Here is a 288,358-nt window from a genome sequence, read left to right as displayed (position 1 = left end):
TGATGATGATGATGATGATGATTTATTGTCATTGTACGTATATACGCAGTATACCCATACAACAAAATTCACAGACACCCAGAGACCAGACACATGCACACACATAAAATTCCCCAAACACTCCCCACCCACTAAAAAATCCCCCACTAAAAATACAAACATCTACACCACAGGCCAAGTAACACAGTCCAACTAATTATTCACTACTGGTGGTCTTTAAGCTCATTATTAATTGCAATTATAGCTCTGGGATAAAAACTATTGAGAAAACGTGTGGTCTGAGTCTTAATTGTTCTATATCTTCTGCCAGATGGTAACAGTTCAAAAAAGTTATAAGCAGGATGGGAAGAGTCTCTCAGGATGCTGTGTGACTTCCTTAGACAGAGGGATGTGAAGATGTCATCCAGGGTTGGTAGCTGGAGCCCGATGATATTCTGGGCAATTTTAATGGTTCTCTGTAGAGCTTTTTTGTCCGCTACAGAGCTACTCCCAAACCATGCCAGAATACCATAGGTTAGGACACTCTCAATGGTGCTACGATAGTATGACAGAAGTAAATGCTGAGATAAATTTAACTTGCCGAACATTCTCAGGAAATACAGCCTCTTCTGTGCCTTCTTCATTAGCATGTTGGCATTTATAGTCCATGAGAGGTCCTCTGAGATGTAAGTACCCAGAAATTTAAAACTACCAACTCTCTCCACTTCCTCACCGTTTATGTACAGTGGTGAATGTACATTTCTCTTCCTCCTAAAATCAATTATGAGTTCTTTAGTTTTTTTGATGTTAAGTGTGAGATGATTTTCTTTACACCAAAGTATCAACCTTTGTACTTCCTTTCTATAAACAGACTCATTGTTCTTATTTATGAGCCCCACCACTGTCGTATCATCCGCAAATTTAATAATTGCATTGGTGTTATACAGTGGGGTGCAATCATGTGTGTACAGGGAATAGAGGAAGGGACTTAGCACACAGCCCTGGGGAGCTCCTGTACTTAGTACCAGGGTAGAAGAATGGTGAGATCCCATCCTTACTGACTGTGGCCTATCTGTCAGAAAATCCTTTATCCACATGCAGATCTCCTGAGGTAATCCCAGGTTGATCATTTAAAAAAACAACCTATTTGGTAGAATGGTATTAAAAGTAGAGCTATAATCCACAAACAACAGCCTCGCATAAGTTCCCTATTGTTCTAAGTGGCTCAATACAGTATGGAGTACAATGGACACAGCATCATCAGTAGATCTACTTCTCCTGTATTTAAATTGCCATGGGTCCAAAGAAGGTGGAAGGCTAGCCTTAATGTAATCCAGCACCAATCTCTCAAAACATTTCATAATAACAGATGTTAAAGCTTCTGGTCTATAATCATTGAGAGATACCACAGCTGACTGCTTGGGGACTGGCACTATAATAGATGTCTTCAGGCAAGTGGGGACTGAACACTGCAACAAGGATAGATTGAAAATATCCGTAAAAACTCCAGCTAATTCTGCAGCACAGCCCCTAACAACTCGTCCCATGATTCCATCTGGTCCAGCTGCCTTTCGAACGTTAATATTCTGGAAAGCGCATCTCACATCTGAAATCTGCAGTACTAGTGGTTGTCTGTCGATGGTAGATTCTAGTGATGTATTATAGACAGTAGGTGCTGAAATAATGGTTGTTCCTGTTTCCACCTCAAAACGGCTGAAAAATTGATTTAACTGCTCAGCCAAAAAATCACTGCTGCTACATAGACTGTTTTTGTTACTCTGCCCCGTGATTTGTTGTAGGCCGTGCCATACTCGACGAGTGTCAGAACTCTCAAGATGTTGCTCAATTCTCTGGCTGTACATAGCTTTGGCATCCCTAATGCCCCTTTTCAAAGACCTTTCTCTTGGGGCAAGCTTTCCCTCAGTGACTGACTGAGGGAAATGGGTGGTTGCACTTGCTGCTTTGAATGTGTTTCGGTGCTGCTTGGTCTTCTTCAATCCTTTTTAGTATTTGTATACTCACTTGTCTGATCTGTCAATTGTAATGTAAATTGCATACTCACTCTTGTTAGCTTTATATATTGTCTTTTATTGATGTAAAACACCTTTGGTCCTTTTAAGAAGAAAGGTAGAGTAAAAAAATATTTTAAATAAATACAGTAAATAGACCCAATCTTTTCACATGAGGATGCAATATATTTTGTTTGACTTGTCAGGCATTTGGTTTATTGTATATTTCCAGTTACATTATTTTATCTTCCTTTTGATTTTTGCTTTCTCAGTCCTTGAGGGCTGTTGTTGGGTGTGTACAGAAGACACCACTGATGACAGACAGAGTGTAGTGTGGGAGTTAATATTCTAGTTGCTTGCCTTCTGCTCACATTGTTAAGGACTACAACTGCAATTAAATTTGTAAATTGAATTTAAAATAACATTTTTCTCCTAATTTCGCACTGTATCTGTTGTACTAAATTGTCACAACACTAATTCATATGGTTATCATGTCATGTCAGTTCATTGCTATTTCACTCACTAAGTTGTTTTTTTAAGAAGGAAGAGATTTATTTGCTAGCCCAAGAGGTGGGTAAGAGGGTAGTGTGAACAGTGGCAGAAATTTAAATGTCAAGGTGTGGTACAGAGAAATTCATATCAGCCCAAGAAAAACTTCTGTGTGATCTTGCCCCTACTTTCTTCAGTCAAGTATAGCAAGAATTTGCTGCATCAGACAATACATAATTTTCCTTTTATTCTTCCTTCATATTTTATGTGCCATGGAATTCCCTAAAGAAATTCAATTTTACATTTTGAAAATTAGATGCTGTTATTATTCCTATTTTCCACACTATGGTGTGTTGCTTTAAAAGAGGTTGCATTCAGAAGAAATGTGATATTCCCTTTTGGCATATTTTATGCGGTTTTGATGGATCAGGTACTTGCATACAGCAGAACTTTATTTTTAGTCACTTTTTCTAGGTTTGCACCTCACACAAATCACACTGCATGCCAGCACAAGGAGTCATGCATATAATGATAGCAAATTGCCACTAATTGACATGATGTTGGTTGTACTGTATTCCTCTTTGCATGCCCAGGCACACTAGGCAATTTGCTGCTGCAGCTTACATAATTTCATTTACACATGCATAAATCATCAGTAGGATTCCAGCCACTGTGACTAATCAGACATGAGAGATGTAAGTCACATACAACCTGAAGCAGTTGTAAAAGTGAGAAGTAAGATCTAGCCTACTGAAGAATATTTGGTGGGCCAAATTCAAGTATTAGTCCCAACTAGAGCAGATCCAGTGTGTGGGGAAATCCCCAGGGAACCCTGCTTGGAAGCCAGCCAAGCAGCAGCTGCTGCTTGGCTGGCTTCCAAGCAGGGTTCCCTGGGGATTTCCCCACACCAGTGAATGAACAGATCTTGCTCAGTAAGTCATCTCATTAATTCAAAGGTCTACCTTAGCTGGGACTAACAGCTGGATTTAGCCCAGTATTAGTTTGCACAACATACAGATGCATTGTTTTTGTGTTCATAACTGATGTCTAAAGTGAAGTCAAAATATAGAGGTCAAATGATCACTTTGCAAAATGTAAATGTTTAAATTTGTAGTGTTCCAAATCTTTCCAAGCACAGAACAATCAATAAAGAGAAACAATGCAGAAACAGTGGTTGATAAATTGATCTTACTCTCTTTAAATATATACTGTATATATCTATATCTTTTATAAAAAACAAACAAAGGATATCAGTCTGCTTTTACAACAACAAAATGATTTCAAACAACACATTCTAGGATGTTTCTTTCCATTCTGCATTTCCATCCAGTTTCATTAACAATTGCTGTCTTTTGATTTTAGGTTCCTGATCTGTATTTTACTTAATTTTTGTTTCACATTCACAGGTGGCTCGACATTGCTCAAGAAATGGTGTTTCACAGCTGAACAATTTTATTATGGTTTTGCAGTCTGTTTTCTTATCCATATGCTTGCAGGGGTTGGCTGCATGGGATCAAATGAAAACAAAGTCAGATGTGGCAAAAAGACACCAGTTTTCAAACACTAGTACTCCTGTTTTGCAGCACTGATTATTTTACTTGCAGTAGTCACATTGCTTTACCCAAAACATTTGTTGCTCTCATTCTTTTCTTTTCTAGAAGGCAGGAGCTTTACCACATTGTTTATGCCTTGATAACGTAGACTTATTATTTTTAACATACTTCATTTGTGGTTCTCCTTGAACATACCCAGAGTGATAACCATTTAACAACAACAGGAAATCATAAGAGCTGTATTTAGCTGTGATTGAACTCAGCTTCCTGCCTGATTCTGGACTCAGTTCAAGGGGCAGCTGTTATTATTTGTAGGTGCCTGCCTTAGGGAACATAAATGACCTCCCTGAGGCCTTGCTTAGCAGGAAATTCACAGGACCAAATCATAATAGTTTTTCAGTCACTGTTCTGTCTATAGCGGTAGTGGACAATATGTGGCCCCAGGGGCCCACTTGCAGCCCTCCAGCACTACTTCATCCTCCATGTGCAAAATTTTGAAAAGTGGAAAGCTGGAGTTCAGAAAGTTCACCTGTGCCCTTGAAGGAGCATGAGTGGGAAATTCAGCCATGTTTTGAAGGGCCTTTGACACCCCTGGAGCCTTCTCAGTTTGTTCTTTTTCTTTCTTTTCCTTCCTGATTTCTCAAAAAGATGGCTTTTCTCTAACTTCCCCCACATTTGTAAAGAAAAAAAAATGCTGCAGGATGTACCAGTGGCTCCTAGACCTCTAGAGGTTGCCCACTGATCTATAGGAAGGATAGCGATTGTGGACTTTCCTTTTTTGGGCTAGAACTTCCAGGATCTCCCACTCAACTCAACCTTGCCAGCCTCGGACTACAAATGATAATAAGCATTACAAGTTATTCTATAAAGATTGATAGTTTTAAAGGGTATAAATATATTGCTGCAAAGATCTTGCTGCAGAACTTACTGCAAAGTTTATCCTCACAGTTGTGAGGACAGTCTCCACATGGTGGACCTTCTGCGTAGGGTGTTTGCAATTGGTGTACAAAGTTCCCCCTGAAATTACAGAGCACATGCGATTACATCTATCTCCAAAGCAGAACTGAAAAGGGAGTAAGATAATTTGCAGACTGACATTGATTATTAATATAGCTTGATCGTGTACTTTCAGATTATTGTTTAAGAATGGGACACTTCATCTGTGCAAAATAATTTTCACTAATATAATTTATTATATAATATTATATTAATAAAGGTTTACACATGACATCAGCTAAAGCGGTAGGACTGTGTACTATATATCAATTGAATGACAGCCACCAATGTCAAGAAGTCCTAACGAGCACATTCTCATCAAAGAGTGGTCTCTCCCTGATAAGAAGACGACCTTAAGTTCCTTGACCCCAGATTTCTATCATTCTAATCATTTGAGAACAAAAAGTCAGGAAAGGGACATGCTGCTGGATAGATCAAGCTTAATGTTAGGTAGACAGACCCATGGAGACGATGACCCATGAAGATGATGAAATCCTGAAATCCCCCTCCCAAGTAAAAATCAGCCTGGGGTAGTTCAATTCTACCCTTAACATCACTTCAGACAAGATTAATAAGCACCCATTTCCCTTTTTAATTTTTTAAAAATAGATTGTAATATTTCAGCACTTCAGTGGAATCTAACAATATGTAAAGTCTATGTGGCCTATGGACTGCACTTTAAACTTTAAACTTTCTTTATAGGGTAAAGGTGTAATATAAATCAATTGAATATGTTAATACTTATTAAGCTTCCAGTAAATCAGTAATCAGCACCTATTTAGCTTATTCACTTGGATGAAACTGTACACAACACAGATAGTTTTTCAAGACCATCCCAATATCATGCAATGAACCAAATGTTTGTGGGGTATTTTCACAGAAAATCCAGTTGAAGCATTACTGCTCATCCATTGTTATTAGGTGTTGTACTTCCATGTTGCAACTCCCTATTTCTGCAACACTAGCTCAAGAAATTTTTCCACTCCAACTCTCCCTATGTGATCTTGCAAATACATAATGGCAGATCATTTATTCCACCAGGAATTCAGGCCTTATGAGGCAGAAACTGAAAGCAGCATAATAATAATAACTGGGTTTCTTTGTGTCAGTTCTGACTTTTCGAAATCCATCCAGGGTTTTCTAGGTAAAGAGTACTCTGAAGTGGTTTATTATTGCCTTCTTTTAAGGACACATCTGGGACCGTGTAGCTTGCCCAAGGTTACAAAACCTGGTTCTGCTCGAGGGAGGTAGAGTGGGGAATCGAACTTCCAACTTCTGGCTTTGCAGCCAGACATCTAACTCACTAAAATATCTAGCTAGCTTTTTATTATTTGCTGTCAAGTTGCTTTTTGAGTTATGGTGATTCTTTTCAGAGATTTCTAGGCATTTCTGGACGGTGCCTTGGGACTGTACTACTTGCCCACGGCTACACAAGTGGGCTCTTCTCCTGGGACACACAGCGGAGAACTGAACCACCAACCTCTTGCTCTACAGCCAGATAACGAATAGACTGAGTTACAGGCACACACACAAAAGAGGTGCTGCTCCCACTTAGCTTCTTTTCTTGCCCATCAGGTGATATTTTCTGTAAGATTTTGTTCACTCCATGGATACAGGACGTCTATGCCTGTTATTGTATAGATGCTACGGTGTGCTGAGTTACATGAGCTTTAGAAAATATTTCACAATGAAAATTCACAATTCAGCCATTTTGTATGCATACTGGAAAGCTAACATGACAGTTGAACTAGCTAAATTAAAAAACAAAACAAAACTTCCATGATATGCCAGAACAACAGATGCATTATTTTCCACAGAGACCTTCTTCCTCCATTGAAATGAGCCCTGTATGTCAATGAGAGGACACTAGAGAACATGTGAAATTAAGAACATTTCGCTCACAAGGTTACTTACGCAGGGCAATACTGACAGATATGGATAAAAGGATATGGAGTTCCTGTGCAGTAAGCAGAAGCACATCCAACCAGGTGTGAGCTATACCAAATGAGCTATGAATATAAGAATAGAAAGAGTTTCTTAAAAATTAACACAGCGTTCAAGTAACTGTAGTTCTTATAATTACCAGTGTTGTCTTTCAGATTTGGAAAAATATTAAATTTAAAACTAAATCCAGCTTTTTTGTGAGCAGACTCTGGAGTTCCAACAGCTTTCCAAACTTAACAAAATCTGTATCTGAACACTGCTGGAATTTGGTTACAAATATGGGTTTTGAGGGGCACAATGGCAAGAATCCAGCTGAACGTTTCAAGCAGCATTTAAATCCAATTGTATAAAATTTAGTTAACAATCTAGATACATGTATTTCTTCCTCTGTGTTAATTCCCATGATCGTTGTGTAACAAGAATTATCTTTCCATTAATTTGACTGTTTTTGCCATTTTTAAGTTTTCTGAAGCATTCGAGAATACATATCTGAAGCATTGTTTCCACACTGAAAGGACAATGTATTTCTTTAAAAAAAACAATGAAAAAAATATGTTAAGAAATAAGCTTTATGGTTATAGCTCTGCACATGAACAAACAAACCTATCCTCTGAGTCTGAATCCTTATAGAGCCAACCATTTATCAATCCCCCCATTTTCATTTAAAACATAGAGTGTTGATGCCCCCTTCTTCCCCTTAACGTGCACCCTAAGTAACTGCACTCCAAGGCTTTTTGTTCCAGTTCTTCCATGGGTAACCCTATACTATTTCCACTATGGATGAAAGAATGGAGGAGACTAGTGAGATTATGATGTGATGTTTATGTGGAGTGGAAGTTGAAGAAGGGTGCATCAATGTATCCATGTTTAGAATGAAGATGTGTGTGATCTGTGGTCTGAATTTCCTTGCTTTTAGCCCCAACCATATACTTGAAGGTGGGATTTTTCCCTCATTTGAGACTTTCTCCAATTTTTGAAACGTGTCAAAGCATTGATGTTAATCAAGATGGGAAAAATATAAACAAAAAACCAAGTGAGAAATAAAAGTCAAGCATTGATGTTGAGAAAAAAAACTCTGTCTGTACTGAACAATTTTAATTAAACATTTTTAAGAATATATATAAATAAATAAACAGCAACACACCACCATGGAGTCACTGTACAAAGCCATAATTTTCATTCTAAACTGTCACTCTATCTTGTCCTCTTAAGTAAAATGCAAAAGTGGAGACTTCAAGTTTCAGAAGGTATAAGAAGTGATGGGTAGAATTGCAGCATCACTGAACGATAGCCATAATTAAAAAAAAAGTTGTCAAAAAGAAAGCAAAGCCATTGCTTTCATTTGTTTCTGTGGACATAACATGGAATTCTCTCATCAGCCTGAACTATATACATCAGCTACAGATACTGTATAGTTACAACTCTTTATACATGAACTATAATTGAATTTTTTTAAAAATAGCACCAAAAACTATATGTCTTTTCCTTATGTTATTTCTAATGTTTTATTTATTTTCTTTCCAAAATATTGTTCCTCCTGCTATCCATGTTCATACCTGAGTATAGCTAAACACATCTTTCTCTGGGTCAAGTGCCCCAATACCATACTGGAAGTTAGATTCTTTCCGCTGCCACACTTTGATCACATTTGGCCAGGAGGTAGCACTCTTTGTGTGCAATACATTCTCACTACAGAGAACACCTGCAATAAGAAGAAATTAATTGTGTCCAAAGCTGCAAGCCCTAAAGCACTTACCAACTGGCCATTAAACTGACTCAAGACCTTCCAGCAAAATAGACATTGGGAACATATCCAAATTCTTTTAAGAAGTACCATGATACATTTAAATAACAAGTCATATATTTGATGGAAGAATGTCAAAACTGTGTAATTTAAATTAAATTTTTAAGGAGGAGTGTAAAAAACCAATGTCTTCTCAGTTTATATAATATTTTGATGGAACAAAAAAGGGAAGATGAAATTCTCACCAGGCAGGTCGCAGGAAGTTGCTTACCTACTGATTTACTATGTAAGGTATAAACTAGATGTTGCATTTAAAAACATGTGCAACCCTGTTCCAAAGCATGTTTTATTTTAATGAAAAACCACCCCAAAACTTCCAGTTTGAATAGCAGGCTCAGACTGTGTCAAGCTGCTTTTCTATTTAGTCACTGAAACACTTTTTGTTGTCTTTATGAACCAGCTCAAGTGTGAAGATCCTCAGGAGAGGCCCTTCTCTTGGTACCACCATCTTCACCAGTGCGTTTGGAGGGGACATGGGGAGAGTTTTCTCTGTCGCTGCTCTCAGACACTGGAACTCCCTCCCACAGGGGGCCAGGTTGGCCCCATCTTTGCTGTCCTCCTGCAAGTAGGCGAAGACCTTGAGGCAAGCTTTCCCTGAGTGACTGGCGGCCTGAGGGGGTGTTTTTTTAATGGACTGCTGTACTTTACTTGTATTTTGGTTTCGCTTATTTTTTTAGTATTGCATTCGTTTGATCCTTTTTAGTGTTTGTACACCCACTGTTGTCAGCTTCATACACAGTCATTAAATTATTTAAGCCACCTTGGGTCCTTTTTTAAGGAGAAAGGCAGGATAAAAACATTATAACAAACAAACAAACAAATAAACAAAATAAATAAATCCCATATCTTTTCCCTTCACTTACCATCCACAGTTCGCTCCTTTCTGGGACTGACTATAGGTAGGCATTTTGTAGCCCTTCGTCGAGCACTCTCAGCAGCTTTCTCGCTCCATGTCTTAGTGAAGGGCAGAAAAAAGCAGCAACATTACATTGGGACTATCTGGCTGTCAGGTTAATGTATGTTTTATCATGATAGCAATGAACCACACTGAGCCCCAGATTCTTCTCCTCCAGTGCAGCCAACAGGAGGAAAGCAGGACGTCTGCTTTTGGTTAAGATATTTTGTCTGAACCCAACAAATTGTGGTTAATCTTTGCAATAAGATTAACTTCATATCATAGATTATAAACAACCCAAGATATAACTTGCTGGCTCTGTATTACTTCAGACATGGGCAAAATTAATCTATGGGGTTCAAATCCCAAGTAGCCGGCTCAAGGTTGACTCAGCCTTCCATCCTTCCGAGGTCGGTAAAATGAGTACCCAGCTTGCTGGAGGGGCAATGTGTAGCCTGTATAATTAAATTGTAAACCGCCCGGAGAGTGCTTGTAGTGCTATGGGGCGGTATATAAGTCAAAATATATATATATCTAAAGAAATGGCCTTTGTTCATTTGTGAAGAATTGCTAGATTTCTCTTCCTTGTTCATTTTGGCTGTCTCAGCACCATGAGACACTTCAAAAAGGGGTTTGGCAGTCTTGCAAGGGATTCTTGCCCCCCGTTAAAAATGGGACAAAGAGCTTCATCAAGGTCTGTACAACACATACGGCAAGCATAGAAGGCTTGATGATTGTTCTTAAAAGGGACACAGACAACCCATCCAAGGCTTCAAATAAGCACATGTGAAACAAGGCAATAGTCATTCCAGTTCAGTTTGATTTATTACTTTATTGCTCTGTTGTTTTAGTGGTTTATCTTGCCAAATCATCATCATCATTATCGTCATCCTTGCAAATGTAAGGATTTAAGAGTACAATAAAATCCCAAGCAATCTGTGCAGGCAAGAAAAAGAATTTTATGATTCATTATCCTTGCCTGTGATGACAAGAAAAGCAAATATTTACATCCTAAAGATAAGTGGTGGAGCAAGTGCTTTTAATGCAAAAAATTCCCATCTCTGCCTTTTCTGGGTAGAGCTAGAAAAACCTCTGCCAGAAGTGCTAAATAAATACTGTATCAGCACGACAGTTAGATTAGTATGGCTATCTGGCCACAGTAAGACAGTTTTCTGTGTTCCTATAATGCCGTTTCAGGCATATTCTCATAGAAAGGCTGGTCAACAAGAGTTGTTGCTGTGTTAGTGGCAGAGGAAGAGGAAGCAGTGATTAGCTTGGCATCCTGATTGCCACAGAGATCATGTAGAAGAACCTCCAATTGTTCATCATGTAACTGCTCTATTCATAAGGATTCTGCTTGGCCAGTTTCATAAGATCCTAAGGGGGACCAAAAAAAATCCCTGGAAAACTGGGAGTCCAAAACATCTAAAAGCAGGTAAATCCTGCAAGAAATGGCAAGACAGGTCAGCTCTGGCACCAGTGATCAAGTGTATAGGCTTTTGCCAGGCCTCTAGCATAGTACTGTAGGTTGTATCATCACGGTCTGTGAATTGCATCTCCTTTTGCCAGAGAGGCAAAATCTAGAGTTATTTCTGATTTCCAGTTAATGTCAGGAATAATAAGCAGGAATATTTAGAGTTCAGAAACTTGCTTCAGGACCCAAACCAAATCACATGATATCTAAAGTAATTTGGGCAGAATTAGGCCATTCTCTGAACTGTTCCGTGGGGATCTGAAACAAATATTGATTTGCATCTCTTCAAAGAAAATATTTTAGAAACACTGGTCATCAGAACTAGGGATGTGCATAGTATTTTTATTTATTTATTTGATTTTGGGTTATTCCAAGGAATGCTTCTTTCATCTTCATGTTTTTCATGCACCAGTTCATTTCTTTTACAAGAAAGGGAAATCCTCTTCTGGGTCATTTTGTTTTGGGTTTCTCAGTTCATGTTTTCTGGTACTAATCCCAAAGCCCTAAAGAACCTACAAAAACCGTTCCAAGAAGCAGAGGCAAGGCAACAGAAAATCAATCTACTGCAAAAGCAGAGAACAGTACAAAAGAAAGAAAAATCCTAATCAGACCTATGGAGATGCTTGTTTACATATTCACTCAAACCACTGACAGAAAAGAACAGGTGCAAAATACACCCACCTAACCCGGCTCATGGTAGCAAATAAAACAGCCCCAAATAAACCCACAAAAATATATACTTTAAACAAAATAAATACCCATGTAAATTAACTAAATAACATTTTTTTAAAAAATGATCAAACAGGAAAACATTCTCCACTCAAGGGGGAAAAACATGCACACAACCCCCCCCCAAAAAAGCAAGCAAGTAAATAAATAAAAGCAGTGAGTGAGTGAGTGAGTGAGAGAGAGAGAGAGAGAGAGAGAGAGAGAGAGGCACCCCCACCACAACTACTAGCATCTGGAAATATTCCTTTCCTCCCTACCACTCTACCACTTGACACTTTCTCTTCTCTTCTTGATGTCAGCAGGCAGCAGCAGGCTGGCAGCAAAAATAATCCAAGAAAGAAATTTGGCAAAGCCATCAAGGCAGAGGGGATTCTAAAAAAATAGTCCCAAGGAGGTGTGTTATTACAGGCAGGCTGCCACATGGCAGCACGAAAAGTAGTTGAAAGAAATGAAAGGAAATTCCTCCCCTACCCTCCCACCCCACCCCACCCCAAAAAAACAAGGAAAAAAGGGAAAAAATTGAAGGGATCCAAGATGGTGATATGGAGGCAGCAAGGCAGCACAATCTAAGTTAAAGGATTAAGAAGGCAGCACCAGGAGCTTGCACGCTCATAAGGAACGAGTGAAAGAAAGAAAGAAAGAAAGAAAGAAAGAAAGAAAGAAAGAAAGAAAGAAAGAAAGAAAGAAAGAAAGAAAGAAAGAAAGAAAGAAAGAAAGAAAGAAAGATTGTGATTGGACAGTGAAATCTCCCAATATCCAGCCATATCAATCACCTGCATCTTACCATTTTCAACATATTGCTGGCAGTTGGCTGAACCCCTCTCCTGATGGTGTTGTGTTCATCAAGAATTTCCTTCTGCTTTTCTGGATTCATCTTACCAAAGCCTTTGAAATGATCCTGGCAAAGATTTTAAAATATTATGCTAAATACATCTGTTTGGAGGGAAAATAACCTCTCTACCCCCCCCCAAAATGTCCATATGAAGTGTTCATATTAATATCCCACTAGGTCATTACCTTAAATTCCCAATTTGTTCATCTCAGTGTTGCTTACCATCACCATCTATATAATCCAACCTGATATCAGATTCATATTATAGATCCCATCCCATTTGCCTGACATCAGAGACCATTCATACATTATCCTCCTAATTAGAGTCAGAGTGGCAACAGAGCCATCTGTTGCCTGGATGGTGAAGGCCTCAGAGCCCGTACATTTCACACAAATGCTTCTAAGTTGGTCTTCCTCAAAACTATGGAGAGCTGAGTTTCACATCCAAGCAACCCAAGATTTTTGTTCCATTTTCTCCTTCCTTGTAAGGGAGACAAATGTTTTCTTCTAGATCTGAATAATAAGGGTTTGCTTCTTCTGTCATGAAAACCTACAAACATAGTAGCCTCAAAGCCCATGCAACAGTTGAGGTCAGTGGGTTCAATGTGAGCAGCACGGGCACTGGTAGCTTTCCCCCTATATGTTTTTGGCTCTCTGGAAACTGGTCAAGAGGTCGGGATGCGCACCCTTCTTGGATTAAGAGACCTAGCAGGAAGTTATTTCCACAAAGTGTTGGACTTCAAGTCATTGTCATTCCTGCCCACACCATGTTTGACAGACATTCCAAAAGTCATACCTCTCCTATAGATTGCTGCAATACTGTAACCAAAGCCAGAATGATAATTGAAAAACGCATTTCTGGAGGAGAGGAAAAAAACAGCAATTAGTTAAAATCTTTTATCACTTAAGGGTTTTTTTTGCAAACATTCAGTTCATCCCATTGCACAATCATGCATGCACAACTCAAGGTTGTGTCCACAGTAGATGCACAAACATCTATGCATAAGTGCTATTCCCTAAGCATTTCCACCAATGCATTGCACAATCAGTCATGCCAGGGATGTGTGACCTGTTGCACAATTTCAGAGGGCAATTCCATGGTGACTTAGAATAACCTATTCATTAAGTAGCAAAATAATTAGCTAGTTAATCATTGTATTGTTTTATGGGAAAGTCTTACAGAAGCTTACTTAATACTTAGATGCTTGGCATTTAACCAGTATAGCTTGTATCTTTTTTGTATTTCTTTTGTTTTATAACTTTTTACTCTTTTTAAATAAATATTTTATATTTTACCCAAGTGTGATTCTTGGGGGCAAGGGTGAGAGTGCCTTTAAAAAGTGCCTTTAGCCACGAGGGCTACGTTTGCTATTTTCTTCTTTGGGTGCCCTACTTGGTCAGGCTGGTGGTGTGCAAGTTTCAAAGCACACAGTTGAAGAGTTTAAAGCTCAAATAAGGGCCTAATTAGAAATGTAGGGACAGAAGATTGCCCTTAGTTGCCCACTCGTGCACCTCCTAGGTCTCACCCAATCTAGGACGAAAAGGTGGTGGAAATTGGGGATTATAGTTTGGCTCCTTCCCTTCGTGGAATGGCTTCTCTACGGAGATGCATTCCTGACACAGGATACCAGCCAACGTCACCCTAATCATGTATATTCAGAGGTATGTATATAATTCCAGTTTGGGTTGTAATTCCAAAGTGGGGTCCTAGAATGGTTTTTCTTTCCCAGTATAACATTTTTTTTCTTGCCTTCATGCTGTGGTGATGTTGATCTTGTCTACAGCTCACTGCGTTTAGCATATGTTCCAAAATGACTTCTCAGAACCGATGCTGGTACAACGGATGTTTGTCCGAATGTGACTCTCAGGTAAATTTTACTTCCATTCTAGCTACCAGTGAAGTTAGGAATGCCATCGCAGATAATAAATACACCTTGAAAACTCCTCCTGAACATCTACTGAAATTAATTGGTTTTAATTGGTTTTAATTAATTTAACCTCTATATATAATAGAGGTGGACTAACCATTGGACGGTGACTCACTGCCACTCCTTCTTGAATGCTTACTGAGTTCAAACCTAGATTTGCCTCTGTGAAATGGGCTTTAATGACCAAATCCTATGAAAGGCTGCATTTCATTCTCATAAATGGTTACCTATTATGAGTTCATTGGAGCAGTTAGTTTCTCCAGCCTCATAAATTGCTTCAGTCTTGAGGAAGATGACATTTGCATTCTTCAATGTCTTTCTCTTACTCAGTTTTTACCTCAGTGATTCACTTCACTGTTACATGTAGAAATAGTAACAGTAGGCTTAATGAGCAAATGGTCAAATTTTCAAATGGTTAAAGAATGGTAATGTATTTAAATAATGTTGTTTTGGGGTGCTTTAGAAGTGTTTCTTGTCAGATTTTATATGTACATATAATTTTTTTATAAATAATTCTATTTCAACATATCCACTACTGTGTTTCCCTGAAAATAAGACAGGTCCTTATATTAATTTTTGCTCCCCCCCCCAAAAAAATGCATTAGGACGTATTTTCATGGGATGTTTTATTTTGTTCATGTACAACAATCTACATTTATTCAAATACAGTCATGTGGTTGCTGCACAATGTGGGGGTTTCATTTAACTGGGGCTTATTTTTAGGGTGGGGCTTATATTACGAGCATCCTGAAAAATTATACTAAGGCTTATTATTTTCAGGTTAGGTCTTATTTTTGGGGAAATAGGGTAAGTACTATCATCATCTTGCTTTCTACTTTATTTAGTGAGAATGCAAATCTACCTCTTTTGTTCTAGCCTGGCACTCTACTTCCTGAAGAGCAACCATTGCCAACCTTGGGCAATTCAGGCATTATTGGACTGCAACTCCCAAAAACTCTTGTGAACACAGTTGTTGGTGAAGGCTTCTGGGAACTGCAGTACAAGATCACCTAGGTTACCCAAGGTTGGGAACCACTACTTGAGAGATTAGTACCCATAGACTGCTAAAATCCAAGAAGATGCATGCTGGAGAATAGGAAAATACCTTCAAAATCCCCTTGGCAAAAAATGGAATTGAAGCAGCCACTGCATCTCCAACCTGCTATGCTTTGAAGCACCTGAAGTTTAGAATATTACAGCTAGAGAGAGAGATGTGACAACTAAAGGGCCAGAAGTGGAAAGAACAAGATCAGCGGTAACTTTAAAGTAGAGGGCAGAGCTTTTACTGCAAACGAACTACCTCATTTAATCCAGTCAAACATAATTCCAGTAAGATGGCAGCATAGTTGTGCAGCCTAATTATATGAATGGACTTTGGAAGATTTTATGGGCCTGTAATTTTTTTTTAGAAAAATCTCACATAAAGTCAGAAATAAATTTCAGTAGCAAAACTAACAACAACAAAACAAGAGGGGGAAAGTCATACACTATAATGACCTGAGTTGGCAAATAGCTTCCACTATACTGTACCTAGTAATTTTGGAGTGGATAGTGTGAAGACGATAGGCTAATTCCAATGACTTAACCCATTTAAAATAGACTCATTGTATCAACGGAACTTAAGTAAATGTTGACTTCCCAAAGATCAACCAATTAATTCATTGTGGTGTAGCAGAGATTATTGGCCCCTTCATGGATTGCTGCCTTGTCGTGGCACAGGGGCTTGAGTAACTCAGAGAAGCTATGGGCCAAGCCGTGCAGGGACACTCAAGACGAACAGGACATACTGAACAGTTCCGACTAAACGCAATCCACCTGGAGTAGGAACTGGCAATGCCACTCCAGTATTTTTGCCAAGAAAACCCCATGATCAGAAACAAAAGGCTAAAAGATATGACACTGGAAGATGAGCCCCTCAGGTCGGAAGGCGTCCAATGTGCTACTGAGGAAGAGCGGAGGACAAGTACAAGTAGCTCCAGAGCTAATGAAGTGGTTGGGCCAAAGCCAAAAGGACGCTCAGCTGTGGACGTGCCTGGAAGTGAAAGGAAAGTCCGATGCTGCAAAGAAGAATACTGCATAGGAACCAGGAATGTAAGATCTATGAACCTTGGTAGGCTGGAGGTGGTCAAACAGGAGATGGCAAGAATAAACATTGACATCCTGGGCATCAGTGAACTAAAATGGACAGGAATGGGCGAATTCAGCTCAGATGATTATCATATCTACTATTGTGGGCAAGAATCCCGTAGAAGGAATGGAGTAGCCTTCATAGTCAACAAAAGAGTGGGAAAAGCTGTAATGGGATACAATCTCAAAAATGATAGAATGATGTCAATACGAATCCAAGGCAGACCTTACAACATCACAATAATCCAGGTTTATGCACCAACCACCATTGCTGAGGAGACTGAAATTGAACAGTTTTATGAAGATTTACAACACCTTCTAGAACTGACACCAAAGAAAGATGTTCTTCTCATTCTAGGGGACTGGAATGCTAAAGTAGGGAACCAAGAGATAAAAGGAACAACAGGGAAGTTTGGCCTTGGAGTTCAGAATGAAGCAGGACAAAGGCTAATAGAGTTTTGTCAAGAGAAGAAGCTGGTCATCACAAACACTCTTTTCCAACAACACAAGAGGCGACTCTATACATGGAAATCACCAGATGGGCAATATCGAATTCAGATTGATTATTTTCTCTGCAGCCAAAGATGGAGAAGCTCTGTACAGTCAGCAAAAATAAGACCTGGAGCTGATTGTGGCTCTGATCATCAGCTTCTCATAGCAAAATTCAAGCTTAGACTGAAGAGAGTAGGAAAAACCACTGGGCCACTCAGGTATAATCTAAACCAAATCCCTTATGAATACACAGTGGAAGTAAAGAACAGATTTAAGGAACTAGATTTGGTGGACAGAGTGCCTGAAGAACTTTGGATAGAGGCTCGTAACTTTGTCCAGCAGGCAGCAACAAAAACCGTATCTAAGAAGAGGAAAGACAAGAAAGCAAAGTGGCTGTCCAATGAGGCCTTAGAAATAGCAGAGAGGAGAAGGGAAGCAAAATGCAAGGGAGATAGGGAAAGTTACAGAAAATTGAATGCAGACTTCCAAAGAATAGCAAGGAGAGACAAGAAGGCCTTCTTAAATGAACAATGCAAAGAAATAGAGGAAAATAACAGAAAAGGAAAAACCAGAGATCTGTTCAGGAAAATTGGAGATATTAGAGGAACATTTTGTGCAAAGATGGACATGATAAAGGACAAAAATGGGAGGGACCTAACAGAAGCAGAAGACGTCAAGAAGAGGTGGCAAGAATACACAGAGGAATTATATCAGAAAGATTTGGATATCCCTGACAACCCAGACAATGTAGTTGCAGACCTAGAGCCAGACATCCTGGAGAGTGAAGTCAAGTGGGCCTTAGAAAGCCTGGCTAACAACAAGGCCAGTGGAGGTGATGGCATTCCAGTTGAACTATTTAAAATCTTGAAAGATGATGCTGTTAAGGTGCTACATTCAATATGCCAGCAAGTTTGGAAAACTCAACAGTGGCCAGAGGATTGGAAAAGATCAGTCTACATCCCAATCCCAAAGAAAGGCAGTGCCAAAGAATGCTCCAACTACCGTACAATTGCACTCATTTCACACGCTAGCAAGGTTATGCTCAAAATCCTACAAGGTAGGCTTCAGCAGTATGTGAACCGAGAACTCCCAGAAGTACAAGCTGGATTTCGAAGAGGCAGAGGAACTAGAGACCAAATTGCTAACTTGCGCTGGATTATGGAGAAAGCCAGAGAGTTTCAGAAAAATATCTGATTCTGCTTCATTGACTATGCAAAAGCCTTTGACTATGTGGACCACAGCAAACTATGGCAAGTTCTTAAAGAAATGGGAGTGCCTGACCACCTAATCTGTCTCCTGAGAAACTTATATGTGGGACAGGAAGCAACAGTTAGAACTGGATATGGAACAACTGATTGGTTCAAAATTGGGAAAGGTGTACGACAAGGCTGTATATTGTCCCCCAGCTTATTTAACCTATATGCAGAATACATCATGCGGAAGGCAGGATTGGAGGAATCCCAAACCGGAATTAAGATTGCCGGAAGAAATATCAACAACCTCCGATATGCAGATGACACCACTCTGATGGCAGAAAGTGAGCAGGAATTAAAGAACCTTGTAATGAGGGTGAAAGAGGAGAGTGCAAAAAACGGTCTGAAACTCAACATCAAAAAAACTAAGATCATGGCCACTGGTCCCATCACCTCCTGGGAAATAGAAGGGGAAGACATGGAGGCAGTGACAGATTTTATTTTCCTGGGCTCCATGATCACTGCAGATGGAGACAGCAGCCACGAAATTAAAAGACACCTGCTTCTTGGGAGGAAAGCGATGACAAATCTTGAAAGCATCTTAAAAAGCAGAGATATAACTTTGCCAACAAAAGTCCGAATCGTCAAAGCTTTGGTTTTTCCTGTTGTGATGTATGGAAGTGAGAGCTGGACCATAAAGAAAGCAGACCGCCGAAGAATTGATGCCTTTGAATTGTGGTGCTGGAGGAGGCTCTTGAGAATCCCTTGGACTGCAAGGAGAACAAATCTATCAGTTCTAAAGGAAATCAACCCTGAGTGCTCACTGGAAGGACAGATCCTGAAGCTGAGGCTCCAGTACTTTGGCCATCTCATGAGAAGAAAAGAGTCCTTGGAAAAAACCTTGATGTTAGGAAGGTGTGACGGCAAGAGGAGAAGGGGACGACTGAGGATGAGATGGCTGGACAGTGTCTGCGAAGCTACCAACATGAATTTGACACAACTCCGGGAGGCAGTGGAAGATAGGAGGGCCTGGCGTGCTCTGGTCCATGGGGTCACGAAGAGTCGGACACGACTAAACGACTAAACGAAACGAGAGATTATTGGACTAGGATGCAGGAGGCCTTGCTCAACCATGGAAACTCTCTAGGGGGTTGGCACTGGGAAAACGGCTCCTTAAATATCTCACTTCATTTTGAAAATCCTATTAGGGCTACTATACGTAAGTTGGCAGCACACATAACACATAAGCCCTAGTTAGGATTAGTGCATGTATTTAGCCTTTAAAGATCTTCATTTTTCCATGTACACAATGCTTAAACCAGCTTGCTATAATTTCAAATATCGCTTCCCTCTGAATACTCCAGTGGGCTTGATTTTAATAAGTTGATGATCACTATGAACAATATTGAAACATATTGCTAACCAAAGTGCTGACAAATAAGTCATTAGTGACTTGATGACACATAACAAGAGCGACGACCAGCTTGAAGAGCAACACAGCAGGGCAGAATTTAGGAGATTTGAAACTCTTTTGTGCATTAATTTGTGTGGCAAACCAAAGCACATAATCATGAAAAGAAAACAATGTCAAATAAAGCAGTAAATAAGCCCAGCAATCATAACCTAGAGTTTTAATACCCCTCAGATAAACTGGTCTATGAAAGAGAGAGTGCAGTTTTGTTAAAGCAAAGAAATGCCATGAAAAAGCCACTGGTTGAAAGGTGGACTTGAGGGAGCCAGACTGTTTAGAGCAAACATTCTACAACTTATGGTAGGTCCACCACTGAAATACTGTCTCTCCAGTAGCCATCTACCTAATCTTTGACATCTAGTAATTCAAAAGAGGTCACTGACAATGGTCCAGCTGACAATTCAGAAGAGTTCATTTATATGAAATGAGTGTTTAAATTGGTGGTGAGGGTTGTGTATTTTACAAGCTATTGGGAAACATTTCCTCTACTTGGAAGGAAAGACATTGCTTTGGCTATCAGAAATGCCATCAGAATAAAAGGTTTCTCTACCTTACCTTTCCAGTAGTGTTTTTTTCTGTTTCTCCTGAAAGGCTACAGTATTACCAAATTGTGCTGTGATAGGTAAATATATAGAGGAACACTTCCTGCTTTGTAAATGACTGGGAATATTTCCTACTCCACAAATGAGAACCACTCAAAATGTCAAAATCCATGCAACATCACTGTGATGCCTCAGACACACCACATGCACATAGGGGCTTACTTGCTGCCAAATTGTAGAAAATAATGGGAAGAAGGGAGGGTTCTGTTCAGGTCAGGAAAAGCATAGGGTGCTTATGGAAGGTGGGTTGGGGGCTCTGAACCCTATCGCAGTACTGGAAGCAAAACTGAGTGGGATCACGTGCTAAGATCATTGCCTTTAAGTTCACTCCTCGCATGACATTTTTTGGGTTCGCATCAAAATCATTCTTCCTTTCCCCTCTCGCAACTGGGAGGTGCATGGATAAGTTACCACTATGGTGTGAATGCATCTATCTTTTCCTGTGCCCACCCTTCAAATTACCCACCTAGCAAAATAAGTAATTGTGTCTACAGAAATTGGGGAGGTGGGCAGGGAAGGAGTTGCACAGTGGTATGTGAATATAATTCATGCACTTAGCACACAGCGCTACAACATGCTGGTGTACGTTCCTTATGTAAAGGCAAACACGCTTTGCTCCTTAGTGCCACATTCAATGACTTTCAGATGTCTAAAACATTTTCAGAGTGTTGCTTCTGCCAGTATTTATGCACAACACGAAAGGATCATCTTGCAGCATAATGGATTATTGGGGGAGGGGGGCTTGAAGAGAGGCAAAACCAGATAAACACGATACATAAGGAAGTATTTTCTGGTATCACTGCCCTTAACACACCATTGGCGGCTTCGCATGACTTATCAGGAACAGGTCCCTCATGTTCTAGAATGGGGTGGATGGCTTTGGGGAGGCCAAGTGCTGTTTTGCAGATGTGGCTAAAGCAGAAAGGGCTAATTAGATGGCTAACTAGCTAATTTTATTTTGCTCTTGTTGTTTTAATTTGTAAAGACATTACAATACTTCAGTACTTGATAACAGATTTGTAGAATTTAATCCTCCCCCCACCAATTTTTCCTTCTTTTTGTTATTCACGTTTCATATTTAATGTACAAAATCAAGCAATTTCATAGCAGTAGCACAAAACTTATTTATTTTGTGAAAATCAAATTTATTTTCTCATATTAATTTATTTAATAGAATTCATTCACTGATTTTTTTAACCTTCAGATATTTATTCACACTTATTTTAATAAGGTGGCAGCAGCACAAGTAACTCACAGGTCTACAGTTTCCTGATAGCAAAAGGGCCCCCAGACATAAGCCTCTTAATTGACCATTAATGCCAATAAAAAGCTCAATTGTGTATAATAAACAATCAGGGTTGAAGGGAGACAAATACTGGCGAAGTGTCTGGGAAGAGAGTTGTAACTGAAGGTTTCCTGCTCAAATTCACACTGCGATAAAAGCTTTCCAGAATTTAAAATGATTTTCTTCTTGAAAACTTTATTGAATGCTTTGCAGAGAGTAGTGATAGGATCCTTATGGATCGCCTTTGGAAAAGGGACAAAATGCACCTCCCGTTGATCGGAGCCTAGCCTTGAACATATTGTTTGCAGCAACTTTTTACTTCAGCCACTATAAAAGAACTTCTGTGTTATTTAATTTTGAATTGCACACATTTCCTTTTAGACTGTATATTAAGCTCAGCCACAGTCACCCATGGGTACCTAGGGGGATAGCATGGAGCCTGGCAAGGCTGGACATGGGTGATGGCTGCCATATTGGGTTCCTTCCCTCAGGTGCCCTTGCAATGGAGAGGTTCCTGGCCAAGTGCTGCTAGCTATCCAATCAGGGATGTCAAATAGCACATCAGGGAGGAGCCCCCTGTAATCCTCAAACAATCACACTTCTGAAAATACATACATATGTACAGGGATGAATACACAAATAGGTGAATCAATTAAAAAACCAAAGGGAAACTTGGCTAAAACAAGTTGCCAGTGAATGAGATGGCTCCACATTATGGCAAACAAGCAGTGAAAGGGCCTTCCTGAATGCACAAATAAAGGCTAGAGGCCATGGGAAATGCTGCCCCAACAGTGTTGGGTAGCTCTAGGCTGAGGGACCCTCAGTCCCCGCTCTGCTGCCTCCCCCTCTGGCTGAAGGGCAGCTCTCTGATACACTGGCCCTCCTAGTTCAGAGGGGCCCAGCAGATGTGGTGGTGGATGGGTAACAGTGGTTGTGCGGTGGCTACAGCATGGGCTGTGGATGATGCAGTTCAGGCCCAGCATTGCCGGAAGTCATGTTATAGACCCTGGGCAGTGGAGCCAGGCTCCTAATTACAGTTACTTCCTAGTGTGATAGAGATGGATGGAGAAATGCAGGAGGAAACAATTGGGCAATATATATGGTGAATATATATATATATTGCCCAATTGTTTCCTCCTGCATTATATATCATGTGAGGGGGATGATGATTCCAGCAGCAGTGAGTCCTCAGGTGAGTCATCATATGTTGAGACTGAAGCATGTGGAGGGGATTTATAGGCATTAGGGTACCGAGTCGGATGGTTAGAAGGTGCAAGGGGTCTGGTGGCATCTACATGGCCCTTAGGAGGTTTGGGGCAGCAATGGTCCAATCCCTCCTGATGGTTTTTAGAACAATGAGGATCCACCAGGGTTGCATTTGCAGAGGAAAGTGAGAGAGCGCATTTTAGGATAGTGTGCTATGTGGATGTACTCTCATTGCTGCACTCAGAAATGGAAGAAGGGATGAGGCAGCTCCTGTACCCATTTCCCTGATGGTTCTGCAACAGCTGCTGCAGGGCTATCTGGATAAAAAGATGATGCAGTATCTTTGGGAAGGATTCTCTAGTGGTTTTCGTCTCCCTTGTGAAGGTCCTTGGCTGCAATCTGATGCAAGGTATCTGAAGGGGCAAAAGGCCTCTCTGGGGTACTGATGGTCAAGATAAACAAAGAGTGCCCCCAAAAAAGCACCTAGAGAATATTGGCAGATTCACTAGCTATCCTACCTGAAAGAAGTTCAGTAAATGATCTCATTCTGCCTGAGTTGTGCTAAGTCAGTTACAGCAGGGGTCCCCAACTCCCGGTCCGTGGCCCGTGCTGGTCCATAGCCTGGGCCGGACCGGGCAGTGGAGACAGATCTCCCACTCCACCCCACATGCACTCCCCTTTGCAAGTGTGTGTGAGTGCCCCGAGCGCCCCGCACGCTTCACGCATGCACAAGAGAGTGCGTGCATGGGTGCCCTGCCTTTCTCAACCGGTCCGTAGAGTTTAAAACGCTGGGGACCACTTAGTTATAGTACCTTCGATCAAACGATAAGTACGGTACTATCAAGCTAAGTCAGGGCCTTTATGGCACAGTGTGATATTCACATTCTGTCTCCTCGCAATTGATTGATTGATTGATTGATTGATTGATTGATTGATTGATTGATTGATTGATTGATTGATTGATTTTGTATCCCACTCCCATTAGTGACACAGCGCTACTGTGGGTGGATTACAACTCATAGAACAGAACAGAATAGAATAGAATACAATAGAATAAAATAGAATGGAAATATTAGAACTGATAACAATAATCCTTAAAAAAAACCAGATGGCACCGACTAATCTCAGAGAGGGCTGACGAAAAGAGGGGAGGGAATAGGAGACGGGTAGAGGGGGAAAAGGGGGGGGGAAGGTGGTCAGCTGGGGTCAGAGTGGAAAGCCTCCCTGGGGGGGACTTTTCACCCAGAAGATTTATTCTGGTGTTGAAGTTCAAAGGGGCATTATGAGCTGTTCCATCTTGCGTGTGGCCTCTGAGATCTTCAGCACATTTTGCAAAGAAAAAGGCAGGGACTGCACTCTATAGCACCTTCCATGTTGTGATTGTACAAGAGGGTGATGCTGAGTTTCTGGGACTGTATTATGGCTCAGGAGGACATCTGGTGTCATTGATATGGGCTTGGCACTGAAGGCTATGGCCATCCATTGGGTGGCCATTTCCTTTTTGAAAAAGGCCTATGGCAACACAGATCATTGTGTATCCTTCAGGGTCTGAAAAGCTCTTGAGAGATAGAGAAGGATGGCACTGCCAAGTGCGGATGGCCACAGATTCATCACCTATAGATTGCTGGCACACACAGGAATGGGGACTCACAAGTTGCGACTCTCTGTCAAACTGGACTTAAGTTGTACTGGCAACTCAACTCAGACTTGCCTTTTTGTAAAGACATGGACTCATGACTTAGACCTATTTTTCCAAGTTGTGTTTTCAAGTCCCTATTACTTTAACAGATTGTTGTTGTTTAGTCATTAAGTCATGTTCGATTCTTCATGACCCCATGGACCAGAGCTTGCCATGCCCTCCTGTCTTCCACTGCCTCCCGGAGTTGGGTCAAATTCATGTTGGTAGCTTTGATGACACTGTCCATCCATCTTGTCCTCTATCATCCCCTTCTCCTCTTGCCTTCACACTTTCCCAACATCAGGGTCTTTTCCAGGGAGACTTCTCATCAGATGGCCAAAGTATTGGAGACTCAGCTTCAGGATCTGTCCTTCCAGTGAGCACTCAAGGTTGATTTCCTTCAGAATGGATAGGTTTGTTCTCCTTGCAGTCCAGGGAACTCTCAAGAGTCTTCTCCAGCACCACAATTCCAAACCACCAATGGAAAAACCATAGCTTTGACCATGCACACCTTTGTCAGCAAAGTGATGTCTCTGCTTTTTACGATGCTGTGTAGGTTTGTCATCGCTTTTCTCCAAAGAAGCAGGAATCTTTTAACTTCGTGGCTGCTGTCGCCATCTGCAGTGATCATGGAGCACAAGAAGGTAAAATCTTATATCTTCCCCTTCTATTTCCCAGGAGGTGATGGGACCAGTGGCCATGATCTTCTTCTTCTTTTTTTTTTTTAATGTTGAGTTTCAGACGATTTTTTGCACTTTCCTCTTTCACCCTCATTAAGAGGTTCTTTAATTCCTCCTCACTTTCTGCCATCAGACTGGTATCATCTGCATATCTGAGGTTGTTGATATTTCTTCCAGCAATCTTAATTCTGGCTTGGAATTCCTCCAGTCCGGCCTTTAGCATGATGTATTCTGCATATAAGTTAAATAAGCCAGGGGAAAATATACAGCCTTGTTGTACTTTTTTCTCAATTTTGAACCAATCAGTTGTTCAAAATCCAGTTCTAACTGTTGCTTCCTGTCCCACGTATAGATTTCTCCGGAGGTATATAAGGTGGTCAGGGAGTTCTGGGAATTCTCAGTCCACATACTGCTGAAGCCTGCCTTGGAGGATTTTGAGCATAACCTTGCTAGCATGTAAAATGAGTGCAATTGTATGGTAGTTGGAGAATTCTTTGGCACTGCCCTTCTTTGGGATTGGGATGTAGATTGATCTTTTCCAGTCCTCTGGCCACTGCTGAGTTTTCCAAACTCGCTGGCATATTGAGTGTAGCACCTTAACAGCGTCATCTTTTAAGATTTTTAATAGTTCAACTGGAATACCCTCACCTCCACTAGCCTGATTGTTAGCCAGGCTTTCTAAGGCCCACTTGACTTCACTCTCCAGGATGTCTGGCTCCAGGACAGCAACCACACTAGCTGGGTTGTCTGGGACATCCAAATCTTTCTGGTATAAGTCCTCTGTGTATTCTTGTCACCTCATCTTGATGTCTTCTGCTTCTGTTATGTCCCTCCCATTTTTGTCCTTTATCATGTCCATCTTTGCACAAAATGTTCCTTTAAGAGCTCCAATGTTCTTGAACAGATCTCTGGTTTTTCTCTTTCTATTATTTTCCTCTAGTTCTTTGCTCTGTTCATTTAAGAAGGCCCTTTTGTCTCTCCTTGCTATTCTTTGGAAGTCAACATTCAATTTTCTGTAACTTTCCCTATCTCCCTTACATTTTGTTTCCCTTCTCTTCTCTGCTATTTGTAAGGCCTCGTTGGACAGCCATTTTGCTTTCTTGCATTTCCTTTTCTTTGGGAGGGTTTTTGTTGCTGCCTCCTGTTCGATGTTACGAGCCTCCATCCATAGTTCTTCAGGCACTCTGTCCACCAAATCTAGTTCCTTAAGTCTGTTCTTCACTTCCACTGTGTATTCATAAGGGATTTGGTTTAGATTATACCTGACTTGCCCAGTGGTTTTTCCTACTTTCTTCAGTTTAAGCTTGAATTTTGCTATAAGAAGCAAACAGATACCTATCATTTCAATGGAGACTGGCCCATTTATGTTTTTCTCAGGGGCTCAGCCTTCAAACACAAAACCAAACCCACTTCCTTATTTATATTTCAGGTGGGGCTCATACCTCATTCTTTTCACACACTCCTCTCTGTGTATGTTTATTTACCTCACTCCTTTGCCATCAGGCATCCTTGGCATATATATCCCAGCATGCCCTGCACATGCTTCCCACTGTGCACCACTTCACTCCTCTTAGCATTCCTTTGACAGGCAAAAAATGAAAAGGCTAAGTGTTACAAACTATGGTAACCACAATAGTGGTTTCCAAGTGTTACAAACTATGATAACTGCAAAGCTGCACCACAGCTTTGTGGGTGAAGGACCTACCTGACTCCTCATTGCTCCCCTTAGGGTAAGGTAGGTCCTTTGGGCTTCCCTGGAGGTCTAAAAGGTGGGGCAGAACTGGTTGGTTGGGAGGAAGAGATGGCACAATCTCCTCCTCCCATCTTAAAATAATTAAAGCTTTTAAATAGAGACTTGGGAGTCAGACTTGAGGTCTGGCACTTGAGACCAAAGATGTACTCAGACTTGAGATTCAGACCAAGTCAGATTAGAGGTGGTCAGCAGCATAAAAGCAGTACATTAGGTCACGGTTGACATGTTATCATGAACAAAAAAACTTCCATTTCTTCTTCAGTTACAGGAGGTGTGCAGTCCATATGGCTTTTGGGGCATAGTATTGTGTACTGGGCAGTATGTGTCCTGAACAGAAAGGAGTTCTCAACTTAGGTGGGGAGATCATTCACATATTACAGGGGACCCTCTACTTACGGAATTAATCCATATTGGAATGGTGGCTGCAGGTCGAAAAGTCTGTAGGTCGAGGCTCCATTGACCTACAATGCATTGAAAAACGATTAATCCGTAACCGGCTGTTTTTGTTCCATTTTGGGGTTTTTTCCGATCTGTAGGTCGATTCTCCAGCTGCAAGTTCAACCTAAATTTTGCAGCCAGAGAAGTCTGTAACTCGAAAAGTCTGTAAGTAGAGCTGTCTGTAAGTCGAGGGTCCACTGTATATGGTTTGGCCACACAGGGGCATGCACTGGGAATTGCTCATGCCCACCATGAAGGTGTTTGTGCAGTACTACCCGCCACTGGATGTGCTTCTGCTCCATTTGGGAGAAAACAACTTTCCAGAACATAAGAACTTGGCCTTGATGTTATTTATGGAAGGACATTTGTTACTGCTGCAGTTATGGCTCCCTAAGATCACTTTTATGTGGTCACACCTGCTAGAGCGGCATGCGTGGTGGGGAGTGCCAAATCCAAGGAGAGTTGATTTGACAAGTTAGAAGGTTACATGGGCAGCACATTAAGTTTATGGATCCATCAATGGGGGGGGGGTAGTTCATTCAAACCTGAGTCTATGCTTGGATGACGGCATTCATTTGTTGGACACTGATCAAGAAATCTGGGTGCAGAATGTCGAGGCAGGCCTACTGGAGTGGCTGTGGTGATAATAGTTGACAGAAGGCTGGCCCAGCAGCAGGCCCCTGGTTCTCTGTAGTGGCAATTTCACACACACATAGGAGCAGATCTGCGATGAGGATGATGGGCAGTTGACCCTCCCCATGGAAGTGACTCCCTCTTTTAACAGTGAGGAGGAGAATCAGATTGGGAAATGAAAGGGGGCATGCCCAGCTTGGGAGGACTGCCATTGTTTCCCACCCCCAGTTGGAACAAGGGTTCTCCCTCCACCCTAGTGGATGCCTATCTCTAACACACAGGGGGGTGGAGATAGGATGACATGTGGGTCATGTTGCACAGATGTAATTATTATGTATTTATTTAAAATATTTTTACCCCATCTTTCTCCTTAAACAGGGCCCCAGGGCAGCTTACATAATTTAAAAGAAAATATTTAAAAGTTAAAACAGTAAGTATACAATTATTTAAAAAGAATTAAATAAGTATTATATTGAAAAGTGTAAATAAAATCAATACTAAAACACATTTAAAGCCACAGAGCATAACAATCCATTTAAAAATCCCTTTCAGGCTTCCAGTCATTAAGGCAAAGCCTGCCTGAAGAGGAAAGGCAGCCAAGATGGGGCCAGCCTGGCTTCCTGTGGGAGGGAGTTCCAGAGTCTGGGAGCAGTGACAGAGAAAGCCTTCTCCTGTGTTCCCACCAAACATGCCTGTGAGGGTGGTGGGACTGAGAGAAAGGCCTCCCCTGGTTATCTTAATGGCCATACAGGCTCATAGAGGGAGAAGCAGTCTTTTAGATAGTTTGGCCCCAAGCGAATATTATGACGGAGATCTGCTCCTTCTGCTATGTGAATACTATTCTGCCTCAGCCTATCCAAGCAGTGACCTTTTTATATCCCAATGAAGCTGTCGATGTTAGTAATATAGTGGTGTTAATTTGGACTGGGGGCTGAGGAGGTGTCCCAAGCCATCTCGCCTGCATCCACATCCCTGTGAACAGTGGTTCTCCTTTCTCCATACAGTTCAGGAGCAATCCTCTTGAGTTTCTGCAGCTAACCCTTACCACGTCATTCAGGACATTGTTAGGACTCTTTTAAGCAGGGGTGTAGTTGTAGGTGTGGCACGCTTTAGGGGGCCGAAACGGCAGTGTTATTTTTTAGAGCCCGGTACGTCCTGGATTGCTCTTTATTGGCTCGGTCAAATCATTGTCTCCATGTCTTCCCCTCAGGTAGCCGTCAGCTCATGTTTCTTCAGACTGACCCGTCCTTCAAAACCAGTCTCCCTTCATGCTTCAAAGGGACATGTTTTTCCCCCTCACTTCAGGCTGCTTCCCCCTGTGGGTGGGGGCAGGAATCATGTCCTGCCTCGTGCTCCATCCAAGGCAGAGAAAGAGAGCTTGCCCTGTCCGTGCTTGCTTGATTTAGAATTGGTTTGGGTGCCGCTTGGCTCTGGGCCCCTGTCTTTGTCTGCCTGCATGCACAAGATATCAACAAAAATCCAGAAAAGGGCCCGTCCTGCAACTCTCCTTCGGGCTGCTTGGAAAACTTTGCTTCTCTCCTCCTCCACCACCCAACTCCGTGTGTGTGTTTGTGTTTATAAGTTTCATAGACAGACCCTGAGTTTCCGAATTTGAGACTACACTGCTGATTATAAGGCAAGAAAGACTAATCGTAACTTCATTAAAGCCTTTATTAAAATTTTAAAAATCTATTTAAAGAGCAATTTATTTAGATAAAGAACACATTTATTGCTGATTGTCTTTCCTAAACCACCGTAACAAATTCATTGGTTTTGGGATTGCACAGCATACTTGTTTGCCATCATAACAGGTTCCAGCGTATGCAAATAATTGGGGGCACGTCCAAAGAGAACAGGAGTTTCTATTCTTCCTGCAGACAGCTGTATCCGATTCTACTTGACCTACAAAAAAAGGGGGGGAAGGTGAGAGAGAAAGAAAATGTTCATAAGTGTCTACATTTCTTTATCATATACTCCAGAAAGCACCTACCTACAGTATATCAAAACAGCCAGTCAGCACTAAGACAGTACGTACAGGTTACTATAGTTAAACAAATCCATCACCACTATAGTGCTGACTTGTTCTTCTGATGTAAGACTTAAATATAGGCAAACAATGCACTGGTATAGCTCAATGAGTAGGAACAACAAGTAGGGGCTGGGAGTGCAATTCCTTGTTGTGCATCCCAGGAGAGGGCTGGCTGGGATCACCTGGAATGTAATAGATGGGGGTTATGTGCCCTGTCACCTGTATTGCCTTCCTCAAACTTCACAGTCCCAGAATGTCACCAGAAGAAAGATACACTAAACCAATTTTGCTTTATTTTGCACCTAGAAAACATCAGCTAGAATTAACCTCACAGCTAGAGGTGAGCATCAACCACCATTCCACAGTTCAGCAGTTTGGCAGGACAGCTTCTCAGGGGGTGCCCCGATTTCCCAGCCCTGCCTCCTCAGACAGGTGCCCACTCAGAGACAGTGCTGTGGCTTTCTAGTCCTGCCTCCTCCTGGTGCTGCCTCTCCTCAGAGGCGGGGCTGGGAAACCAGGGCAGCCATGGCTGCCGAACTGCCAAACAGTGCCCAACCACAATTCGTGCCCACCTCTATTCACAGTACATAATTAGTTAAGGCAAAAACTATTAAGCAACAGTGTCTGGTGTAGTTTCTGAATTCTAAGGACCTCCATTATAGTAAGCTGCATAGCATTGCCCTCCCACCCTGGAATACAGAGGCAAGATACAGGTGATGGGGTAAACTAGGACCACACTTTATTTAAAGCATCTTATGTAACTTCTTGCCCCCACAAAATCAGGTCCCTGCAGTAATACAGGAACAGGTCTGGAGCCGAAGGTCTCACGGGACCCCCTCCCAAAATATATATGGGTGAGTCCCACGCCCCGTTGTCATGCGGTCCTAAAGCTCACATGACCCTGGCCGGTGAAATATCAAGCCCCCACCAAGCCTATAAGCCCTGCTCTTTGGTAGCTCTTTGCCCGGTGGGGACCTCAACCCATCCTTCCTTCTGGCACTGTAACCTCACAATCCGCAGTGCTACAAGGTCGGACATGCTATGACTTCCATTGTATTCCCTGGGTACTCACCGATCCTAGCGCTTTCCGCATTACCTGCCACGGAATGGGCTAGTCTAGCTATGCCCCATTCCCCCAACTAAGCTTACAATCCTGGCATGCAGGCCCCTATACAAATAGCTCAATAACATTTCTAGACCCACTTTTGATAAAGGAACCCCATCACCTCTATACAGCTCCATCCTGTCCAATCAGATTTCTTTTCCCTTCACTTACCATCCACAGTTCGCTCTTCTCTGCGACTGACTGTGGGTAGGAATTTTGCAGCCCTTCGTCGAGCATTCTCAGCAGCTTTCTCACTCCATGTCTTAGTGAAGGGCAGAAAAAAGCAACAACATTACATTGGGACTATCTGGCTGTCAGAATAATGTATGACAAGAAAAGCAAATATTTACATCCTAAAGATAAGAGGTGGAGCAAGTGCTTTTAATGCAAAACATTCCCATCTCTGCCTTTTCTGGGTAGAGCTAGAAAAACTTCTGCCAGAAGTGCTAAATAAATACTGTATCAGCACGACAGTTAGATTAGTATGGCTATCTGGCCACAGTAAAACAGTTTTCTGTGTTCCTATAATCCCATTTCAGGCATATTCTCATAGCAAGGCTGGTCAACAAGAGTTGTTGTTGTGTTAGTGGCAGAGGAAGAGGAAGCGGTGATTAGCTTGGTGTCCTGATTGCCACAGAGATCATGTAGAAGAACCTCCAGTTGTTCATCATAGAACTGCTCTATTCCTAAGGATTCTGCTTGGCCAGTTTGATCAGATCCTAAGGGGGACCAAAAAAAATCCCTGAAAAACTGGGAGTCCAAAACATCTAAAAGCAGGTAAATCCTGCAAGAAATGGCAAGACAGGTCAGCTCTGGCACCAGTGATCAAGTGTATAGGCTTTTGCCAGGCCTCTAGCATAGCACTGTAGGTTGTATCATCACAGTCTGTGAATTGCATCTCCTTTTGCCAGACAGGCAAAATCTAGAGTTATTTCCGATTTCCAGTTAATGTCAGGAATAATGAGCAGGAATGTTTAGAGTTCAGAAACTTGCTTCAGGACCCAAACCAAATCACATGGTATCTAAAGTAGTTTGGGCAGAATTAGGCCATTCTCTGAAATGTTCAGTGGGGATCTGAAAGAAATATTGATTTGGATCTCTTCAAAGAAAATATTTTAGAAACACTCGTCATCAGAACTAGGGATGTGCATAGTATTTTTTTCGTATTTCTTTCATTTTGGGTTATTCCAAGGAATGCTTCTTTCATCTTCATGTTTTCCATGCACCAATTCATTTCTTTTACAAGAAAGGGAAAGCCTCTTCTCGGTGACTTTGTTTTGGGTTTCTCGGTCCATGTTTTCTGGTACTAGTCCCAAAGCCCTAAAGAAACTACAAGAACTGTTCCAAGAAGCAGAGACAAGGCAACAGAAAATCAATCTACTGCAAAAGCAGGCAACAGTACAGAAGAAAGAAAAATCCTAATCAGACCTATGGAGATGCTAGTTTACATATTCACCCAAACCACTGACAGAAAAGAACAGGTGCAAAATACACCCACCTAAACCAGCTCATGGTAGCAAATAAAACAGCCCCAAATAAGCCCACAAAAATATATACCGGTACTTTAAACAGAATAAATACCCATGTAAATTAACTAAATAACATTTTTTTTAAAAAAAAATTGGGTCAAACAGGAAAACATTCTCCATTCAAGGGGGGGAAACATATGCACACAACCCCCCCTCAAAAAAAAACAAGAAAAGCAAGCAAGTAAATAAATAAAAGCAGTGAGTGAGTGAGTGAGTGAGTGAGTGAGTGAGTGAGTGAGTGAGTGAGTGAGTGAGTGAGTGAGTGAGTGAGTGAGTGAGTGAGTGAGAGAGAGAGAGAGAGAGAGAGAGAGAGAGAGAAGCACCCCAACCACAACTACTAGCATCTGGAAATATTTCTGTCGTCCCTACCGCTTGACACTTTCTCTTCTCTTCTTGATTTCAGCAGGCAGCAGCAGGCTGCCAGCAAAAATAATCCAAGAAAGAAATTTGGCAAAGCCATCAAGGCAGAGGGGAATCTAAAAAATAGTCCCAAGGAGTTGTGTTATTACAGGCAGGCTGCCACATGGCAGCACGAAAAATAGTTGAAAGAAATGAAAGGAAATTCTTCCACCACCCCACCCCCCCAAAAAACAAGGAAAAAAAGCCAGAAATTGAAGGGATCCAAGATGGTGATTCGGAGGCAGGAAGTCACCACAATCTAAGATAAAGGATTAAGAAGGCAGCACTAGGAGCTTACACGCACATAAGGAACGAAAGAACGAAAGAACGGAAGAACGAACGAACGAAAGTAAGAAAGAAAGAAAGAAAGAAAGAAAGAAAGAAAGAAAGAAAGAAAGAAAGAAAGAAAGAAAGAAAGAAAGAAAGAAAGAAAGAAAGAAAGAAAGAAAGAGCATTGCATACTGAGTTTCAACCAATCCAAACTATGGAGAGCTGAGTTTCACATCCAAGCAACCCAAGATTTTTGTTCTATTTTCTCCTTCCTTATAAGGGAGACAAATGTTTTCTTCTAGATCTGAATAATAAGGGTTTGCTTCTTCTGTCATGAAAACCTACAAACATAGTAGCCTCAAAGCCCATGCAACAGTTGAGGTCAGTGGGTTCAATGTGAGCAGCGCGGGCACTGGTAGCTTTCCCCCTATATGTTTTCGGCTCTCTGGAAACTGGTCAAGAGGTCGGGATGCGCGCCCTTCTTGGATTAAGAGACCTAGCAGGAAGCTATTTCCACAAAGTGTTGGACTTCTCATTGTCATTCCTGCCCACACCATGTTTGACAGACATTCCATAAGTCATACCTCTCCTATAGATTGCTGCAATACTGTAACCAAAGGGAGAATGATAATTGAAAAATGCATTTCTGGAGGAGAGAAGAAAAAAACAGCAATTACAGTTAAAATCTTTTATTGCTTAAGGTTTTTTTGCAAACATTCAGTTCATCCTATTGCACAATTATGCATGCACAACTCAAGGTTGTGTCCACACTAGTTGCACAAGCATCTAGGCATAAGTGTTATTCCCTAAGCATTTCCACCAATGCATTGCACAATCAGTCATGCCAGGGATGTGTGACCTGGTGCACAATTTCAGAGGGCAATTCCTTGTTGCCAGGCAGAACTTATATATTAGTGTAATTTTATGTTCATGGTATGGCATGAAAAGAATGTGAGGATATGGGTTTTGTAGTGCTTGTTTCCCAGGACTTGCAGCTGTTTCATCTCAGCCAGAAGCCTAGCTCTTATTGTGGAAGAGCAACAGGGCCGCACCTCAAGACTGATAAACATAACACTCTTTGCTAATGGCCTACCAGCCTGGGAATGAGAGAAGGAGCTGTGGGAAGTTAGAGGACGGACAAAGACTTAGATTTAAGTTACAGAAAGGGGAGTTAAGAATGTCTCTGTGTGTGGGTGTGGGTGTGTGTGTGTGTGACAGGTTTACAGCCTTTGTTGATTGACTGGAAGACTTAGCCATGGTGACTTAGAATAGCCTATTCATTAAGTAGTAAAATAATTAGCTAGTTAACCATTTTATTGTTTTATGGGAAAGTCTTACAGAAGCTTACTTAATACTTAGATGCTTGGCATTTAACCAGTACAACTTGTATCTTTTTTGTATTTCTTTTGTTTTATAACTTTTTACTCTTTTTAAATAAATCCTTTATATTTTACCCAAGTGTGATTCTTGGGGGCAAGGGTGAGAGTGCCTTTAAAAAGTGCCTTTAACCACAAGGGCTACGTTTGCTATTTTGTTCTTCGGGTGCCCTACTTGGTCAGGCTGGTGGTGTGCAAGGTTCAAAGCACACAGCTGAAGAGTTTAAAGCTCAAACAAGGGACTAATTGGAAATGTTGGGACAGAAGATTGCCCTTAGTTGCCCACTCATGCACCTCCTAGGTCTCATCCAATCTAGGATGAAAAGGTGGTGGAAATTGGGAACTATAGTTTGGCTCCTTCCCCTTGTGGAATGGCTTCTCTAAGGAGATGCCTCCCTGACACAGGATACCAGCCAATGTGACCCTAATCATGTATATTCAGAGGCATGTATAAAATTCCAGTTTGGGTTGTAATTCCAAAGTGGGGTCCTAGAACGGTTTTTCTTTCCCAGTATAACATATTTTTCTTGCCTTCATGTTGTGGTGATGTTGATCTTGTCTACAGCTCACTGCGTTTAGCATATGTTCCAAACTGACTTCTCAGAACCAATGCTGGTACAAAGGATGTTTGTTCGAATGTGACTCTCAGGTAAATGTTACTTCCATTCTAGCTACCAGTGAAGTTAGGAAGGCCATCTCAGATAATAAAAACACAGTAACTGTGTCTTAGTTAACTTTACCTAATATTAAACTCTACCTGCAACATATGGGATGATTTATCAATGTATTTTTAGGTATTCCTCAACGAGGAGCCAAGTCCGTTCAAATTTAATCATTCTGCAGTACAATCCTATGCATATTTATTCAGAAGACATTCAGCAAACTGGATAGGATCTGCTTCTTCCGAAATAAATTATATGATTGTACCTTGAAAACTCCTCCTGAACATCTACTGAAATTAATTGGGTTTAAATCCAAGCACAAAACTATGGCTGGACAATATCTAGCATGTTTCACATATTAGTGTGGCATATATATCATAAAGGTGGACTAACCATTGGACGGTGACTCACTGCCACTCCCTCTTGAATGCTTACTGAGTTGAAACCTAGGTTTGCCTCTGTGAAATGGGCTTTAATGACCTATGAAAGGCTGCATTTCATTCTCATAAATGGTTACCTATTATGAGTTTCTCCAGCCTCATGAATTGCTTCACTCTTGAGGAAGATGGCATTTGCATTCTTCAATGTCTTTCTCTTATTCAGTTTTTACCTCAGTGATTCATTTCACTGTTACATGTAGCAGTAGCAACAGTAGGCTTGATGAGCAAATGGTCAAATTTTCAAATGGTTAAAGAATGGTAATGTATTTAAATAATGACTTCCCAAAGATCCACCAAATTAATTGATTGCGGTATAGCAGAGAGATTATTGGACTAGGATGCAGGAGGCCTTGCTCAACCATGGAAACTCTCTAGGGGGGTTGGCACTGGGAAAACCGCTCCTTAAATATCTCACTTCATATTGAAAACCCTATTAGGGCTACTATACGTAAGTTGGCAGCACACATAACACATAAGCCCTAGTTAGGATTAGTACATGTATTTAGCCTTTAAAGATCTTCATTTTTCCATGTACACAATGCTTAAACCAGTTTGCTATACAGTAGACCCTCGACTTACAGACGGATCGACTTACAGACTTTTCAAGTTACAGACTTCTCTGGCCGCAAAATTTAGATTTGACTTGCAGCCGGAGAATCGACTTACAGACCAGAAAAAACTCAAAATGGGACAAAAATAGAATAAAAACCGCCGGTTATGGGATTAATCGGTTTTCAATGCATTGTAGGTCAATGGAGATTCGACCTACAGACTTTTCGACTTGCAGCCACCGTTCCAATACGGTTTAATTCCGTAAGTAGAGGGTCCACTGTAGTTTAAAATATTGCTTCCCCGTGAATACTCCAGTGGGTGTGTTTTTAATAGGTTGATGATCACTATGAACAATATTGAAACATATTGCTAACCAAAGTGCTGACAAATAAGTCATTAGTGACTTGACGACACATAACAAGAGCGACGACCAGCTTGAAGAGCAACAAAGCAGGGCAGAATTTAGGAGATTTGAAACACTTTGGTACATTAATCTGTGTGGCTAACCAAAGCACATAATCATGAAAAGAAAACAATGTCAAATAAAGCAGTAAATAAGCCCAGCAATCATAACCTAGAGTTTTAAAACCCCTCAGATAAACTGGTCTATGAAAGAGAGAGTGCAGTTTTGTTAAAGCAAAGAAATGCCATGAAAAAGCCACTGGTTGAAAGGTGGACTTGAGGGAGCCAGACTGTTTAGAGCAAACATTCTACAACTTATGGTAGGTCCACCACTGAAATCCCGTCTCTCCAGTAGCCGTCTACCTAATCTTTGACATCTAGTAATTCAAAGGAGGTCACTGACAATGGTCCAGCTGACAATTCAGAAGAGTTCATTTATATGAAATGAGTGTTTAAATTGGTGGTGAGGGTTGTGTATTTTATAAGCTATTGGGAAACATTTACTCTACTTGGAAGGAAAGACATTGCTTTGGCTATCAGAAATGCCATTAGAATAAAAGGTTTCTCTACCTTACCTTTCCAGTAGTGTTTTTTTTCTGTTTCTTCTGAAAGGCTACAGTATTACCAAATTGTGCTGTGATAGGTAAATATATAGAGGAACACTTCCTGCTTTGTAAATGACTGGGAATACTTCCTACTCCACAAATGAGAACCACTCAAAATGTCAGAATCCATGCAACATCACTGTGATGCCTCGGACACACCACATGCACATAGGGGCTTATTTGCATTTTTAAAAAACTCACTTTGCTGCCAAATTGTAGAAAATAATGGGAAGAAGGGAGGGTTCTATTCAGGACAGGAAAAGCATAGGGTGCTTGTGGAAGGTGGGTTGGGGGCTCTGGACCCTATCGCAGTACTGGAAGCAAAACTGAGTGGGATCACGTGCTAAGATCATTGCCTCTAAGTTCACTCCTCGCATGACGTTTTTTGGGTTCGCATCAAAATCATTCTTCCTTTCCCCTCTCGCAACTGGGAGGTGCATGGATAAGTTACCACTATGGTGTGAATGCATCTATCTTTTCCTGTGCCCACCCTTCAAATGACACACCTAGCAAAACAAGTAATTGTGTCTACAGAAATTGGGGAGGTGGGCAGGGAAGGAGTTGCACAGTGGTATGTGAATATAATTCGTGCACTTAGCACACAGCGCTACAAAATGCTGGTGTAAGTTCCTTATGTAAAGGCAAACACGCTTTGCTCCTTAGTGCCACCTTCAGTGACTTTCAGATGTCTAAAACATTCTCAGAATGTTGCTTCTGCCAGTATTAATGCACAACACGAAAGGATCATCTTGCAGCATAATGGATAATCGGGGGAGGGGGGCTTGAACAGAGGCAAAACCAGATAAACACGATACATAAGGAAGTATTTTCTGGTATCACTGCCCTTAACACACCATTGGCGGCTTCGCATGACTTATCAGGAACAGGTCCCTCATGTTCTAGAATGGGGTGGATAGCTTTGGGGAGGCCAAGTGCTGTTTTGCAGATGTGGCTAAAGCAGAAAGGGCTAATTAGATGGCTAAGTAGCTAATTTTATTTTGCTCTTGTTGTTTTAATTTTTAAAGACATTACAATACTTCAGTACTTGATAACAGATTTGTAGAATTTAATCCTCCCCCCACCAATTTTTCCTTCTTTTTATTATTCACGTTTCAAATTTAATGTACAAAATCAAGCAATTTCATAGCAGTAGCACAAAACTTATTTATTTTGTGAAAATCAAATTTATTTTCTCATATTAATTTATTTAATAGAATTCATTCACTGATTTTTTTAACCTTCAGATATTTATTCACACTTATTTTAATAAGATGGCAGCAGCACAAGTAACTCACAGGTCTACAGTTTCCTGATAGCAAAAGGGCCCCCAGACATAAGCCTCTTAATTGACCATTAATGCCAATAAAAAGCTCAATTGTGTATAATAAACAATCAGGGTTGAAGGGAAACAAATACTGGGGAAGTGTCTGGGAAGAGAGTTGTAATTGAAGGTTTCCTGCTCAAATTCACACTGCGATAAAAGCTTTCCAGAAATTAAAATGATTTTCTTCTTGAAAACTTTAGTGAATGCTTTGTAGAGAATAGTGATAGGATCCTTATGGATTGCCTTTGGCAAGGGGACAAAATGCGCATCCCATTGATCAGCGTTAAGGACTCTAAGAGCCTAGCCTTGACCATATTGTTTGCAGCTATTTTTTACTTCAGCCACTATAAAAGAACTTCTGTGTTATTTAATTTTGAACTGCACACATTTCCTTTTAGACTGTATATTAAGCTCAGCCACAGTCACCCATGGGTACCTAGGGGGATAGCATGGACCCTGGCAAGGCTGGACATGGGTGATGGCTGCCATATTGGGTTCCTTCCTCCCAGGTGCCCTTGCAATGGAGAGGTTCCAGGGCAAGTGCTGCTAGCTATCCAATCAGGGATGTCAAACAGCACATCAGGGAGGAGCCCCCTGTAATCCTCAAACAATAACACTTCTGAAAATACATACATATGTACAGGGATGAATACACAAATAGGTGAATCAATTAAAAAACCAAAGGGAAGCTTGGCTAAAACAAGTTACCAGTGAATGAGATGGCCCCACATTATGGCAAAAAAGCAGTGAAAGGGCCTTCCTGAATGCACCAATAAAGGCAAGAGGCCATGGGAAATGCTGCCCCAGCAATGTTGGGTAGCTCTAGGCTGAGGGACCCTCAGTCCCCGCTCTGCTGCCTCCCCCTCTGGCTAAAGGGCAGCTCTCTGATACACTGGCCCTCCTAGTCCAGAGGGGCCCAGCAGATGTGGTGGTGGATGGGTAACAGTGGTTGTGCGGTGGCTACAGCATGGGCTGTGGATGATGCAGTTCAGGCCCAGCATTGCCGGAAGTCATGTTATAGGCCCTGGGCAGTGGAGCCAGGCTCCTAATTACAGTTACTTCCTAGTGTGATAGAGATGGGTGGAGAAATGCAGGAGGAAACAATTGGGCAATATATATGGTGAATATATGTATTGCCCAATTGTTTCCTCCTGCATTATATATCATGTTAGGGGGATGATGATTCCAGCAGCAGTGGGTCCTCAGGTGAGTCATCATATGTTGAGACTGAAGCATGTGGAGGGGGGTTATAGGCATTAGGGTACCGAGTCGGATGGTTAGAAGGTGCAAGGGGTCTGGTGGCATCTACATGGCCCTTAGGAGGTTTGGGGCAGCAATGGTCCAATCCCTCCTGGTATTTTGGAACAATGAGGATCCACCAGGGATGCATTTGCAGAGGAAAGTGAGAGAGCCCCCCTATTTCTTTTTCCATGGTGAATTACATGGAAATACAATTCAGCATGGAAAAAGAAATAGATGGCCAACTCCCATTCTTAGATGTCATGGTCCTACACAAATCTGACTTCCGACTGGGACACAAGGTCTACAGAAAAGCCATCCACACAGACGAGTACCTACACAAAAACTCCAACCACCACCCACAGCAAGAAAGAGGCATAATCAAAACACTGGTAGACCGTGCAAATCGGAACTGTGAAGCTCAGTTTCTCAGCACTGAACTGAACCATCTGAATTGGGCCCTACAGGCAAATGGCTACTCCAAAAATGAAATCACAAGAGCCATCAAACCAAGAAAACAACACCAAGCTGAAGAAGAAAAATAGCCACCCACAAATAAAGTATTTCTGCCATACATTAAAGCAGTCACAGAGCGCACGGGGAAACTTTTGAAAAAACACAACCTACAAACAGCATTCAAGCTCACCACAAAAATACAACAAATGTTACAGTCAGCAAAGGACAGAAGGGACCCCCTCACCACTGCAGGAGTATACCGGATACCTTGCAGTTGTGGCCATATATATCTCTCAAAAATACAGCGTGCAAAAGGTCAACGAACTCTACCCAGCCACAAGGACCAGGGATCACTACACACAAAAGACCAGCTAATGACACCCATCAATCACAGTGACAGATAATCTCTCCTCCTTATCACAACAATACACCCACAACAAGACAAACTAATCACCCATCTCCTGAATAGGACAAAAGCCTATCTCACAGCCATAAATACTCCACTTCCAAGCAAACTACACCAGAGCACAGAGTGCTGTCCTCTGAAGATTCCAGCCACAGAGACTGGCGAAACGTTAGGAAGAACAATCTTCAGAACATGGCCAAAGAGCCCGAAAAACCCACAACAGCCATTAGATCCCGGCCATGAAAGCCTTCACGAATACATTAAACAAAGAGTGCCCCCAAAAAGCACCTAGAGAATATTGGCAGATTCACTAGCTATCCTACCTGAAAGAAGTTCAGTAAATGATGTCATTCTGCCTGAGTTGTGCTAAGTCAGTTACAGCAGGGGCCCCCAACTCCTGGTCCGTGGCCCGTGCTGGTCCATAGCCTGGGCCGGACCGGGCAGTGGAGACAGATCTCCCACTCCACCCCACATGCACTCCCCTTCGCGAGTGTGCGTGAGTGCACAGAGCACTCCACACCTTCATGCATGCATGTGAGAGTGCGCGCATGAGTGCCCTGCCTTCCCCAACCAGTCCGTGGAGTTAAAATAGTTGGGGACCACTGAGTTACAATACCTTCGATCAAATGATAAATATGGTACTAATAAGCTAAGGCAGGGCCTTTATGGCAAAGTGTGATATTCAATCCACATTCTGTCTCCTCGCAATTTGTTTGTTTGTTTTTTTTGTTTGTTTGTTTATTCAATTTGTATCCCACTCCTATTAGTGACACTGCACTACTGTGGGTGGGTTACAACTCACAGAACAGAACAGAATAGAACAGAAATATTAAAACTGATAACAATAATCCTTAAAAAAAACCCAGATGGCACTGACTAATCCCAGAGAGGACTGAGGAAAAGAGGGGAGGGAATAGGAGAAGGCTAGAGGGGGGGAAAGGAGGGAGGAAGGTGGTCAGCTGGGGTCAGAGTGGAAAGCCTCCCTGAAAAGTCCACAGGGAGGGACTTTTCACCCAGAAGATTTATTCCTTCTGGTGTTGAAGTTCAAAGTGGCATGGTACTTTGATAACTTAAGTTGTACCGGCTTGATCTGTCCTTCCAGTGAGCACTCAAGGTTGGTTTCGTTTAGAATGGATAGGTTTGTTCTCCTTGCAGACCAGGGGACTCTCAAGAGTCTTCTCCAGCACCACAATTCAAAACCATCAATGGAAAAACCATAGGTTTGACCATGCAGACCTTTGTCAGCAAGGTGATGTCTCTGCTTTTTAAGATGCTGTCTAGGTTTGTCATTGCTTTCCTCCAAAGAAGCAGGCGTCTTTGAACTTCATGGGTGCTGTCTCCATCTGCAGTGATCATGGAGCCCAAGAAAGTAAAATCTGTCACTGCCTCCATATCTTCCCCTTCTTTGCCAAGAGGTGATGGGACCAGTGGCCATGATCTTAGTATTTTTTATGTTGAGCTTCAGACCATTTTTTGCGCTCTGCTCTTTCACCTTCATTAAGAGGTTCTTTAATTCCTCCTCACTTTTTGCCATCAGAGTGGTATCATCTGCATATCTGAGGTTGTTAATATTTCTTCCGGCAATCTTAATTCTGGCTTGGGATTCCTCCAGTCTGGCCTTTTGCATGATATATTCTGCATATAAGTTAAATAAGCCGGGGGACAATATACATCATTGTCGTACTCCTTTCCCAATTTTGAACCAATCAGTTGTTCCATATCCAGTTCTTAACTGTTGCTTCCTATCCCACATATAGATTTCTCCTGAGGTATATAAGGTGGTCAGGCACTCCCATGTTAGCAATTTGGTTTCTAGTTCCTCTGACCCTTCAAAATCCAGCTTGTACTTCTGGGAGTTCTCGGTCCATATACTGCTGAAGCCTACATTGTAGGATTTTGAGCATAACCTTGCTAGCGTGTAAAATGAGTGCAATTGTACGGTAGTTGGAGCATTCTTTGGCACTGCCCTTCTTTGCGATTGGGATGTAGACTGATCTTTTCCAATCCTCTGGCCACTGCTAAGTTTTCCAAACTTGCTGGCATATTGAGTGTAGCTTCTTAACAGCGTCTTCTTTTAAGATGTTAAATAGTTCAACTGGAATGCCATCACCTCCACTGGCCTTGTTGTTAGACAAGCTTTTCTTTTTTCCCCCCAAAATTTAAATTTTATTAATTAAAAATCTCTAACATACAAAAAACCATAAGACACTAAAAGAAGAAGGAAAAGGATAAAAACGGAGAAGCAAGAAATAAAAGAAAAAAAAACAGACTACGTAAAAACAACCCTAAACTAACCCCTCTATTGAAGTACCCCCACCCCCCTTTGGAGTCAAAGATTCCAGCCTCGTTAGCCCGTCTATTCTCCCCATATCAGTTTGCAGTGTATACTAAATTAGTTCATACGTATATCACAAGTTTCACCCTAAAACTCCTGTCTTCTTCTGGGCCCAGGAATATATTAGTCCCCAGCTTTGGTTTACATAGTCTCTTGGTTGTTCCCGTAGTGCTTCTGATAGAGTGTCCAACTCTGCCATGTCCCATAGCTTCTTCTGCAGCTCTTCCATCGTCGGAACCTCTTCTGTTTTCCATTTCTGGGCCCAGAGTAATCTAGCTGCTGTGAGTATATACATAAGACAATGCTTCAGTTTGTTATCATTTGCTCCTGAAATGACATTCAATAATGCCATTTCAGGTTTTAGCTCTAACTTCTGCTGTATAATTTCTTTTGCTAGGTCCCATACCTGTGTCCAATAGATTTTGACCTTTTCACATGTCCACCACATATGATAGTAGGTTCCTGCATTTTTTCTACATTTCCAACATATATTGCTGTTACCCTCTGACATTTTTGCTAGTCTTACAGGTGTATAGTGCCATCTGTAAAACATTTTGGGTATATTTTCTCTTAGATTTGCTGGTTTCAAGATCTTATAGCTTTCTTTCCACATCTTAGTCCAATTATCAAGGTCTATGTTATACCCCCCCAAAATTGCCCATTTTATCATTGTCTCTTTCACCCTCTCATCCTCTAGCTCATATTCTAGTAGATAAGTATATATTTTCTTAATTATTGTTTCATCCGTATATAACCACAGTCTGTCTACCTGGACTTTGCCATTGAAAAAAACCCACAGTCCTGTCTTTTTTGTATCTTGATTCTAATTTTGCCATTGACCACCAGTCAACTGCTATACCCATTTTTTCAAGCTCTTGTTTATCCCTTATCTCCAGTTCTTTTGTTAACAGATTTTCATATGTGGTTAACCTTCCTTTCTGAATCAGAGTTTTTAATGAGAATGCTTCTATCGGTGCTACCCACATTGGGATTTTTTCATAAATTTGTGTTTGAAATTTCTGCCATCCCATCCCTAAAGCCTTCCTAATAATATGCTCTCCAAACTGAGAATGTTCCTTGTATTTCCCACACCATATATATGCATGCCATCCCTTCTAATTTCAGAAGTCTTTGATTTTCTAGAGTTATCCATTCCTTAATCCAAGTCATTGCACAGGCCTTATAATATAGTAACCAGTTCGGCATGCCCACTCCCCCCCTTTCTTTCAAATCTTGTAAGAGTTTCAGTTTTATTCTTGGCCTCTTATGTTTCCAAAGGAAGTTTGCTGTTATTCTATCCAAGTCCTTAAAATATTTAAAGTTCAGTAATATTGGGAGATTTGAAAATAAAAATAAAAGTTTAGGTAGGATCATCATTTTTATTGTTGATACTCTTCCCATGAATGAGATTTGTAGTTTATTCCATTCCTCCAGATATTTCTGAATTTCTTTCTGTATTGCCAAATAGTTTTCTTTTATTAAATTGCTTGGTTTCTTAGTGATGATCACCCCTAAATATCTGATTTTTTTCACCGCCTCAAAATTAGAGTTCTGTGCTAATTTCTCCATGTCTTCTTGCTTTATGTTTTTTATCATAAATTTTGTTTTTTGATAGTTTACTTTAAAGCCTGCCACCTGTCCAAATTCTTCTATAACTTCCATCAGTGCCTCAAGATTTTCCATGGGATTTTCTAATATTATCACTAAGTCATCTGCATATGCTTGTAACTTTAATTCTTCTCCCTCAATTTTAAGTCCTTTAATAGCTTCATTATTCCTGATCTGTCTGTTAAGTATTTCCAATATTAAGATAAATAGTAACGGGGATAGTGGGCAGCCTTCTCTTGTTCCTTGTTCAATCTGTATATTTCCAATTAGGTTTCCGTTCACTTTTATCTTGGCTACTTGTCTAGTGTATATTGCCTTAATCATTTTCAGGTATGATCCTTGTATGCCCATTCTCTCTAGTAGAGAAAGCATAAAGTCCCAGTTGACATTATCAAAGGATTTTTCCGCATCCAAAAAGATTAGCATCATCTGTTTTCCTGGGTGTAGTTCATAATATTCCAAAATGTCTATTATTGTCCTTATACAGTGGTGCCTCGCTTAACGAGCGCACCGTATAACGATTAAATCGCATAGCAATCCGTTTTTTCGGATCGCTAATGCGATCGCACAACGTTTTTCCTATAGGGAAAAATTCGCTTTGCGAAGACGGGTAAGCATTTCGCTTACCGATCTTCGCAAAACGACCCCCGCCGATCAGCTGTTCGGCGGCCAAAATGGCCGCCGGAAGCCGGGAAATGGCCTAAAATGGCCGCGCGCAGCATTTTCGCGCCCTCGTTAAGCGAGGCGAGGGCGCAAAAATGGCTGCCGGCCATTAGAAAGCTTCGTTGAACGGTGAGTATTTGGCTCATTTGGAACGCATTAAACCATGTTTAATGCGTTCCAATTGAAATCCCTGCCCCGTTCAACGATGCTTCAGCATAGCGAAGGTTAATCCGGAACGGATTAACCTCGCTATGTGAGGCACCACTGTATTTGAGGATAATTTCCTTTTAGATAAAAAGCCTGTTCCTGTTTGGTCTTTGTGTATTATTATTTCGAGTATCTCCTTTAGTCTTGTGGCTAGGATAGCTGTGAAAATCTTGTAGTCAACATTTAATAGGGAGATTGGTCTGTAGTTCTTGACTGATCTTTTATCCATGCCTTCTTTATGTACTAAGGAGATGTGTGCTTCTTTCCATGAATCGGGAATTTCCCCTTTAATCTGTATAACTTCAATTAAATTCTTGAAGTGTGGACTTAAGATTTCTTCAAATGTCTTATAATATTCTGCTGGGAGTCCATCTGGGCCAGGCGATTTACCATTTTTTGTTTCTTCCATGCTTCTCTAATCTCTTCCATTGTTATTGATTTATTCATTTTTTCCAGTTGTTGGGGATTCAGTTTCCATTCTGGAATATTATTCCAATAATTTCCAATCCTCTGTTCTTCTCCTTCTCTTTTCTTATATAATTCATTGAAGAATCCACAGATCTCCTCCTCTATTTCCTTTTCTTTGTATAATTCCTTCCCTTGCTTATCAAGCAGTGTTGTTATCATCGTTTTCTCTCTTTCACTTTTTATTCTATATGCTAGCCATCTTCCCGGTTTATTTGCGTTTTCAAAAAAAAATTGCCTTGTAAATTTGATTTTCTTCTCCATCTCTTCCTGTTCACCTTCTATCGGAGTTCGATTGAGAGCATATTATCCTACTGTCTCTGTGTATTGTTTACGAGCTGCACAGTGGCAGAGAAAAAGGCAATTCAAGGGGTGATCAAGACGGCCCAAAACATCATTGGCTGTTCACTCCCCTCTTTGGAAGAATTGTATAAGAACAGATGTAAGAGGAAGGTATCTAATATACTGAAAGACTCCTCTCATCCGGGACATCAGCTCTTTGAACTATTGCCATCGAGAAGGAGATTCAGGGTATTGAAAGCAAGGACAAGCAGATTCAATAACAGCTTTTACCCAAGTGCAGTATTGAGTTTAAATGCGGGGTCATAAGTTTTTGGTGGAATTTTAATTGCTGGGAGAAACGGGGTATCTATATTTGTATGGTGAGTGTTGTGTATATTTTAAACTTTTTTTGTAGTGGTGTTGTCCAGTTTTACCTTGGGGAAGAGCACCTCATTTCGTTGCACCCACTTGTGAGTGCAATGACAAATAAATTTCTTATCTTATCTTATCTTAATTTTGTGCTGTAGGATATTTATTTTATTGAGTAGTTCCTTCTTTGTTGGTTCCTTCTTAAGTTTTGATTCCTCATTTTTTTAGAGATGTTATTAAAGTTTGGTATTGTTTATTCCTTTCCATTTTTCTTCAAATATTGAATTCTATTGCATATCCTCGGAAGTATGCTTTGGCTGCATCCCATAGTATTGTCATTCCTGTATCTTGAGGTTTATTTATTTGGAAAAAATATTCATTTCATTTTTAATTTTATTTACACAGGTTTCTTCTCTCAGCAGTTGCGTATTAAGTCTCCAAGAACTATTCCTTATTCTCTGTCCCAAGGTCATCAGCATTGGGTTATGATCTGCATATGTATTTGGTAGAATTTCAATGTCTTCTGCTTGGTGTGCAACTTCCGCTGATATCCAACAATTGTCTATTCTTGACCATGATTTATGTCTGTTAGAGTAGAATGTGTAGTTTCTTCTGTTCGGATTTCTTAATCTCCATAGATCAATTAGGTTTAATTCGTCTGCCATTTCAAGACAAGAAACACCTTGGGTATCATATTCCTTGACTTTTTCCTCCCGTGTTGGGTTCCTGTGGATGAATCTTTCTCTTTATCAATTATTGCATTGAAATCTCCCATGATACATATTTTCTGTTCTGGTCTTTGTACTAATTGGTTCTTCAATTGGGAGTAAAATTTGCCTTGAGCTTCATTTCGTGCATATATATTTACCAAAAGGATTTTTTCTCCTTCCTTGGAGATTTCTACCATTAATAATCTCCCATCTTCAGCGGCGAGGACTAATTCTGGGTCCAATTCCTTTTTGATGTATAACGCAACTCTATTTTTCTTTTGTTTATTTGAAGCTATAAAGACTTTGCCTAATTTTAGATTTTTCTAACAATTTTTTATCTTTTTCTATAATGTGGGTTTCCTGAATAAATATGATGTCTGCCTTGAATTTGAGAAGTTTAGTAAATATTTGCTTTCTTTTTTGGGGTGAATTGAGTCCTTTGACATTCACTGAGAGAAGCTTAGTTTGTTTAGACATCTTGCTGATCCTTACTACCTTTTATATCTCTTATTTTCTTTCCCTTGATTTTCCTTCCTGACAATGATTTCCTTTGGCTTCCGGCCCCTCTTGTTTCTTGTTCCTCTTCCTCCTCCTCTTCCTCTTCAGATTCTTCGCTTGAGAATTGTAAATCATTTTCTGATAGATTCAGTTCCTGCCTCATTTCTCTCATAAAGTTTCTGGCTTTCATTTTACTATTGATGTTGAAATCCTGGATTGGAAGTTCAAAAGCAACCCTTCTGGGATTCTCCATTGAAATGGTATGTTCCTATCCAGTAGTATCTTAGTTAGGAAGGCGTATTCTTGTCTCTTCTTTCTCACCGTCCAGGGTACCTGTTTAAGTATATTGATTTTTATTCCTTTTATTGTCAGCTCTTTTCTCTATTTACTTTAAGGAGCTTTTCTTTTACTGTTCTCCTTAGGAATTTTATGTGGACCTCTTTCGGTAAATTATTGCATCTGGAATATGCATTGCTGACTCTAAAGATTCTCTCCACAGCTTGAGTAAATTCCTGTCACTCTATCCCTGTTTGCTCTGACAATTCTTCAGATATTAATGTCAATAGGTCCTCTTCTGTCTCTCCCTCGAGATGGGCCACATTCTGAATTCATAGAAAATAAGAGGCTTTTTCCATCTCTAGAGTTGCAAGGCGTGTTTGCATCTCATCTTTTTCAGCTTTCAACTCTTGTATGTCTTGTTCGATTCTTGTGAATCTGTGCTGTGTCTTTTGGAGCGTTTCACAGAGCGTGTCGATTTTCTTATTAGTGCTTTCTGCACTAGCTTTGGTTTCCTTTCCGAATTCCTGTCATGAGTGCTTCCGAAGATCTGGACCCAGAAGGGTTAACTGTGGCTGAGGAGAATGTGGAGAGATCGGAGACAGCTGAGCAGCCTCCAGGTTCTCCCTCCACAGCAGACAGGCTTTGGGGCAGGCTTCGGAAAAGACTCAGGGCAAGAAGAGCAGAGGATCGCTCTAAGGCTTTCCACAGGGACCTGCATTCACCTAGCCCTGAGTACTAGCAGAATAGAGAGCTTTCCAACAGCTCAAGGAGCTGCTTTAGGATAAAACAAGCTTCAGCAAAGCCAGAAACTTCATGGAAGCAAGGAGTCAACATCTTGGCTGGCATCCACGTCTCTTGTTCCTGAACTCTGGACCTTGACCCTGGACCTGCGCTGGTATTGAACTTTGGACCTTGGCCCTGGACTACGTACTCTGAACTCTGGACTCTGACTGTGTATCTGACCCTGGACTTTGACTTTGGACTGCACTCTGTAAGTTTGTTTCGGAACTCTGGTTTGCATTCTTGGTATCTCTGACCTTGGACTGGTTTGTAGGACTTCGGCTATTGTAACCCCCGGGAACGTGACAGATTGATTCCACCCCCATACTTTTCCCAACATGGAGGGAAAAGCAAATGAAGACTCAGGTCCGTTGAATGCTGTGCTTGCTCAGGTGCAATTCCTAACTCAGGCAGTCGGCCAGCTCCAACAACAACAAACTGTTGCCGCTGCTCAAGCGAACTGCCCTGTCCTCCCTCCTGAAAAATTTGAAGGCTATGTGGAGGAGTTTCCAGCATTCTTGGCACAAAGCAAGCTGTACATTGAGCTGCGCGCCAGAGACTTTCCCACAGACAAAACCAAGGTATGCTTTATAATCAGCTTACTCAAGGGTCAGGCTGCTAAATGGGCAACTCCCCTGCTTCTTGCCCCTTCACCCCTGTTAACTAATTACCAGGGTTTTCTGGAATATATCTCAGCCGTGTTTGCTAACCCCTTGCAAGCTGCCACAGCTAATAGAAAGATTCGGGCTCTGAAACAGGGAAAGGCTTCAGTTTCTCAGTATTCTACTGAGTTCAGACACCTGGCTCAAGACTTACTCTGGAATGAGGCAGCCCTTATAGACCAATATATGGAGGGGTTAGCTGATAGAATCCTGGATGAACTGGCACGTGTAGATCGACCCAACACGTTGCAAGAGCTCATCACCCTCTGCTTACGCATTGATGGCCGCTTGGAGAGCCGACGCTTAGCACAAAGTGGTCCCTGTTTCCTGCAGCCACCCTTGCCAGCTCCCAATAATAAACCAGAGGACTCTGAACCTATGCAATTGTGAGCAGCTCGCCCCCGCCTCAGCCCTGAGGAAAAGACATGACACCGCTCCCAGAATCTTTGTCTGTATTGTGGGGAAGCAGGACACTATGCTTCGGGCTGCATGGCTAAGCGGTGTAACCTCGACTCTGTGAAGCCGTTAAAAGAATTGCCACACGTCTGGATGGACCCTCAGACGTGGGGCACTTAGCTGGGTCCCCTGAACCCTATCCTAACATCCCAGGACCATTCCTTGTACCCGTTAAACTTTGCCTGCCAGATGGATGTTGGTTGTTCGTTCACGCCATGGTCGACTCTGGGGCGGATTGCTGTTTTATTGACACCGCTTTTGTAAAACAGCACCGGATCCCTGTACAGGATAAAGAAACTCCGACCCTAGTCGAATCCATAGATTGATGTCTCCTCCGTTCTGGTCCTGTGACCCAAGAAACCCAACCCCTCCGGGTTCAACAACATCAGGAACAGCTACAATTTAACATTGCCTGTATGCCCCATTTTCCACTTATTTTGGGACTTTCCTGGCTCAGAACCCATAATCCCCTAATGGACTGGACACAAGGGTAGTTAAGTTTCAGGGATCCGTGTCCGCATCTGGATCTACCAGCTACCTTGGCCGCAGCAGGATCAGCAGATAAGTCCGCAATACCCCCGGAGTATGAGGACTTTGCTGATGTCTTTGAAGAGAAGGGGGCTGACCAGCTACCTCCGCACCAACCCTTTGACTGTGCTATTAATTTGGTGTTGGGGGCACCCCTTCCTGTGGCACGGATCTATCCCATGTCAGAACCTGAACTCATAGCTTTGAGGGCCTTTCTGGATAAAAACCTGAAAAGGGGGTTCATCCGGCCATCCACGTCACCTCTGTCTGCTCCTGTCATCTTTGTCAAAAAGAAGGGTGGGGAGCTTCGCCCCTGCAATGACTACAGGGCTTTGAATAAGATAACTGTCAGAGATCGCTACCCTCTACCCTTGATCGGTGAGCTTCTGGATCGTCTTAAAGGGGCCCAAGTCTATACCAAGTTGGATCTTCGTGGCACCTATAATTTGGTACGAATTTGTGATGGTGACGAGTGGAAGACGGCTTTTGGAACACGTTATGGTCAATATGAATATCTAGTCATGCCTTTCGGATTAACTAATGCGCCAGCGGTGTTCCAACGATTTATGAATGTCATTTTTCGGGACTTGCTTGATTGCTTTGTAATTGTTTACCTGGACGACATTTTGATTTATTCCAGAGACCCCGCTCGGCATAAGGGACATGTTCGCAGGTTTTACAGCGATTACATGAACATCGGCTCTACCCTAAGTTGGAGAAATGTGAGTTTAACCTGCATGAAGTTGAGTTCCTGGGTCACATTGTGTCTCCCCAAGGAGTCCAGATGGACCCAAAGAAGATCGAGACAGTATTAAACTGGCAGCAACCTCGGAACCGTAAAGATGTGCAACGGTTTTTTGGCTTTGCAAATTACTATTGTCAGTTTATACCAGGTTATGCGGATGTAACCACGCCATTGTCCCGTCTCCTCCGGCCCAAGGAGCCGTTCCTGTGGACTCCGGAGGCAGATCATGCCTTTGCCACCCTAAAGACCCGCTTTACTACTGAGCCCATCCTACGTTATCCGGATCCCCGGCTTCCGTTTACAGTGGAAACTGATGCCTCTAGTGTTGCCCTGGGGGCAATACTGTCCCAGCGGGAGGACCCTTCACAGCCACTGCGACCCTGTGCCTTCTACTCTCGGCAGTTCACGCCCCCGGAGCGTAACTACACCATTTGGGAGCGAGAACTTTTGGCCATCAAAATGGCATTCGAGGTTTGGAGGCATTACCTCGAAGGGGCCCGTCACCCAGTCCAGGTTTTGACGGATCATCGAAACCTGGAACACTTACAGACAGCCCGACGCCTCAACCAATGCCAAATCTGATGGAGTCTCTTTTTCTCCCGGTTCGACTTCCGTATCACTTATGTCCTGCATACCCAGAATCGGAAAGCTGACGCCTTGTCCCGCAAACCAGAATACGCTGTTCCGGCTTCTGAAGAAACCCGGATTTCACCGATCCTGCCTCCCTCGGTCTTTGCCGCCATCACCACTCGCTCCCTGGCCGACGAGATTCGAGCTAGCCAAGCTCAAGATTCCTGGGCCAAGCAACGCCTGCAGGAACTTCAAGAGGGCTCGGATAGTGACTTTACCAACCGCCAGGGCCTCCTACTACATCGTGGACGCGTATATATCCCTCCGGGACCCCTCCGAGCTCAGGTCCTCCATCTGACCCATGACTCCCCTCCTGCAGGACATTTTGGTCAACATAAAACCCTGCACTTGCTCACACGAGGGTTCTGGTGGCCCCAGGTTCGAGCTGACGTCACCCGGTATGTTGGATCCTGTGAGGTTTGCCGTCGAGCCAAGGACGTACCAGCTAAACCTGCAGGTCTGTTGCAACCTTTACCCGTACCAGCCGGCCCTTGGGACACAGTCTCCATGGACTTCATCACAGATCTCCCGCGGTCACAAGGGTATACCTGTATCCTAGTGATTGTAGATCCGTTTACCAAGATGGCTCATTTTGTCCCATGTTCCAAACCTCCCACAGCTCCTGAAACCGCTCAATTATATCTCCAGCATGTTTTCCGTTTACATGGTCTCCCGATGCACCTCACCTCTGATCGTGGTTCCCAGTTCACTTCCCGGTTCTGGAAAGCCTTGCACTCCAGTTTGGGCACCCAGGTGCACTTGTCATCCGCCTATCATCCGCAAACAGATGGACAGACCGAGAGTACAAATGCCACCCTGGAATAGTATCTTCATTGTTACACGTGTTACCAGCAAGACAATTGGGCTACCCTGTTACCGCTGGCGGAATTCGCTTACAACAATGCAAAACATACATCCACTGAACAGACACCCTTCAAAGCCAACTATGGGTACCATCCTCGTTTTTTCCCGGCTACTCTACCCTCGACCATGGTTCCTGCTGCAGATGCCCACATACGAGAGTTGCAGGCTATTCAAGATTTGCTCTGAGAACAGCTTCAGCAGGCTAAAGAAGCCTATAAAACAGCGGCTGACCGGAAGCGACAAGACAGGCCACCTCTCAAACCAGGAGACCAGGTCTGGCTTTCTACCCGTCATCTTTGCCGACCTGGCCGAACCCGTAAGTTAGACCCTCGATTTATAGGACCCTATGAGATAACAGAAAAAATCAACCCTGTTGCTTTCCGGCTACGACTTCCAGATACTCTCCGTGTCCACCTGGTCTTCCATCGATCCCTCCTTATTCCTGTCTCAGCTCCAGACCCTGCTCGACCTTCGCCCCCGGCTCTACCTCCACCTGTCTTGGTCGATGGCGAGGAAGAATATGAGGTACATCAGGTGCTAGACTCCCGAATCCACCGAGGGGGCCTACAGTATTTTGTGGATTGGAAGGGATATGGTCCTGAGGATCAATCGTGGGAACCAGCCAGTAATTTGCACGCTCCTGATTTAGTGCAGCAGTTCCATGCTACCTACCCCGATCGTCCTGGCCCATCTGAAGGGGGGAGTCCTGGAGAGGGGGATAGTGTCATGAGTGCTTCCGAAGATCTGGACCCAGAAGGGTTAACTGTGACTGAGGAGAATGTGGAGAGATCGGAGACAGCTGAGCAGCCTCCAGGTTCTCCCTCCACAGCAGACAGGCTTTGGGGCAGGCTTCGGAAAAGACTCAGGGCAAGAAGAGCAGAGGATCGCTCTAAGGCTTTCCACAGGGACCTGCATTCACCTAGCCCTGAGTACTAGCAGAATAGAGAGCTTTCCAACAGCTCAAGGAGCTGCTTTAGGATAAAACAAGCTTCAGCAAAGCCAGAAACTTCGTGGAAGCAAGGAGTCAACATCTTGGCTGGCATCCACGTCTCTTGTTCCTGAACTCTGGACCTTGACCCTGGACCTGCGCTGGTATTGAACTTTGGACCTTGGCCCTGGACTACGTACTCTGAACTCTGGACTCTGACTGTGTATCTGACCCTGGACTTTGACTTTGGACTGCACTCTGTAAGTTTGTTTCGGAACTCTGGTTTGCATTCTTGGTATCTCTGACCTTGGACTGGTTTATTGGACTTCGGCTACTGTAACCCCCGGGAATGTGACAATTCCTGCATCTGTTCCAATAACTGTTTCACAGTGCTTGTCTGAATGGGGGCGGAGCCTGGACCAGCGTGAAGCAGCAGGGAGCCAGGGCTCTCTGGTAACCGGCTGCTGCCATCGGATCGACACCCCCAGACTCTCTGGGGGGTCAGGGAAGGGACAGTAGAAACCCCCCAAGTTGGCGAGGGGCTGAGAAACCGGGAAGGGACAGCTGGCAACCTTCTTTCCTTGGGAATTCTCTCTCTCAGACGAAGATCCGACCAGCGCCATTTTCTATGTGGCGTTTCAGCTGAGGGCTCCGCGGGAGGACTTGGAGATTCCAGTCTCGAATACCCAAAATCTCCTTTGAGAAAGTGAGTACTGACAAGAACTTAACTTAACACCCAGATGAGAACTCAGTGAAAGACTCTATAGACCTGGGAATAAAAAACGTAGAATATCCGCCTTTTTTTTTCTTAACTTCGGCACGCTCTCCCAACGCTGCATTTACTGTGAGGGGAGGAATTAAAGCAGCTACCAGCGAGAGGAGGGGGGTTTATTCCCTCTGTATGCCTGAGGGAATCAACAAATTACTCGCCCATTAACTGCTGTGTTGTAAGAGATTGGAATAACAAAGAAAGGGAAGATCTGTTTTGAGCGATTAGCTGAACTGAGAACTAAGGCGGGACGTAATGGCGGCAGTCGAAGAGAGCTTTGCAAGTTAATGTTAATGCAGCTAAGGGAACCATTTATGTTCCAATTAACTTGCTTCGATTCAGTAAGGAAAAGAAGTCTGTCAGAGACTGGGCTTTAACCGCGACAAGCCAAGGGGGGAAAAACAATAAACAGTACTTTTGCTACGGTTTTCAATCAACAGTTCAGAGCTTGACGGAGATATTTATTAGTACTCAGTCTGGTGGAAGAGGAGGGTGTTGCTGTGCTTTCTTATGCTAAACAAGCCGACTGCTTGACGGGCGTGTGAGGGGATAGAATCGGACAGACTTTGAGGCATGTGACAGATCATCTTCTCTAGTCTCTTTCTTATGGGAATATAATTTTTTTAAAAAAAAATCAGTTGATACCTACAAGAACACACGATTCTCCTTTTGTGGATTACAATTTCAAGGTCCCAAATTTAGTTTTGGGCGTTTGCCGGCTAATTTGGTATGAAGATGGGCTTTTTTTCCTTCCTCCTGGTTCTTTCTCTTTTCTTTTGTTGAGGAAGTTAACTCTTGGCAATCAGCAAGGGGTGTGACGGGATCAGCAAAGGAACAACAGAGAAGAAGTCTTAGAGCAGCCTAGGACACTGAGGACATCTAGTGATAAGTTTGAGAATATGTGTTTAGAATCCTCACTTTCTGTTTTGTTTGTCAAAATGGTTTCTGTCAAATTGTAAACAATTAAGCATTCTGTATGTTGATGAAAGGGGAACTATAAATTGTAAATATTTTGGGAGGAGGAAAGTATTAAACTAGCTGATCAGAGAAGGAGCTAAAATTATCAAAATGAATACGAGGAGTTCGGCCAAAGAATCGCCTACGCAGAGCTCAAATTTGCAGAAATTATTAGCGCAAGATTCTGTTAGACAAGCTTTATAAGGCCCACTTGACTACACTCTCCAGGATGTCTGGCTCCAGGACAGCAACCACACTATCTGGTTTGTTTGGGACATCCAAATCTCTCTTCTTGAACAGATTTCTGGTTTTTCCCTTTCTATTATTTTCCTCTAGTTCTTTGTGCTGTTCAGTTAAGAAGGCCCTTTTGTCTCTCCTTGCTATTCTTTGGAAGTCAACATTCAATTTTCTGTAACTTTCCCTATCTCCCCTGCATTTTGTTTCCCTTCTCTTCTCTGCTATTTGTAAGGCCTCGTTGGACAGCCACTTTGCTTTCTTGCATTTCCTTTTCTTTGGGATGGTTTTTGTTGCTGCCTCCTGTACGATGTTACGAGCCTCCATCCATAGTTCTTCAGGCACTCTGTCCACCAAATCTAGTTCCTTAAATCTGTTTTTCACTTCCACTATGTATTCATAAGGGATTTGGTTTAGATTATACCTGACTAGCCCAGTGGTTTTTCCTACTTTCTTCAGTTTAAGCTTGAATTTTGGTATAAGAAGCAAACAGATACCTATTATTTTAATGGAGACTGGCCCTTTTATGTTTTTCTCAGGGGCTCAGCCTTCAAACACAAAACCAAACCCACTTCCATATTTATTTTTCAGGTGGGGCCCCCACCTCATTCTTTTCACGCACTCCTCTCTGTGTGTGTTTATTTACCTCAATCCTTTGCCATCAGGCATCCTTGGCTTATATATCCCAGCATGCCTTGCACATGCTTCCCATTGTGCACCACTTCACTCCTCTTAGCATTCCGTTGACAGGCAAAAAATGAAGAGGCTAAGTGTTACAAACTATGGTAACCACAATAGTGGTTTCCAAGTGTTACAAACTATGATAACCGCAAAGCTGCACCAGAGCGTTGTGGGCGAAGGACCTACCTGACTCCTCATTGCCCCCCTTAGGGTAAGGTAGATCCTTTGGGCTTCCCTGGATGACAGGTGGGTCTTGCTGCACTAATGTAATTATTATTTATTTATTTAAAATATTTTTATCCCATCTTTCTCCTTATTTATTTGTTTGTTTATTTATTTATGTATTTATTTGGATTTGATTTGATTTGATTTGATTTGATTTATACCCTGCCTATCTGGACCAACCGGCCCCCTTAAACAGGACCCAGTGCAGCTTACATAATTTAAAAGAAAATATTTAAATTTAAAACAGTAAGTGTACAATTATTTAAAAAGAATTAAATGAGTGTAATATTGGAAAGGGTAAATAAAATCAATACTAAAACACATTTAAAGCCACAGAGCATAACAATCCATTTAAAAATCCCTTTCAGACTACCAGTCATTAAGGCAAAGCCTGCCTGAAGAGGAAAGGCAGCCAAGATGGGGCCAGCCTGGCTTCCTGTGGGAGGGAGTTCCAGAGTCTGGGAGCAGTGACAGAGAAAGCCTTCTCCTGTGTTCCCACCAAACATGCCTGTGAGGGTGGTGGGACTGAGAGAAAGGCCTCCCCTGGTTATCTTAATGGCCATACAGGCTCATAGAGGGAGAAGCAGTCTTTTAGATAGTTTGGCCCCAAGCGAATATTATGACGGAGATCTGCTCCTTCTGCTATGTGAATACTATTCTGCCTCAGCCTATCCAAGCAGTGACCTTTTTATATCCCAATGAAGCTGTCGATGTTAGTAATATAGTGGTGTTAATTTGGACTGGGGGCTGAGGAGGTGTCCCAAGCCATCTCGCCTGCATCCACATCCCTGTGAACAGTGGTTCTCCTTTCTCCATACAGTTCAGGAGCAATCCTCTTGAGTTTCTGCAGCTAACCCTTACCACGTCATTCAGGACATTGTTAGGACTCTTTTAAGCAGGGGTGTAGTTGTAGGTGTGGCACGCTTTAGGGGGCCAAAACGGCAGTGGTATTTTTTAGAGCCCGGTACGTCCTGGATTGCTCTTTATTGGCTCGGTCAAATCATTGTCTCCATGTCTTCCCCTCAGGTAGCTGTCAGCTCATGTTTCTTCAGACTGACCCGTCCTTCAAAACCAGTCTCCCTTCATGCTTCAAAGGGACATGTTTTTCCCCCTCACTTCAGGCTGCTTCCCCCTGTGGGTGGGGGCAGGAATCATGTCCTGCCTCGTGCTCCATCCAAGGCAGAGAAAGAGAGCTTGCCCTGTCCGTGCTTGCTTGATTTAGAATTGGTTTGGGTGCCGCTTGGCTCTGGGCCCCTGTCTTTGTCTGCCTGCATGCACAAGATATCAACAAAAATCCAGAAAAGGGCCCGTCCTGCAACTCTCCATCGGGCTGCTTGGAAAAGTTCGCTTCTCTCCTGCATTTCCAATTTTGAGACCACACTGCTGATTATAAGGCAAGGAAGACAATTGGAATTTCATTAAAGCCTTTATTAAAAAAAAAATTAAAAACTATTTAAAGGGGAAATGTCTGTATTTATTTAGATAAAGAACACATTTATTGCTGATTGTCTTTCCTAAACCACGGTAGCATGTTCTTTAGGCTCCAGCGTACACAGCATTTTTGTTTGCCATCATAACAGGTTCCATTGACTGTATAAAACATGGGGCATAGCAAAGTAGAACAGATGTTTTTATTCTTCCTGCAAACAACTGTATCCGATTCTACGTGACCTACAAAAAAGGGGGGGTAGAGGAGAGAGAAGGAAGATGTTGATATGTGTCTACATTCCTTTATCATATACTCCAGAAACACTTCCCTACAGTACAGTGTTGCACCGCATAGGAACGATAATCCGTTCCGGAAAAATCGTCGCTATACAGATTCGTCGCTATGCGGAACCAAAAAGTCCATAGGAATGCATTAAACACATTTAATGTGTTCCTATGGGAAAAACCTCACCGTTATGCGAAAATCCTCCATGCGGCCACCATTTTTGCTGCCCGGTAAGCGAGGAATGGGCATGAAAACACTGCAGGTGGCCATTTTTTAAACCCGGTGGCCATTTTGGAACACCGATCAGCTCTTAGGAAAACATCGCTATGCGAAAATCAGTAAGCGAAACAGTTTACCGATCATCGCAAAGCGATGTTTTACCATTTAAAACATAGCAATGCGATCGCAAAAACGATCACAAAAAAAACATCGCTATGTGGATTCATCGTTAAACAGGATGCCCGTTATGCGGGGCACCACTGTATATCAAAACAGCCTGTCAGCACTGCGACAGTAAGTATAGGTTACTATAGTTAAACAAATCCATCACCACTATAGTGCTGACTTGTTCTTCTGATGTAAGATTTAAATATAGGCAAACAATGCACTAGTATAGCTCAATGAGTAGGAACAATGAGTAGGGGCTAGGAGTGCAATTCCTTGTTGTGCATCCCAAGAGAGGGCTGGCTGGGATCACCTGGAATGTGATAGATGGGGGTTATATGCCCTGCCACCTGTGTTGCCTTCTGCAAACTTCACAGTCCCAGAATGTCACCAGAAGAAAGATATACTAAACCAATTTTGCATTATTTTATACCTAGAAAACATCAGCTAGAATTAACCTCACAGCTAGAGGTGAGCATCAACCACCATTCCACAGTTCAGCAGTTTGGCAGGACAGTTTCTCGGGGGGGGGGCGATTTCCCAGCCCTGCCTCCACAGACAGGTGCCCACTCAGAGACAGCGCTGTGGCTTTCTAGTCCTGCCTCCTCCTAGTGCTGCCTCTGAGGAGGCAGGGCTGGGAAACCAGGGCAGCCATGGCTGCCGATCTGCCAAACGGTGCCCAACCACAATTCGTGCCCACCTCTATTCACAGTACATAATTAGTTAAGGCAAAAACTATTAAGCAACAGTTTCTGGTGTAGTTTCTGAATTCTAAGGACCTCCACTATAGGAAGTTGCATTTGGGTACCAAAATGCCATCCTTCTAACCCAACTTGTCCCAAGGCCGTGTTTGTGACCTTCCAAAATTGGAATTTTGTTAGTGGGGTACCATCCTTGGGGCAGAACAAATAAGCCTGTGTATCTCCTTGCCATGCTAGGTACAGTTCCAATGCACTAACTGGACATATTTCTCTAATAGAGCATGAGCCTAATGTAATGTCTGTCTGTCTCCCAAACTGGTCTGTCTTAGATCTATGTATATTCATCTGTATTTTGCCTGCTACTATGGCCACATCCGCTAGCTGTAACGCCATGTGTGATGTGTCATTCTTGCCTGCTGCAACCACCTCGCTAACCCGCAACACTACAAAGAACGTAAACAATGTGACCGCCTGAAAAAGGCAGTGTAACTTTTTTCAGGCCTGCAATGTACCATAGTCTTGCACGCAGGTCACCCAACTTGTTAGCTGGAAGCCGACAAAATTGCTGCTGGGTGTCTATTTCTATCCCTAGGAATGTCAGCGTTGAGGCTGGCCCTTCAGTTTTTTCTTCTACCAACAGGAATCTAAGTTCCCATGCTAGGCTCTGAAAAGCCTCTAATAAAAATCTACAATGCTCAGAGCCCTTTTCTCCACAAAAAATAAAATCATCTAAATAATGGACCATGCTTTTTAACCCTGCCCTGCGCCATAGCTCCCACTCCAAAAAGGAGCTGAAATGCTCAAAGGCTGCACAGGACACTGAACATCCCATGGGCAAGGCTCTATCCAAGTAGAAATCTCCTTCAAAGGAAAAAACCCAATAATTTAAAATCTTCTGGGTAAACTGGGAGATGATGAAATGCCAATGTCACATCACATTTCTCCAACTCTGCCCCATGCCACACGACCGAATCATGTGCACTGGTTCATCAAAAGATGTGTTAACACACTAAGCAGTGCTCCTGAGGAATACCATCATTAACTGAATCACCCTCTGGATACAAAAGGTGATTTCAAGCTCCTTAACATCCACTCGCTGATTCAGTAGTTCAAACACATCTACATAATATCTCTTCAAATCCGCTCTTTCGTGACTGGTGTAAGATGGTCACCCAGTGGGAGGGAGTAGTCACCAAATGGTAAGGACTGGAGGGGTACAGAATTATACCCAGTATCTGGCACAGAGAGATACGGCCAAACACCTACCCCAGTGGCTGCCCCCAGCTGTGCTGAAAAGGATGTTGGAGGGTAAGGGGCCCTCCAAACACTGGTGCAGGGCCCAAGCAGGGGCGCCTGTACCGGCAGCCCACCCTGCCTGTCACTAACGAAACCCCTGGCTGGTCCTGAGTGTGTGTCCCATACCCCCAAGGCCATACCACCATGCCACTACCTGTGTGTGGTGCAACAGCGAGCTCACCTGGCACTTGAGATAGAACCATGGCTCGACTCGATGATGCCTCCTTCTCTTCTGGCCTGGCTTCTGGTGCTGCTTCCTGCCTCTGGTCTTCTTCCCTCACTGGTGATTCAGGAGAGTGTTCTGCTCTTGACTCCACAAGTGGACCCTCTAAGGCTACTGATAGCTGCTCCCGAGAGGGTCCAGACCTTTCTGCTGCACCCCTTACATTGCCTTCTAATGCTGCAAAGCAAGATAAAAGATTGTCAGCCAGGGCTTCAAGCCTAGCCCACCTTTGTGCTTTTATTTCTCTACCCAAATGCCTAGGCTGCTTGAGCTCCAGGGGCCGTCCTGCTTGCCCTGTCCTTTGCTCCTCTAAAACTGCAATCTTTGCCTGCAACTCTTTCCAAACTGGCCAGCCTTCCTCATCCGACAATGATGATACCACTGGTGGAGAAGGCCTGGCCACTTTGCGATTAGAAGGCTGCTTCTCTTCACTCTTATCTTGGCCTTTTTTAGGCCCCATGATTCAATAGCTCAAGAAACCCACTTTAAATGACTACAGCCTCAAACTGGTGCCCCCTTCAGTGACCCCTGTATGTCAGCACACCTGTGTCCACGTGCAGCTCAAATTATGTATATACCGTGTTTCCCCAAAAATAAGACAAGTTCTTATATTAATTTTTGCTCCAAAAAACAAATTAAGGCTTATTTTCAGGGGATTTTTTTCCACGTACAACAATCTACATTTATTCATACTGTCATGTTATCTCCAGGTTGCTGCACAATGGTGGAGGGTGGGGTTTCACTTAACTAGGGCTTATTTTATTTATTTATTTATTTATTTATTTTATTTATTCAATTTATATGCCGCCCAAACTACCCAGAGGTAGGGCTTATATTTCAAGCATCCTGACAAATAATACTAGGGGTTATTTTCAGGTTAGGTCTTATTTTCAGGGAAACAGGGTGTACACACACACACACACACACATGCACAGATGCACACATTTATTAATCAATCAATTAATCACCCAGAGATTAAATAATTGATCAATCAACTTATATATCTATTAATTGCTATTTATTTATTAGTTTTAGTGAATGAAATCCACTCCTGTGCAATTTAAACCCTTATTAATTAACTTTATCTATCTATCTATCTGATTTTGATGTTGCCCATCTGGTGATTTCCATATATAGTCGCCTATTGTGTTGTTGGAAAAGAGTGTTTGTGATGACCAGCTTATTCTCTTGACAAAACTCTATTAGTCTTTGTCCTGCTTCGTTCTGAACTCCATGGCCAAACTTTCCTGTTGTTCCTTTTATCTCTTGGTTCCCTACTTTAGCATTCCAGTCCCCTAGAATGAGAAGAACATCTTTCTTTGGCGTCAGTTCTAGAAGGTGTTGTAAATCTTCATAAAATTGTTCAGTTTCAGTCTCCTCAGCAATGGTGGTTGGTGCATAAACTTGGATTATTGTGATGTTGAAAGGTCTGCCTTGGATTCATATTGACATCATTCTATCATTTTTGAGATTGTATCCCATTACAGCTTTTCCCACTCTTTTGTTGACTATGAGGGCCACTCCATTCCTTCCATGGGATTCTTGCCCACAGTAGTAGATATGATAACCATCTGAGCTGAATTCGCCCATTCCTGTCCATTTTACTTCACTGATGCCCAGGATGTCGATGTTTATTCTTGCCATCTCCTGTTTGACCACCTCCACCTTCCCAAGCTTCATAGATCTTACATTCCAGGTTCCTATGCAGTATTATTCTTTGCAGCATTGGACTTTCCTTTCACTTCCAGGCACGTCCACAGCTGAGCGTCCTTTCGGCTTTGGCACAACCACTTCATTAGCTCTGGAGCTACTTGACCTCTGCTCTTCCTCAGTAGCATGTTGGACACCTTTCGACCTGAGGGACCCATCTTCCAGCGTCATATCTTTTAGCCTTTTGTTTCTGATCATGGGGCATTCTTGGCAAAGATGCTGGAGTGGCATTGTCATTTCCTACTCCAGGTGGAGTAGGAAATGGCAATGATAATATTCTCTGCAGCCAAAGATGGAGAAGCTCTATACAGTCAGCAAAAACAAGACCTGGAGCTGACTGCAGCTCTGATCATCAGCTTCAAATAGCAAAAATCAAGCTTAGACTGAAGAGAGTAGGAAAAACCACTGGGCCACTCAGGTATAATCTAAACCAAATCCCTTATGAATACACAGTGGAAGTAAAGAACAGATTTAACGAACTAGATTTGGTGGACAGAGTGCCTGAAGAAGTTTGGATAGAGGCTCGTAACATTGTCCAGGAGGCAGCAGCAAAAACCATCCCAAAGAAAAGGAAATGCAAGAAAGCAAAGTGGCTGCCCAACGAGGCCTTAGAAATAGCAGAGAAGAGAAGGGAAGCAAAATGCAAGGGAGATAGGGAAAGTTACAGAAAATTGAATGCAGACATCCAAAGAATAGCAAGGAGAGACAAGAGGGCCTTCTTAAATGAACAATGCAAAGAAATAGAGGAAAATAACAGAAAAGGAAAAACCAGAGATCTGTTCAGGAAAATTGGAGATATTAGAGGAACATTTTGTGCAAAGATGGACATGATAAAGGACAAAAATGGGAGGAACCTAACAGAAGCAGAAGACATCAAGAAGAGGTGGCAAGAATACACAGAGGAATTATATCAGAAAGATTTGGATATCCCTGACAACCCAGACAATGTAGTTGCTCACCTAGAGCCAGACATCCTGGAGAGTGAAGTCAAGTGGGCCTTATAAAGCCTGGCTAACAACAAGGCCAGTGGAGGTGATGGCATTCCAGTTAAACTATTTAAAATCTTGAAAGATGATGCTGTTAAGGTGCTACATTCAATATGCCAGCAAGTTTGGAAAACCCAACAGTGGCCAGAGGATTGGAAAAGATCAGTCTACATCCCAATCCCAAAGAAGGGCAGTGCCAAAGAATGCTCCAACTACCTTACAATTGCACTCATTTCACACGCTAGCAAGGTTATGCTCAAAATCCTACAAGGTAGGCTTCAGCAGTATGTGGACCGAGAACTCCCAGAAGTACAAGCAGGATTCCGAAGAGGCAGAGGAACTAGAGATCAAATTGCTAACTTGTGCTGGATTATGGAGAAAGCCAAAGAGTTCCAGAAAAATATCTACTTCTGCTTCACTGACTATGCAAAAGCCTTTGGCTGTGTGAACCACAGCAAACTATGGCAAGTTCTTAAAGAAATGGGAGTGCCTGACCACCTTATCTATCTCCTGAGAAACCTATATGTGGGACAGGAAGCAACAGTTAGAACTGGATATGGAACAACTGATTGGTTCAAAATTGGGAAAGGAGTATGACAAGGCTGCATATTGTCCCCCAGCTTATTTAACTTATATGCAGAATACATCATGCGGAAGACTGGACTGGAGGAATCCCAGGTCGGAATTAAGATTGCTGGAAGAAATATCAAGAAACTCCGATATGCAGATGATACTACTTTGATGGCAGAAAGTGAGGAGGAATTAAAAAACCTTGTACTGAGGGTGAAAGAGGAGAGTGCAAAAACGGTCTGAAACTCAACATCAAAAAAACTAAGATCATGGCCACTGGTCCCATCACCTCCTGGGAAACAGAAGGGGAAGACATGGAGGCAGTGACAGATTTTATTTTCCTGGGCTCCATGATCACTGCAGATGGAGACAGCAGCCACGAAATTAAAAGACACCTGCTTCTTGGGAGGAAAGCGATGACAAATCTTGAAAGCATCTTAAAAAGCAGAGACATAACCTTGCCAACAAAAGTCCGAATCGTCAAAGCTATGGTTTTTCCTGTTGTGATGTATGGAAGTGAGAGCTGGACCATAAAGAAAGCAGACCGCCGAAGAATTGATGCCTTTGAATTGTGGTGCTGGAGGAGGCTCTTGAGAATCCCCTGGACTGCAAGGAGAATAAATCTATCAGTTCTAAAGGAAATCAACCCTGAGTGCTCACTGGAAGGACAGATCCTGAAGCTGAGGCTCCAGTACTTTGGCCATCTCATGAGAAGAAAAGAGTCCTTGGAAAAAACCTTGATGTTAGGAAGGTGTGACGGCAAGAGGAGAAGGGGACGACCGAGGATGAGATGGCTGGACAGTGTCTGCGAAGCTACCAACATGAATTTGACACAGCTGTGGGAGGCGGTGGAGGATAGGAGGGCCTGGCGTGCTCTGGTCCATGGGGTCAGGAAGAGTCGGACACGACTAAACGACTAAACGAACGAAACTATCTATCTATCTATCTATCTATCTATCTATCTATCTATCTATCTATCTATCTATCTATCTATCTATCTATCTATCTATCTATCTATCTATCTATCTATCTATCTATCTATCTATCTATCTATCTATCTATCTATCTATGGTAACTGAATTTCAGTCCTGTGTCTCCTAAACCTTCAATCTTTCAATATCCCCTTTCTAATTACTGTAGTCCCTTTGTTGAGTGTGTGCGTGTTTTTTAATGTATAAAAAATTGACTTTATTTATTTATTCATTTTATTTGTCTCCTTCCCTTTTGCCTAATTCTCTCATTGACAGAAAAATAAAATGAGGAGACACCAACTGAGTGCCCCAAGTTCACCTGCACCCGGGGGCTATGCCCCTTAAGGGGTGCTGCTGTTCAGCTTCTAGGTCAATATACTATTGTTTATTATTATTATTATTATTATTATTATTATTATTATTATTATTATTATTATTATTATTATTATTATTATTATTATTATTATTATTATTATTATTATTATTAGTAGTAGTAGTAGTAGTATTAGTATTAGTATTAGTATTAGTAGTAGTAGTAGTAGTAGTAGTAGTAGTAGTAGTAGTAGTAGTAGTAGTAGTAGTAGTAGTAGTAGTAGTAGTAGTAGTAGTAGTACAGTGGGGTCTTGACTTGAGAACTTAATCCATATTGGAAGGCGGTTCTCAAGTAAAAAAGTCTGTAAGTCAAGTCTCCATTGACCTACAGTGCATTGAAAACCAATTAATCCCATAACAGGCCGTTTTTGTTCCATTTTGGTTTTTTTCTGGTCTGTAAGTCAATTCTCAGTCTGCAAGTCAAACCTAAATTTTGCAGCCAGAGAAGTCTGTAACTCAAAAAGTCTGTAAGTCAAGCCGTCTGTAAGTCAAGGGTCCACTGTAGTATTAGTATTAGTATTAGTATTAGTATTAGTATTAGTATTAGTATTAGTATTAGTAGTATTAGTAGTATTAGTATTAGTAGTATTAGTATTAGTATTAGTATTAGTATTAGTATTAGTATTAGTATTAGTATTAGTATTAGTAGTATTAGTAGTATTAGTAGTATTAGTAGTATTAGTATTAGTATTAGTATTAGTATTAGTATTAGTAGTAGTAGTAGTAGTAGTAGTAGTAGTAGTAGTAGTAGTAGTAGTAGTAGTAGTAGTAGTAGTAGTAGTAGTAGTAGTAGTAGTAGTAGTGTTATTCCTCATACTCCGTTGTGCCTGCTAACACGGGCCTGTCGGGGATCCACTTGAAGATGCCGGCCACAGAGACTGGCAAAACGTTAGGAAGAACAACCTTCAGAACACGGCCAAAGAGCCCGAAAAACCCACAACAACCATTAGATCCCGGCTGTGAAAGCCGTCGTGAATACATTGTTCCTTCTAAGTCATTTCCATTGCTTGGGTGCAGTGCAGTTTGTTGCACCCCTCAACTAGACTGCTCCCCTTGGGTATGGTCAAAGCCCACCATGCCCCTTTTTAAGTAAGATGGGCAATCTGGTCCAATTCTGCATATGGAATGGGAAGAGGCACTATTGTATTATTTACATGAGGTAGCAAAAATGTTGTGGCCCTAGCTTGAATAAATCCCACTCTCCCTTCCCCATGTTCTGGACTGATAGTGTGGACAAGAGCAAATGTTGCTTAGAATAGTAATAAACATTTTACTCATTTTGCTCTGTATATTCAGTGATGTAATAGAGCCAGGGCTCATGGCACTGAAGAGCTGGTGTGTTTTTGTTTAGTAGGGATGATGCCATTATTTGCCACCACACCCTTTGCAGACTTCCTCATTCCCTTGAAATTCAGCTGCCATCCTCACAAGGGATATGGAGGAAGAGATTTTTCTGAGCAACACTATACTGCTACATGTTGTCCCAATAGAAAGGTATATGAAGATGGCAATCACATTAGATTGACAAAAGACCTGATTCTGGTAGAGATGAAAACTAGACATGGGAGCATCCGTATTCATATACGAATATCCTCATGCAGCTGGACTTAATGAGGGTCCGGCCCTGGACCATCTACTCACATGTCCACTGGTGACAGCGGCCCCACTCATCCTTCTAATTGCATCCAGAGTGCCGCTCTCTTCCTGCTCAGCTGGTCGATCCACAGCCGTGCAGGGAGACTCATCCTTCTTCCTCCTGCCTGCAGTAGCCAGCCAAATGGGAAGAGAGCGGTGCTCTGGGCGTGATTGGAAGGATGAGCAGAGCCACTGCCTCTGGATGCTTGAGTGGACAATCTGGCCCCAGGAGCCAGACCCTTGTTAAATCCAGCTGCATGGGGACATTCGTATATGGATACAAATACCCCCATCTCTAATGATAACTTCTACAATGGGTTTCATATAATGTATCAAGACAGCTGCATGTAGTTTTTGACTTCTCACTGATGTGGCTGTAAGGACCTATTACAATGAGTGGCGGCACTTCATAACTAACCATTGTGTGCATTTTAGGTTAGACACAGCTGGGAATCATCACTCTACCAGTTACTTGTAGGCATCTTTCTTTATTCATATCAGAGTGTTGCACAATTTGAAATTATGAATACCTATTCATAATACCTATGTATATGAAATATAGGTAAAATTTAAAATAAATTAATTGTTGCAAACCACCACACTATTTTTGAGCTGAAAAAGACTACTTCAATAGCATTATCTCACCTTATTTGCTCAATCTTTTGTACATGTGGTAGGGCATAAATTGCATGCATATAAGTGCTGCATTGATTGAATTTCTCCACAGACACAGACAATGTATCGTGTTTCCAGGTAGCCCCATTTTACTCGATTTTTATTTGACCTTCCTCTGTCACTTTGAAGTCTATTAAATGACTTTCAGATGGTCTAGCTAGAATCTTGTCCTGATGGGAGATATTCTTCAACATTTATCCGTTCAGCAAAGTGTATTGTTTTCCATAGATTTAGCCTAACCTCTTCTGGTTTAATACTTAGAGCCTGTGTGCAGAAAACTTTTCCACAATGTTAGCTATTGTCTAGGGCAGCTATTTTCAACAAGGGCCCTGGCACATTTAAAGGGGGTCACAGACCAGAAACAATTCTTTACACACCACCTTATAAGGTTTGTTACATGACTTACACAATCCTGATTCAGCCTATATTTCTTGCACATTGTATTTATGGCTGTGGTTAAAAAAAAAGTTGGGATGGCTGGTCTGGGGAGGCTGGTGCCCATGAAGTAGATGGGTTTGGTACTATATAATTGGGGATGTAGGAGGAGCCTCCCTGAAGGATGAAAGTACACTCAGGTGTCTCCTGGGCAACAGCAAGCAATCCTTCACTTCCAGAAGTGTTGCACACGTAGGCACATCTGTCTTGTTTCTTCTCTATGTTGTAAGAGCCCTCTCTTGGTGATTCCTTTCACTCCAGTTTGTTTCTTCAACCATAGCAATTCCATCCATGAAAAAACAGGTCAGCTCCCAAAGGACTATGGGATGATAATGATAAAACCATACTGGTATGTCAAGTATTTTGGTTCTCATGTGTGCAATTATGGCAAGCTCTGTCACTATAGAGGTGTTATTAAAACCAGTGTATGTGGCAGTCACAGAGCCCTGGCTTGCCCAGAACAATCATCATTCAAACAGGGAGAGAAAAGTGGGTTGTTTTTTTGCTTCTAATGTTCTGTGGAACAGTTCCACTTGCATTTCTGCTTAACTGATAAATTCCCATTTCTATTTTTAGAATAGCTGAATAGCGAATCCCTGTGCATCTGGAAAGATGGAAGATTGTCTTGATAAAGGTAAGCTCTAGGCCATGTGGAGAATGTGCGGCTGTCCATATGTTGTCAGACAGCATTGCCCATCAACCCAAGCCATAGACCATAGTGAAGGATTACAGAAGTTCCAGTCTAAAGGACCAGCTGATCCTCATCCCAGTGCTTGTCAGGCAGATGCTTTCCCTTCCCCTACACCAGAACCTTTCTCCCATCAAAGTTCCAAATACATTATTTTCCAACAGCCTCAATTCTACAGATGAAAGTAACATTCAGATTTGAATATGTGACTCAAAGAGACTGGTGTACCTTAATAGGTATAGCCCATGCTTTATATGTGAAAAGTGTTCAGATACAGCTGCTGACTTTGCCAGCTAGCGCTGGGAAAGTGATAGGCTAATTCTTGTGAACGCTAAAACTGCTGTCATAAAAAAAAATCAAGTTACATTTTACTCATTTTGCTCTGTATATTCACTGATGTAGGAATAAAGCACGATATAAATTAGAGCTATAGAGCAACTGGCAGATAGACAGAATGATATAATAGAATCTAAGAATCTCTCTGTTTAGCTCAGCCATTGGCTTTCCAGGGGTAGGTATCTTTGGAGCGCAGATGCATCTTACCTGGAACATCTGAGAAAAGCAGGAGGAAAAGAGCCAGGAGAAGAAAGAGGCTCTTCATCTTGACCAAAGGGCAGTCAGGGATCCAAAAGTGAGAGAAGACAAAAGAGAAGAGGCACCGAGATCACATCTGAAATGGGGAGAACAATTATATCCCCATTTATATGATGACACTCAGAAGTGTAGCAACTATGCATCATTATCTATTTAGCATGCTACACTGCTGAGAGGTAGGATGGGAAATTTGCATAGCAACTACACTTCATGATTAAGATCTGCGGTGATTTAATTAAAGCCTTCCCTTTTGCTTCAATTAAAAAATTCCAGCTTGCAAACCTACTTATTAAGAAACCTGTGCTACATAAAAGGTACAGTGGGGCTAGTTTGGAGAGGTCATCTGTGGACATCCAGATGCTTCATTATTGCAAATGCCACCAGTAACTAGCATTAGCCAGCATAGCCAACAGTGAGGGATTAACGTGTAAATTGAAGACAATGAGGTCTTGTGGGAATCTTCTTTCACCATTATTATACGCCTGTGTTTTCCTTACAGACATTATAATAATCTCATTATTTAGAAGGAATGTAAATAGAGGAGTGTTCCTATCCTAGAGATTATCCCTGGAATTTAATCACAGGGTTTTACTCATGGGACGTTTGTACTCTTCTATATTCATATCAAGCACAGATCATAATAGAAACTCTCCTTACATCCAGGCATTGCTCCCTTTAACTCAAGTCATATTACTGTTGGATGATCCAGTGATTTACTACGATGACGACGATGACGACGTGGTTTCCTGGACCCTTTTCCCCTTCCCCAAACCTCTCATTTTGTATATACCTTTTTATTTGGGGAATGGAATTCAGTCTGTGGCACTTTCCCTTCCCAATTCAAATCTTGCTTTAACTCCCCCCACCCACTGCCTCCAAAAAAAAAAGGGGGGGTGTCCCATGGCATGATGAAGGAGCAGCAGGATGTCAGGGAGCAGCAAATATCCATCTCCCTTTGCTGTAAATTGGATGTTTCTTTTTGTTTCCATCACACCAGTGGGGCAGGGGGACTCATGCAGCCTGTGGATGTGACTCTTGGTAATTCAGGTACATTCAGCACTCTTTCAGGACAAAGCAGAGCACGGAGGCAGAAATGCCCCATCTGGAAGAGAGCCTACTTTGGCGTGTCCAATCCAGGATATACACATAACAAAGTAAAGCATGTTCTTGGGGCAGCAGTGGTTCCCAAACTTAGGTAACCCAAGCGTTATTGGATTGCAAGTCCCAGAAGCCTTCACCACCAGCTGTGCTAGCCAGAGTCCCTGTGGGTTGCAAGAGCTCCTGGGCTACCTAAGGTTGAGAACCAATGCCCTAAGAACATGAAAGGCACACTTCTCTGAACGTAGGGCTTTGCCCTAAATCATCCTCACACCCCACTGGTTGCTGTCTCTATCTTGAACTGGAATTTAAATACAACAATTGGATTAATGTTAATTACTTATCCAGGAAAGGACTGGCATAATTATGTATCACTCCTACACACACTTGGAACCAGGAACTAGATCACTAACTATTTATTTATTTATTTATTTATTTATTTATTTATTTATTTAATTTATATGCCGCCCACTCTACCCAAAGGTCTCTGGGCGGCTTACAACAATTAAAATTCAATGGAATAAAATAAAATGATTAAAATACAATTAAAATACAATTAAAATACAATTAAAATTGCCATCATTAAGACCCACAGTTAATGTTATTTCAATTAAAAGCCTTCTGGAACAGGAAGGTTTTGACCTGGCGCCGAAATATCATCAGTGTCGGCGCCAGGCGAATTTCAGTTGGGAGGGCGTTCCATAGTCTGGGGGCAGCTGCCGAGAAGGCCCTTTGTCTACAAGCCATCCCTCTTACCTCCTTGAGGGATGGCTCTTTCAAAAGGGCCCCCTGGCTAGATCTTAACAGCCGGGTAGGCTCATATGGAAGGAGGCGGTCCTTCAAGTATCCAGGGCCCAAGCCGTTTAGGGCTTTATATGTCAAAACAAGCACTTTGAATTGGGCCCGGACAGCAACTGGTAACCAGTGTAAATGATACAGAATCGGCTTGATGTGCTCTCTGGCGGCCCCACCACTCACCAGCCGCGCAGCTCGATTCTGAACCAGTTGCAGTCGCCGGACCGTCTTCAAAGGCAGCCCCACGTAGAGCGCATTGCAATAATCAATACGAGATGTTACCAGTGCATGTGTAACTGTCATGAGACTCCACTCGTCCAGGTAGGGCCGTAGCTGGTATAATTTCCGCAGCTGAAGGAAGGCACCCCTGGCCACCGAGTCCACCTGAGCTTCCAAAGTTAGACTGGGGTCCAGGAGCACCCCCAGGCTGCGGACCCTGTCCCTTAGGGGGAGTGTAACCCCATTCAGGACAGGGAAGTGGCCCTCCAACCTGTCCGGCGAAGCACCCACTAACAGCACTTCCGTCTTGTCTGGATTGAGTTTCAATTTATTAACCCTCATCCAGTCCATTATCAGGTCCAGACACGAGTTCAGCACAGAAACCGCCTCACCTGGATTGGTGGAAAACGAGAGGTAGAGCTGAGTGTCGTCAGCATATTGCTGACTCCTCAGCCCAAACCTCCTGATGACCTCTCCCAGCGGTTTCATGTAGATGTTAAACAGCATGGGGGACAGTATCGAGCCCTGAGGAACCCCATGACATAAATGCCATGGGGCAGAGCAACTGTCCCCCAGCACCACCCTCTGGATACGGTCAGCTAGGAAGGAGCGGAACCACCGTAAAACAGTGCCCCCAACTCCTAACCCAGCCAGCCTATCCAGAAGGACACCATGGTCGATGGTGTCGAAAGCCGCTGAGAGGTCCAGGAGTATCAACAGGGTCACACTCCCCCTGTCTCTCTCCCGGCAAAGGTCATCATACAGGGCGACCAAGGCTGTCTCTGTACCAAAACCCGGCCTGAAACCCGACTGAAATGGATCCAGAAAATCCGTTTCATCCAGCAGCGCCTGGAGTTGCCCGGCCACAACCTGCTCCAACACCTTGCCCAAATAAGGGAGGTTCGCCACTGGTCGGTAGTTGACCACCAGCCTTGGGTCCAGGTTAGGCTTTTTAAGGAGTGGTCGAATTACCGCCTCTTTCAAGGCGGTAGGGACCACTCCCTCTCTCAGAGAGGCGTTCACGGCCTCCTGGACCCAAGTGCGAACCCCCCTGGCAGATCTTCCAATTAGCCAAGATGGGCAAGGGTCGAGCGGCGTGGTGGTAGAACGGACAGATCCAAGCACCCTGTCCACATCCTCGGGTCTCAACAATTGAAACTCATCCATTAAAGTTTGACCTAAGCACGGCACACTGGACACATCTTCCGATTTTGCAGTAACAGTGGAGTCCAGCCCACTGCGAATCTGAGCGATTTTTTCCTCAAAATGAATAGCAAACTCATCACAGCGAGCTGATGAGCAGTCCGGGACCTCCACCGGGTTTCCCGGTTGAAGAAGATCCCGGACCACCCGAAACAGCTCTGCTGGACGACATTCTGAGGAAGCAATGCGGCTGGAGAAATATTGCCGTTTCGCCAGCCGTATTGCCACGAAATAGGCCCGATAATGGGCTCTAAGTCGTGTTCGATCGGATTCCCAGCGGGCCTTCCTCCACCTGCGCTCTAGCCGTCTCCCCTCTCGCTTCATCGCCCGCAGTTCAGAAGTATACCAGGGAGCTGTCTGGGCTCGGCGAGCAGGGAGAGGGCGCTTAGGCGCAATCGTGTCAACCGCCCGGGTCATCTCCCTATTCCATAGGGTGACCTGAGCTTCGACAGGAGCGCCAACCATATCAGACGGATACTCCCCCAGAGCATTCAGGAATCCATCTGGATCCATAAGTCTCCAAGGGCGGATCATCTTAATAGATCCCCCACCCTTGCAGAGGGAAGAAGAAGCTAATAGACTAAACTTGACCAGGAAGTGGTCTGACCATGACAATGGGGTCACAACCAGCCCCTCCACATCCAAACCACCATCTTCCAGTCCCGTTGTGAAAACAAGGTCCAAGGTGTGGCCCTTCTCATGTGTCGGGCCGATGACACATTGAGACAGTCCCATGGTTGTCATGGCGGCCATGAAGTCCTGAGCCGCCCCGGTCAAGGCAGCCTCAGCATGGATGTTGAGGTCCCCCAGCACCAGCAGCCTGGGAGTCCTCAACACCAGGTCCGAGACTGCCTCCGTCAGCTCAGGTAAGGAGACTGTTGGTACGCAGCAGGGTGGGCGGTACACCAACAGAATCCCTAATCTGTCTCGTGAGCCCAACATACAATACAGGCCCTCAAGACCTCCTCTCAAAGGGATAGGAAGCCTGGTCAAGGAGATAGAACTCCTATAGACTATAGCAACTCCCCCTCCCCGACCCTCCGAGCGACACTGGTGCTGGACTGAGTACCCAGGAGGACACAGCTGGGAGAGGGGGACACCACCTTCCTCTCCCACCCAGGTCTCAGTAATGCACGCCAGGTCAGCACCCTCATCCAGAATTACATCATGGATGAGGGCAGTTTTATTTTGTACTGACCTGGCGTTCATCAACAGCACCGTGTGGCTCGAGGGTTTGCTGATATGGTCGCCTGATACCATTTGGTTGGAGGTAGGACTAGAAGAGGGGATAGATGTAAGATATCTAACCTCTCTTCTCCTACGCGGGCATGTTCTACCCCCACCACCATTCCTTCCCCTATCCAGCACCACCTCAATGGCTGCCCCCTCCAACGCCCTCCCCCCTTCCTGTTCCATCAGGTCCACTGTGGGTCTCTATGCAACCTGATGGCAATTAGTAATACTAACAGTTAAAACAAACAAACAAGAACAAACCCACACACCCTTCTAATGCCCCTTCTCCCCTCCCAGCCAGATGGCTGGTGTTGAGGAAGGGGTGGGGTGGCCCCAAGCAGCAGCAGCACCAGCAGCAGCAGGGTCTCGGTCCTGAAAGGCAGGGGAGCGCAAGCCAGAAATTCTCCCAGACACGTCTCTCACCCGTGCCTGGGGACGGCAGATATTGCAGGCAACTCCCCCGACGTCAGGAACGCTGGTCTATGAGGGCCCTGGCACAAGCTTCCGGCTTTTATGGTCTCCCTCCCTCCCAGCCAGGTGGCTGATGTTATGGAAGGGGGTGGGATGGCCTGAAGCAGCAGGAGCAGTAGCAACAGGGTCCCAGTCCTGAAAAAGGCCGGGAAGCGCAAGCCAGAAATTCTCCCAGACACGTCTCTCACCCGTGCCTGGGGACGGCAGATATTGCAGGCAACTCCCCCGACGTCAGGAACGCTGGTCTGTGAGGGCCCTGGCACAAGCTTCCGGCTTTTATGGTCTCCCTCCCTCCCAGCCAGGTGGCTGATGTTATGGAAGGGGGTGGGATGGCCTGAAGCAGCAGGAGCAGTAGCAACAGGGTCCCAGTCCTGAAAAAGGCCGGGGAGCGCAAGCCAGAAATTCTCCCAGACACGTCTCTCACCCGTGCCTGGGGACGGCAGATATTGCAGGCAACTCCCCCGACGTCAGGAACGCTGGTCTGTGAGGGCCCTGGCACAAGCTTCCGGCTTTTATGGTCTCCCTCCCTCCCAGCCAGGTGGCTGATGTTATGGAAGGGGGTGGGATGGCCTGAAGCAGCAGGAGCAGTAGCAACAGGGTCCCAGTCCTGAAAAAGGCAGGGGAGCGCAAGCCAGAAATTCTCCCAGACACGTCTCTCACCCGTGCCTGGGGACGGCAGATATTGCAGGCAACTCCCCCGACGTCAGGAACGCTGGTCTATGAGGGCCCTGGCACAAGCTTCCGGCTTTTATGGTCTCCCTCCCTCCCAGCCAGGTGGCTGATGTTATGGAAGGGGGTGGGATGGCCTGAAGCAGCAGGAGCAGTAGCAACAGGGTCCCAGTCCTGAAAAAGGCCGGGAAGCGCAAGCCAGAAATTCTCCCAGACACGTCTCTCACCCGTGCCTGGGGACGGCAGATATTGCAGGCAACTCCCCCGACGTCAGGAACGCTGGTCTGTGAGGGCCCTGGCACAAGCTTCCGGCTTTTATGGTCTCCCTCCCTCCCAGCCAGGTGGCTGATGTTATGGAAGGGGGTGGGATGGCCTGAAGCAGCAGGAGCAGTAGCAACAGGGTCCCAGTCCTGAAAAAGGCCGGGGAGCGCAAGCCAGAAATTCTCCCAGACACGTCTCTCACCCGTGCCTGGGGACGGCAGATATTGCAGGCAACTCCCCCGACGTCAGGAACGCTGGTCTATCTGCCTCCATGTTGTTTTTAACTGGCTCTACAAAAACACGTGATGGCACTGCGGGCTAAACCGCAGAAGCCTGTGCTACAGGGTCAGAAGACCAGCAGTCGTAAGATCGAATCCACGCGACAAAGTGAGTGCCCATCGCTTGTCCCAGCTCCCGCCAACCTAGCAGTTCGAAAGCATGCAAATGCAAGTAGATAAATAGGGACCACCTCGGTGGGAAGGTAACAGCATTCCGTGTCTGAGTCGCACTGGCCATGTGACCACGGAAGATTGTCTTTGGACAAAACGCTGGCTCTATGGCTTGGAAACGGGGATGAGCACCGCCCCCTAGAGTCGAACACGACTGGACAAAACTTGTCAAGGGGAACCTTTACCTTTACCTTACAAAAAAAAAACCTGTGTATTTTTATTACTCTGTGTTATTTTTAGTTATTGGCTATTCTATTTTTAAAACTGAATCTCTTTGATTTATGCATCTGGTGACCTTTTTTTCTATATCTCTTTTATTATTATCCATACATATAAACAGCAAAGTAAAGCAAAACAAAAAGCCACAAAAACAATAAAAACAAAACATCCATACTACAAATATAGATCTGAGATTTTAGCCATCAGCTAGGTCATCTAATATCATCAACGGGTTCTCGTAAGCAGTGGTTGGCCACGATCTCCCCCCCCAATTTCCTGTCTCTTTCTGGGCCCAATTATATATCAGCTTCCAGCTTCCATTTACAAAATGTCTTGGTTGGTCCTGTAATGCCTCTGAAAGCATGTCTAGTTCTGCAGTATCCAATAGTTTCTTTGGTAGCTCCTCCATCGTTGGTATTTCTCCATTGCCACCCCATCCAGAATAATGATGCGAGACACAAGTGTTGGGTTAAACCAGGGCCATGCTTTATTAAACCGAACAAAAGAAGAGGGGCCTGCTGTAGTGTGGAACAAACATAACTGGGTCTCACCAGACCCTTTCCAATACAGACAAATCCCTTGCCCTGAGCTTGCATGGTCCCCTAGACAGCGCAACCCTGGCCGGCTTGGCACTGACCTCACCCGGGCCTCAAGCCCCCATTCCTTTGGCGGCCCTTGGTCGGTGTGAGGCCCCAGGGCATCCTCCTCCCCCCCACATGCTGTAATCTCACGATCCATAGTGCTGGGAGGTTGGATGAGCTATAACCTTACTGTTCTCTCACCAGGACTCACCGATCAAACTTCCTTCCACACTACCTGCCATAGCACTACTCGGGAGGGTGCAGCAAAGAGGCTCCGCTCCATGAAGACTGCTTGCCAGCAGAGCGGCCATTCTTCCATTTTTGGGCCCAGAGCAACCTAGCTGCTGTAAATATATACAGTAGACTATATTTTATTTTATTTTAATCAACAATCTCTGGCATTATATTCAATAAAAACATGTTAGGTTTAAAGCTTAGTTTTTGCTGAACAATTTCTTGTGACCTTTCCCAAACCTGCAACCAAATATTTTTCCCTTTTCACATGTCCACCAGACATGATAGTATGTTCCCGGGATTTTCCTGCATTTCCAACATGCATTACTGATCCCTTCTGACATTTTTGCCAATCTTACTGGTGTGAAATGCCATCTGTAAAACTTTTTAAGGATATTTTCTCTAAGATTAACTGGTTTAATCAACTTATAATTATCTTTCCACATTCTCGTCCAGTCATCTATATCAAAGTTATAACCAAAGTTTTGTGCCCTTTTGACCATCACCTCCTTCACCCTCTCATCTTCCAAGTCATACCCTAATAAACATGTATACTTTTTTATTATTTTCTCCTTAGTGTAAACCCATGGTTCATCCACCTGAACTTTCCTCTCAAAAAACCCCCCATATTTTTATCCTTTTTATATCTTGATTTTAATTTCAACATTGACCACCAATCTGTTGATAGACCGAGCCCCTCTAAATCTTGTTTGTTTTTCAGAGTTTGATCTTTAGTTAGTAAGTTTTTATACATGAGTAAAGCTCCTTCCTGGCTTAACACTGCTAATGTAAAGACCTCTGTTGGAGCTATCCATATTGGAATTTTCTTGTAGGTTTGCACTTGAATTTTTTGCCATATTGAATATAGAGCTTTTCTCACAATATGTTCTGAGAAATGTTTCTGTTCTTTAACTTTGCCATACTATACATATACATGCCAATCTATTTTTAGATCAGGACCTTCCAGTTTCGACAGTCTTTGATTTTCTAGTGTTATCCATTCATTTATCCAAACCATAGCACAGCCTTTGTAATGTAATCGCCAATTTGGCAATCCTAGTCCTCCTCTCTCTTTTAAATCTTGTAGTGCTCCAAGTTTTAATCTTGGCTTTTTGGTCTTCCAGACAAATTTCGAGATCAGGCTGTCCAGGTCCTTAACATATTTATAATTTAGTAATATTTGTAGATTTTGAAATAGAAATAGCAATTTTGGTAAAATATTCATCTTTATTACCAAGATTTATCTCATCATTGAGATTTGTAGCTTGTTCCAATTTTCCAGATCTCTCTGTATTTCTTTCTGGATTGAGAGATAATTTTCTTTCATTAAATTACTTGGGTTTTTGTTTTGTTTTGGTTTTTGTTTGTTTGTTTTTGTAATGATGACTCTGAAATATTAGACCTTTTGTACCTCCTCAAATCCAGTTTCCATTTTCAATTTTTCCACAATCTCTCTGTTCATATTTTTAGTCAAAAATTTAGTTTTTTGATAATTTATTTTAAGTCCTGCGACAGCTCCAAACTCTTCTATTTTTCTCAATAGTCCTTCCATGCTGTCCAGGGGATTTTCTAATATCAGTGCTTGGTCAACAACATATGCTTGTAACTTATATTCTTCTCCCCTGATTCTGAGGCCTCTAATTGCATCTGGTGATCTTTTTTGATCTGACTATGGAAATCCTCTTTGGTACACTGGGGGGTAGTGACTGTTACATACAGCACTGATGTTACCTGTCTGTCATGGGTTTGGAGGGAAAGTTCCATCCTATGGGGAGTGGAAGGCGGGACATCAGGAGGAGGGGCTGTACTGTATATATATGTGGAGTTTGTGTGGAGAAGCAGGAGAGCTGAGAGAGAGCTGAAGGAGAGCTGAGAGAAGAAGCTGGTGTGGGAGTCTGTGTGTCAGACAGGGTACTACTGTGTGTCAGTCAGTACCAACCTGATAGGTTCAGGTGTCTGTATGGTTAGCCAGAACTGATAGGTTCAGGGTCTGTGCTTTATTTAAAGGTGTTCTGTGTGAACCAAACTGGTGAATGTATGATTGAGACTAAGCCACGTTACTGTATCTTATTCACTTGATCATTTTATTTTCCCTGTGTGTTATTTAAATAAACCCTATTCCTTTATTTGTTAAAAATTCATCCCTGGTCTGTGTGACTTCTTATAGGGAGTGGTTGGTGGCAGCTTAGTTAAAGTGTGGCATACTCCAGTAGGTCTGGGGTTGTCACATTGATTGGTGTCCAGCGTGTGGGATACGACTGGTCCAGTTGTCCAGTGGTCCAGCAAAGCCTTGGCAAGTGTGCCCAGAGCAAGGGGGGTCTAGTCAGGGACAATCTGAGAGCGCGTAGGTAATCTTCTAGGCTTACCTCACGGGGAGGTACGCTAGTGGAAGAACGGGCCACCTCAGATTGGTGGGACTAGATTAGGGAGCTCTGAGGCAACCTGTTTTGGCGGGAAAAAGCTGAGGCAAAGGTGAGTGAAGTAGCAGTGATCTAGCTTGTCTGCTGAGAGGCCTAGCAGAGGGGGGTGGACTCTGGCTGGCAACAGTTGCAAGTTAGTGCTGAAGAACAGCAGCAATCTATAGAAGGCTGGTTCTGAGGCAAAAGAAAAAAAAGAGAGAGAGAAAAAAAGTGGTCGCTTTATTTTGAGGCTTGACTTTTGAAAGCAGCCTGTTCTGGGGGGGGATTATGCCCTTGACTCGAAGCCAAATGGCAGAAATGGGTGAAGCGAGGGAACCCCAGGTAGACCAAGGTTCTGAGGATGAATTTGGCTCAGTGCAGGATGAGAGCACGGGAGAACAGAACCCAGAACTCAGAAAAATGGTCCTAGCCCAACAGCATGAACTGAGGATGAGGGAAATAGACAGGGAAGAGAAACAGAGGCAATTGGAAATGGAGGAAAGATTGGAGGGAGAGAGAGAAAATTGCTCTGGAAAAAGAAAGGATGGCGTTTGAGTTAAAAAAATTGGAGATTATGAACCAGAACAATAATAACAATAGAGATTCTGAGGTGGGCCAATTGTCTAAAACTGACCTGAAGAAATTCCCTGTATACCACAAGGGAGATTGCCCTGAGGTGTTCTTTTCCTTAGTGGAAAGAGCGTTTGTGGACTTCTCAGTAAGAGAAACTGAGAAGATGACCATTATGCGATCGTTAATCAGTGGCAGCCTGGCAGAAGTCTATGCAGAGATGCCAGAGGAACTGTTAAAAGATTTCGCAGAGTTTAAAAAGCTGGTGTTTGCCAGACATGGGATAAATGCGGAACAGCTGAGGCAAAGATTCAGGTCACTCACCAAGAAACCAGAGCAGACTTTTACCCAAGTGGGGGCCCAACTGGTGAGGCTGCTAGAGAAATGGCTATCTCAGGAGGGAACAGAAACCTTCCAGCAGCTCAAAGACCTGATAGCGCTGGAACAGTTTTATTCAGTCCTGCATGGGGAACTGAAGTTCCAGGTGAGGGAAAGGAAACCGAAATCTGTGGCCGAAGCGGCCGAAATTGCAGATTTTATTTCCCAAATAAGAAAGCCCTTACGTGAGGGGAAATCTATAGGTAAACCTAAAGAGACCTACAGCAAGTACTCTCAGGGACCAGGGAGAAGCCAGCAAGGGGGAGGGGCCCATGGTGAAGGGAAGCCCTCAGACATGAAACAAAGACCTCAGATTTTGGAGGGAAAACCAAAACAAGATGAGAAAGACTCAAAATACAGCAGAAAATGTTATTTCTGTCAAGGAAAGGGCCATCTAATCTCAGAGTGTGAGAAATTAAAGCAGCTAAAAGGAAATGTGCCTCATGATTCGAGTGGAACCAAGCCAAAAGCTGTGTTCTGTGTCCAGAAAGAGCAAAGCTCCTTGTCACTGAGGGAGCCTGTTGCCTTGGCTACTCAATCTAGAACAGTTACATCTGCTGATCAGGCTGAGGAAAATGGTCCTCTGGTGGAGGTCAAGCGCTGCTTACTAGTGAGAACAGATTCTCAGTTGTTTGAAACCGCAGGGGTGGACGTAGGAATACTTGACCATCAGTATAGGGGGCTGAGGGATACTTGTTCCCAGGTGACCCTGTGCCATCCAGATATTATTCCTAGGGAGTATATAATCCCGAATGAGAGCATGAAGGTGGCAGGGATTGAGGGACAGGTGATCTCGCTGCCAGTAGCTGAGGTACCGGTGAACTTTCAAGGCTGGAGGGGAGTTTGGCGGCTAGCGATTTCATCGACTCTGCCAGCAGCCGTGCTCGTGGGAAATGACCTGGCTGAACATGTGAAACGGGTGCTAGTGATTACACGCTCACAAGCTACCACGAGGACAGTTCAGGGGGGTACTGGAGAGCCCGAGACGGAAGCAGAGGGGAGTTCCGAAGCTGTGGTGGAAACCTTAACCACAGACAGCCGATTTGGCCAAGAGCAAAAGGCCGACGCCACTCTCCAAAAGTGTTTTGAACAGGTGACAGACGCCCAGCTAACACCTGAAACCCCAGTGAGATTTTGTGAGGAAAAGGGAATTTTATATAGAGAGACCCTGAGGAATATCTCAAAAGGGGGAGAGTTGAGGAGTCAGCTGGTGGTACCTGAAAAGTATCGCCCCATGATCTTAAAAAGGGGGCACTCTGACATGTTTGCTGCGCACTTAGGGGTGAACAAAACACAGCAGAGAATCACACAGAATTTTTATTGGCCTGAAATAGGGAAGCAGATCAAGGAGTTCTGTAAACAATGTGATGTGTGTCAGAGGCAGGGGAATAACCGTGACAGGACCAAAGCGAAGTTGTGCCCTTTGCCTGTGATTGACACCCCGTTCAAATGTATAGGAGTGGATATTGTGGGACCTTTGCCCAAGGCCACAAAGAGGGGGAACCGGTTCATTCTCACCATTGTGGACCATGCCACGAGGTACCCCGAAGCCATTCCCTTGACTAACATTGAAACTAACACAGTGGCAGATGCCTTGGTGGGGTATATGTCCAGGATGGGATTTGCCTCAGAAATAATCACAGATTTGGGCACATCGTTTACATCCAAGCTCATGAAACGGTTATGGCAAATCTGTGGAATTAAACACAAGGAAACCACTGCCTATCACCCTGAAAGTAATGGGTTAACGGAGAAGTTCAATGGGACTCTGATGCGCATGATTAGGGCTTACTTGGCAGAGAATCCAAATAATTGGGACCAGAAGCTGCAATCCCTTTTGTTTGCTTATCGATCAGTGCCACAAGCCAGTACCGGGTTCAGTCCATTTGAACTTTTGTTTGGGAGAAGGGTGAAAGGGCCACCTGATTTAATCAAGCAAAATTGGGAGCAGATCACCCAGGATGACCCACAAGACGTTGTGACATATATAGACTCTTTAATGACTGACCTGAAGAGAAACCTAGAGCTAGCAGCAGAAAACCTGCAAGCTCAGAAGGTCAGAAAGAAAACCTGGTATGAGCAGAAAACCAGGGAGAGGCACTTTAACCCAGGGGAGGAAGTGCTTTGGCCTAGGCCCGGCAAAGAGAACAAACTGCAGCTGGGTAGCCCAGACATAAAATACTTGGGTCACATAGTAGGGGGAGGAGTGATAAAACCCCTAGAGGCCAAGATAGAATCCGTTCGTGATTGGCCCAGACCCAACACCAAGAAAAAAGTCAAATCATTTCTTGGGTTGGTGGGCTACTACAGGAAGTTCATCCCGAGGTTTAGCGAGATAGCGACTCCGCTAACCGATCTGACGCGGAAGAAGACTGATGACCGCATCCCGTGGACCAGCGACTGTGAGGAGGCGTTCCGGAGGTTGAAGGAGGCGCTCATCAATTATCCAGTGCTGCGTGCTCCAGACTTCGACCGGGAGTTCATCATCTACACCGATGCGTCTAACAGCGGGGTAGGAGCAGTTCTTTGCCAGGAGGATGAGAATGGTGACCAGCATCCAGTGTCCTACCTGAGTAGGAAACTCCAGAAAGGTGAGAGACATTTGGCAACCGTGGAAAAGGAGTGCCTGGCCATAGTCTACGCGATCCAGAAGGCCAAGCCTTACATCTGGGGAAGACATTTTGTTCTGTGCACTGACCATTCACCACTGCAATGGTTAAAGACAATGAAAACCCACAATAGCAAACTTATGAGGTGGGCTTTAAACCTGCAAGACTATGACTTTGAAGTGAAGGTGGTCAGAGGGTCAGTGAACTGTGTTGCTGACGCCTTATCAAGAAGACCTGAAGAATGAAGACGGCGAAAGAAACATGGACTATGTATATATTGTGGTGACCAAAGGTTAAATGTACTTGTTTAATAAACATGCTTGGTTTGTATGAATAAAGGTGACTTAATGTATTGTAAATGGTAAATGTTTAAATGCCTAATTGATATGTTTATCCTAGTGTAAGTATAAGTAAGTATGGTATTGTATGTTAATGTATAACTGTTTTTGTATGTTTTGGATCCAGGTTGTTTTTTGGAGAAAAGCACCTTAGCTTTCCCCCTACAAAACAACTTATAAAGAGGGGAGGTGTTACATACAGCACTGATGTTACCTGTCTGTCATGGGTTTGGAGGGAAAGTTCCATCCTATGGGGAGTGGAAGGCGGGACATCAGGAGGAGGGGCTGTACTGTATATATATGTGGAGTTTGTGTGGAGAAGCAGGAGAGCTGAGAGAGAGCTGAAGGAGAGCTGAGAGAAGAAGCTGGTGTGGGAGTCTGTGTGTCAGACAGGGTACTACTGTGTGTCAGTCAGTACCAACCTGATAGGTTCAGGTGTCTGTATGGTTAGCCAGAACTGATAGGTTCAGGGTCTGTGCTTTATTTAAAGGTGTTCTGTGTGAACCAAACTGGTGAATGTATGATTGAGACTAAGCCACGTTACTGTATCTTATTCACTTGATCATTTTATTTTCCCTGTGTGTTATTTAAATAAACCCTATTCCTTTATTTGTTAAAAATCCATCCCTGGTCTGTGTGACTTCTTATAGGGAGTGGTTGGTGGCAGCTTAGTTAAAGTGTGGCATACTCCAGTAGGTCTGGGGTTGTCACATTGATTAGTGCTACATAACCAATTAGACACTTAAGGCAATATGTAAGTCTTCCAACACACTAACTACAGCAACTATCTGGGTGTAGGTTCTGACCAAACAAAGGAGGTGCTGGTGCCATCTAGTGGCAAAATGTAATCTCAATAATGATAACCATGTGCCATCTAGTCAATTCTAACTTACAGAGACCCTTTTTCAAGGTTTTCCAGGTAGGGAATACTGTACATAGAAGTGGTTTACCATTCCCTTCTTCTGGGGCTGCCCTAGGACTGTGCAGCAGCTTGCCAAAGACCACAGAGATTAACAGTGGGGAATTAGACTCTTGATAGCTAAACCACTGAACTAATAGCCTATCATAATTGTTTTCTTCTAAGAATTAACCTTATTCTTCAAAGAATAAACCCAACACATTTCACTCCAAAAGGCTTAGAAGGTCCAGTATCTGAAGTGACTTATTTTTCATAAGAAGAGCCTATCCATGTATAGACAAGAATGTGCACATTTAAATGACATTGATCTCTATGTTTATACAAAAGACAAACGTTTACAAATTAGAGATAATGGCTTGGAGTACAACCTTTCGGTCTATTTTAATCCCATTTTACTTCAACTATGTTGAGCTATTTTAATATGCTTTAATTGTCAGTATTTAAATTGTTATGAATGTCTTTTACTGGTTATATCCTGCCTTGAGATCTATTGATAAAGTTCAAAATATTTTGGTAAATTACTGAATAAATCAATAGCACATTTCCCCCATATATTTATATGCTTGCCCCAACCACCACTCTCTCTATGGGTGGGATTAAACTAGCCATCCCAATGAAATTGTTTTCTGCACATTAAAGCTGCTGTTTGTCTTTGGAGGGAAACTTCTATTGGTGCCAGTAGATGAATGTGTTTAAACACTTTCCACAGTGGCTTTCATTTTTAAAAATATTTACTGCAATCAAAAATTACCCAGTTCTTCTTCGTGGTCTCTGTGAATGCACACTAATGGGTTAAGTCTGCACATGTGCAGAGGTCTCAAAATATTCTAGAGCTGGAAATATCTCTAGGACTGCCCCCCCTCCGCAGCCCACATGGTCCGCCCATCCTAGCAATTACCTAGATTCCTTTTTTCCCCCTGCTGCTCAGGTCTCACCTCTAGAGCTTTGTCAGAAGATTTGGTTCATCTGTAGAAAGAAATAGAAGATTGCTATTGTTTAACCATTCGTATTGTTTTCCCTAATTGATTATCAAAAAAAGAAGAATCAATCATTCACGTTACCCCCCCCCCTTCGTTCAAGTTTCTCTCTCACCTTTTATGGCCCCTACGGGCCCCTTCAAAACGTGTGTTTCATGCACAAACAACTTGCCTGTCTCCGACAGACATAGTTCTTGTTTATTTTGCCTCAGAGTGTCCCACCAACCTTCCAGCTGCTTCCATTTTAAGAGCTTTATCAAGCAAGCTATTAAGCTTCAGCAACAACGGTTAAAGTGTTTTTAGTGGGGGTTTTTTGTGTGTGGGAACAATCACTGAAACCTGTCAAAATGGAGAGTTCCCAAGTTCCCCCATTGCAAGCTTTGGCCTCAGGCTCGCCGCTGAAGTCTCCAAAGGAGAACAGTAAAGCACCTAAATCGAAATCTTCGGTCTGTACGACACATTCCACACCGTCATCTAAATTGGTACCAAGAAACCAGCAGAAGAAACGAAACCTTCGGTACATACTCCGCCAGTACAGACTCAACATACAATCGAAAGAGATACCGACAGAGATTCCATCCCACCGATTGCAGGGCAACCACCCTCGCCTCTTCTAGCGGGATCTCCATCCTCGGCTGACACCTCGGCTGAAGTGACCGCATTGCCATTCATGGCCTATTCGAGCCCCAAATCCATTGGCTGTCTGTCTTTCGGGCAATGAATCCAGATCAATAGTGGTTACCAATCCAGGGCTTAAAAAGAAAGAAAAGAGTAAACATCACACCGACCGTACTGGCCGATACGATGCCGTTCCTTACCAGCCTCTGCACCCATTGGAGCTGAGAGTATCAAAGGGCTCACAAACACCAACACAGGCATGTCACCTTGTTTGAGCCTCCTATATTCTTTCAGTCACTGGCTTTGCCTTACCGCCAACATCACCGGTACGGGCAGCTCAGGATGAACCAGTATTTTGACCCACGATTACAGTATCCATACCGATACCAGTCTGAGTCTTCAGCTTTCTCTTCTCCTCGGCACCAGTCCGACCACTCTGAGCAAACGTCCAATGCCAACAGTGTTCCCACCATGGTACCAACTCCCCGCATACCAGAGAGCATACCGGACATCGTAAGCGACACGCTGCATCAAGGTCATTGCAGCCAGTACTGAAGAAGCAGAAAACATTTAAGCGCTTGGTACCAGCTGCATCCTGGGACCGAGCCATTTCAGCCTCTGCTTCATCTAAAGACCGAACTGCTCCAGCTCCATCTTCATCCCAGGATCAAGTTGCATCAGTAGGAGCTACAACACTCTACGTAGGACCGCCACCCAATACAGCTTCGGTACCAAAACATCAGAGGAGGTCATCTGACAGTATGCCGGTACCACAAAAACAGGGCGATAAACCACCCAAATGCCGTCAAGTTGACTAATCTCCAGACTCTTCTGAATCTATGTCTTCACATTCATCTGATTCAGAGTCTTCAGACTCCTCATCTATCTTTGAGTCTCCTCCAAATCTGGCTACTCCAGATTCAGATGTTGCAGATGCCAATCCTCCCTCTCCTGTGGAGGACTTCGCCTCATATTCACATATGGTACAGAGTATTGCAAAGGCTATGGACCTTGATGTGCAACAGCCTACACAATCAGAGTCTGACAAGGTTTTTCAGGACATCAGTGTAGTTGTGTTTGTGATGGAGACGAACAAAAAGTGTGCCACATATTTTTCAAGGGCCGGAATCAGTCTGGGATCCCTAGGGGATGCCCTCATGTTACCCTGGACTACCCGCCTCCTCTACCTCTTCCCTCCGATTCCGCTCCTCCTCCAAACTATTGTCAAGTTGAGAGAAGATCGAATCAATGCAACCCTGATCGCTCCATATTGGCCAAGATAACCATAGTTCACAATGCTGGCATTCATGACATCTCAGTCAATGCATCTACCTTCTTTTCCTTATCTGTTGATGCAACATCAAGGACAAACCTTTCATCCAGACCTCCAATCCCTACACCTGTCAGCTTGGAGAATCTTACCTCAATAAACACAATACTCTCTCATTCTAGGAAACCGGCTACTAACCCACAGGTGGCTGGCCTTTCTAAAATTTGCAAGGGAGCGTAGTCTTCCAACATCACCAACTACTCTTAAGGTGGTGTTACTCTTCCTCTCTTGTTTGTTTGATTGTCACTTGTCCCTATTCACACTGAAGGTGTATATGTCAGCTATTGTGGCTCACCAACCTGATAACTCTGATGCTGCATTATTATTCCGACATCCTAAATTGAAGAGATTCCTTCAAGGGGTTGCCCACCTTAATCCTCTAAGACCATCCCCTATGCCTCAGTGGTCTTTACATACTGTATTACAATGTCTATCTCTTCCTCCATTCAATCCTCTTGCCAAGGTGTCAGAGCACCTATTGTCCTTTAAAGTGCTTTTTCTTCTGTTTATTACCTCTGCCCGTAGAGTGTTGGAGTTGGCAGCTCTTCATGTCGACCCCCCATTTTTACAGTTTCACCCTGATAAGGTCACCCTATACCCTGACGTTCCCTTACTGCCTAAGGTAGCCACTGATTTTCATGTCTGTCAGCCCATCATCCTGCCTACCTTCTTTCCTGAACCTACCTCAGGTTTCGAGAGGTCACTTCACCTTTTGAATGTGAGGCGGGCTCTTGGCTTTTACGCTAAAAGGACTGCTTCCTTTCGGAAGTCTAAATGACTGACTGTTCATCTCCCCTCACCATCCTCATAGAGGAGAGCAGGTTTCTCCGCAAACCAAATCTAGATGGATTGTGCAGACTATTTGTTTGACTTACCAGCTTGCCAGGAAGCCTCTTCTATTAAGGCTCATTCAACTAGGGCCTTGTCAATTTCTATGGCCTTTCTTAGAGGTGTTCCAGTCCAGGATATCTGCAGGGCTGCTACCTGGTCGACGCCATCTACCATTGCATCCCATTATCACCTAGACATGCGGGCCAAAGCGGATGAGAGTTTTGGATGCGCGGTTCTTTCTTCAGCCTTGCCGTGACGTCCCTCCACCTGTAAGGTAAGCTTGTTAGTCACCCATTAGTGTGCATTCATAGAGACCATGAAGAAGAGAGGTTACTTACCCGTAACTCTGATTCTTCGAGTGGTCATCTGTGAATTCACACTTCCCACCCATCCTCCCCTCTGTCCGTCATGTCTGCCTCTTTCTTTGAGAAGCACTGGCATTGGGGAACCGAGGTAATCGCTAGGACAGGCGGACCACGTGAGCTGCAGGGGGCGGTGGTCCTAGAGATCTTTTCAGCTCTAGAATATTCTGAGACGTCTGCACATGCACAGACTTAACCCATTAGTGTGAATTCACAGATGACTACTCAAATAACCGGAGTTACAGGTACAATAAACTCTCTTTTGGCCTTAAGCCTTTTAAAAAATCAAACCTAGATGTACTCTTTAAAAGACGTGTCTACTAATTAACCTTTATAACCTTGGTAAACAAAAAGGAGGTTTATACAGAGAAAAACACTTTCAGAAGAACTTTTAAGATTGGAAAGGGCAGGTTACAGCCTCTTTCCTTTTAAGCTCTAGTTTTAAAGGAAGCCTTAGCTAGCAGAGCCTGTCACCCCTCTTGCCAAGAGTGATACTGTTCGACCTTGTACTGCCAGATACACTCGCATTTATTTGGGGCATGTAGCTCCCATCAACAGTACTGTACTGGCTCCAACTGTCCCTGGGATCAGTTATGGTATTTTGGCTCTTCTACCAATTATCTCTCTCTTCTGCCAGGTATAAGAAGCTCATGGATTGCTAGATCTTGTGAGCACATGTAAGAGGACAGACATTTAAAGACCACTGAAATTCCCAGCCAAAGGAAGAGGCACCCTCCTTATGTGGGTAAATACGGAAGCTAGACAATGCATTGTATCCTGCCTCAGTTTCTTACTCGGCTGTACTTTTCTACTAACCACCCAGCTACTTTGACCATCCAGCTACTAGGCACACAAGCCAAAGGCCGAGAACAAAGCATTAGCCCACTAGCCTAGCTAACTGAAAAGTTCAACAGCCAAGAAGCAAAGAACATGGCACAACAGATTTGAAAGTTTTGCCATCCAAACCCTTTATTGGCCAGTTCAGATTAAGTCACATATTTAAAATCATCTTAGCATCTTTTCTCTCTTCAACAGTGTTATGGCCACCACTGCTCCCGGCATCTGTATTAGGAGATTAAGTATTTGAGATTCTTCCCACAATAAAGAGTTTTACAAGATTAGCACTGGTACTGATAGGGCCCTATTTCTTATAGGAACCTCCTTCACCTCAAAAGATGGCACCGCCAAGGGCTTTCCTGCAAATGAGTGACTGCTTCAGCCTCTTGACCAAAACTAAACAGAACTGAAGGAGAATCTCATTATGGGCCACAACTAATTCTTTTGATCAAAACACCAGACCAAGAAGCCTCTTATTTCACCCATCTCCTTTATATTTTGAACAGGGAGAGAGAATGGTGAGAGTGGCTGGTAGGGAGAGATCTGAGGAAAACCTTTCCTGCTAGAATGTCACAAACAATGATGTCATAGGGATGCTGAACTGAACATTCTGCTCTGTCTCCTTTTGAGGCTGGACAGAAGCTGGTGGCCGTACTTGAAGGGAAGGAATATTTTCATAGAAGTATCAGCCAGGCAACGTCCGCAAAGACTCCCGTTTCAAATTGTTTGGACTTAGTGTCTTATAGACTCATCACAAAGAGTCAACAGGCGAAAAGAAAAAGGGTACAAAAAGGTAATAAACTACAACCTAATAGCAAATCAACCATTGATTTTAACTGGTTTAGGAATTTTTGATGTCTTATGCATACTTACTTGGAGTTTACTCTTGAGTAGACATGGGTAAGCTAGCACTGCACATTGGCCAAATATTCGCAGAGAGGAGGACGAGACTCCAGAAATTGTATCTTATGAGGGCAATTGGTTTCTGCCGGATAAGACCCACAGAAGACTACTGTTAATCACTTTTCCAGAGTAATTACTCCTTGTTTTCCTCCTTCTAATTATGCTACTGCTTTATACTGCACTTCTTGTTATTATTTATGAGGAAGTTTGTACTAAACATCTCTCAGAGTCCTGTCTTTTTATTTTCTTAACATTAGCGGCCAAGTCTAATATATTCAGTCTAGTACATTGCCTTTTCTTTCAGCCTGCAATGAAACAATTTTGTTTAACATAATTGAATTGGGATTTTGAGGCAATCTAAATGCAACTGGTTTGTGATTCTTTTAGCAGATTTACATACAGCAGCCTTCACAGCAAAGTTTCTTTAAAAATTGTTCCCTGTAGAAACTACTTCCCACGCTGAGTTATTTGTGCTTATTAGTTCAAAACAAGTATTATGTGGCTAATGTCCACATTCAATACAATTCATAATGTTTGGGCATTCAACAGATAAGTGGCTCCACCATGTCACAAGAGCCATATAACACTGATTTAAATTTGTTTGTTTATTTAAAATATTTTTACCCCACCTTTCTCCTTGAAAGGACCTAAGGCAGCTTACAACAATGAAATACAATATTTAAAGTTGAAAACAATGAGTATACAATGATGGTTAACATCATTAAAAGATAATATTTAAAATGACAAATAATGAATAAAGATGTATCTTACATCATTAACAGGCAATATTAAGGCATAGATAAATATACAAACAAATTTTAAAAATGCGGCTAAACACTGGTAGGATAGCTCAATGAGTTATGTATGGTTGGGAGTTTGATTCCCTACTATGCTTCCTGCACATTCTCAGAGAACCCCCAGAAGGAAATGCTAAACTACTTTGTACCTTTTAAAGAACTCTTTAAAGGGTTACTGTAAGTTGGAATTGTTCTGATGGCATGTTGTTGCTAATAACGTTTATATATAGCATTAAAATTGGCACTCAAAGGCAGAAATCTGCTATGATCAAAATATATTTCCTAATTGACAAGTATACTGCTATTTTCCTCTCCCCTTTTAAATCCTGCCATGCTTAAGGCTGGAAATTCCAGGAACAGGATAAGGCAGGGATGGGGACTCGAAACTTGAGACTCACTGTCAAGTTGCACTTAAGTTGCACCAGCAACCCAACTTGGATTCATCTCGGGGGGTTTCTCCATTGACTCGTTTTAACAGTCAACGCGACCCCTGGGTTTCTCTTCCAGTGCCAGATCACAAAGAAGAATTTGATACTGTATACTTCTGAATAACTGAATTCTGTATTTTCCATTTTAAAATATAAATTACAGTTACTCTGATTTGTATCAAGAGGTCTACAGGAAGTGGGAAGGAGAAAACATTTTCCTGTATGGCCCCAAACCAAATTGGTCACCATTAAACATGGGGATGATTTTTTTTTAAAAGAATTACTACATTTATCAGAAATTGCTGATTTGTGTAGTATCTATATCACTTTGTATTCATCAATTCGGAGGCCCCAAAGCAATGAGTATTTACCCATTTTATTTGTTCCTTCTTTGGGCCCAAAGAGCAAGCTGTTCCGGCAGCCTGGTTTGCTCTCTCTGCCAAACATCTTTTCGGTGGGGCTGCTCTCTCTGCCCTCCCAGCCTGCCCCTCGCTCTGTCCTACAACACTCCCTATTATTCATTCATTACTCTGGTTGGTGCACACCTGTTCAAACGGTGCGATGTAGCATGCCGCATGAGCAATGCATATGTACACAAGATGTGTCAAAGTGAGTTCCTTTGATTGTCCGTCTCTCTGCTTCCTTGTCTGAGCAGGGTACTTTCCTTCTGGCACTGCTGGTGATACGGGTGTTGGGGGGAAGCCACCCTAAGTAAGTCAGAGTACCACACAGGTACGATTTGAGGGGGCTAGAGACAGCTGGGGAAACTGCTGCCATCTAGAGATGAACAGTTTGCATTCATTTCACTGGTCCCATCCTGCCCCCCCCAAACCAGCCAGGCTACTTACTGGCCTCCGTGCAGCCCTCAGCTCCGTCATCATTGCTGTTGTTTTGCCAGTCGCAGAAGTAACCCAGCCAGCCCTTTCCCACTTCCTCTTGCAGCTACCACTGTGGCACAGAGGCGGGATGCGGAGTCTCTCTACTTAGCCAATAAATTGTTGGCTGCACGATGAGGAGGGTAAGGGCCGGTCAGGCTGCTTCCACAGTTGGCATGAGAGTGATGACATCTCTAATGTGACCCCCAGCACCTGGTACCTTGGCAGCTGCCTCACTCTGGCTAAGGACAGGGCTGGATTGGGTAACTTCTTTATTGTGCAACACTGCTTCTCTCAGTGTCTGAGGGCTAGCTAGTAGCTGGGGTTAATCCAGAAGTCTTTATTTAGTCCTGAAGTAAGTATAGTGTGATTTCTACACTGTGTTTATAGAGAATAAGAATCAGAATTACAGTTTTGCTATGGATAGCAGTATACTCCCATACATGTCTACACAAAATTAGGCCAACAATGTTGAGACAGCAATTATCAGCTGACATATTATGTTGCTCCTGTCAATAGAGGAGCATAAAATTTAACACATCCCTCTGAAAGAAGAACTAAAGAGCTGCCCACGCACATCCTGTCTGAAGATTGATGAACTGCACAATTGATGTCTGCACAATTAATAACATAATATTAAAACTCACTGTTTCATTGTATCTTTACAGCTTTTCCCTTAGTGCAATTTCGACCCAGCTGTACTCAACCAACATGAGGTTCCTTTATATTTGTCTGCTTGTCTTTTTCCTGTTTCACCATGCTTACCTGGACAAATCAGGTAAGAATATCAAAAGGGTGGGTAACATTTACCACAAACATGGGCAAAGCTGTGGGGCATTTGATCCCTCAACCCTTGGTGAAGCCTTTTTTAGAAACTGGAATGACAGTTTGCTGTTTCAGGGCAAGAAACTGGCAGGGGCATCAGCAGGCAGATTTGTTGGGGGATATGGCCCTACAGGCTGCTAAAGATAGCAAAAATGGTTCTCAGGCCTTAAAAGGCTGCTCACCTGATTTACAGTTACCTCTGCCTCGCAGAAAAGGCTGTTTCCTTCTTCCACATTACTTCTGCTGATTCTTAACTAATTCTCTGCAGATTCTTGACTCTGCTTTTGTGGCCAACCACTGCTTGGGGTCATTCACACACTATTGCAACTAATTACAAAGGAATGCTTGGGGGGGAAGTTCATCAAGGACTTCTAATTAACATTCATGTTACTCTACCATGGTTATTTTATAATAGCCTGTGAACTGCATAGCTGGAAGGGACCCTCTGGATCATGGAAGAACAGTGGGGAATTGAATCCCCAACTTCTGTCTTCTAAACCACCAAGCTATCAAGCAATTCAGGTTCTCACTTTCTTTACAGCAAAAAGCTTCAATGAAAGACCTGCATATCAAAGATACTATCACCACAGTGTTATACACCCACTGACCTTACCAACCAACCATGATATCTGTATTTGATATCTATACTTTAATGCCATGCATAAATATTTGCCATGTTGAATATCTTTTTCTTATGTCTGATGAAGTGGATTTGTCCACAAAAGCTTGCATTAATATATAGATATAAAAGTTAGTCTTTTATATATTTTAATCACATTTTAAAACTTTTTATTCCTATTTAGCTTTTTCCTGTAATTTTTATGTACAAAATCTCAAAATTTAATAAGGTTTTTTAATGGAACTATTAGGGCAGTTCTCAGTATTAAACTGCAACTTTTTACACTCCTGACAGGAGTGAGTCTGGTGCCTCTATCCTAAACAAAATAAACAGTGGTCATGGCCGTCTGTGAAGGGGATATTGTTGGCACACAACGTACACGCTTAGAGGGTCCTAACAAGGCCATAAAAATTGGCAAAAACAGGAGAAGGAAGGTAGGGGGGAAACGGGAAAGAAGACTCATGGGGAAATGTCAACAATCTGTCCAAGATCAAAAGCTGAAAGATCAGAATCCAAGTTGTTCACAATAAAGTCCGTAATCCAAAACCCACAACCGGTAAGCAGTCTGAAGGTCAAAATAGCCCAGAAACAACAAACAGTAGCCAACCCAAAATCTGATAACCATATACCGTAGTCAGTCCAAAGTCAAAATTATCCAGAGATTAGAAATAATATTCGATAAACCAGACCAGAATAAAAAACCAGAATAACAGAAAAAAACAGCTCTAGACACGGAAGAGTCTGATTGCAGCAGTGGCAAAAAGGAACTGAGGTATTACAGGCGAGCGGAGCATGCACGCCATGGGGAAACGTCCTACTAATCACATGTTTTTAAGCTCTAGAATATTCCGAGGAGTCCTGCACAGGGGCAGTCTAAACCCATTTGTGTGCATTCATAGAGGCCATGAAGAAGAACTTACTATGTAGAAAGTTTACATAGTGGTAAGGCATCCGTCAGTTCACACTGCATACACTGACAAGGAAATCATTTCCAGTCTTAACACCTATGTGACATATATGGAGAATTCTTTTTTTTTTTTTTTGTATTTTTCAAGTTGGAAATCTGCAGAGTCTGAAGCTGTATTATGTAGGAATAGTCAAATCTGTCTATTTTGAGTTTTTCTAGTTTCTCAAGACATATTTCATTCACATTCTCAATCCATCTGCAATATTTTAAAGTTCATACCAAAAACAATCAGATAGATTTCTACGTATATTTTGACTAACTGATGAATGACCAGGGTGTATCTCAGTTGCATACCTGATAGTCATGTGCCTGATAGCAAAAACTGAGATTCACCCCAGCACTTCTTCAGTTACCTATAATTAGCCAAAGAAAGTTACCCAGACCTTGCAATATGTGAATACCAGTAGGATTCCAGCTTATATGGGCATGCCAGAGAAATTATTATGAGATACTCATGGCAATGGCTGATATGAACTTGCTGATTAATTTTCTCATGTTGGTAGAACGGAGCAGCATGGATACAGACCTCCCCATTCTCACATGTTCTGAAGAGGCTGAGCTCGCTTGCCCTCACAAATACATCCATAGTCCAACAAAGATACACTGCATTACTAGATATTTTACTCATGGCCCATATGGCTGGTGTGTGTTTGCTTTCTGGCCTGCCAAGAGTTTCTCCTAAAGGCCTTTCTCTCTTCTATTAGAGTCGTGGTTCCCAACCTTGAGTAACTCATGTGTTCCTGGACTGCAACTCCCAGAAGCCTTTACCACCAATTGTGTTGGCCAGGTTTTCTGGGAGTTGCAATCCAAGAACACCTGAGTCACCGGAGGTTTGGACGCACTGTATTGGAGCATTTCTTGAAGCACATAATGAGCTGAGGCATAATCTCATATTACCCCTTTCTGTCAGTATACATTACTTTTTCTCAGGCTTCATAGAATGTTTTCCACATATGAATGACCAAAAATACTGTATTCATAAGGCTTACAAACTCTCCTGATTCCTTTGAAGGTACAGGACGATGTAGGAGACTAAAAGGAGTTTGCCGTCACACACTCTGCCATCCTGTGGAAGTCTACGTCGGTAGGTGCAACAACGGAATGGGAAACTGTTGTGTTGATGATGCGGAAGATATTCGGAAACTCAAACTGTAACACCCCTGCTAATAATAGGTGGTGAAGAAAGGAAGATAAGCAATCAAAAGCAATGCTTATGATTCTGTATTTCAGTGGTCAAGGGAGAGAACAATCTAACATTTCATGTTGTCACAATAAACACTAGTCATAATTATGAATGCATACTGTTATATATTTGTCCAATACTTTTCAGGAGTTCTCAAAAACTGACAAAACCATCCTGTCAAAACCCAGAAGAATTATTATGAAATTCTGTCTGGAGGCAAATTTCTGTAACAATACAGTTATGATGCCTGTAATCTTAAATATACACTTAAAAATATTTAAAAATCATTCCTCTCTGAACTTAAGATAGCAGATACAAGTGTACTTATGACAGATCCTTTCATGTGGATCCTGGTCTTATTGCATCATTTTGTACTCCATGAGGCATGGGGCGAGGGTTGATGGCCTGCCAGAGGTGCCAGAGGTGACCCCACAGCCACAGCTGTTCACACATTGAGCTGCCACAGCTGTAGCTGCTTTCATACAATTTAGTAAAAAAAAAAAGTGTGCTGCTTATATACCACCTCATAGTGTTTCATGGATTGCTGCCTTGTCATGGCAAAGGGGCTTGAGTAATTCTGAGAAGCTAGGGGTTATGCAGTGCAGGGACACCCAAGATGGGCAGGTCATAGTGGAGAATTCTGACTAAACACAATCCACGTGGAGCAGGAATTGGGAAGCCACTCCAGTATCTTTGCCAAGAAAACCCCATGAACAGAAACAAAAAGCAAAAAGATATGATACTGGAAGATGAGCCACTCAGGTCGGAAGGCGTCCAACATGCTGCTGAGGAAGTGGTTGGGCCAAAGTCGAAAGGACACTCAGCTGTGGACACGCCTGGAAGTGAAAGGAAAATCCAATGCTGCAAGAAAAATACTGCATAGGAACCTGGAATGTAAGATCTATGAACCTTGGTAAGCTGGATGTGGCCAAACAGGAAATGGCAAGAATAAACATCGACATCCTGGGCGTCAGTGAACTAAAATGGACAGGAATGGGCGAATTCAATTCAGACGATTACCATATTTACTATTGTGGGCAAGAATCCCGAGAGAAATGGAGTAGCCCTGAAAATCAACAAAAGAGTGGGAAAAGCTATACTGGGACATAATCTCAAAAATGATAGAATGATTTCAATACGAATTCAAGGCAGACCTTTCAATATCACAGTAATCCAAGTTTATGAATCAACCACCAATGCAGAAGAGACTGAAATTGACCAATTCTATGAAGACTTACAACACTTTCTAGAACTGACACCAAAGAAAGATGTTCTTCTCATTATAGGGGACTGGAATGCTAAAGTAGGGAGTCAAGAGATAACAACAGGTAAGTTTGGTCTTGGAGTTCAAAATGAAGCAGGGCAAAGGCTAATAGAGTTTTGTCAAAAGAACAAGCTGGTCATCACAAACACACTTGTCCAGCAACACAAGAGGTGACTCTACACATGGACATCACCAAAATCAGACTGATTATATTCTTTGCAGCCAAAGATGGAGAAGCTCTATACAGTCAGCCAAAACAAGACCTGGAGCTGATTGTGGCTCTGATCATCAGCTTCTTATAGCAAAACTCAAGTTTAAACTGAAGAAAGTGGGAAAAACCACTGGGCTTATCAGGTATAATCTAAACCAAATCCCTTATGAATACACAGTGGAAGTGAAGAACAGACTTAAGGAATTAGGTTTGGTGGACAGAGTGCCTGAAGAACTATGGATGGAGGCTCGTAACACTGTAGAGGAGGCAGCAACAAAAATTATCCCAAAGAAAAGGAAATGCAAGAAAGCAAAGTGTCTGTCCAATGAGGCCTTAAAAATAGCAGAGAAGAGAAGGGAGGCAAAATGCAAGGGAGACAAAATAGGCAAAATATCATCAGAGCATGCCCATGCCCTAATAATCCCAACTCAGGTAAAAAAAATTCTACCTGCTGTAGGCTGCCTTCTGAAGCAGGGCCCCCTAAGCACTGCTCCTTATCTTTCCAGTTGTGGCTATAGCCAGATCTGCAGGAAGACTAAAGATGCTACTACACATTCTTAAATTGTTGGAAAAGTGTACTGGAGCATAAGGGTTCACACAACCTCCTCAGTGTTTTCATGAAAGCTAACGGGAGCAGGAGGTCATGTCCCACTCACATACTTCATAGGGCACACAGTCAAAGTAGGTACAAATGAGCCAGAAATGTTTAGATATGTGCATGGTATGCGGAGTAGCTGGAATCTGTTACTGAAAGGGGGTAATGTGACCTCCGCAGCCCTGGTCCCTGTGCTACCTGGATAAACTGCTACAAAGAAGTGGAGAATGGAAGCAGCATCCTTATATTGTTCCTGTGCACTGAAATCATAATGTCCAGTTGTTCTTTCTAGTGACTTCAGTGAGGGACACAAAGTCTGGCAGTTATGTTCTTTCTTTTTTTTCTACACTGCTGAGTTGGTGCTAAACATTACTGTAAGCAGTTAACAGTTTAAAAAAGTAAACAATAAATCATTAACCCATCCACCCCACATCAATATTGAACATCAATTAATAAGACAAATACCATAAATTAACCATCTCAAAGGATAGTGAAAACAAAACAGCTGTATGCCTTGGAGAGAACATCACTTAATGCCTCTTGAAAGAGGACCATCTTCAGCATGCTCTTAAAAGATGGTAGAGACGGGGACTGATGGATTTCAATCATGAGCCTATTCCAAAGAAAGGGGCCATGACTCAGAAGGGCCACAATTTCCAGTGACCCTTCTCTTTGCCTCTCTTAGTGTGGCAATCCACAGAAATGAAGCCTGTAGAGACTGGGCTGATCTTTTTAGAGAAAGACACTCCAACAAACAACACAGCCCCAAACTGTTTTAGGCTAACACTAAAACCTTTAACCTGGCCCAGGATGCAACAGGGAGCCAATGCAGGTGAACCTGAATTGGCAAGACGTGATCAAACTTGACCGCAGTCTGGTCACTGCATTCGGGTCAGCTTCAAGGGAAGCTCCACATAGAGAGCAATGCAGTAATTGATATTGGAAATCACCAGCGCAGGGACAAACGTCATCAAAGACCCAACAGGTAGGCAAGGTCGCATCTGGGTGATCAGTCTGAGTTGGTTAAACATTGTTCTGATACTGTATCTGACGTTCCAAAGACAGGGTTGTGTGCAGAAGCACGTCCAAATTGTGTACACAAACCTTTATTTAGAAGGGTAACCCCTCCAACAACATCCCCTCCATTTTCTCCGGATTCAGTTCCAGTCTACTAACCTTCATCCATTCCAGAACCACAGACATGAAGTGAGGGTTCCAGGGCCTCCATTGCAGAAGATGTAAAGGTAAGAGTTGCGTATTATCAGCGTCCTGAGGAAAACAGGCTCCAGATCCCTAAATGACCTCTCCCAGTGAACGTTTATGCCCAAATTATTATCATATTTGGGTAGAGAATAATTTGGGTAGAGAATATTTTCTTACCCTTCCCGAACTGATCCTTGATCATACCGAAGTGTGACAGAATCCTGTGCACAGATTAATAATAACCATGTCCCATCAAGTCCATTCTGACTTACAGCAACCTTTTTCAGGGTTTTCCAGGTAGAGAGCATTCAGAGGTGGTTTCGCCTTTCCTTTGTCTGGGGGAAGGAAGACTGCCCTCAGGACTACACAGGCTGGCTCTACTCTCGGAAGACACAACGGGGAGATCAAAACTCCCAACCTCTCGCTCCGCAGTCAGAGACCCCCTCAAGCACTGAGCACAGACTAAAGACCCTTATTCAGAAGGATTGTACTCTAAATAAATCCAAACAAGAAGGAAGAGGAATGCAAACAAAGCCAGGCACCCGTTTTTTAAAGTATGAGCAAGCAAAACAGCACCAAATAAATTCCACGCAAACACAATCCACAAACTGGGTTCTGAACAAAATAAAAAGAAATTACAAAACAAAACCTATTTCAATAACACCTTCGTCTGTTAACCAAATCCAAAAGACCAGGGAGGTATGGGGGCTTTTTTGTACTTTATTTTATGTTTGCGCACTCTCTGCGCCAGTTTCAACGCTAAATTTAAGTGATGACAGACGAGCCGGGACGCCCAGACAGCCGTTGGCCCCTCTTGATCCGACAGAGTGGGCTTTGTTGTTCGCCCCCTCCTTCCCTTTGACGCAGCGCGGGAGAAAGGCCAGCGGACCACAACAGATGGCAACGGGAAGCGCACTGAGATGGGGGTCGTCGTGACGCTGGAAATCGCACCCAGGAGCGGCTCAGCACCCCCGTTGCCCCAAACGCCGCCCTAGGAAGCCATCTGAGCAACCGTCCTCCGTGCGAGGGCGCCAAGCAGAGCCCCGGCTGCTTCTTTAAGGGGCGGCGCGAACCCGAAGTAGGCGGCGCCGAACGGGTCCAGCCCGGGAATTCCGAGGACTGGATTCGAACCCCGCGTTGCAGAGCTCCGGTTTTTCCCGAGGGCGGCGGGCCTCGCGCCTTTCTGGGAGAGCAAAAGGAAGATGCAGGGACGCGGAGCGTTCGCGGGGCTTTCGCTCACGCTGCTGGCGGCGGAGCAAATTGCGCGTGAGTGTTGTCCGGGTCTGCCGAGCGTTCTCCAGACCTCGGATGTTAGCTTTGCATTTTCACCTGGCCAGTCGGCCCCCGCCCTCGAGTCGGAGGGCGCCCCTGCCCTTTGAAAGCCGCCCTGCTCGGCGCTCCTGTAGCTTTTGTGCCTTTCACGCGGTGGCAAGGCCGGGCCTCCGCTTGGACCTACCAGTGGCTTCCAGCAGTCATTGCACGGCGTCTGGATGCTGCGGACGGGAATCGCCCGCTCCGGTCCCCACGAGCCGCCTGTGGAGCGCTGGCTGCAGCTGTTGCTATGGCGGATCTCCATCCGTGCTTTTGCCGGGCAGAAGAGATGGCGCGTGGCGCCTGCTTTTCGAAATGTTTAACCCACTGACTGCCGTCAGCAGTCCCCCCCCCCCGTCCGCCGCCCCATCTCTTTTCTTGCAATCCGAACGTGAGGATGCTGTAACTCCAGCCGTGGCGCAACTTTTGCTGTTCAGCAAGGGGTTCGTCCTTCGGGGTTCTGACATGGCTTCGTCCGAAACAAATATCCTCTCCCCCTGACACCTGCCCAGGAAATGGGCTAAGTGGGCCTTTTAGAAAAATAAATATCCTAGGGCGAGTGAGGAGGAGTCACTCTCCAAGGTGGCCTAGCAAGTCAGAAAGCCCTTCTTTCAGCCCTTCCCCAGGGCCCCTGAAACTGTACGTGTCCTTTGCAGCAGTGCTCTGTTGGGAACATTAGGATGTGTCTGGCTGCAGAGGAAATCAGCCTTGTACTTCTCCCAGCACAGGGTGGCAAGGACCAAAAATGCTTGCAGGGTCGCAGCAGGGCAAGCAGCCCATTTGTATTTGGCTGGATGGCACCTTTTGACCATTGTTACCTTTGATAATTGGTGCTGAGAGACATACTGTGCAGCTGTGCCTAGCCAGTGAGTGAGTTGCCTTTTTATTGACCTTCCAGATGTTGTTTGACTTCCATTAGGCCCAACCAGCATGGCCAATTATAAAAGGCAAAGGGAACTGTAGGCTGAAACATCTGGAGGTCCCCTGTTTCCCTAACTGTGTTTTGATGCATTGTTATGTTGCAGATACGGGTTGGGGGTATGACTTCTTCACTCAGTACAGCTGCCTCTGGGCTTTGTTGCTACTGCTTACCCTGTTTTTTAATAAGTCAAGAATCCCACAAAATCTACAGTTGTCCCTGTGTAGTAGGTAAGGTAAAGGTAAAGGTTCCCCTTGACATTTTTAGTCCAGTCGTGTCTGGCTCTAGGGGGTGGTGCTCATCCCGTTTTTCAAGCCATAGAGCCAGTGTTTTTCCGAAGACAGTTTCCGTTGTCACGTGGCCAGTGTGACTAGAAATGGAACGCCATTTTACCTTCCCACCATGGTGGTACCTATTTATCTACTCGCATTTACATGCTTTCGAACTGCTAGGTTGGCGAGGAGCTGGGACAAAACGATGGCAGCTCACTCTGTTGCATGGATTTGAACTTACGACTGTTGGTCTTCTGACCCTGCAGCCCAGGCTTCTGCGGTTTAGCCCACAGCGCCACCACATCCCCTGTCCCTGTGTAGTACATTGTCCCATATATCCTACACTTAGACTGTTAAAGTTTAAAACTTAAGTTTAAGAAGCTGTTGCATGTTTTAAGATGATTGGAGATGTTTCAGATTTCATAATGCTGCACAAGATCAACAGAACCCAACAGGGATAAGTAGAATATCATTCCTTTTAACAGCAATCTGGAATGGTGAGCTCTAACAACTAAAGTGGGACCACTGAGAAGCAAGAAGTACGCCTATGAAAACGAATGGATATGTGTAAATAATAAGCATGTTTGAGAAAAAAAATCTTAAGAGGGCAGATCACCCCACCTGCAAGTGCATCGATGGAATGGCTTGTTGGAACCATGATCCTTCTTTTCATGGGGCAAGATTCACCACAACAATTTGTTGTAGTTCCCACTTGCTGGTTCTGTTTCTGTCATACTGTTTTCTTTCTCATTCAGGCTTTTGCAGCATCCTTCATTACTTTGTCACTGGCCAACTTCTGTGGTGCTGGGTAACCCTTGCTTTGCTCCTACCTGGCTATCTGGTACAGGTCCTCAGCTTTCACTGGTTTCGGGCGGATGGTCACAAACTTTGCTGGACATTGGTGGCAATACACATCCTGCACCTTGGACTTTGGAAGAGGTAAAGTTGGAGGCAAATTAATACTGAAGGAATCTGATAACGTTCAGTGTTAAAAATAAGTCAAACTGCAGAATTACAGTATCAGTACATATTGTGTAAGATAGGCAAGAAAATGAGATAAATGCACTTTTTTTGAAAGGGTATGGTTACAAGAGAATCCATTCTGATTTGGCAAGCATAACTAGGAAATAACAGCATTCGGGAATGAACTAAATTTCTATTCTTCACCTGGCCTCTCTCACATTCCAATTTCTGCTATTTGGCTACAAATTTCCCTTTGTAATCTGACTAGTTGCTGAATTAGGATGAAAACCAAATCACCAAAAGAATTTACAAACACCTACAAATATACATGCAAGATCCGTTCAACGGACCCCATCCTTGAATGGGTCACTTTCTTCTTCCTGGTGCCAATTCACTTATTTCTCAATGGCTGACAATTCACTTGCCTTCTGCTGGAAAAGAAAGAGCAAAGCAAACAGAGGCTAAGGCTCCTTCTTTCTTCCATCATTTCTCCCTTGCTTTGGGAGAGGACAAATGAGCCGATATGATAGCAATGATGAAAATGCAGAATCAAAGGAGCTCCAGAGAATATCTCTGCAGTGCTGGCTCTGCCTCTTTTCTTCTTCTTTCTGTGCATTCAAAACAGTTCTGGGAAGTTAAAAAGGTAAAGGTAAAAGTTCCCCTTGACAATTTTTGTCCAGCCGTGTTCGACTCTAGGGGCGGTGCTCATCCCCGTTTCCAAGCCATAGAGCCAGCGTTTTGTCCGAAGACAATCTTCCGTGGTCACATGGTCAGTGCAACTTAGACACAGAACGCTGTTACCTTCCCATCGAGGTGGTCCCTATTTATCTACTTGCATTTGCATGCTTTCAAACTGCTAGGTTGGCAGGAGCTGGGACAAGCAATGGGAGCTCACTCCGTCGCGTGGATTCGATCTTACGACTGCTGGTCTTCTGACCTTGCAGCACAGAGGCTGCATTTTAGCCCACAGCGCCACCACTTCCCATCTGAGAAGTTGGACACCAGCAAATACAGGCCCTCTTCTGATGCTCAGCAGGAGCTAGGCGGGAGGTGGTTCACCTATTTTTTTGCAACCAGCTTGTGGGAGGAGGGGTGTTACTGGTGCCCAGGGGAAAATCTAGAATGCTTTCTTTTCATCAACTGAAGAACAATGTGCTGAGACCCACTCAACCTGGTTCTGTTTTCATTCGTTTGAGGTAACTGAATCATATTTTGGAATCATCATTCCTTATAAAACCATTTTTGTACAGAACAGGTAGAGTCCAATTCATATTATTCTTTCTACCAAGAACATCAGTAATAGTGATGGGCAAATTTGGCAACTCCAGGTCGCACCATGCTCACTCCACCTCCCCAAATGGCTTACAAAATGGAAAATGGTCAATAATTTAGCTATCTTGTAATTATGTTATGCCTTCTTGGAATGTGTCATGGAATTATTTTTAAAATATGAAAGTTTCCTCTAAAAGTTACATGAAACAAACAACATGGCTGAAATCCACCAGTAAGTTGCAGCTAGAGTAGGCCCACTGAATCTGTAGGGATTTGGTGAGCCAACACCTATGGTCTTACTATAGTTGTGACTTACTGCTGGATATCAGCCATTGTCTATGTGTTTAAGATGGAATTTTGCTTAATTCAGCTGTAAACCACATGAATATTTACCTTAACAAATAGCAAAGTGTCTTTCAAGATAATTTAACACATTAAGAAGAAAAATATCCAGTGTAGGAAGACTTTCTGCTTTATATAATACTTTTACAGTAATCCTATTTTTGCTATATCACATTAAAAAACGTGGGGTGCAAGTCTGCCAAATCTGTGCCGCTTGAGAATTTTAAAAATCCTAATGTTAACACAAGCAGCATCATAAATAAAAAGACATCAAGATGTTAAATCATCTGAAGAACATTTGACGAGACTTACAGATTTCTCTAAAAATTCACTTTGAAAAGACAAGACAGCTGCCAGATCGAACCTCTGTGCAGAACAGCATACCACAACCGGGTGCTCCAATGTAAAAGGTTCATTTTAATGGTTACTTCCTTTACCTCCAGTGTTAGGGGGGCACCAAGAGTAAAAATGCTTTCAATGAATGCTGATGAACAGATCTTGGGTTGCAACCGAACCTCTGCTCTAGTGAGCATAAATAATGCTGAGGAAAGATTAGCGCTGTTGTTTGAATTTGAGCTGTTATTTAGTGGAGTTCTGGCCAGAACTTTATACTGTAGAAAACAGATGCTTTGAAATCTTATTGTTTTTCAAATCACAGTTGGGGACAGGACTGAAAGTGAGCTCCTGAATAGCAATAAAAATGTCTGTAGCAAAGTGAGCTGTTTATGTAGCAAAAACTAGTAAGTTAAGTAACCAAGACATCCTTGCAATGTTTGTTATTGCTATGACTTTACTATGTGTCATCAGTTGAGTTTCATAGCCATTAGTTCAGGGAGCTTGTGCCGGTTGATCAGACTGCAGTCACTGGTGTTCTCTCACCCCTATCCCCACCCCCCCATCCCAGGTACTGGAATGTTCTCTGGTCATCTTTCAAGGCAGGAGAAGGCTCTGGCACAAGACAGCCTCACATGGAGCAAGGGGACCTGGGTGTCCTGAGACTCCTGGAAGCTCTGCTGGAGACACTGCCTGTCCTCCTCTTGCAGGCCTACACCTGTGTGGTGATGGAAGCCAATGGCCTTGTCTCAGGTGAGTGCTATGTTTCAGGATATAAACATTAGGCAGAGAGAAGAACTTGCTAGTTAGTGTGGAAGACCAAGCCCATGAATCTTTAACTGAACACAGTTGAACTTGTTTCTAATTAAGTCTAGCCACCATCCTGCAATGTTATTAAACTGCTCGGCCCTATACATGTTTTGCAGAAACTAAATTGGATTCTGTCTGAACATACTTTAGGTTTATAGCATTGAATACAGTAGCTTTTGTAAATAAAATATTCTCAACGTGATTTGAAATCAAAATGTGCCACTTCAATGACAACTCAGCATGTATATATGTACTTCAGTACCTTTCTCACGACAAAGGGGCTTGAGGCAATGTACAAACCATATAAAAGTGAAACAAGTAAAATTACAATGACTGAAATCCTATCATGGAACTCTGCCGGGTGTAAATGGTGATGTCATCATCTGGCAACACTAATCTCAATTTGAAATGGGCACCCAGGACAGGATAGGGATTTTGTTAGTGTACTGCCCACCCTTCTGATCACCAGTCTTCCTTCCTGAGCTAGCTGGGCTGCTCTTGGTCAGTTGAAAAGCTGATCGTGGGACAGGGCTGCAGCCTGTGCTGGATGGGGTAACATTGCCCTGGGCAACACAGGGGCACAGCTTGAGGGGCAGGGCGGGTTCTTCAGTTCATCCCTGAGTCTGGTTTCAGTGGTGGCCAGGAGTCCCTTTGCACAGTTAGAACAAGTGTCCCAGCTGCACCCGTTTCTTGAGCGGTCTGATCTGGCCACAGTGACACATGCCCTAGTTTTATCTCAGCTGGATTACTATAAAACACTGTACGTGGGGCTGCCTTTGGAAAGTGTTCAGAAATGCCAGACGGTCCAAAATACTGCAGCCAGATTGCTAACTGGGGCTGGCTATAGGGAATATATAAATCCCTGTTACAACACCTCCACTGGCTGCTGATCTGTCTCTGGGCACAATTCAAAGTACTGGTCTTATAAAGCCCTAAATGGCTTGGGTCTAAGCTATCTGAAAGACCACATCTCTCTCTCTATGGGCCTGCCCGGCCATTAAGATCATCAGGGGAGGTCTTTCTCTCAGTCCTGCCGCCTTCACAGGTGCGCTTGGTGAGGATACGGGAGAAAGCCTTCTCTGTCATTGCTTCCAGACTCTGGAACTCCCTCCCACAGGAAGCCAGGCTGGCCCCATCTTTGCTGTCCTTCTGCAGGCAGGCAAAGACCATTCTCTTCAGGCAGGCTTTGCCTTAATGACTGGTGGTCTGAGAGGGATTTTTAAATGGATTGTTGTGTTCTGTGGCTTTAAATGTTTTTTAGTATTGAGTTTACTGCTTTTAGTATAATACTTGTTTAATCTCCGTTTAATATTTGTATACTTACTGTGTTTAGCTTTTGAATATTGCCTTTTTAACAATGTAAGCTGCTTGGGGCCTTTTGAAGGAGAAAAGCAAGATAAAAATATTTTAAATAAATAAAATTAAAGAAATAGTTTAATTTAAAACTTCCCGTCCCTCTGTTTCATGTTCTGAGGCTTCCTAGGGTCCTTTTTGTCCGGAGCAAGCTTTTGGGAACCTTAGGATGGTATACCCAAATATACCCCCCCCCCAAAAAAATCACCACAGCTACTCCTGCTGTCAGAATAGGACAGTGATTTTTCCAATATTAAAGACTCCATGCCACCGCATCCCAAGGGTTCCCTGGACAAAAAGGATCCTTAGGGAACCTTGAAGCCTGAAAGGGTGACAGTGGTTAGGAAGCTTTAAATTAAATTTAAATAAACATTGATGTTGTGGGTGATGACATCATCACTCCCAGCAAAGTTGTGCAACATGTTTTCTGTTACTGAATTACAGTATTAAAAGTAGTGAAACCTATTACAAATTAAAACTACTGAATAAAAACTATTTCAGACATATTATCCAGCTATTGACACCCCTTCTTTAGTGGCCAGTGACTTGCCAAAAGTCTGCCTAGAATCTTTGCCTGCCTACAGAAGGGGGGTCAGGGGCAGCCTGGGGTAGCGAGTTCCCAATCTGAGAGCATCCACTGGAAAAGCCCTCTCTCCTGTCTTCACCACCCTTGCCTCTGAGGAGGGTGGGGCTGAAAGAAAAACCTCCCCTGGAGATCGGAAAAACTGTGGAGCTTGTAAGGGGAGACACAGTCCTTCAGACACCAAATTGTTTAAGGCTTTATAGTTCAGAACCAGGAGCCTGGGTCATGCCTAAAAGCAGATCAGTCGCCATTGAAGCTATTGTGACAAGGGATGTCTATACTCCCTGTAACCCACTCTGGTTAGGAATCAAGCAGTAGCTGAATTTTCTAAACACTTTCCAACAGTGCATTGCGTGTGTGTGTGTGTAACGATCCTGTCTCCCTAAAGAGACTAAGATTGTGGTCAGAGAGTCCCTCTGGATGCATAACTACCACCTTTACTCCCTGAGGTAGGTCCCTTAGGCCTCAGAAGTGTGTAGTAAAATCTAACAGACAAGCCTGAACCTTAAAAGTTACCCTTGATTGCTTCCAAAGCAATAAAACATAGTCTTTGTGTTCCTTAGAATGCACAACAGCCTTACCAAGTAGGACAGTAGGACCTTTTAAGTTACAGTAGTGACTACTGAACTTCTTACATTCACACTGGATTTAGTTAGTCTTGCTGTATCAAGAGATTAGATCCTCTGCTGAAGAATTATATTTGTTTTATTAAGAAAATTAAGATTCATTAGCGTACAGTTGTGGCTTTAATGCTAAAACATTTGAACATATCCATCTATTACAGTGTTAAATAAACTTACAATTACTAATTAAAATAAAAACAGCTAGGTAATCATCTTTGCTCTACATCACTACATGTTGGCATCTAGAAACTGGGCTGTTCCTCCCCTTCTCCTCCTGAAAGAAAACCAAGCCTCTATGTCTTATAGTACAGCATTTCAGTCTTCAGCGAACTCCTCCTCCTCCACATACACACTCTCATTTTACATTTCTCTAGGACCGCTTTCTTCATTATACTTTCAAGTTGACACACAATTAAATCCAAGTAGGCGTAACTCAGAACACTCAGATACCACCCAAATTCTCATGATCCCGGGTGCAGGTGTCTTATCTTCTCTTAGCCAGTGTTTTTTTTTTGGTGCATCTCCTTCTCCTGGGCTGTCCGACCTTGTGACTCTGGCAAACAATGCTGAATAACAACCACATGAAAAACATCTTCTAAATCCATCTTACTCCGAACCTAACAGGCTCCATTTTAGTTCTCCAGGGTTCTCCTAATACATCACTCGATCCACAACACCACACTGGGAATGTGCAGAGTGCTACAATAATCCAAATGGGTTATAACTAAGTCTTATGTCACAGGGGCCAGGTCAGACCTCTCAATGAACAGTTATGGCTCACACATTAGTTTTAACTCTATGGATTCATTCCTTGCCATTGCCAAGATCTGGGCACCCAGGCTGAGGGTTGAATCCAGAACCCACACACAAGCTGTGAATCTGAGATTTTAGGGGAAGTGTAACCTTTTAAAGTGAAAGCAGATCTTGATCTGCCTAATTTGAGGTGCAACGTTTTTTCTGGCCTGAAATCACCCAATTCTTGCATGTGGACACAAAGATCACACTACACACCTCTATCTGACTTTATCTGAATTTAAGCAACCCTATATTCAACCCAGTTCTGCCCAGTTTGGCTATCTAGCCCAGCCTGCTGTCCCACAATGTGGCCTAAAGCCGGATTGAAATAGATCTAGATATTTCTTCCGATCCAGGAACTCCTGTAGCTAAGAAGTGAGTGCACACTCCGGAACCTTAGTGAAGAATAGTGTGTTTGACACTGGCTGATATTTATCTAATACTTAGGGTTCAAAGAGCGCTTTCACAACAAAGGTTCTCATCATAGTCTCTTAGGCAGGCTGAAACTCGGCTTTGTTCTAGGGAAGCATCCGTCAGTCTTACCCATTCGTTCAGTGTCTCCTGGCTATTTTTATGAGCCAGGAAGGGCAAGAATTGACTCTCATCTCTCCAAGAATCCCATCCACATCCTCAGTCTGTGCAAATTAGAACTTATTCAATAAGCACAAGCAGAGGCTAAAGTTAGATCCACAATACCAGTACAAAAGCCAGTTATTATTTTGCTTATACCCATGCTATAGATTTGCAAAATCATTTTATTCAGGACTTGCTCTTAGCCAGAGTGTAGCATGCTAGGAATATATGTTGGCATATACAGATACTGTATACAAATAGGAGTCGCTACAATAAGTTTCCAGTTCTGTTTTATAGAAGAGGCGCATCTGATTGAGTATTGTTTTCCTTTTTTCCCCCTCACCAGGACTGAGTGCTGGCATGAGCCTGCTCTCTCTTTCCTGGGCTTTAGTCTCCTACAGCCGTTCTATGTGCCTGATAAAACCATGCCATCTCTCTATGCCTGGAACTGCCCTTCTCTGCCAGCTACTATGGAGGACTGGAATGATAGGAACCAGGGTCATGACCTTGGTCCTCTTTGCAAGGACTTATCATCTCTGGGTTTTTGCTGCTGCAGGTAAGATAAACAGATAAGGAAACATGGGTGGGCAAATATTTTCCAATTGTACTGCTTGTCCAGCAGTATGGCTGTGATTTCCATCTGCTATATGTCCAGAAGTTCTAATATTTTAACTGTAGTACTTGGGATTACTTCTTGTTGTGTTCCGTTGCATTAAAACTACATGAGAGTGCAACTTCATTATTGTGCAGCAGAGCAAATCAACATTTCTAAACATGGAGGAAGCCCAAACAAAAAATTGTGACTTTGAAACTGGACTTCGAATTAGCACCAAGTTTGGCACAGTTATAGCAGACAATTTGCTCTTGGCCTGTGCCAAATTTGTGTGGCAAAAGGTTTTTTTTAATGTTTTTTTTAAGTAAAACTGTTCGCCCATTCAGAAATATATGACCCCAGATTTAAGATATATCACATATATTGTTGCCCCACACACTTTATTTTAATTTGTAAAGAATTCAGGCTGTAGGGGTTTGAAATATTGATCCTTAAAAAGGCTTTTCAAAGGAAAAAAACAGCCACTTTGTTCTAACACAGAGTATGTGTGGTATAAGCTGGCCAGCATGAGCTTTGTGAAATGAAGCATTGTATGCATTCATATGTGGTGGTAAGATATTTAGAGAGTTGTAGGGCAATCAGAGGTTGCTGAAACACTGAAAAAAGAGGGTTCCTTAAAATAGTAAAAAATTGCTTGGAAAAAAAAGTAATGAAGTGACAGTCGCCTTACATAAGTTTTAAAAGTGGAAATCAGCTCTACCTTGGGCAATCTGACCTTTTCACCCTTGGTCAACTCTTGAAAAAAAAAAGAATGGTTGTTGTGGGTTTTTCGGGCCCTTTGGCCGTGTTCTGAAGGTTGTTCTTTCTAACGTTTCGCCAGTCTCTGTGGCCGGCATTTCCAGAGGACAGGAGTCAGAACTCTGTCTGGTGCAGTTTTGTGGGATAGTTGAGTATTTATAGCTGTGGGATCCGCTTTTGTCCTTTTCAGGAGATTGGGTGATTGTGGTAATCAGTGTGTTTTTGTTGTGGTCATATTTTTGTGATAAGGGGGAGAGATTATCTGTCACTGTGATTGATGGGTGTCGTTAGCTGGTCTTTTGTGTGCAGTGATCACCAGTCCTGGTGGCTGGGTAGAGTTTGTTGACCTTTTGCAGGCTGTATTTTTCAATGCCAAGAGCCAGGCTTTGTTGACTTTTAGACTTTCTTCTTTTTTGTTGAAGCTCTGCCGGTGTTTGTGGATTTCAGTGGCTTCCCTGTGCAGTGTAACATAATGATTTCAGGTTTTGTCTAGTACTTCTGTCTTTTGAAATAGAATTTCACGTCCAGCTTGTTTCAGGGCATGTTCAGCTACTGCCATCGTCGCTTATCCCAGCTCCTGCCAACCTAGCAGTTCGAAAGCATGTAAAAATGCAAGTAGATAAATAGGTATGACCTCAGTGGGAAGGTCACAGTGTTCTGTGTCTAGTCGCGCTGGCCACGTGACCACGGAAACTGTCTTTGGACAAACACTGGCTCTGTGGCTTGGAAACGTGGATGAGCACTGCACCCCAAAGTCAGACACAACTGGACTAAATGCCAAGGGGGACTTTTACCTTATAGCAAAATGGATGACAAACCAATAACAATAGTTGCCTTACCAGGAGATTCACCTTTTATGAAAGAGATGTAGATATCTAATCATCTTCAGAAAAGCACAGTGAACACGTCTATTGTTCCATAGGATAAATGCTTCCTTAGAGAGTACACGGAAGGCTTTTCAGAGAGCTGAATATGCACTATGTATGAATGTACTGTACAATCTTTTTTAAAATACCAGTATTGGGCCTTTCCAGCAATATTGTATGCATGAGAACGTTTCATTTATAGAAAATATAGGAGCTCATAGACTGATTTTCTCATCTGCCAGCTGCCTCTGTACTTTTTCTTTTTCCCCACCAGATGCTTATCATTTATCTGGTTTGGCTTTTTTTCTTTCCTCTTTAACCCAGAAAGTCTTGTTCCTTTTACTGTCTGTTCTCCCTAGGTATCCACTGGCTGGTGATGTCTTACTGGACTGTGGCTCAGCAGACAGACATTTTCCAGAATCCCTGCCACTGGAAATTATTCAACATTTTAACAGGAGCTGTATACATCTTTTGCTATGTCAACTTTAAAGACGGTCCTTCTTTTTGTCGAATGGCTATGTTTTACATAGTAGGTAATTTTTTAATTATTATTTTGTTGTTAGTGCTTCTGTTGTCTCTTATGATATAGTAGGTGGAAAGTAGGTGGCAGTCATGGGTAGAGTAATGGACTTGGACTCAGGAGACCTGGGTTCAAATCTTTGCTCAGACATGGGGAGGGGGACATCTCATATACCTTGAAAACTTCATTAGCGTTGCTATAAATTGGCCACACAATAACAATAACAGGGAAAAAGCAAACCAAAAGATTACAGTTAAACTACACTTTTATGTTACCTTTACAGAATATGCACAGCATGACACTTGAGGAGGAACTACTTGTGGGTGACTGGTGGCATACATGTTCTTATATTCTTCAAGTGGAAATAACAAATTAGTTCATGATCCAGAAATCTGAAGTAGAATTTATTTGACCAGTTCACAGAGTGAACTGAGAGGCTTTGATACCACATATGTAGGTACCATCAGATATCTATCTATCTATCTATCTATCTATCTATCTATCTATCTATCTATCTATCTATCTATCTATCTATCTATCTATCTATCTATCTATCTATCTATCTATCTATCTATCTATCTATCTATCTATCTATCTATCTATCTATCTATCTATCTATCTATCTATCTATCTATCACCCATCTAGCAAATTGATACTCTCATGCACAACAAAGAAAATAACCATAAATTATGAAATTACTCTAAAACATTAGTCTATCCGAGAAATAAGCACACAAACCAAGTTGGCAGCACAATAAAAATTTCAGAATGTACAATGCGATATTCCTCTTCTTCTTCATCCACTATCCCAATTAAGTAGGGAAAACGTCCCCGAAAGCTTCTCTAAATAGCTCTGTTTTCAGAAGCTTCTTAAAGATGCAGAGGGAGTGCGCCTGCCATAATTCCTGTGGGAGAACATTCCAGAAGTGGGGCTCCACTGCTGAGAAAGTCTGGTATCTAGTTGATATGTTCTAGGCTTCCTAAGGTGTCGATACCTGCAGGCTTGAGGTCTGTGAGGACCAGGTCAGACAGGCAGCTGAACAAGTCAGAAGACATTCAGACAAGTAACAAGGTCCCAAAGGAATACAGAGTTCAGCCACCAAATCCTGAAAGAACCTCAAAATTCAGTGCATTCCAGGAATGTATTGCAAACCTCAAACACCACACAAGACACAAAATATTCCATTGGCATGGCTTTATCAAAGTAAAATATCCCCTGAAAATTAAGTCCAAACAATGAGAAATTCTGGGGGCTCAATGGCAGTAGCCTGAAGGTGGACTGTATGTCACATTTTGCCAGGAGGGCCCAGGGGGCCTGACTTGCTCACCAGTGCCACTATTTAGTTAAAGGAATCCTAGTGGACTGTGCATTGCTGTGGTGGTATGACATCATTGACAGACACTCTTTTTGGGTATAAGAGGTGATCAATGAGGCAGAGCTTTCTTTGGCATGATGCCCAAGGGGGAAACTTGCAGATTCTCCATAGGAAGATGCAAAAGGGGTCTGCAACTCACCTTTTCAAGGAGCTCCTTCTGGATTTTTGCCCCTACCACCTGTGGCAGCTCCCAGGCAGATTTCAAGTTATCAAAATCCGCTGCCACCTGGGAGGCCTATACATGGAATCTTAAATCCCTTGCTGAAGTTTTCCCTTGTTGAAGATTTCAGCTAAACCAGGCCGGGGGGGGGGGGGGGATAAAGACGGCAGCCTGATTGGCATCTGTGCTATAGTACGCAGGCTGCCCTGAGGCCAGGATACCTCAGGACACTATGGTGTACCTGTAAGAATAATCTGTGTTTTGAATCTCTATTAATACAATGACATCAGAAATGGGAGACATGTATCTTGCCAGCCGTCAAAGATCCCCATGCTGTTTGTTGTGGAGTGGGGGTTGCAAGTACGTAGCTCTAAAGGTCCAGAATTTATCTTCCTTACTCTGCCTTCAGATAAGATCTGAATAGGAAAGCTCTGGGAGAACAAATTATTCTAAGGCATGCATAGATCAATCCTAACTCACCCCATGAGGTGTCTTATTTACTCTTTCAGCCCAGGCTACCAGAAAATAGCCGCACGCTGAAAAGAAACACAGATTTGTGAATTAGATTTTAGAGTTGGGGACTGTGGTATTAAAAAAAAGTGGGAGCTAAATTGAAAGGAATGTTAAATAGGCCTTGGTAGACTATTTCTTCTGTTAGCACATGTTGAGTTTTCCCATGAAAGATTTCAAAAACAGCAAAATATCAAGTGGAGGTTGTGATGATTTGTGTTTTTATGTGTATTAGAGTGGGATATGTAGTCCTACGATTGTCCCAATAGCATCCATTTTGAAACACAGCCCGTGTTTCGTGACACCGCTGCCAAACATGTAAGCAGCCCCATAAATCTTCTTGGAGATAAGGGGCTGCTTACAGAGGTATTCCATATTTTTAGAAAAGAAGCTAGTGTTGTTCATTTTTCAATGGTATTATTTTCCCGTTTACTACCTTGCTTCTGTGCCTTTAAGTGGCACTTCTTAAGTATTTCTGGTTAATCAGGACATTGCCCCTTTTTCCTGTTCTTGTGCCTTTAGGGATAAGCTGCTTCTGAATTCCCAGAAGCAGAGTGGTGTCTAAAACCCTGTGAGGTCTAGAGAAAACCTTTTCACTTTCTCTTGCCCATTTTGTTGCATTTTAAAGGTATTGTAGGGCACCTTAAGAACTTTGTTTAATAGGCAGGACACAAATATCTCAAATAAGGAGTGGATAACATGGGCTGAAGTCTTTTTTTCTTTAATTTATTCCTAACTGTAGTCCTATAGAAAACAGTCATGTGGTAAAATTGACTACTGGGTCAGAAACAGGTTTTTGTGCAGACAGTTTCATTCTTACATCTAAAAAGTTTGCATCTCCAATAGCTTAAGAATTCATGGATTTAGATTAGGAAAAATTAGTATTCAAACACTGGGACATTGCTGTGTGTGAACAGGCTCCCTCTTCTTATGTGTCTGAACCCTATATGAAGGAGAAGGGATTACCAGTCATTGCCAAGAGGTATTCCATTCCATACATATGTTCCAATATTACATATGTTCCAATAGACAAAGCTCCTTGCTGAGCATAGGACTAATTTTTGTGGACCTCAAGAAATTGAGGACTTGGAGAAACCAACTGCATCAAAGTTACTGTGAACTTCTTTGGTGATATGTCTCTGTTCTTCCGCAGATAACACTCTCAGAAAATGTTTTTCTGTTGTTAATGTCAATGGACTTCCTGCATGTTAACTCACGGAGTAACCTCTGGATTTTAGGAGCTGTTATATCTGGATCCATTCTTGGTAGGTGATTACAGTGATTTCTTTCTTCCATTTCCCAGTGTTGCATATGTTAACATTTTTGGAATAATGTTACCCATCACTGTGATAGGATGCAACTTCCCCCTCTCCTTCTACCTTCCCCACCATAGATGAGGCCACAACGTTGGATTTCAAGACCAAGGCATTGTTATTCTTTAGCAAGTCAGTAGAAATCACATCAACAGTAGATGTTGCCTCTTGTTTCAGAGACAGTTCCCTACAATTCTTTCATCAAACATTAACAAATCCCTCTCAACAGGTATAGGGGTGGAGCTGAATTCTTTATATCTCCATTTAGATTGCCTGACTTCTTGGGCTCTTTACTCAGGTGCATCATTGGGGTGCATGAAAGACTGGTCCAATTTGGGGTTCCCCCACCTTTTTGCCCAGTGGTAGACATAACCTGGGATGGAAGGAACTTGTCCCATAAGATTGACCAGGGAATACAAAATGTGTCTTATTTTCTTTATTTTGTGCCTCACTCTCTCCAAGCTCTTTCTCTCCTCGTTCTTTCTCTTTCCTCAGTTCCCCCTCCCCACTGGGAGAGGGGCTTCCCGTACATCTAACGCTGCGACTCCAGCAAACTCTCGAAGTACCTTGAACTCTGTCCAAGGGTCTTCTTGCACAATCTCGACCCACCACTTCTTGTTTCTTTCCTCTTCCTCTAGGGCCCAACACCGCACTCCCTCTTCCACTCTCTTCCCTCCTTCATATTCTCCTCCTTTATATCCTCTAACTCTCTCACCCAAATCACTCCCCCCCCCCATTGTCTGTTCTTTTCCCAGGTTTTTTGGTTCATTTCCCAGACTTATTTCTTTCAGGGTCCCTTCTAATGTCTTTATTTGGGTTGATATGGCTTCGTCTAATGCAGAGGACAGCACACTCAGAAGTTTGCACTGGGTTGTCTTCCTCCTCACAATCACTCCTTTCCCTCCCTTAACATACCAACTATAATCTGCTCAGGTACTGTTGTTTCCCTTCAGGTATACTGATCAGTGATATTTCATTTTTCTTTAGACAGTGAGCTTGGTTGAGTAATTAGTTTTCAAAGCAGTTTCCTTCCAAGCAGTTCTGTAAGTAACTTCTAAAAAATTTTTTAGCATACAAATAGTAGCCCAACTACTAAATACATAGAAGACTTGTTTTAAAAAATGTTACAATTATTTCATCTGAGAAATGAAATTATTTCATGTGACACAGGCTAAACTAATGCTCAAAGGAAACTCCAAAGGGCAGGGATATTTTGATCTATTTTATGGTTTATTACAATTTAGAGAAAGGAAAATAGAGGAAAATCATAGCATAGTGAAGTTGGAAGGGGCCTATAAGGCCTTCAAGTCCAACCCTTTACTTAATGAAGGAATACAAATCAAAGGATGTCTGCCAGGTGGTTGTCTAAGTTTCTCTTGAATGCCTCCAGTGTTGAAACACTCACTACTTTTCGAGGTAATTGGTTCCATTACTGTACTGATATTCCTGATATTCAATTGAAATTTGGCTTCCTATAACATGAGCCCATTGTTGTGTGTCATGCACTTTGGGATGATCAAGAACAGATCCTGCCGCTCCTCTGTATGACAGCCTTTCAAGTATTTGAAAAGTGTTATCACATCACCCCTCAGTATTCTTTTCTCAAGGCTAAATATTTATTTATTTATTCCATTTATACCCCGCCTATCTAGTCAATTGTGACCACTCAAATATGACCAATTATTTCAGTCTTTCCTCATAGGGCTTTGTTTCCATCTCCCTGATCATCCTTGTTGCCCTCCTCTGAACTTATTTCAATTTGTCAACATCCTTCTTGAAGTATGGAGGGCTAACCAGTGCTGAATAGGGGACTAACACCTTGAGGGATTTGGAAACTTGTCCTTCTATTAATGCAGCCTAAAATCACATTTGCCATTTTTGTAGCCACATCACACTGTTCGCTCATATTCAGTTTGTGATCTAGGACAATTCCAAGATCTTTCTCACTTGTAGTATTGCTGAGCCAGGTATCCCTCATCTTGTAACTGTGTGTTTGGTTTCTTTTTCCTAAGGTGCAGTACTTTGAATTTATCCCTGTTGAATTTCATTCTGTTGTTTTCAGCCCAGTGCTCCATCCTATCAAGGTCATTTTGAATTTTGTTTTTGTCTTCTAGGATATTAGCTATTCTGGCCAATTTGGTATAATCTGAAAATTTGACAAGCATTCCCTGCACTCCATCATCCAAGTCATTAATAAAAATATTGAACAGCACTGGGCCCAGGACTGAGCCTTGGGGTACCACACTAGTTACCTCTTCCCAGTTGGAGAAGGAGCCATTAATCATCACCCTCTGAGTACGATTTTCTAGCCAATTGTATATCCACCTGACACTTGATATATCCAGCCCACACCTAATTAGCTTGCTCATCATGATATCATGGGGCACTTTGTCAAAAGCCTTGCTAAAGTCAAGATATACTATGTCAACAGCAGTCCCTCTGTCTGTCAGGGAGGTTACCCAATCAAAAATGAGGTCAAATTAGTTTGGCAGGATTTGTTCTTGACAAATCCATGTTGGCTTCTAGTTATTACTGAATTGTTTATAGGTGCTTGCATAGCAACCGTTTTATAATTTGTTCCAAAACTTTTCCCTGGGATTGATGTCAGGCTGACTGGCCTGTAGTTCCCAGGTTCCTCTTTTTTGCCCTTTTTGAAGATAGGGACAAAATTAGCCCTCCTCCAATCCTCTGGCACCTCACCCGTTTCCCATGATTTCAAGAAAATAATGGACAGCAGTTCTGAGATTTCTTTGGCCAGTTCCTTTAGCACTCTTGGATGCACTTCATTCGGTCCAATCAAGTTAACAGTTGTCTACAAGCCTTTATTTCTACTTGCTCTTTACTACTTGTTGATTAAAGATGAAATAAAATGCAATTTTTGCATCAAATTGTATGAGAGAAATGTGCAGGGCTTTGTTTATGAATACATCAGCAGGAATCTCTCTTTTCTCATGTTGTTTTATTTCAGTCAGGGACATGGAGGTCCCAAATTGCTTTTACTTACAGGTGGATCAAGAACTCATGAAATAAACATATGGTTTCTCCACTCTAGCAAAGAACATTTTTGACAAGTAACCATAATATGTTTTGCATATTCCAGAGATTGGAATTTAATAGCACTGGTGTAAGCACTGATGAAATTTCACCTCTTCAGTGGTGGTGGTGGTGGTGTGTCTGTCTGTTTGTCTGTCTGTTTTAATTTTGTGAGGCTAGACTGATGTTTGAGAATGTGTATCATTCTGATATTCCACCTGCTCAGGTTGCAAGTGGTGAGTAGGTATTTCATCAATAACAAACTTTGATAAATATCAAAGAACCAGAAATTCAATGAATGCTCATTCCCCCCGCCCTCTGATTTTAAACTTTACCTTCTCCATAGATGTAGGGAACACTAACTTCATTGGCAAAAAATGGATTCACATGACTCTTGAGTACTTATAGTGAATTAAGTTGAATATTCCCTGTGTTAATTCAACCTCCAAACTACTTACAACCAACTTATCATAAACAAAGTTTGAGTTCATATTGAAAACAAATAGAAGAAGGGCTGCATGAACTGGCTTTCAGTTACACCTGTCAAAATTCATCATGACAGTTCTTGAACACCAATCTGACTTGTAGCATCATGTCCACCAAGTCTATCTGTAACTTTTGTATCTCTGTGTTGTTCCAAAATAAGGTATATTGATATAACCTTGTATCTTCTCCATTTCAGGCTTAGTGGCTTTGGTCTCTTATTACAGCTTGTTGCATCCCAAATCCACAGAAATTTGGCAACGTTTCCTGCAAAGATCACATAGTCTATTATCTAAGGGCAACAAAGGCAACGAAAACGTAACCATGTGGAGTAGTGGAATTCCAGGGCTGCAAGACATTGAAGCTTCAGGTGCAGAACCTGCCATACAACCTCTGGCAATGCCCAGTAACTCATCCTTGGTAGACTTTGGCTGTTCTGCTGATGGCAAGAACCTGTGTGAAAATGAACATCACTGGCTCCTGATAAAGCTGGCATTGAAAACAGGAAGTATATCTAAAATAAAGACTGTTTTGGGGGAAAGTGATAATAGAGACTGTTATCTTGTACCAGTGATAAAAAACAATAAGTCCATTGTTCAATCTGGCCCCAGGAGAAAACTGATATTTTTGACCAAGGAGAAATTCCCTATCAGTCCAAAATCCAGAACAGGGGAACAAAGATCCCTTACAGAAGAGAACAAAGTCACAGATAACTTGAGTGAGAATAAGGAACAGTTTAATATCACTTTACCAACCAGCAAACATGCTCCTGTGGAAGCTACTCCTGCAGAATCCAACCTTGAAATGGAAGGAGATCAGAAAGAGCCGATCTACAGTTGTTCCACTGTATACTTCACAGTGGGGGGAGAGGGGGAGGCATCTCCAGACACAGAGGGCAAAACGGGAGCAGTAAATACAAGAAACGTTCTTACAGAACCGGCAAAAACTCACAAGGGCAGTTCCATGCAAAGTGGTCGGTCAGGTGAAGAGGTCCTATTCACCTCAGCTGACATAAGCCCAATAGTGCCAACAAGGACTGGTGGCTGTCTTCAAAACGGCCCTGATTTCAGTGCTTCTGCATCACCTAAACCTTCAGACCAGCAGGGAATGTTGAGGGTGCATTGTAAGTCTTCACATGCCTACCTCTATAGGACATGGGCTTCTGTACTTAAAGAAAAAGAAACAAGGAATGCAACTGAGCAATGTTGCATCACATCCACCCCAAAGAATAGCTCTGCAAGCAACAGTCATAAACTGTGAGTGTCAAGCATAAGTGTCAAGCATGTTTGTGGCATGACAAAGCTGAAGGAACTGAGTGATGCTAGGAGATGATTGAATTTGCTTGTTCTTCCATAGGTGTGCCAGAAAAATACTTCCACATAAAGCACCTATTGTGGCATGTTTATTAATTGAAATTTCTAAATCTTAAGAACGTATGATAGCTGATTGCTAGCTGATTCTATGTGTGTACGCTTAAAATATTTCCACAGAGTTCAATGCGATTTATTCCCAATTAAGCAGAATAAGAACTATAGACTTAGATGTTATATTATAGTCCATCCGAAGGTTATTTGGCCTTGCTTTTCCCCCTGACAGTCTTCCATCAACGAATCCACCAAGGGTGTGGGGAGGCAGGAAAAGCTGGCTACCCATCAACCCTTGTGAGAAACTGGTTCCTTTGGGCTCCTCAGCTCTCACACAGTAGCCCTTCTTCCAGGCAGGAAGGATACTGTAGTGGCTCAGCTGATAGATCAGTCGCTTTGGCTTCTCTCTTGGGCCTCCTTCTATTCTAGAGCTTCACAATAGGAACACTAACAACATGTGTGTGCACTATATGTACCATTTCAGTTACATTCAATCTGGGGATTACATGAACTTTTCAACATTAAAGAACTTGTGTCGTAGTTTTTGTTTTCCTTTTGTGTCATGTCTTTTCAGATTGTAGGTCTGAAAAGCAGGGAACTGGCCTTCCTTGTTTTTCTTAAAACACAAGTTACACTGGCTGAAGAGCTGACATGAATGCTTTCACTAACAAGTAAGGCTTGGCAGGGAAGGGGCATGGAATCCAGCAAATAATACTGAGTTAAATTTTTCAAATCCAGAAATATTGTGGAAATGACTGAGTAGGATATGACATAGATACAAGGCAGGGATCTTTGGGATGTTGATTACATCTCCCACAATTCTTTCATCATTGGTCATTCTGCTTAGGGCTTCTGGACATTGAAGCTCAAAATATTTAAAGGGCTTAAAGTTGCAGAGCAGTTTGTAGCTGATTCAATGATTTCAACATGCCCAGGTGCTGGGGCTGCAAAACAAGCCCAAATTATCTCCCCTCCAACACTGCTAGACAGTTGTTATAAGGTGTTTGTGCTGATATTCTGTATTCGGTTTTTGGCAAATGTGGCACTGTGTATTATGGCCCAACATCTCCACTTTGATCTCGTTTGTCCAAAGGACATTGTTTCAGAAGTCTTGCAGTTTGCTGAGATGCAACTTTGCAAATCTAAGATGTGCTGCCACGTTCTTAGAGAGAAGAGGCTTTCTCCTGGCAACCCTTCCATACAAACCGTACTTGTACAATATTTTTCTAATTGTACCATCATGAACGTTAACATTTAACATGCTAACGGAGGCCTGTAGAGTCTGAGATGTAACCCGGGTTTTTTGCAGTTTCTCTGAGCATTACACAGTCTGATTCTGGGGTGAATTTGCTTGGACATCCACTTCTGGGAAGGCTAACAACTGTGTTGAATGTTTTCAACTTGTGAATAATCTTCCTCACTGTAGAATGATGGACTTCTAATTGTTTGGAAACGGCCTTATAACCCTTCCCAGATTGATGAGCAGCAACAATGGCTTCTCTATGATCATTGCTGATGTGTTTCTTCCTCGGCATTGTGTTAACACATACCAACAAACTGCTAAAATATTGACTTTTATAGAGGTGTTCACACTTTCTGATGATCAGTTACTCAAGGGCATTTGTTTAGCAGCACCTGGCTGCTACTTCACCTCTTAATTCCTGTGGGAGCAATAGGGGCATACTTAGATTTTTAAATATGACTTCTCCATTTTGGCTTTATTTTTGGAAAATAAATCATGACATAGTGTAGTATGTACTGTATTGTTGTTCATCTGAGGTTGTATTTAACTATGGAACACCCTCCCGACTGAAATTCATCTGGCGCCGAAACTGATGATATTTCGGCACCAGGTCAAAACCTTCCTGTTCCAGAAGGCTTTTAATTGAAATAACATCAACCGTGGGTCTTGATGATGGCAATTTTAATTGTATTTTAATCGTATTTTAATCATTTTATATTTTATTGTATTGAATTTTAATTGTTGTAAACCGCCCAGAGACCTTTGGGTAGCGTGGGCGGCATATAAATTAAATAAATAAAATAATAATAAATAATAATTTTCAGACCTGCTAAGGACCAGATGATATTTGTTATGTCCTGATATGTACAACCATAGAATTCAGAGAGGTGAACTTTCTTTTTCACATGACTGTATGCCTTCAAAATAAATGAAAAAGTAAGTTGTTATTAGACTGTGCTTAGAGCAAAATTCATGATAAATGTAAAACTTTGCTCAAATGTATTGCCAGTGTTTTGTTAAGAATAGGTTATGAATAATATGACATGATGAAAATGCTTTGCTGACATGGTTTTCTGTGCCCCGCCCTGTTATAGTCCTCCAACCCTCCAGATCAGATTTTAAGGGCTTACAATGGGGAAGGGCAATTTATTACATCATCCATTTATCTTCTAGTGCCATATGGTCAGCACTGATTACATTTTCTTCAAGTGCATGTCAATAATCTCTAGATGTGTGTGCTTTTTTCATAGTTTTTTTAAAATAAAATAAGTGAGTTTATAAAATGCTTAATGTTGGTTAGATAATTCAGAGCCTGAGCAAAATGAAGAAGTAATGTTGCCTTGCCTGAGTGTGTTGCTGTTGTTTATCCATAAAATGCACATGCCACACTGCAAATAACTGATATCTGAACTAAATGGTGTGTTAAACCCACATAAAAACCAACATTAAAAATTATTTAACTGTACCTGTAGATACAGATATGACGCAGATGTGGCAGAATTTCCCTGATGCATTGTCTGGAAACAGAGAATTCCTTTCGTCCAAGCCCTCACTCTCCTATGATATAAACCTCCCCTGCCCAAAGGAACTCACAAAGTTTTCTATGTCTCTCTTAATCTCCCACTGGAGAAGATAACCTGTATCAGATCCTTTCAGTGAATAGAGTCAGCATAGTGATTCATCCCAACCCAATGATTCCCTCATGTTATCATAGATAGTATGGCTTTTCTGGCTCTTCCCAATGGATGTGACAAAGGGGAGAGGGAGTTCCTGTAAGGCAAGGACATCCAAGGTGGAGGTGAGAGTCTCCTTCAGATCTTTTGCATATCCGTATTTAGGAACATGAACCTTCCAGCTCTGTAGTTCTAAACTGATGATGATGATGATGATGATGATGATGATGATGATGATGATGATGATGATGATGATGATGATTACATGGAGATTTCCTTGTGGTCTTTCATCCAAGTATTAATGGCCTGACCCTGCATAGCTACCAAAAGCAGAGATGAGGATGCTCAATGTGATGTGGTTGACATGAAGGATAGATTTTGGTACTGGTTATAACAGAAACATTCAGATGGGATCTACTAGAAGCAAACCTCCTTGATTGTCATATTTGGCTCTTTTGTCTCCTTTTGTGTGTGTTGTGATTTGCCTGCACATGGATGATACAGTATATGGGTTGATTATTAGGTTAAAAAAATCCTACTATACCTTTTAACAGTATTACATATATTTGCCATTTTATCCCTTTAGTAACCACTAGAGAGCAGTAACTCAGAGACTTGTGTTACCAGGTAAACCAATGCTAATTCACTTCACGTGAACACTAGTATGATTTCAGGCCTTTATAAATTAATAAATGAGAGGAATCATAATATGAATTTGTTGGAATTGAGGCGCATTCTTTTATAAAGGTAACAAAATTCTAGCCTATGTATCCAATAAGAAATTACTTAATAATGTAGTGGCTAGATTCTTTTGGGAACAGGATATAAAGAATATAGCACCAGTTTCAAATGAATTGTAACCTTATGTGTCAGCAAGTCGAAATCAACATATAAAGACCCTAATAGGGATTTAAAGGTATGACGTTTACCCACGTGGCCCTTGCTTGTTTCACCAAACACAGAGCTCATGCGAGTGTCCCAGCACGTCTTTTACCTCACTGCCAGCAGTTGACTCTGTCAACACCCTTTAATTAGAAAGAGTGAGATCCAAGCTGAGTATAAAGCTGAACAACACAGGTTTATTGATTACAGTTCTCTTAAACAGGTTCTTCACAGACTTTAATGTATTCATTTGATTATTAATACAGTAACTTGTTTCACTCTTAATTCTTTTAGCTCTCTATAAGTTCCAACCTCTCTTAACTCTTAACTCTGCTACCCTCTCTAACTACCACAGACTACCTTCTACTTCAGACTCTCATTTCTGACTAGGGTTGCCAGATACATGGGCACCAAAAGAAGGACATAGACAAAAAAAGGACAGAGGAGGACGTATTGAAAATTTCATTTGAATCGTTCAGGATTAAACCTGCAATCAATACAATTTTATTACAATAGCTGCCAATAAATATCTCTTAGTGAACCGACTAATAAACAGCAATGTTAAAAAATTAAAATAAATTCAATGGAGGCTTTTTTTCAAAATACCAAGAAAACATTATTTAAACATTATTAATTGTACCCGAACTCACCCTGGCCCAGCTGCAGGATCCCCCAGCTATTCACACTGCTGAGGCTCAGAGATAACCTTGCTAATCTGGATGCCCAAACAAGGCTCTGGCTCAGGCAGGGGGAAAGCGGCGCTGGGCAAAGCTAAATGAGGCAGCCTCCCCTCCCTCAAGGGTCATAAGTTCAAGGCTAGGGAATGTGGGAGTTGGAGTCCCCAAAAGCAACTTTGAACACACACAGTCCGGGCACTCGCCTTCCCATCGATGCACTCGGGCGCTGCTTGCTCCTACCTGGCTCGGCTGGTGGTGCTCTGCTCACACTGCCTTTCTGAGCTCCACATGGGCTGGGCAGGCATGGCAGATCACTGAGCAGCCACCGCTGTGGTGGGAGGGGGAGAGGGCTGTACTCCACCACCAGGTAATGGGGGTCAGGGAAAGACAGGGGGAAGGGCAGTGCTTCCACCTCTCCCCCTCCCATCCAAAATTATAACACAAAATATACAAAAGCCTGACATTTTAAAGGTTTTTATCTTTGCCTGCTGGACAGAGGACATTAGCCTAAAAAGGAGGACATGTCCTCCTTTTGCCTGACATCTGGCAACCCTATCTCTGACTCACTCTCGCTTCCCTGTCTGCTCCCTATCTCTTTGACTAATCAGCCTTATCTGACTCCTTCTCCTGCCAAGCCTCATATAGCTGCTGACTCCACCTCTCCAGCCCTCTCAAGGTTTAATGCAGATCAGCTCATGAATATGAATTGCATGAGTGACATGGGTGGTCGCCATACAAGGTAAGTGAAGTATTAAGGAGTAGCTTTACAAGTTCCACCCCTCCTTCCCCAGTATGTTTCCATGGCAAAGTGGGGATTTGAATCCAGGTCTCCTGCATCCTAGTCCATTATTCTATCCACTACAACATACTGGGTACTCAAAGATATTGCCTTGCCCCTAATACACTTCTGGACTGAGCTAAAGATTCCAGTGATGGCATTCAAAAACTCTAATATATATAGCCAAAAGATATAAAGAAAAAACAACAGCAACTTACAAAACTGAAGGAGGAATTTAAGGAACTGGAGCTAGAACTACAAAAAGAACCGCAGAAGAAAATTCTTAAAAACCAGAGGGAAATAATAAAAACATAAATTAAACTTAATAGAATCAGAAGAATTAGCTCAAGAAGTTAAAAGGGCTAAACAAAACTTCTTTGAGAATGCCAACAAACTTGGAAGATGGCTATCTTATAGACTGAAAAAAGAAAAAGATTAATAAAGAAGCTACAAGATGAAAAGGGGGGACTTACAATATCAAAAAGAAAATAAAAATAACTAAATAATACTACGCTAATCTGTATGATACCCAAGAATTTTCCCTTGAAAAAACAATGCAATATATCGAAACATCAAACCTCCCTAAAGTACCAGAAAGCATCAAAAGTCTTCTAAATGAGAATATAACAATGATGGAAGTAATAGAAGCCATTAAAAAATAATAATGATGATAAGATCCCAGGACCAAACAGATAACCAGCAGAATTTTATAAATCCTTCCAAGATATATTAAGCCTACCAATTAAAGAGCTCTGCCACAAAGTTCTATTAGAAGCTAAAATACCTAAATAGACACAGACTCTACACACATAAAATTTTTATACCAATATCATTACTGAATGTGGACTATAAAATCTTTGCATTAATTATAGCGCAAAGACTGAAAAAAGTTTTAATGGATTTCATTCATTCAGACCAAAATGGATTTTGCCAAAGGTACAATCTAAGGGTAATCTTAGACATATTAGAATATTATACAGAGAAACAAATGACATTAATCTTTCTGGATGCCCAAAAAGCATTTGATAATATGAACTGTCAATTTATGATATAGGAAATAAAAGCTATGGATTTTGGCAAAAACTTCATAAATGTACTGTAATTGAGACAATCTACGAGAGGGTGTTGATAAGTATTGAACCTTTCCTAGAAAAAATTGAGCTAGAAAGCTATAAATTGCAGAGTGTATTGGCCAATTTGTATTCAATGGCACAAAAAACAACTACCTATGATTTTAACTTATCTTTCATGTTCAAGTCCAAAGTGAACATGGTAACAGCTCCAAAAAAGTTCAATGTGGACAAGCATAGGACCATAATCAAGTTCCTGTTTCTCCAAGGGAAAGGTGCAAAGCAGATCCATGATGAAATGTCACAAACTATGGGTGACAGTGGCCCTTCATATGCAACAGTTAAACGTTGGGTTGTCAATTTTAAAACTGGCCATTGAAAGTGAGAAACCCAGTGGAAGGCCTGTTCCTGTCTCTGTGCCTGCAAACATGAAAACCATCAATGACATGATCATGGAGGACCACTGAATATCAGCCAAAAGTATAGCTATATATCTGAGAATATCACGTGAGAGAGTTGGTGCCATTATCCACAACAATTTGGAAATGAGAAAGCTGGCAGCACAGTGGATCCCCCAAACTTTGACAACCGAACAAAAGAGGAAATGTGTGGACTCATCGGCGGCTGTTTTGGAACTTTTTGCAAGAAATGAGTCAGATTTCCTGGGCAAACTGGTAACTGGTGATGAGACATGGATCTACTGTTATGATCTTGAGACAAAGGAACAGTCTAAGGATTGGAGGCACAGTGGTTCCCCCAGGCCAAAGAAGTTCCGAGTGCAAAGGTCGGTGCAGAAGCAAATGGCAACAGTTTTTTGGGATAAGAGGGGAGTTCTGCTGGTGGACTACCTCCAACAGGGTTCAACCATCAATGCAAAGTATTACTGTGCGTTATTGACAAAGTTGAGGCAAAACATCAAGGAAAAACGTCGAGGAAAGCTCTCCAAAGGTGTCATCCTGTTGCATGACAACGCCTTGTCACATATTGCAGGTAAAACAATGGCAAAACTGATGTCCTTATGCTTTCAAGTGATGCCCCATCCACCTTATTCTCCTGACCTGGCTCCTTCTGACTATTTTCTGTTCCCCAAACTCAAAAAACACCTAAAGGGACAAAGATTTGGGAGTGTTCTGGAGGCAACTAATGCTGCAAATGAGTGGTTACACCAACAGTCGGAAGAATTTTATTTGCAGGGACTTAAGGAGCTGCAGGACAGATGTCGCAAGTGCATTGACTTCCTGGGGGAATATGTAGAATAGTGTGGCAGTTACAGCTTCCTAACTCATTTTTTCTGGGAAAGGCTCAATACTTATCAGCACCCCCTCGTATAATGAACAAATAGCTAAAGTAATTGCACATGGCGAACTGATGGATATTAATATAAAAATGGCACTAGACAGGGATGTCCGCCCTCTCACTTGTTATTCATATTAACTTTGGAAGTATTAAATAGGAATGTGAGGAATGATCCAGAAATCAAAGGCACTAAAATAAAGGATGAGAATTACAAATAACAAGCATTTGCAGACGATTTGGTGTTCATTTTGGAAGATCCGTTGGAAACAGCATTGAGACTACTGGAGAAAATGGATGAATTTGGAGAAATAGCAGGATTGAAGATAAACAAAGAAAAAACTAAAGCTATAGTGAAAAATTTAACAACCAAAAAAATCAACTTTCAGAGAGGCCAGACGTACAGATAGTTTAAAAAGTTAAATACCTTGAATATATTTAACTGCTAGACATATAACTATAAAAGAAGATAATTATATAAAACTACTTAACCAAATAAAAATGGACCTAGAAAAATGGGGAAAAAAATCTGTAATTTTCACCATTAGGAAGGATTGCAACAATCAAATTGAATATCCTGCCAAAATTACTCTTTCTATTTCAAACAGTGTCAGTGAAAATAGAGAAGAACTACTTTGATGATCTAAACAAGGTGATATTAAAATTTATTTGGCAAGGGAAGAAAGCCAGAATCAAACTCAAAATGTTGCAAGAATCCAAGGAAAAAGGAGGATTCAGTTTACCTGACTGGACTTTATATTACCAATAATCTGTCCTAATGTGGCTGAAAGAATGAATTAGTCTGAAAAACAAAAGACTTTTGTATTTAGAGGGGCATGATTTACAGTTGGGTTGTCATGCCTTTTTTATGGTATCAGAAAGCTAAAACCCACAGATACTTCCAAAACCATTACTGTATATTAGAAATGCATTGTGTATCGTATGGGAAAAAATAAAAATGAAAATGTACTCAAAAATACCAGGATGGGTTTCACCCATAGAAGCATTTGTTCATCCCTCGTCTGAATTTTGAATTTTTTTTGACCTATACAGATATGTTAGATATACATCGGAGATTTAAACTGAAACAAGACCTTATAGACCAGGGATTAGAGGCATCGTGGTAACCCGTAATGCAAATACAATCTAGGTATGAAAGGGATTTAAAAATGTATGGTTTTTGTAATAAATGGACAATGCTTGACCAAATAATGTTAACATCAGATGAAAAATAAATTAGGAAAATATATAAATTTCTTTTAAATTGGAAAATGGAGGATGAACAAGTCAAAGAAACGATGGTGCAATGGGCAAAAATTTTTGGATATAGTATTGACTTTTAAAAATGGCAAAAACTGTGGTCTAGAAACTATAAAATGACAATGGCAACATCTTATAAGGAGAATTTATACAAAATGTTTTATAGATGGCATTTACCACCCAATAGATTAGCTAAAATATACTCTAATTGGCCAAGTAAATGCTGGAAATGTCATAAAAAGAGAACTTATTATCACCTTTGGTGGACCTGTAATAAAGCAAAAAAAATGTGGACATATATGGCTTGTTAAAATAGTAAAAAAATGTAGATTTTAACCAGAACTCTTTTTATTAAGCATAATACTAGAGAGCTTAGATAAGCAAAATGTATTCTTAACACTATTCCCACAATATTGGAAGAATGAAGAAACACCTACAGGTCAAGAAATAATTAAAAAGATATTGGGCTGCACAGAAATGGACAGATTGACACTAAAAATCAAAGGAAAGGAAGATGCAGAATATTATCAAACATGGAACCTGTTTTATCAATGGTTAGAAACACATTGTATAGATTAAGAGTTTAATATGTATTGTAGTTGTATTAACAAATTATAATCTGAACCCAGGAGACATGATGTTAAATAAGCACAGATGGACTTTATAAATAATAATATTAATAATAAAAAGAAAATTTTAAAAAAATGAAGGAGGGGAAGTTACACCACAGTTACAATGCAGTGGGTAGAATTTACTGTCTGCCTCCACAGTCACTTTTCTGTACATTAGTGTTTATGATATCAGGAAAAGATTCTGTCAGAATTAAGCTTTATGTGATTCCATAAAGGAGAGTTAAGAAGTTAGATTTAATTAAGAAATTCATTTTTAGCTTTCCCTTGAAATTAGATTAAAATAATGAAAAAAATTGGTTGGACTACCAAAAAAATTCAAATGTCATGGGATCCTGAATCCTTTTGGAATACCTTCCCCATTCAAAATTTGAAGTGATAGCTATGGCAATTCACCTGCTTTTTCCATTCACCTCTTGTGGAAACAGAAAAGTCTGCTTTTCCCCCACAAGATACTCAAATTGACTGATTAATCAGGCATTTCCAAGGAAGTACCTGTGACAGTTTGTTCCAGCCAAAACAGCGAAGCATCTACCAGCACTTTTTAAGACTACAAGTTTTATTTGGCATAAATTATAATGGAGAGTAGCCATCTTCTTAAGGTGTGTTGTGTATAGCCTAAGAGAAAGCCTCGGGAGACCTTTGAGTAACTGTCTAATAGACTGCACCCTGCGGGTCTACTGTCCACAAAAGCATATGCCAAATAAAATGTATTAGTCTTCAAGTGCTGGACATAACTGGTAAGCATATTATTATGATGTTGTTTTGTATATAATGTTCCCTGTATGTTCAGTTGCTCATAAGGGTAAACTGTAAGGTTTTCCCTCATGAAACAAACTTTTTCTTAGAGGGGAGGAATGTGACGATTGCCCACATCACTCATGCCATTCAACCATGGGCGATCTTCGCAAAACGACAACGATTTTTCCCCATTGGAACGCATTAAACGGATTTAAATGCATTCCAATGGGGAAACGCTTTTCGCAAGACAATGTTTTCACAAGACAGTGATTTCAATGAAACAGATTAATATCGTCTTGTGGGGCACCACTGTATCTGAAGAACTTCTGTTATTATTCAATCTGCTTCACTTCAATAAATAAGTTCTGTTTCTGTTCACAAGAGAAGTGTTCAGACAAATGTCATTTATATTGTGGATTGAGGTAATCCACTGGTGGCAGCAAGAGGAAAACGCAATGTGAGCCTTTGTGAGGAAAAGACAAGCAAGGGGCACAAGGGCGAATGCCACATATATGTTTCTAAATGGTATGTAAATGTACGATGGGAGGAAAAGGAATAGAAATAAACTTCTGAGAAAGGATTCATAACACCAGGGTGCAAGGCTGTGCATTCTTTGAGACTCTCCTTTCTGCCAGTGGGCCTTGCTGCTCTCCACAGTATCCAAATAGTTATAGCTAATCATTTCCGTAGGGAAATAACCACTGAGTCCATTGTTTTGTCTGCAGCCTCACATATCTGCTGGCCACCCTTAAGAAAATCTTGTTTCCTCTTTTTTTTTGCTGTATTTTGTTCAGACAATAAGAATGCCCACTGTAAAAATGTCTGTACTTAAGTATGTTTGAGGGAAAATGCACTCCTCCAGTTCCTTGCAGGGGCTAAGCTAACACGTAATAGCCCAGGAATGCTTACTGTAACTCGGCCCAGCTGACTACTCTGCAAATCCTTCCCTTGTCACTGAATTTCTTGGCCTTGGTAGATTTAAACACACATGCACCCTCAAATGATTTTCTTTTCTTTTTAAAGAACTGTAAGAACTTATTTCACTGCTAAGTTGTAAAATGAATCAATTTTCTTTTCTTTTTTAAAAGCCATTTTAAGCCAGTTAACTGAGCTAGATCCAAAATCTGTTTCTCTTCTGAGGTAAGGATGATAAATTTACATCACTCTCTGCTGAGGATGCCTGCAAAAATCTTGCCGCTGAGCCATTTACAGGTTGAGGGATGGGAGATCTTGGGGACTGGGAGGGATCCACTGTTTGGTTTGATGTTTGAGAGATACATATTTTTAAAAACCAGACAGTGAAAGAGCCCTTTGTTCACTCTTAGTTATAGGAAGTTTGACTTCTAAAAAGGACTCTTGTTGGTTCTGGAAGGTCAAGGTAGGCTAGACTACCAAAGAAAGGTGTTCCCAAGGCAAAAAAAATGGCCACTGTGGATATTTATCTACAGCAGGGAACCTTTGGGCTTTCAGATGCTTTGGATTCCAAGTACCACCAGCCCAAGGCAGCATGCCTTATAGCCCCAGTAAGTGAGGATAAGAGTTGTTCACTACAACATCTGGTGGGCAAAAGATATACTGTATAGCTTTCAATTCATGGCTTGCAGCCAGCAATATTGACAGTGATTTGTGCCACTGCCAACTGAAGTACAATCACACTGCTTGGATACAGGAAGGCTTACAGCAGGAGTGGGCAAAATGTAGCTCTGCAGATGATGTTGAACTACAGTTTCTATCTGTTTCTACCCACTTGCCCCAGCCAGCACAGGCAATGTTGAGGAATGCTGGGAGTTACAGTCCAACAGTACTGGAAGACTGCACTTTTTCCCACCCCCAGCCTAAAGATAGTGAGTGAGCCATGCTTAGGTGATAGTCCTCATAATCTGCCTTCACCATACAGCAATAAAAGGAGATGATGGCTGAACCTGAAACTGCATTTGATGCCAATATTGGCAAAATGGGAGTAGCATCCAGGCTGTTTGTCAGACAATCAGCTTGTAAACTGGTATACAATGAGGTAATAAACATGCCGAGTTGTCCGTTCACACATTTGGTCTATCCAGCTTAGTCTTGTCTCCAAGGTCTATTAGTGCTCTCCAGGCTTCTCCACAGAAGTGTTCCTCTAGCTCAGTGGTTCTTAACCCTTTTGAAAGAAACGCCCCCTTGAGCCATTGAGGAAGTTATCATCGCCCCCCTGCGGTGATGATATCTTTCTTATTTATTTATCTATTTATCTATTTATCTATTTATCTATTTATCTATCTATCTATCTATCTATCTATTTATTTATTTATTTATTTATTTATTTATTTATTTATTTATGACACTTAAATCCAATGACCCCTGAAAACAAAATTCAATTCCAAGAAAATGAAATGCCCCAAAAAAGTAACATTTAATGATTTAGTTGCAAGCGAATTTTAAGACACACAAAAAATATATATATAAAAAGGGCATAAAAACAAACCACAATGCAGGAACTAAAAATTTCAAGATGAAAACTCTGAAACTAAATTAAGATTGGAGGAAAATATATATTCATGCACACTGTAAAAAGGCTGCAGCCATCTTAACAGGTTTGGCTTGCTCCAGCGCCCCCCTACCGCCCCCCTTCTGCTCCAGCACCCCCATGCCGCCCCTTTTCGTTCTACCACCCCCCTGAAAAATGAAATCGCCCCCTGGGGGGCATTATCGCCCACGTTAAGAACCACTGCTCTAGCTCATCAGAAATTATAGGAATTTTTAAAATACACAGCACATACTCTTCCACCAAGTTACAAATTCCCCACCACATACTTAAAATTTTATGCTTAGAAATATGTAATATAGTCTTGATGGAACTGTACAATTTCAAACAGTGTAACAGAGATGGCTAATGTCTTTAGAGAGTTCATATGACAAGAAAAAGGCTAGGTTACAACTGTTCTTATCCTACAGCCCACGAAACACTCTGTCAAGCTGCCTACCATGGTACAAAAGCCCACTTTTCACACAAAAGGTGTATTTACAGTTATCATTTATAGAGTTATTCCCAACCTTTCTTTGGCTACAACGATAAACATGATATAAAAGAAATACAGGACGAACCAGGATTGTATAAATTGCATAACAGACATTGTAAGGTGGTGTGAAAGAATTGTTTCCAGTCTGTGGCCCCTTTCAAATGTGTCAGCCCCCCCCCAGGGGGCCATATGGTCCCCGTTGAGAATGGCTGAACATTTGTAAGTAAGTAAATAGGATTAGGAGAAACAGAGAGTCTCCAAAGTTACTTCTAGCATGCCAGAAAGAAGCAGATGGATAATCCTGGCAGGGGAGATTAGTAGGCAGCATAACACACTTGCAGGAAGATATGGGAATTGAAGAAATATTATTATGAAAACCCTGTGTCCCAGAAGTAGTATGAGTGTCACTCACTGAGAGTCACTGGGCTAACATTCTCTTCTTCCCTGATATTAGAGTTTCTAAGGTACAAATTCTTTGTGCATATTTTTACATTGTATAGTTACATAGTTAATATCAGTGGCCTGTATCATACTGCTAGTCCCCTGTTGATTCAGTTGGATTTACGTAATTCAGCAGTTGAGTCAATGAATGTATTTTTTAGTTGGGGCTAGCAATAAGATACTGGTCTGTGTTTTTTGCATTTTCCAATAGTCTGAGGACTAGACATAAGTGAACTGAACTCAACTGATGAGAGACTATATGCAATCCGTATCTGCATGCTGATGTGGCATTTGCTTAGTGCTAAAGTACGCTGATTTCATGTAGACTTCCAAAATTGGCTTACTATGTAGCAGCTGAGAAACTAGTAATTATAACCCAATTATAAGCTTAAGTACTTGGAATAAGTGCCCCTGAATTCAAAAATAGCTACAGTATTTACAAGTAAGTGTGCACATGAGTAGAACCTCCACATAAACTAAACTGGGATTTAAATTTTTCAAAATCTTTGTAGAATCAGCGTGTGTGCCCATGATTATGGCCTGACTAAACAATGTCTTCACTTTATTTAGCAATTTCCTTATAACAATATGTTAAAATAGTGAGTTTCAGTTTCATTAGAGAATACAGTGAGACAATTATGAATACATTAAGCTGGTAGAGAAATGTCTGAAAGTAGTATATGGCTAGAGAGTTAGCTAACTCACATTCAGTGGGTTAAAAGTGTTGCAGTTCAACTTAGTAGTTTTAAGTGATGGTTCTGGCAAAAAAAACACCCTGAAGAGCTGAATAAATTTACAAGCAGAATAAGAAATAACCATTGCTACATTCAGTTCGGACGTTTAAACCCTTTGCCAGAGGCTGTCTCATGAATAAAAGAGGCTTTCAGGAAAAGCTGTTTAAAAACTTTTTTTCTAAAACGCCTTTTCTTTGCAAGGTGATGTACAAACTATGTAGTACGGATTTCCAGGTCCAATTTTTTGGAGGCGTGAAAGACTCCCCGATAATTTATAACAGTGGCTGTGTATATTAGGACTGCAGTCCCACGGAGACACAGGGAGCGAGGCTCCACCGGTCGAAGTTGGATGTACGACGAGAGGAAAGAGCATAGGATCACACTGCGCGCATGGCACTGTTTTAGAGAAGCAGGGAATTCCTCCCACGTGGAAAGTCGCCTCAAAAGTAGGGAAAGATCAGGCATATCTGATTTTCTACAAGGAGGGCACAAGGAGACCGCTCCCAGTTGCCTGGACGCAAGTTAGCACTTCAGGCAGCCTGGCTCGGGCATCATCGTGGCCAGAACTGGGCTCGCTCCTCTCCTCCAAGGAGGGGATCCGCCTTTGCAGGGAAGATCAGCCTGGGAAGGATGACACGAACTCAGGCTGGGCTCCAGCCGGGACGGGGGGGGGGGGTCGGCGGAGAGCGAGCTGGCGGCGGCGGCGGCGGCGGCCAAAATCCGTCGAGGCGGACTTGGGCAGAAGACGGCTTCACATCTCGCCACGCCGTCCCCGAGCTGGCGGCCACTTCAGCCCCCCCTCCCACCTCCGCCCCCGTCCCGGTCCCTCCCTCGGCCCGGGCGCCCGGCCAGGGCAGGCAGGGACAGGGTTAAGCCAGGCGGGGCGGGGGGGGGGGAAGGGAGCCAGCCGGGAAGAGCCGCGCCTGCGCAAGGGGGCCCGAGCTCTAGGCGCCGCTCGCTCCCTTGCTCGCCTCCTGGCCAAGTTGTCCCGGGGCCGGGAAGAAGTTGGCGGCGCGGCCGGGCCGCTCGCTCGGGTCTCCGCCGGCCATGGCGTTCCGCAGGCGGGCCAAAAGTCACCCGCTCTTCAGCCAGGAGTTCCTCATCCACAACCACGCCGACATCGGATTCTGCCTGGTGCTGTGCGTGCTCATCTCGCTCATGTTCGAGGTGAGCAGCCCCCCTCGGGGCGGGGGCGGTGTGTGTGTGTGTGTGGGGGGGTCCTGCCCGGTCTTGTCTGCCCCTCCTGCTCCGCGGGGTCCCTGCCGGCATGGGCGAGGGGGGGGAAGAGCGGGCAGCGTTGCTTCCTTGCCACCGGGAGGCTTCCCCCTGCCCTCGCTTGGCTCTTTCGCTCGCTTGTGCCTGCGCGCGCGCGCTCCTCTCCCTCGCTCCCTCCCTCCCACGCGCGCGCGGGGATGCAGGGCGCCCCCCAAAACTCGCGAGGCAAGTGGCCTTCATTTCCCCCCCCCCTCCGGTTCCTCTCTTCTGACGAAGCCTCCTTCCCGTTTGGATCGCTTCGCTTTCCCATTTCTCCTCCCTGAACTTCCTTCCTCGTCCTGCGCCTTCATCCTGTCCGCGGCTGCAAGGCCTGCGCCGGCACTGCGCGCTCCTTTTAGGGGGCGAGCCGCCGCCAAGGCTTCACTCAGGACCTCGGGGTGGTGGTGGCGGGGCGGGCAACCCTTGACCACCTGCCAGTTAGCAAGGAAGGAGACCTGCTGCCGCATCGGCACCGGAGGGTCTTCCCAAGCAAGTAGGCAGCCAGCCGGGCGCTGAGACGGTCTGGAAGAAGCTGCTGGGGCTCAGGCACTCACATAACAAGCAGGCACAGTTTTTACATTGGCTAGACAAAGGGGGGGCAAGAGTTGCTTCCTCGGAGCCCGCCCCCCCCCCTCAGGTGAGTAAGCAACAAACCTTTGCCCACCCATGTGTTGTCTCCCTCAGGGCAGCTGAGCTAGGGATGTCTGATGCTGCTGGTGTGGCTCTGCCCAGAGAAAAGGGGGTGCAGGCAATGGCTGCTGTGCTTTACGGGAATCACACAGGTGACTTCGGGAAGCCCAGTGGCCAGTCACTCGGTTTGACTCTTCCTTGGTGGGCTGAGATTTCATCTGCACCTCTTCAGTTAGCGGCAGTTGCCCACAAGACCGTTGCATAATCCTTCCGCAGAGGCCAACAGTTTTTCAGCCACTGTAAAACAGAAGAGCCCCACTGAAGTTAGGGAAGCACCGCTGAACACTCTTGAGTGTGTCTCGCTTGGGGTGGCTGCCCTCAGTTTCTGGCTCCTGTAAGTTTTGTCATTGTGTGGGTGCATTGCAGGTTCATCATCCCACTTGCCCAGGGTTTTGAGAATGGTATAGAACCTCAGAAGCTTTTCAGGAGTTTCCTTATGAAATGATCAGAAATGAAGCACACATTTTGTTAGAACGTATTCAGTACCCGCCACACAGTAGTGGTGGTTTTCAAAAATCAAGGAGTCTGGAACAGGTTTTCCTTAAAATTTCCTTTCCAGGTAAAGTTCCCTCAGAGCAGCTTCCAGCATACAAAGCACCATGAATACTGATAAAATACCAGCACACCAGCATAAACAATGAACTGTAAAGCTCAACATAACACTAGAACTCAATCAAATAATCAGAGTTAAGAGAGCACCAAACAATAATATAATGAAACTGAAAGTAGTAAAAAAAAAAAACTAATACAGATTAGTGTTGTACAAACTACACAGAAATACAGTAAAACTTTTGAAAACGTGTCTTTATAACATGCTTTTATAATGGGGACTGGTAGGACTTTACTGGGAACCGAGTTCCACAGGTGGGAAGCCATCACTCAGAAGGCTGTATTCCTGGTTATCTGCCAGATTATTTGATATGGAAGGAAGAAATTTGATCAGAATAATCTCAAAGGACAAGTAGTAAGGGTGACCCTTCATATAATTTATTCCCAGATTTATTGGGAGTTTACTGGGGGATTTATTGAGAAAAGTTGGAAAACAGGAGGATGGATCAAAGTTGGGGTAGGAAGAAACGGCTGTCATTCTTGGTGATCTTTATGTTGTTGATTGGTATGCTGCAGAGAATCAGTTGAACAGAGACAAAAACCAGGTCAGTCCTTGTTGCTTGGTGGTTGCTTTATGGGTATGTGTATTTTGCAATATCTGAGGATGGCTCCTTTTTTAGATTTGGTGGGTAGCACACTATGTACTAGAATTGCACATGTCTTGTCAGTTTGGGACAGTGTTAATGTTGAGAATATTACTTGCATTTTTGGAATAATTTGGATGTCTCTTTTTGGCTCTGTAAGAGATTATGATCTAGCAGTTTTATTTTGGTCATCCTAAACATTTAAAGCATAAACATTTAGTTGTGTTGCTCATGAGATTGAGCAATCTTGATGAGTACTTTCTAGTAATATAGTATGCAACACAATAGCTGAACACAGTGTGTATCCCAGGAAAAGGGCATCTATACAGAGGAGAAAGGGAGACTGTATGATGGTGATCTCTATCACTAAAGTGAGAACATAGGATTGTAGTTTTTTAAAAAAGAAACTGCCCAACAGTATGTTTCCTGTATTCTTCCCTGTCTTCTTACACATGTAAGGAAAAGTGTGAGATAATAATTTTGATCACAAACATGGTCTTTTGAGGAAATCTAACTACCCTCTTTGGAGTTGTAGGTGGTGGTAGGAAAGTACTACTTGAGAAATATACCTCAGTATATTTCAGTGAAGAAGAAAACACCCACATTAAGTTATATGTAAGTTGTCTTTTACATATGCTTTCCTTTCTGCATTCATTTTCCCTTTCTTTTCTTGGAAGTTTTACCATAGGCAACCACATTAGTCTGTTTTAAAGCATGTAACAAGTGTATGAAAAAGACATGTGGCACCTTTAAAACTAAGAGATTTATTTCAGTATGAAACTGTGAATTCCAATCCATTTCTTCAGACACATAGAATACACTATTGAGGCTGCAGGTCAGTGCAAATGGTTGTGGGGAATCAGACAGGAATGAAATGAGATGCAGAATATGACATTTGCATTATTAACACAGATTGTGGATTTCCAGTAAACCTCCTGACAATGGATAATATGGATAATGTACTAACTTACACAACTAGACTTAGCTGAAGTGACTAGCTAATGGTAAAAGTCTAAGTGCACAGGTTGGTTAGGCTCTGACCTTAAAATACATATTGAGGCAATGAGTTCTGCTCTCAAGAAAGAGTTTGTGGTGCTGAGGCCAGAGCTTGTGAGAAAAAGAAATTAAAGTTTTAGTTATACACACAATAGTTCTCATTAATTGCAAGTTGTGTGCTAAGAAGCCCTTTATTTAATTCCTTGCTTATAGACTAGAATGTATAGGTGTATTTCCATTCTCAAATTTCTCCATGAGATTTATTTTTTCTTCAAGAGCTGATGTGGGGTCAGTAACCACAGAGAGTGGATTAAGATACTGAAGTATTATGAATGTTGTTTCTCCACTTTGGTGCTGGGCAATATTTTGACCTTGGACAGCCTTGCTTGCTTTAGCCTGATACCTCGTCCTCCCTGTGATTTCTTCAGCCTCATCTCTCTATGATGGAGAAATCAGCCTCACATTTTTCTCAGGCTTGGTCTCCTCTCCCTTCCCACCTCTTGCCCAGTGGATTCCTGTGAACATTTTTTTTCTGCTGCCTCAGTAGGAATGCGGTCTGTCTGATTCTTGTGCAGGCCTGCCTGTTTGTGGCATACAGCTGGAGAGTTTCTTTCTGAACTCTCAACTGTCCCAAATGGTATCCTTACAACAAAATTTGGGTAGTTGTGAATGGAAGCTTTCTCTCTCTCCCTCCCCTCCCCTGCCTTGCCAGGGTTCTTTCCAAGCTCTTTCTCCATGCAGCTCTCAGCGTTTTGCCTCAGCAGCCCTGGCACTTTGCACAGAAATGCCAGGAATGCTGAGCTCCTCCTTCATCTTTCTAGCTTTCTCATTTCCCCCTCCTCCTTCCTTTCTAGGCAAGGGAGGGTGGGCAGCACTTGCAAAACAACTTGGTCCTTCAGACTCTCTGGACAGACTGGAGTCTAGTTAACCCTGCCAGCAGGCTTCGGGTGTGTGTACGTGTGGTAAACACACACACACACACACACACAGAGAGAGAGAGAGAGAGAGAGAGAGAAAGAGAGAGAGAGACTGTATATGTGTGTGTCGATGCTTGTGGCTCAATTGAGTGTGTGATTGAGAAGTGGAGGGTTAAAGGAGCACCTTCTCCCTTACAGCTCAGTGCCACGTTTCAAAGCAAACTGAGGTGGGAAGTGGGGCGGGGGTGGGGGTGGCGGAATAGGAGCTTTGTGCTAACAAATTGGAGAAAAGAGAATTTTAACTGCTTTTTCCAGCACATTTCTCACCCACCTCATTTCCATTCACTTGAATTAACAAGTAGTTTCCAGTACACAGAAACATTAATGGCAGAGGGGAGCAAGAGGAGGGGATGAAGGAAGTCAATTTAATTAGTCAGAAACCCCAGCTGACAGGGATATAAATTCCACAACCACGAACAGAAACTGTTGCAACCTGGCAGCAAGTTTTGTAGTATATGTGCCTGGTGGTATGCATTTTCTTCAAGTATTAAAAATTCCCAAAGTTTGGCTTCTTACAAGCTTCATGGAATGCCTGTTTCTTTTGTTAGTTTAGTAAGGAAAATCTGAGTTACCTTGACATAAAATAAAAAATACATAGGAGGTTATTTTTTTGACCTTTACTTGCTTACAACTAGGTGAAATTTGATCATTTAAACTTTGGATTATCTCAGTTTGAGGGGACTGAATATTCAAATGAGAGTTGCCTCAAGATAAACACTTGAGCTTCCCCCCCTTTCAAACAACTGCTTTGCTTCATGTGCAAAAATAGTTATCTGCTCATGTAGCCTGAGAAATGTAGTTAGACCTGGGATCATTTCCTCCTTAGCAAGATAATTAAACAAGTCGTTATATGTACACATGGTGCCCTGTTTTATAAAAATGTTGTAATACCAAACTCACATCTTGTAGAGTACTTTGATTTAAAAAGTTGTGTGAAAATAATATTTTAGCTCATATAAAACTGCAGTTTGGAGTGAAAATCTAGGTAAGACCTGGAAGTGGACATTTGTGCTGGTCAGAATGGCATCAGTGTTCCCTTAGAAACAGCGTTCCGTGATTTAAGATGGTGTTTAGAACCTGAAATTTGTGGTTTGTGATGGAGTATGGCTAGCCATGACCCACCATGAACCCACCAGAAGACTGAACCAGTTCATGGTTTGTTTTTTGGTTTGTGCCCATGGGGTGGGGGCACCTTGGGTCCTTTTAAGGAGAAAGGCAGGGTAACAAATTTTATGAATAAATGAACAGCTGCTCTTGTTGTGCTGCCACTTCGGCTTCCTCCCTGGGTGCTGGGCTGCAAGGTGGTGGCCAGGCTCCTTCTAGAGAAGCTGAGGCACTGCCTTTGATCATGCGCCCGCCTCCCAGCTGATTGCCCTGATTGCTGCCTTGGAACATGACACCCGGGGAGCAGGAGGAGGGGGCAGTGGCGCGGCAGCGGGAGTAGGCAGGACAGGCAGTGGGAAAGGGGGTGCCAAGAGCTTGGGCCCTGGATACTTGAAGGCCCGCCTCCTTCCATATGAGCCTACCCGGCAATTAAGATCTAGCCAGGGGCCCTTTTGAAAGAGCCGTCCCTTAAGGAGGTAAAAGGGATGGCTTGTAGACAAAGGGCCTTTTCGGCAGCTGCCCCCAGACTATGGAATGCCCTCCCGACTGAGATTCGTCTGGCGCCGACACTGATGACATTTCGGCGCCAGGTCAAAACCTTCCTGTTCCAGAAGGCTTTTAATTGAAATAACATCAACTGTGTGTCCTGATGGCAATTTTTAGATTGTATTTTAATTGTGTTTTAATCATTTTATCTTTTATTGTATTTTAATTGTTTTTTAATTGTTTTTTAATTGTGAGCCACCCAGAGACCTTTGGGTAGAGTGGGCGGCTTATAAGTCGAATGCATGAATGAAGGAAGGAAGGAAGGAAGGAAGGAATGAATACAATGTTTGATGTTTTGTTTTACTTCAGCAAAACAGGATCCCTGAACTGGGTCACAAGCTGAACTGTGAACCACCCTAGTTTTCAATTTTTCTCTTTTACGGTTTGGATCATACGTTCCTCTAGTGGTGTTAGATCCATCATTCCAAGTGGATGAGTAGCTTAAAATGTGTTTTAACAGTTTGAGTGGGTTGCCAGTTGCAGCCCTTCCTAAACTGCTGGATAGCTCAGTAGTTCAGTCATTCTCAATGGCCGGGGGCAGGGGGTCTGGTACGAAGGGACCCACAGACTGTAAACAGTTCCTCACACACCACCTTATAAAATCCATTATGCAACTTACAATCATTATTCAGCTTATATTTCTTTCATATTGTGTTTATGTCTGTGACCCAAAACAAAACGTTGAGAATGGGTGGTTTAGGTACAGTGGACCCTCGATCTATGGAATTAATCCGTATTGAAATGGTGTCCGTAGGTCAAAAAGTCTGTAGGTCGAAAATGCATTTCCCATAGGAATGGATTGAAAACCATTTAATCCGTAATCGGCCCAAGAAACCCCCCCACACACACACACAATTAAAAAAAAATTAAAAAAATTAAACCTTACCTTTTTGAAGCCTTCCAGGGGTTCCCCGCCACCGACATTGCCACTGCCGGAGGACTCCGAGGGCTTCAGCGCCACTGCTGGAGGCCTCTCGGAGCTCCCCCACTGATGCAAGCTTTTCCAAGCTGGACCAGGCCTACCGGGGGAGGACTTCCCCCGGTAGGCCCGGTCTACTCCCCTGGCCTGGGGAGTATACTGGGCCTACCGGGGGAAGTCCTCCCCTGGTAGGCCCGGTCCACCCTGGGAAAGCCTGCATTGGCATGGGTGGGGGAGCTCCGAGAGGCCTCAAATGGCAGTGGGGAAGACCTCCGGAGGTCCCCCCGCCGCTTCTGGGAGCCGCTCCAGGCGATCCCGGCCATGCTCTGAGTCCTGGACTTCCCCGCCGCCACTGCTGCTCGGCTCCCAGCTTTGGAGGCACTATCGGCGACGGCGACGGACCTCCAAGATGCCTCCCATGGCAGCAGAGAAGCCCTGGAAAGCATCCGGAGGCAGATTGGCGGCCTACGGACTGGAAGGGGGAGGCGAGGAAAGCACCAAATTTGAATTGGGCGCTTTCCCTGCCTTCCTCTTCTGGTTCATAGGTCGATTCTACAGCCGCAAGTCGACTGGAAATCTTGCGGCTGGAGAAGTCTGTACCTCAAAAAGTACGCACGTCGAGCCATGCATACGTCGAGGGTCCACTGTATCTGACTACAGAGCCAGGAATTGGTAGTTCGATTCCTCACTGTGCCTAATTGACACAGGCTGAACTCAGTGATCCACAGGATCCCTTCCAGCTCTACAGCTCTAAGATGGTGATGGTGGTGATGGTGATGATGATGAGGCTGCCTTCAAATACTTTCAGAAACTTCATAATATGTGTCACTCTTAATCTGGGTGCATTTGGCCATCAGCATATCACACTAGCAGTGGAAGGGTTTCATTGACTGATATTTTTTTTCCAGGTATAATTCAAAGTACTGGTTTTAATCTTTTCAAGCCCTAAAGAGCTTAGAACTAGGCAACATTAAACACCACCTGTCTGGTTTCTACAAGCTGCATCAAAAGCCTTTTTGATGTCCATTAAGTCTAAAACAAGGTGTATGATCACAAGGGAAAGGAGCTTTTCAATGATGACATGTTTATGAGTCCCAGTGACCCACCCCCAGCATGACCTAGATGCTAAGTTAAAATATTGCTGTTTCCATAAGTTGTTAGCTTGGGTTTTAGACCCTCTTGCAGTGATTCTTCTGCTGCTGACAGTCCTTGTAACTGTTCTGACATAAGCACCCCAAATAAGGGCGTAAATGTTTTGTGTAAATAGACCAGGTTTCTTGCAAATTGCTCCTCTGATGGGCACTGAGAGGCAGTGTGGTATAATGTTTACTACCAGAATGGGACTTGGGACTTCTATGTACCCATCTTCACTGAGTCATGTGGGGAATGACCTTGGGCTTGTTCCTCTCACTCAGCCTAACCGACCTCACAGGGTTGATTTGAGCACTAAGTGGGGAATAAGCAAAGAAGTGCACGCAGTCTTGAAGTCACTGGAACAAAGAGTGGAGTATGGATAGAAGAGTGTAATGCTAGTAGAATAAGATCCCTGAGGGCCAATGGAGCTGACTCAGGGACAGGTCAGCTTAGGTTGTGACTACATTTCAGTATAATTGTAAGCACAGGAGAAACCTGCACTTTGTTTTTCAAGGAATCATTTCTTTTTCAACACACAGTGGAAGGTGGTTTATTTTAAATTGCTCTGTATTATGCTGGTGTGTTGTTGTTGTTGTTGTTGTTGTTGTTGTTGTTGTTGTTGTTGTTGTTGTTGTTGTTGTTTTGCCTGTTTTTGATTGTGTGAATGGCCATTTCATAGTATTCTGTGTGCAGGGGCATTCCCTGTGCAGTGTGATGTGTTTGAGGTGGTACAGGATGCTATCCCATAGGGAAATTAGGAACTATGCCTCCTGTCTGAACTGTTCCCCCCCCCCCCCTTTTTAAAAAATCAATAAACAGATCTTAGTGCTGCATCACATGGACGCTGGAGTCTAGCTGGCTTGGGTTTTTTTTATGTGATTTGCCTTCCATCTGGTGACTTTTATAGATAAACACTATGCCAACTCCTTTCTTTTCCTTCTTTTTTCTTATATGTGCATTATTTTGGGGCTGGGGTCTTTTTTTTTTCTTTATTGTTACATTTGCAAGCTTTGCCAGCCTATTGCACAGAAAGGTCTATAGTAGATTGTTGAAGTAGATGAGAGGGAAGTTTCAATTGCAGAAAAATACACTATCTGCATCATCTAACTTAGAATATATAAAAAAAGAAAACATTCCTCACAAATTCAAAGGAGTAAAAATAGAAAGTACTACTGTAAATTTTCAAAACAAAAACAAAAACCATAAACTCCGGACAAGACAAGGAAGGAATGCACAAGAACAAAATGCAGGCAGAGTCAGGACAGACTCAAAGTCTCTTCAAGGTGATTTAAAGAGCGGTGTATTCTCCTACACCAAATCAACTCAATTCAAATGAGGCTGCCCCATGAGGACAGGAACAGCTACACAGAGAGCACATGACATAAATCAGTACAATAATACAGTGCAGTCACTACACTTAGAAGGGTTGTGGGAAATTACTTAGGACTATAGCTCAGTGGTTTGGGTATCTGGCTGCAGAGCCAGGAATCTGGAATTTGATTTCCCACTGTGCCTCCTGCAAGTGGAGCCAACCTGTGTGGCCTTGAGCAACTGCAGAGTCCTGGGGCACCCCCAGGAGAAGGGAATGGTAAACTGCTTCTGAGTACTGTACTCTCTACCTGGAAAAGGCTGAAATAGGTCACCATCAATCAGAATTGAGTTGGTGGTATATGATTATGATTATTATCCTCACTTTGGCATAACTTTGTCCAAGCAAATTGTGACTGAGTCTCTGGACTGGAAGAGGTTAGGATCTGATGTAGTCCAACTTATTTAAGATCTTCTGCCAATAGATCTTAGTCAGCAGGGCAGTTTTCTGTTGGCAAAAAGAGGTTTGTGGCTAATTTTTACCCTTTATTTTCCAGTGCATCTTTGAATTAGGATTGCACTATACTAAAGGAATAGACAGAATTGAGAAACAGAATTCATGAATGCCATCTGTATTTATTACACGGATCTATCTTCTAGCAGAAATTTCCTGTTTTCCTTTGAAATATATCTCTTTTATGCTTTGGCCTGCCAGGATGTTGTAATTGCGTATATAATACATTGCTGTAAGTGCACTTTGAATAGTTAGGAATAGCAGAGAGAGGTACTTTTGCAAACAACAAAATCTTTCTTGGTCATTAATTATAGTTTGGTCTTTTTTCCTGCTTTAGAAAATTGATAAATTTCATCTGTTTAAGCAAATGTCCCCACAACTTCATTTATTAATCTGTTTTATCATTTTTGTTACCTAGAGATTTTAATTGTGTAGATATTTTGAATCCATGGGAAAAAGAACTTTAGGGAGTAGGGACTAAAATATATGTCTACTGATTTTCTTATATATTTTAGTAAAAATATGCAAATTGATAATTATTTTAACATCTTTAAATATTTTCATGGTGGACATGAGATTGTTCTTGCTGTTGGGAATATCATCTGTGTTGAACTGCTGGATAGCTCAGTGGTTTCAGTATCTGGCTGGGGAGCCAGAGTTTGGGAGTTCGATTCCCCACTGTACCTTCTTGACAAGGGTTGGATTTGATGATCCATAGGGTTCCTTCCAGCTCTTAAGTTCTAAGATGATTATCATTCTCGTTGTAGTATTGAACCACCAGTGAATATTGGGAAACAATTTTCTGCAGTCCCTCTTGCTGCACTTAGTGCTCCTCAAACATCTGTTCCTGAGAATTGTGGGCAATCTTCTTTCAAGGATTTTGGAAGCTTCCATCACAGATATTTTTCATCAAGGTTTTGGTCCCATTGACAAATGGAATAGTACACTTTGTTTCTGTAACTCTAATCAGGTTCCAAGCTAATATGTATCACTTAACAAATAAAAGTGTTTAGCTTATATCTAACATAGAATGAATTCATTTGTACCTTTATACAGTAGTACAAGGGTGTAAATTTACCAAGTGTTAAGTTATGGAGCAGCAAGTTGGTGAGTCCAAAGGTACAGAGATTGCAGTGTTTTGCATACTTAACAGCGAGTATGCATCATTAAATTAAGATGCTTTACTTATCTGTAAGTAATAGTAATGTAGTGGAACCAGGGTTTACAGGGCAAAAGCTGTGGTACTAGATGAGTAGTATGGAAAACTTTTCTCTCCATAATGGTAAGGAGGCGTATTATAGGTTTAGGAAAGTGTTTAATCAGTAGTGTACTGGCTAGGATAGACAGCTGAAAGTCAGTCTATAGAACCAAAGATAGTACGCAGCTGTATAGGAAACACACAGAGGGCCATAAAATGAATAATCCAAATTGGTAATCCTTTCCCTGAAAGTCCATTTGATCCTTCCTTCAGGAAGGAGGGATTTTTTCTTGTCTTTAACATACCTTTGCTAAAAGATTGGAAAGGAACATGCTCTAACACCTTTCAGGTAATGGTGGTCCCCCCATAATTCCTTGGGATCATTCCACTAGCTACCTGCATATAATTACCAAATCCTAATGTATATGGTTATGTTTCAAAGTTGCAATGAGGGAGATCCCCACAGTAGCAGGGACTATGATACCATTTCCTCACCATGTTTTCTTGTTATATCTGACAAGAGTCACAGCAGTTGGGAGAGAATTTGCTTTTTCCACCATCACTATATTTTAACAATGTATTTTTAATTTTAAAACAAGGTATTTAAAGTTCTTAGGTTGGCATTTAAAAGCCATTTGCTTTACAGAATACCATTCTCTTTCCATAGATCCACCAATCTGCATTTTTGCACTTTCCTTGGAGAAAAGAGCTGCCTATGAAAACCGTCACAGTGAGATCCTGCACCTTTAAAATTACTAACGGGCCACATATATTGCTTCATTTTTGCTAACTGGGAAACTATGTAACTCTTGAAAGTAGAAACCATTACTAAAGGAAACAGAAAGATTTATTATTTGGGTTTGAGAACAGGATGTCACCATCAGAAAGCAACAGAAGAAACTAAGATTATCAGAACAAAGCACAGAAAATAAATAGCCATATAATGTAAAACCAGCAATACATTTAGCTGTTCAATGATGCTTTATAATATTGATTGACTGGTATTATATCCATTTATAAAATTAATTGCTAATTCATTTTATGAAGCAATGCCAACATTTTATTAACTTTTCAAACTAGTGTTATACAATTGCCTTACATCTCAATAACAGATTGCTGCTAATTAAATAGTTAATGTAAGCATTTGCTGTTGCACACTGAGTCATGTTATATGATGCACAACAGGAAGTGCTTACACTAACTTCTTAACTTTTTGCAGTTCACCAATGAGATTTATGCTAACTCTGTTGTGCTAGTGCATATAACCATCAGGATTTTGGCCTAAGAAATGTAGTAGGAACATTTTTGTCACCAAACATTTTCAGCAGAACATGTTCTGCTCAATATAATGGGTTATGGTGCATTCTTCTTTAACCCTTTTCAAATAATTTGTATTTCACAGATGGCTGGGTGCAGCTGTTAGTCTCTCTGTCACATGTACTATAATTGAAACAGTTTTGGTTTTGATTCTGAAAGTAAAAAATTACACATGAACAATTTAACCAAGTAGAAAAACATATTTTAATTGCATATTAGTAACTTTAGCACATATTTATGAAAAGATAACACAAGGACAGAGATCATCATGGGTCATGTCACTATCTCCATGTGGCTTTTGTGTGTGTGCCTGACATCTTTAAAGGCTACTGTTTAGGAGTCACATAATTAGAAAGAATTCACAAACCCCTTTACATCTGAAGTGTAAATATGAAACCCTTCACACTTATCCACTGTTTGTCTCTAAGGTCTGATGGGCTACACCTCACACAGAAGCAACACATTGACTCATTTGCAGATGGCAGCAATAATAGTTCCCTTTTACAGCAGCACCATTATGTTTCTCTGCTTAGAAAGTTCAGGACTGTGGGGGATTCACTGTTTGGGGGGATTTTTTTTATCTTTCCTCTGCAATTGTGGCAACAGTTCTTTATAAAGTATAGTTTGTGCTCTTTATTCTGCCTTACCAAAATGGTTGGCAATATTAATTCAATAACCACTGAAAAATAGGTAGTATGGGAAACGGAATCTTGTGTATGTGTGTGTGTTTGCATTTCTCTTCATGTTGAACCCTTGTTTTAATTCTATTACTGGCAGCACAGGGGAATCAGCATTTCCTTACTGATACTGTCACAAGTCATGCTGTTTCATATTTGAACTATTAATATTGCTGCACATAGGCAGCTGACAAATGAACTCTTGTTTCCAGAACTTATTGAGGTTTCTCCACCCACCAACTGGCCATGAATTCAAAGGGTGCCAGTAGTTCTCTTACACATCAGTGAAGAGACCAAATATATACAAATGTAATAAAATTGCTTCTGTGTCTACCTGAAAGTAAGTCTGTGTCCAGTTATTTTTACATCTTGATAAAGTTGCATGGGATTATACTTCTAGGAATCCTACTCAATCGTTGCTGATAAACGGTGCTGCTGCTTTTGTGTGCTTCAACTAGAGATGGGCACAAATTAAATGACAAATTGTAGAATTAATCTAAAATCGCAAATTTGTCACTTCATATTTATCAGATGTGAAGACCCCAATGAATACAAAATGACAATTTTTTTAGCAATTTTCAATTTGTCACTTGGTTATACCTGTTGTTTTTTTTTTACCTGTTTTCTCACATCCCCATGCAGTCTGCAGCTCGCTCCTGTCAATCAGAAGTTTTAGGAAATCATGGGAGGGATCTAGAGACTTCTGGATTGAGTGGCTTGAAGGGCTCTATGGGAATTGTTAAGAGGCTTCATAAGTACAGTAGTTTCCTTGCAGCCAGTTTTTGAGTGCTTGGATGCTCTTGTCTGTGTGTTCTCTCTGAGTAGCACAACTGTTACTGTTAGTTGCACTGTGCAAATCACAACTTTATTACATTATTCTAAATAGTGGGCCTTTGGGGAGGTCTTTCATTAGGCAGGTGTATTTTATTTCCAGTTATTTTTTGGAGGTGTGCATTAGGGTAGGTTGGTGATTTTGGTGTGTGTGTGTTTATTCAATAGGTCCCCGCGTTCTTCCTCCACCCCAGCCTCTGTTTTAAGTGGCTTACCTGTTTTTTGAATTCCATTAAAAGCAAAAAAAAAAAAAAAAAAAAAAAAAAAAAAAGCAAAAACAAAGTGTGCTGCTTATATACCGCCCCATAGCACTTCAAGCATTCTCTGGGTGGTTTACAAGTTAATTATGCAGGCTACACATTGCCCCCCCAGCAAGCTGGGTACTCATTTTACCAACCTTGGAAGGATAGAAGGCTGAGTCAACCTTGAGCCGGCTACCTGGGATTGAACCCCAGGTCGTGAGCAGTTTTAGCTGCAGTACAGCAGTTTAACCACTGTATCACTTCCGTAACCCTGGGGAACAAACTGCATGAGTGCCAGACACCTCTGTAACTCAGGGGAACAATCCTACATCTCTGTAACCTCTACCACTCGGGGGAACAATCCTGCCTTTTTGCCAGCCACCTCTGAAACTCAGGGGAAGAAATCTACCTGACTGCCAGCTACCTCTAAGGCCCTGGGGAAAAATCTACATATCTGCAACCTGCATTAGTCTTGGTCCCAGGCATGAACCAGTGCTGGAGTTTCCCCCAAGCCAGCTGCTAAAGGCCATTTTCCTGTGGAGACCCACTTCGTGAGTGTATAACTTGGATGACTGAAACCCAAACTTCACCAAACATGGAGGAGTTGTAGGGGAGAGTCAGGGAAAGCTTCTGGGAAAGCTACGGTTTTGGTGTCTCTAGGTTCCTGGGGGGCATTTTATAGGCCTGGTGAATCTATGAATCAATTCATGGTTTGTTTCACCAAAAAAATGTAAATTTGTGATTCATGCACCTTGACAAATCATCAATAGAGACAAATCACAATTTTTCCAATTGGTACCCATCTCAGACTTCAATCCAATACTGCAGATATTTCATCCAGGAGCCAAATTCTTGGGTGTTTTAACAAATGGTGGTTAGGTTTATGGAGTGTGTGTGTGTGTGTTTGTAGGAGTTCCAGATTAGGTTAGCTAGTGTAATAATTGAGTTTCGAAAGAAAAAAATAGCTTGTATCTTCATCTTGATTAGAGCTTCTACCTCACCAATTAGTGGAATAACCAAATAATATATAAGTTGTATTGGTCATACAATATTATAGTCCCACTGCATTCAGATTTTTCACAACTTTCCCAGATCATATACATATGCAGCTGCTTTACAGTCTTACGGCAGTTGTTGCTGGCTCATCTGGCAGCCATCCTTTCATGTAAGAGGCACATCAAAAGTACTGTTTCATATTGATATGTGATCAATTGTATGTTAATATAGTTTGCAGCTAAAACCCGTCCAGAGTAGTTGGTATAACTAGATGGGCGGGCTATAAATGTAATACAGTAAATAAATAAATAAAAAATATCTTGGTTTTAGATTTGCAGTTTCTAAACAAGAGTTTGCTTTTAAATGCCCTGGAACAAGTGTGTGTCTGTGTATTTTTCTTCCCACTCCACATGAATAGGCTACCCACCCATGCTGCATTTGTTAACAAATGTGAGGGTGGTAAGTACCTTGTTTTCATGCATTTAACTTTCCAGAAAAATATGTTGAAAGCCCAGTGAGTTTGTTTATGTCCAGTGTGGTCTCGACCTACAGAATTAATCCGTATTGGAACAGGGTCTGTAGATCGAAAGGTCCACAGGTCAAAAATGCATTCCCCATAGGAATGGATTGAAAACCATTCAATCTGTAACCCGCCCAAGAAACCCCCCCCACACACAAAATTAAAATAATTTTAAAACCTTACCTTTCTGAAGCCTTCCAGGGGTCCCCCGCCGCCTCCATCGCCGCTGCCGGAGAACTCAGAGGGCTTCGGCGCCACTGGCGGAGGCCTCTCGGAGCTCCCCCACCCCTGCCAATGCAGGCTTTCCTAGGGTGGACTGGGCCTACCAGGGGAGGGCTTCCCCCCGGTGGGCCCGGTCTACTGCCCGGGATGTAGGGTCTACCAGGGGAGGGCTTCCCCTTGTAGACCCGGTCTACTGCCTGGGAAAGCCTGTTAGACCGGGCCTACCGGGGGAAGCCCTCCGCTGTTAGGCCCAGTCTACCCTGAGAAAGCCTGCGTTGGCGGGGGGGAACCTCCGGACGCCTTCACCGCCGCCATAGGAGGCCTCTCGGAGGTCCCCCGCCACCACCAATCGTGCCTCTGAAGCACTACCGGAGGCGGGGGGACCTCCGAAAGGCCTCAGATGGCAGCAGGGAAAGCCTCCGGAGGTCCCCCGCCACCACTGCTGGGAGCTGAGCTGCGCCGGGCGATCCCGGTCATGCTTGGACTCCGGAACTTCCCCCGCCGCCACCCCCGCTGCTGGGAGCCGAGCCGTAGCAGCAGCGGGGGAAGTCCAGGAGTCCGAGCATGGCCGGGATCACTCGGCGCGGTGCGGCTCCCAGCGGCGGTGGTGGCGGGGGACCTCCAGATGCTTTCCAGGGCTTCTCTGCCACAATGGGAGGCCTCTCGGAGGTCCCCTCCACCGCCCATCATGCTTCGGAGGCACAATCGGCAGCAGGGGGGACCTCTGAGAGGCCTCCCATGGCAGTGGAGAAGCCATGGGAAGCATCCAGAGGCAGATCCGCGGCCTACGGACTGGAAGGGGGAGGTGGGGAAAGCACCAAATTTGAATTTGACACTTTCCCCACCTCCCTCTTCTGGTCTGTAGGTCGATTCTCCGGCCACAAGTCGATTGAAAATCTTGCGGCCCGAGAAATCCGGATGCCCAAAAGTCCGTAAGTGGAGCCGACCGTAAGTCGAGACTCCACTGTATACTTAATCACGGTTCTTCCTTCTTATAGACAGTTTTATCCTGATTCTGTAAAGCTTTACAATAGCATATTTCTGAAATATCAAAATATTCAGAAATATTCAAATACCCCAGACATTTTTGATGAGCATGACATTTTGTATGGTACTATAAATCTAAATATATAGTTTTAAAAGTGTAGCACACACACTTAGACTAGAAAAAAATAATGCCTGACTGAAGTCCACCATATCATCACCATCATCCTCTTAGAACTGCAGAGCTGGAAAGGGCTCTATGGATCATCAAATCCAGCCCCTGTCAAGGAGGCACAGTGGGGAATCAATTTCCCCACCTCTTGCTCCACAACCAGATTCATAAAGCACTGAGGTATCCAATATATTTATAAAGGGGCCACTCCAAACAAATTTGGATAGATAATTCCTTCCAGACTGTTTAATCTGTTTTGTTCAGTGTTCATTTTACAAACATACACCAAATCACTGCCTGCCTTTTGTAAACTGGGAAGATTTTGTGGACCTTAATTCTGTTGCACTGTGGCAAATTGTTAAGATTGGCACCTGGCCCTCCTATTTTTGCTTTGTTTCCTTAGCTGTTCTGTCTATTGCTGTCACATTTCAAACTCAGATCCTCCCCCCTCCCAATCTTCTGAGGACTCACAAAAGATATTTATCTACTCATACATAGAAGCTAAGAGTAAATGGTAGATGGGTAATGTTAAAAAACAAGAAGGGGTTTCCAGAGATCTCTACTGGTGTATTAACTTTTTGATAGATTGCAGGGTTCATGAAAATCAATGATTTGTTGAAATCAAATTAATTTAAATCCACCCTGATAGATTGGCTTCAGAGTTGAAAGTGAGCAGCGTGGTTGACAAGTTTGCTGATGTCATCATCTTTTTAAAAGGTGATTGAGGAAGCATTTTCTAATACTGTATTGGAAAAATGTCACAGATTTTAATGCCCTTTTGAGATGGTAAAATGATAAGTACTTGAAGAATCAGAACTCTTCATGGGCACACATGATCTAGTGTGTTTCAGCATTTTGCATCATCAGTCAGCAAAGTCCTCTCTTTGGAAAAATTATGACTAAAAACATATAACATGTATATATTTCATATAGATGTCATATATAAATGTATAACTTTGGTAATACGCACCCATTTAAAACATTCAACATCTGAAAAACAATATTGATACACCCAGTATAACTCCATAAAAAGCCAGCATAAAAGCAACACACAAGCCACTTTAAAAAAAAAAAGAATAGGATAGAGGAGATATCTTAAAAATTCGCAGAAAACAAACATAAGCAAAGCTACCCACCACGACTTCACCTTGTGATGAAAAAGCCATGACCGGAACTTGGATAGTAGTATAAAAGACCTTTTTAAAGAGGATCTAAAAAACTAATTTTGCTTTGAATAACTGTAGTGGATAACCTTATCAGAAAATGGCATATGTTGCTAGGAACAGTACCATTCCCCAACGTTTTGTTGTTTGTTATGTGGTTTCAAACCACTTCTGACTTATCGTGACCCTAATAGGGGGTTTCATGGTAGGCAAGATGTTTAAGGAGTGGTTTAACATTTCCATCCCTCCCAGTGACTTTCCGTGTATGAGTGGCATTTTGAACTCAGATCTGTTCACTCTTAGTATGATATTTTGTCTGCTACAATCACACTGGCTATATTTTGTTGTTTGGTTCTGCAAATTCTAGTTTAAGTTTCCTTCCCCTTTCTGGTTGTTTTGGATTACAAATGCCACAATTCGGTTTCTGGTTTGGAATGGTGGGATTGATACTCCCAGCACATGTGGGCAAGGTCAGGTGGGAGCCTCCTGCCCTAAAATGTGTGTCTTATCAACCAGTTCAATTACATTTTGCTACTGGTCTGCATTTCTTATTGCCTCCCCTCCTCCTCCAGCAAGTTACTTTGTTATTTCACCCTTCAAATACTGTGGATAGTTTGTCTTGATTCAAGAAGGGGAACAAAAAATTATGTGTTCACTTCAGTTAAAAGACTGTGACTCACTGCAGTACTGAAATACAGCAATCAGTGGTTGCAAAGATCATTTGGTAAATCAAGTGTGGGAGAGTCTTAATCAAAAATATTTTGAGTGCTTCTGCACAGGCACAGAATATTTTTTGCTGCACTGCTAAAGAGTTGCATCCTGTTCCTCCCAAACCCCTTAGAATCAAAAAGCATGTTGACAGTGGACATTTGCTATCATCCTGAAGTGAGGGATGGAGAGAAAAAATACTCTTACATTATTTGCATATTATGTTTGTAAAAGCTGAATGATAGCTTCCTAAATTCCTCCGCCTTGTTTTTCTGACCAGAGCTCCTCTGATTCTCCTCCACCACCACCATTATCTCCATAAAGCCTCATTGGTGTACCTTCTTATTACTGCCTGTTCTTCTTCATAGTCTCTGTGAATGTACACTATAAGGTTTGTTCTGCACTTGGACAGAGGTTTCCGGAATATTCTAGAGCTTTAGCACGTGTTTACCAGGACCATCCCCCTAGTACACGTGGTCTGCCTGTCTTGGCAATTGCCTCAGTTCCTTTTTGCCACCGCTAAGGTTTCATCTCTCGATGAGCAGAGCTCCATTCCCTTCTTATCTTCATGACTTTCCGTACTTTCGAGCCCCTCATTACAGGACGAGGCATACAAGTCACTACGGACAACACAACGGCTCTCTTGTACATCAACAAGCAAGGAGGCACCCACTCTTTCTCCCTCCTTTACCTCACCATTCAACTATGGGAATGGTGTTACAAACATAAAATCTATCCAGTAGCCATCCACATCTTTACACAAAGAAGTGACATAGCAGACAAACTGAGCAGGCTCCATACCCAAACACACAAATGGACCCTTGACAACTTGGTGTTCCGCCATCTCTGCAGGCTGTGGGGCCACCCTCTCATAGATGTTTTTGCCACCTCACACAAAGCCAAATGCAAATGTTACTGCTCCAGAGGGGAACCAGCCCCAGAAACCTAGGCGATGCCTTCATGATGACCTGGGCTCCCAGCCTTCTTTACTTTGCCCCTGCCCCCATACCTCTCCTTCCGCAAGTCATCATCAAGATCCGACAGGACCAGTCAAATGCTATCCTTATAGCCCTATGGTCGGCTTTAATATTTTTAAACTATTAAAAATATCTTATAAGTATAGAATCAAACCTGATTAGTTATAAAATTATGCTTTGATAACATGGTGTTTGTTTGTGGCTCCCGAGGTAAAGTGGTTTTGATTTTAAAAATTGATGAAAATCAAATATTAATTTTTTTTATGGATTTAAATCATTTTAAAAAAATTTAAATCGTGATTTGAATCAACTTGATTTTTAAAAATCATTGATTTTTATCCACCCTGTTCTAAGCTGATATGCCGGGAGGGCCAATTAATGAGGAATCCCACCGGTTATTGGAGCAGCTGATAAATCTTCATGCTGGTGAGTCAGAGTCACTGTTTTCTCTTTGATATCCTTAGAGCATCATATTTCACTTGTAATTTATATTACATCTGAATAGTCAGCAAAGTCTTCCCTGGAAAATATATAGCGGCCATTTTTAAACAGGTTTATACTTAATGGTAGAAAGATAAAATCTCCATTAAATTTTATGCAAAAACTGCTTAGAGAAAAAGTAACTTTTCCTTATTTGTAACTGCTGCTGAAGTGTTTTCCAGGAATTCACAACTTTTATAAGGGAAAGTTACAGCTCCACATGATGACCTTTACATATTTGTTATAATTCTGTGAACGAGAGAATGCTGGAAGGAAGGAAAGAAAAGTGAACTCTAAAGTAGCTCCTGCTCCTTTACTATTTCTCATGTTTAGAAAATGTATTTCAAAGAGGGGCATGCATGTGTTTTACAAGCTTTTAGAGTAACTGTTCACTGAGTGTATCACAAGGAGTCTAGACCTAACTATGGACCTCCTGTTTCCAAATGTATTCCATTAATTTCTGTTGAATGTTAACGGATGTTTTCTTCAGGGACAGATCTTATCCCACCCACCCCCATCAAAGCTACCTCATACACTTTATAAATATAACAATTCTTCTGTTTCTGAGGTGACATAATTTATGTTATTTGCTCTCATTTTTATGTGAACTCATCCTGGATTGCCTGTGGGTTCTTTATGTGTGCCAGGTGTCTTAGTGTAGAACTGTGAGTTGTCACCGGAATGCCCCTTCTTTCTTTCTGAGCTGACCTTGGTTGTTTGTCTATTAAAAGGAGAGGAGAGGGTCTTTTTGCTGTCAAGGAATGAAAATTACTGTTTCCATGGAACCCCTGATTATGTGCCCATGGGTATCAGTTGCCCAGTCTGATTGTAAGAGATCTGAGGTAGTTAAGGCCATATATTTGCCCCTTGTATGTGCATATGTTAATGGGAGTGGATGATATCATGTGGTCCATGTTGTGTATTTATTGATTTTTACTATGTATGGCTCATGTACACGTACTGTCTTGAGTGCCTTGTTTTGTTAGAGTGGAGTGGGCTCAGTGTTAGTCTCCAGATGCTGGACTGCAACTTCCAACTTTTATTTCTGCTGGCTAGGGCTGATGGAAATGGTAAGGAGAGGTGATAATATTTTCTTGCACACCCCTTTTTAGCAATTCCGGTTGAAAATGCTACAAGTTTTGCATGATATGGAAAATACCAGCTTGAATAAGTCAGATACTTTTGAGTTGATCTGTACCAACAATTTGTAAGAATCTTTGTCAGCTGTATGCCAGATGAAAAAGCTGTGGAATTTCCTTGGTGTTGAATTTAGCTGCTGCGACAGTCCTGTTTGTCCCAAAGTTGTGGCTTGGAGACCCCATGTAGTAAGGTCAGTTTGCCTGTTTGCTTTCTCCCTAAATTGAACCCCATCCTCTGTGAATATTTTTCTAACATAGTGCTTATTCTGTTGACAACCCAAATCCACTTGCCTATTTATGCTGGCGTAACACTAATTGTGTAATTTTAGAAGTGAGTTGCTTTGTTAAGAAATCGCAGTAGACGTGATTTGTTGCTTACTGAGTTGTGTGACTCAGCATTCAACTAACAGTGTCTACAATGATTTCTTAGCTTGGGGCAATTTGCCCCCCAAAGTTACACTACAGTATTTGTGTAGCTATGCAGGAGAATTTTGATGAAGGTTTTCATTGATGAAGAGTGCGTAAAAAGTGGTGTTGACCAGTAAGTAAAATCCAAAATAAATTCCATATTCATATACAGTGGTGCCTCGCACAACGGGTGCCTCACACAACGATGAATTCACACAACGATGGCTTTTTCTGATAAATTTGCCGCCTCACACAACGATGTTTCCTATGGGGGATTTTCACACAACGATGTCTCTTTTCCCTCATTTAAAAGTGCCTTAAACTGTTTGAAACCTGTTTTAAATGCTTGCAATGGTTAGCCCACCTCCTGAAACCTATGCAAACTTAATTTGGTGTTGTTCTGAGTCGTCGTTAATTTTTGGTGATTTTTTGTTTTTCCCTCATTGAACTCTATTGAACTATCCGTCCAATACATTTCAATCAGAGAAAAAACAAAAAATCACCAAAAATTAATGAAGACTCAGAACAACACCAAATTAAGTTTGCATAGGGTTCAGGAGGTGGGCTAATAATTGCAAGCATTTAAAACAGGCTTCAAACAGTTTAAGACACTTTTACAGGAGTGAAAAGGCACATCGGAAAGAGCTTCAAAAGCAGGGAAATGGAGATCAAAGAGTTTCAAACGAAGACTCAGAACAACACCAAATTAAGTTTGCATAGGATTCAGGAGGTGGGCTAATGATTGCAAGCATTTAAAACAGGTTTCAAACAGTTTAAGGCACTTTTAAATGAGGGAAAAGAGACATCGGAATGCCATTCAAATGCACTGAGTCGGCTTCAATACATTTGAATGGAGGAAACATTGTTTCACTCAACAATGTTTCCTATGGGGATTTTCGCTCAAGGATGGCAATCCGTTCCAATTGGAACGGATTAACCAGTTTTCAATGCATTCCTATGGGAAATGGTGTTTCACAGAACGATGTTTCACACAACGTTGATTTTTTTGGAACCAATTAACATCGTTGTGTGAGGCACCACTGTACCTTTTATTAGGTCAGCTTAAAAAAACCCACAAATGTATGTGCAAGCCTTCAGTGTTGCCATCCCTTCCTAAAGTATGCAATGGTAGGGAATGAGAAATGGGAAAGGGAAGGAATTTTTTTAAAAAGGGGCCAAAAAGCTGAAATCCTAGCTTCATGTCCTCATCTTGTTGTAGTAGATGGAGGAGGAAAAGAAAATACTTAAATGTGGCTCTCTCATGTGATCTATGTGTTCTATTGAACTATAGCAGGACGTAGCTGTTGTTTAGAGGTTAGTTTCATCCCTCAGCAGTCTAATCTTCCCCTTTGACCTCCTTCTGAACAAGTATTTGGTATCTTCAGGCAGTGTTGAAAACAGAAGCAGCCATGTTAACAAATAAAGTCCAAATTCCAAATTCCATACCCATGTTATGTCCTTCCAGTAAATTGCTGTGGTACAGGCTATCACAGGTGGTGTCATTATTTGTATTTGGTTAAATTCTACTGGAGGCATCAAACTCCTCATGTTTTTTGCTCTTACCTCAGTCATTTTTTCCCTTTGTTCGAGTCCCCTATTTTATTTTATTTTACATCACATCTATAGTAGTTCCAGTTTGGCATGCTGTTGATTGCAAAACACATTAGAACAACCTTCCCTCTAAGGTGCACCCCTGTGCGCATGCACACAACTCTACTCCCCTCCATGCACCCACAGTGATAGTTTTCAGCCCTTTTGGTTCCGGTCACAATGGAACCCTGTGCAGGGGTGGGGAACATAGATGCACACAAGTGGGGGCAGAGCCACATGTGCAAGGGGCAGAAAATTAGAGGGAACATTGCTTATGAATACAGCAAAACAAACAACAACAACCCTCCATTCTGTAAATAAACATTGTTTGAAAAATTAATCCTCTGTTCTTAAAGCTAAACATCCAGCATGTTCCACCACTGCCTTTCCAAATTTCATCTCTGGCACTAGATTAGCAACCGTAGTGCCTTCTGTTTTAGCATGTTTGAACTAGATTTTCAGCCAGCATGCGTAGTTGACATAGTGGATATATGCTTTAGAACTGGAAACTAATACTTGCCTTTATTTCCCCCTCCAGATGCCTCCTAGCTACAAAGTTTGTATTTATCTTGGCTCTGCTTGACTAATTTCTCTCCTTTATGTCCTATTTCCCCTTTCACACACTTCTACTGCCATCTGCCTCCCTTTTGAGGTTTATCCTCAGGGTTCCATTAATCTCAGGGAATTTCCCTCTGATCCAACTGGTTTCTCAGCTGGGAAGGAGGCAGAAGCTCTTTATAATCTGACAAGTTTCCTGCCTGTTACAGCTGCACAGCAGGCAGAAATTCCCCAGGCCAATCCTCTTCCATCACTGTTGGATAAGCTTTATCTGCCGGATTCCTGCCTCTTACCAACACAGCAATCTTACTTTGGAAGATGAGATTATTTGCTTTTCCATTTGATTTCAAAGAGCATTTAAATTTGCCTTTGGGAAAGAGCAGTACAGTGGTGTCTCACTTAATGACGATAATCCGTTCCAGGAAAATCGCCGTTAAGCGAAAACATTGTAAAACAAAATTAAAAACCCCATTGAAACGCATTGAAACCCATTCAATGCGTTCCAGTGGGGTAAAAACACACTGTCCAGCGAAGATCCTCCATATGGCGGCCATTTTTGCTGCCTATATAGTGAGGAATCCGTCCCTAAACACAGCGGGGAGCCATTTTAAGCACCCGGTGGCTACTTTGAAAACCCGATGATCAGCTGTTTTGATCGTCATAATGTGAAGAATCAGTTCCCGAAGCAGGGAACCGATCTTCGCCAAGCGAAAAAAACCCATTTAGACCATCGTTTTGCGATCGCAAAAAGATCGTTGTACAGCGATTTCGTCGTAATGCAGGGCAATTGTTAAGCGAGGCACCACTGTAGTGACACATAACCTTACATAATGCTTTCTGAAGGAAAGAAAAGTTTCATTCTGTATCATATTAAGGTCCAAGTGAAGCAAGGGAATTTTGTATCTTAGAAATATTTGAGCATAGAGAAGAGCTTCCAAATTCACTTGAATATAGAACCTACAAGTCAAGCCAGTTCCTTTGCTTTTTATAACCGTAAAAGATGTAACACATTTTAGAACTTCACATATTGTGCTTATTTACAATTTAAAACTATGTGCACACCTGTTTTTTCTTGAATTTTCAGTCTCAATTCTTTTCCTCTAGCTTGAGGACATCACGGATGCTGGAATCAGTGCAGTGCCTATGTTTGGAATTTTTAAAGGATTTTTTTTCTATTAAGACTTCATTTGGGAAAATCATGTCCTCTTGAAATGTTTTTATGTGAAAAAATTCAATCTTATTATTTTACTTAATCCAGCATAACATGAAATTAACCACTCGGTCACAATCAGCCACTTTCTCCACATTCTGCAGCTAGTTGAACTGCGCGATAGCATTCTTCTTGAATTTTGTAGAATGCCCACTAGAGGGTGGAGGCCATCCTGCGTAGTTTCTTTGGTACATCTTTGACCTTGCTGATCCCTGGGTGCTGGAAGTTTCATTACTCTGATAATCTGATCTGATTTTTCACAAGAACAGAATATATATGCTTTACAGATAGGAGCTGCCATTTCTCTCTCTGGTATCTCCAGTTAAAAAGATCTTCAGTTGCAGGACAGCGGGAATTATTTGTTCTTAGAGAGATGCTGTCCATCATAGTAGACTGTTATAGATTAACTGAAGCAACAGCAGCTTTATGTATTCATGTTTATCTGGAAAGAAGGGATACATGGATTAGGGCAGTGGATTCCAGCCTCGGTTATTGAATAACAGTGTAAATGGCATCATACAAATCATGATAAATAAAATTGGCTGTAGGAGGGTAGGTTCAGATCTGTTCATATTAGAATCCCAAGCGTAACCTGATGTGGGAGGAGCAGGAAATTAGATTTTATTTTATTACCAAGTAGAATAAACGTCTTCAAAAAGCTATGTCTTAGAAACATGGGAATATATATGGAAGCAGGAAAATAAACATATGGCTCACTGGATAGCTCAGTATGTTTGGAGCACTTTGATGCAGAGCTAGGAATCTGGAGCTGGATTTCTCCACTTTGCTTCCTGGAAGGAACTAGTCTGTGCAGCTACATGCTCCCACCAGAAAGAGGCACCAGTAAACTACTTCTGAGTACTATATGCGGGTGTGTGTATGGGAATCCTGGAAAGGGTTCCTGTAAGTCAGAACTGATGTGAGAACATGTCATTATTATGTTAGTATTAAATAAATATAGAGGAGCCACTTCAGTGAAAATAGTCCATCTAAAAATATGGGTACAGTGAAACATTATGGTCCTGATGGAGACTGTAAACATTCATCAAGAAAAAACTTTGATATTTGAGAGGAAGGCAATAGAAAGATAGAAGGTCTTTATTGTTGCTGGTCATATTGGAAGTAGCAAACTGTTAGAAATGTGGATTAGCAGTACTTATTTAATGTGGAGTCCAATATTTTTGCTGGTGTTCATAAGATTTTATTGCCTTTTGTTTTTTCTAATTATCACCAAACCTGCTTGTTGTTACTGTTTCATCTTTTCTCCCTTTTCTTCCTAAATTTTCAAATGAAATGGAAAATTTCATGGTAATAAATTAATTCAATCTTTTTTCCTCTGATGGTTTTTACATTTATAAAAGTAATACAAATATGGGGGGGAAACAATTTAACTTAAAATTCTTGGTTTTTGGCACATTTTTGATTCATAGAATCCCATATTTATTAATGATTTCAAGTTTGCCTGTTAAGGACTTTTGAGCAGAGGACCTGGGGATATGATTATAGGGCAAACAATTTGTTCATTACAAAAAAGATGGGGTAGGGGTAAAGGTCCAGCTAATGTGGGAATTTGTTTTTATCTTTACAGGTTACAGCGAAGACTGCCTTCTTGTTTATCTTACCTCAGTATAATGTTAGTGTGCCTACAGCAGGTAAGAAAATGTATGCATATCTTCATGTTTTGTTTTGATATAGAAGAGTCCCCCTTTCAGCCCGAAGTGAGAACTAGGCCTGTGAAGATAGGCTAGGCTGAATGAATGAGCATTAAGATGTTTTCTTGACAGAAGCAACTATTTGTTGGTTGCCATCCATTCCCTGGTTCATGTCCTCTGGTGCAAATTAACCTGTAGTGCATCACCACACTATTTAAGAGGTTCACACTGCCTTGCTCCCAGCTTCTTTGGTCCACACACTAAACCACAACAATTCAAGGAGAAAAATAGCATGTAAGAGTTGGGACAGGATGGCGATGCCTTTTGTAGGAGTGGCATCCCACTTCCCTGGAAAACAACTGATACCCAGGCCACAAAAACTGTGCACAGAAAGGAGGAGGAGAAGAGAAGGAACACCTCAGAGGTGGCGAGCAAAGGCCAGAAAGAAAAGAATACAGAAAACATAACAGGAAAAAAAGGGGGAAGGAGGAAAGAAAGGAGGGGGATATAGAAGGGAAGAAGGATACCAAGGGAGCAGAAGAAGGTAGCAGTTCCTCAGACACCGAGATGAATTAATAAGGACACTCCCTATCCAAAAGCTGGAAATCAGTTTGGAAAATAAATCCCCACATGCAGATTTGGGAGAGGCTCATCTTCCATGTGGGAGACGCTACTTTACAAAGAAACCACAGGCCCTCTAAAAAAAGCCTATTGCTGTGGAGAGAGGGAGAGGAGAGAGAGAGAGAGAATTCTTGGGAGAACATGGAACAGAGAGGGGGTTCCCCATGGAGGCAGTGCATCCCAAACTGTCAAACTCAGTGATCCAAGGTGGGAACTCATGGACATTGGACCGGAGTGGACTGGAGAATAGAGAGAGGGGTGGAGACAGAACCCCTCTCATTGTTGCAGATGCCCTTGCCAGAGGGGTCATTTTTAAAGGACCAGACTACGGGTGTGGTGAGGTGGCAGAATATGGACAGAGACTGTTATATCAGAAAGACTTAGTTCATGCTTGTTGAACCCCTTTCTCTCTCATTTGGGGGAGAAGGGGAAGTTACCATCCCAGAATGATTGTGATGTCTGGGATGAAGAAGACACAGTAAAATGTTAATCTGTTTAAACAAGAAAATGAATCTTATCTCTCTTTGAAAGGTGTTCTAAGAGGGGTGGTGGTGTGAAAGTAGAAATGTCACATAAGAGCTTGACAGCTTGGAGTTTTCTATGCTTTGATTAAACATAAAATGCTCTCAGTCTGACTTACTGAATACCATGAGCTTCATTTTTAAATGAATTGTGTACTGACATAAAATGTTAGGTTAATAACTCTGGATATAGCAGTTGTTATCAGTAGAGAGGTACAGCCTTGTTGTTGTTGTTTTTTAGTCATTAAGCCGTGTCCAACTCTTCTTGACTCCATGGACCAGAGCATGCCAGGCCCTCCTGTCTTACACTGCCTTCCGGAGTTGGGTCAAATTCATGTTGGTTGCTTCAATGACACTGTCCAACCATCTCATCCTCTGCCATCCCCTTCTCCTCTTGTCCTCACACTTTCCCAACATCAGGGTCTTTTCCAGGGAGTCTTCTCATCAGATGGCCAAAGTATTGGAGCCTCAGCTTCAGGATCTGTCCTTCCAGTGAGCACTCGGGGTTGATTTCTTTCAGAATGGATAGATTTGATCTCCTTGCAGTCCAGGGGACGCTCAAGAGTCTCCTTCAGCAGTATTGTTGAGATAGAGCAGTATAAATTACATTGGCCGAATTACCTTCAGTCATAGCTTGTCTGAGATGAGATTGATGCTAGTGGAAGGTCCCCTTGAGATACAGGGGAGGGGGGAGTTGCTGGTCTGTGGAAAGGGAAGTTATGCTCCTCCAGTGTTTATGCTCACACTTCCCTGGTGCTGTGACTGACATAACAAAAAAGCACATGTTAACTCCATTCACACAATGGCTGAAATTCTGTTGGCATAACATATGCTGTATAAGGCTGATGCCATCAGCAATCACAGTTTAGCAGAAATTAAGCATTTCCAATTTCTCTTTCAATGCATCTGAGGCTCCCATTTTATTGCTGTGAAGACATGAAAGCTGTGGGATGGAAGTCTTTAATTACTGAAAATCCCCAACCCTGACTCCCCCTCGGTGAAATCCATTAGAATTTGAGCCATACTTTCAGTATATTGTTAACATAAACGCTTGTTCAAAACCACATTTTGCATGTTTTTTTCTTGACCAATAATTTAACAGAATATGCGCTAAGCAAGTAAGAAAAGCTGCATGCTTCGAGGCCACTCTCTGTTTTACTTCTGAATGCAAAATATTCACAGCTCATGTTTCTTGTGAATGGGGCACACACCTTTAAATCACAACAAGATTTGTGAAATGCACATGTGGTAAATAGGAAAGAAGTATGTCACTGCTTCTTTTTGTTTTGACAAGAAAAACTGTGATATACTAGGATGTGCTACATTCATGACTGTCATGGGTTGTGTATGTTTTGTAGATATGTGCATGCATACCCCAAGATCAGAAAGTCAAGTAAGAAGCAGCCCTGAGCTGGATCCTGCTGCTCATTGTCTTGGGTCATTCACAAGTCACTGTGTTTCGCGCTATGGGACTGTGATCTCAACCCTACCACACAGTCACTTGTACCCAGAGATGAAAAATAGGTGAGTTCAGGTCTCTTGATCTTGACAGTGGCTGTTGGCCTTCCAGACTGCTTCAGTCTCTCTGACTGACAGCAGCAGCCTAGGAATGTGTTTATAAATCAAGTTATGAAGTAAGTGCAGATTCTTATCAGAAAATAACAGGTTATGTAAACAGGCCCTCAGGCAGTTAGTTATCTCTACTGCTGATGGGGTGGGAACAAGATGTAAAACTTCATGTTGTTCAACGAGGCTGTACTTGCTCTGTGTTGTAGCTAAATTCAGTTGTTAAAGTTTGTTGTGGTCTCTTTCCCACCTCTTGCTGGCATTGTTAATACATTACTATTTTTCTTTTTGCAAATGACTTGAAAATCACAGCTTCTCAACAGCGTTTCAGTTTACATTTTGATCTTAGTATTTTTTTTCTTGATCCTGTTTCCTTTTCTTTAGATGGTGAAATTGTTCTTTATCACTACGGGCTGAAGGATTTGGTCACAATCCTCTTCTACATATTTATAGCAATAATTCTGCATGCTGTGGTCCAGGAATATGCCTTGGATGTAAGTTTTGCAGTTTCCTACATTCTACTAAATGTCTAAATGTGCCTCTTATCTAGTAGAAAATATGGGATTGATAGGTGTCTATCACAGTTGCCTTTGTGAAGCCAGGAAGATGCTGGTAAGTCCATTCTGGGACTGAAGCAGTTGACCTCAGGGTTTGTTTCATATTACACTTTTATCAGAATACTCGTAAGGAGGATCAGAATTTGTTCCATCCTAGCCAGCACCCTCACTCCTTTTCTGACCTGTGGCCATTATATGCTATCATAATATCCGACTTATGGAGACCCTCACAGAATTCTGGAGGTGTGTGAGATTTTAAAGGAGTGGTTTATCATTGCAGCCTGCCAGTCAGTTTCCATGGCTGAGCAAGGATTTGAACTCAAGTCTCTTGAATACTACTCCAGCATTCTATGCTGTTCGGCAGATTGGCTCCGCTATAGGCTGCCTTAATTCCTGTCCTTTTCCTTTCCTCCCTCCCCTCCTTTCCCCCCTTGTACCTATGGCAAAATATGTTTGCTCCCATTGTCTTCTACATGTTCCTAAAGGTGGATGCAAATGTGGGGGTTCTTCCATTCGTAAAATAGCTCTCATTTTTTTTCATCTATGAGTATTTGTAATGTCTTCAGAAATCTATGCTGCAGCTCTTTCCTTCCTGTCACTTGGTTCAATGGCCAAGATAACCTACTTGGACAGAAGAGAACAAAGATCACTGTGAACTGCCACGGCTGGTGGGCTCTGCGTGCAGCTGCAGTCCAAAGCCTGTGCTAGAGAATCAGCTACAGCTGAGAGGCAGTTCTAGTTTCCAGTGTGATCCATTTCCAGATCAAAACCACAGTACTTCTGGCAGTAGATGCACCCAGAAAGGACAAACAATTCAGCAATGGAGAAATAGGAGCACTTTGTTTCATGCTGTCCAAAACTGTAGATAAGGGGAAACAAAACTTAGCTCAAAGAATGGTCTTGTTCCATTTTGCATGGGACGAAAGAGATCAGTGTCAGCCACAAGGAATCATTGCTGCGCAGAATCAAGCTGAAACACAGAAACCTTGTTTAGTATCTCCAAAGATCGCTAGATCTTTGCCATGCTGTCAGGATGACTGATTAACACAAGCCTAGAGTGTCTTTATAAGAGAGGAGGTGGACTGTTTGCTTTCATTCTGCTTTTCTTGATTTCATTTTTGCTTTTAGAAAATCAATCGGAGGCTCCATCTCTCCAAGATTAAGCATAGCAAGTTCAATGAATCTGGACAGTTGGTAGCATTTCATCTTGCCTCCATGGTCTGGTGTCTATACGTAGTAATAACGGTAAGCTGTCTTAAATTTCCTTTAGAATGCTGGAGTATAAACCTGGGTACCAATAATAAAACAAAGGTAACAAATATGGAACATGTACAGACTCTGTGTAACTGATGGCTTAATGGAGAAAAGAGGAAGATTGATACTTAGAGGTTCTTTCTTATGTCTCAGCTATGTTTAAAATCCTGGTTATGTAAACCTAAGCCTCAGGACTCCCCCTTTTGGTACATTTGGGTGGCATTTTTACTTCTGGGATGATTAGTACAGAGTGTTTACTAGTTTCAAAAAAAGACCTGTCTTTCTTCTTTTACTTCCAGTCAGTAAAATAGTTCTACTTCAAGCAAAGGCTTTCTCCTCTCTTCCCTCAGATCTGCTCTGACCGCTGGCTTCTGCTTTTCTCACAAGCGCTCTCTAAAATCTTAGATCCTTGAGCCTTAAGCTAGCCCACTGGGTCTTCAAATCATGAGGTAAAAATACAAGAATTTTCTTTCAGAGTCATTTCCTATCTTAGACCCCTCCCCCCAGATCTGGGTTCAGAAGCCCCCACCACTAAGCTTTTCCCAAAAACTCTAGTGAGGAACCAAACTTCTTTGCCACAGACCTCTGTCTAAAAAGTACCCTTGACTCAAGCAAATTTCTTTTTAAACTCACGCTTGACTGAATTTATTCGTATCCAAACTCAAGCTTCACTGGATTCCTTCGTATCCCACCACTGCCACCAATTGTGGCGTTCACCCCTCATGCCCCCTTGTTGACTGTCAAGACTCAGAGCACTGGAAGGCAAACAATCCCCTCTTTTACACTGCTGCCACCAGGTGATCACTAAATCACCATTACTTCAGGAAGATGAAGATTCAGTTCCACACTTCAAAGTCTTTTAAATATAACTTTTGTTTATTGATTACAGAAATTGATAGTGATTCATGAATATCTTCAATAGGTAAATTTATTATTAACAACAATCTTCTATTTGATAATACACTCCTAACTAATCACCTGGCAGATTTCTCCCAAACTCCACACTCTATCTTCTCCACTCTCTCACTCTGCTCAAACTCTCTCTCTGACTGACTCTCCCTCTCGGCTCCGCCTCTCAGCAATATGAATATGCATAAACAATTAACATAACAAACATGAACCATTGACATAATAAAGGGGAACGCTACAGACTTTCTCACCTTGAACACTTAATTCAAAAGGTACGGATAGTTGCTCTTTTAGAAACACATGTAAAAATAAAAGGTGGTATCTAGTGCCTGAATGGTTTCTCTTAATTCTAGGCATTAATCCCTGAAAGCCTATTCGTGTTTGTATAGGATTTGAATAACTTTCTGTGACTAATAGTGGCTAATTGCTGAGATGCCAAGATAGTTGGCTGTCAATTATATGACCAAACAAATGACTGAGACAATGCCTCATCACCTTGCCAATTATCTGTAATTAACCACAATTAGCACAGTATCTTATGTGACCACCACTAGGATTTCACCCAGTTTTTTAGAATGAGTGTTGCTTTTTCAGTCTCAAATGTGATAGACCAGTGGTTCCCAAGAGTTTTTTCTCTTGTGTACCCATTGGCAGCCCATCTCCATAAACTGTGCCCTTCATATGAGTCCTCGTCCACTCTATCCACCAACTACACCACACTGGGTGCCCTTAGATTTGGGATGGAGAGTAACTAAAAGAAGTTGGAAGTACTAGAAACAAAATAAACAAAAGGAATGACATTCTCAGAGTGTGTATGTTTATTAATTAATGTATAGCTGAGTGCAATTTGGAAAAATCATTTGTCAAAGGCAAATTGAGATATAACACCATTCAAATAGATAACTGTAGGTGATAGCTCTTTTTGAAGCGTAGATTTTATAGAAGTTGGGAGAGTACAGAAAAATAAACCAGGAAATCCCATTTCCAGATAATAGGTTCATCATTCTAATCTTTTCATGTCTCTATATTTTCTTCCACCTCCCCAATCCAAGCAAAACAGCAATTCGCAAACACTTCCTTCCTTCCTTCCTTCCTTCCATCCATCCATCCATCCATGGCTCATGAAAGGAATTTGAACATGAGGATTTTCATCCACTGAAATTCCAGCAGTATATCTTGGCCTTTTTCCACTATCAGTCAATTTTTTCATGTACCCCTAAATGTCCTTGTTCATATCCCATGTTGATAATTACTGATTTAGACTATTACCAATTATAGATAATTCCCAGATAGTTGTGAATGTCTGAAGTCTTTAGGAGATTCCTGAGTGGGAATTTAGACCTAGTAATGAAGTATATACCCTGTTTCCCCAAAAATAACACCTAACCTGAAAATAAGCTCTAGTATGATTTTTCAGGTTGCTCGTAATATAAGCCCTACCCCAAAAATAAGCCCCAGTTAAGTGAAACCCTACCCTCCACCCTTGTGCAGCAACCAGAAGAAGATGACATGACTGTATTTGAATGTATTTGAATGTAGATTGTTGTACATGAAAACAATAAAACATCACCTGAAAATAAGCCCTAATTTTTTTGTTTCTGTGTTTTTTTGGAACAAAAATTAAGACCCTGTCTTATTTTTGGGGAAACACCGTAACATATAATTCCAAAGCAGTGTTTTACTTGTGGCATAGTGGCAGCTGTGTTCAAAGCTAAGAAGCTAAAAATTTTCAAATAACATTTTCAAATCTGGAAAGCTAAACATATTTTTAAAAAGCTGAGAATGAGCTGAAGTTAGCAAGAGGTGCTAAAAGGAGCAACAAAGCATTATTCAGGTATGTGCTTAGGAAAAGACAGAAAATAAATAGCTCAGCTACTTAGTGGCAAGGAAAAACAGTAGCAGAATAAAAGAAAAGACAGAAGTGCTCAATTCTTACTGTAGCTGTACTGTACTGTATTTCGCCCAAAAGACATTCTATGACCTTCTTTGCAGATGTGAAGTACAAGTGCTGGGAACAGGATTGCATCTTGAGATTGAGAAACATAGTCAGGAAATACCTTATTACTTTGAATGAGTACAGATCTCCACAACCTGCTGAACTGCATCCAAGGGTACTGAAGGAACTGGCTGAAGAACTCTCAGAACTATTGTCTGTTATTTTCTGGAAATCATGTAGGATGAGTGAAATGGCAGATGATTGGAGGAGGCTTAATGTTGACCCTATTTCCCAAAAGGAGGAACCTAAAAACTGCAGATCAGTCAGCCTGACATCAATCCCATGGAAAATTCTAGAGTAGGTAATAAAATGGTCCTTCTCCAGCTACTTTGAAAACAATGCAGTGAATCTGGAAACCTATATGGATTAGTCAAGAACTGGCCTAGATGCCTTTAAAAGGGGATTGGCAGCCATGATGGGGATGTATAATCTCCAGGCTTAAATGGGAGGTACCTCAAAATGCCAGATGCAGGTGAAGAGTATCAGGAGACAGGTATGTAGTTGTCTCGTGTTCTCCCAGAGGCATCTGATGGGGCCACGGTGAGATACAGGGAGCTGGACTAGATGGGCCCTTGGCCTAATCCAGCAGGGCTCTTCTTATGTTCTTAAGAACAAATCCTGCCAAACCACTCTTATCTTGTTTTTTGACCAGGTAACTTGCTTGATAGAAGGTAGGAATACTGTAAACGTAATATATCTTCATCAGAACTTTGGACAAAGTGCCCCATGATATTCTGATTAACAAGATAACTAGGTTCGCCCCTTATCTCCAAAGAGATTTATGGGGGGTGCCAGAGACTGGGATGAGTACGAAATCCAGACAAACCTCTAACTGCTGAGCAGAGCCACTTAGTTCCCAGCCAGGTCTTGTCTAAATTTCTTCCTCAAAAGCCAATCTCCTTATTAAGAAAGCAACACACACAGACACATCCTTGAGTTATACTCAGAATGATTTGGCTCTGAAAGTTTGGTAGCAAACCCACGTGGCCAATTAGACATCAGCTAGTCTGTTCAAGAAACAATGCTTCTAGATAGAAATGAATCATTACTGTTTTATTAAAAAGAATTGCTTTAGAAAAGGTTTCAGTTGATAGTAAAATAGTTCAGTAGGTACATTTTCATTCAAGACCAACGGAACACTCCACTCCCCCCACTCCAGCTGGAAAAATAAAGAAATGAAACTATGCTAACTAATATAAAGGGTAACATAGTCCATCTCACGTGTCTTGAGTCTTCATAGGCTGATGCTAGATGAAAACCTGTTGACTTCCATCAGTCCAAGGTAGGAAAAATAGTCCATTATGGGAAAAGCACGTGTCTGCCCTTTCTCAGACCATCTCCATCTTTTTCCAACTCCTCACTAACTTTCTTCTTCTTCCCAGAATTCTTCATAAGGAACACCCCCTCCTGGGTCTTGTTGTTCCGCCTAACTTTCTCATGAAGCTTCAGTTGTTATCATACTTTGTGGCAGAATTATTTTGACTACGAAAGTCTCTGCTCTCTACTCACCCTAGCAACGAGATAACCAGAGAGCGAAGCTTCTCTGAAACAGCATGTAAAACTTTCCTACTACAGAGCAGACTTTAAATCAAAATGGATGCTATTGGGACAATCTTAGGACTACATATCCCATTCTAATACACATAAAAACACAAATCATCACAGTTCTTCCTAACGAGACAGCCCTGATTCATTCCGCTTTGGATCTGATGTTGAGCCATCAAAAACTACAGTGCCCTTCATTTCCTCATGAAAGGACCTGATGATGTTAAGGAGTCGAGGTGAACATCCAATCTTGGGAAGTATTTTAAAAAGGCCATCCCTGCTAACCAAATCAAAGGACTTTGTAAGATCTATGAAGGCTGGCTGTTGTTGCTCCCTACATTTGTCTTGCAACTGTCTGAGGGAAAATACCATGTCAGTGGTGGACCTATTAGCTTGAAATCCACACTGTGATTTGTATATGACACAAAATTAGGTGGAATAGCTAATACCTTGAAGACAGAAACAAAATTCAAAAAGATCCTGATAGGCTTGAGCATTGGTCTGAAAACAATAGAATGAAATTCAGTAGGCATAAGTGAAAAGTTCTACACCTAGAGAAAAAAAAAACAAATACACAATTACAAGATGGGGGATATGTGGCTTGGTAATACGACATGAAAGAAGAATCTTGGAATTATTGTAGACCTCAAGCTGATTATGAGCCAACAGTGTGATGCTGCAGCAGCAAAAAAGCCAATTCTATTTTAGACTGCATTAACAGAAGTATGGCCTCCAAATCCTGTGTACTAATTTCCCTTCTATTCGGCACTGATTAGGCCTCTTCTTGAGTCAGTTTGACCAACACACTTTATGAAGGAAGCTGACAAACTGGAACAAGTTCAGAGGAGGGCAACAAGGATGATCAAGGAACTGGAAACCAAGCCCTGTGAGGAAAGAATGAAAGAATTGGACATGTTTAGCCTTGATAAAAGAAGACTGAGGGGAGACATAATGGCCCCCTTCAAAAACTTGGAAGATTGTCACACAGAGGAGGGGCAGGATCTGTTCTTGATCATCCGAAAGAACAAGATGCGTAATAATGTGTTCATGTTAAGGGACGCCAGAATTCAGTTGAATATCAGGAAAGACTTCTTAACTGCTAGAACCAGTTACCTTGGGAGGTGGTGAGCACTCCAGCGCTGGAAGCATTGAAGAGAAAATTTGACTACTATCTGTGGCGCTGCGGGCTAAACCGCAGAAGCCTGTGCTGCAGGGTCAGAAGACCAAGCAGTCGTAAGATCGAATCCACATGACGGAGTGAGCGCCCGTCGCTTGTCCCAGCTCCCGCCAACCTAGCGGTTTGAAAGCATGCAAATGCAAGTAGATAAATAGGGACCACCTTGGTGGGAAGGTAACAGCGTTCCATGTCTAAGTCGCACTGGCCATGTGACCACGCAAGATTGTCTTCGGACAAAACGCTGGCTCTATGGCTTGGAAACGGGGATGAGCACCGCCCCCTAGAGTCGAACACGACTGGACAAAAATTGTCAAGGGGAACCTTTACCTTTACCTATTGGGCAAGGGATTGGACTGGATGTCCGTCAAAAGGAGGACATGTCCTCCTTTTTAGCCTAATGTCCTCTGTCCATCAGGCAAAGATAAAAACCTTTAAAATGTCACGCTTTTGTGTATTTTATGTTATAATTTTGGACGGGAGGAGGAAAGATGGAAGGACACCCCCCTCCCCCTGTTTTTCCTCACCCCCACCTGCCTGCCCCCCATTACCTGCCGCCAGTGTCTGAGCGCAGCCCTCGCCCCTCTCACCTTTTAAATGTTTTTCTTTATTTCCATTTGGCAAGTGAGGTTATATTTGGCTTTCCTGTCCTCCCATAGCTCAGCGATTGTAGTGCAGAGAGCTGGAGGCCTCCTTGTGTATTTTTATTTGTCATGATGAGAGGCAAATGGTTAAACTGCTGTACTGCAGCCAAAACCCCACGACCTGGGGTTCAATCCCAGGTAGCCGGCTCAAGGTTGACTCAGCCTTCCATCCTTCTGAGGTCAGTACAGTGAGTACTCAGCTTGTACCGGGGGGGGGGCAGTGTATAGCCTGCATAATTAACTTGTAAACCGCCCAGAGAGTGCTTGAAGCGCTATGGGGTGGTATATGAGCAGCACACTTTTACTTTTTGCTTTGCAAGGCTTTTCAGAAGTTCCTGCTTAACATCACTCTCTTTTTCAGCCTTAGCTATGGTACAGTGAATCAGTTTTTCAGAGTTCTCCACTACAGGGTGATTAAAAACAGCAACAACCCTGAACTATTAAAAAAATGAGGTGTAGTTTGACATTATTAAATCAAATAGTTTGAAGTTTTTTAAGTGTTTTGAAAGTATTTGAAGTATCTTAGATTACTTTAAAGAAAGTTTATTGTCTTTACCCAGCTCTGAGATCTATTGGTATAGCGTAGGTCAGAAACATTGCAATAAATAAGACAAAGGCCACCGCAACACACACCCATCTCTTCAGTTAATGAGCACAGGTCTAGATTCTACATGTAATCAAGTACTTTATTGCATTGGAGCAGAGCTTTCTTTGTTATCTGTCCAATCATCTCTTGCTGTTGCTTTTTCTCCTCCCAGAGTGTTCTTAGATTGAGCAGTGCATTCGTGAGTTCCTGGATTACGGCAGCATTTCTGTCACCCACCTTACATGAGACATTTGTGGTTGCATTTCCTAGCAGTACTGTATTGCAAGCTCTTTGGGGGCTGAACTATGGATGACCACCTTTAGGACTGTTGAAGATCCCTGTGTTGATGACCTCTTCAACCTACTTCTTTGCCATTTCTAGTTTCAGACCTTACTAGATGATACTGTCTGTGGCTGGGGAGCTCACTGCATAGTCTGTACCAGTCAGGTGGTTTCTCTTTGCTTTCCACAGCTGAACGGTGGCACTCTCTCTCTCTAGATAACGTTTGTTGACTCTGCCAACATGAAGTGCACTTCATTTAGCCAGAAAAGACAAGGAAATTTAATTTAGCCAGGATCTTCAGCTGTCTGTGTTATTTACTAATTCCAAGGATAAAAGAGAATGAAGCATCCATGCTGTTGATATTAGAAAGGTCATGGTGTTTTATCTTTCGAGAACTTCTCATGGTTGTTTATTCTACAGTTTCTTCACCTGTTACAGAGAACTCAATAAAAATACAGTTTTCCTTTGGGGCTGTCCCTATGGCTTTGCCCCTCTCTGGTATTATTAAGCAAGGAGTTGTCCTATCAAAAGGAGTAGGACCTTTGCAGATTCATTTGCATTCTTCAAAGTAGCATCTGTTGAGGCTGCCACATCACTGTCTTCTCCACTTGTTTGTAAAGCCATTGCAGTCTTTGAGCAACATTGAAAGGGCAATTTCCCAATGAAAGGGCTGGGTGACCACACACTGAAGACTGAGATAATGAGAGAAGGGCCTCCTGGAAGATCTTAAAAAGCAGACAGAGTTGGGTGTCGCCAGCAGACTGGTGGTACCAGACCACAAAATTCTGGACAGCCTCTTTCAGGTTTTTCATGTATATGTGAAATAGTACGGGAAATGATGGAACCCTGAGACACTCTGCAGGCTAATGGTCAAGATATTGATCAGGAGTCCCCCAGCACTACTACCATGCACAAAGTGACTCCAAGCAAAGGAGAATCTCAGAAACCTGACTCCTTTTTCAACAGTTAACCGCTTCTTACCCAAATGCAAAGCAAATGTCAGGCTGTTTTTCAACAAGTGTGAATGGTAGTGAGCAGAAGAGGCTATCCTGTAAGCCACCCTGGCTGCTGCCATTGGTGTTGTCAGCATTTAGGCTGCTCTTTGCTATGCAAAGCTTGGCATTCTTTTTTTCCTGCTGGCAGTGCGGGTACAATATTGTGCAGCAATATTGGACCATTTCTTGGCATTTTTAATTATGGGTACAGAAGCACAATATTGTACATTCATAAACCGGAGGTGGGTTGTTGTTTTTTTGGCTCCTCGCCAACCTAGCAGTTCGAAAGCATGCAAATGCGAGGAGATAAATAGGTACCACCTTGATGGGAAGGTAAAACGACGTTCCCTAGTCACACTGGCCACATGGCAACGGAAACTGTCTTTGGACGAGCGCTGGCTCTACGGCTTGAAAATGGGATGAGCACCGTCCCCTAGAGTCAGACACGACTGGGCTAAAAAATGTCAAAGGGAACCTATTGAAACCGCATATGTAGCAGACAAAGACAAGAGACTGGAGAAATTGAGAGAGAGTAATACTCCCTGTAAGCATTTTTTCCATTTCTTCAGAGAGGAGGGAAGACATACCATCAGTGTCATACCATCGCTGCCTTTCATTCCCCTGGCATATTATTTATATTTACTGAATGTACTGAACAAGCTTGGCTAGACCTTACTGTAAGATCAGATTTAATTAAAAATGATGATAATTATAAAAGGAGTAAAAATTTAATGAACTTTTAAAAATGCACACACATTTGTGACCTACTTATGTATTTGCTCTGTAGAGAACTTACTGACCTTTTGATATAAATGTGGACAAAGAAGGCACATTTCATTTAATGTGTTTTTTTTTAAACTGCATTTGCGGAGGTAAAAATGATAGCTTCTGAATGTGAATTTGCCATCTATTTGTGTATCAGTCTATTCTCTTTGCTCAGGCTACAAAGAATTTGTCAGGCTCATTCATTCACCCAAGATAACTTAATTTACAGATCTTATTTCCTTCTTTCCCTGTTCAGGAAGGATACTTATCAAATCCCAAGAGTTTGTGGGAGAACTATCCTCATGCTCGTCTCCCGTAAGTAGCCGCAGAGTAGCTGTACTGTAGAGTGCAACCACTTCCTTCTTAGTTTATCTGACCTCAAGACTGAGTGATAGTGGTAATAAAAAAAATCACCTAATGTTTCAGTAGCATCTTCAAATCTCTAAAATGTTCTCACAGCCCCCTCCTGTGAGCTCTGGTGATATTGCAGGCAAAACCCTTATCCTGGGAAGGAAAATGAAGGCTGCATCTCATCCTCTGCAGCTACCAAAGGGTCCTTTTTTGTGACACAACCTATATTTTATCTGGAAGTCTTTGCATTTTTTTTTTAGAATTGTATCTGTGTTTGCCCCATATAGACTGCAGCATGTAGCTCTGCTTCATTTCTGCCGTTGCTTTCTATAGTTTTAATTCTTGGCCAGGGGTACTGCTATACTGTCACTGGCTCAAGAGATAGAAGCGCTATTCAGGCATTATCCATCTATTTACAGTCGCCATGGAGGGAGGGAAATGCTCTGGTAATCTCTGCTTCTGGTATGTTCAATCATCAGACATGGACATTGTCTCAGCCACGGAGAGCAACTATCTGCCAGAGAGCTTGGAAAATCAGGGTCCTGACTCAAGTGGAGAGCTCCCGCTGAGATGGAAGGGTTTTCTTTTTCGAGCCTTTGTGTTCCACATACAGAAGGGCAACAACACTGAAAGCAGAGGGGTCTGGTGATAGAGTGCTTCTCTGTAGCCATGGTGACTCTACACAAAGAGGTAGTTCTTGAATAAGGCCACAGAGTGCTGTCTCAACCAGCTAAGGCACTGATTCCTCAACCTTGACTCTCAAATCTTCTTGACCTGCAACTACCAGAAGCTTTTGCCACTAGCCTTGCTGGCAAAGGCTTCTGGGAGTTGCAGTCTGAGAACCTCTGTAGACCCAAGGCTGGGAACCCCCAAGCTAAGGGAACTGGGTTTTTTGTCACCAATTTCTTAAAGCAAAGGATTTTGCTTGACTTTCAGTATTAGTTCCAAATTACTTTAGACTAGAGATAGGCACACAGTGGAAAACCAATGGATTGTGATCCGTGGCTACTCACAAACCGCAAACTATCATGAACCCCCTGAAAAATGACCTGGTTTTGTGGTTCATTTTTCAGATTCATGCCTGACCAGCCAGCCCTGTTCTTCCCAGTGTCCCAGTTGGTTCCCTACCTTATCTCACAATTTGAAAATTATGAATATGCTTTTACAGTAATTCATTGCTATGTTTTACAGTATGTAAAGCAGTCATTTGGTTTCTTTATCACTTATTTAGAGTAACATCCCATTGTACCTTGCACTGGAATGTGGTGGAAGAAGCTTGTGCTTGAATTCCAGTGTGCAGTCTTTTTCAACAAAGCTATACTGGTGTTTAATGACCTTTAGTAGGCCTTGCCTCAGTGAATGTCTTTCAACATTTTCTATATCCCCACAAGAACACCATGATGTAAAATAAGTTTTTTGGTGACAGAAGCGAACTGAGTTACTGTTGCTTGTTTACAACATCAGAGGAATATATTCAGTGTACCTGAAAAGTGTGCACATTGACAGAGATTGTAACTTGACAGAAATGCCCACAGAAGAATTAGAAACATGATTTTCTTGGCTTTGGGAAGGTACTCCTTGAACTTAAACTTCCTTGCCTCATCTTTTTTGCTCTAAACCAACGTACCCTCTGTGCACACACCCAGAGCTCCATGGGGGCTGCGCACGGGGAGCCAGAATTGGGGCCTGTTTAATTCTGGTTCAGCCGGAACCCCACCCCTGCACACACAGATGAGGTGAGGCTCCCCTACAGTGGATCTGAAAATTAGAGGGAATGTTGCTCCAAATGCTGTCAGTATCTTTGGCTACCACATGGCTTCTAAATAAATACCATTTGGCTGCCGGATGCAGTTTTCCCACAGGCTGTTTGCCTTCAGGGTGATCCTGAGGGCCTTGTCCCTCAAAGAAATGAACAGATGTGGTTGTCGTAATCATCCATATATGTACCTCGCTTTTGCAACTATTATCTCTCTGGCTGTCTCACAAAAGTCTCCATAGGTTGCACAGTCAGGAATGTGTCCCTGTGGAAATTCACATCCCTTTTTCTGGTGGAAGTTAGATACAGGATTTGGCCATCTGCTTCCTGGTCTGCCAGATCAGAATGCAGGGGTGGTTCAGTAGAAGTGACTCATTACTTCCCCATCATCCCAAAGCACTCTATAGCAGGTAACAACAGAATATGGTCCATCATAATGCAACTACTTGATAATGTAATCTAATTCGAAAAAGAGTCCTGATGTTCAACTCATTTTAAACTTTTTAAATTTACTTTCTGAATTTATACTGTACTTTTATTCTATTTTATCAGGCCTTTGACTGTAGAATAAATTTGTATTATATTGTAACTACTTGAGGTAAGAGTGAACATCAGTGTATATGGTGCAGGTTAATTAATGTCTTCACCCTTGAATTAATGAATGTTTAGTCTCTCAAAAAGCCTTTTTCTTTGGACTGCCAAAGGACAATTCACAGCCTTCAGGGGTGGGTTGGGTATGGAAGGGGGCTTGCTTGATATGGATGTGAAAGAGACATGCTGTTGCTTCTTCTTTAAATACTAGGTTCCAGGTCAAATTTTTCTACCTTTGCCAGCTGTCCTATTGGTTGCATGCACTGCCTGAACTGTATTTCCAGAAGGTGCGGAAGGTGAGTGCTGGCTGAAGCATATTCTTGCACTAAAACTAGACATGGAGTTTTCTTTCATAGACACTTTGATGAGTGGATAACCTATAGTATTGCTCCAATTACAATGTTGTTGCATTTTTATAATGTGTGTATTTTATAATCCTTATCATGTGCATGTTTGGCCATGAATTAAATCATTATATACTGTAACTAAAATGATATCTTAAAGTTGTGGAGAGATGAAGTGTGTATAGCATTGATCATATAAACATAAATGTGTTTTATAATAACAGTTATTTGTATGGGAAATTTCCCTGGTGAAGTGCTATTATCAATAAAAGGGTCCAAAATATATGGGAAAATAAGGATTTTTCTCTCCTGTGTTGTGTCTCTTCTCCATTATATTTTTTCGTTAGTGACCTATTTAGTTCCCCATTTTGCTTTGTCTCATTTTATTAGAATAATTGTGAGTCCCTAGGAAGCCAATATGTCAAAAAAAAAAAAAAATTCAATAAGTGAGCACTCAGTATGTCTTAATCTGCAATTCCTAGTTCCAGGTTTGGCCCTGGAGAAGGAGCAACCGTTCCTTTTGCATTTTTAGTACTGAAAGCTAGTATACTGGGCTGTCAGCAGGCTACTGGGGAAAAAAAAAGAAGGAAGTTGCCATTGACAACTAGTGTGCTAGCCGAGAAAGGATACTGCAGAAAGATGGGCTTCCCTTTCTTTTCAGTCCATATGGAAGCCAAAGAGACTAGGAAGGGAGGGAGCCTGAGCTATCTCCTCTCCGGGCACCTGCCTACTCCCACTCATGGAGTTCGTTCTTGTCTTTGGCTACCAGATGAACTGTTAAATATAAGATGAAAATTTTTAAAACATATTTTACATAAGTAAATGTTTTAAATAATTGATTGTCTAACTTGAAAGCCAAAAAAAGCCTCAAGTGTATTTTCTCTGTTGCACAATATATTGTGAGAAGTACTTTGTTTTGCCTATAAGATGCATCCATTTAATTGGCTTTGTTTATCTGAGCATTGGAAGTTTTTAGTTAGTCCATGGAAACAAAGCCTTGCTGACATGTACTTGCCATAATAATGTACTGCTACTTGCATTGCTTTGATGTGAGATTTACAAGAAACCTCCTTGATCTGTTTTCCCAAATTTAATCGGGAACAGTTTATATATACCCATTCATTGCTGGCTTGAGATAAATATTGCTTCTTTTCCAGGAAGAGATTCCTCGTCAGCTTCAATATATCGGCCTCTACTTGGTGCATATAGCAGGAGCATACCTCTTAAAGTAAGTGCTATTGAGCTCATTATCTTTATTATGGCTGCTACATGTTACCTCTGTTATTCCTGCCCAGAACCTCCATCCTGGAAGTATCTGTTAATAAGTGGAGTTCTTCTTGAAAACAGGTGTCTCCCTCTGCACACATACCTTGTTTTGAAAAAATGTGAAAAGGAAAGAATGCTTGTTAGAGACTGAATGTGCATGTTAGGCCTCTTCCAGTTTTAATGGGATGGTGCGTAGGAGCGGGAAATGACTCCCAAACCCTCCAAAGTTGACTACATTCAATGAACAGAATTTCACCCTGTTATCTCTATGGCAGCACTTGTGGAATAGGAATTTTAATTTATTTTTAGTCTGCAGATATTATTTTACAAGAAGAAGTAATAGGTTTCATTGTCATCAAAAGTATTTCAGAATAATTTTAGCTTTGGAATTAGCTTTCTGGAGTTGAAATGCCATTTGTTGTTCAGTGAATGAAATAAGATTTTTATCCTCTTCTCTGAAAGTGCCTTTTAATACTGGTACTTTATAGGTTTTGTTGTTGTTGTTCTTTTTGAGTGGCCATTGTATCTTTCTGCTACCACATTGTTGGCCTTCTCTAAGAAGATTTACCTACTTTAGTTATAGTCAGAAATGAATTTGTTTCATGATTGTAATGCACAGAATGCAGTTTTTGGGGGGTGGGTGTGGGCAGAGTTCATGTTATTTTTTAAATATAGTGGATGTTTAACGCTCAAAGAGTTGAAGGTAGCCATCACTGGTTATACACTGAGCACCTATGTAAAACTTTTTATTAGAGGCATACATATTTGTATTTTTGGACTACAGCTCTCAGAGTTCTCCATACTGCCTGGGGGGTTCTGTGGGTTGTAGTCCCAAAACAAAACTAGGCCTACCTCTGTCATTCTGATTCTGAACTGTTATAATACAATTGAATGTTGTAATAGTACAGTTGAAAAAATTGAGAACATCTGAATGGCAGGCAAATCTAAAAAATAAAAACTAAGGTACAGAAACACAGATAAAACCACCTCTGTCATGTCACTGAGGAAACCAAAAGAATCTCATGAGCCAAGCATTTCAACAGCTGAGGAACATCTTCAGAATCTCAACTAGCTACAGTCATGGCCAAGAATATTGGCACCCTTGCAATTCTGTCAGAAAATACAACCCTTCTCTCAGAAAATTGTTGCAGTTGCAAATGTTTTGGTACTCACATGTTCATTTCTTTTGTTAGCGTTGGAACAACACATACAAAAAAGAGAAGAAAAGTCAAATCTGATACAATCCCACATAGAAACCCAAAAATGCACTGGCCACCCCCCCTCTGTGTGTGTGTGTGTGTATGTGTGTTTCTCTTTGGTAGTAAGCAGCACCTTTCGGGCCAAAAGCAGCCATAAGTTGTGGGCTAGAGGAGCAGTTGGTGTAGCAGTCCCACCCAGAGAAGCTCAGGAACCTATAAATCTTGTTTTTCTTTCGAATAAAAACGTTCTTGTTCAGAAGCTGAAATAATGTAGCCCATGGTTTGGCAAATTGATAGGCTTGAAAACTGTGTGAGCCTTGTTTTCATGAAATCTCAGACGGGTGAGAGATTTGTGATTGAGCAGGAGTTCCCATCCCCAGGGTGTGGAATTTCCCATGTAGTGTTTTGCCTCTTCTGTAGCTAGCCAAATTACATAAAACCTGCAAATTTCCAATTGCTCAGTTTATATATAGATTGTACAATTTGACTTATTTAAACTTGGAAAAGCAAGAATAATTGGCTTTACTGTATCCGTGGTCAAGGTATAGCTTGACAAAATATTTGGGTGAGAGCTACAGTGGAGTACCTGGAAGGTTCAACATATACATTTTTAAACTTATTTTAAACTCTATTCCTCTGTTTCTCCAGCCTCACACGCCTGGGACTGATCTTGCTGCTGCTGCAGCATGTAGCCGAATTCCTCTTTCACATGGCTCGCCTTTTCTATTTCACAGATGAAAACAATGAAAAGCTGTAAGTGTTTTTAGATGCTTTTGGAGTGAAGAAGTAGCTTCCTGGTTATGGTTTGGCATAGCTTCTCAGGTCCACCAGCAAAGGTGTAAATCTAATGGTGCATCTTGATTTAGAATGATACATTTATAACACCTAGCATAATGATCAAGTAAACCACAGCAGTAGCTCTGATTCTTTCCACCCTCGGATGTTTTGAGTTACAACTTCCAGAATTCCTGCCCATCAAACATTCAAACAGGGCTTCTGAAAGTTGAAATCCAGAAAATTTGGAAGACCTAAAGTTGAGAACCTCTGCGTTAGAGAATATTATTCATAGCAGAACAGTCGAGCACCAAGCAACCAGAGGCACCCTCTCCTAAACTGTTTCAATAAGCAAAGGGTACGGGTAGGAAAGATGTACAGGGCTGTTTCTGGTAGGCACTGGTGGAAGTTGTAGGACCAGCCACAGTGTCTATCCTTTAATATCCTTATGTGGCATTTGTACCTCCCTTTTCTAGGAGGTCCTTTTTCCTAGTGCTTGAAAACTGGAAAAATCCAGTGAGTTTGTGACTCAGAGGGAAAAGTGTCTAGGGTGTGCTCGTGCATACAGAAAATTGTAACTGCTGAGAAGGACTTAAACTGTTTGTTTGAAATATAGAAACCATTGCAGTTGGTTACTCAGTTGTCGCATTGAGAGCTCTGTGTGGCTGATGACAGCTTGATGTGTTATTTATGGATCTCTGTAGTCATCAGCCAAGACTACTATTTGAGCTCACTGGTCTTTTGATACAGAGTATGTTCTGTATCTCTCAGGGTACGTTTTGAGGCAGTCCAGAACACGGTTCCATGCTGGCAGTCTTGTCGTATACTGCCAACCAAATAACACTGGCAAGTTTTCACTCAATTTTTTTTAAAAGTGGTTTTATGTTTAATTTTTACAAGGTTTAATGCATGGGCAGTGGTATTCGTCATCACCCGGCTTTTCACCCTCACCCTTTCAGTGCTAGTCGTTGGCTTTGGGTTGGCTCGGGTAGAAAACCAGGCGTTTGACCCTGAAAAAGGAAACTTCAACACTTTGCTTTTCAGGTAAGACACCAGTGGATTCTGCTTCTAGGGCATGAAGAAATCTGCTAGGTCTCTGTGCATTAGCAGTTTAGGGTGGGTGCTGATCTAATGTTTCTCATGTATTTCCCATAGATAAGATTGGATCTATACTGCAGGATGGCATGCTTCTTTTCCTGTGCAAAGTCCCACTCCTGTGTTACACTGGAAACCATACTGATTGCACTTGGCACTGAATTAGAATCTCCCATAGTATTTTAAGACAGGGTTGGGGTAGCGAAGTTTTGTTCAGAGGGAATTTGCTTGAAAGCACTAACTGTGCTATTTGTTCTAATCCAGCTTCCCCATGGTTTAAGTCAGATTACCCAGTGTGGTATGGGCAAATAAAGCATCAGATCAGGACTTAAGAAATGTGGGTTCAAACCCCTACCCAGCCATGGAAATTCAGTGGGGGTATGGAACTGGTAAAATGACTCCTTAAATGTCTCATTTACCGGGAAAGCCCTATTAAGATCACTGTAAGTCACTTCCAACTTGACACCTTATAACACACACACGCACAGGATTTAGGTCAGCAGGGAGAGGATGGAAGGAATTTCTTCTAGAGTGGTGGGAGCAGACTTTGGGAATAATGGGTGAAAATAACATACGTTTTGATTGATTTTTTTTTTCATGGGCGGGAGAGTGAAGAAACATGAATGTATGTAGCTGTGCTGGTATAACAAGATACAAATGGGTTTTGACAAATTATCCATTCATTTAGCCAGTGAATGTTATTTTAGGGGCCTTGGAGATTTTAAACTGTAGAATTATTCATCTAGGTCTGTTCCACAAATACGCACAACCTGATGCAGATATGCATATGGGACTGTATGGCCACCTCTGCAAGAGCTATTCTCTTCATTTCAGAAGCTGCATAAGTTCTTTTCAGAATATTTTGTTTTCCAGGTTTCTGCACCTATGGGAAAAAATAGAAAAGCCCAAAGAGGCAGCTCCTTTGTGCAAACAAGCTATCCTGTCATAGGCTGCAGACTTTACCCACCTCTGGTTATAGATCAGACAAAAGTCCTGGTCCACCAATGCCCTAGCCACTTAGGCAGAGAAAGATTTGATGCTTTGGTCAGTCTCAATATTTCTTCTTCTTGGGGCAAATGCAAAAATAGGCGATACCATTATAGACCACTAAAAACTCATCAGACAATAAACTGAGCTTTTGTGGATTAAACAATGTGTGATCTGTAAAGTGGTCTATAAAGGTATCACCTATTTATGCATTTGGATTTAATTTTGTTTGGACCACACGGCTGCCGTTTATTTCTTCTTGAGGAAAGATAACTTGTTGGCAGGGCAGTTAAATTGATGTAACCTGTTTGGTGGATCTCCGGATCTAGGAGATAGCTGGATGAGCCATGGCTTTTTCCCAGCCTATTTCTCTTGCCTTCTCCTAGAATGTGTGTGCTGCTTCTGCTGTGCTTCTCACAAGCCTGGATGATGTGGCGCTTCATCCACTTCCAGCTGCGGCGCTGGCGGGAGTACTGGAACGAGCAGAGTGCCAGAAAAAGAGCAGTAGCAGCTGCCCATGGCAAACAGCAACTGAAAACCATAAAAAGGGAGTCTGGTGAGCATCATCCTTTAAAATGCTTGATTTTGAAGAACGGCAGTGTGTAGTCAGTTGTTAAGTTTAGTTGATGAAAAACCTTTTGATCAACTGAAAATGTCTAATGGAGCATCAGATTAGTCTGTTGAAGAATTGTTTCTGATAACAAATGTTCATTAAAATTGGCCGTAGCAGTTCCTGTTTAAAAGAGAACAGAATTTGCCTCTTCTGAGATGTGCACCTACTGTCATATATGCAGGTAGTATAGAAAAGTAAAGTACAGTCGAACCCCGCTTTACGACTACCCTGTTTAACTATGAATCTACTTGACAGTGAGGTTTTTGCAATCACTTTTGTGATCGCAAAACGATGGTTTGAATGGGGTTTTTCCGCTTTGCGATGATCGGTTCCCTGCTTCGGGAAACGATTTTCGCTTTATGACGATCAAAAACAGCTGATCATCGGGCTTCAAAATGGCCGCCGGCCGAAGAAAATGGCCCCCTGCTGTGCTTAGGGACGGATTCCTTGCTGCACAGGCACCGAAAATGGCTGCCTCTATGGAGGATCTTCACTGGTTGGTGAGTTTTCAGCCCAGTGGGCTTTTTTATTTCACTTTACGACGTTTTCGTTCTACAGCGATTTCGCTGGAACGAATTAACGTCGTAAAGTGAGGCATCACTGTATGCTTTTTTCCCTCGGACACAAAATCCATCCAGACCAACTATGTTGTCTTGTGTTATCTACTCAACTAAAGATCTATCTTAATTTAAACTAGAACTGGATACTGATGGTTTTTTGGATCTTTATGATAAGCTTTGCTTGCAATATCAGGTGCTTCAGTGGTGCCATATAGGAAGAGCCAAGGGGCTTCATTTTGGGGATTAAGTAATGATGTAGAGATGCTTCTCAATTTCCTTGCACCTTTCCTAGCCATCACTGAGTAGTGTGTGGTATAATCTGATGCCAGAGGCTGATGTGACTGAAGATGAACAGCGTAGAAGAAAGTCTAGGAGCCAGAAATAACTACGAGAGTAAAACCAACTGCTCACCTCTATGTTCAGACTTCTCTGTTCCTAAAGACAGTGTAGGATAAAATTTCTATAAGCCTCAATTTTGGTGGTTGTTGAGTAGTTCTGCCCATACTGCTAAGTTCCACGTTTTCAGTGTGGGGAATCTTGAAAGAAAAAGTCCCGGTTCCATGCATCTGTGTGATTCCACTGATGCCACTGGCGCACTTCGGTCTGAAATTGTAGCACTCCCTGCATATATAATTCTAGAGCCTATTGTTTGAACCTTTGACAAAACTGCTTAAGTGTTACTCTGATCCAGTTTTTAAAGCAAACTTATCTTTGGTGTCATACCTTCCCCAGGCTATCATGAAAATGGGGTAGTAAAAACAGAGAACGGTACCTCACCACGCACCAAGAAGCTCAAGTCTCCATAGAGCCAAAGGACAGCCTGCAAGGGGTTTTGAGGAGGAGATGGAGAATGCAAGACTGAGGACTCTGGGAATAAGAAGCAGATTTCTTCCTTCTGGCCTTACAAAGCTCCACCTCAAATGGCTTGAACACACTGTATGAAAAGATCACGTTCTCTCTTGCCAGTTTGCAATAACCAAAAAACCCCTCTTCCTTCCTGGTGGGGTTTAGGAACACCAAACACTTTTCCCCAGCTAATGTGTTACCTTCTTGTGCATTTTTCTCTTCACCATGTTCTTGCTTGTTTTCCTGCACCTGGGAATGTTTTGCCAGTGAATTTTTCTCACAAATCTATCCTCAGTGTATAGTTTTCCCCTTCCAATTTCACTGCATCTAGTGGTGCATTGGTCTGGGGAGAGAGAGCAGCTGTAGGATCTGATGAGTTGTCCTGCCATGGGAATAGAGCCAGGGGAGGGGCATTATGTAGGAGTTTTGATTGTTTGACTCTTGAACAAGTGGGGTTTCCAGGAAATGTTATTTTGAGTCATGATCAAGGAACAAATATCTAAAGGTGACGTTTCTGTCTGTACTTCCTAATTCTGTAATACACCCCATAAGCCTAGTGAAATGTTTAGGGACAGTGTAGGCCTTCACAACATGATGGAAAAATGCACCCTGCAAAGCCTTGTCTCAAAGGTCAAATGCTTCCCTCTGGATGCATTCTTCTGGAGATTTAGGCAGATACAAACATCTTCTTTGTAATGCTTCTTCCATTCAACATGAAATAGAATTCACTGATGTTTGGGCAAGAATTGTCTCCTGTAACTCCTGCACAGAGACCTGCTGACTTGACAGTGTATGGTGGGTGCGCAGCATGTTTTCCCTCTCCACTGTCTTAGAAAGTCTCTCACAACATACAGTGCCTTAGTGAAGGAAGCAGCTTTGTTACTCCCAACTGCACATTCTTCTGTGATAGTCTGTGATTTCTTCAATGTGGGGGGCCGGAGAGAGTTGCCATATATTTTAATGTTTATGTAACAGTTTTTGTTGGTGAACTGACATGAATGTCATGACTGTGTCCATTCTACTTAGGTGCTCCTTCCATCCCAACACAAGATGATAATATAGGGTTTTTTGCAGTTAGCCTGTGCATATTTCCTTGGAAGTAGGTCCTGCTGTGTTCATTGGGACTTACTCCCTAGTAATTGTCATTCAGGTTGAAACCTATGCCTTCTATATAATTTTAGCTTCCCCTTTTTATATGTTTTACCCAGCGCCTTTCCATTCTGTTTGCCCCTTGTGGGTGCTGAGAATGTTATTTCTTCCCCCTCTTCCAAATAGATCACTTCCAGAAGGGGCACTGGGCAATCCAATTCCTAGCTCCTTAATTCCCCTGTGTCATAATTATGAATGTGGGGAGAAGGAAACTATCTTACGGGGAATTGTTTTCCACCCAGTTGATCACCTATTCCCAAAGCTGGTGGATAATGTTAAGTTTAAAATCTACCTCGAAAGCCACTCTTTTGTAACTTCTACATTTCCTCTTGTTTCTGAAGTGAAACTAGAAGTGGCAGAGCATCAAGACAAGGGGAATTGTTGTTTGTTGTTTTCAGAATGTGGTATCTCTTCTTTCTACTGTTGAGGCACCTCATGCAGCATGGCTAGTCTTGAGTACTACAATATGCTTTAAGCCACAGTGCCATTGGTTCATGTCAGGAATATTTTCTCTGTCAAGGTCTTCTGGATTTTAGATAATCACTTAATCGAAAGAAGGGAACTTGAGACTTCCATTCTCCTTTGCCGTAAGTGGTGATACATAGCTTCCCTGTGGAATTCTTTTGTTTCGGCCACAGTACCATTTTTTCCTGGTTGATACATGGTGCAAATATCTGTTTTTGGCAGGGTATGAGGAAAAGTAGAAGTAAAGAATGGTAAAAGTGTTAAATAACCATTTATGCTGAGTGGATATCCTTTCATTCTGCTGGAAAACCACAGCTGAAACTTTAAGTAAAGGACACAGGACATCAAATGTCCAGATTACCATTTTTAAATTGATTTTCCAAAATGAGGATCTTTAATGTTGTACAGATTTCAGTATTATCTTGTGCATGTTTTTTTTCTGGGATACTTAAAGCATGTCTGTGCAACTTATGTTCCAAGAAATCAAATGCAACACACCATCCATGTGTTTCCTACCAAGGATACTATGGGTCCTCCAGCTTCCAATTGCAAAACCGAAGAGTTGCCCCAACCATGGTAGGCCCACAATGTGTATGGTTGGTAAGGTTTGTTCAGGTTAGAGGGCCACAAGTACAATCTTGTCCTAAAGCTTTTAGAAATGTTGCATAGTATGAGGTGAGCAAGACTCCCTAAGCAGCTTATAGCATTTGAACTGCTGTAGCACCATGTATATCCCTGTCGTCATGCTTTTAGTATTCGCTCTATTCCTGATTGGTACTTCTTGAGAGTATATGTAATCCCCCCTCCCCAGATCTTGGAGTATCCAGACTACAGATATTCTGATTTGAAGCAAGCCTTACCACTTCATGCCTGTCATTTCTTCGCTCTTGTTGAACCCTACATATACCTCATCTGCTTGATTTTTATATAGGAGTGAAGGACTAAGCTGGGTAGACAATGGTGCTATGTAGGTCGGGTTAGGTTAAATCAGCATGATAGAACTGTGAGTCAGCTCTTCTTGTTGAGCCTAATGGAAACCAGACCTGCCTTCCTTCTGCCCTCCTCCCTCCTACAAATAATTGATCACTGTTCCAAAGAGAGAGACCTTTGTTCAAAGATAGGACCTCTCCTGACTCAGTTTGGCTCTTGAGCTGCTGGGACTCAAAAGAGGATAACTTTTTAAAACTGCATAAAATTGTCTTTAGCCAGTCCAGTTTGCTCAGCTACTTTCTTCTTGCACAAGTTAAGCCACAGTGTAGCCTATTACAGTTTTGCAAGTGCCTTACAATGCCGTATAGCCTTTAGTTCCTTTTTATCTTTCATATTGCTTCTATATATGCATTAGTGTATTTCACATATGTACACTAGATTAGTAATTAATTCATAAAAGGGACAGCTTTTGCTGAACACATTGCCTCAGTTTCTATGCCTTTTGGGCTCTAGGTAGGAGTTGCTTGGTAAGTATAAACCTCTTTTTCATTGTAACAGTTTTAGAAACAAACATCAGTGTTGTAGTATAACACAAGCAACAGTAGCATGAGCAGGCTCGCCAGATTCCTCTGCTTGCTTTTAACTCCAGGTCATTGACTCCGTTTCTGAAATCACATAAATGAAATTGTAAGGAATCTCACTTCTGTTCTGTTCTTGAAGTCCTTTTGTGATAAGTGAAGATAGAATTAGAAGTTCTGTGATTCTTCATGCTTGATTTTGGTTCTGTGCCCTCCCCAAGCCTGCATTTCGAAGCAGAACGGATATATAGCAAGCATATTGGCTTGCCCCTTTTCCTTCATGACACATTTCAACTGAAAACTGCCTCTTGACCCTCTGAATTCATCCTTAAAAGGGAAAAGGTAGAAATTGCAGACAGCTTAGCAGAAAGCATTATGGTAGGAAGCAGTAGCATCTCTATCCCAGTGATGTTCTGCTTCATACTAGCTCAGAAACTGTAGTGTGCATGTATAAGAAGAGCCTCCCTGAAGCATTACAGAGCTACAGTACATGTAACATGTTTCTACGTTTTGCAGGAAGAAGGGGGAGACAAGCATGGCTAAAACAATTAACTCTTGGTTTCTGATTCAGTGTTATACTCCCATTGCCCAGCACACTGACTCCCAGACTGGCCAATTAAAAAGCTTACCTGGATTTGTATCCCTTTTTGGTGATCTCATCCTGGAAGAAGGAAATGGGAAAAATAGTTTGCCTTCAGTGTGCTCAGATTTCAGTGTTTTTTGTGAGCGGTCTGGTTTGTTTTGAACTCAGTCATGGGCCTCCTCTTCTTGCATCTATTCTGGTTTGACAAAGAAGTCTCATAGCACTTTCTTCCTGCCTGCCATGCCCTAAGCTGATTGGATTATATGTAGCATGATTCTGAGATCTAACCCTAAACTTTCCAAAGTTCAGTAAATAGAGCTTTGCACAGCAGGGCTTTAATATCTGTATTCTTAAAAATAGCTTAATTCTTTTGTTTTGTTGCAAGTACAGTAACCATCTAGTAAAGCAGTGAGGAGAATGGAAGTCCTCTTCATTATCAGGCCCACACAACATTTAAGTGTTTAGTACAGTATCTGCTTTTGGAATGTAATACAGATGCTGTGTAAACCTACTTGTAAGAGTTGCAGATGTAATTAAGACTGTCTTCTGCTTCCATTGCTAATGATCAAAAACAGTTAATTCAACATCTGATTTTTGTGTCTTCCAAAAGGACAGTCATTCCTATTCTGAATGCCCAGTTACAACCAGGAAATATTTATTGAGGGATTTGTTTTTGTTTGTTTGTTTTTTGGTTATCATTCAGAAACCATTATCAGTATCAGTGTTCTGCAAATGAGTACCTGAGGCAGAGTACAGTTGAAGATGATGTTGGAAATGTACATTGCTGTCCCTTTTCCCCATTAATATTTCTAATTACGGACCAAATTGAAGCCAGGAACATGATACAAAATCCCTGCTCTTCCATACTTTAATCTTGATTGTTCCTGGGAGGATTTTCTTCTCGATCATATTTCCCCTCTGCCATTAAAAAATACAACTTGTATATGGACTTTGCTGTTGTTAATCCAGTTTTTATAAAAGATATTTGTGACACAGTATTTTCTAAAATAAAAAAGGCATAGAATAATCAAAAATCTATTTTAAAAATTTGTGTGTGGATTTTGTGTGGGCAAAAATCCATCTACTTATGAAGCCTGATGTTGGTTCATGTCTGTGTTAACATCTGTTGCTATTTAGTTATAGTTCATCCCCAGTCTTGGGGCAGAACATCAGCCTTAGAAGAGAATGGGAATGGCTGTGGAACACAATGTCTGCATGTCCTATAGGCATCCAGTAAACAGGTTAATGCTAACTTATGAGTGGAGGGAGCAGGTTAGTCCTCTCCTCCCCTCCCCTCCCTCCTAGCTCTTGTGCATGGCAGTAGGTCTGAGCAGGAATGCGATATACATGCAGCTAGGAACCCTGAAAAATAGGGGTTCCTGATTATGTGGATATGCTCCTATTCAGATTTAACTCACTACATGTGGGAACTAGAATGGAGTCTTGTTACCTTGCTCGCTATGCTCTGGGTTTAAGATTAACCCTTTCATTGGAGTATGAGTTATACAGTAGAAGGTACTGTGTTCATTTCCTTTTCTCTCCCAGCCTATTTCTTGAGTTCTTAACTAGAAGGACCGCAGAGACAGAGAGTTACTGCCAGTATTTACAGTGGTAGGCGAGAAGCCTGCCACTGTAGATACTGGCAGTAGATATGGATGTCTCCATAAAGCAAAGCAAAGCAAAGTGTGCTGCTTATATACCGCCCCATAGTGCTTCAAGCACTCTCTGGGCGGCTTACAAGTTAATTATACAGGCTACACATTGCCCCCCCCCCCCAGCAAGCTGGGTACTCATTTTACCGACCTCGGAAGGATAGAAGCCTGAGTTAACCTTGAGCCAACTACCTGGGATTGAACCCCAGGTCATGAGCACAGTTTTGGCTGCAGTACAGCGGTTTAACCACTGCGCCGCGAGGCTCAGTTTCATATGCTAATTCGAGTGACAAACTAGGTAATCTTCAGAGAACACTGATGTGAGGATCTTTGAAACCTGACTGAGTTACATGGATAGGCAGGCACTCAGCTACTAAGTGATGTGTATACTCTAAGCCTAATTTACTTCATGGGATATAATTGGGTATCTGAGAATGAAGGTGTGACAAACCCAGACCTACTGGGATCTGCCACACGTTAACTAAGCTGCCACCAACCATTCCCTATAAGAAGTCACACAGACCAGGGATGGATTTTTAACAAATAAAAGAATAAGGTTTATTTAAAACAACACACAGGGAAAATAAAATGATCAGGTGAATAAGATATAGTAACGTGGCTTAGTTTCACTCATACATACACACAGTTTGGTTCACACAGAACCCTTAACTTGAAGCACAGACCCTGAACCTATCAGTTCTGGCTAACCAACAGACACCTGAACCTATCAGGTTGGTACTCTGACACACAGTAGTACCCTGTCTGACACACAGACTCCCACACCAGCTTCTTCTTCCCAGCTGCTGCTTCTTCACATCCCAGCGTCTAAACTTCTCCACACACGCTTCACATATATATACAGTACAGCCCCTCCTCCTGATGTCCCGCCTTCCACTCCCCATAGGATGGAACTTTCCCTCCAAACCCATGACAGACAGGTAACATCAGTGCTGTATGTAACACCTCCCCTCTTTATAAGTTGTTTTGTAGGGGGAAAGCTAAGGTGCTTTTCACCAAAAAACAACCTGGACCCAAAACATACAAAAACAGTTATACATACAATATCATACTTACTTATACTTACATTCTAAGTTAACCATATCAATTAGGCATTTAAACATTTACCATATACATTACATCAAGTTACCTTTATTCATACAAACCAAATTCAAAAAACAGGTACATTTAACTTTTTGTCATCAATATATATACATAGTCCATGTTTCTTTCGCCGTCTTCATTCTTCAGGTCTTCTTGACAAGGCGTCAGCAACACAGTTCACTGACCCTCTGACCACCTTCACTTCAAAGTCATAGTCCTGCAGATTTAAAGCCCACCTCATAAGTTTGCTATTGTGGGTTTTCATTGTCTTTAACCATTGCAGTGGTGAATGGTCAGTGCACAGAACAAAATGTCTTCCCCAGATGTAAGGCTTGGCCTTCTGGATCGCGTAGACTATGGCCAAACACTCCTTCTCCACGGTTGCCAAATGTCTCTCACCTTTTTGGAGTTTCCTACTCAGGTAGGACACTGGATGCTGGTCACCATTCTCATCCTCCTGGCACAGAACTGCTCCTACCCCGCTGTTAGACGCATCGGTGTAGATGATGAACTCCCGGTCGAAGTCTGGAGCACGCAGCACTGGATACTGGACGAGCGCCTCCTTCAACCTCTGGAACGCCGCCTCACAGTCACTGGTCCACGGGATGCGGTCATCAGCCTTCTTCCTCGTCAGATCGGTCAGCAGAGCCGCAATCTCGCTAAACCTCGGGATGAACTTTCTGTAGTAGCCCACCAACCCAAGAAATGATTTGACTTTTTTCTTGGTGTTGGGTCTGGGCCAATCACGAACAGCTTCTATTTTGGCCTCCAGGGGTTTTATCACTCCTCCCCCTACCATGTGACCCAAGTATTTTGTTTCTGGGATACCCAGCTGCAGTTTGTTCTCTTTGCAGAGCCTAGGCCAAAGCACTTCCTCCCCTGGGTCAAAGTGCCTCTCCCTGGCTCTCTGGACACACCAGGCTTTCTTTCTGACCTTTTGAGCTTGCAGGGTCTCTTCTGCTAGCTCTAGGTTTCTCTTTAGGTCCTTCCTCAAGGAGTCTCTATCTGTCACAACGTCTTGTGGGTCATCCTGGGTGATCTGCTCCCAATTTTGTTTGATCAAATCAAGGGGCCCTTTCACCCTTCTCCCAAATAAAAGTTCAAACGGACTGAACCCGGTACTGGCTTGTGGCACTGATCGATAAGCAAACAAAAGGGATTGCAGCTTCTGGTCCCAATTGTTTGGATTCTCTGCCAAGTAAGCCCTAATCATGCGCATTAGAGTCCCATTGAACTTCTCAGTTAACCCATTACTTTCAGGATGATAGGCAGTGGTTTCCTTGTGCTTAATTCCACAGATTTGCCATAAGCGTTTCATGAGCTTTGATGTGAACGATGCGCCCAAATCTGTGATTATTTCTGAGGCAAATCCCATCCTGGACATATACCCCACCAAGGCATCTGCCACTGTGTTAGTTTCAATGTTAGTCAAGGGTATGGCTTCAGGGTACCTCGTGGCATGGTCCACATTGGTGAGAATGAACCTGTTCCCCCTCTTTGTGGCCTTGGGCAAAGGTCCCACAATATCCACCCCTATGCATTTGAACGGAGTGTCAATCACAGGCAAAGGGCACAACTTTGCTTTGGTCCTATCGCGGCTATTCCCCTGCCTTTGACACACATCACATTGTTTACAGAACTCCCTGATCTGCTTCCCTATGTCAGGCCAGTAGAAATTCTGTGTGATTCTCTGCTGTGTTTTGTTCACCCCTAAGTGTGCAGCAAACATGTCAGAGTGCCCCCTTTGTAAGATCATGGGGCGATACTTTTCAGGTACCACCAGCTGACTTCTGATCCTATCTCCCCCTTTTGAGATATTCCTCAGGGTCTCTCTATATAAAATCCCCTTTTTCTCCAGAAATCTCACTGGGGTTTCAGGTGTTAGCTGGGCGTCAGTCACCTGTTCAAAACACTTTTGGAGAGTGGCGTCTGCCTTTTGCTCTTGTCCAAATCTGCTGTCTGTGGTTAAGGTTTCCACCACAGCTTCTGAACTCCCCTCTGCTTCCGTCTCGGGCTCATCATTACCCCCCTGAACTGTCCCCGTGGTGGCTTGTGAACGTGTAATCACTAGCACCCGTTTCACATGTTCAGCCAGGTCATTTCCCACGAGCACGGCTGCTGGCAGAATCGATGAAATCGCTAGCCGCCAAACTCCCCTCCAGCCTTGAAAGTTCACAGGTACCTCTGCTACTGGCAGAGAGATTACCTGCCCCTCAATCCCTGCCACCTTCATGCTCTCATTTGGGATTACATACTCCCTAGGAATAATATCTGGATGGCACAGGGTCACCTGGGAACAAGTGTCCCGCAGCCCCCGATACTGACGGTCAAGTATTCCTACGTCCACCCCTGCTGTCTCAAACAACTGGGAATCTGTTCTCACCAACAGGCAGCGCCTGACCTCTACAAGAGGACCATTTTCCTCAGCCTGATCAGCAGATGTAGCTGTTTCAGATTGAGTAGCCATGGCAACAGGCTCCCTCAGTGACAATGAGCCTTGCTCTTTCTGGACACAGAACACAGCTTTTGGCTTGGTTCCACTCGACTCCTGAGGCACCATTCCTTTTAGCTGCTTTAATTTCTCACACTCTGAGATTAGATGGCCCTTTCCCTGACAGAAATAACATTTTCTGGTGTATTTTGAGTCTTTCTCATCTTGTTTTGGTTTTCCCTCCAAAATCTGAGGTCTTGGTTTCATGTCTGAGGGCTTCCCTTCACCATGGGCCCCTCCCCCTTGCTGGCTTTTCCCTGGTCCCTGAGAGTACTTGCTGTAGGTTTCTTTGGATTTCCCCATAGCTTTCCCCTCACCCAAGGGCTTTCTTATCTGGTAAATAAAATCTGCGATCTCTGCTGCTTCGGCCACAGATTTTGGTTTCCTTTCTAGCTCCTTTTGCTTAGCCTCAAACTCAGCCCTGATCTGTAAAATTTCTTCCTCAGCCCTAGCTTTTATCTCTTTCACTTTTTCTTCAGTCTTATCTCTGATTTCTTTTAATTTAATGTCTTTTTGCTGATTATATTTTTCAAGATCTTGCTCACTTTGTCTGGCCTGAGCCTCATACTTTTCTTTCTTTGACATTTCTTCCACTGATAAATTGTTAATAAACTTATTTAGGAACTTCAATTCTAATTGTACCATTCTAATTTGGAGTTTCAGTTCCATCTGTTTGATCCTCATGTCCATTCCCCTTTTCTTGGCATCTGCCTCTGCCTGACTGATTTCAGCTCTTTCTTTTCTTCTGATTTCCATTTCCCTCACCCTCAGTTCATGCTGTTGGGCTAGGAGCATTTTTCTGAGCTCGGGGTTCTGTTCTCCCGTGCTGTCACCTTGCACTGAGCCAAATTCATCCTCAGAACCTTGGTCAACCTGGGGGTCTTTCACTTCACCCATTTCTGCCACTTGGCTTCGAGTCAAGGGCATAATCCCCCCTCAGAACAAGCTGCTTTAAAAAGTCAAGCCTCAAAATAAAACGACCACTTTTTTTTTTCTTTTGCCTCAGAACCAGCTTTCCCTATAGATTGCTGCTGTCCTTCAGCACTACTTGCAACTGTAGCCAGCCGGAGTCTACCCCCCTCTGCTGGGCCTCTCAGCAGACAAGCTAGATCCCTGTTACTTTACAGTTTTGCCTCAGCTTTTTTCCCGCCAAAAACAGGCTGCCTCAGAGCACCCTAATCTAGTCTCCCCAGTTGGCACGTTCTTCTACTAGCGCACCTCCCCGTGAGGTACACCTAGAAGATTACCTACGCGCCTCAGATTGTCCCTGACTAGACCCCCCTTGCTCTGGGCACACGTGCCAAGGCTTTGCTGGACCACTGGACAACTGGACCAGTCGTATCCCACACGCTGGACACCAATCAATGTGACAAACCCAGACCTACTGGGATCTGCCACACGTTAACTAAGCTGCCACCAACCATTCCCTATAAGAAGTCACACAGACCAGGGATGGATTTTTAACAAATAAAAGAATAAGGTTTATTTAAAACAACACACAGGGAAAATAAAATGATCAGGTGAATAAGATATAGTAACGTGGCTTAGTTTCACTCATACATACACACAGTTTGGTTCACACAGAACCCTTAACTTGAAGCACAGACCCTGAACCTATCAGTTCTGGCTAACCAACAGACACCTGAACCTATCAGGTTGGTACTCTGACACACAGTAGTACCCTGTCTGACACACAGACTCCCACACCAGCTTCTTCTTCCCAGCTGCTGCTTCTTCACATCCCAGCGTCTAAACTTCTCCACACACGCTTCACATATATATACAGTACAGCCCCTCCTCCTGATGTCCCGCCTTCCACTCCCCATAGGATGGAACTTTCCCTCCAAACCCATGACAGACAGGTAACATCAGTGCTGTATGTAACAGAAGGTATCTGAGAATAAAGATCTAGGCTTAACCTAAGCATAGTGCTCATATTTAAATCTGTGTTGGTTAAGAAATATGAAAAAAGAGCTGTGCTCAGTCACCTAGTCTCTAGTTAAAAAGCTTTGAAAGGGGAAGATTGTATTGCTTTTCTCTTATAAATCAACTACAACCATCCATTAATAGTGCAGTTACAAGAGTGAGAAAAGTTGCTTTCTCTGAAGATGTAAGGCTGTGCATAATGAGTCTACAGTAGTGACATCATGTTTGTTTCCGGGGCTTGCCAAGATTTTTTGCTGCCTGTGGCACAGTATCAGACGGCATGCACACACTATTCTCTAATCAAAATGGATAGCCTTAGGACTTAAAGCTAGTCAAGCTCTTGAGGCAAAAAGTCCTACAAGCACCTCTCCAATTTCTCTGGCTTTCCAAATACAATAATACTGACTTTCATGATAGTATTTGCTCCTTAAGGTCACTGTCCCATTCTGTCCATTACTGGGGCCAGGTGTGTGGGACCGTGTCTAACAAGCAACCTGGAAAATGGCAGAATGAACCAAGGAGGCAGGAAGCCAACAGAAATGCTCAGAAATCACACTTTAATACACATTGATACATAAAGAAATGTCATGTCTTCAGTTGCCTCTTGTACTCCTCCTGGTAATCAGCCTTGGAAAGCTCTGAGGAAGCTGGCATATCTTATCTGGTTTTCCCCATGAGAACACAGGTTGATAAGCTGGAAGAGAAAAGCAAGAGAACAAATAGCTGGAAAAGCTCTCATCATTAGGGAAAATGCCATCAAGTTGGAACTGATTTATAGCGACCCTAATAGAGCTTTCAAGGTAAGTGACATATTTAAAGAATGGTTTTACCAATTTTACACATCCCGGTGGGTTTCCATGGATGAGCAGGGATTTTAACCCAGGTTCTCTTGAGTTCTAGTCTGCCAGACTATCCACTACACCACACTAGATAATTACATTTCAAACTGGGAAATGCCAGTTTGCAATGTAGCATTTCACAAGAATGGGCATTGCTTCTGCACAGTGGTGAAAAATATATTGCCTCACACTCCAAGGATGACAAGTAGTGCAGACTGTAGAAGCAGACTGTATCCTTTCTTTATGTAAGCGGCTTTCTGTGAATTGATTAAGTACTCAAATACCTAGGTACAGGGCAATAGTAGTTGCAGTGGATTGTGTAGAGCTTCTCATTCAGGATGTTTCTCATTTCAAGTTGTCTTCATGATAGTTTGGTTGGAGTATGTTCTCTGCTCCATTTTCCAAACAAGAAAATGGCCTTCTGAGGTTGGGCAGCACAACTCTGCACAGAGTCAGAATTGTTGAATTGGATAAGGCCACAAGGCTCATCTAATCTAACCATTTCCAATGTCAGAAAATTGCCATTAGGGGATCTCTGATAGATGGCCATCCTCTGTTCTACCCCTGGTTCTCTACCTCAATGAGCTATTCAGCCAGCATATATTATAGAGGGATAATATGTCCAGTAAATGAGGAAAGCAACAATGCAGAGCAATGTTTTAATTCCCCTAAAGAGTAGCATTCCTGCTGCCAGAAAAAGTCCTAAATTTTTGCAGCTGGATAAACATCCAAGACTATTCCTCTCTCTCTCTCTCTCTCTCTCTCTCAATCATCTTGCACTGCTATAGCAACAAGTACTCTACGTATTACCTTCCCTCTGCTCACAGAGTAGGTTGGCTTTGGTTTGATTTTTCTGCCTGGTTAAATGGGACACAACCAGGGACCAGATTTCAGGTCTGCTTAAAGACTCATTTTGTATAACCACTCAAATCATACTCCAGCTTTATTTTAGACATTGCCTGAACCACTATAGATGATACTGGACTCTTCCTTGGCTCCTGGGCAGGATGCTAGCAATGCAGAAGGAATAAGTTCTAAAAATACTTTTATACCATAGGAAACACATTACCCGCCTTTCCAAATCCTTTCAAAAACCAAGTCAAAGAATATGGATATCTAAAATAGTTAAATTATGGCAAATCATTGATTTCACTTTTCCCACTGGAATTAAAATGTGGTCACCTAGTGTTTACCTTTTGGAAAATCGGATCATCAACAGGCACCTTAAAGCGGTCACACAGGGCAAAGAACTCTGCTTTGTTGATTAGCCCAGAGCCATCTTTGTCTTGTTCAAGAAAAGCTGCCTGCATGTTGCTATCTGGCAAGTAGTTGTGTCGCTGCATATGTTCCTGCAGTTGTTCACTTAATGTACCCAGTGCATCAGGTTCACTTTCAGCTAACCTATATGGGGGAAAAAAAGCTTGGTTTTTTTTTTTTTGTGTTTTTTTTTTTCTTATTGGAGCTAAGGAGATGCAAGGCTGGTGCTAACACCATTTGTTTATGCAGTGTAACCAAGTTTGGTCAGCTCTGAAGAAGTGACAAGATTACAGTGAAATTAGTGACACAAAAGTAACTTCCTTTCTCTTTCTGTGCTTGCTATGAGAGGAGGGGGAGCTGTGCAGGGATGCTAGAATGCTGACGCTTAGCCCTGTGGATCTAGTGCCATCTTTTCTTCAGGAGGACCTGAAAACTCAAGTCCAGAGAGGTGAAAAGGCTCAACAATTGTTCTTAGAAAAGGACAAAGAGATTGGGAAATAGAATGATAACTCCTTGAATCCCTCTTTTTGTGTTCACAATATTTAAGCTGGTGTTAACCACTAAGAAGGGAGCCTGAAGTATTTTGCATGCTCTCTCCTTCTGCACTTAAACTGCAGTGGGGAAATCAGCCTTGATAGTAGACTTCCTGGAAAGGCTTATTGATAATGAGAGTATTATATAACTCAAGGATTTTGTTGGTTAATCACCTGTCTTTTAATCAAGTTGATCTAAATTTGCATTGTGCCAAAGTATCAAGATAAACACATGACATTCTGAGTTATTGACTGTGTGGCTTTGTCATTTCTGGGATGGCATCTCAAGTGCCATTGGGAAGACTGATTCTCTTCTTTTAAAGTGAGGACATAACCCCAGTCTTGGAGATACATGTTTGGACTCTCGCAAAAAGATGGATGGTCCTTCCCTGTCTAATCATAGAGAGGAAAAGGCAGGATTGGGGGCATGATCTGGGTGGATCAGGAGCTATTTCAGATCTACAGGATGCCAAACCTTCCGTGTTCCTGATCACACCAGTAGCAGTGAAAGGGTATGCCAATCCTGGGCTGGTGTCACTAGGCTCATTATCCTGTTCAATATTTACATGGACAGAAATCCAACTACAGAAGCTGCTCCAGTGATCTGATTATGTCTTTGGTCCATGTGACTGGTACCTCATTAGACTGCTGTAGCAAATTCTGCTGTTTTAACTCCACATATGTGTAAATACTGAATAGAATACCAGCTTATATGTTTGTTTACTTAACTTAATTTATACCCCATCTTTCCACTAAGAATAATTTTAAAAAACTGAGAGAACTTGGGAAATGCTGTTCCTCTGTCATTTCCGCTTTTCCAGCAAGAGACTTGCAAAGCTATACATATATTAGCTGCCCTAATCATGGAGTGCCCTAACCTAATGGGTAGGATTGTCCTGCCCTGCTAAAGATTTGCTAAACAAAATTTGTTCCTTAGTTGTTCCAAAGAAAGACAGTTTTTAAGATGTTCTTGAAACATCATTCTGCATTACAATAACACATTAGAAAGTTTACATATAGGCATATGCCTAAAATCACAATGCAATTAAAAGCCAATACAGCTAATAAATCAACTGACTATTTAGTAATCTACCAATTAAACTATAAAAAATTTCAGTCCTACAAATCACATATTTCTTGGGTAAAGTTTCACAGGTGGTTGAGTCCGGATTATAGGTACGATTTCTGGATTCTATCCTTTTAATCCGGTCAACCTTTCTATTTTTTCTTTGTATTTTCTTATTAAACTACAGGCTGACTCATCATTAAAAACCTCTGTAACACAAACAGTAAGGAACACTGCGGCAGTGCGACAACTGGGACTAACCTGCTTATTTCCCTCTCTGATATTTTCTGCTCTCAAGACATCACCATAAGGGCAAATCACGGTTTATTAAAATCTCAGCTGTGACTCTTCATGTGACTCCTCTTGCATGTACATTTGGTGACTTTGCATGTGACCCAGAATCCAAGTTGGGAACCCACTTGCACACAATAAAGAATTACATGAAGAATCACAGTGGGAACACCGGTGGATGCCAATCAGTTTCTTTCCAGTGACATCATTTCTTCAACCCTGCTGTAAGCTACACAAGACCATAGCCATCCCATCTCATATCCTCCTTTATTACATCTGATCATGACAATTATAATAGCCATTCTGAGTACCTGTGTTGAAAGATGGGGTGTAAAAATAAGTAATAAGAACTTAAAAACAAATTAAGAGCCTGGCTAAAGCAGATAAAACAATTATCTATGGCAGTATCCAGTCTATTTAATCAGATTGTTCCTCTGGGAATCCTACGAGTTATGAAGACAATAGCCCTCATCTGTATTTGTTTCACAGTGGCTAGTAAAACAGCTATATTATAGGTTCCCATTAGATGGGCTGGGGATTTTCACAGTCTGGGAAAGTTAATCTGCCTAATGTACATAGTGGCATCAGAATCACCATGGATAATGTCTTGCTAAGCAAGTGTTGGATGAAACTTCCTGAGCAGCATCTAATGATTATCACAGAAGTCTTCATACATACTTGTTCTAGTACCTCACCTCTTTACTGCCTCTTTTGCTGCCTGGCGAGGTGCAAAGTGATCCCTCATAGACTGCACGACTGCTGCTGGGAAACTGTTCAGATTTTCTTCCATGTAATTTAGGACATGTTCATCAGCATCTACAATAATGAATCTGTGCCCAAACACTGGATGAAAGAAAGCCAGTCCATTAACATCAAACATACTGAGCATGACAATTACAAAATCTAGATGATAGGCATGTTCTCTCAAGAAAAAAACTCCAGCCAAAGAGTCAAAGGAGTCTCACTCCAACTGGTAGCCCCAACTAGAGCTGAAGTAATTGCTAAATCAACACTTACATCAATGCTACTAATTCAGTTTGGCTGTTCTAAGGACTACCAAACAAATACAGGTCACTGGTTTCAGCTAATCCTGTAGTTTGCCAATCAATCCTGCTTTTACAATATTACTGCAGGAAAATCAACAATAAACTACCATACCTACTATGACAGAAGAGCAACTGTATGGTTGCACCCAGTTTCTCAACTGTATACTGTTTCTGGGGTCAGAGACCTGAGTGTGGCCTCCAGCATCTACATGTATATACATATTTGTTTCTTAAAAGTCTGAAAACTTATTTGGCTCAGAATGTTCCCTTGTGTCCTTTAGGAGAAGTGGGAACAATTTTGCCATATTTTGATGGTGCCCCAAACACATACGAGGGCCCACATCTTCCCAATTTTTTTATTTTTATTTTTTATTTTTTTTTGTTTTAGAATACTGCTCTTAGGAAATAGCAGGAGGCTTCTTCAATACAAACCCCAAATTTTTAAGAAAAATATTTGGGAAGTGGGGATACAGATGCATGTGTGGCCCCCAGATGTTTGGAGACCACCACCCCCACTCCCCATTTAAAGCCAAAAGATTAAGAAGCAAAGAGGGCTGACAATGTTTCCTGTTTCCACTTTCATTTCTTAATGTCTGGTTTTCCTTCAAAGTACAATGAAGATAACAACATTATTTCATAGGGGCGTTGAGGTCAAAGGCTTTAAAGAGCTCAAGTCTTTAAAAGATGGGTACAGCAGTACTGTAGTTAAATGTCAAAATGTCTGTCAGTTTTGAGCTGTTCCACGGCTCCATAAAATAAAAGTGGAATTGAATAAAATTTATCTGAATAGTTCCTTCTTTCTTCTGTTACTTGGCCTAGTAAATTGCACTAGAGTAGGCCCATTGAATCAGTGGGTTTTTTTATGAGTCAACGATGTACTGTATGCTAAAGTAAGACACAACTGGCTCATTTGAATCAATGGAACTGAAAGAGGAGTTGACTCACCAAATCTCCATTGATTCTGTGAGACTATTCTAGTACAATTTACTTCACCAAGCAACAAGATTTTGGCCACTGAATGAGATGTTAATCAATACAATACTGAAGATTAATTTTTATATACTTCTAAAAAGAAAAACATCAGCAACATCAGTCTTTCCTGTATACCAATTTCTAAATAAAATAGAGAAGAATGATCTGCATTTAATTTAAATTATTTGCAACCCCCCTATTTAGTTTCCATTTTCTACATACCTTCCACCATAGCACCTATTGTGAGGTCAGCTGGTTCATAATAAATAGGGTTGTCTGTAGAAGACCCTGGCTTAGGAACTCGAGTCCTGCCTAGGTATTTGCCCCCAATAATTCCTGAATTACGCACAGGTGGTTCATAAATACTGATCATATCAGTGGCAAGACAATAGGAAAGAACAAAACGCCTCTTGCTGTCATCAGGATTTGGTGATTCCTGCAAAGATGAAGGACAGATGTCTCAAAATCATCTTACAAAAAGCTGAGAATTCAGAAAGGGTTTTAAACTAGTACTGCCTAAGTACCAACAGATGTCTGTCAGACTAGGTGTATGACCCACGCCTGGTTTCACATCAACAGATTGTCAATACAGTGGGGTCTCTACTTAAGAACTTAATCCGTATTGGAAGGTGGTTCTCAAGTTGAAAAGGTCTTATGTTGAATCTGCATTTCCCATAGGAATGCATTGAAAACCATTTAATCCGTATCTGCTCTTTTCCGTCCATAGAAACTACAGTGGAACCTCTACTTAAGAACTTAATCGGTTTTGGAATGGTGTTCTTAAGTTGAAACGTTCTTACGTTGAAGCAAAATTTCCCATAGGAATGGACTGAAAACCAATTAATCCGTTCTGGCTGTTTTTTTGTTATGTAGAGGTGCGTTCGTACATTGAAGCATTAGTTCCCATAGGAACTAATGCAAAGCTGGTTAATACGTACTCTACCACTAGGGGGAGAATTTTTTTAACCTAAGATGACCTAAGGTTAAAAAAAGAGCAGGAAAGGTTTTTTTTTCCTGTTCTTATCTTGGATTTCTGTTCTCAAGTAGAAGCAAAATTTAGCAAATGGAGCTGTTCTTAAGTTGGATTGTTCTTAAGTAGGGACGTTCTTAAGTAGAGACCCCACTGTACAGAAATCAAATAGACTATGTAACAGGAAGCAGAAGATGGAGAAGCTGTACTCTCTCACCCAAAACAGTACCAGGAGCAGATTGTGGTACTGATCATCAACTGTTAATATTCAACTTAAAAAGAACACTAAATGAAACCTAGTGCCAAAATATAATTTAAACAACATTCCTGATGAATTTAAAGTCCACATAAAGAAAAGATTGGTATTACTAAACTCAATGGACCATGAACCAGATGAACTGAAACCAGAGATACTGTTAGGGAAAATGCAACGGGACAACTACTGTGGTGAAAATAAAATAAAAACCTAGATGGATGATAGAAAAAAACACTTCAAATTACAAAGGACAGGTGAGAAACCCTGAATGTGGTTTTTCAGTGACTTTCATATAGAGACAAAGAGAATAATTATAATAACCAGTGCAATGAAACAGAGAACAACAAAAAAAGGGGGAAAAAAGAGATCTCTTCCAGAAGATCTAAAAAAATCAAAGGGAAATTCAAGTCTAGGTTAGAAATGCTGAATGACCAACAGGGTCACATTATAGAGCGGAAAAACTTACCATTATAGCTGCATAACGCAACACTTTACGGTCATTCTCTAACATCTTAATGATATTTTTTCTGGGTGGTTGTGGAATCAGGCTGAAGCAGTTCTGAAGTGAGTCCTCAAGGAAGCCATAACCATTGTATGGAGGGATTTCCTGCAGATTTAAAAAAAGAAAGATTTATGGGCTAAAATCCTGTTGCAGTTACACATAAACCATAATTTTAGCAGTGAACTGTTGTAGATCAAGAAATTTCCATAGGCATTATGTGTTGCATGCCAAGTCACGAAACTCAGTATGCAACAGATATTGGTTATAGAGATTCCTTAACTTATGTAAATCTGCCACTAAAAATTACATCTTTTACATAACAGTACAGCAGGATTTCAGGATGATGCTGTGTGACACCAGTTTGACTAGCTCAAGTATTTGTCAAATGGAATGTTTTTAATGGGTGGCAGCCATTTTAAAGCATCTTAGCATTTCCTGCTGCTGTATTATCACTAGTTACAAGAAAATGAAATGAAATGAAATGAAACAAAAGCAAGGAGGCATTGAATGGTCAAAGAGCTTCTGTTGCCTGTTAACCCCATTCCCAGATTCCAGCTAACCTCAGAGCCCAAGCATTACACCTACTGAGAGACCATGCTTTGTAAAATTGATAGATTGAACAGCTTGATGCTATTCAAGGGGAACTAAAGACAGGAGACTGCTAGCAATTACTCTAAATTTCATTAGACATAGAGAACACAACACTCCCTCAACTGGGAGGAAAGCTAGGGAAACAGTTAAAAGAACTGTGAACTGGGGGAAAAGAAGTGATGGAAAAGAGAATGTCTATCCATGTCTTAAGAACTTACATCACTTTCTCTCTGAGGATTTGCTGATGGCTTTACCTTTCCACCATACACTTACTTATTTGAAAAGAATGCAAATAATGGCTGAAATTCCACTTGCCATAGCATTAAGTTACACCTGTGGCTGTTCTCGGACAGTTCTGCCAGGCTATCATCATGTCTGACTGCAAAACTGCAGCCATAGAATTGCTTCCAAGGATTTAATTTTCCCCTCTCTGCAAGCTTTGCAACAGCTTTCACGACTTGCATAAATTATGCAGGCATAGTTACACAACAGGATTTTGGACATTACAAAATTACTATAAGATTCTCTTGTTTAAAGAAAATTAAACCCCATAGAGCACTCCCTGAAATATTTCAATGGTTCAAAATGGACAGCATAACAGCAATAGCTCAGCCTCTGAACCTTGCCTGAACAACATTTATTCTTTACTTTTAACCAGTTTTGCATGTTTTCTGGATTTTCTACCAGGCTCCAGCTGCTCTTACTTCTGCTACATGTACATCTTCTCAATCCTGCTCAACAATCCAAATTCTAACGTTCACCCTTCAAATCTCTTCAGTACTATTGAACCTGATTTATACTATGACAACATTTGGTTTAATCTTCTGCATTGCCAGCCCATGTGAGACAGCTTGAATTCTCTGCAGAGAGAGTTTCCTGTGGCAAACGTTACAGAATTTTGATTAAAATCCTCTAGCAGCACAGCAGAAGTACAAAGAATCACAAAGCAGAATAGCCTAAATTTCCACAGTTTAGTCCACTCCTTCTCATCAACTGGTACTTACAGTCTCAAAAACCCATTCTGAGACATTAAGAGTAGAAAAAAAATAAAAGGTTTCATTGTATTCGCGAAGGCTTCATTACTTCGAAAAGGTTTCATTACTTACAGCTGAACAGATCAAAAAGAAAACTGATAAAAATGTTACTGATCTACTTTCAGCAACAGACCTGAACAGACTCAATGATTCCAGCAGACTCTTGAGAGGGAAAAGACAGAGCAGAGGTGGTGCTCTCTTTGAATTAGAGGAAGGGAAGGAACTATTGCTTTGTGCTGTTAGTGACTGAAAGTAAACCAAGCTGAGAGAGGTCCGTCCCAGCCACACCTACTAGAGGCAGCATGTGAAGTTGCAGAAACATCAACAGTGGATCACCCCTTTTGAGGTTTGACCTTAATGCTACCTTGGGTACAAATTTAACGCCAAACTAGCCTTAAAAAACCACCCGGGCAGAGCTTCTGTTATGTGTCTTTTATAGGCTTTGCAGGACATAGCAAGGAATCAGATGTCAAATGTTCTTTTGATTATAATCAACTGAGTTCAGTAAAACTTTATTGCAAGAAAGCAAGCTGATGATTTGAGCTCTTGCCATGAGTTACAGAATACTTGCTTTCATATGTTTTTCCTCATTTCCCCCGTTCACTACCTGCTTGATTTCCTCTGGAGGTGGCTTCTTTATATCAACAGGCTGGAAGTCAGTGATGCCAAACTTGTCTTGACAGAACTGGCGAGTGAACTCATCACAATCATATATGAAAAACTTGCGCCCAAGAAGAGTTGTGGATTTGCCTACAGCAAAATCTTTAGCTGTGAACCATTCCAGGACTTCCTGGTCAGAAATCTCCAGCACACAAGAGGGAAAGGTTCCTTTTCGAAGGAAGACAAATTGCTTAGACCTGTATTATTTCTGGAACTTGAAACAAATACAATTTCCAAAAGAATGGTGAAAAGACAATAAGGCTCCCCCTCCTTGACACATTAAGAAAGCAAACCATTTGATCACAGCATGCTGAAACTCTGGAAGTAGCTATCACAGATTCACAAAACATTAAGTAAGAGTCTAAACAAGATAAAGCACTTCTCTGGAAAATTAGAGTAGGCTGAGATATGGTGGCAAGAATCCTATTGCCAACAGACACTTGCATGAGGGAAGTTGCATAATTTTCAGCAGTAAATTACAATTTATTTATAAAAGTGCTGGTTACATTCCTGGACATGTGCCCTTACACAAGTGTAACTTGACAATAGGATTCTGGTCAGTGCTTCTTAAAGGAATGTAAGAATCTAATATTGTAATGGCGGTGCTGATACATTTGTTTTAATCCCATCTTGTGCTAAAATACTTGTTTAAGGGCTTGATCACACATGAGAAAAGAACCACAGTTATATTAATTCTTTTCATACCTCTCTTGTACTGATACATTTTTTCAGTAGCCACATGGTATATATGTCAGTGCGATAAGTCACATTGTTTTTAACTGTATAAACTCATTTCTTTCTATTTGAATTGATATAGCTGGCTACACTGCTCCATAAATTTGAATCAATTCATTTTCTCTACTGTTTCTTGGGGCAATCAGCACCCACCCACCCCCGGTTATTGTTTTTGAATAACAAAAGTGATATATCCATCATGCAATGGAGCAGTACGAGCCTTCTCTCCTCCTCCACTTTTCCCTTCCCTCCCTTACTCACTCATCTCCTTTTCCTTATTTCTCTGCATATCTCTCCCTCTTTAGTTCTTGGCCTTTTCTTCTGCCTTTTACACAGTGTCGAGAGGAGGAAGCGTATTTTAAAAGACATGCAAAATATTGTGAAGAGCAGAGTTTTAAAAAAGATAGGCAATGTCAATGTTACACCCCTTTCTTTACCATTCAAAGCATGAAATGTCCATTTGTGTGCTCAACGATCTAAAAAATGACCACGTCAATATAATTGGGGTTCTTTTGGCAAGTGTAATTAAGCCCTAATTCTGACACATCTATCTGAAAAGGTGTTTCTACCACCATCTACCTGATCATTATGGTTTTCCAGTGCCTGCCATAGGTTTGCTGCCTGTTATGGGTTTGATTCCGGTATCTCCATATTCTCATGTTACTCACGTAACCAAGTATCACTGAGCCCCATAAGCACCAGCTTTTGCACTTCCATACTCACTGTGCATAACCACAGAAGTACCACGTGCCTAAAGAACAGGAGTTACCTTTGTTCTCCACAATTTTTTTGGGCAAACGCTGGCGTCTTATTAACACTGGGAAAGGATCTCTGCCATTATTTCGCTCATGGACTTCTCGCACCTCCACTGTATCATCTGCCAAATAATAGTGAATGATGAAACGACGATTCTCACCAAACATGCTCTCAGTGTCATCCCACATGGCATAGAAACGAAGCACCTGTAAGATGTATGAGGTGCCATAATTCAGCATGATACTGCATATGTTTTGCTCATATGAATTCCCAAATTCAATCCTTGGCATTTCCATTTAAAAGAATCTATAGCACCAAAACAAATCCTGTAGTTGAGAATATGTTACTAGTGCACTAGTTTGGAGTCTGCCCTCTGCAAGGAGGGTTAACCACAATGGCCCTCGTCTCATGGAACAGATGACTTTGGATATAGTGCATCAGGATAGGCCTCATGATGACAGTACAACAGCTAAGCATACAAGCAGATGAGGGATATAATTCCATTTAGCCACCACTATAGAAAGGGATCATTTTGAAATCTGGGAGAATTACTACAGAGACCCCAACTATGAATACCTCCAGACCAATAATTCCCTCAGGAATATTGCGGCTGGCAGTGACCCCTGTTGTACAGAGGCATAATAACCTTTGCTTCACTATGAAAACTGATCTATTTGAGGTGGTCTTCAGCAGCCATCCTCTGTTCCTTTTGCTACACTCCTTTTTACATTTGTAATGAAAATTTGAAAGAGTTGGCATAATCTTGTCCCTTAGATATTCTTGTGACATACTAATTTGTGATAAAATAGTTCCATCATAACCATTATTAAAATTCCATGCAGTGATTATGATCTTATCCTATTCTTCTTTTCACTATTCACACTGCTTTCCAAAGTCCAGTGTTTTCCTTCATGTCTAAGGTGTTCCATTAAATCCTTGAAAGTTCTGCTTACTGAGAGAAAAGCAGGACATGAAGCCAGACTCTGATGCTCAGCTGCTGTGTACTCCAAGCCAGGGTACTCCAATAGTTAGAGGAGTAAGGAGAGACAGAGCTGAGTTAATTAATTCAGAGCTGAATTAATGAGATCTACATCAGTGTTGACTTACCAGTTCTCACTGATTCAAAGAGTTGTCTCTAACAGTCCTCACTATTGGCTGTACTAGTTAGGATTGGTGGGAACTGCAGCCTACCAGTTTGTAGAGTACCACACTCTGCCCAACTCCACTTTAGCCTTCTAATAATGTGTGAGATAAGAGTGAAATCTCAACACATTACACCAATTTTGCATCATTTGAACTAGCTGTTTCATGTTTACAGCCTCAGTTTAAAGTCCTTTTAAATACTTTCAAATCCCTTAACAGCATCAGACAGAAGCATAGTAACAAAGGAACATAGGATTCTGCTTTCTGTAGATTTCTGCTTTCCCCTGAAAGCAGCTCCTCCGTACAACTGCCCTTTGTCCATATAAGCCTAATTAAGGACCAGCTTCAGAATTTCTACTCTCCTCTAAAGAACAAAGAGCCCTCCCAGAAGTTGCTGGACAGCAGGACACAATGCTCCTCCCAATTGCCTATGGTCACTAGAGCTGGTGGGAGCTACTTTCCAACAATACCTGAAGGACTGCATTTTGCCCACCTCTGCCTTCACTGAGAAATCTGGCAGGTTTCAGAAACAAGGTCTTCTCTGTAATAAGGCTCCTCTGGTGAGATATGTCAGAGTTCCTCTCTTTCTGTCTTCAGACGGACAGTTGAAATGTTTTCATTTGTATCAGAATTTAGTGTTACATTTTCTACCCTTCCTGCTCCTGCTTTCTTTGATTTGTGCATTTCTTCTTTGTCATTTTATTGATTTTATTGGGCTTAAAAATTATTAGATATGTTGATCGTATGGCACATACAAGAAAGCAGGTTATACGTAATAGGAAACAGGAAACATAACAAGTAGTCCTACCTTTTTATCAAAGGCCAAAAACTGCTTCAGTTGATCAAAATCTGAGGGTGTAACATACATGCGCAGAGGCATTTTACGCAACTCTGTGTAAGGATCAAAAATCATTTTCTCTGGGGGGTTCAGTTCAATTCCTTGACTCTGTAGAAAGGTCTATAAAAAGAGCCATGTCATTATTTATTCATCCGTCCGTCCGTCCGTCCGTCACCACTTGGGTACATTATGCTTTATACAAAACAGGTGTGACAGCTACCCATTCATGTATCTAAAACAGATACATGAAAGCTACAGTGGAAGGGGGAAATCGAGGCTTCAGGAGGCAGATTTTTTTTTTTAACTTCAAGAACTCATAGTACTCATAGGGTCAACTTAGACAAAACAACAAGTTCACATTAGCAGTTAATAAAACGTCATTTATCCAGTGAAGTGATTCCTTCAAAACTGTCATCTAAGAAATCAGACTTACAAATGAAGCCGTCTTTACCTACCAACAACCAATTGCAAAAGAAAAGCTCAGTGTGGTATAGCTCAGTGGGTAGGAATGCCTAGGTTTAGGAGTTTGTGTTTCCTAAATCTGGGGTCAGCTGAGATCATCCAAAACATGTGTGCCTGATGGAATTACATAATCTGCTACCTATGCAGCTTTGCAAAGGTAGCATGGTTCCTAGAAATCCCTAGGGTCATTGTAAATCAGAATCAACCCAATGGCACATAATTTATTTCAGAGAGCATAAGACAGCTAAAAGTGGTTCTAGGGAAAGAACTGTCATGAGAGGATTTAGTGCAACAAACAAACGAGGGGCATTTGAAAGCATTTGAAATGGAAAGCATTTGAAAGTCAGGACAAGAAACCTGTAGAGGATTTGGGACTCGATAGGATGATTCACACTGTCAGAAAAAGTCACAAAAGTCAAATCATGGCTGAAGAGGTGAGTGGGTATAGATTAAATCAGAGAGAATTGCACAGAAGATTAAACCAGATACAATAAGAGGGGAACAGGGCATAGATAAAAGTTTTCACTGAGGAAAAACTGGGGGGAGGCATCTGAATGACACCTTAAGCCAGAGGCTTTTCATAGTACTCCACCAATAGGTTTTGCTGTAATGTCCATACTAATAAAGAAAAATCCCAGTCAAATCTGTATAAGTGTACATTTAAGAATACATTTTAAAATATGTATAAACCTGTAATTGCAAATACATACATCATGAAAGTATCCACAATCAAGTGTTGTGGTCAAGCCTTCTTCAATATTCTGTATATAACTGAGGAATGTCTAATATGTGGAATGGGCTTCAGACTTCCTTAAATCTCTCACTCCTTTTTACACTCTTAAAATAAAATTATAGCTTGTGGTTCTGAAAATATATCTCAAAATATTAACCAATGTCTTACCTAGGTACTAGCCTGATGTAATTTCCTAATGAGTTTCATATTCTGTATTTCAACCCTATGTTTGTTTCCTGGTACTAGGAATAAGCATTATCTGTGTTGTTCTTTCTACATCTAAAATGAAATCTACCAGGTTACAATCCAAAATGTGTCTAGAGAACCCATGCAGTACATGAATATTTTTGTAATGTGAAGAATGGATCAATATGGCAATAAAGTTAGCTTTCTAACAATCTTTTAAAAATAACTTATCAAGTTTTTTTCTGCAAATTTGTGACCCAAAGTATAGTACCTCTGTGAATGCATCACAATCAACTATTCTGAAAGTCTTGCCATAGATAGTAATGTTAATTCCTCGGTTCAGATCTTTCCAATGATAATAGTCCCCACGATCATTCTTGGGCAGGCGTTGCCTTTTGATGAGCTTGCCCTGGGGAATTCCAGAGTTTTCCACAATTGGCTCCATGACAGACATACTATCATCTTCCAAATAGTAATAAATGCCAACTTTGCGGATGCGAAAATGCTCTTCTGTAGATATGGGGACATCTTCTTGAAAGTAGCCATCAAATTTCAGCACCTAAGAAAACAAACAGGCAAACATAGAAAACCATCAGACAGACTGTTAGGAGATCGAATAATATATTCTCTAAACCTTGTGAAAGTGTAGAAAAAGAGGGAGAAAAATTCAATGTAAATGTATAATAATAATAATACATATGAATAGCGGAATAACTTATGAAGAAAACATCAATACTGTTAACGCGAAAACAGGAAACAGAAAGATACATCAACTGTACAGTTTCACATATATATACATATACAGATCTGCTTGTGTCCAATCACCTTATGTGTTGCATCATGCATGAGTCAGCACTGCTGAGTCATCATGACTCCGTTTCTACACATCTGTCCATTATGGCTGCTCATTAATATACTTTATTCTGCTCAGACCTGTAAATTTACCTTGACAAATACAGGAACAACTTATGGAAATTATGACTTGACAGAATGGCAAACATCACTGAGGGGAAAAGCAGTAACCCATATTAGCCAGAACACAGAAAGACAAAGGCTCCCCAATTTGCACCAATTACAAAATGAACCAGTAGAAGATCTACTGAATGATGCAAATTTTGTCATCATAATCCTCCCAACCAACACTGCTAAAGGAAACAAACCAGCTCATGTATAACACAGCTACCATAGTAACCATGGAACTTAGTTACAAGCTGCAAAAACCCCAGAAAACTCATGGCACCACCAAATGGAGTATTTGGCTGGAAAGAAACATAAACAAATTACATGCAAACAACAGGAACTTAAAACACTTGAAAGATTAAAAACTTAAAAATGAAAAAGTAAAACCCAGACTATGCAAAATATGTGACCTAGAAAGGAAAACAATTGTTGAAACTATGGAAGAATTAAAACAGTGGGCAAGAGCTACAGTAAAGAAAATTGAAAGATATGATGGATGCTTGAAACAATATAGAGAAAACATGCAATTTTGAAATAACCAACAATTATTCTATACATCACTAGGAGAAAATGTAGAAAAAGAAACTAGGAACATGTAAAGATGATGGTCTAAAATTTTGGAAAGAAATGTGGGAAAGCCCAACTGGACATAACAAAAACACTTCATGGATTACAGACATTTGTAAAGAAACTCATGGAAAACAAATAGATGATTTTATAATAACAAATGAAATGATTAAGAGTCAAGTAAAAGCTGTGAAAAATCAATATGCACTTGGTCCAGATGAGCTGCACAGATTTTAGTTAAAGCATCTAACAAGTCCCCATCAATGCACAGCAGTGCAATTTAATAACTTACTTCAAAATTCTACAACTGAAGACTGGATGACAACAGGCCACATATTTCTGATAATAAAAGATAATCAAAAGAGCAATGAACCCAGTAATTATTGACCAATTACATGCTTTCCAACAATGTTCAAGCTCCTCACAGGAGTACTTGCAAGATAAGTATATAAATACTTATAATTTATAATAAGTATATAAATACTTAACTGAAAACTCCCTATACCCAACTGAACATAAAGGGAACTTTAAAAAGTCAAGAGGCACAAAAATCAGCCGCTATTGATAAAATGATCCTGAAAAATGCAAAAAGACAAAAAACAAACTTTAACATGGCCTGGACAGACTATAAAAAGGCATTTGATTCATTGCCACACAATTGGATTAACACCTGGCTAAAAATGTTTGGGATTAGTAAAAACATTCAGAAGTTCCTCAAGAAAAACATGGAAAAATGGGAAACCATTTTAATGCCCATGGTGAAGTAATTGGGCTATTTAGCACCAAAAGAGGAATATTTCAGGGCAACTCTTTGCCGCTACTGCTGTTTAACATCTGACTAATCCCCATGTCAATAAATTTAAATAAAACTGGATTGGGCTACCATATTTCAGAACAAGCTGGAAAAATCAATCATCTCTTATATGTACATGGATGACCTAAAACTATATGCAAAAAGTTCCATAGAGATAGAATCACTGCTAATCACAGTGCAAATATTTAGTGAAGATATCCATATGAAATTTGGAATTGTCAAATGTGCAGGTCTGTCTATACAACATGGCAAGATCCAAAAACTCGATGGAATAGAGTTAAAAAATGGCAATATTATAAAATCACTATCAAGTGATGAAAATTGTAAATACCTGGGAACACGAAAAGCAAACAACATTGTGCACACAAAAGTTAAAGAACTGATAGAAAAAGAATATATCAAAACAATGCAGAGAATCTTAAAATCAAAATTAAATGGGGGAAATACAATCAAAGACATAAACACATGGGCCGTTGCAGTAATTGGATACCAAGCTAGAATAATTAATTAGATACCGAGCTAGAATAATAGATTGGACTCAAAACAAATTAGAAGAACTGGATTGAAAAACACAGAAACTAATGAACATGCATCACACACTACATCCAAAAAACAATGTGGACAGATTATATTTACCATGAAAAATCGGAGGCCATGAAATTACTGCAAATAAAGCAAGTAGTAGAGGAAGAAGAAAGAAACTTGAATGATTATAACAGTACGAGCAGAGAAAAATTGCTGATAGCAGTAAAAATGGAGAATATTTTGAAAGGCTCAAGATAAGAATCAAAAATTTGAAAATAAACAGCTGGAAAAATAAACCAATACATGGACAACACCTTAGAAATATTGATGGATCATAGACTGCAATTCCAGAGGATGCTAGAGTTGAAAATAAAGAATCGGAAAAACTAACAAAGTACAGAAACCTGGTGATCAAAACATCTTGCTTGTGGATGAAACACACTTCAATGGCCCCCGTAGTCATTGGGGCTTTGGAAACCATAGCAAGAAATTTCACACAGTATTATAAGCAGTTGCAGATTTCAGAAATCACACCATCAGAGCTACAAAAAACTGCAATATTAGGAACAGCATACATACTGCACCAATATTTAACAGATACTTAGGTTTTTGGTTACAAATTGTATCTTTTATATAATACCAGTCAATATTTTTATAATTTTGACTGTGCCTGGTGTTTTATAACAACAACAACAACAACAACAACAACAACAACAACAACAACAACAACAACAACAACAACAACAACAACAACAACAAAGAGAGGTGTAGACAGTCCTTATGGTGCAGCTGACCACTGCACAGCCATGCTGCAGGCTAGGAGCAGCCTCAAAGAGCAATCAGTAATGCTGATTTGTTACTAGAAGTAAAGCTTAGCAAGCAGACCTTTGGCCTGCTCCTGTTACGTAATGGGGGAGAGAGACACAGGTTAGATGCCAGCTGATGGGGCCAAGAAAAAAATTTACCAGTGTAAGTGACTGAGCAGTGTAATGTGGGTGTTTTGTCTTCTGTAACAACACTGCTGCTATTGTTAAATCTGTTATATACACCTAAGGCATATTAGACTGTTTATTTTTCAAGGGCAAGTGTGGGTCAGGCAGCCTGTTCCCCAAAAGGATCTTGAGGGGAATCCATCAAGGATCCAGCCCAGCTTGGGATCTGGCATACCTAGGTTGAAGGAGAACCCCTCCTTTATCAATTTATGGCTTGGTGGCCTTGAGGTTTTTGTTACTCCTGATGATACTTCAGCACATGGTGACAAAGTAATCATCTAGGTTACGGTTTAAGATCTTGTCATATGCCACATCAAACTCTGTAAGCTTTAAGCAATAAAAGTTGTGACAACTTTTAAAGCATTCCCATCCCACTTCCTGCCCCATTCCACAATCACTGTCTCAGCTCCCACTCTCAGCTTAGGCTACAATTTGATGAGTCTTCTCCAGGGGTGCAAGATAATGCTCTGGAGAATATTGGAGTGCAGAGAAGCAATTGTCCTTCTTGAGCTCATTAACATCATACCTTGGAAAGTGTAAACTGGGACAAACACATCATAACGCATCTGTCCTAATCCCTCTCATATTCTTTCCAAAAAAGGATGCTAAAGGCTCAGACCCTTTGAAAATAAAATAGCAAAACACCCAACAGTTTGAAGTATTCTAGGATGGGATGGTGACAAAGATAGGGGTAGAGAAAGGAACATGAAGCAAACATTCCACTATTCCAATTTTCTACCAATATTCTATAGAGAGAGTTGAGAAAGAGATGGAGAAATGCTCTTCTCTGCCTTGTATCAGACAAGAATGGAGTTAAACAGAGTTTTCCTGTACTACAGCAATAGACTACTAAGGTTCAAGGCTGGGTGAACAGGATGTTACTCATTTACAGGTACTGTAGTGGAGGAGGGAGGATTGTTCATTTTAATATTGTTCATGTTAATATTAAATTTAGTGGTCCCATGAACCAAGGTCACCCACAGACAATATAGGAGGTTCTGCATACTTAGAGCACTCACCCAGTTTGCAGGAAAATGTTTGCTGGTTTTGAAAAACAAAAAAAGACTTTCCAGGCCTTTGCAAACAGTTTTCTAGCATAGGCTCAGGTCTGAGGTATTTAAACAGTGAAACTGCAGTAAATACTTAAGTTGTCCAGACATCACCATTCCCATTTATGAAACTGGATGTTCTTGAACAATACCTTTTTGTCAAAGGTCACATGTGCAGGTATGAAGTCTGAAGGTGGGGCTTGCTTGGGTTCACCATATGTTAACGTGGGTCTCTTGTTGGAGAGTTCATCCAGCTCCGCTTGAGATAGCTGGTTTACATTAATCCGAGTCCCACCAATCCCAACTTTTGGAAGCTGCTTAAAGGCAAAACCGTTTTTGTAACCCAGAGTCTGAGAACGATGAAAAGCAGTTTTCTGAAGGAAGAAAATAAAGAGTTAGATGATGTCAGGTAAAGCAGTGTGTGTGGCCAATTTACTACCATATAGCATATAAAGCACTCTCTGGGTGGTTTACAGATTAATTATGCAGGCTAAACAGTACACCCCATGCTGCAGCAAGCTGGCACTCAATTTACCAACCTCAGAAGGCTGGAAGGTTGAGTCAACCTTGGGCTAGCTACTGGAATCTATTGGGATTGAACACAGGTTGGGAGTAGAGTTTTGAATACTGCAGTTTAACCCCTGCATCACAAGGCTCTTAACTAGTATACTAAGGAAATGCATTCATTTACAAAAAGGAAAAACTCATTCTTGCAAATCTATGGTTAGGCATCCTTCAGTCTTGAAAGACTATGGTAATGTGCTCTGTATGGAGGACTTGTAAATATGACTTGGCCAATAACTAGTCATATCATTTTTATTTTAGAATTGTTCTGGTTGTTTAATAAGCTGCATGCTCTACATGGTTTGTCTTTTGATGACAGAGATGGTACATAGGTGGTATTCAGGTTTTTTTGAAATTAAAAATAAATTTGTTAATGTGCACAGTTCACACATGGAAACCAAAGTTCTTCACATACCAGTTCCTCATGTGGGTGGTAAACTCATAAGCTTAAGAAATAAACATCTGATCTGGGGTAGATCGATTTTGAATTTATTACAAAGGCACTTCAACCAGAGATTTGAAACTCACGTGACTAATTAAATTTTATGCAGTCTTGTTTCAAATGACCTCTGATATTGGTTGGTTCAGACTCGAGGCAAGTGCTGTCTCCATTGGCCAGAGTTTAAGACAGTGTGCAAAAGGAAGAGGCGAAAAGGTGTTGGCAAAAATTGAAGAAAGAGGTGGCCTCATTCACTTTAGGTTCTGGATTTTACTCATTGTCCCCCCCATCCCATTATCCTAGGGGATAAATTATCCTGAATAAAAGAAAAGCTATTCATAATTTTTTCAGTGAGTGCCCATCCAAACAGTCAACTTTTCTGAATGCGAGTTGCAGCTGTTAAAGACACCCTCCCCAAACAAGTCCATGGTGGGATTAAGCAGTCTACTGACAATTTCCAAAGTGGGTGTTTTCTGTACAGTCCTCTCACTTTAGAAAACAATCCAGCACTGGCAATTGTTGATCAAATGCACGTAATGTTCAGCAGTCAGAGAACAGAACAGCCTTAAATGTGGCTGAATTACTCAGGCAGCAATCTTTACCATGCTATAGTTAAAAGTGCAGACCACTGTCCTTATTTTCAGTGGCTATGTTCCTGGAAGGAAATACAGCTAGAAAAGAAACAAATGCCTGCTGAAACCACTTCTAGGCACTTATCTATAGCAGGTGTGTCTGATAATTTTGTTTAGGTAAAATGAAGTTCCATGCCTGAGATTATCAAACAGGTCACTGTGAAAACACCCACAACACACATGCCTCCCCATGCAAACATTACCCCATTTTAAGCAACAATTAAGTCTTCCTTTGTCACATTGGGAGGTTCAACCCCCCCCCCCCGTTATAATATCTCCTTTCCCCCGTGCATGAAATTCTGGATCAAATGGGTCTCCTCTTCTGTCCGGAGACCCACTTGGAGATCTGGAGCTTCCAGGCAGGTCCTAGGAAAGGGTCTGAATACACAGAAAAGAAAGCGACGAAAGGAGACAGAGGAAGGTTGCGGGGGAATATGGTGTAGGGGAGGGGGATATGGGGTTCTTCAAGGGAGAGGGGAAAAAGGGGGGGTTTGCTTCCTCCCTCTCACCGTGGGGTCCCGAAAGGACGAGCCTGGCATGAGGGGGAGTCCTTGCACCGGCTGATTGCTCATGATGGAGGGCGAGGAGCTCAGCGCGCGAGAGGGAGCCCCTTCTTCGCCCGCAGGCCAGCCGCAGCGCCCGTTACCTCGGCAACCGTCAACAGAGCGACGAACTGAAAGGCCCAGCGGCGCTCTCCCTCTCCCGCCCCCGCTTCCTCGGGTAACCCGACAGAAAGGGGACCGTTTCGGTTGGAAGCGGCCTTCCTGCTCCTCCTTGCTCCCGGGTTTTTCTGTCGCCTCGTGAATCGATGATGGGACTCGCCGGGCGCCCTGCGAACAGTCGGGGGGACTCGACGTTGCCCCTGCGCTCTACCTGCCGGACTCCGGGCTGGACGTCACGCGCTCTGCGTGGAGGAAATTTATGATTCCGAACAGGAGAACTGGTTGGAAAGGGAGACGGCTTTGTCCTTTTTTCGACAAGGGAGGAGTAGAGATGATTGCCTCGGTTATCCTGTTTTCACGCTCCTTTACGAGGGAGTAACCTTACACGCGGCTCAGGGTAGACTTGGTTTACATAGCGTTGTGCGAGGCCAGGAGCCCGGGGCAGCTTCTACTATTATTTGATTTTTTTAATTTAAAATGTTTTTACCCTGCGTTTCTCCTTAAAACAATTCAAGGCAGCTTTACATCATTAGAGAGAATATTAAAGCGAACAACAGTGCTCATACAAATACTAAAATGGATCAAACAAGTACCAAACTAAAAAACACAAGCAACATAGTAACACATTCAAAGCAGTAAGGGACAACAATCTATTTAAAAATCCCACTCGGGCAGCCAGTCCACTGAGGCGAAGCTTGCCTGAAGCTTGCCTGTTGTCTTTGCCTGCTTGTGGAAGGCCATCAAAGAGGGGGCCAGCCTGACCTCCTGTGGGAGGGAGTTCGAGCCTCTTGGAGTGGCAGCAGAAAAGACCCTTTCCCCTGTCCCCACCAAACAAACACCAAGATAGCTTGGGTCCAAGATAGTTAGGATTTTATAGGTTAAAGAACCAGCACCTTAAATTCAGCCCAGATCAGCAGCTGATGGAGCGGCTGTAACTGGGGGGGGGGGGGGGGGCTTATGTGATCCCTGTGTCCAGCCTCAGTCAACAATCTGGCTGTTGTGTTTTGGACCTGCTGAAGTTTTCTGACATTTCCACATAGATAGCATTACAGCAAGGATTTGCAAGGATGTAAATAAGGCATGTGTCACTGTGGTTAGATCAGACCTCTCCTGGAATGGGCACAGCTGGCACACTAGTTCTAATTGTGCAAAGACACTCTTGGCTACCACCAAAGAGAGAGGTTACTTATCTGTAACCATAATTCTTCGAGTGGTCTTCTGAGAATCCACATAAATGGGGTTTTATTGCGCCTGTGCAGGACTTCTAGGAATATTCTAGAGCTTTAAAAGACATGATTAGCAGGATGTTGCCCCATGACGCATGCTCCACCGGTCCGTAATACCTCAGTTTCGAAAATGTCCACTGCTGTCAAGGCTCTGACCGAAACAAAGCTCAAGACACTAAGTGACGGACAGTGGGGAGGATGGGCAGGATGTGTGGATTCACAGAGGACCACTCGAAGAACTATGGTTACAGGTAAGTAACCTCTCCTTCTTCTTCGCGGCCTCTGTGAATGCACACAAATGGGTGACTAGCAAGCTCAGTTACTGGAAGGAGGGCCGTCACACCAACAATGAAGTCAGCACAGCCCTTCCGAAACTTGCTTCTTTCTTGGCCCTGATGTCTAGGCGGTAATATGTCACCAAAGTCGGAGTTGACCAAGTGGCTGCTTGACAGACGTCAAAGACCTCGATGCCATGCAGCCAGGCAGTGGAGGTGGCCATTGCTCTTGTAGAGCGTGCTTTTAGCACATCTGGCAGACCCTTGTCTGCCAATTCATAAGTCCAAAGTAATGGCACAGACAATCCACCTCCAGACTGTCTGTGAAGAGGATGGAGAACCTTTCCATGGGCCATGGAAGCACACAAAGAGTCTGGGAGAAGTGCGAAAATCCTTAGTCCTGGAAACATAAAATGCTAAGGCACAACAAACATCAGAGTGGAACATGTGCTGAACATCAGAAGATGGAGATGGAAACAACGTCAGAAGAATCAAAGGTTGATTAACATGGAAATCTGAAATCACTTTAGGCAGGAAGGTGACATCTGGGTAAAAGACAACTTTGTCTGGGTAAAACTGAATATAAGGAGTGTTGACCCGAAAGGCGGCCAGCTTGCTTGCTTGATGTGCAGAAGTTATAACTACAAGAAAAAGAGTTTTGAGGGAGAGAAGTTTGAGATGTGTTGAAGCCATGGGTTCGAAAGGAGGCCGAGTGAGAGCACGGAGAACAACTTGGAGGGACCACTGAGGGAGTGAAGGTTGCACAGGTGGGCAAATGTTCCGCAAGCCTCTAATAAACTTCTTGAGAGTGGGATGGGAAAATAGAGGAGAGGCCTCAGATCCAATAGGCTGATAGGATATTATTGCAAATATATAACTTTCAACGTGGAGTGGACCAAACCTTGATCAAACAGGTGATGAAGAAACAAGAGGAGGGTATCCAGCAAAACAGGAATCGCTGATAAACCTCTTGATGCAACAAATCTAAAGAAAACATTCAACTTATAGGAATACAACAATTTAGTAGAGGATTTCCTAGCTTTGTCCAGTACCTCTGCTATGACGGGGGGAATTCTCCACACTGTGAGGTGTAAAGTTTCCAGGTCAGGGTGACAAACACGGTTGTTGTTCTGAGTCAGCAGGTGTGGCCGAAGAGGCAGTCTCAGGCATTCAGCTACTATGGCCCTGAGAGGAGTAACAACCAGGGTTGTCAACGCCACCATGGTGCTATCAAGATGGCATTGGCTCGCAGCTGGCGGAGCTTGACTATTGTCCACTGGATAAGAGGAATGGGGGGGGGGAAGGTCGAGGAGGACATCGCCACAGTCTACCATGAAGGTGTTGCCTAGAGAGTTCATGTCGCAGCCTGTTTGAGAGCAGTTGTTGCTGCATTTCAAGTTGGTCTGGGTGATAAAAACATCGAGATCTGGAGTTCCCCATCAGTTGCAGAGATGATGGAAGGCAGAGTCGTTGAGGACCCACTCATGGGTTTGGGTAGTCAGACGGCTTAAATGGTCATCTGACCACCCAAATGGTCATCTGTAGATACAGTATATGAAAAGCCACAGGGAAGACGTGGCGGTTGTATCACCATTCCCATAGCTGGATCGCGAGTGAGTACCCCCTTGTTTGTGTATATAATACAGAGTGGTCATATTGTCCATGGTAACCTGGACTCCGCGACCAGCTATGAGGAGATGGAAAGCTCAGAAAGCCTTGATGAGTGCTAGCATTTCTAGGTGATTGATATGTAGTAGCTTTTCCAAGTTGGACCATACAGTATGAATTTCGTGGTCACCACAGTGTGTGCCCCATCCTATTGGGCTGGCATCCGTCATGACCTGTATTGTCAATTGAAGAGGTTGAAAAGGACAGCCCACAAGAAGGTGGGGGGCAAAGGTCCACCAAGTGAGTTGGCGTGCTAACTCCAGAGTGACAAGAAGACATTTTGAAGGATGATCTAACACGGGGTTGAACAGGGACAGGTACCAGGCCTGCAAAGATCGTGTCTTGAGTCTTGCGTGTTGGAGTGCGGAAGTGGTTGAGGCCATCAAGCCTAGGAGATGTTGTCCGTGCCAAGCAGAAACCATGGCATGAGGTTGGAAATGGCGAATAGCTCTCTTCAATTTGGATATCTGTTTGTGAGAGAGAAAAACTCTGGCCTTGATTGAATTGAGATGCGCCCCGATGTAACCTATGGTCTGCAATGGTTCAGGATGAGACTTCTTGAAATTGACTTGCAAACCGAGTTTTGCCAGAGTCTGAAGAAAAAAAGGCAGAGTCCCTTTGGGCTGCGGAGTTTGCAGCCCGCAGGGACTTTGCCACTATCAACCAGTCATCTATATACGGAAAGACCATGGTGTTGTGCAGACAAGGATAGGCAGTCACAGGAGCCATACACTTTGTGAGAGTTCTTGGACGGTGGACAACCTGAAGGGGAGGGCACAGAATTGGTAAGCTCTGTCTATGAAGAGGAAACGAAGGCATTTGAAGTGACATTTGTGGATGGAGATAAAGAAATATGCATCTTGTAGGTCTACGACCACAAAGCAATCGTCTGGAGAAAGCAGTGGGATAACGGATTCCAGGGTGACCATGCAAAAGCACTTTTGATAGATGTAGGTGTTGAGAAGTCACAGGTCCAGGATGCAGCGAAGGCTTCCATCGCAGACGGTAATGTACTGAGAATAGAAACTGTTTAGAACAACTTGGGGAAGTACTCGTTGGATAGCGTATTTCTGGATGAGAAGAGAAATTTCATCCTCTAGGGTAGGTGAGTAAGTCGTATGTCGGAGATAACCGAGTGGAGGTTGGTGGGTGAATTCTAACAGCTAGCCGTGTCATATGATAGAGAGTACCCAAGAGTCCTTGGTGACAATGGACCACTTGTCGAGAAAGTGAGCCAGACGGGGATGATGGGGACAGACAGGAAACAGATTTGGAGGGGTCAAGTCAAAGATATTCTTTATTTTTTCTTGCAGCTCGACGGAAAGGTTGTCTATGCCAGTGGTTCTTAACCTTTGTTACTCGGATGCTTTTGAACTGCATCTCCCAGAAACCCCAGTCAGGACAGCTGGTGGTGAAGACTTCTGGGAGTTGCAGTCCAAAACTCCTGAGTAACCCAAGGTTAAGAACCAGTGGTCTATGCTGCTGAGCTGGTGCCTGAGAGCAGAAAGAAAGAGCAGCTGAGGAAGATGGAAGATTGGACCTCTCTGGAGCCAGAGTGAAATGTTTGTAAGAATGATAAAGTTGTTGATATGATTGTTGAAAAGTGAAGGGTCTGCACCACTGAGTGCATTAGTATCTAGCCTGCTGGAAGGAGTAGGAGAGGGCAGTTTTGCAAATTTTGTGTAGATTGTCCATCACTTCATTGGTCTTCTCATTAAAACGACTGTGGGGGTGCCATTCCCAAGGTTGCTAAGCTGTTGACTTAATCTACAGTAGAGGGCAAACCCTCCTGGATGACATCACAGCTGCTTCTGAGGGGCATGACTGCCCACCATTCTTCTTCTTTCTCATAGGTGCGAGAGAGCTTGCATAGAGCCTTTTTCTAGGCCAATCCTAAAGGCATGATGTAACCATTGTCCCATCTAAACTCTGTAACCGATCTGTATACTGTCCACTATCTGTGAGCTTGTAAGGTTAATAAAAGCACAGTCCTCCTGGGGGCAGGGCAGAATTCATTGGGAAAGCATTCGTTGTTATTCTGCCTCTTCTACTAGCTGCCCACCAGGAGCACTGCTGGCAGACATCCCTGTGTGTGTGGTTGACTACTTTAACCTCTATTTCTAAGACACTCTTTGCTATCCTAATTATCTGGTGATCACCACAAAGCCCATCAGCCTGCTAAGTTCATGACTCCAACAAAAGACTAATTCCATCAAATGGGAGATCCTCAATGCGAGATCTAGCATCATCATTGATCCCCGCCAAGCGCAGCCAAGCATGTCTTCGGAGGGAGATGGCAGAAGAAACATTAGCCGTATGGCGAGATGCAAGACGCTGCTACTTAGCAAGAGTAGTGGCTTCCAGATGAGTATTGAGCGCATTGGTCCTGATCTTCTCGGGAGCAGACTGAAGGACAAGAAGTATTTTGGCACCGAAGAAGCCCGCAAGCGCTTGGATGGAACAGGCTCATGTTAAGCAGAAGCTGGATCGCATCGAGGGACAGCCGACTGAGATAGATGGTGTTGTTTTTTTAGAAGTTGGTACCACAAGATTGGGTTGATAGTAGGCTCAATGCAGACTCTGAAAAGGAGGAGGCGATGGTGATGGGGAGGACTTAGATGGAGCATAAATGCAGTGAACATGCTTGGGATGCTCATAGTAGTCCTGTTCAAATCGCGGATCGAACTCATCAAAGCAGTATCAATAGTGTTCACTGTGTCGGCCAACCTCATAAACAGGCTCAGAAAGCGAATGGCATCAAGATGGATGTGGGACAAAGATTACCTCCTGATACTGAGAAGGCGGGGAAACATGGTGCCGCTTCACTGCCCTCTTACGTGGAGGGGACCGTGAGACCAACACCTCTGAGTTTGAGAGATGAGTAACAGTAGCCCGCCCAGTCAAAACAGGGCTAGAATGGGCCGAGGCTGGGCTGGATATGACATCAGCCTCAGAACAGCCATGACTTGGGGATAAGCTCAGTATCAATATCGAGGCTGGAGCTTGAGTATGCGGTACTAAGTCTCCCACTTCTTAAATGGAGTCCTGGTCCAGTATATCTCTAGACAACTCCTGCAAAATGGGAGATGAGAGGGAAATTTGAACGACCGGAGGCTCTCGAGGGTGGTGAGGCTTAGGAATCTGCTTAGCTTTCTTTTGTTTAGCTCTATCCTTCTCTTTTGCTTATCAGGTCGGGCTGTAGCCGAAGACGACTTCGACACTGAGGTCGATGTCGATTTTGGCTTGGAAGCCATGGTAGAAGCTTTCGGTGAAGGAGTAAGTGGAGCCAGTGGGAGAGAAGGCTCAGACTGAGGCACTGGAGTGGAGGTAGGCTCCATCGTGGGGCTGGTTGGATGGCTTGAGGGTGTTAAGGATTTTCCTCACAAATGGGACCGAAGTCATTGCAGCCAGAGTTTAAGAGCCGGCTTTGTTAATTTTTTACACTCCAGAAAGGAGTGGGTCTGGTGACTTTCACCGAGGCAGAACAAGCAACGATCGTGGCTGTCAGTAAAAGGAATTTTATTGGCACACGTTGCACAACGCTCGAAAGGGCCTAAAGAGGCCATAAAAAAGCAGGGAGGTGAGAAGGGGGGGAGACGAAAGAAAAATAACTCACAGGGAAACATCCGTAAATGAAAAACTGATCAGGTCCATAATCCAGGAATAAAAAAAGCAAGGCAGTCTGTAAGATCAGAAAGTCAGAAAATTGCTCTAGTAATTGCTCCAGAAGTCCAATTCCAGCAGTGGCTAAAAGAACCGTAAAATCAGAAAGTCAGAAAATTGCTCTAGTAATCGCTCCAGAAGTCCAATTCCAGCAGTGGCTAAAAGAAACTGAGATATTACAGGGAAAACATGGGGCAATATCCTACTAATCACGTCTTTTAAAGTCCTGCGCAGGTGTAGTAAAAACCCATTTGTGTGCATTCACAGAGGCTACGAAGAAGCTGGCTGTCCAGGCTCAGAGATGAATCCAGGAGCACCCCGAAGCTGTGCACCTTTCTTTTTTCAGAAGTGTAACCCCATCCATCAGAGGCTGCATCGCTATTCCCTGAACTGCCTTTTGACTGACCAGGAGCACCTCTGTCTTGTTTGGATTAAGTTTCAGTTTATTATGTAAGGGATGTTGCATTTTTTCAATATGCTTTTTATATGCAGGACGTCTTCCCTGCTGCTTTTCTTGCATAGAAAATTCTTCCCATATATTCTACAATGTTATTTTTGCTTTAGTTCCAGTAACATTACAATTTATACTTTGTGCACAGCTATACTTACCTCTGCGTTGGTATTTGCCACACTGCATTAGTGATTTTCTGTGTTTGGAGGGTGTGGAATCTTAAATGTATTTAACAGACATGGACACTGACAATCAGCAAAGAGCAATCTCCAGAACCATCCCTGTGAGTCTCTGACATTTTGTGTAGCTCTTAAGCAGCCATTTTGGACCAGTAGGAATGCTGCTGCTTCTGAACATTTCCAAATTTGGACACACTATAAACAACATGGTAATATAAACCCAGTGCTATAGACATAAGCATAAGTCTGATCTTTTCTGTATAATCTTGATTTCAGTAGGCCATTCAAGGTAATAGGCTTTTTTGCAATAAGTTGTTAGGTTATTCTTAGTCGTCTTCTTTTTTAAATGAAGCTAGACAGTGTGAGGCAAAATATGTAGCTTCTATATTGCCGATATTTTGAAAGCTATTAGTAATCTGCAATTTCAAGCCAATGAATTAATTCATAGTAGTGACTGACACTAAACGGGGAAAGCTTTGCTGGTTTACTACTGCTGAATTTGGACAGTAGTAAGTCTACTATCCATTCATGATCTTTCTAACTCAGTTCTTATTTAAAAATTAGTTCATCTCTACCCCTCCATTGTAAACATTAAAAGAATACCTACAAGCATGTAGATAGAACCACTAGTCTCTACAGAGTATTCAGCAGCATTTCTAAGATGAAGGAAGTCACTCTGGAATGGGGATCTTCTCCCTAAGAAATCATGATATTGTCAATGTTCTAATAAGAACTGTGATTTTCAATATCTTCTGTAATCCCCCCCCCAATGTTTCTTACTCTGCAAATTTTTGCTAGAGTGGGTGATGTGATGTCTCTTGTATTCTTCATTAGTTGTGTCAGATTTTGAATTCTGAGGATTCTCTCATTTTGTGTAACCTCTAAAACATCAATATGATCCTAATGAACAGTCTATTTGCATATATACATGGAAAATACATAGGTTTTTTTTAGCAATGTTCACTGTGCATACAAATTATGCTCACATACTAATATGCAGCTTTGCTCCTTCTGGAAAAATTCCTTGTAAACACTCATGTATGTGTGACTGTGCAATCATTTGGGTTTTGGAACACAGATAGAATTGACTAGTGAGATCTACTGGACACAATAGATCTCACTAGTCAATTTTATCTGTGTTCCAAAACCCAAATGATTGCACAGTCACACATTCACCATACACAGATGGGAAACTTCATTTAAAATATTATTATTTATTTAAAACATTTTGACCCCACCTTTATTCTTAAAAGGGACCAAAAGGGACTTGTATCAATGAAAGACACTTCAAACAAACTTTTTTCATTCTTTGATTTTTATTTATTACAATCCCCTGCAAGTTATTAATACAGTACACATTTTAAAATAATTTCAGTACAGACTTTGGAAGTTAGAAAGGGGGAAGTTGTCCTTGCGATGCCAGAATTAGCACCCCTTCTTTATTCTAGAAATGAACTATTAAAAAAACTCACCCCACACTTCTAGTAACAAATACTATCTTTCTTGAAATAAATTTTAAAAATCAGTGAGGCACACAGACTTTCTAGGATGTTCCATGTTGAGTCCTGGGGAAAATGAGTACTGGCAAATCACTCTAGATACAAACCTAAATACTGTTGGATTTAACAAACATGTGTAAGGCTGCAAATGGGTAAGAAAAGTTGGTTCTAACCCCTTTGTTCTTGACACATCAATTTGCAATAATGAAAGTGTGACTATAAACAAACTGTTTAGTATGTTGCTGTCAGTCACTCTGATGTCCTGACTTCCAAAAAGTAAAACCCACTGAGTATCTTCTTGATGCTTTTATAGAAGCTCATAAACTCCGCTGCTTCTGCGAGGAATGTTAGAAAGAAAACATATATTGTAACAAAGTCTCCTTGCAGATATGTACTGTAGTTCCTGTGTCCACTGCCCAACATACACCTTTCAACACATTATCATTTCCAACAAAAGTATGTAGGTAAGTAGTTACAACTGTGAGGCATCCAATGAATGAATGCTAAAGGAACCATAGAGGTGACTTGTTATGGAATAGAAAATTGAGCAAGATCAATGATGTACTATTTATGTTCATGGAAAAATAACTTTGGTCAAATTGTTATTTTTTTTAAAAAAAAGAAAAATAACATTTGTGACTAAAAGTTTTAAAATATTTCTGTTTTAAAATCTAAGTTATTAAAGCTCTTAAACAATTTTGGTTTGTTATTATTCCTCTAGGGGGCAATGCAAAATCTGAATTTTCAAACATCTTATTAGCTAGAGTAATATTGAACATATTCATTATTTTCTTCTATTTTACAGATATCAAAAAAAACCAAAAAAACCTTTGTGTGTTCCTTTTTGTGGGAGGTTCATCAGGGCAACTGAAAATCTGAAGGTGAATAGGGTGGTAAACTGTGGTGGCAGAATTATGAACAGTACTACTTCAGACTACAATACGAGAATGGTGCCCCCAGTTTTGAAACTATGCAAAAAGATATTGACAATAAATCACTACATTAAAGGCCAAGGTTTAGCACAGCCCCACTTGATTATGTGTGTTTAATACACGTAGAGGGATTTCTATACAAAGGATCATTCAGAAGGAAGATCCTTCAGTTCAAATTGAAATAGGCAATGCCCAGAATATAAACCGCCTATTCTCCCTGTACCGCTTCATTCTGCATAACATACAGAATGGCTTTCAGGTATCATTCAGTATTAATGAATTGTTACACACACAACTGCCACTGATATCCCATAAAGCTGCAAGTAGAATCGGATGATGCAGTGGAGCATTAATTTTGACTAGAAGTTTTAAGTACGACTTGGCATGAATTATTCTCTCTCTCTCTCCCACACACAAGAAACTATCTCTCTCTCTCTGTGTCTCTCTCTCACACACATATATATATCATAGGGGGGAAAACATTCATGCTAAGCCATACTCAGCGTTCCAGTAAAAACTAATGGTGTGTGTGTATCTGTTTCTGTTTTCTCTCTCTCTCTCTCTGTGTGTGTGTGTGTGTGTGTGTGTGAGAGAGAGAGACAGAGAGAGAGAGAGAGAGAAAGAGAAAGAGAGTGACGGGGGTGCTTTTGGTGTGACCATGCGTATGCTTCCACACACGCACAAAGAAAAGTAATAGTTTCAAAATGAAGTACTGTAAGTACATGTCTGATATTACCCACAGTGACCGGAGTATCCATGACAGGCCTCATGGACTACTGCAACCTATGCAGAAGGCTTGTACAGGAAGGATGTAAAGCAGATTTTATATCAAGAATTATCTCTCAAGCTAAAGGGGGAAATTAATATTTTATACTCATTTACAACCAACAAAGGAAACTTGGTCCCATGGAAACTGAGCTTTGAACACAGCATCTTCTCACTGAGGCCAAAGAGCCATTCGGATTATACATTTGTTCCATGTTGAGGCTAGTATGTGTTCAAACTGCTCTAATAAAACAATGTCTGCCTATTTCATTACCAATCCCTGAGAAGTCTTTTTAATGCCCTTTAAATTTTCATGACTGGCCCTAGTGCTGAATTTCTGCACACTATAACTGAGTGTACTCATTTGTCTACAGGTAAAGGTATATTTCTAAAAGAAAGATTTCCTAGCTTTCATTACATCAAATCCCTTTCTTTTTTTTCTTCTTTTTTTTTTTTTGAGAAACCCTCTTCACCTCTCCACTACTGTCACATAACCTCCTTTTAATTTAAAAAACTGACCTATAATTTATATGTTATAATAACCAATTAAAATTATTTTAAATAGTGTAAGTAGCTTTTCATATCATAAAAATGTTAATAAAACTGAATTTACCTTAAATAGCAGCAAGAAAATAAAGCTACATAAAAGATGATGCAGCACCTCGCACTCTTCATCTCACTCTTAGAATTTCTTCATTCTGCCACACAAACATCCCCCTCACTATGCCTGGCTTGAGAACCAGTATTTTAAATGATCCACACATTTTAAAAAATGTATTCTTACTGGTATTACAGTAATGTTGCAGGAAAGGAGTAGCTGAACCATTCCATATAGAGTCAAGTAGGGATAAACACTGAACTGGGCCTTATTTGTTCTATTTCTATTCTGTCTTTCTTCCAGAGAGTTCCAGAGAGCTCAATGCAATGCATATAGTTCTCCTCTCCCCAGTTCACTCTTGACAACCCACATGAGGCAGTTCAAGCTGAGAGTCTGTGACTGGCCCAAGGTCATCCAGTGAGTTGCAGTACACTCTGCTGACCCTCCACAATCAATGAAGCAATTTATCAAAGCAGCCTAAAGTGCTTTCTGTTAATCTATAAAAACAGAACCTCACAATCCAACTGATGCATATCTGGGGCCCAGAGTAAGTGGACCCTCTTCAAAGACTGGGATAAATATGTTTCCAGCTGTGCAAACCATGCAGTTTATCTTATTTGCAAAAGCCATATTTAACTATGGTGCTCAGCCCATGACAAGCTCTTGCCTACATACAGGTGGCAAAAATAAATTTTATGCCATCAGCAGTAACTGTTTCACCAGTGATGCACTTTTTTAGAGCCCTGGAAGAAATTCCAAAAAAGCACAATACCGTGAGATTTTCACATCATTTTTTATCCACTTAATTTTCATTTTTCATGCTGCAAAATTAATTTAAAATACGTAATTTTACTAGGTTTCTGTATTTAGTTTTCCTTTCCAAATTATGATGTGATTTCCTTATTACAAATGTGGTGGGAGAAGATAAAAAAACATGCAGAGAGTCATGAAGGTTTATAAAAAAATGAAAAGGGGGAACCATGCTAAAAAATTTGGGAATCCCTCTCCCTTTTATGTAATTCTAAGAAGTTCCTGCCAATTAAAATGGCTTGAGGAAATATCGGTTTAAGGGATCAGAAAACACACCTGAAGCAGATTGTACAGCAAAATGCTATAGTGGCCTACATAAATGGATGAGGGAGAAAGGATGCCACTCCAAATTGCAGTCTTTCTGTGACACCTTCCTAAAGAGATGGTGGTTATGAGCCTTTCCAATCAGCTGGAAGAATCAATAAACGGAGAGCTAAAGGAAGCCTGTTTGATGGAGAAGAAGGAAGCTTAATGGAGGTTCCTGTTAAGACTCATCTTCCTAGTACGGTATAATGGGCACTTGAGCCCTTAGCAAATGGAAGTCTGGAAGTCCAACCGTTCTTCTTCCATCCCTTCACTTTATTTACTTGTAGTCCTAATCCATTCCATGGCAAATTTCTTTTATGTATGCTTCTACACTCTCTTCTTCTTTAAATGTATTACAATTTTTCAAAAAGCACAGACGGAAACAACTGTACTGCCTGAACCACATCAACAGTGGAAGAGATGTGGGGGCAGCTCTGACTCCACGGTCAACAACAAAATGGCCTGGTTAAGTTGTCCCCAAATGTAACCAACCCTTAGATAAAAAGGCCTATGCAGAAGAGGAAAAATGCAATTTTAACATACTAATACTTGAAAGAAACAGAATTTTCTTTTCAAGACCATTACAATGGCTTGTTCTCTCCTGCAAGAAAATTCTGGATTCCCAAATGCCTAAACCAGTAATTCCCAACCTTGCTTGGCTAATCTAAGTGTTCTTTGACTGCCACTCCCAGAAGCTTTCAACACTAGCTGTGCTCAGCAGGGTTTCTGGGAATTGCAGTCCAAGAACATGTGAGTCACTCAAGGTTGAGAACCACTAGCCTAAGCCAAAACAAAAACCAGGGGCCAAATATTAGCCTGTTTCACCATCACACAACTACTGAGACAAAGGTTCCACCTCTCAGTGACAGTCAGGCCTTTGTAAATGAGTGATTACACAGTTATTTCTCCCCCTCCTTTAAATTACTCCTCAATCCGTTCTTCTCCTTCACATACATACAACCTTCAACCCCTAACGCAAGAACATTTAGAAAAAAGAATGCCTTAAAAACATCTTTAGGACTCATCCAGATGGAGCATTGTTTCCAATCCCATCCCCCTGGCAGTTGGTGATGAACAAGTACAGATTTCTTTCTACACTTCCTCCTAAAACTACACTTTTCTTTAAGAAATCATAATATGTTAATGGAAATCTTGAAGAATTGCTTTAGAAATTACCACTTGTGCTGAATTTTTGTAATTAAGTAGATTAACACCCAAAGTTCCCAACCACAGCCCTTTGCAGCAGAGGACGCCTTCTAATCTACTTCAGAAATCCACTGTCTTTCAAAAATAACTCCTTCAAAATATGTTGAGAAAACTCGCAACATTATCTGTGCTGTTTTTGTTTGGTTTTGTTAGATGGTCAGTTTGGCAGATAAGCAGTAACTGACAGCTTCTGATCCAAGTCTTCCACTAAAGAGACTCATTCCACTACTATTCCATTTTGGAACCACCTGTATTTCACAACTTGTTTTAGAAAATTGCTGTGCAAAACCTTTAAAAATTACCTTTATCTGCCAGATTTTTGTTTGTTGTTTTAGTAGATCAGTACTAAACTGAAAAATCCGACTCAGGAAACACTTGCAATCTGAATTTTGCCCTCATTACAAAGTGAGTGCAACCAACCAACAGTAGATGGTTTTTAAAAACACAGGATGTGATTGAAAACGAAGATGTTTTGCCATTCACTGTCACTGTTAGTACCAATTTCTGTTTTGCCTTTTCGGATTGGCAGGAAAAATACTGATATTGTCAGTACACAACAGGATACAAATAGGGGAACAAATGCTGCTGCATCTGGACGAGCCCTGTTAGAGATCCTAAATGCCCTTTGCCCAGCAACAGGTGCACTTAGTAAAAAAATGTTTAGAATATTAAGGCAGCTTTTTTAAAAAAAAAGTAGTTCCAGCCTGCAATCAATTCCTTGGTTATAAGTTATAAAGACAAACTGCTTTGTTAATTTACTTATATACACACAATAGTTAAACACAGTTCTTCTCTGCTAGTTTTCTTCAAGAAGGCCAGGACCGAATGTGTCGCCCAATGCAATCTCTCAGGATTCCTTTACAACTAGCTCCATCTTGATCTTGCGCTGCAAGAGGTGTGCCGTGAGAGCACTGCAAGCCACTAAGCCAAAAAAGGAGGCACAGGACAGGATGATGGAAAGGGATCCATGTCGTCTGAGGAAAATATCTTGCCTGTTCTTGTAATCCAAGAAGATGGCCTCCAACTGAGACAATGTGCAGATGGCAAGGAATGTGTGGAAAATTTGGTGAGCATGACCCACAATATCACAGGAGCCTGGGAAATATTTCTCAGGAACTGGGCAGGAGAAGAAATAAGCACTGACCAAGAAGAAAAGTATCTGGAAGGTATGGTACCATGCTGCGGTCTCCTTACAGCCTTCGAGATGGCACAGGATCACACGGTGTGCCACAGGACTGATGTCCAAGACGAATGCCAGTGCTGCTGGGATCACCTGACACACTTTCCTCATTATGGGATAAGGACGCCGGTAATGGTACTTGGCATAGCAACAGCCAGCACAGGAAAGCCACCCGCAAAAAGCAGCTGCTGGCAGGAAGAAAATCCAGAACTTGTCATACCAGGCTTCGTCAGAACTGTAGTAGAAATGGGCCAGGGCACTTCCATACTGGTATACGCTGACACCAACGTAATCCACAAAGTAGAAAGTGTAGTGCGACATCTCTGACTTGGACTGGAGGAGGTGAGCCAAGAGGCTGCATGTTAGGTATGTTACAGAGGACAGGACAAAGATGAGGAGAGGCAAAGAGTGGACGTCCCAAGACAACAACTCTGATTCAGCAAAAGCATGAAACCTTAGTAGCACTGCAAGGGCTGCCAATAGGTGGGTCCAGACATTAACAACTTCATTGTGTTTCTGGAAGAGGCTGAAGAAATAGTAGCGCCAATCCTGACCTGTGGGGCGATACCCAGCTTGGATATAGGGTTCACGGAACAGCTGTGGCACATCAGATTCGTTGACTGTGCAAGGCATCTTGGGGAAGCCTTCTTCTAAGAGCTTAGGGAGGCGACGGAGTTGTTGTCCACTAATAGACAAAGTGCTGATCCGTTCTAAGATGGCCGTCATTGTGCTAATCCTACAGTGAGGTCACACAGGTTGTGCCTGAGGGAACAAAAGAAACAGAAACCATTAAGTAGGGAAACTACCAAAAGTAGAGGCTAATTATTTCATAGTCTCTCTGTTGCTATCCAAAGAGGAAGTGAAACATATCTAGGGAATAGGGAGAGAAAACAACAGTAAGGATACTGGAATCCAAGTCATTTGTTACAGGAGTTTCTGTAAAGGAAGTATTATTTGGTTGATGTGAACACCACAAAAATGAAGGGCAAATAACTCAGTGGCAATTACTGTATGCAATACATTCAGGGGCTTTAGCAATATTGAAGATAAATCTCTTTCAGATGTCACCAAATATATTTATCATGCTTCATTATGAAGAGTGTGGTTCTCCTGCATACCATGAAAAGAATAACGAAAGGTTAAGTAGGGACTTGAATACCATTTGCTCCGTAACCAAATGCACACATACACACATATAACCCTAGAAGAAAATTTGTTAACACCAACAAACAAACAAACAAACAAAAACTCATCTCCTATACGGCTTTGGAAGTTCTGCTTCAGGAGAGTTCCACCTCAAAGCTGAAGTGCAATTCCCAAAAGAGGATTCTGCAGTTTCTTTATACAGAATGGCCCTTGAATTCTCTCAGTGAAAAATACACAACTCCAAAAAATCATTTGCCCCATTCCAAAGTATCTCACTGCACAGTGGTTGAATGCATGAGGGATGAGCAGGACCATGCCAGCCAGCAACTGTTCTGATGTTACATCCAGGGGTGTAGTATAAATACCTACACAAAGGCAGTCTTCTGTGCAGTGCGTAGAGCACGATACACGAATGAATGCTGAGGCAAGGCCACCTACAATGACAGCCTGCCTCCCCCTGCATTTGTTCAATATGTGATGGATACCTCTGGAGCTCCTGTGTCCATCAGGTCTAAAGGGAAAAACATCTCTCCTGTCATGTAAGCCAGAGTGCCTAGTATTGCTAATACATATGTATATATATTTATTTGTTTGTTTATTTATTTATATCCCTTCCTTCCTTTATTTATTTTATTCCAGCCCCCAGCTTCTGGATGCTGATTTTTATACTGCTTTCAAACTATGGAATATCCTTACGAAAACATTCACTGTTGAAATTGTAATTCATTTATTGGATTCAGTAAACATAATTCACCTCTCTCTAAATGGAAAAAAAGAACCTATACTCTGCTTTATCCACATTTAAAAGGTCTGAAACACAACCTTAATAGCTCACATTACTCTGTTATTCTGACCAGGACAAGTGACATTAGGTTCTCAGACTGGATTTCCCTTTCGTGATGCTAAAAATCCGGCATGTATTGTCTGCAACAAAATAATTACCGTACCTTGTGCTGGTTTTCTGTTCATTTTTCACGCTCATTTTCCAGCTTTATAATATGATCTCTAAAGAGTGCCGATGTTACTTAGAAAACATAATGACAGCAACAAGGAACTGTTTACAAAATGCCCAGATTCTTTCTTTTAAGTAAATTTCATTACACTTGTGAACAAGAACAAGCTGCCAATTTTTAGTAATCACGTGGGGATGATGAACAAACCAGCAAACAATTAACAGTACAGAGGGAAAGATCCAAGGTCAGCACTAGCGGTTTAATTTCCACAAAGCTTCTATTCTCTTTCTTTCTGTGTGGGCACAGCATTCCACCGAAGAGCTGTATTCATGTTACAGAGCATCTATTTTAGCCTTAGTCCTTGCCTCTAACACCGGGAGGGCTGAGTTATTTGGGTAGCTCCCAAATAACAATATTTGTATGCAACTTGTTTGGTAATTCAGATCAAAAAGAGGGAGAGGAAAGGAATGACTGCTACATATAGTCGTGTATCTATAGTCACAAAGGGCTCTGGAAATTAACTGAAATCTTTTGATTTTCTGTTTCCCCCTTTTTACTATTATTGTTTTTATCAAGCCATAATTTCTAAAGCTCCTAGCACTCCAAATACTTAGCTTAGATGTTTAGACACATCTTTGTGCACAGTGCACTTTTTTTTTTTTTAAAGCATGTATCAAGAAACATATGTGAACAAATCATGCCAAGTCATTACACTGATGTGTTATCCCTGGGTGCAAATCATGGATAAGGACAAATATGCAGGGTGCTACAATTTGACCAGCACCTCAAAAAGGATGCTGAAAACAAACATATCCTTCTGCAGACACGATTTCTTTGTGCTTTGTAGGTAGGGGAAGTTCTTCCAGCTCCCTATTTCTGAAATAACCTCAGAGAATGAAAAAAAAAAGGATGCAAAAAACTATTATTTTTTCTGAATATAACTTTTCACGTGTAATTATCAATGTTTATTTGCTTTAAATTTCATTACAAAAATACTTCACTTTCAGATTGTCTGGTCTGTGTTCATTATTCTTTAATGTCTGTCACCTTCCAGTTAATACAAATGATAGACTCAATCGAGCCAGACAATTATCAAACCATGGACAAAAAGTAAATTTGCAATAAAACGAGTGGCAAAGCTAAGCAAAGTGAACCATTTCACAGTTCTGTCTGCATTTATTTTAATTTTGGAAGTGGAGCCATTTTGAACTGCTTTTGCTCTCTTCTCAGGAACAGAGGAAATGGTAAAATTCCTTTATGTTGTCTTGTCCCATTCCCCCCCCCACACACACATTATCCAAAACACACCATCTTCCCCTTTTGTTCCCAAGAATACTACAAAGTGATTCTCTTTTCCGTGTAAACACACAACGCAAAACAAGACCTGACTGGCACATCCATCATGGACACTAAACACATATTGGCTGAAGTCCTGCTGCTTAGCATTAGCCAAATGGTAACTTTTGGTCCCTTCCTCCCTGATAAACAAAGTGCCCAAGCTACAATTCTCATGGTGGCACACAGGAGGAACGGACTGGAAGCTGTTGGGGAAGAACGGATCAAATGCTACAATTTAGTTTACAGTACACATCAAGATTTTGGGCAATAGATTTAAACAAGAAATGCATGCCCCTTACATTATAATAAGTGGCACTGAAAAAATACAAGCTTTTGAAGTCTGAGCTCTTCCATAGTAAAAGGATTGTGTCAGTCATGATCTATCTCTCTATACAGGAAAAAGGGGGGGAATAATGCCATGTACAAGTCTTTTTCTCTCTTTTTTTTGAGAAAGATGGCCTTTGGAGAAATTATTACCGTGCCTGGAAAGAGGATCTAATGCAAAAATTAGAATACATGTTGGCTGGTAAGTAAGGGATCTTTTTCCTCCTCTACAAAATAAATAAGAGCCTTTCATTTTTTTCTTCTCTACAAAATAAATAAGAGCTTTTCATTTAAAAAAAATACAGAGATAGATATTTCAAAGCCTAATTGGCAGGGATGTGGCTCATGGGCCAGTCTAGTGATGCAAAGGCCAGAAGAGTATTTTCCTCTCTGGTTTGCTCATTACACTAAGCGTTCAGCTGGTTCAACACAATTTATCAGGAAAGAATCCCCCCCCCCTTGTAGAGATTCCATGTATAGAATGCACATGCCCCATACACAGCATTACTTAGACAGCTATTCATACTATGCATGCACAAGGAGACATTTGTTTTATTCATTGCAGGCTTAGAAGCACAAGCCACCTCCATTGCTTATGACTTCACATAATTTTTCTTCTTCTTTTGAATGCACCTGCAAGCCATATTTTTACCATTAAACTTTGGCCATGCCATCAGGAGACAAATAACACTGCTTTTGCAGGCTACATTTTTCAAGATGGTCATTGGCTAGCCTTCTCAGAACAGTTGCTATTATTTGCTCTCAGGCTACTTCTGACTTAGTAAATAATAATATTGTGTGCCATCAAGCCAGTTTTGTCTTATGGGAAACTCTTTTCAGGGTTTTCTAGGTATAGAGCACTCAGGAGTTGTTTCTTCTGGGGGTAATTGACATTATGTAATGGGGATGAGACTTTTGGGACAACTGTCAGAATTGTCCAAGAAGTCCCTGTGACAAACCCAGACCTACTGGGATCTGCCCCACGTTAACTAAGCTGCCACCAACCATTCCCTATAAGAAGTCACACAGACCAGGGATGGATTTTCAACAACTAAAAGAATAAGGTTTATTTAAAACAACACACAGGGAAAATAAAATGATCAGGTGAATAAGATATAGTAACGTGGCTTAGTCTCATTCATACATGCACACAGTTTGGTTCACACAGAACACTTAACTTGAAGCACAGACCCTGAACCTATCAGTTCTGGCTAACCAACAGACACCTGAACCTATCAGGTTGGTACTGACTGACACACAGTAGTACCCTGTCTGACACACAGACTCCCACACCAGCTTCTTCTTCCCAGCTGCTGCTTCTTCTCTTGCTTCTCCACACACGCTTCACATATATATACAGTACAGCCCCTCCTCCTGATGTCCCGCCTTCCACTCCCCATAGGATGGAACTTTCCCTCCAAACCCATGACAGACAGGTAACATCAGTGCTGTATGTAACAGTCCCCAGGTGGAATTCGGAGAGGTGCCCAGAAACAATGCGATCTTCAGCCTGTTTCTTTCAAAAACAAGGAAACTACCCCAGTGCTACCTGGCAGTTGTAGGTCTTCTTTAGAGGTATAATTTTTTGGGAGGAGCCCTCTACAGAGCCCAATGGACTGCAAGATTACTTCTTCCAGGAATACATACAGGCAGACCTAATTGGAAGGAGGCGCTGAGCCAGACATTGAGGTCCCAAACATTTGATTTATATACCACCCATCTGGCAGCCAAGGCCACTCTGTGTGGTTTACAAGTAACACAAACAAGAAACTAGTAAAAACAAATAACATCAATACATTGGGGCACAAATCAAAAGTCATAAATTCCAAGAACGTCAGCGCAGGGCAGGCGCAGACAACACCGATATGTGTGTATTCACAGAGGCCATGAAGAACAAATAACAACATCAATACATTGGGGCACAAATCAAAAGTCATAAAGTGTGGGGAGGATAAAATTCCAATACAATAAATACAATTAAAAATATACAGAGATATAAAAACATGAAGCATGGCAGTATGATAGATGTTATATTATCGGGCACTACTGAATCAGCGTGTTGTTTCTTAAGGGGAAGCCTGTCTAAATAACCAATGTGCCCAGTAAAGGGGCCAGGCGGACTTCGGGCAGAAGAGAGTTCCATAGTTGTGACGCTACCGCTGAGAAGACCCAATTTCTAGTAGCTGTTTTCCAGACCTCTCTTGGGGTCAGAACTCTCAGCTGCCCTGCTCGTGATGATCTTATGGGACAGGAAGACCTAATTGGAAGGAGGTGCTGAGCCAGATATCGAGGCCCCAAACAGTTTAGGTTAGTACCATCACCTTGAAACCGCTACAGAAGCGAACAGGTAGCCAATGTAAGGCAGCCAGGAGATATGTTGCCATTTTCTAACCCCACTCAGAAGTCTGGCCACCGCATTCTGGACCCATTGCAGTCTCCATAGCAGTCCCAAGGGCAGCCCCATGTAGATGACACTACAGTAGTCTAATCTCAAGACTATCAGCGCATGAACCAGCATGGTGAGGGATCTGGTGTCAAGGTAGGGACGTAGCTGGGTAATCCACTTTACGTTGAAATAAGTGGATCAGATCACAAATGCTATCTGAGATGTTATTGATAGCAATGGGTCCACAAGCACGCCCAAGCTATGAATCTCATACTTCTTGGAAAGAGTGCCTTTCTCAAAGAAAGGGAGGCACCCAGAACACAGACACTGGGCCCCCCCACCTGCAGGATTTCCATCTTGTCCCAGTTCAGCCTCAGTCTGTTCTCCCTCATTCATCCCAGCACCACATCAAGGCAGCGCTCAAGGGACGGGACAGCATCCATTGCAGAAGGGTGGAAGGAGAGATAGAGCCGGGCATCATCTGCATATTGATATTAAATAGCACTGGGCAGATGACTGACCCCTGTGGGACTCCACAACTGAGAGTCCATGGAGTGGACAACATACACAAGCTGAACTCTCTGAGGATGGTTCTCCAGGAAGGATTGGATCCAGGCCAAGGACTGATCACCAATCACCAATCCCAAGAGCCTCCCCAGGAGAATACCATGGTCGACAGTATCAAAGGCTTCTCAGAGGTTGAGGAGGACCAGCAAGGGCATTTTGTCTCTATCCGTGTCCCTCAAGAGGTCATCTTGCAGCGTGACCAACTTTGTCTCTGAGCCATGACACGGCCTGAACTCGGACTGGAACAGATCAAGGGCACTGGTCTCCTCCATGAGAGCCTGAAGGTGATCAGCCACCACTCTCTCCACCAGCTTGCCAATGCAGGCTGGAACAGTTAGGCTCTCCACCCGATGTTATCTTTCAACTGTTTCTGCCTTATGAATCATCTTTCTGAACTCTCTGCTAGAGTTCAAGTGACTCCATACATTACATCAAGCAAAACTATTAAGTCCATTGTAAAAATAAACCAATCTCCAGTTGCCAAGATGAAAAGCTCTCCCTATGCATAGCTGAGCCATGCTCTACTATGCATATGGGATCTCTACAGTCATGTGAAAAAGAAAGAATATACTCTTTGAATCCTATGGTTTTACATATAAGGACATAATATAAATCATCTGGTCCTTAGCAGGTCTGAAAATTAGGCAAATACAACCTCAGATGAATAACACATGACATATTACACTGTGTCATCATTTATTTACAAAAAAAAGGTATGGTGGGCAAGTATATGCATCTTCACATGCTTCTGTTCCTGTAAGTACCGTAAAGACGCACCTCTCCATAAGAAGCACCAAATTTTTAGGAGTAGAAAACAGGAAAAAAATAATCTGTTTTCTTCGCTCCATAAGACGCACACTTTCCACCTCCCTGTTTTGTAGAAAAAATTGCGTCTTATAGTGCGAAAAATACGGTATATAAAATATCACAGGAGTACACCTCCTCACATTTCATAAAAATTTTAGTATATCTTCTCATGTGACAACACTGAAGAAATGACAGTTGGCTACAATGTAAAGCAGTGAGTATACAGCTTATATAACAGGGTAAATGTGCTGTCCCCTCAAAATAATGCAACACACAGCCATTAATGTCTAAACTGCTGGCAACAAAAGTGAGTACACCCCTAAGTGAGGCAACTGAGGTGGTGGGGGCGGGGAGAGCGGCCGGGCGAGCAGCTGAAGCGCCCTGGCCAGGAGCCTCTCCTTCCAGCACCTGGAGAGGTGGATCGCGGTGGTGGGGTGGATGGGCTAGGCTCAGCCTCCCTGCGCAGCCGCTCCACACCCCATCCCCGCAGGAGTCCATCAGGCGGCGGCAGCGCTCACCCGGCCGTGCGGCTTCCTTTGGCGCCACTTCCGTGCTGGCTGGGCGTGGTGGAGCCTCTTGCAACGCTTTGATGGTGAGGCCGGTGGAGAAGGGAAGCCACCCCTGTAGGGCCAAGGACTGAGCGTGGCCCCGCCAGGAAGGAGGCGGCAGTGGCGCAGGAGGACCATTCCTCCAGCAGCCGGGATCAGGGCCCCCTCCACCCCCACGCCGAGGCCGAGGACTGGGACTCAGCAGCAGTAGATGCTGGGAGGGTGCCGAGGTCCGACGTGGTCGCTGGACCTTGGTGCCAGAGCAGGAGGTGGCACTGGGAGCCTCCGGTAGGTGAGCCACCTGCTGCTCAGGAGCTGCATGCCAGTGGAGAAGGGGAGCTGCCCCCGCGGGGCCAAGAACTGAGCGCAGCCACGCCAAGAAGGAGGTGGAGGCAGAAGGACCCTTCCTCCAGGAGCCAGGATCGGGGCCCCTCTACCCCCCACACCGAGGACTGGGATTTCACCATCAGGTACGGTAACACCCGTGCCCCCCTGCATCTCTTTCCCTAATTGTTGGGGTGAAAGATCTACAAAGAAGCAGCCTCTTTACCACCAACAGTTTGAATTTCCTGCCTTTTTCCCCTGCCTTTTTTGGTTGTTACTCGAAGCTCCGGCCGCAAGTCGAAGCAAAATTTTGCGGCTGGAGCTGGGCGCAGAGGTGGTTATTTCTCCATCTCTTTCCCAACTCTATACAGCGGTGCCTTGACTCACGAACGTTCCGACTTACAACCATTTCGAGTTACGACCAGCTCCGGCCGCAAAATTTTGCTTCGACTTCCCTGGCCAGAGCTGGTCATAACTCAAAATCGTCGTAAGTAGGGATGTACATAAGTCGAGGCACCACTGTACAGAGATTCATCCACCTGTAGGGATGGCGTGACAAGTGAATAATCTGAATGGCAGTTTGTTGCTGATTAGCAAGAACTGAGTAGGGAGGTTCAGCAGGAAGTACTGCCCAAGTCCGTAGCTACATCCACTATCATCCACACCTTATGCTGCATTCTATATCAGTTCCATCATATGCCAAGCCAAAACAAACAAACATTTAAACATATTATATTAAGACATAAGATAATCTTTACTAACCACAGAAGTTTAAAAGTAGACTATTACCCATCCTTAATTTTGGTTATAATTTTTATATTTGCAAAAAAAAAAAAAGCAAAATAATGAATAATATAGCGCATAAATACCTGCATAAAACCAAGAGCTTAAAAAAATCAAGTAGAGAAACCCTTTGTGTTAAGGCTGTAAAAGTTCAAGGAACAATTATAAGGCCATGGGACCATCTTACTGTTAGGCTGAGGGAGGCAGGGAGCAGCAGCTGTTCCCACTGAAACCATGCCTTCACCACCATTTTTGTCTTCCTGAGCCACTACCACGGAACTTGTCTAATTGCCTTCTTCCCTACTTCCCCTCTCCAAACACATGACAGTGTATCCAGACATAGCACAGCATTGTTAGGAAAGATCTTTGACTCTCAATAGCAAATGAGATCACTGAAAACAATCTGCACAATAAATTTAACTTTTAAAAAACTGCTGTTGTGTTCTGATTTCTTCTGGTTTTGATTTCAAGCCCCTTTCCCCTCTCCCCCCCTTTTTTTTACAACAGATGACAACGCTGGCCGCCTTACACTGGTTACCTATCTGCTTCTGCATCAATTTCAAGGTGGTAACTATTACATATAAAGCCCTAAACGGTTTAGGCCCTTGATACCTGGCAAAGCGCCTTCTTCTGCCTAGTTCTACCCATATCACCCATTCCAGTCAGGGCGGGTGGCTGAGAGGCCTAATGCCAAGAGAAGTCCGGAGGGAAAAAACTAAAAATCAGGCCTTCTCGGCAGTGGCCCCTCCCCTCTGAAACAACTTACCTGCAGAGATCCGCCTGGCTCCCTCGCTGAGGACATTCAATACCAATCTGAAGACATGGCTATTCAGGCAGGCCTTCCCTACAGCCATCACCTAGCCTATTTCTTTCCTTTTTTCCTGTCTTTCTTTTCCCATATTGGACTCTGTGATTAATTCAGATTTTACCTTTAGTTTATTTTTATGCTTTATGTTAACTGCCCAAAGTAGACACGTTCTAGATGGGTGGTATATAAGATAGATAGATAAATAAATAAATAAATAAATAAATAAATGAATGAATGAATGAATGAATGAATGAATGAATAAATAAATAAATAAATAAATAAATAAATAAATAAATAAATACTTTGAAGATGACAACTGTACTGCAGGAACACCACTTCCTGTCACAATATTATATGAAAATAGTCATACACCATTTCACATGATGAATCCACATGTGTCTATTTTGCAACATTATTTTGGCATGTGATCCAGGGTGGAGCTCGCTAAATATGAGTTTATTTTCCTTTATAACTTCTACAGATGGTGCAATCTAAAGAAAAAATTTCCAGAGTTCTGCCTCAGAACTGACGTTCTGTCTCAGGAACATGCTACAGGAATCAGCAAGATGTATCTGAACACACGAAGAATGCTCCACATCCCTGAGTGACTAAAACAATTTCTACAAGGCATATTTAGAATCAGGAAGGTGAGACTTTTAAGTCAAACAAATTGACCAGAAGTTAATTAGTTGACAGGATTCTGCTGGGGTTGTGATAAGGCCTCAAACTGCTATGCTCTGGCTCTTTTCATAGGAGTTAAAGACATCCCACATCTATTTGAACAACAGCTTGTTTGTAGGACTTCTCTTACAGGAAAAACCGCTATATTTAATAAACAGGCCCAGTAGATGAATGTAAACTTCCCAGCAGGCTCAAGCCGTGTCTCTAAGTTTAGAAGTTAAATGCTGCTTTTAAACATTTTGTCATGCTCACAAGATCAATTAAAGATTCAGGTTTGTCCATCTTTTCAAAACAGGCTTGACACTGAAATAGGGATCACAACCCATAATACAGATTGTGAATAAGGAACCGAGTAATACTTTGCATTAAATTACCCAAATGATGGAAACATATCTAAGCAGAGGGTTTTTCTGGCAAGAAGAAACATCTACTTTACCACTCAAACCACTTTTAAAAAATGATTTAATTTTCAAAAATACGTACATGAGGTGGGCTAACACATGTTAAAACAATAAATACAGTGACATTAATGGGGGAGGGGAAGAGAGGATCTTTGAAGAAGCAGCAATAATAAAATCCAATTTAAAAAACTGTGAGCCGCCCAGAGACCTTCACTGAATAAATAAATAAATAAAATGTTAGAGAATCAAAAAGTCTTCTTTCCTCTGTTGCCTTACAGAAGTGAGGGAACAACCCTTGAGGAACTGGAATCTAAGGACCGCTAGAGGTGAAAAAGCTCTGCTCTATTGTCCACCATGCCTCAAAACCTGTGGGCATTTTGAATAAACCTGCCAAAAAAAAATTCACAGCAGGTGATTAAACTCATATGGGACCTGGCAGTCCTTCAGGAACTCTTGGTACAGAGCAGTTGCCGTTTAAAACCAGCATTTTGAGCTGTATCAGGAAGCAAACGGGCAGTCAATGAAGCTCTTTAAGCACGGTCTGCCAGGGTTATTGCTTCAGGGAAAGCACCTGCTCCATTTTGCCAGTGCTCTTGCCCAGGCGCCACTTAGTACCCATGCTTTCTAGACTTAGTAAAACCACTGGCTCTTACATGTGTATCACCTGATGTTGATGGAGAATTAGGTAATCTGTGAGGGAAAAAGAGCAAAGTGAAAGGAGAGAGAGAAATCCTAGCATAGGTGCTTATCCTGTTCCATCTCATCCCAGGACACACAGAAATCACATTCCTATACAGTACAGTATATATATATTTATTAGCCTAGAAAACTCTCATGCTCTATATTCAAAACACATTGCCACTATGAAAGGTAACACTGAAAAGGGCGTTTTGAAACGATAGGGCTGCTCTATTTTGTTAACCACCATGAGTGCAACAGACTGGAGAAAAAGTACAGTACAGTATTTTGTAATCCCTTTTAGCTTCTCTGCGTTGGGAGCGCCTACAAAACTGATGAGGAGCAGGGAGGAGGAGGAGGTCGCACGACAGGCTCTCTTCTTTCTGCTCTCTGCCCGATCTCACGGATCCCCTCTCGACGGAAAGAAATATTAATCACCTCCCTCTGCTCAAGCCGAAGGAGATCTTAGCCACGGCGACCAAACTGTTGCAAAAACTGCGCGTTCGCCCCCCCCCCACCGAAAGATGCAGCTGCATAACGTCACCGCCACACTCCTCAGCGCCCCGCGCAAAAGAGAGAGAAAAGGCTCGCGCGCGCTCGCGCTGACACATGCAAAGCCCCCGGGCTCGGGCCAGCGGGATCGTGACTTGGACGGCAGAAAAACAAAGCAAACCGGGACACTCGGCAAGACTTTCTCACGCCTCAACCACACGGCCCATTCCCGGCGCCGGCGCGCCCCCCCCCCCGTCCCTATAGGCAGAGGTTACGACCCTCTCAGAATTGGGGACGAATCAGATGGAGGAAAGCTGTCCCTTCGCCCTAAGCGGAGCGGAGCTCACTTCGGCCGATGGGAGAAAGGAGGGGGTGTTTAGCTAAAGAGAGGCGGGGATAGCCTTTGGCTGGCTTTCAGGGAAGACTCTGCACCTGCTCAGAGGTCCCCCTCCGCAACAGGCGAGTTCCACGGCCAGTGGCAGGAACAAGGTTGCAGCGCATCCCGGGCGGTCTTCCAACGCGGGCACGCTCGAAACGAGGAAACGCTTCCAAAAAAGTTACTACCTTGCACGAAGCGCCGGGCCGGGGGCGCCGCCAGCTCGGCTCGGCTCAGCCAGTCCCGCCGCCGCCTCCGCCTCCGCTCCGGCAACCGAGGGGGCTTCTTTCCCCCGGGCGCCTCATTTCACCTCGCCCGCCGTCTGTGCCGGGGCCATCCCTCGGCCAGGACCACGAGGACGCTGTCAAGAGAAGGCACCCAGGAGACGACGCCCGGCGACACCGTCCTCCCTCCTTAACGCGCGCACACCACGGGAGCGCGCATACCACCACCACCACCACCAGCCCCCGCCTCGTCCTGCCTTCTGTTTCCCTGCCTCTCGCCCGCAAGGACGCAGCGCGGGGACCCGGGCACCTCATCACATGGCGGCGCGGGTGCTGGTGCAGCGCGGCTGGCTGGGTGGCTCCTCCTTTCCTGGCTGTGATAGGGGTTCCCCGTTCCTACGGAGGGAGGGAAAGGAGGGGCGAGGGGGGCTCCGAAGCGGGCGCCGCCCTCGACCCCCTCCCTCATCGCGGCCGAGGCCTTTCCCTCTCGCCCTCCCACAGCCCTGCTTTGGAGCGGATGACCAGCAATGCCATAAGCGCCCGCCGGCTTCGTCGCCGGGCACGCGAACCGTGTCTAGGAGGGGACACGTTCACACGCTCGGCGGCACGCACCAGCCGACGGCCGCGGTCGCACATGTAGGGAAGCAGGCGACACAAGCCCCGGAAGGATGCGATTGGAAAGGCAGACTCCCTGACTCAAAATGCACCCAGGAAGGGCTGGGAGGGGGGATCCGAACCTGTGTTATGAGACGTTTCTGCTACAGTATTCCGTTTACCACTTCTCCCTCTCCGCTCTCTGTGGGGAAGTGGTCACGTGCACAGTCACAGGACACGTGTAGTGGCCTCGATCACACATCCACCTGAAACTACCGTATATCGGGAGACGCAGTTCTCCACATACACATATTAAAGATACTGCCGAGATGGCTCTGAAAAAAAAAAGCACAAAGAAAGCCGTGCGGCCTTTGCACAGTACAAATGCAGGAGTAGGGAATACCTTTACTAGACCACTAAAAAAACACAAACGCTACCTTTCCTGGGTCAAGTCCACATCTTCAGGCCATGCATTGATATTTTGTGGATGGTGCTGAAAAATTATAAATGTGAGTCCCAAAAATGTATGGTAGGTGATTGTGCTAAGTCAGCTTCTTAGAGATGGATTAGATTGTGTGTCTGCATCTTGCACAAAAGTACAGTGGTGCCTCGCTTAGCGAGTGCTTCGCTATGCGATGAATTCGCATAGCGAGGGGGTCCGGGCCATCGCTGGAGCGTTCGCTCAGCGATGGCCCCTATAGCGTTTTTTCGCTTTGCGATGATCGCTAAGCAATTCGCTTAGCGATTTTCGCAGAACGAAACGGGGAGAACAGCTGATCGGCGGTTCCAAAATGGCCGCCGGAAGGTCCGCGCCGCATTTTCGCGCCCTGCCCTCGCTTACGAAGGGTGCGAAAATGGCGGCGCTATGGAAAAACATCGCTTAACGGTGAGTTTTAAAGCCATATGGCTTTTTTATTCTATGGCTTTTTTATTCCCGTTTAGCGATGTTTTCGCATAGCGAAGGTTAATCCGGAACGGATTAACCTCGCTATGCGAGGCACCACTGTACAGTAATCCCTATGCATTGCAGCACACTAACTGGGATACTACAAAACATGAATAGGAAAACTAGACTTTGCACAATCTACAGGGGGAATAGTCACATGGACAATATAGCATTCATCTGTCTGCATTTTTATTTTTTTAAAGTTCTACCTTATATTTTTCTACAGGTCAGTCTTCACTAGCTCCATCTTACCTTTTCAAGACTTGACAAATGGCATATGCAATCTTTACTTACAATAATCAGCAATCACCAGCTTCGAAAACCATCACCAAAGGGAAAGAACAATAGCTTTCCAAACCTTTGATCTCAGAGTCATTGTCCTTGCTTCATATTTGCAGATTTTTATGTTGTTTAAGTCAATTTATATTTTAATAAATTTCACAGCAACTATGAAAAGCAGCTTGAACATTAACAAGACCAAAATCATGACTACAGAAGAACTACAGAACTTTTAACATTCAAAAGAAAGAAATTGAAATAGAGATTTTATATACCAGTCCTAATGGAAATCAGAAAAAGACTGAGACTTGGAAGGGCAACAATTAAAGAATTAGAAAAGATCACCAAGTGTAAGGATGTGTCACTGGAGACCAATATCAAGGTCATCCACACTGACGTATTTCCAGTTATCACGTATGGGTGTGAAAGCTGGACAGTAAAGAAAACTGATAGGAAAAATTGATTTCTTCAAAATATGGTGGTGGAGGAGAGCTTTGATGATACCCCGGGACCTGCCAGAAGGATGAACAAGAGAGTCCTAGGTCAAATCAAGCCTAAACTATTTCTGGAAGAAAAAATGTTGCAACTAAGGCTGTCATACTTTGGGCACATTGTGAGAAGACAGGATTCTCTGGAAAAGACAATAGTGCTGGGAAAAGTTGAAAGCAGCAGGAAAAAAGGAAAATCAAATAAGAGATAGATTGACTCCCTAAAGCAGCTGTCCCCAACCTTTTCAGGACTGCGGACCGGCTGAGCCTCTGAGGAAGATGGGGTGTGCTCGCTCTTGGGCACATGTACACATGCTCTCGGGCACATGTGGGAAGTAGTGGGGGGCGTGCATGCACCAACACTAACCTGAGCACTCCCCCACTTCTTCACGCATGCGCAGGAGTGCCTGCATGCCCTCATGCTTGGGCACATGTGTGAATTGGTGGGGGAGCTCTCACACCGGCACCGGCACACGCGTTCATGCGCAAAGCAGCTGTGGGTTGGGGAGTGCGGGCGGGAGGTCTGTCTCCGAGGCCCGGTCCAGCTTTTAGGACAGAGGTTGATGACCTCTGTCCTAAAAGACACTTGAGTTTGTACGAGCTGAGCAGGGCTGTGGAGGACAGGACTCTTTGGAAATCATTCATTTGTAGGGTTACCATAAATTGGGAGTGACCTGACGACATCTAACAATAACATGAAACGTGGCAATCTTGTTAAAAGAATTATTTGAAGCTGTGAGGCTTTGTGTACACAATAGTGCCATTTCCCATTTGCATTCTGAAAACTCAGGTAGAGGAACAGCTGTAAACCATCCATTATGTGGTGTCACTGCATGACAGTGGAAACAAACTTGGAAACAAATTTTAGTACTGTGCACCTATTACACCTCCACCACAAAGCCAGGTTTGCCACAGAATTTATACTATGTTCAACGGAGAAAGCCACAGCCAATCCCAGCTATCTTGGAGAGGCACCAGCACAGGGCAGTTTTCCAAAAGAGTCAAACTGAAGCATGTTGACACACAATGACACATGCATTTTCAAATACCCATATGTCACCTTCACATTTTAACTGTACTGTTTTTTTTTTTTAAAAAAACTATTAACTGTACACTTTTAAACAGTCATAAAAGGAACTCTTAGAAATGGGAGAAAGAGGTTGAGGCAGTCACAGGTGGAAACTGCCATCACACTGCCTAATTACATTTTGTTGAAATTGCTTATAATGGAAGGAGGCAAACCCCAGCGAATCAAGGCAGCCAGCTTCACATATGGCATAATATGATGTGTCCCCTTTGTCCTTCTCAAATAGTCTGGAGTATAAGACTGGATACTGCTAGTTTGACGGGTGTTTACATTAATATGTGGTGTTTACATCAACAGCAAAGATTCTTGCGACAACTTAAAGACTAACAGGTTTTACTGTATTTGGCACGAGCTTTCCTGGATTGCAGCACACTGGCAGTCCACAAGCGCTTATCCCCAATAAAGCATGTTCGTTGTTAAGGTGTCACAAGGCTCTGTTGTTCCTGCAACACACTGACACCACTACCAGCTTAGAAAATCCTTGCATATTTCAGTCAGTCCAACTACATTCAGTGGGACTTACTCAAAGTGCGCATAGGCTTACAGCTTTAGTTGCAAACCGAACCCTGGGTGTGGAGGTGGGAAACCCATGTAGAACAGAGCAAGCTTTTCTTCTTTCTCAGTCCTAATTATACCTCTCACAGCTATCCAGTGGAAAGTACGCTGGGCTTAGAGGTGTATGCTCACCACTTAGCAGCTACAGCTTTACCTGAGCTCCAGGTTAGAATGTGCCCTTGAAGGTCAAATACCATAAATACAAGTGTTCATCAGTCACTTTCAGAAAGGAGTTTTTAAAGAGGGTAGCACAGGGCAATTACCCTGGACTTCACATACAAGGAGGAGAATTGGCTGCAAGTGGCTGCATCAACATTGGAACTGCTGGGTTGTTGCTAGCAGTTTTATTTGAGAATCCCACTAACGAGGATCTAGTAGGGGAAGAATCACGAAACAGACTTTGTTGGTGCCAGTTGTTGCTTTGTCAATGACAACATGGGCAAAATGATCACAGAAACGGGCAGTGCTCATAACTAGCAAACTATTTTCAGACCAACCACAGTCAAACATAATCAGATTTGACTCCTGTGCTCTCCCCCGTGACCCCCAAGAGAGCAGTGGGGGCAGGGGACTGTCATCTGCTCTTGTTCATCACCTGCCACCACTGTTCCCCTCCTTCTCCCCATCTTCGTCCTGGGTGATTAGGAGTGTGTGTATGGGATTTCCTCCTCCTCCTGTGCAAAGGGAAATACTTTCCAGGCCAAACAGCAGGTAAGGATGGCAGAAAGCTGACTGCGCGCTGGATGCCATCCTGTGTGCACTTATGTATGAGGTAGACCACTCTGCTTGAAATAGTTCCTTTTTTTGGACCATAAGCCCCAGAATTCCATGGGGGGGGGAAGGCTAGCAGCATGAACTACAAATTCTAGAATCCCCCACCCCACCTGGCCTGTATATTGCTGGCCAGAATCATGTTTACACTTGTGTAAGGAAAATTGGTGGCAATTTACTGCTCATAAATGAGTCTTGGTTGCATTCTGGGCAACAGAATTCTGGCCAGTATGTCACTTACTTAACTTCAACTTAACAGGTGACGGAAGACAGCCTCCGTCAGCCAAACCCTCAACACTGCTTCAGTTTGACGCCTTTTTAAAGAAAACTACCCTGTGCTGGTGCCTCTCCCAGGGCCTACCTATGTGTTCAGTAACAGCTAGATTTCATAGGAGAATGGCCCTTTTAAAATCTTCCAACCCATGCCTTTTACAATTTCTCTTGTGCCTTGAGAAGGGAGTCCATTTCACCCCGATGAAACCCTTCATGCCTCCCACCACAGGAACCGTTACAAACTGTAGGCAAGAAAATCTGGGTCTTCTTATTTGTAAATTTGAAGTAGTTAAGGGTTAAGGAATGCTTTTCTTTCATTTTGAATTTCAGACTATTTCGCTTTGAAAATGGGAACTGACCTTGACACTCCTAAAGCAAAACAGGAACTGGGAATTTAAAAAATATTTTAAGCTCATCTCCCAAATGGGTAGTGTTCTTTCCTTTTTTGTTCTCATGATCATACGATAACTGACTGTAGCAAATAATCCATTGCCTAGAGCCACTCCTCATACTGATTATGAATTTCCTGTTTTGTATGTGGCTAGACAAATTCCCTGTTGAATGGACAGTTATTACTAAATAACCCCATAATATGACTTAAAGCTGAAAAGCCCTCAGTTTTCTCATCAGAATCAATAACCAAGGAAAACACTCAGGATCTTACTGGAAATAAGTGAATATCAGTTATTGAAATACCATGATACATGGAATTCATCTGTAAGGGACCACTCAGGAAACACTGAAAATCCACCTTGTACACATCAATAAGCTTCAGAGGCAGTGATAACAAGGGAAAACATAGATCTGAGAAACTGATGGCATAATATGAAGTGTCATTCAAAGGTTGCGGTTCTTTCGGATGATTAATGCCTATTGAAGATGTGCTGTGCTAGCAGTTGACTTCTGCTGATGATATAATAATTCCTTAGATTTTGTGAAAAAATATTGAGAAAAGAACTATCTCCCTTTTAATTGTCTTCAGCTGCCTTGCTTTTCTCACCTCAGTATCTGCTCTGTGCCACCTTTTATTTTGAGGGGATTTTTAATGCATTCTGTGTATGTTTTTCAAATTATGTGCACTGCTTGAATATATCCACCAGCTGGCAAAAGATCTATATGTGCACCTTTGAAATATACACATTTCCCCATGGACACTGCTCAAATGTATGAATTTCATGGATGTCCTGGAATGTGCACATTTCTCAATGCAAAATGTGTCCAGCCTCTTTTTCTAGGTGGTGCATTTTGGGGAAATCTGCCAGAGACACACACACAGTTGTAAAGAAGGGGAGAGAGGCCCCTGATGGTGGGCCATCCTGTATCTCCCCAAGCAGATAGAGTTGCACACCAACAGCTCCCCAGTAGATGTGGGGCGGGGGGGGCACAGTGGTGTTTGATTTCCTGGAGAAACCAGACGATCAGGGAGATTACATAGTTAAACATAGTTAAACAAGAGGGAGTATTGGATGAGTCAGAGAAGGAGGTGGGGTGAGAGAAAACAGGAGGAAGAAAAAATTCATGGCGGATGGAAAGCATGGAAGTGGGATGGAAACAATAGGGGGGAACAGAATCAAAGACAGGAAGAAAACAGGTCATTCCCTTGGAGGGAAGAGTGACGGAATAGGAAGAAATCCGAGAAGGTGCAATTGAGGATCCTGGGAAGGAGATACACCATTTAGATCCAAAACTCCCAGAAGACCCCAAACCCCCCAGATGAATGGGAATAATTTGCAAAGAAAACCCATGAACTGGGGCACTTCTGCAGTTAACGGTCCCAAAAGAATAAGCAGAGAAACACATTAATATTCAGAAACGTTTGTCTCAAGAACAGCTCCAAGGACAGTCCTGCCCATTAGACCAACTCTGGCAAGAAGAATGGCCACAAGGAGCAAAAATTTGATTCTTCATTACCCAGGAGAGAGCAGGGAGAGCGAATATGCAAAATCAACCCCAAGATGGTCATATAAACCAGAGGTCCCCAACACCCGGTCCACAGCCCAGTGTTGGTCCGTGGCCTGAGCTGGACCGGGCCGCAGAGACCGAACTCCCGCCCCCGCACACACTCACCCTCCCCATAGTTGATTTGTGCATGCGCATGCTCTCCAACGTGCCCATGCGAGCGCCGTGCCGCCGTTTGTGCATGTGCACGAGCAGAAGCGTACCCAGACAAGTGCCTGATATAAACCATCTCTGTTGAAAAACTCAACAACCACCAACATTTAGAGGGGCAATAGAAATAGACTTAGTGTTGCTGAAGGTTCTGTTCTGGACCACTTAGCAGTGAAGAGAATAGTTACAGGTCTTGCTGGTGTTGAAGTTGTTAAGAAACCTGATTCAAATTTAATAAAACTTTTTTTTACCAATTACTTTGTCATCATTTATGGAACTAAGGATGGAAGAAGGGAACCCAGTCAATTTGATTGGGGTTGGAGAGGCTTACACCAGTTAAAAGGATTCTGAGCCCAAGAATGTGAGTTTGAACAGTCTGAGTTAGGAAAGGGCAACTGAATTATAAAGAGTTCCACTCCAAAGCCCATCCTGGTTACCACCCCTGACCTTTCTTTGACTGCACATGTGTCTGGGTGTGGGTCCCATGCATGCGTACCCACACCCAGTGATTAAATAAAAGTTTGATACAACTGCAGTAACCTATAGAACAAGAAATAGAGCAACAGTCACTTCATGCCCACAGCTATCAAAATGCTGAATGCGGGGTTTTTTTTCTGTTTGTTTTGTTCTGTTCTATAACTATAATGCTTTTAAAAGAAGTAGCTGTATCTTGTCCATGTTTTTGAATATATGCAAGTGATTCAGGGAAGGGAGTTGTTCTGGGTGAAAGGCTATTCGTACTTTGTCTTCCTCTTACTAGTCATTCAGTCTTTCTGCTCAGAGTTGTGTTGGCCTCCTCCATCCTTGGCTGCCTGTCCATACACTGTTCTTTTCTGCTTTTGTTTTTGCCCTTTCTCTCTTGATGTGGATAAATAAGAGGAAATATACCTCTTCATCTGAATATAAAGAGGTTGTTTGGTAGCCATTTAAAGAATTGGCTCTTTTGGTAGGCCTTCCCTTCTGTCAGTTCTTGAATTCTATTTTCTTCTTTTCCTATTTTCTTGTTTTCTATCATTCCCCATCTTGAATACACTATATTATTGATTCAATTGTTTAATATTTATGATGTTTTATGATATTTATGATATTATATGATATTTATAAGCCGCCCCGAGTAGATGCTGTCTGGGGGGTGGGGTGGGGTAGAAATCTAATAAATAAATAAATAAATAAATAAATAAATAAATAAATAAATAAATAAATAACCTCGGTGTTTGGCTTACCATTTTGTACACTGAGTGGTGGCTGGGTGAGTTCTGTTCTTCTGGTTTGGGGCCAAAGTTTTGGGCCGCTCTATCAAGACAGTATTTGACCAAAATGTTAATATTGTACTGTGGTATCTGATGTTGTGTTCTTCCTGTTGTAGACATGTTTTTAAATAAGGTTCGTTCTTGACAAGTATCTTTCTGCCCTGCTGCCCAGTCCAAAGATATTATGGGATGGCAGATGCTGGATCATTCCACAGATGAAATTTGGAGGAGAATTTGGTAATTGTTCCAAAGACCTAGACCATGTGTGTCCAACCTTTCACCTTCCCTGAGCCACATTAGAAGATAAAAACTTGGTTTGGGGCGCACATAAATTTGGTTTGGGCCGCATGGGGGGGCAGCCCTAGCTGTCCTCTGCAGCCCCGCTCCAAGCGCACTTACTGACAGCTGTGATCTCAGACATCAGAGGCTGCCAGCTTCAACTCCAGTAGCTTTATGGGGCCGGGAGGGGGTCCACCTATTGACGGGTAAGGTGCAATGCAGTCACGCAGCCCCCCTCTCCCCTCCCGCTCCCTCCTTCCTTCCCTCTCTTCCCCCTACTGTTGTGACGTGCCCAGGCCGCATGCGCCGGCAGTGTAACTTGAAAATTTGGAATTTCTTTAAAAATAAAAAATTGCACTGGGCCACATTATGAGCTGACCTGGGCCGCATGTGGCCCATGGGCCGCAGGTTGGACAAGCCTGACCTAGACAGTGTTCAGGCTGCACTAATGAATCTCTTCAGTTATCCCTAATCCAAAAGTGAAGACAGTCAACAATGCTTAAGTAGAGGTAATTGATCCAGTCGGCACTACTCATTTAGATATTTTTCTAATGTTAAACTTTTCTGCTAAACTCTTCCTCCCACCCTTCCTTTTAAAAAAAAACTTTCAGATTACCGTACAGTGGTGCCTTGCTTGACAACGATAATCTGTTCCAGCAAAATTGCTGTACAACGAAATCGTTGTGAAGTGAAATAAAAAATCCCATTGAAATACATTGAAAACTGGTTCAATGCATTCCAATGGGCGAAATACCTGCTCGTCCAGCAAAGATCCTCCATAGGGCGGCCATTTTCCAGGGCCTGTTAAGCGAGGAATCCGTCCTAAAAACAGCGGGGAGCCATTTTGCATAGTGGGCGGCCATTTTGAGAGCCGCTGATCAGCTGTTTGAAAATCATTGTTTAGCGAAGAATCGGTTCCTGAAGCAGGGAACCGATCATCGTTAAGTGAAAAAAAATCATTTAAAGATCATTTTGCGATCGCAAAAACATCATTGTTAAGCGATTTCGTTGTGGAGTGGGGTAATCATTAAGCGGGGCACCACTTTATATAGTTCAGATTATATATACAATTGTGGCCAGGTATATATTGGGACCACAAAATGCAGCATCCAGACCAGAATCATGGGGCATAAAAGACACTGCAGACTAAAACAACTGGAAAAAATCGGCAGTAGCTGAACACACCCTGAAACAAGCTGCACATGAAATCCTGTTTCAAAAGACAGAAGTACTGGACAACACCAGCAATCATTAGGTTAGACTACACAGGGAAGCCACTGAAATCCACAAACACTAAAAATCAACAAAGCCTGACTCCCAGCACTGAAAAATACAGCCTGCAAAAAAAATCAATGAACTCTACCCAGCCACAAGGACTGGTAATCACTGCACACAAAAGACTAGCCAATGACACCCATCAATAACAGTGACAGATCGTCTCCCCGCCTTTATTACAACAAAACACCCATTAAAAAAAAACCCTGATCACAGGAAACCCAGTCTCCTGAAAAGAACAAAAATCATGACCTCATAGCTACAAATACTCAGCACACCAGAACACAGACAGAATTCTAGCTCCTGTTCTCCGAAGATGCCAGCCAGAGACTGGCGAAACTTTAGGAAGAAAAACCTCCAGAACACAGCTAAGCAGCCCAAAAAACCCACAACAACCATTATCTAGAAACTCTGTCAAAAGGGGAACAAACTATAAAATATTTTATACAAGCCTACATTTATTGAAAGCTTTAGCCAGGCAATGTACAATAAGGGAATGGAGTTATTTAGACTTGCTTTCATGCCAAAGCCTCCACGCCCAAGTGGGAGAGGCTAAAGGGGGACAGGAAGGGTCAAAGAGGGTAATTTACATTTTATGTAAAGATTTGTAAAGGTTGCTATGATAGATTGTTGTTAACTTTCAAAAGATTGGTTTTTCTAAATTAAAACAAGCCCCCAGGTTTAAAAAAACTGTGGGATGGGAACCTCCTGAGCTAGTATGGCTCAGAAAATTGAAGGATTTGGCTGCAGAGCCAGAGGCCAGATGCTAGTTTTCCCACTGCCTCTCCCAGGAGAAGAGCCAGGGGAGATCATTCTGAGCATTTGTAGTGCATGAGGGGGGGAAGGGTTAGGGTATGAGCCCTGTTACCTGTGCAAGCTGTACATTTCCAAATCACCAACAGAAGCAGGGACTGATAAACCATTTTTCTGCAATTGATACCTAGAAAGTCCTGGGAAGGATGGGCATAAATTGAAACTGAGTTGACAATGTGTAATGAGTACTTATTATAAGGGTGCAAGGATTCTGGGAAGCCTTAAAACATCTAGAAATCACTCTGTCAAAGAGCACAAGGGGACCTTCTGGGCAAAAATTGTTTTCTTAAATCAAAACTCAGGGGAGTGTACTGGGGGGAAGGTATTGCCAAAGAAAAATGCCCCATTTGACCTCATGTGTATGTTTCACAGGCTCATGTTGCCTGCCCCGAGTCACACTCTCCACAGAATGCCACTGGTCACAGCATTTTTTTTAAAATAAATGTTGAACTGCCAAAGAGTTGCCACTCTGTTTGCCTACTCATGCACACCTCGTCACACCAAGATCACCTGGAGATTAATTCAGCAATCTAATCAGTGTCAAAGTGTAATGTTAACACAAACTGAGTGAAAGATCCAGACTCCTCCTATGCCCCTTGGGGTTGGGAGACTGTTTTATGCTGCCCTTCCCAACCAATCTGTGCAATACGGGAAGTGATGTCTGTGACTGAGGGCAACAGAGCCAATCCTACCATGCCGCCACCACCACCACCACCACCACCACCACCATCATCATCATCATCATCCCTGGGTTTTCCAAAGCAGGCATATGGGGTGTTTTACAGTCTTTGCTCCTGCATCTTTCTTTGATCCAATTACCTCCAAGCCAATAAACTGAGTGAACACAACAGCTTCAGGAATGAGGCTTAGAAAGCTATATTTTGATTTGGGGAAGTTTGCTATGATAAGGTTTCAAAACAACACTATTCTCATTGACTTTCCCACAATGTCCTTCTAAGTGAGTGCTATATTCCCACAAACTAAAGCTCAGCAAAAAGCTCTGCCTCTGACTGTAAACCTCCCAGAGCCAGCTTATCCAATCCTGCTTATTTGCACTTGGTAAACATCTCAGGACCATACATAGTATGGACAAGATCTGGTAAAGCTGCTAATTTCAGCATGTACTTTTCCACTTTTTGCAACATTCTAGTTCAACCCTTACAGTGTTGAAAAATATTCAGTCTAAAGGGAATGGCGTATTACATATCCCACCCCATCCCGAACCCCTTGCTCTTGGACTTGTCAGTCTGCCTAGAAATCCATGTCACAGTGAACACCTAAGACGAAGATTCAGATATAACCTTAATGGTGAGACATGGTTTGAATACGTGCAGTTCCTGAAATATTTAAGCAAATATTTCTACATAGATAATGGAGCTTAAGTTAGTAGACAGATGGAGAGGCCATGGGGAGCCCCCTCAGCCCTGGCTTCAGCACCCCTCGCACCCACAGTGTGGTTCCAATATGTGGATGACACCTTCACAATTTGGAGCCACAGTGAAGAAAAACTGGAAGAATTTCTGAACCATCTCAATAGCATCCACCCAAATATACAATTCACCATGGAAAAAGTAATAAAGGGCCAACTCCCGTTCTTTAATGTCATGGTCGTACGCAAAACTGACCTCCGACTGGGACACAAGGTCTACAGAAAACCCACCCACACAGACCGGTACCTACACAAAAGTTCCAACCACCACCCACAGCAAAAAAAGAGGCATAATCAAAACACTGGTAGACCGTGCAAATCGGAACTGTGAAGCTCAGTCTCTCAGTACTGAACTCAACCATCTGAACTGGGTCCTACAGGCAAATGGCTACTCCAAAAATGAAATCACAAGAGCCATCAAACCAAGAAGACAACACCAAACTGAAGAAGAAAAACAGCCACCGACAAATAAAGTATTTCTGCCATACATCAAAGAGGGCATGGACCACATGGGGAAACTTTTGAAAAAAACACAACCTACAAACAGTATTCAAGCCCACCACAAAAATACAACAAATGTTACAGTCAGCAAAGGACAGAAGGGACCTCCTCACCCCTACAGGAGTATATCGGATACCTTGCAGTTGTGGCCAGGTATACATTGGAACCACAAAACGAAGCATCCACACCAGAATCAAAGAACATGAGAGACACTGCAGACTAAAACAACCAGAAAAATCTGCAGTAGCTGAACATGCCCTGAAACAAGCTGGACATGTAATTCTATTTCAAAATACAGAAATACTGGCCAACACAAGCAATCATTACGTCAGACTACACAGGGAAGCCATTGAAATCCACAAGCACTAGCAGAACTTCAACAAAAAAGAGGAAAGTTTGAAACTCAACAAAATTTGGCTTCCAGCTCTGGAAAATACAGCGTGCAAAAGGTCAATGACCCCTACCCAGCCACAAGGACTGGGGATCACTACACACAAAAGACCAGCTAATGACACCCATCAAGCAGAGGGACAGATAATCTCTCTCCCTTATCACAACAATACACCCACAACAAGACACACTAAATCACCTATCTCCTGAACAGGGCAAAAGCCTATCTCACAGCCATAAATAGTCCACTCCCAAGCAAACTACACCAGAGCACAGAGTGCTGTCCTCTGAAGATGCCGGCCACAGAGACTGGTGCAACGTTAGGAACATGGCCAAAGAGCCCGAAAAACCCACAACAACCATTAGTAGACTGAAATCGACAAATTCTAGGATAGTCACACAGTGCACAATTAGCCTGGAGGGGGGAAAAGTAAGATTGATAGTTTCTTTGTTAAAATATAATGTGTGTCAAACCAAGAGGTAGTAGGTTCCATCAAAATTCCTTCCTTCCTGTTAAATTAAAAAGAAACTGGTTGTTCTGGGTTTTTTGGGCTCTTTGGCCGTGTTCTGAAGGTTGCTCTTCCTGACGTTTCATCAGTCTCTGTGGCCGGCATCTTCAGAGGACAGCAACCTCTACTCTCAGGTTGAAGATGCCGGCCACAGAGACTGGCGAAACGTCAGGAAGAACAACCTTCAGAACACAGCCAAAGAGCCCGAAAAACCCAGAACAACCATTAGATCCCGGCCGTGAAAGCCTTCGTGAATATAAAAAGAAACTGTTCAAAGTGTAAACTAGTTTTTCTACCACCCAAATGGATATTCTCACTTGAACAACCAGATGCTATTTTTAGATCTAATTCTCATTACCCTGACGCTCCATTGGTTCCCCTACCTTCTCATGATGTTTTCTGTACTAGCAGACAAACAAGCCAAGGTTAATAGGTACAGTGTTAATTCCTTTTTGCTACAGGTGTTGTTCAAGGTCACAGTGGTGATCTTTTGTATCTGGCTATCCTCAAAATACAGTGTCCTATTGCATATGGAACTTTTCAATTTGAAAGCAGGGAAATGTGTAAATCAGAAATTGGGATATCACAATTCACCCTCTCTTAACCCATTCTAAGTCGACAAAAAGTCTAATAAAATAAATAAGTAGTTTTTAATTGATGTTCAAAGCAAGCATGGGATTTGATTCTTTTTAAGCAACATTTTTCTGATGCCTTTTGAATACAAGCACTTGTGTGTGTTTTAAAGAAAAAAATATCTTAAAATAAAGTATAATAGAACCCAATTTTTGATTACCATATTGTGGCAGAATTTCTCACAACTCCCATGGCAGAAAAATGACAAAAGAGTTAACTTTTTTGGTAAGTATAATTGAAAGTCAAACTCGCTCCTAAAGTGAAAAAGAGTGAGGAATAAATATCTATCCTTTCCCACTCCTGAGTATCTATTTCCTAATAAGAATGAGGCAAAACAGGGAAATAGACTGATGCAACAAAGCCAGAAGCATTTGCCTTTTCTGATGCAAGTAATTATATGGTGTCTTAACATTAAGATCAATAAATTGATAGCCGTCTATGTTAGTGGGTTGGATTAGCAGGAAAGTTTAATTATTGAATAATAGGCAAAACAAGAGAAAAATAAAAAATTAAGAAGACAAAAACATGGCACCTTAAAGACTTACTGCTAAATTTTAATGTGAGGTTTCTCGGGCAAGTCCACTTCCTCAGACATAAGAGTAGGCCGCACCCTAAGGTGCCGCAACATTTTTGTCTTTTTTATTTTTCTCTTGTTTTTGCTTGATATATTAGCACAGACTAAGATGACTACCTCTTCTAAAAGTAATGACTGAATACATTTATTTTTCAAGGAATCTACTTCTTCACTTATGGTACAACACTGAGCCCTGACACAATGTGAAAGTTACTTCAAAAGAATCTGCCCTTCAAGAGCCATTTATTAATAACTGAGCACACAGAGAACCATATAGAGTACTACTACAGCAACAGAATCAAGACTGTGGCTTCTTACATCTCCTCCTGGAAAGTTTTATTATTGCCTGGAATGAGAAAAACACAATTCTTGGCAGGAATGTGGGTGAATAATTAACACACAGTCTGCATGAAACAGTTTGTCTAATGTACACATATTAGGTTTCACAGAATGAGGTAACTAAAATATAGCTTGTTCGTGTTGATTATTATGATTAATGTCATATATCTTCAATCACTAGATGACATCCTTTCCTAATCATCAGAGAGGAAGCTGAAGTTAAGCCTGGTGTACTCATTTCTTAGGATACATCTTGGCAGTTATGCTTGGACCAGAGACACAACATAATATGCTGCTCAGTGTACAGTCTCCAAACTCTTCAAAGCATTATGAGAGGGAAAGAATGAGTGGCAAGCTCTTAATGCCTGTAAGAGAGGCAGTGAGGAGAAGAGAACCACCGGGAGAGACGTTGAACAAGTGCCAAGGTGGAGGGACAGAAAACCCACCAAGAAAGCACAGTGGGGAAGAGAAGGGGGGGGGGGAGACCAGAGGGAAATTAAAAAAACAAACAAACACCAGCATTAATAAGGGCAGAGGAGTACTGGGTGAGTAAGGAAGAGAAACAGCACTTCTGTCTGGGGAGCAGATGGATAGATGAGAGAGGAGGAAGAATACTTGGGCCAGTAAATGTGTGTGGTTGCATACGGGGAGAGAAAAAGCACCAGCACTAAGTTTCTAAGGTGAACCATTCTGGGTGTCTCCATTAGTAATAGGTAAGTAAGTAAGTCTGAATGCTTTCTCAAATGTACAGTATTTACAAGACCCATCTCACATGTAATCTCCTTCCCCCTTTCTTCGTACTGTATTTGTAACATGGACTTACCAAATGAAACCTGTTGAGAAGTGTGCTGGTTTCTTAAGGGTGTGCTGAGGTGCAGGATTTTGTACTATTCCCTGCCTCTTGTAGCTCCACACCCAGTTACTGACGAATTCTGTTACTATGGTTAAGTTAGTATTATCTCTCAAACTCTTACAACTCATTGCGGTATCATTATAGCACTATTTCCTGGTTACCTGGTTGTTTACAAAGGTAGCTGGGTTTGCTCTTTTCTTACTGTGTTAAAAGGTAACAGCCATTTTCATTAGTTTCTAAGTATGTTTGTTCTCAAAATAATGCTTTCGTCTGGGGAAAAGGGATTTTACCTTGACATTTTGATTCTATTTTTTAAAATACTGTGTATACATAATCACTAACCACTCAATTTGAAATACATAATCAGGGGCCACAAAACAATTGCATTTAAATTTGAAGCAATGCCTACTTTACCCCATTTTTTAAAAATCATATACAGTAATACACACACACATGCCAGATATCAGAGAAAAAATGTCTTACCTCTTTGACCTCAGTGTAAGCACGAAGTGGATGGCCATTCAGGCCTGCCTGCAGATCAGCTTCCTGCTTGCAGACAGCCATGACAATGAGAATAAGTGTATGCTAGCATACCAAAGACCTGTGTTTGAATCTCTGCACAGCCACAGAAACTCACAGTAGGGTTAAGTGTTTGTAAAGATGAGCATGGAAGTGTCATCTTATTGCAAAGTTATACCTGCTGGAACCACCACCAGCATTTTTAAATATTTAAGATCAAAATTTAAAAAAAGGGGGGGGGGAATTGAGACTCCAGCACACAGGAGACTGGTCAGAAGAACTATCAACAACTTGCTTCAAATGCCAGAGGCAGGGAAAAGACCAACCATGTTAGTAGCAAAAGACAATCATAATGCCTCCTCCCACTGATACTGTGTTGGCGCATGCAAGATTGCTATTGTCCCAATAAAAGCAATGCCTTTTGGTGTGAGTTTCCTAACAGAATAAATTTGTCATACTGAAGGTACATTCTTGCAAAAAAAGAGCCACTGCTATAGTGTGAGAGAAGTAAAGACTATTTGGAGTTAGAGTTGCCAGGTCAGAAGTATCAGATTCCTCTAATACTTAGGGTGAAAAACTCTGACAAGTGGTGCACCTGATGGGTGCTCCTGATATCGTAGAGATGGAACGGACAAGGGCTAGAGGGGTCCAGAAGTTTTTCCGTGAAAGCTAATTATGGAAATAGGCTTGACTGTAACTCAAGTAAATTGGCTCAGAAACTTCATCCTGTCTCCTGGTACTCCTTTAGGCACAAAAGGCAAAATTAGGAGCCAACAGATGCCAACCACCAGGAAAATGTGCATACAGTGTAAGTACAGTACAGTACATCTTTCCCCATCCAGCCTCTGAGTACAGTACACAACTCAAATGTCAAAATACTCGCATTTAGAATCCCTGGACATCTTGTGAAATGAGAATTAGTCGGGCAAAACACATGAACGCTCTCAGCAGAGAGCCAAGTTCTAATTTTCAGCCTCGAAGAGTTAAAAATCATACTGTAGTAAGCAGGCGGTCACCCCTTTATTACAGCGCACCGATGTTTGAACGTAGAAACGTGGAAATGTTACTTGGAGAAATCCCTTTTTTGCCTTCCCTTTTCAGTCACAGACTAGCTTTCAGTAAGAATAGCTAGGAGCCTCTCTTTACAGACCTTAAAGATTAGCGATTTTAATACAGCAGATGCTTTCAGGGACGAAAACAACGTGGACATAAGCAAGGTCACCCTTTAACACAAGGGAAAACAACCAGGAGACAGGATGCAAGGGGACCACAACCTATTCCGAGTCCCGACGTCGAAGCAGTTAATGACTTCCTCGGTCGACCCTCCAAGCCAAAATAACTTTCTTTCTCTTTCTCCGGTTATTGTTAGCCAGACACTTTCGTCATGCGTAAAAAGGCCTTTCTTGCCTCCTACGGGAAACAGTTTTTAAAAAACAGGTGGGGCAAGTTACCCTGTTTGGACTGCAATTCCCAGCATACTCCAGCCAGCATGCCGCTGTTGGGAGTTGCACTCCAAGATGGTTAGTTTTTCCTCCCCAATCAGAAGCAGGGCGCCCCAAATTAAAACGAAGCAAACTTTGCATTCAATTTCAAATATAGAAATATTCCTATAAATAAACTGGGTGGAAAAACGAAACTTCTAGTCTAAGAATAAGAAAACTAAGCGTCAGAAACTACATATCCCACAATGCCCTTCTTTAAAAAAACCAGGATTAATATGAAAGCCGCCGCCGCCGCCACCACTCCCTTAAGCGATTGGCTACTATTTCGGAACTTTCGCGCGGTTTAGAGCCGGCAGTGGAAGCACTGAGCGGTTTTATTGGTCGGTGATCTCCAGCTAGACCAATGGGAAGGGAGAGTTGGAGGAAAGGGGCGGAGGAATCTTCCTATCTGGCTCGCGAGTTTGGCGGGAAAAAGTAGCCGGTCTTTTTTTTTTTCGCGCCAAGCGAAGGTTCCGGGAAGGCCGAGCCTGAGCAGACTGTCCGCGAGCGTGTTGGTGTGGAACCCGTGGCCATGGCAGCCCCCGCGGTAGCGACGTTGGACGATGCGGAATTGCGAGAAGCTCAGAGAGACTACTTGGATTTCTTGGACGACGAGGTGAGTGAGAACTCGGGGGTTCCTCCTCCTCCTCCTCCTTCTCTTGAAGCTCGGGAAGGTGCCCAGGAAGAGTCGCAAGCAATTGTTTCTCTTGGGCAGGAAAGCCCCCCCACACTCGGTCCTGGAGTGGTGGAGTCGGGGATTCATAAAGAGAAGTGCCGCGGAGTGGGTCAGAAGGGGTCGTATCCAGACCCCCGTGAACCCCGGCACGTCCCATTTTTCTTTGGGGGCGCGTTGCTTTCTGATTCGAGAGAATAGTTGATCCTCTCTCTAGTCATCCTGATGAGTGAGGTTCAGTCTCGTGATAACTGCCGAGCGTAGGAACAGCTTGAATTGCAATGCCGTATATACTACAATAAAAGTTGGATATAACCGTTTGCCCATCTCTTGTTCCGGTTGAGAAGGGTTGGCTCCGGAAAGTAGCCTCAGATCAGTGAGGATTGCAATGTTAGGATTTGTTGTCGTAGGTCGTCAAGCCAGAGCAGCGTCCCCAAGAGGACTTTCAAGGCAAGTTTAGGGGTTGATTTTAAACAACTCCACGCCCTCACGGAGCTGCCACGATTCAGCGGGGATTTGAACCCAGGCCTCCACTCTGACCGCTACACCAGTGGCCCCCAACCTTCGTCTTCCAGATGTTCTTGGACTTCAACTCCCAGAAATCCTGGCCAGCAGAGGAGGTGGTGGTGAAGGCTTCTGGGAGTTGCAGTCCAAGAACATCTGGAGGGCCAAGGTTGGGGAACACTGCGCTACACAACACACTGGGGATAGAGAGGCTCATTCACCTTAACTTTGTGGTTGTTTCTGACCTCCATAAAGGCAGCGACTAATGTAAAGCAAATTCTGTGGCTAAAGGCATAATGAATGGAAGAAGATATTTTCATACTGTTCTGCAACTTGTAATGTGAAATACTAAATTTTTGCAATTCAGTGCTTCAACCTTCACCAGGAACTAAAGGTGTGCTTTGCTCTTAATACATACTCTCCTGTACAAATTGGCATGAGTAGGAAATGAATGCAATTTTCCTGGGAGCCAATGTGCTGCTTTATATTGCTCTAGACAAACAAGGCTGCTTCATTTTATCCCTTTTTGGTGCTGTATTGGCTCTTCTCATTTGATAGTTAAGCTTGTAGCAACTGAGAAACAACAGAACTCTTTCCCTTTTTATTGGAGAGGGAGAGAAAGGTAGACAGACATATTAGAATGATCCTTTTCGTGACTGGTGTCTTACAGAAACGATTTTTTTTTAGTATGGTGATAGGCACAACTTTACTGTGTTTCATGGACTTATTGCATTTACACAGTGAATTAAATTAACTCCTTGGAATAAATGTAGATACACTTCATGCTATAAAGTGTTCAAATTCATAGTTCAGTTTTTTAGTGATGTTATTTATGAGATGATGAATGGGAAACCATTTCTGAGTATTCTCTATCTGGAAAACCCCTGAGAAGGATTGCCATAAGTCATAATTGATTTGATGGAATATCAGCATCATTGTTATACATACTATTAAAAAGCTGTCAATGACAGGGAGTTTTAAAATGCGGATGCTCTGCTAGTCGTGAGAATGAATGATAGATACAGTATGGTGCTATAGCTTAGTTTTCAATTTGCAGTCAGGGAGTTTTGATCAAATAGACCTGGGAATGTTTCCAGATGCAGAAGCTGAATCTGTATTGAAGCTGAGAAGCATTACAATTCATCATAAAGCGAGCATGTTCCTTGGGCTATGGTGCACATGTGTTGTGTAGATGTTTTGATTTGTAGAAAAGCAACTCAAATAGATTAAGTGGTCCAGCAAGACGTCCTCCTCCATGCAGTTAGGTATTGGGTGTTGGGGAGTTTGAGAACAACTGTTTTTTTCAAACATTGAAAAGATCTGAAAAAGGGACAGGTTTGCTAATTTGAGGCTTATTCAATACTGTATATTGGTCTCTTGGAGCAATTCCTTTCAGACAAGCTAGGTGGAAATTTTTCTGAATTATAATGGCACTATCAAATTGCTCTTTGATTCATGTTTCTTGAGATGCACACATAATCATTTTGGTTAATACTGCCTTCTATTGCAGGAGGATCGGGGAATTTACCAAAGTAAAGTCCGTGAAATGATTAGTGACAATCAATACCGTTTGATTGTGAATATTAATGACCTCCGACAAAAAAATGAGAAAAGAGCCAGCCGGTAAGTCTTTTGAACTGAGTTAGCCTGCATATGTTAACAATATTTTTATTATGCTTCTACTCTATCCTCTGGCCCTTATTAGCAGACAGAATAATTGTCTTATTCAATCAAATAATTTTCTAGGGCTTTTAAATATTTATAAAATGTCTGAAGACAGTTGTAACCATTTTGGTTATCATTGCCACCGTCATAAGCTTCTTGAACTCCAAGACATTCAAGACAGTGAATCTACTTGAATGTGCAGCTGTTGCATAAGTAGTTGTACTGTATGCTGTCAATACTGTAGCATTAAATATGCATTAATAGAAATGCAGTGCTCTAAGATGTTGAGCGTTCCACCATACACATAAGACTAACACATAAAGGTGACAATGAATTGCACACTACCAGCTGAAGAGTTCTTTGAATAGACTGAAGGCTCTGATAAATTAGCAGTGAGTGGATTTCTCCTACCCAGGAAAGATTTTTCCTTTTAAAGAGTTCCATTAAAGGTATAATTTCAACACTCATGATATAAGAAAGGATTGAGGGAATAAATTTCCCATGTTCCTATATTACTCCCAACTATATGTAGGTTGATAAAGTTTCTCAACAAGTAGATAGCTGATTAGGGTAATTTGGGTGCATAGTCAATAAAATGGGCCACCCAAGTAGCATCTGTAGCAGTTAACCTATAATGCTATAATACTGGTCAACAATGCAGATTCTAATGCAGAGATTTCCCAGGTTTTTGATACCACAGCTCTCTTTTTACGTTTGAGAAATCTTCATGCTTCCTCACCTTTCCCTTGCTGTCTATTCCAGTTACTTTGTAACAACATTTTAAATTGACAGTTTAAAGGAAAATGCCAAAACTTAATAGGAACATAAAACATTCCTTGTGGGTGTTTATTGGCTAGTAGTAATATATGCAGATAAATACTTCATGTATACTGTACAAACAGTCACTGTGAAACTACTTAGAAATAGTTTCTCTAGGTGGAACTCTAGAATAGGGATGAGATTTTCAGAAATGAAGGACTGGGACGGGGGAAGCCCTGAAATTGGCAGGAGGTAGAATGGCCCTCTCACCTGCATGTTAACCCTGTGCCACTTCCTTGAATTGTTGGAAGCGTGTACTGTGGTCCGGGCATGGACCATTTCTGACAACAGTTTTTTTCCTCTTTGTTCTAGTCTGCTCAACAGTGCTTTTGAGGAGATGGTGGCCTTCCAGCGTGCCCTGAAGGACTTTGTTGCTTCCATTGATGCCACATATTCCAAGCAGTATGAAGATTTTTACATCGGGCTTGAGGGCAGCTTTGGATCCAAACATGTCACACCCCGGACGTTGACATCCCAGTTTCTTAGCTGCATTGTCTGCGTGGAGGGTATTGTTACAAAATGTGAGTGGAAGGGGGGCGGCCTGGAAAGCTAAGTAAAAACTGAAATGCGACCTTTGTTACTCAGCACGTGGGAGCAGGATAGGTGCCGAGTCAAATTATAGCCTTCCCTTAAATGGCTTTATATCCTCCATGTTAGTCTTCATCGATGCAGGAGTTAACATAAAGGTACATACTTCTGAGGTAGAGCATGAGCAATCCTAGAGCCTTCCAGGAAGCAGACATTTTTTTCAAAGCGTTTTGCTTCTTGCACTTTCTTAGTACAGTGGAGTCTCGACTTACGTTCGGCTCCACTTACGAACTTTTCGACCTGCTGCAAAGTTTCACTTCGAATTGCGGCTGGAGAATCGACCTACGGACCAGAAGGGTGAGGCGGGGAAAGCGCCAAATTCAAATTTGGCACTTTCCCTGCTTTCCCCTTCCAGTCCGTAGGCTGCAGGTCCAAGCCCCGAAAGCCCAAAACTGACAGCAGGCACAGGGCGGCTTTCGGCTTCCAAAGCTGCCAGCAGGGGGAAGGCGGGGAAAGCTGAAAGCTGCTCTGCATCCAATATCAGCTTTGGGCTTTCAGGGCTTAGAAAGCTGGACCCACTGGCCTCTTGTCTCCTGTTCCCAGAGGGCTTCCAAAGCTGCACCCTCTGCCTTCTGTCCCCACTGTCCTCTGCCTCCCATCCCTGTGGGGCAGGAGGCAGAGGGCACCGGGAACAGGAGACAAGAGGCCAGTGGGTCCATCTTTCTAAGCCTCGAAAGCTGACAGCGGGCGCAGGGCGGCTTTCAGCTTCCAAAGCTGCCAGCGAGGGGAGGCGGGAAAAGCCGAAAGCCGCTCTGTGCCTGATGTTAGCTTTGGGCTTTCAGGGCTTAGAAAGCTGGACCCACTGGCCTCTTGTCTCCTGTCCCCGGTGCCCTCTGCCTCCTGTCCCCGCAGGGATGGGAGGCAGAGGACTGTGGGGACAGAAGGCAGAGGGCAGCGGGTGCAGCTTTGGAAGCCCCAGATTTTTTTTTCTCAGGCTGGAACGAATTAAATGATTTTCAGTGCATTCCTATGGGAAATGGACCCTCAACCTACGGAATTTTCGACCTCTGGCCACAGTTCCAATATGGATTAATTCCGTAAGTCGAGTATCCACTGTATCAGCGACCGTGATTAGACTCTGTAATAAAGAGGGCAATGATGTTGACAATGTTAAGTATTGCACACTCAGAATAAGAATGCTGTTAACATGTGGTGCAAATGTTGACTTTTTGATAGGGAGCAAGGAACCATTTTACATCACTGCTTGTCTTTTGTTCAGAAGCTCAGGCCCCATTACAATTCAGAATCATAGGCTCTAGTCCTTTGCATACTTGCTTCGATATAAATTTAATTAAGCTTAATGGGATTTGTGATTTAAGAGAACGTGAATAGAATGGACATATTACTGTGACTGTAGAAAGGTTGTACTCTGAAATCAGATTGTGCAGTTAAGCCTGGAAACGTCTGGAGTTTCAAACAACCTTTACCATTTTGAAAGGCACTTGTCCAAAATAGAATTCTCTTTATTTCCATCCCAACCTAGGTTCTTTGGTACGCCCTAAAATAGTCCGCAGTGTGCATTACTGCCCTGCTACCAAGAAAACTATTGAGCGCCGGTATACAGATATGACCTCCCTGGAAGCTTTTCCGTCTACAGCTGTTTATCCCACCAAGGTGAGTGAAGGGCATTCAGTTTCTCAGCTTATTCTTATAAACAGGAAAGGAATTCTTCAGAGCATCTTGTATTCAATTGTTCTTAATGAGTGGTCCTCTTTTTGCTCCCCTTGGATAGCTCTCTAAAAGGGTGCTTCATTCTTGTCAGCTGATAGAAACTAGGGCTACTATCCTATTGCAGATCCCAAGTAGAATAATCCCATTGAGTCAGTGGGGTTTACATAAATGTTGTCTTCCATTCAGCAGTCTTTCGAAAATAAGCCAGTATCCTCTTGTATCTAGGCCAAAGGATAATGGCTAAAATTTATTGATTTGGAAAAGTATAATGTAAATAGCTTAGTAACAGGTAATATATAAGTAGCAAATGCAACTAAGTAGATGTATATAAGTTGAACCCTTGGAGTTCCTAAAAAGTCCTCATCAGGGCACAGGGGGTACTCTGGGCTCTTGAGGCTATGCTGGCAGTGCATAAAGCTGGAACACAGTTCCTGAACTGAAAAATGGTAGATGATTGTAGAATTCTGCCAGCCAAGATAACTATTGAATAGTCACTGATTATTATTATTTTAAAAAAATCTTTACTCTTCATCATGAAACAAATGTACGCCACATAAGCTAGTCTTTTGAAGAATACCATAATTGGTTGAACACTATTTCAGTATTTTATTCTGGTTTTAACTGATATTTTCTTTTCTAAGCTATATTTTACTAGTTTTTTTGAACACCATTTTAGCAGAAAGGGGAAATATAAATTAATTTGGAAAACTGAGTTCCTGCTTCCTTAAATATTTTGGTGACTTGGTAGTAGTTCTAGTAAGCATTTAAAATGCCATCCTCTGCTAGAATGGCTTGCACATGTACAGAAGACAGACCATATTGTTCTGGAAAGCTAAGATGTGGAGAGCCAGAAGCTAAATATGATTAGTTTACAAATAACCTGGCTGAACAGCTATGTTTTTGGCAGGAGGGATTTCAGAGGCCCAGTATTTTTCTTTCCCAAAACTTAGAACTGCCAATTCAATCTGTGGCAGGACCCATGCTATGTGATGAGGAGATATGGGTGAAGCACCTGCTGCAGCAGATGCTCTGTGCAGTCTACAACAGTCACCATATAGTGTCCTGTTTGTAATTTCTTTCACCTCACCTGTATAGAGTAGCTAAAGCCATGGATGGAAATGCCTGGCACAGATGGCAGAAGGGGACTGTATTGATTGACTAATTGATTGATTGATTGATTTGATTTCTACCCCGCCCCCCAGACAACGTCTACTTGGGGCGGCTTACAAATATCATAAAATATCATAAGATGTAATAAAAACAGCATACACATTAAACAATTAAATCAATAATATGGTGTGTTCAAGATAGGGAATAATAAAAAACAAGGAGATAGAATTTAAGAATTGACAGATTTAATATGTTAAAGTCTTTTAGGAATCTATTTATGTGCACTGTATCCAATAAACCTGTTTTGTTAAAGTTTACATGCAGTATGGACCTCAATCTTTCTAAGTAAATATTGTTGACAATATTTACTTAGTGGTGGCAGCGTAAAGGGAACATGGTGTGGGCCTTACGTTAGTGGAATAATCTGGGTACATGCAAATGGCACAGCACACTTGTGCTCATCAAGGATTTTAATTTGGCTGAGAAATATTGCTGTTTCTAACGGAGTGGGATAGTTCTGGAGCATCTTTTCAGATTTCTTCCCTTTCCCCACAAAGCTTGAAACCTTTTTAAAATGGTTACGTTACTTATCTAGGATGAAGAGAATAACCCCCTTGAGACAGAATATGGCCTGTCTACCTACAAGGACCATCAAACTATCACAATCCAGGAGATGCCAGAGAAAGCTCCTGCTGGACAGCTCCCTCGTTCTGTGGACATCATTTTGGATGATGACCTGGTGGATGCTGTGAAGCCAGGGGACAGAGTGCAGGTCATTGGAACATTCCGTTGCCTGCCAGGAAAAAAAGGGGGCTACACGTCAGGGACATTCAGGTAAGCTGTCAGATACCGCAAGCCTGTTGTTGGCTTGGTGTTCTCATTTGCAAATGCTCAGCAAAGTTTACAACAGTAGTTTTTGCCACTTCGTGCCCTAGGGTCCTGGAATCCTCTGATAGCATCTGCCTGGTTTTGGTGGAGCACCTGTATTGTATCTTCCCACTGTTGCTAAAAAAATAAAAACCAGTGAAGATGTATTTTCTTTCTTTTTGTCCTGACTGTTTTAATCCTAAAGGTTCACAAAAAGTATTCTTAACAGAGCGTATCTGAAAGATACTGTTGGTATAGCAAAGTATGACAGGTATCTCTAACTCAGGCAGAAGGTGAAAATAAGAGTTGCAAGCCAACTTTGATTACAGAATTGAAATGTCTGGATGAAAAAAAGAGATGGTGCCAGGTGAGATTCTCCACCAAGATGGTCCCTTACTAGAGCAAGCCCTACCACAAAGCTCCTCTCCCTGGGGATCACTCACCTCTCTCCATTTGGCAGGGAGGCTCACAGCAGGTCCATGTTCTTCCTGTAGAAGGCAGTCGAGTTCCATTGGTTAGAGGATGGAGAAGTGATTTTGTTCACTTGATATGGGTCATAGAATCGTAGAGTGAGGGAGTCAAGAAGGGTGGCATAATGTCACCAACAGATCACCTAGTTTTTAATGGATTTTATCCAGTGTTTCTATCTAGAAATCACTCTTCAGAAGGAGTGCCTGCAATTTTTTTGGCATTTTTCTTTAACAATTCATGTTGTATTTTGTATAGTTTTTTCTTTTGTTTTATGATGTATCATAGTGTTGCATTTGATAGTGAAAAAAAACCTGTGATGTTCTGCTTTGAGCCAGTTGTATAATTACATGAATAAAAATAAAATAAATAAAGAGATATTGAAGAAGAAAATCTTAGATTGCAGTATTAACAAGAAATAACTTTTGGGTACTCATGTTAATAAGAATAAAAATAGAAGAAGAGAGCTTAAGTGGTTCAGATGGAATAAATTGAATTTGGAAAAGGATAATCTTTTCCTTTACCAGTTAAACAGGTATATGGATAAAACTAATATTTGAAGGAGAGAAAGCTGTCCTGAGATGGTGTTCGTCAACTGGCAATTTTTATCTGTAAATGTTTTTAAAAATTGATTGTCTGGGTCTGCTGTGCTTGACTCAATCAGGTTTCTTAAAATGGAACCTGGTTGTTATCTGAGAGAGCAAATGGATGTGGAGTACAGTTTAAAAGGCTTCCTGGGTCTTTTTGCCTTCTCCAGACCTCCCGCGGAAGGGAATGAGAAATTCATCAGCGACAATTTGCGAGGGCTTGTGGGTTCAGGGGTCTCTTACTGTGCTGAGGCTAAGTGCGTAACAGGGCAACAACAGGCAGTAACTGGCTGTCTTATGTGCTCCTCCAGGACCATTCTGATTGCTTGCCAAGTGAAACAAATGAACAAGGAGGTGCGGCCTGAATTTTCATCAAGTGATATTAACAAGATTAAAAAATTTAGCAAAAACCATCCAAAGGTAATGTGGCTGAGGATGTTTGTGACACTTTACTTGTGAACCCCCAGTTGGAATGTAGGAGCTTTTCGCATACATGGGTAGACACGTTCTCAGGTAGGCTCACTCTGGATATTAGCCAGGGGACAAGGATGGGCAAGCCCTGCCTAGGTGGGTCCCTCCACATGTTCTTCTAGCGTATAAAGTGGGAATCATGTGAGTTTGGATATTTAAAAGCATACACTGAAATTATTGTAACTATATGCATTAAAAAAAAACTAAAGTGAAGTGGGTCTTGGAAAGCATACTTTTAAAACCAGAGTTGCTAATGGTGGTGTTAAGGAGAAGGGGTGGTAAATGAAAAAAAAAGTACAGTATTACTAGATTTTAGCTCCTGTTTCTATTTACAAAGGTGGTTTTGGGCTGTAACTATATGCTGGTGGCGGGGGGGGGGGGAGAACAAGTGGAATTTGCAGTGACTGCTTTTGCTGCTCATGGGTCCTGCCCTATGGGCAGTTTAAAAATCGTGCCAATATTCAATGATTAAAACTGCACCAGGGCTTCTGGCCAGTGCTGGGAGACTTACCGGCTATGGATAGGGTCAAGGCAGTAGCTGAGGACCCTTCATTGACTTGACACAATGGCAAAAACAGAGCCACTGGAGCTGTCCTTTGGCAAGAACAGTGTCACTACCAGGTCATTGCTGGGAAGCTTCCTGTCTACCTCAGCACTGGCCAGCTGGTGATATTGTTCCTGCCTGAAGGAGAGTTTTTCGCCACCAATCAAGTGGGTGAGGACTCTCATCTGCTGTCCCACGGCGGTGCTCTCAGAGTCCTAGTATTGGCAGCTGGAACTACATGCCCTGTTTTAAGGCAAGAAGCACCGGCTGTTTTTTATTGTTTTGTATTCATATCATTATTTAATTTAAACTATTCTATTCGGGAACTGCCTTGGAAATGTTGTTATACCTATTAATACTAAAATAATGCTATTGAGTTCTCTGGTAATGAGAAGTAGCAATGCCTTTTACCTTTTCAGCTCATGCTTAAATCACACTAGGTGTTGTTTGAATTTGAGCTTTAGTAAGACAGGACACTGCACACCATAATGGTTTAAACCTTCTTTGCTGCTTCTGCACACAAGTGCCAAAGGCTTTTGAAATGCTTTTCATTGCTATTTAATACCGCGCCTGACTGTGGATGCCCTGATTAATTATTGTTTCCTTCCTAGGATGTCTTTGATCAGCTTTCAAGGTCTCTGGCTCCTAGTATCCATGGACATGAATACATCAAGAAAGCAATTCTGTGCATGCTTTTGGGGGGAGTGGAGAAGGTGCTGGAGAACAAAAGTCGCATCAGAGGGGACATTAATATTCTGCTAATTGGTACGATTGGGTGGAGTGGGAGGACACTTGCTAGTCATTGTTCCAGCAGATAATAAAGAATATTATCCTATAATAAAGAAATACAAGTGGTGGGTGGCTTCTGTTATTTGGCAGCAATTGCCCAGTAATCAGCAGATATCTGTTTTGTTTCAGGTGACCCTTCAGTTGCAAAATCTCAATTGCTACGTTACGTATTGTGTACAGCTCCCCGGGCCATTCCCACTACAGGCAGGGGTTCTTCTGGGGTTGGTCTGACTGCAGCTGTCACAACAGATCAAGAAACGGGTGAGGAGCAGGATGGGTTGCAAGCGGAATGCCCACTGCAGTTGGAAAAGCAAACTGGTCACTAGTTCTCTAAAGCTGAGATGCTGTTTGTTCTTGGATGATTATGGTTGGGAACCTTGTGTGGCAGTGAGTTCAGAGCTCCCAGGACACAGAGAAGAGCAGAATTGCATCGGGGGGCTAATTGCTATTTATGGTAAAATTGGTTAAACATCAGTGTGCTGGTGGCCTTTTTGGTTTAATGTTAATCACCCTTGGAGAGATGTTTAAATTTAGGTTAAACTCATCATTGAAAATATTGGCAATATGCCCACCTTTTGGCACTTGGTTCATTTCGAGCAGAACTGCTACTTCATTCCTGTTGGAAATGATCCAGTGGTGTTCCCAGAGTGGAAGGACCAGCCCACAGGTTGCTGTGTTTGCCCAAGGGGTGTCTGAATGGGTCCATAGCCCTTACATCCTTTGGGGAGGCTCCTTCTGTGACCTCCTGAGGAGAGTTAAGACATCAGTAAAGTCACAGGGTTTCTATTTGTTGAATTCTAACAAATAAGCATTTCTATTCTGTCAAGGAGCTGCACAAAATCTTATTACATTTTATAGCTGGAAACCGTGTCTGTCTCCTCCTCACAAGCAGACCTCCGCAGGGCTCTCCTCCTGCTCTCCTCCGGCAGTCTGGATAATAGAGGGCTGGAGAGTAAGTCATACATTCCAGCGTGGAGAGCAACACTCGTGTTGTCGTGCATTGAATGATGAACAATGCTGGGGCTTCTTGTTGTCAGGGCTGGGGCTATAAGTATAGTGGTGTCTCGCTTAACGAGCGCCTCGCTGAGCGATGAAATCGCTTAACGAGGCGCTCTGGGCCATCGCTGGAGCATTCGCTCAGCGATGGCCCCTATGGCGATTTTTCGCTTAGCGAATATCGCATAACGAAGCCGGGGAGAACAGCTGATCAGCGGTTCCAAAAGGGCCGCCGGAAGGTCCGCGCCGCATTTTCACGCCCTGCCCTCGCTTACCGAGGGTGCGAAGATGGCGGCGCTATGGACGAGCCTCACACAGCGGTGTTTTCAAGCCATAGGAACGCACTGAACGAAGTTCAATGCGTTTGTATGGCTTTTTTATTCCCGCACAGCGATGTTTAGCTATAGCGAAGGTTAATCCGGAACGGATTAACCTTGCTATGCGAGGCACCACTGTACTACCATTAATGGGATTTGTGAAGATCTGTATTATAGCCGCTCAGTAAGAAAGGCACAAGGATGCTGTGTTCAAGTGTGTGTGTGTGTGTGGACACGCCCCTCTGTATTTATATATCCACCTATTGTCTCCTCCTGTTGGATGTTCTGTTTCCAGGAGAGCGTTGCCTGGAAGCGGGTGCCATGGTCTTGGCTGACCGTGGTGTGGTCTGCATTGATGAATTTGATAAGATGTCCGATATTGACCGCACAGCTATTCATGAGGTCATGGAGCAAGGCCGTGTTACCATTGCCAAAGCCGGCATTCAGGCCCAACTCAACGCTCGCTGCAGTGTTCTAGCAGCTGCCAATCCAGTGTATGGCAGGGTGAGTATTCTGAGCACCTGTTTCAGGTACACTTGGTAGTGCCGTTGGGGATGTTCCTGTGTGTGAGAGAAAAAAACAACAACACGAAACATAGATACAAATTAGGGGATGTCACTGCATCCTTGCTCTCAAGTGGGCTTTTAAAATTCCATTTTAGAAGGAAGTTCAGCCTATTAATATTCTGCTAAAATTCCATAACTATCCCCTACCTAGGCAGTACTCAGTTTCTAAATCACAATAGCCTTGTCAGCCTGGCTGAGGGCGTTCATCAGCATTAGCGGCCCCCCTCCCCATTTTAGTTGGAACAGTAGAGAAGCATAGGCCAAAAGTGCATAGAGACCTTTGCTGGGCTTTCTTCTATGCTCTCAGTATTTTTCTTAAATACTGTTTTTGTTTATTAATTAAATATACAGTATATCTTACCTTTCCACTAAAAAGTAACTCTCAGCGATAACCTATTAAATGAATAAAAACAGATGAAGCGAAATTTGGCTAAAAATTATATGGCCAGCTCCACTGTGAGGCCATTGCAAGCAAGTCAATACATTAAAAGAAATTGAGATCAAAGGGTACGGCTGAAACAGTGCCACAGGGCATTGCTGATCATGAGTAGACACATTTGTGTGTGCGTTATCTTTTGGCTTCGGAAGGGTGGCTTTGGGGACTAGAATCTTCCTCCACTGCCTGCGTGGGTGTGGGTGTGTTTTGCTAGTGCCAATAGCCAGTGCCTCCTCGGGGTGTGCACAAACCCTAATGTGACTAGCAGAGGGGCAATCTCTGGTTTGTGCAGTGGCAGGCTGGAGAGGCTGGCCTTCCTGCCCTGCAAGAGAATTCTGGCCTGAATCTCTTTTTTTTTGGGGGGGGGGGAATTATTCCCATTACAGGTTTTAGTCACACTTTAGAGGAAAGTTTTCCTCAGAGCCCAAGATGAACACTTTTCTTCTTCTTCTTCACAGTATGACCAGTACAAAACCCCCATGGAGAACATTGGCCTCCAGGACTCTTTGCTGTCTCGATTTGATTTGCTTTTCATTGTCTTGGATCAAATGGATCCAGAACAGGACAGAGAGATCTCAGACCATGTCTTGAGAATGCACCGCTACAGGGCAGCTGGTGAACAGGATGGGGATGGTGAGTGACTCTGTTCCTCATGCCTTTTTCTTGGGTGGAGGTCTCTTTGAAATGTTACGCCAGGGAGGGAGAGCTGGTCTCTGCAGCTCAGGGGCCATCATTGCACTTGTCGAGGAACCTACGGCTGCCTCTTGGCACCTGCCAGTCAAGGTGGCATCTCTCAGGATTTCTCAGCAAGTCGTTAGTGAAAACTTGAGTTGCTATTCGGGGTAAAAAAAACACAACTGCCTACAGTGCAGACTTCTTTGCACGCTGTGTATGTCCCTGGAGTCATTTGATCTGCGGTTGTAACTGCATGTGTCCAGAAGACGTCTCTGACTCTCTTAAGTGACTCTTCTTTTCTTTTCTCTTCCCAGCCATGCCTTTGGGCAGCACTGTCGAGCTGCTGGCCACCGAAGACCCCGCCGGTGCTGCTGAGGAGGATCAGGAGCTGCAGGTGTATGAGAAACATGATGACCTCCTACATGGGCCCAAGAGGCGGAAGTAAGGCATTTCCTCCACCTTTTTTCTTTCTTGCCAATAGCTCAGTAATTAGTTTCCAACATTTCAGGAGGGTTGCAACATAGTTTTAAAGCTGTTCTTTAAAAAAAAAAACATTATGAAAAAAACCTGAGTACTGCAAATCTCTTGCCATCCATACTCTCACATTTCCTCCATTCACAAGGTAAGGAAATTGGTCCCCCCTCCCCTCCAGAAAAAGATCCTGAGAGTCATCCTGCTGGATCCGGCCAAGGGCCAGCTTTCAGTTTGCAGTGGTGTTGCACCCCATCCCTCCTAGGCAAAGTGTGAAGGCATCAGCCCTCCCCTGCTTGTCTGCAGTGCTGTTCTGTTGAACTCTCTATTGCTGGTTCCCAATCTTGGATCCCCTGAGATTCTCCTTCTATAGGGGTTCAGACATATTCATGGCTGTTTTTGAGTTTGGATGAGGCAGCTCTAAATGATGTTGCATTGATTCCAAACCAGATTCCCAAGATGTCTCAGCCAGCACAATGTTCTCCTTCCCATGCTTCTTTTCCTGTTGGTTTTATCTTATATGATCAGTTGTAGCAGGCTATTTTTTCATTTCTCACTATTGGGACAGAAATACTCTAGCTTCTTGCATTTTATGAGCTTTTATGGTTTATTTGTCTTTAAGCATTTGCTTTAGTACTTCTTCAGTAACCACACTCTTGATACAAGAAATCTTGTCCATATCCATTACTAGAGAGGTATCTGTTGGTGAGTGGCAGCCAAGTTTAAGTCGATTACTTGGTCATTTTATTACACAGAGAGAAGATAGTAAGTGTGGCATTCATGAGGAAATACATTCATTTTGCCAAGATGCTCAAGCCAGTCTTAACTGAAGAGGCAGCTGCCTTCATAGCACAGGAATATTCTTCGCTGCGCAGTCAGGACCAGATCAGCTCTGACATTGCAAGGGTAAGTAGTGAGCTGGGTTGTTTAGGAAGTATGGAGAGGGGGAAAGAAGCAAAGGGAAAGGACACTTTGATCAGTGTTTTTCTTTTTTTAAATGCTGCAAACTGCCCCCAAGAAAATAACACACTGTATTAGTCTGCCTGCTGACTGGATAGCTCAGTGGTTTATATATTGGGCTGCTGTGCTAGAGGTTGGGATTTATTTATTTATTTATTTATTTATTTATTTATTTATTTATTTATTTATTTATTTATTTATTTAATATCCCGCCTATCTAATCAATTAAGACTACTCTAGGCGGCTAAACTAGGCAGATTTGGATTCCCCACTGTGCCTCCTACAAGTAGAGCCAGCCTGTGTGGGCTTGGGCAAGCTGCACAGTCCCCTGGTGCCCCTGGAAGAAGGGAAGGGTAAATCACTTCCAATGTACTCTCTACCTGGAAAACCCTGAAAAGGCAGAATTGACTTAATGGCACATGATGATTATTTATTAGTCTACATCAGCCATTCTCAACCTTTTTTGAGCCATGTCCATAAAAACAATGTGAAAGAAATGTAGGCTGACTCAGCATTGTGTAAGTCGCATAACAAACCTTATATAAGGTGTGAAGGATGGTTTCCAGTCTCTGCCCTTCTTCCCCTGTTGAGAATGGCTGCGTGACATCTACAGTCCATTAACAGAACACAAGTGTCTTTCATATACTGACCTTGTGCTGGCCTTAGATTCCAGCTGCAGGCAGCGTGCTAGGATCTGGAAGGGAGACAGTGGGGACAAGTCTACATAGTCAGGTGGTAGCAACTTGTGCCTTTCTGTGGATGGGAGAAATTATAATCACTTCTTTCATATTTTGGTCTTTTCAAGGCTGATCAGCTTAGCTTGTGACACTTGCTGGCTATGTAATGTCACAGGAGGTCTCGTAAAATGCGTAGAGCTGTCAATGGTTCAAATGCATTTGCTACAGCAGCCGGAATCAGCAGCTATTATAAGCCTGATGGTCTCCATTCTTTGTTATAAAAGAAATGCACTGTAGGCTCACCACTTGATGTACTGCTATGTTTCTTTATTAAATGAGCACCCAAAACTGGGACAACCATCAATATCCAAGTTCCTCCTTTTTTTAATCCTTCAGCAGCTGAATAGTGCTATTTTATTTTCCCCAGACTTCCCCTATAACTGCGCGTACCTTGGAGACATTGATCCGACTCTCAACTGCACATGCTAAAGCCAGGATGAGCAAAAACGTTGACAGACAAGACGCTGAAGCTGCTTTAGAGCTGGTTCAGTTTGCCTACTTCAAAAAGGTTTGGAGATAAATATAAGGTTGCCTGAGTTCAGAACCAAAAAAACTGCACACGCATGTAGAGGGAGAAAAGTTTAGACAGTGGGAAGCAGTTGGCTTGCATCTTTGAATAATGTTCATGTCAGCCAACGTTTACCTGATCCATTGACGTTTCAAGCCCGCTATTTAGTGATTGCTGTATGCTGTCTCATCATGTTGCTCAGATCACCAGCGGCTGCCTATCCATTCTGTTACCACAGTGGTCTAGCAGATGCCCCGTTAAGCTCGCAGCTGCCCTCCGATTTGTGTCTGCTAGCAACTTAGATATTGCCTTCTGCTGCTGGATATAATAGATAGCTGTCATGAGTTATTTGCTGGTGTCTCTTGCAGCAGAGTTAAGATTCAGGAATTCAGTTTCCCACGGTGTCTTGGAGGGCAAGAGTCAGCTGATGTAGCACAGTCCCAGCCCCCCCCCAGAAGGAAATGTCAACCTCATCCAAATACTTTCCACTTAGAAAGGGTTGCTTTAAGTCAGAATTGACTTGACTGCATCACTTGACACTTGTTTCGAACAGACCCACGTTTGGCATTTGATTACCTATTTCCTCCAATTTGGATAGTTGTTTTTTAATCTGTTTTTAATTCTCTCTTTAATGACTTGATATGGTTGGCAAAGTTGAGACTCCTCAGTCCTCATCCCTAATACTAGATATTTTATGAATTTTTAAAATAAAAACCATAGAGATCCTTACAAGCCCTACTGTTTGCATCTGTCAGTCGTGAGAATACCAATTAATATTCCGATTTCAAGTTTTTAACCAGTAACTAGTCCATAAGAGGACCTCTCCTCTTATCTCATGACTGTTAACCTTGCTTGGCTGTCTATGGGGAGAAAGTTCATTAAAAGCCTTTTGCAAATCCAAATAAACTGTGTCGATTAGAATACCCTGATTCCAATGAAAGATGATGAATAACAGTCTAGTGAGACATGGCTTTGAAAAAAACATTCTTATTCTCCTCCAGCAAATCCTATCCATCCCCTGTGCTTGATCGTTTTATTCTTAATACTTTTCACCATTTATCAGAACAGACATCAAACTATCCAGCCTATAGTTCCCTGGATTCTGCGGGATCTTGTTCTGAAAAATAGTCCACTTTCCATTCGTCTGGTGCAGAAGGCAATATTTCCAGTGCACTTTGTAGTTTTGATGGAAGAACAATCATTTCCCTTTCAAATCCTATAAGTGCTTTTCTGTAAATGACACCCCAGGTCATTCCCAGCAATTTAAAGCCTGGCGCCAATAGAGAGGTTGTAATATTTGCACCTGCAAGGATGACTGCTTGCTTCCCTAGCAGATGTCCCTTGACTTTTTGAAAGAGCTCGGATTGTACCTCTCTTCAGGCATATTTAGAGGGTATCAATCTGCACTGTTATCAAATAAGACGTACTTCATGGATTCTGGTGGCCAGTCAACTGAGTAGTTACTGATTACTCTGTAAGGTAATCCATTCACCATTGCTTCAAGTGTAAGGACCCCTTACAGTGCACAAATTGCCATGTTGCTTTGTTTCATTGTGCATGAAAAGAACATTCACAAACATTCTGTTTTCATCAACTGCATTATGCTTTTGCCAGCGCATTCATACACAGTAAGACCCCAGTGTCCACACAATCAATATCTGTGCTTTCACTTATCCTCACTCTGAAAATACTGTATTAAAAGACAAGAATCAATGGAAAAAATATTTTCACATGTATTACCAGAACCAGCCACTAGAAGGAGCCAGAGACCATGCTATGAATATTAACGAAAAATATATAGCATGGTCTCCCATGCCCTCTAGTGGCCAGTTCTGGTAATGCATGTGAAAATAATCTTTTTCTGGGTTTCTTTTTCCCTTTTACCAAGTTATATACTGTATGTATATAGTATTCATTATTATCCTGTTTTCGGTATCTGCGGTGAAACTTGGAACCAATCCCCAGTAGATATGGGGGTCCTACTATACAAACTGCCTTTGAGACTCCAGTGAGCATTAAAGCTAAGGCAGGAGACTTTTTTGTGCCAGTTGTGTTTTCTGAAACTCAGTTACTTCTTTGGCTTCTGGGGAAATGGCTGATTAGTAGCATTACAGATTCGTTCCCTTCCTTTATATCAAAGGTTCTGGAAAAAGAGAAGAAGCGGAAGAAGCAGGCTGACGAGGATACAGACGTGGAAACAGATGGTGAAATTCCCCAAGAAAATGAAAAAAGACAAAAAAAGAGGTAGATGAAGGGGAATAGATGTAAGAAGAATCGTGGTCTTGCTCCATAGGCAGAGATGGCAAACCACATGCTTATCGTCGTTCCAAGTGTTACTGCTTTGTTATATCTTTGTCTTTGCTGAAAGCTAGTTTCTCTCAGTCCGTTATACAGTGGTGCCTCGCTTGACAGTGTTAATTCGTTACAGTGAAATCGCTGTAGAGCGAAAATGTTGTAAAGCGAAATAAAAAAGCCCATTGAAATGTATTTAAACCCGTTCAGTGCATTCCAATGGGCTGAAAACTCACCGTCCAGCGAAGATCCTCCATAGGGCGGCTATTTTCGGTGCTTGTGCATCGAGGAATCCGTCCCTAAGCACAGCGGGGGGCCATTTTCTTCAGCCAGTGGCCATTTTGAAACCCAGCGATCAGCTGTTTTTAATCGTCGTAAAGCGAAAATCAGTTCCCGAAGCAGGGAACTGATCATCGCAAAGCGGAAAAACCCCATTCAAACCATAGTTTTGCGATCGCAAAAACATCGTCGTGAAGCGGAGTCATCATTAAACGGGGTAATCGTAAAGCGGAGCACGGCTATATAATTTCATTCAAGAAGCTGGTCACACTACCAGGATCCCGTTGTGTTTTGCAGACTTGACTTCAGTTGGCGTCAATTGAAATGTATTGTGTTGAATTATTTTGGAAAGGAGAAGGATCTGGGAGAGGATTTGCTCAATCTTTGACTCTCTCCCTCTGCTTCCTTTTTTCCCAGTCTCTCATTAAAGAGAAGAACAGAACACTGAAACAATTAGTTGTTTCCTACAAAGTTACTTCACTGTATTGTGCATTTTGCATCATCAGTGTTGACCAGCTTTGTGGCGTTTTTCTAGCCAAACACATTTTTAGCATAGCATAACAGATGTTATCAGCCTCTCCATTTTATGTTTACCAACACTTTGTGGACTGTGGGTTTCCCCCCCTCTCTGTAGAAGGAAGTCACACGCCGGTGATCAGGAGGAGCCTATGGATGGGGAAGCGTACGATCCCTACGACTTTAGTGGCACCGAAGAGGAAATGCCAGAAGGTGAGTAGGTTCCCCTCCCCTTTCCCTCTTAGGCTTGTAGGTGAATGGGTCCGAGCAGGGTAATGCAGGCAAGCCTCTCCTGGCTAAGGCACCGTCGAGTCTGCCCCCAGTTTGTAAGAGAATGAACTGCAACTTCCCATTTGGCAACCCAGATCTTTTACGTTTGCCGGAAAGGTGATGCCTTTTAGGAATGCTGTTAAATGCTAACAGAACCTCAGTTAATGGAACAGACATCGCTAGAGGACTTGAAAGCTTGGCCTTCTGAACTATGAGGAGCATTCAACTGCTTTTTAAAAATATTTACTATTCCCCAAATTTTAACAGTTGCACTGTACATAAACTGACTTGATATCGATATGAGTTACATGCAAGTCATTTGGTAGAATTTAGTGAACCATTGTGTGACTGAAGTAAGATACAGAGGAGCAGGAAAAAGTTTGCTGTGATAGCAACTGGATTCATAAAGAACAAAAGGCATCTTAACAGTGAATCCCTGGGCGTGTCTGCTATATTAAGTAAATCTCACTGAATTTGATGGGGTGATTCAAAAGTAGGAGGTATAGGACCATAAGTCCTAATATTTAGAGGCTAAAGTAATTACTTTCATGTGCTCATTATTTGCGAGGGGATGTCCTGGGTTTTTTACATATAAAATTGCAGTGAACTCATTGTCTTGAAGTATACCTTGTTGCTATTTTATAATTGGTATTGTATTATCTGTCGTTTATATGTGTTGGTTGTTAACTGCCCGGAGAGAGTGTGTGTCACACTGTTGGCTGGTATACAAGTTAAATAAATAAATAAATAAAGTAATTCTGTATTTTGTGGGTGGGGAGTTTAAGCATATTGTGCATTTGAGTTCTAAGCCAGGTGCTGCCTTACACCATCACACTGGCTGTTTCTGTTCTTTATAGACGGATACAATACAAAAAGGAATAGTAAAGCCAGTTGTACATGAAGTCTGTCTTTTTCTTTGATAATTTCTAGTCCAGGCGCACACTCCCAAGCCTTCAGAACCTTCAGGCACTGGGGCGCCTACATCCACATTATCAGAGCCCAGGTGAGTACATGGAAAGAACTATCATAGGATGACCTTTATTTGGTTTTCAGATTTGATTTCTTGAAGACATATGAAGAATTCTAGTTATATCTGCCTACACAGTATATAAGTTGGCTGCATCTGTTTTAGTCCTTTGTGAAGTTCCTCGTGACAGACCAAATAAAAGGTGGCGCAGTGGCTAAACCGCTGTACTGCAGCCAAATCTGTGCTCACGACCCGGGGTTCAGTCCCAGGTAGCCAGCTCAAGGTTGACTCAGCCTTCTATCCTTCCGAGGTCAGTAAAATGAGTACCCAGCTTGCTGGGGAGGCAATGTGTAGCCTGCATAATTAACTTGTAAACCACCCAGAGAGTGCTTGAAGCGCTATGGGGTAGTACATAAGCAGCACACTTTGCTTTTTGCTTTTAACGCAGGCAGGCACAAACGGCTGAGTGGGCGCCCACGGGCGGGGCAGGGCACTGACAGCCGCACACCTGTTGCCGTGATCAACCAGCAGGGATGACCTCTGTTCCTTAATGATGAAAAGCATGTAAAGAGCAGGCTTACTGTTTTGAAGAGCTGTCGAACTGCACATGAGTACTACTTTAAAACAGTCTAATGAAACGACAGTACTATGTTTTGGGCCAAGTCTGTCTCACGCTGAGTTGTTCTCGTGTGGGAATGCTAGGAACACAGAATATGCACTGTTTGCAGTTCCACAGGGAAAACTTCAGTTCCTTCTTGCAGGCTTAAATGACCAGTGGCTTAAATAAAAGGACTTCTTTCCCTTTGAGGGTTGCTAGAAGAGAGAGCAGGAAAATATTTGCACAGGTTACGGATCAGCTTCCAGTTGGCACAGATAACACTAGCCTACAGTAGCTGGGCAAGCAGTCTGACCCTGCAGCTTTGCTTTCTTTGTTTCTCTTTTAAAGAAGCAAGATACTGTGTGTGTGTGTGTGTCTGTGTGTGTGTGTGTTCTGTTAGAAAGTAAACTTGATATTCATGTAGTTATAGACAGAGTGATGGGGAAACATATTTTTTAAAGAAACAGATTGGGCCCAGTCTGGTCTGGGGTTTTTAAAAGTGTTTTTCTGTTTTCTGACTTAAAAATCAAACCAAGGAATAGATGCTGATTGATACAGTGGGAGCCTGTCCTCTCAAATCCTTGTAAAGCCCCATATACTACATAGATGGCTGTGTACACAGAGCCATCTATGTAGTACAGTATATTTTAACAGAGCTAAATAACACTGACATTAAATAATGATGCTGGCTAATTGTTACTCAAAAATATTTTCCTCCTGCACACACAGGCTTAAAGCGTTCAAGAGTGCCCTTTTTGAGGTTTTCAAAGCAGCCCATGCACAGTCCGTGGGTCTGAAAAGTCTGATGGAGTCCATCAACCGGGACAATCCAAGCCCTTTCTCGTCTAATGAAGTCAAGGCGGCGTTGGAGAAGATGCAAGACGACAACCAGATCATGATGTCAGATGACATAGTTTTCCTGATTTGAATTGATACTTGGAGGTTCCTTTGACTGCTTAGTGTGGTGGCCCCTTCAGCACCTCTGCAGGGAGACCATCCAAAAAGCCTTATGTGGCTAAACTTAAGTCCCTCTGAATCAGAAGTATTTTGATGTCAGCTTGGGGGCATCACGGTGAGATATAACCTACTATCAAGGTTGAGAAATACATTGGTGTTTTGTTTTGCCTTTCCCCCCTGTTATCAAGGAACATTTTGTTCTTTTGGAATAGCAAAAAATCCACTGTTATATAATTTCATTCGGTATGTCATCAGTAAATTATGGAGAAAATGAAAGAAACAAATTCAGAACTCGCAAAACTAAACTGTCTTAATTATAAAATTTCACATAATGCAGCAGTGCAGTTCTACATTTTGATATTTGCTCTTTTAACTTTCCTGTGGGTTAAAGCCTACATTATAGATCTGTGTTTTGGTGCACAAATTTCATTTATGATGATCAAAATTAAACAGTCTTTTTAGAGTATATTTGCAGCTAGATTTGATGCTACAGGTATTATGGTCAGAAGCTGCTCATTATATGTCTGTAGCCATACATGCCTCCTTAGCATTTGTATATGTCTACAACTTTGCCATTTTGAACCATGGCTCTTCAGCAAAGTTTTGTGCAAATCAATTTGATGCTATAAAATCTAAAGAATGGCAAGATCACTCACTGTTGTGCAGGGTGAGTCAGTTAGGTTTATCTAGGAAATCTTGTCTCGGTTGTATTCTGTCTCCTATTCTGCATGAAGACTATAGGGGGAGTGGAGAAGAAGCATTCGTAAAAATGCTAAAAGCTCTTCTAAATGGTAAATTAACAAAACTTTTATTTCTACTCATATATACATTCCACATTTCAGTACAGAATAAAAATTGTTTTCAACCACATTGACTGCCGTTATAAATCCAAAACTGTGAATTGTACCTCTGGTCCAGCAGCATCCAATCGACAGTTCTTAAGAGAGGGGAGCAGGAGTTTTTAGGAATTCTTTGGGAGTAGTCCAGGATGGTTTGGGTGGCATGTAATAATACCTTTCAAGAGGTTTTACAGATTGTAATCCTCCAGAATAGTAATGCAGTCTTTCAGTCATGATTGAAATTCATCTACAACATGACGAATAACAAACTGTAAAATGTGAACTTGAGCAGAGTAGTTGCTCTTATATCTGGAAAAATGTGAACTGCAGAATTTGGTAGGTTGAACTAGAATCAATTGCAAAGCTTGTATTTTGCTGCTGTAAGGCAGGGTGGATCACTTATGGGCCATGGCCTACTTATGGC

The 288,358-nt window shown here is 42.3% G+C and overlaps 6 protein-coding genes across 11 annotated transcripts; 3 read left to right on the top strand and 3 right to left on the bottom strand.

Annotated features, from left to right (window-relative positions):
- Positions 1-3,855: 3,855 nt before the first annotated feature.
- Positions 3,856-12,746, bottom strand: LOC110077519 (cysteine-rich venom protein piscivorin). Its single transcript, XM_078386767.1, has 6 exons — positions 12,657-12,746; positions 9,638-9,728; positions 8,527-8,672; positions 6,941-7,035; positions 4,959-5,047; positions 3,856-3,980 (listed from the first exon to the last, which is right to left on the bottom strand). The coding sequence occupies exons 1-6, from the start codon at positions 12,744-12,746 to the stop codon at positions 3,856-3,858; spliced, it is 636 nt and encodes a 211-aa protein (XP_078242893.1).
- An 87,385-nt stretch (positions 12,747-100,131) lies between these two features.
- On the top strand, positions 100,132-122,936 carry XKR5 (XK related 5). Of its 2 annotated transcripts, none has more exons than XM_073004197.2 (7): positions 100,132-100,549; positions 102,541-102,724; positions 105,267-105,448; positions 109,779-109,988; positions 112,009-112,178; positions 115,369-115,480; positions 119,244-122,936. In XM_073004197.2, exons 1-7 carry the CDS (start codon positions 100,486-100,488, stop codon positions 120,302-120,304), a joined length of 1,983 nt encoding a protein of 660 aa, XP_072860298.2. In that variant the 5' UTR covers positions 100,132-100,485; the 3' UTR covers positions 120,305-122,936. The 2 variants fall into 2 exon arrangements, with proteins under 2 accessions (XP_072860298.2, XP_078233970.1); XM_078377844.1 differs by having other exon boundaries at positions 112,009-112,182; positions 119,244-119,380.
- Positions 122,937-135,737: 12,801 nt separating this feature from the next.
- TRAM2 (translocation associated membrane protein 2) lies at positions 135,738-188,719 on the top strand. Its single transcript, XM_020790586.3, has 11 exons — positions 135,738-135,995; positions 162,444-162,507; positions 165,600-165,709; positions 166,901-167,017; positions 176,179-176,237; positions 178,832-178,916; positions 180,122-180,192; positions 182,078-182,182; positions 183,104-183,247; positions 184,672-184,841; positions 186,191-188,719. Exons 1-11 carry the CDS (start codon positions 135,876-135,878, stop codon positions 186,262-186,264), a joined length of 1,119 nt encoding a protein of 372 aa, XP_020646245.2. The 5' UTR covers positions 135,738-135,875; the 3' UTR covers positions 186,265-188,719.
- Positions 188,720-197,719: 9,000 nt separating this feature from the next.
- EFHC1 (EF-hand domain containing 1) lies at positions 197,720-219,421 on the bottom strand. Of its 3 annotated transcripts, XM_020790613.3 has the most exons (11): positions 219,101-219,421; positions 217,109-217,330; positions 212,321-212,608; positions 210,639-210,788; positions 208,701-208,893; positions 207,144-207,364; positions 204,876-205,016; positions 203,406-203,619; positions 201,861-202,008; positions 199,212-199,419; positions 197,720-197,873 (listed from the first exon to the last, which is right to left on the bottom strand). In XM_020790613.3, exons 1-11 carry the CDS (start codon positions 219,161-219,163, stop codon positions 197,802-197,804), a joined length of 1,920 nt encoding a protein of 639 aa, XP_020646272.3. In that variant the 5' UTR covers positions 219,164-219,421; the 3' UTR covers positions 197,720-197,801. The 3 variants fall into 3 exon arrangements, with proteins under 3 accessions (XP_020646272.3, XP_072860280.2, XP_020646273.3); XM_073004179.2 differs by lacking the exon at positions 199,212-199,419 and having other exon boundaries at positions 219,101-219,299; XM_020790614.3 differs by lacking the exons at positions 217,109-217,330; positions 219,101-219,421 and adding an exon at positions 212,875-213,593.
- Positions 219,422-228,012: 8,591 nt separating this feature from the next.
- Positions 228,013-262,850, bottom strand: PAQR8 (progestin and adipoQ receptor family member 8). 3 transcript variants are annotated; one of them, XM_020790620.3, is made up of 2 exons: positions 262,765-262,850; positions 228,013-234,773 (listed from the first exon to the last, which is right to left on the bottom strand). In XM_020790620.3, the coding sequence occupies exon 2, from the start codon at positions 234,735-234,737 to the stop codon at positions 233,679-233,681; it is 1,059 nt and encodes a 352-aa protein (XP_020646279.2). In that variant the 5' UTR covers positions 234,738-234,773; positions 262,765-262,850; the 3' UTR covers positions 228,013-233,678. The 3 variants fall into 3 exon arrangements, with proteins under 3 accessions (XP_020646279.2, XP_020646276.2, XP_020646280.2); XM_020790617.3 differs by lacking the exon at positions 262,765-262,850 and adding an exon at positions 246,812-247,264; XM_020790621.3 differs by lacking the exon at positions 262,765-262,850 and adding an exon at positions 236,105-238,716.
- A 174-nt stretch (positions 262,851-263,024) lies between these two features.
- MCM3 (minichromosome maintenance complex component 3) lies at positions 263,025-287,965 on the top strand. The gene is made up of 17 exons (XM_020790631.3): positions 263,025-265,410; positions 267,482-267,594; positions 268,768-268,976; positions 270,527-270,657; positions 272,420-272,658; positions 274,058-274,166; positions 275,373-275,526; positions 275,680-275,811; positions 277,159-277,367; positions 278,324-278,498; positions 278,855-278,981; positions 279,767-279,917; positions 281,076-281,216; positions 283,357-283,460; positions 284,422-284,516; positions 285,504-285,576; positions 286,868-287,965. Exons 1-17 carry the CDS (start codon positions 265,327-265,329, stop codon positions 287,064-287,066), a joined length of 2,445 nt encoding a protein of 814 aa, XP_020646290.2. The 5' UTR covers positions 263,025-265,326; the 3' UTR covers positions 287,067-287,965.
- The last annotated feature ends 393 nt before the right edge of the window (positions 287,966-288,358 follow it).

Source organism: Pogona vitticeps, chromosome 1 (genome assembly GCF_051106095.1).
Source record: "Pogona vitticeps strain Pit_001003342236 chromosome 1, PviZW2.1, whole genome shotgun sequence".
Taxonomy (NCBI): domain Eukaryota; kingdom Metazoa; phylum Chordata; class Lepidosauria; order Squamata; family Agamidae; genus Pogona; species Pogona vitticeps.
The sequence above is the reverse complement of the archived record's forward strand: the minus strand, read 5'-3'. Positions and strand labels throughout refer to the sequence as shown.

What these genes read in the sequence shown, in the direction of transcription:
- LOC110077519 (XM_078386767.1), bottom strand. Translation starts at nt 12,746, where the DNA reads ATGAATCCAGAAAAGCAGAAGGAAATTCTTGATGAACACAACACCATC. An exon ending in ATGTGTTTAGCTATACTCAG is followed by an intron (nt 7,036 to 8,526) that starts GTATGAACATGG and finishes TTATATTCATAG; the next exon opens with CTCATTTGGTATAGCTCACA. An exon ending in ATCTGTCAGTATTGCCCTGC is followed by an intron (nt 5,048 to 6,940) that starts GTAAGTAACCTT and finishes CTGTAATTTCAG; the next exon opens with GGGGAACTTTGTACACCAAT.
- XKR5 (XM_073004197.2), top strand. Translation starts at nt 100,486, where the DNA reads ATGCAGGGACGCGGAGCGTTCGCGGGGCTTTCGCTCACGCTGCTGGCG. An exon ending in AGCCAATGGCCTTGTCTCAG is followed by an intron (nt 105,449 to 109,778) that starts GTGAGTGCTATG and finishes CCCCCTCACCAG; the next exon opens with GACTGAGTGCTGGCATGAGC. An exon ending in GAATGGCTATGTTTTACATA is followed by an intron (nt 112,179 to 115,368) that starts GTAGGTAATTTT and finishes GTTCTTCCGCAG; the next exon opens with ATAACACTCTCAGAAAATGT.
- TRAM2 (XM_020790586.3), top strand. Translation starts at nt 135,876, where the DNA reads ATGGCGTTCCGCAGGCGGGCCAAAAGTCACCCGCTCTTCAGCCAGGAG. An exon ending in TATCCTCATGCTCGTCTCCC is followed by an intron (nt 176,238 to 178,831) that starts GTAAGTAGCCGC and finishes TTTAAATACTAG; the next exon opens with GTTCCAGGTCAAATTTTTCT. An exon ending in TTCAACACTTTGCTTTTCAG is followed by an intron (nt 183,248 to 184,671) that starts GTAAGACACCAG and finishes GCCTTCTCCTAG; the next exon opens with AATGTGTGTGCTGCTTCTGC.
- EFHC1 (XM_020790613.3), bottom strand. Translation starts at nt 219,163, where the DNA reads ATGAGCAATCAGCCGGTGCAAGGACTCCCCCTCATGCCAGGCTCGTCC. An exon ending in CGTCCTTTCGGGACCCCACG is followed by an intron (nt 217,331 to 219,100) that starts GTGAGAGGGAGG and finishes TTCTTCCTTCAG; the next exon opens with AAAACTGCTTTTCATCGTTC. An exon ending in ATTGTGATGCATTCACAGAG is followed by an intron (nt 210,789 to 212,320) that starts GTACTATACTTT and finishes CTCTTTTTATAG; the next exon opens with ACCTTTCTACAGAGTCAAGG.
- PAQR8 (XM_020790620.3), bottom strand. Translation starts at nt 234,737, where the DNA reads ATGACGGCCATCTTAGAACGGATCAGCACTTTGTCTATTAGTGGACAA.
- MCM3 (XM_020790631.3), top strand. Translation starts at nt 265,327, where the DNA reads ATGGCAGCCCCCGCGGTAGCGACGTTGGACGATGCGGAATTGCGAGAA. An exon ending in CATTAATATTCTGCTAATTG is followed by an intron (nt 275,527 to 275,679) that starts GTACGATTGGGT and finishes GTTTTGTTTCAG; the next exon opens with GTGACCCTTCAGTTGCAAAA. An exon ending in TCAGCTCTGACATTGCAAGG is followed by an intron (nt 279,918 to 281,075) that starts GTAAGTAGTGAG and finishes TATTTTCCCCAG; the next exon opens with ACTTCCCCTATAACTGCGCG.